At 45.4% G+C, this 288,358-nt stretch overlaps 2 protein-coding genes across 3 annotated transcripts; both read right to left on the reverse strand.

Moving 5' to 3' along the window:
* Positions 1-5,918: 5,918 nt before the first annotated feature.
* SAMD11 (sterile alpha motif domain containing 11) lies at positions 5,919-205,424 on the reverse strand. Of its 2 annotated transcripts, none has more exons than XM_088468169.1 (14): positions 204,311-205,424; positions 202,120-202,160; positions 139,072-139,241; positions 109,417-109,467; positions 71,493-71,605; positions 49,663-49,755; positions 43,432-43,593; positions 34,024-34,174; positions 18,205-18,320; positions 17,627-17,705; positions 16,446-17,149; positions 12,652-12,776; positions 9,953-10,063; positions 5,919-7,448 (listed from the first exon to the last, which is right to left on the reverse strand). In XM_088468169.1, exons 1-14 carry the CDS (start codon positions 204,918-204,920, stop codon positions 7,209-7,211), a joined length of 2,766 nt encoding a protein of 921 aa, XP_088324295.1. In that variant the 5' UTR covers positions 204,921-205,424; the 3' UTR covers positions 5,919-7,208. The 2 variants fall into 2 exon arrangements, with proteins under 2 accessions (XP_088324295.1, XP_088324294.1); XM_088468168.1 differs by having other exon boundaries at positions 202,069-202,160; positions 204,311-205,423.
* An 80,472-nt stretch (positions 205,425-285,896) lies between these two features.
* On the reverse strand, positions 285,897-287,260 carry LOC148532164 (uncharacterized). The gene has a single exon (XM_088468223.1). It carries the CDS (start codon positions 287,242-287,244, stop codon positions 286,333-286,335), a length of 912 nt encoding a protein of 303 aa, XP_088324349.1. The 5' UTR covers positions 287,245-287,260; the 3' UTR covers positions 285,897-286,332.
* Positions 287,261-288,358: the final 1,098 nt, after the last annotated feature.

The following is a 288,358-nucleotide window of genomic DNA, read 5'->3' on the forward strand; positions in this document are numbered from 1 at the left end:
ATACCCAAGGTTTCCTGTGGACCCTATGGACTTCGTAGAAAAAGAGATAACAAAGGTAAGTTCTTACCATATCTCTACCTTTGATTTCTGGAGCTCCCAGCTATTGTAGAAATGACCAGTAACACCCTGCTGTTTCGGTGTCCAAAGATGGCTTTCATGTACAAAGTCATCTATACGCAGACATGGATTTTTGTTTACCCATCTCCTGTCCTGGTAATTGTTTTTCCTGCTCACATGATACCATCATCAATGTACATACTAATGAAACTACACAAGCCTCTCCCCCTCCCTCAGCCTTCCTGAGTGGGAATTATAACTCCTATTTACTTGAGTGGGCAGAATTCGAACCTTAAAAGAATGTAACTTGCAATAGGCCCTGTGATTCATATACACATAATCTCTACAGATGTGTATATAGAATTAGACTGACATTGTCCATCACATGTAAACTAAGGAGTTTCTGTTTCTTGAAGCGCCATCTGCAACTCTTGTATTGTCAGAATGCATTGCACACACAAAATCGCAATGTGAGCGGAAGTAATTTCTACATACACACGTGGCTTTGGATAATACTCCATCAGATTAAGGGGGTCATTGGCCTTTCTGACCAATGAAGTTGGTGTGGAATTTCACATTTTCTGACAACAGTTTGCAGGACAAAGCATGGTCTAATGGTGGTCATTTGGAAATGACCTGACTGCCTATCTAAATCTTCTCCTCCCTGGACATTTGCCTCAGTTTCTTTTCTCTTTTAAACACGTTACTAATAAACAACAAAATAACAGCTGTAAAACAAGGGAAACTGCCATATTCTCCTATATGTATAAATAGCAATGAGGCCCCATTTTGATGATTATTTCCCTTTTAAAAGGTGTATTATCGTGTAACATATTTGTTATTCATTACATACATAATATTAGAACACGTCTTGTAAAATTCAAACTTCTGAAGTTGAAGTGATCAGTTTGTGGCCTGTTGTCGGAAATGCTCAATACAGATAATCCTTAGTCTGGGTCACTGCCAAACCGTTGCATTTTTATGAAAAAATAAATAACCTGGACAAAAATTCCCGAAGGCCGTCCTTTCTGACAAATTATAATGCCCTTCACAACAGCGTTCAGCGTAGCAAAATGTCACAGGCTGCCACTCATTAGTTCATCTTAGTCTATGACTGCCTGAAGTCCCTCTATTACTTCCCAGGTTTACATCTAGCCTGATGGGCTAGATGTTTAATCACATATGATACTGTGGGGTCTATTTACTAAGCAGTGTTAGGAGACAGAGTGAAAAGTGATAAGGTGCCAGCCAATCAGCTCCCAACTGTCATCTCACAGGCTGTGTTTGAAAAATGACAGTTGGGAGCTGATTGGCTGGCACCTTATCACTTTATCACTTTCTTATCACTTCTCACTCTGTCTCCTAACACTGCTTAGTAAACCCCTAAATACTGTAGCGTACACACTTTGTACTGCACAGAGGTAGGCTGCTTGTTATAGAACTACAAGGCCCAGCATGTTACAACCTGAAATGATTCTACAGTAGATTAGGGCCAATTAGCCTGGAATATAAATTGATCTAATATTGATAAACGTATAAAAGTAGAGTGAGCTGGGGATGTACATTCACAGCAGTGCACAAGCTATTGTCTTTTGTTATCGCTGAGTTTCCTAAAGTAGGATCAGAGACTGCAAGTCTGGTGTGCATGGGGAAATGATCACATTCACACTGTTATGACAAATATCTTGTTCTGATAACACCGCTACACACACAGCATAGTATTTGTGAATGTTGTCTCTTTTTTTTATAGGACACTTTGTTAGTATTCTAAAGATACAATCTAAGATACAATGTATTTATATCTGAAAAGAATGTTTAAAAAGAAAGGGGCACATAAATGCATTTAAGACTTGGGATCTTTATGAAGTGGCTTTAATGTGTTGGATCTGGAGGTCTACTGATTTTGGCAGTCGCGGTATTTCAGCAGCGTAACGGTTAAACCTAGATCCGTAAAGCCTCTCAATCCCTACAGGATGAAGCCCTGGAGGCGTTTTGCATGCTCAATAAGCGTAGCGAGCGCCGCTGTGCAGGTTACTCCTTTCTACTGTGAAGTCGTGCTTTGTAGTGACATCAAAGGTTTTATTTTCTGGTCTCCCCTTTGAAAGGAAAGCAGCCACCAGGCTCGTTTTCCCAGAACTTCTAGATAACCCTTTGTCTGCTGACAAAGCAGCTGCAGCAGCACAGCCTGACCTGCCAGGAGCAAGGAAATTGGTGCTGTGTGATGGTCTCCTGGCTCCCAGCGTATCCTACACTTCAGACAAGTGTGGTGGTGGGGGGAGAGTTGTCAGACAGAGCTCCCATCCCACTGGGAGAGCGGAGCAGCCTTTACCCACTGGGTGGAGGTAGACAGGCTGACAACTTGGATTTAGTCTGTCAAGGAGATAACTACTGTTGTGATTATAAAGCCAAACCAGTAGCTTGTCAGGGCCTTACTGCTTTATCCCCATCAAGCTCAGAACCCAAGTTCCTGGTTAAAACATAAAGTCACATTTCTAAGCAGTTCTGTGCATCGGTTAATGGAAGCAGGTTGTGGAACAGCCAGGGCTGCACTCTGCAGGGAAATACATCTGGGTGCTGGTATTAGTAGTCAAAGAGATTACAGAAACTTTTGACTTGGGATGGGTAGAATGGTTTACAAAAAAGCCACATTTTTATTTTAATAATTAAATTCAGTAATAATTAAGATCCTGTGATTGAAAAGTGCATTCCCATACCCTCCCGTGCTAACTGCTGCCACTGGTGGGGGAGAGATTGGAAGATCTCTTTCCTGCTCGCAAGCCTCCAAAGGCTTAAAGCGGTTTACACCATCTGAAGATGGTGTAAACTACCGAGCCAAACTCCAACAAGTGTGGTACATAGGCGTCAGATAGTAGTCCCCATTGTTAATGGGGACTGCGATAAATCTCCTGCATTGTGCTATTAGTACATGGGAACAATTCATAAAATTTATACATAAATGTTTTGGGTAAAAAAAAGCTTGATACATAGGCCCATAATGATTGGAAGACGTCCGCGTTTAGTAGCTGTGAATAAACCTAGATCACCCCCCCCCCTAACAAGCTTGATGATTGGTACACAGTTTGTGTGGTGACCCACTGTTCGGTTTTCAAAAAACCTGGTGTTGTGCAATTAAGAATTACAATGAATGATATCTACTTACTTAGACTATTTTTTTTTATCTTTCCTCCCCCATGATCGAGTTACCACTACGGCCCTGTGTGGAGTTTGTATATTCTCCCTGTGCTTGCGTGGGTCTCCACCGGGTACTCTGGTTTCCCCCCACACTCCAAAAAATATACTGGTAGGTTAATTGGCTCCCCACAAAATTTACCATAGTGTGTATGTGTAGGAGCATGTGGTAGGGAATATAGATTGTAAGCTCCACTGGGGCAGGGACTGAAGTGAATGGTAAGATATTCTCTGTACAGCGCTGCGGAATATGTGTGCGCAATATAAATAACTGGTAATAAATAAATAGACCATGTTGATGAAGGCTTGGAGATCCCTTGTGGGTTGTTTGCGAGTTCATGGGAGTCTGGGTCTTTTGGGTGAAATTATTGGGACACTCGCATTTGGGAAGGCTTTAAATGTTCTTCAGTGTTCTCCATTTGTAAACTTTCTCAATTGAAGATTGTTTGGAAATGACCTTATAGCCGTTTTTAGACTGATGTGCAGTAATTGCTTGTCTGTGATTATAGCGGATTACTTTGTTCCTTGGCCTGATGCTAACAGACCTGAATGCTCCAGCCTGAACTTGTCAACGTTTCTGCCTTTATACAGTGGTGGTAGAAAATACTGAGGTGCACTTGATACAGCAGCACCTAGCTCAGATTACATTCTTTATTCATTTGGAAGCAAAAAGGGTGTACTTCTTCGCACCTCTTCTTCATGTTGGAATATTTACATTTTTTATGAATAAGTAAAATTTGTTATGGGGTTATGTGCTTAGATTGATCAAATTTTAGGACTTAGTGAGCACTAGATGAGGATTCCATTCTTATGCTGCCCATCCATTTAACGATGCAGGGGACGATGGCGTCGTCTCCTGTGGGGCGAACTACATACACTGAAAGTTCAGACGTTCATCCCCGAACATAGCAACCTGACGGCGGTTGTCAGGTTGATCGTCATGTTCGGGCGATGATTGATGTTAAAAACGACAAGCGGGCGTGCGCATCACTGGTCGTTTTGAACCTTTTACTGCCCGATTTGCGGGCGATTACCAAGCGATGGAGCGATAACGACCGTCGTTATCGCTCCATCACTAGGTTTATTCGCCTAGTGGATGGGCAGCATTAGTAAAACATAGATTAAATGAGGGGGATTGTACTTGTTCATGTCACATATTATGGCAGCTTCCAGCAAGGAAATAAGGAGTATATTTCATATTTGTAACAAAGGGGTCTATGTACTAATAATCGCAACAAATATCCCCGCTATGTACCAAGGGGAACTTGCAGGGACAGCGGTTGCAGTAACCGCTGTCCCTGCCAGTTGTATCCCTGGCATTTAGGAGAAGTTTTTCACAGAAGTGAAAACCTTTGCTGGGGGAGCTGACACTGCGCTTGCACACAGTGTCAGCTTCTGGAGCTGGCAGGGGGCTGTGGGGGAAAGATTGAAATATTTCTCTCCTGCACCTGGAGCCCCCATAAGCTTATACTAGTTTACACCATCTTAAGATGGTCTAAACTCTGAAAAGCTTTGCTTTTTGGAGTTTAATACACAGGGGTCAGATTGTAGTCCCCACTGATGATAATGAGGACTGCGATCTGCAGCGCTAATTAGCACTTTCCCTGAGATTTCTGTGAAATCTCCTGCATTGTGCTATTAGTACATAGAAACAAGAGAAACTGCAGTTTCTGCATAATTTTATGTAAAAATAATACGGATGCACCAAAGTGCATAGCAAAATGACACAAACACACTGCTTCAGGAGAAATAACCATGACCGTGAACATTTACGTCAATCTTACCTATATTTTAACTGTAAAAAATGTGATATAAGCCTCGGGGGGCGTATGTAATAGGGTGTGAGCTTGTGCCGCTGCGGGAATACATGTGTTTCCATATTTTTAAAGCGGCAATCATTTTAAAGGCAGAACCAAGCTGGTTTTGCCTTTAAAAATAAAAAATAACAGTCAGATGCATTCCTGCAGCGGCACAAGCTCGTACCCTATTACATAAGCCCCTGATTCTCCAAAATAGAGAACAGGGTGCAGCAGCAATGCCAGTATAGAGAAAAGGTGTGATGCAAAACAGGCTTAACTATATATTGTGATAACGCCCACACTAACAGCAGACTGGTTGGTATTGGTTACAGCACATTTGCAAATAAGGTATTCTGTATTAGTGAGCCATTGTTTGCCCCTTTCCAATGCAGAAGATGTGGAATGTGGGCTTCATACCACTGGTATCAGGGAAATCATACAAAATAAGGATGTAAAGAAGTAAAACCCTTCTAGAAAACGCTAACAATATGGGGGACAGTTTACTCCATGAGTGTCACAAACAGCTTTTATCCATTCTGATTATTATAATCGACCTGGATATACCCCACTAGAGGATGTGATTATTACAACTATCAGTGGAATGGTGTTCTCTCTGAAGTGAAGTTGCAGTCACACAATGTAAAGACCATAATCTATGTGCCTGTATTACATACACCGCATGAAGGCAATCGGTAAATATTTGGATTTAGATACACTATCCCAAAAACATATTACCCAACGTCTATTTATTTTCTTCTTGGTCATGGCAGAGGGAATACTTAGTGCTGACTGGCAACATGTAGTTCATGTTCCTAGAAATCTATACTTTAGTAATGTCCCATTTCTAAAAACCATTTACCAACAACACACAGGTCACTTGTATAATTTTTTTTTATTATTATTATTTGAATGTGCTGCTATGCAGCATGTTCTGGTGATCTGTTAAGGTCTGAGAGTTTTAATAAACAACAATAAAAATTGCTAATTGTACCGCTGATATACTTTCATTTGATTTTCCAATAAAAATGAACATAATCTGCCAATGAGCATGAGTAGGTGACACAAAACATGTAAACAAAATAAACCCTTAAAAAAAAAAAAAAAAAATTAAAAATAACCCACAAGAGCGCGTACCATAGAGATACCTAGGAGAAAGTCTTTGGGGGAGGGGGCATCTCTGTCCATTTGCAGTAGTTCAGCAGTACCACCTCTGGCTTGGGTTCCGAGTACGCGACAGTCACCGGCTGCCATGTTGTCTTGTCAGCGACTAATGTCCGTTATGAAAACCACTGCCATGGGGGTTGTTTAAGGATTGTCCAAAGCAGATGAATGTGTCTCTTAAGTACCCCCCCATTGTTATACCTGTTTTGTCCACGTATTAATGCAGAGAAGCATGGGACATTTCTTCCCCCCCCCCCCCCCCCCTCCTCCCCGGGACATGGAGTATTAATGTTTGGTGGGAACGATCCCTTGAAGCAGTATAGACTGAAAGAGAACCCGATTCCAGCACTGTACTGACGCCAGCCAGGAACGAGGCAGCGTGGTTATTCTTTGGTACAATATTAAGTTGCTGGAGATGCATAGACAGCATAAGAAAGCAGGGAGAGGCAGGTGGGAGAAGAATGCAATTATTGTCCTTCTCTTACCAACACATTTCAAGTCCATAATCTAAAATAATTCACCATTTACATTGTTCTATTACCCTGCATGTGGGGTACTTTCCTGCCTCCCCTGGCTGCAGTAAGTGTGTGTAACATAGGTTATGCATGACCAAGTATGACTGTGACTTGTCTTGTATTCAACCCCCTAATTTCCTTATGCTTGTCCTACTCCTGTTATCGTTTTCATTTTTCCAGGTATTGCTGGAATATATTTGTCCACCTCTATTGGATCGCTTTACAAAGGTGTCAATGGAAATAAAAATATATACATATATATATATTTATCTATCTGTCTGTCTCACCCACTGAGGGTGCAGGGACTTTACGCCCAAGTTGTCCATTCTTTGCTTTATTCGTTGTTTTGTTGAAAACCCTCTTAGTTATTTTAGTCTTAAGCAGCTGAAAGGATAGCAGCTACCCCGAAGCAAGGTATCCCTTCTGGTTCAAAGCTCCGGCTCCAGCAAGCAGCGGTTAGGATATCCAGCTATTGGATAGGGCACAGTTAAGAAAGGGATTTAGCAGGTTCATTTAAGTATGTTGTGCTGCCATTCTCATGTTTCGGTGAGATACGGCTGGAGGGCAGGAGAGCACTGGGGAACGGCGATCCGGCGCTACCAGTAGAGGGAGGTCTAATCTCGTTGCTTCCCAGGTCTCTGTCTGATGCTCGCAGGCTTGGGTGCTGTAGGGGGAATGCCACTGGAAAACTGGCCATGTAAAGAACTCGCCCAATTCTCTTGGCAACCTGCAGGGTAAAGAACGCATCAATGAGAAATCGTCCATGTTCCATCCTAATATTGAACATTTCCCTATTAGCAGTAGTATTCATTAACCCACCAACACACTAATTTGTTTCAATGTTTAGTTGAAAAAAAAAAAAAAAAAAAGAGTTGGGTATCAGTTAAATAGGAAGAAAATAGGGGGGGAGATGTATCAAATCTCGGAGTTAGGATAATGTACCAACCAATCAGTTCCTAACTGCTATTTTATAGATGGTGTTTGAAAATGACAGGAGCTAATTGTTTGGTACTTTATCTCTCTCCAAGGTTTAATACATCTCCCCCCAAATCTTTACACCACACACTTGCAACACAAGTACATGTGTGCATCTTCTTGCTTTTATCACATTGCTAAGGCATCCCATGCACTATAGCCTCACTGGCAGACTATAGGACCTTTGTGCCAGTATGTGTAGTGCTCAGTGTCTTAATCTGTGTACACACTGGCCGATCAATTGATCGGCCAAAATATCTGCTGCACGTTGGCCAATGTGTACAGACGATATGTCTGAACGACGTCATTCACAGATATATTGCTTTGTCTGTGCTGCACTGCCGAAGGACAGATATGTCTGCAGACATATCTGTCCATCAGCAAGTGTGTATGGGTGATCAGCCGATCGCCTGAACACACACAGCGGCAGCCACGGGGAGGAGAGCGGCACCGCCCCCCCCCGGGCCAGTGGAACCTGCGGCTCCCGCATATATGGTCTTGCAGTGTGAATAATCGACCATCATCTGAAGATATATCTGCAGATCACTCGATCTGCAGATATATCTTTCAGGTGTGTACCCACCCTTCGACCCCATAATGACAATGTGCACAATTCAGGCCACACTTGGACATGGGCAGGAAAACAGAAGAGTATTTGTTATGGTGTCCAGAGAAGCTACATTTACAAAACCAGCAAACACCATATATATTCATTGGGAGTCCTGGTATCAGCGGGGGCTTATACTGTTTAGTTCCATTCAATATTTCCATGTGCTGAAGGAGGAAGGTTTCCTATACTCGGACTAGTGTGCGGCAAGCCCATCAGAAGTAGACTGACTTTGTAGCCACTACAGCAATCCCCAATAAATGTATACTAGGAGCTGACCAGAAGTGATCCCTTTCCCCCAGTTCTGCTGAACTCAGCAAGTGTTGGAGGTTTCCAGGGCAAGAACTCCTTGTAATTTGAAAAAAAAAAAAAAAAACACTGTTTTTATTTAGAAGTAAACAATCATTGTACTTGTGTGTACGATGCCGCATGTCCGACTAACCATTGCCCAAGTCACCTGAGATCACTACTTCCTGTGTCTAACAAGAAGAGGGCACCACCTACAAGCACTAATAGTGTCAGCTCACTGTGCTAGCCAAGTGTCTGCAGTACAAGGCTGGGGATTTTTCTTTTTGAATCCAAGGTTTGCGTTCTGCCCTCCTGATGTCTATGGGACCAGGGCTCATCTACTTGTGTCAGGATGAAACCCAGAACTCTGGCCATTCATATGATTTATAGTACATCTCTACTCTATCCCTAATTCCTCCCCCATCACCACCGCTTCCCCAAATCCAATAATCTAGCCCGGGAGAGCAACCTGCAAGTCAGACCCCTCCCCGCACTGTTAAACTGAAGCACATTTCTAACGAATTGATCCACGGGGAACAATTGGCCAAAGAACCTTTTTATTACACCCGTCATAAACAGCCAAGGCTGGAGGGAAAGCCATAAACTTCAGTTACCACTTTATTATAAGGCCTGCAGGCCATAGCACAATCCTATTATACTGTGATAGTGTGTAACTGTGTGATACACTCTGCAATTTCTCTGTGTGAAAAAGTATAAATATCATTACACTCACAGGGGCTATGCAGAAAGCTGGTTTATGGTTACAAAACATTTTATTTTCCAAACGGAAGTTATTGTATCTGCATCTGTATTTTGCAGTGTGAAAGTGTAGCAGTTACATGGTAGGATTTATATTACTACAGTCAATATCCCGGCGGCCACAATGCCAGCGCTGATATTACCGACACCGGCATCCCGACCACCTGGATACCGAAGGTAAGTAGCATTTAGGTATAGGGGTTAGGGGTAGGGTAGGGAGTAACAAGTGTCGGTATGCTAACCCCGTGGAGATGCCGGTGTCAGGATTCTGACAACAGGGAACTGCTGGGACTCCATACCAACCCGATTTTATATACTAGCGATACTGAGCCTACTGTGTGGTTTTCTGCAACTTACAATTACAAGGACCACAATTGCAAGCACTATTGACAGCAGTAAGGAACTGACCTTAAGACGAACACAGCACATGTGATTAATAACACTGTGACAGCAATGTATGTCTGGGTGACCCTGTAGCTGGAATAACCTCATCCTCCCTTTCTCCCCGATGTGTGCCATAGTATATATACACGGCATCCTATCATCCTTAACATTTCTTTCACACATTTCTATTACATGTAATACAGATCTGTTGAATATACCTGTGCTCTGATTTTTAGTGCTGGGCCAAGTTTCAGACCCATGTTATTCAGTAAGTGCTCTTCAGTCAGCAGAGGCAGAGTCTCCCCATCAATACAGTGCTCCCGGAATACCTGCACAGGGAACACAGCAAGATCACATTATCATCATCTGTACATGGCACTGCAAGGGTTCTGGATCACAGCACATAAGGATAGAAAGTATAACAAGATTACATAGGCCTAAGATGAATCACTACCTGTTTTTTTGCTGGAGCATTTGGTTTTCCAATTCCAAGCCGATACACACATAACAATCCACACTATCAAACGGACATTACTTTACCTAGAGGGTCCCGATACTGTGGGCCTTCTTCTGAGTTGGACATAAACTCAGGGTTGTCCGCTATGTATGCAAGCATGTACTATTATCATGATGCATGTTGGTTTTCACTTGCGACTCCCTACAACAAGGGACAAGGGGTTGGAGGGGACGTGTGGGCGTGGCCAAAGTACAGTAATGGCGGGTTGTGGGCATCTTGTTACCAGCAGTGATCGGGACACAAAGGAGGGGAAGCCGAGGGTGTAGAGGAACCAGGAGGTCCCTCTTATATAGGCGGCTGCGGGAAGATTAGCTTCCCGCAGCCGCCCAGTGGGCATTTTTGACTGGTCGTATAAGATACCACCATGTCATGTAAAGCCCAGTTTGGTATGGTCGTATCTGATACGACCATGCCAGGCAAGTGGTTAAAGAGGATATTTCAGTCATTCATATGCCCCCGTGGAGCTTACAATCTATGGGCCTGATTCAGAGCCGGACGCTCTGAACGAGCGCCCGCTCTGAATCAGGGCGTTTTTTTTTTTTTGGAGCGTCCTCCTGGACGCTCGCATAGCTGTGGGTTACCACCCACAGCTTATGCGAGCGTCCATGATGATGGTCGCGATGGTCAAGACCATCGCGACCATCGGGCTTGCGACGAGACCCAGCGGTAGGGTCTCGGTCACCGCAAGCCCTGGAGTGATTTTGGCTCTATCAGAGCCAAAATCACTCCCACTGACATCACTAGTGATGTCAGTGGGGCCGGACACAGACGGTATGCGTTCCCATGGGAACGCCTCCATCTGGCAGCCACGCCTCCGGCACGCCCACCAAATGGGGCGTGCTGTCACTCAACATCGACAGCACACCCCCTTTGGTGCGAAACCCTGAGCGACAGCTTGGCTGTCGCTATCTGGGTCTCGCGCATGCGCACTACGGAGCTCCCTCCGTCGTGCGCATGTGCACTAGGGCACCATCGACCCGCTTGCGAACGGGTCTGAATCAGGCCCTATGTTCCCTAACACATGGACTCACACACACAATTTGTTTTTTTGTCAGAAGCCAATTAACCTACCAGTATGTTTTTGTATAAACCCATGCACACACAAGGAGAACATAGAAACTATAAACAGATATGCCATGGCTGGGAATTGAACTTATGACCTCAGTGCTGTGAGGCAGTAATACTAACCACTACACCATCCATGCTGCCAACATGACTTGCAGGTTCTTAAACCCTGGTACAAGTCGCAAACTTGGGTCTAAGTCGCACTTCATGCAAATTCTCCCCCATTCTCAGGTGATGGCAACCAGACAGAAATTGCCCTCTTTGGCCTGTCAGAAATAGCAAGATTTCCTGACCTGACAGATGGTGCTGCCCTTTGTGCGACTAGTAGCTGACCCTCCCCTGCAAAATGTTCTTTATCTCACAGAAGACAAATTATTTGCAGGTGTGAAGACTATTTTATTTATTAGAACAATAAACTGTATTCCTCTAAACAAAATGTATCATGCGTGTATTCCACCAGTGACGTGCGGTGAAGTAAATGGCTGAGGAAGAACTGGCTAGTATCAGAGCCAGATGTACAGATACATATATGAACCTGAGGGTTCATGTGGGCATAATACAAAGGTGCAGCAGTATATAGTGCTGAAAATTTGGTGAGTTTTGATCAGGAATGTGCAGAAAATGTAAGCAGGAGGCAGTGCCTCACCTGCCATACACTTTATACTCCATTTTTATAGTCAAAACTCTGGAGTATACTGAAGTGTGACAGGAGAGGCTCTGCCTCACCTGACTGCCCATCACTGTATTCCACTATAAACAAAATATCACACATACATTCCATTCCCATGTTCTCTTTCCGCCAAATGTAAAGCACTGCGGATTAGGCTGATGCTATATGAATAAATGGTAATAAATGAATATATCTGTCGTGACTCACATTCATTTGGAATGCTTTGCTTCCACAAGTCTGCAGACTCGATGTCACTCCCTGTACTTTCCTGTGCTCCCCCCCCCCCTTCCTCCCTGGCTCAGATAGTAGCCCGCCTCACTCTCTGGTCCAGCTACAGGGAGGGGGGAGTGTGGCAGTGCAGGTGGTTTTAATGAAGCATGTCATAAGGGGATTAGCACGGGAAAGAGGAAGGGAAAAACCAGCAGTCCTCCACCTTCCCCTCTCACACTGTGCTGGAGACAGCGCAGAAATAAGGGGGTAGTGAAAGGGACGGTTACAGGGCGTCTTCTAACCTCTAATGAGCAATAGAGCGCCAGTCTCCTCTTCTAATGAGGAGTAAGTGGCACGGCCATCAAGAATTTAGTCAGAAGGCACCGAATCGTAGAGAATTAGCCCAGCGGTATAATTTGGCGTATAAATAGCGGGAAGATATCAGGATGAATTACCTGTGTGTATTCCGTGCAGCCAGATAGACTGCCCACAAAGCTGCACACATCATCCACTGTCCATTTGCTGAGGTCCTCCAGCACCACACTCTCCTCTCCATCCATGAAGAGACCCCCCATGGCACCTGATGATGGGGGTAGGGAAGATGAGCAGACAAGTGAGAAGGAGGGCGAGGGGGTAGGAAGACAAGGTGAAGAAGGATGAAGAGGTTGTGTGAGGAAAAGCAAAGGTGGTGGTGGGGTGGGGGGGAGATGGAGAGAGAGGAAGAGGCATTAATCATTAAAATCCCACAAAGAAAACAAGACGGCAGCAAGATGAACATATTCTGTAACCTAGCATACATCTTTAATGACCTGTCAACACCATGCAGGGCACAGACTCTGCTCTCCCACTATGCTTTGTGGGGAGAACTCTCCAAACTGGGAAGTTAGAATAGAGAGCACATTGTGGCATGAGACCAGGAGGCCCCTGGTAGATGAGCTGTATGTGTGATGGGCGAGATGGGACAGAGAGAGGTCAGCCTGCTGGCAGCGGTCGGGAGAGGAACAAAAAATTAATACAGCACAATTTATTCTGAGCACAGCCTGAGGTCAAACCCTGCCGCTAGCTTTCCAAGGCCCACGTCTCTGAGAGAAGGTGGGCGACTGGAGCTGGGAACAGCTTCCCAATTAGTCACTTCCTCAGGCTCCTGGCACTGTGTCTGGTAGGGAAGAGACAGAATAAGCAGGGCTCAGTCTCTCCCCAGACCCAGGGCAGATAACAATTCCACCTATAATTGAGGATAGTGTGTGATTCATAAACAGTTAAAAGTAGTTGCTGTTTCCAGGTCTACATCTCACATGCAGTGTGCACCCAGGCAGTAAACATACCCCCTCCCTTCTCGGTCAGGGTACACAGGAGGGGCTGTGGTGAGAGCAGCTCATGCCAGGTTGCGTTAATTGTACTCAGGGCCGGGGATCGATAGAAAGGATTTTAGCTTCCTGAGCTGTCCCTGGGGTGTGTGGGGAGAGCTGAAGGGGGAGAATTGCTGGCAGTCCCATATCTCACACACTAGAGGAAGACAAGGTCGGTCACAGAGAGGCAGACAGGATGGGGGCCAGGACTGGCACTGATAAACAACCCCCTCCCCTCCTCTCCTCTCTCACTTCATCCACCCATAGCTCACAGCCATGCAGGCACATGGAGCACAGAGGTCAGGGGAGTATTACAGCACAGTGACAGGATGCACAGCTGCCGAGGCTGCCCTGGCCCCTGCTTTATAGGGCTCCCAGGGTCTCTAAAAGTCCTGGCTGAGCTGGCAGCTTCCATCATCTCAGCAACTAGCCTTTAACCCTTTCAAGACAGTGAATTCCTTCTGATTGTGCAAAAGAAGAGCATTTATATGGGGGCCAGCTGTGGTGCAAGAGGATAAGACGTCTACTGTACAGCAATGCCTGTAGCTGCTGCAGGGTCTCATTAAAGTGACAGGCTCTATTGTGGCATCAGTCCTGTACATACATACATACATACATACACATATATATATATATATATATATATATCTCTACTGTATAAGTCCTAGCTTAGTGTTATGAAACAGTATTGTTTAAGCTATATTTGTATGGAATATAAAACAGACTCTGACAATACAAGTGGTCACGGCCTGTTAATTAACTATATAAGGAATAGGACTGACCAAAGTATCATAAAACACAACACATTTGTTTTCATCACTACCAAGCTATTCATGTAAAGGATGGCGTGTGTTCCTTGGCTTCCTCCTCATTGTGTATGTCACAGTAGATTTGTACAATGGGGTATAACACTAAGCAATCATATGACAGAATCTAATGGGTTGCCATGGGTGCCAGCTTCCCTAAATGCCCCCTGTTATACAGACTTGTAGCTGGCCGATATGGAGTTCTGTAGTACTTAGTGCACCTGTGTACTTGTTGTTGCTGGAATACCCCTCTACTTGTTATAAACAAATATCCCCTTTACTTCTGACCTAGAAAGTTCATTTCTCATACGTTTTTTTTGAAAAAGGAACTGGTAAAAGATAAATAAAATCTCCACATACTGCAGCACTCAGCACTATTTATTATGGACGGCATTAAGATGGCGGGAAGTCATTTTGATTTTTACTTGTACCTAAATTTCTGTACGCTCATTGAATGTTGCCTGGATCATAACAGAGCAGGTGATAGGACGGGACATAACTTTAGAAATGAGATATCCTGCTTTCACCAAGGATTATTTGTGTAAACTGTGGAGGTTGCAGAGGTAATATGCTTCCCCAAGTATGGGTCAATGGTAATGGTCATATTATGTCACCATCCGTGACTGCTCTTAGCTCATCTATTGTCTATAGGTCACTAGGAGATTTTTCGGGTCAGTTAGTAAATTTTTCATCTGATAACTCATGGGGGCGATTTAATCAGCGGGAATGGCGATCTGACGGCACCTCGCACCCACCAAGATCGCACCATTTTCCTTGCACCCCATAGAGGTGAGCATTAAAATCTGGGATATTGGGCTACACTCAAACATTTTTCAGCCATCACCAAGAGTGCAGTTTCTTGGTACTATTACCCATATAAATCTGGGTTTAAAACCAATAAGCAAAGTGTCTGTGCGATCTAGGTATATATATTTCCTGCTCTGGTTTAGCCAAGCACGGTTTGAGGTGCTTCAGCTTTAATGAGAGAAGCAGGAGCCAGGGCCCTGGGGTTGATAAGGGCTAGCAAGGGGGAGGTGTTGCTTTAACAGGAAGCCTTTGGAACAGTGATAGGAATTCCATTCTCCTAATGTATTGAAAAATCAATATTGCTAAATCCAGTCCCGGTGCAGCTGTCTTACTCAATTACAGGCGGCGTGAGCCTGGACAGACGAAGAAGGGGAGAGAGGTGGAGGGACGACGGGGTCCCCACACACCAAGTAAAGGCAACCTGTCAATCCCCCTAATGCCTTTATCCTTAACCCATTCTGTGTTTAATATTTGAAAACCTTGTGAGTTTGTATGTATGTGTTACATATATACACGCACATATATACAGTGTGTGTATATATATATATATATATATATATATATAAAATACACGCACACACACATATATATATATATATATATATATATATATATATATATATAAAATACACGCACACAATGTTTTTCTTTTTTGGCATGGAGTGGTTATATTGACAGTCTATGTTCTGACAATGCAACTCCCACCTTCTACTGTAGTGAAGGGAGGGGTGTACAGTAAAAAAAAATAAAAAAAAATACAAGTAATAAAAAAAAGTAAATTACTATGTATATATAAAGTATATAATATAAAACCACCCATCATATATAGCCTGCTTGGTGCTGTAGATTCATTTGGATAGAAGATATGGCTCTGCACAATAAGCACTAGGTATGGCATCTGCAGACAGCTCCAGTTCAGTGAATATGTAGAAAAGGTAATACAAAGTAATGCACTAGTATGCGCTGTATCATACACCACACATACACTATCCTATCTCACATGGCTAAATCCCTGCTTTATGGACCTACCAAGCAGGCTCACCATCTCTTGCCATAATGAACTAACTAGACCTCATTATCCACTTTTTTACGAGTTTAAAAATGAAACAAGAACTGTGATGTTTTCTATGTTAGTCTAATTTGTGGCTCACTAAGTATTACTTTACCAGCACCCATCTTATTTCTTTCTTACATATATTTTCACTGGAGGAGAAGCAATAGTGTCAGTTTATGATGCAAGTCAAAACATCTCTTAGTTTAAGATTTAGACTTGAGCATGGTACCTACCTGTGTGGAAATAAGGGTTGACAGCATAGGGGAATCCAAAGGGTAGCGGATGAGGTGGAGGCACTGAGCTAGAGGGCAAATATTTTCCCTCCCCTTTGCCGATTCCTGGTCCCAAGAGATGCGTGGGTGACTCGGCTGGACCGCAGGGGAGGCTTTGGTGGGTGTGTGAGTCACCTAACTCTTTTACGGACTCTCCTCCTTTAAGGGCATCTTTACCCTCTTGTAGTTCATGGGATGAGGAGGAAGCGCCACGTACAGCTCTTAAGCTGTCTGTCTTCTCCTCCGCCTCACTTTCCGAATCTTTCATCTCCTCATCGTTACAATCGGATGCCCCCTCCCGCATACGCTGCTCTAAGAGTTCCTTGGCTTCTCCGTGATTTCCTTGAGGCTCCATCCGGTGATGCGCAGACTTCCGACTTGCCCTCCTCCCACTCTGTGATTCTTTAGGAGGCGGTACGCTAGGGACTCCTTGGTGGTTTAGGGAGAGCAGAGGGGTGTTATTGTGCCTTAGTACGAGCATTGCATTCCTTCTGGATAGCTCCTCTCTTAAAGGGTGACCCTCCGGGAGCTCATGCATGTTGCGCAGCGCAGGGTGGTCAGGGGGTAAACCATGGTGAAGGCTCAGTGGGTCACCAACTAAAAGCCGCTGTCTGTGCAGATTCTCCAACTCCTTTTGACGTATAATCTCTGCAGACATTTCAAGTCTTCAAAATATATAAAAGCAAAATATATAAGATCAAATTGTACATAAAAAGGGCAGTTGATAAAAAAACATCACACTAGAAATCAAACCATCATATCAGAAATATTCAACTATATATTGCCTTCAATACAACAGCAAAGAGGACTACTTATATTAAAGTGGATACCCACAGGTTAACTGCATTAGATAAAGCAAATGGCCAGGAGGTTTTGGCAGCAGTGGGAGTACCTGGCCAAAGAGGGAATCCCAGAATATGAACAATAATGCTACCCTGGCCAATCAGAATACAGGAACGGAACCGTAAGACAATAGGGACAAGTGATATGGCATGGTGCAGAGCCAGGAAATAAAATCCAGGCAAGGGATCTCTTGGGACACACTTACAAAATTAGATCTTCATCGACTGATGAAATTGTTGCAAATACCTATCATTTTAACCCCTGCAAGTTATTTAAGGGTTATGGAAAGTGATAGTCACCTGGCCAGGTTCTGTTTCCGCAGAATTTCCTGCTGTCGTGCAAACATTTCTGCCTGGGCTGGCTGCAAGAACCCATAACCTGCAGTAGAGACAGGATATATACAGTAAGCAAATAGTTATTCCAACTTGTTTATTTTTAAAGACTGGTTTGGACCACTGATGTGGTCTTCGTTTAACGGTTTGTTTTCTTCCTTGTATATCATAAGCAAAGTTTATTTTGCTAAATGTTCCCTTCAAACATTACATTATGTGTCTAAGCCATGGTCACCTTATAGAGTGATGGTGTTACATATTCCAAATAACTCTGTTAGTTAAGCACTTCCCGTTAAAGTCCAATGTGACCCACTCCACCAGTACATGATTATCTACAGCTGTTCATTCTACTTAGTCTCCAAAAGCATCATTAACCTGTGTTAGTTTAAATACTTAATGTGTAAGGTGTCGCCTAACATCAATAACTCATTCACCACAGGCTGTGTAAAAAGAATCAGGGAGAACAGGAGCAGGACATAGTGTACCTCAGGAAATGAGTCATCTTGGAAACTGTGCCATCCCCTACTCCACTGATGTTTACATACCTGGATTCTGACATAGAGCTGATGGCATCCCAAGAAATGGCGGCCTTAAGTGTGGCCCCAAGGTGATGTGAGGTGCATTCTGTGGGGACAGCAGTGGAGGAGGGTGAGACATCTCCCTAGGAAGGAATAATAAGTACATTCTTATTAAATGCACAATTCATATACTTATTGTGATCCAGTCATACATAATGAGTACAACCAATGCAAGCAGATATTCTCACAGTATTATAAGCCATTAGAATTTAATAAGCCGATGCCGGCGGAACAGACTGCCATTATTACAGTAAATGGAACCAGTATTTGTCTTTCCATAATCATGCTGGATTGTAACATCAATATCAATTATAACTGGAAAGTAATAACTGTGATAATTGTGTCAGTAAAGCGCTAAAGTAGTTTAATGGAAGTGATTTTCTTGCAGCAGTGCGAGTTTATACATCATACAGGGCGAGTTTATACATCAGACACGGCGAGTTTATACATCATACAGGGCGAGTTTATACAACAGACAGGGCGAGTTTATACATCATACAGGGCGAGTTTATACATCATACAGGGCGAGTTTATACATCATACAGGGCGAGTTTATACATCATACAAGGCGAGGACCAGGTGTGTCCACGTCAAATACAAGGGCCTTTCTCATAGCTATCTGCTCAGAGTCCATGTACACAAAGGTATAGCAGGGGCCACAGACACGGAGAACGTGAGCTGAACCTGTCCATATATGACAGAGACACGTCTCTAATCCATTAACACGCAGGAGGCGATGGAGACGGATGATGCCAGCGCTGCTCAATCATTAGCAATACCTCAGTAGCCAAACATTTCCAACAGCTGAGCAGCTTATTCCAACATCTGGGAGCTACTCCCATAACTCACACCGAGACAGGAGTGTGACTGTACGCAGCGGCAACACAGCCACATTGGCAACGTAATAAGGCAATAAAGCATTAATGACTCTGTGCTGCCAGAGATGGATGGGCCTTTATCCACCCACCTTCATAAGATTAACCTCTCTAATCTGGGCTGGGACACAAATCAAAGAGCTCTTACTCTCTGTGTCTGTCCTCCTATTTCCCATTTCCTTTCCTTGAAAGACCATATAAGTAATGATATTATAATAATAATAATAATAATAAACTCTTTCAAACAACGTATGACCGCAAATTATTCTTTATACTTTAATGGTCTCCATCCCGTTTTCACATTGGATATATTAAGAGTAAATATTATTGTTGATTTGTAAGGTGCCTTGCAGTGCTGGACAGTGGGAGAATCAGGGCATATATAAAACCTGGACATACAAGGAAGATAAATACAGGCGTGGAAACAATGGGAGGACCCTGCTCTTTAGAGCTTACAGTCTAGTTGGTATAGGGCTCAGCTGTAACAAGAGAAGTGAGTGTGTCTCAGAGTGGAGATTGGGACAGGTATGAGGGTGTATTAGAGTGGGTATCATAGCTGGCAGTGGGGTAGGTACTAATAAAGATGGGTTTTCAGAGAGTGTTTAAATACTTTAGGGTTGTGGAAGAGTCTATTGGGTGTGGTAGGGAATTCCATAAGTGGGCAGCAGCACAGGAGAAGTCTAATAGGCATGAATATCCCTGTTACCCTTTTTACTCCCCATCGGCTAGTGTTGCCCAGGCTAATACTGCTGCCAACATCAAGATCCATTTCCAATATTGGGTGGTCTGGGCACTGTATAGCTGATCACATGGGGGCCCAATAATGCAGTTGGCATATCACCACATAGGTTATCTGTTGAACAAATTGTCACCGTCCACAAAATGATTCAGTTATTTTCTAGATGATTTTCTTGGGCATTGGCGATCGTTGTGCAGCCACACGAGGAGGTATCGGGTCAGCGTTGTGCTCACACTACAGTTTTCTGCAACATTTATCCTTTTCTTTTAATCTTTGATCCCTTGTGTTTACAAAAAATTAAATGGTGACAGCTTTGTTGCCATTCCTTATATCGCCCCTTACACCCCTGCATATCACAGCTAAGGAACAGGCGATTATTAGTTCCTATGTGTAATGCCCACTAGTCATGTACAATTCGCATACCCCGCATCAGACTCAGGCAATATAGTGTAGGACAGCCGACAGCAGCACTAGATTTCCTGTGTTGCATCGTAGTGTTACACAACAGGCACCGGACAATTCTTTTATAATAAATATTTGGAAACATAATGTAAAAGTAGTATTAACAAGACACAATCTGGAAACTTAGGGCAGAAAAAAAAAAAATCAGGGACAACAGGATAATATTGTTTGAAGAGGTAAAAACCAGTACAATAAGCCTATTGCACATACTAATATTCATGAATTTACAAGTATTTACAACATTCCATTTTTCTCTTACAACCCCCCACTTACCGCCTCCTCCCCTAGCTCTCCCCTCGCTCGGCACTAAACTAATTGCACTGCTCGTGTTGTCTGGGAAGAGCGGCCATCGATTCCTCGCTGCTAATCGTATCAGCGCTCCGCCAGCTCCTCGCACTCTACTGGCAGCTCCAATTAATCTCAGGTAACGCAGAAAGTGACCTTCGGCTCCGAGCCGGGGCAGCAGCCAAGCGATGCTTATGTAATTACACCGTGAAGTGTGTAATCACCTGGCCTAATCCCCCAGGCCCGACAATTAGCTGAGGCCTCTGTCGCTGGGCTGCCAAGTGCTCTGCCACCCGGACAGCCTGCAGATGAATAACGGTCAATTAAAGCTGCATGGCGGGGCGAGGAGGTGTCCGGTCGATGTAATTAGCTGTAATCATGGGGAGACGAGGCTGCCAGACGTGAGGCGGCTTTTATATAAGATGCAATGTGGGAAATCAGGCAGCATTTAACCACTTCACTGCCCGTTGGTTTCTGTACACTATGCAATGTTCAGTAATAGTCATATTGCAATTACTGCTCAACCCACTGCAGGAAACAACTCCAGCATTCACAAAATGCTGCAAAAACTGTGCCATAAGGCATGTGATGAGCAGCAAGCACAATGACACTCGCAATAATAAATTAACTGCAAGCACTAATTTGGTTTCTCATCCTTGTAATAGTCTTGAACTGCACTTCCATTTTACCGTACGCTATATACAGATAAACATGCACACTGGTCCTAGATACTATGCCCCTGAAAACATCGACTTCACAATTGCCCATTACACTTCACAAATATGAAGGATACATCATTCAGACATACATACAGACACTTGCACTGTCATAAGAGTAGGAAGATACAGAGAATATATACTCATATACGCATTGGAAGTGCAGTCACACACATCCAATACCTGTAATCAGATAGTGCCATAGATATTGAATGCGCAGTCACACAGCTTAAGATCCACAGTAACGTTATAACTACAAAAAACATATGGACATATCAAGCGACCCATACAGAAGCATACATTTAGTCATAGGCCTCATCTTCCCAGCATCTATCGTGTACTGGTACATTTTCCCCAAATTTTCACTTGGTATGCAGTCGGGAAACCGGCTGCCTTAATACCGACAGCCGGCTTCCCGGCTGCTTTATACCGGCGTGGGATAAATGACCGGCGTCTATATCTAGACGCCTGTCATTTACCCGACTACGGAAGACCGGCGCCCGGCATCCCGATCGAAGGGATGCCGGGCACCGCGAGCGGACAGCCACGGAGGGGGTTAGGTTTAGGGCACCCGGACGGGACTTGGGGTCAGGCACCCCCCCCGGGAGGGTTAGGCACCCCCTTGGGGGACTTAGGTTTAGGCAGCGGGGAAGGGGGGGTTAGTGTTAGGCACCCCTAAAGAGGGTTAGGGGGTTTGGTTAGGTTAGTTTATACATACCTTAGGGATGAACGGGATTTCCAGCGCTGTCGGGCTTCCGCTGCCGGGCTCTGCTGATCTGTCGGGCTGCCGCTGCCGGGAATCGAGCTGCCGGCCATGCGGCAGCCGGGATTCTATACCGATTCCCTTTCACTTGAATAACAACTTTCACTGCACATAAATTGTGTCAACACTATAGACTAGTCTTGAGCCACCGGTGTTCCAATTTCTGTGGAACTACAAGTTCAAGCAAGTCCTGCCAGCTACTGCAGTTAGAGTGCCTCATATGTGGAAAAAAATGCAGTCCCAAATGGTTCTCAAAGCAGCCTAACAGTCCAGGTTTTAAGCATATCCACGCTTGAGCACAGGTGGCTTAATTAGCACCTCAGTCAATTTGATTATATAATCTGTGCCGAAGCATGGATATCCTTAAAAGCTGGACTGTTAAGCTGGGCATCCACTATACAAATTTCGGTCAGATATCTGTCCAATCTGGCTGGTTGGAATGAAAATCTGGTAATGTATGGGAGCAAATGACAATCGTCCATTTGCTCACAAACACTGGAAAATAACCAAAAATGGCTGCTCAGACAAATTGTTTAAAACACACAAATGTAACCAATTTGAACAACTTTTTTGTCCTTTTATCAGTGTTTAAAACCATATGATCAACTGTCATTTGCTCCCATACATTGCCAGGTTTTCATTCCAACCAAACAAAAAATGGCAGCTGCTCAAATCAATCTAGCAGCACTAATCAGGTGCATGAAAGGGAGGGGTCATACTAAGTAGAAAAAGGAGGGGGGTTTAACCCCCTATTGTTCCTCAGCACACTGAATAGTACCTGCAACAATATATGAAGACTATATGGTCATAGAAATCAGAGATATTAGTTGCATGCATTTGCAAATACATGGGAAGCTGCTAGGCCACGTCACGGCTTCTCTGTCTCTAGCAGTCCCTAACACTAAGGGGTTCACATCCGGGGCACAGTGCACCCCGAAAAACGTCCAGCCCATGACACCCCCAGGGCATCACACGAAAAATGAAAAAAAGAGTGACAGTGCAGTGTAAAGTATAGCTGTGTAAGACTAATTAGTGAGTGTTGGAAAAAGGGGTTAAAATATATGTGAATTATTACATGAAAAAAATACAAACATAATATGTGATGTAAAAAGCAATTATGTGTATTAAGTGGTGATGCCATGAGGGGGCCCAGCCAGACAAGCCCCGGGGGTCTTACGCCAGAACGCTCACCCCAAATGTAAAATATACCAATTATAAGGCCTCATGATAAAGGCACATATAAATTTTGTCAAATGTAAGGCCTCCTGAATCATCCACATTGAGAGCCAGCTTACCTGGGAGTCACCCCTGGGAACTCCAACTAGCACTACTAGAACCAGCATGCCCTACTAATGCTTGCTCCTTCATGCCACTCATACCAAACAAACAAAAAATGGCAACTGCTCAATCAATCTAGCAGCACTAATCAGGTGCATGAAAGGGAGGGGTCATACTAAGTAAAAAAAGGAGGGGGGTTTAACCCCCTATTGTTCCTCAGCACACTGAATAGTACCTGCAAAAATATATGAAGACTATATGGGCATACAAATCAGAGATATTAGTTGCATGCATTTGCAAATACATGGGAAGCTGCTAGGCCACGTCACAGTGAGTGTTCTGGCGTAAGACCCCCGGGGCTTGTCTGGCTGGGCCCCCTCATGGCATCACCACTTAATACACATAGTTGCTTTTTACATCACATATTATGTTTGTATTTTTTTCATGTAATAATTCACATATATTTTAACCCCTTTTTCCAACACTCACTAATTAGTCTTACACAGCTAAACTTTACACTGCACTGTCACTCTTTTTCCATTTTTCGTGTGATGCCCTGGGGGGGGTCTTGGGCTCGATGTTTTTCGGGGTGCACTGCGCCCCGGATGTGAACCCCTTAGTGTTAGGGACTGCTAGAGACAGAGAAGCCGTGACGTGGCCTAGGAGCTTCCCATGTATTTGCAAATGCATGCAACTAATATCTCTGATTTCTATGACCATATAGTCTTCATATATTGTTGCAGGTACTATTCAGTGTGCTGAGGAACAATAGGGGGTTAAACCCCCCTCCTTTTGCATTCCAACCAGCCAGATTGGACAGATATCGTATAGTGGATGCCCAGCTTTAGGATGCCTTAATGACCGAGTTTGGGAACCACTGCTCTAAGCATTCAGGCTTGTTCCTCCATCTGGATAGAGGTATCTTCAAATTTTTAAATATATTTCTATTTAGTTAACTGGTAAACTTGTGACCTCTCGATCACTCACATCTTCCCCATCTCCCGGAGCCTTACTCCCATAGCTGTAACACAGGAAACGCTTTCCTCTTGTGCAGGACACAGCAGAGATTTGTTATCACACGGCTGCCTCTGAACATTGGGTCTTAACCCAAAACCTGGCTTTTATTATTATTATTGGAAGGAAGAACAAATGGCAATTGACCTCACTTGCGTTATATGGTGCTGCTTGAACCGCTTGTATTATAAATCTCTCCCAAATTCACAACTAAGAAGAGGCACTGTGTATTAGCAATATAAAAGAAAGGATAACCCTGCAGCTCTCTGTGCTCCGATACACAGGTCCCTCATGCACACTCAAACACCTCCATCTTGCAGGCTCACAGCCAAAATACATTACAGGGTTTTACAAGGCTCGCTTAACCCTGTCCTGCCGGGCCTGTGCACACTGTTGCCATAGAGACAGTCCCCGGAGGACCACTGTAGAGAAGAAGAGTGAACTTAAGTGTGCCAAGGTCAGCATGCCGCAATTACACGCTGCGTTTACATACTTCTCTGCCACTGATTTCCCTAATTGCAGAGAGAAGTAAACATGCAGTCAGTCAACGACTAGGAATAAACACCATTTCTGGATCTAGTGTTCTGATTGGAGGACAGTGTGAAAAAGAATATGGCTGCCTCCTACCCCTCGACCATTAATTCTCCTTACATAAAGCATCCTACAGTATATGCTGGTCTTAGAACAGAAATCCATCCCACAGCAGCTGTATGATCCACTCTTGCATTTAGCAGAAAGGAGTTTTGGACATCAAGTACTGTCAGTGTGAGTAAAGCCCTCAGATGCCCAAAAATTAAAAATTGTTCACACTCATAGATATTGGTGAGAGACCTTAACATTACTGCTGAATGTGATGTCACTAAGGGACATATTTATCAATTATCGGATTCTAAACCTGATAATTAAAATATCACGGCAATATCAAATTAAGGATTACTGCAATGTATTACAAACCACCTGCAGGGACAGAGGGCCCTGAAAGGAGCCAGTCCCTGCGGTTTGCAAGAAGGGATGTGATCGCTAATGCTATTGCATCCCTTCTTTGGTACCCTGTGGTGTGACGTTGCATGCGGCCATTGCAATAGATGCCTCTCCTGATACTCTGGGTCCGATTCAGACCGCTCGCTAGATGTGTTCGCACGTAGCCGTCAGCTGCCAAAGTATGCAAATCCCGAGATCGCACGCCAAGACATTAGCGTGCCCACTATGTACGATTGGGGTATGTATTTAGACGCCCACTTTCCCTTCGTAGCACACGTCATCTCCAGGAAGTGTATGCAACAATCGGTAACACTGGACCCATACGCAGCACTTGTGGCTGACCATACCCTACCACAAGCACTGCGACTGCTTCAATGTGCAATTCAGCCATGTGACGTGTTTGATGAGGCTGTGTCTTAATTATGCACGCCTCTGAAACGGCGTTAAGACGCACAGACACGCCTGCGTTTGCACCACCACTCCCCCGTTTCCATCGACCACCCCGTCACCACCCACAAACGGCTCGTTCTGTCACTCATTCTAGCGAGGCGTCTATGTACAGGGTGCGAACGCTTCCCGATCGCATGGACTAGTTCGCGCACTGCGTCTTATACGCATGTGCACATTGCAAACATCGGCAGGCTATGTTCAAACGCATCCTAGCGAGTGGGTCTGAATCGGGTCCTCTATGCGAAGAGTAGCCTATAGGTTACAATGGCGTTAGCCTTCGGGGCTAAGCTCGGGAATGCGAGGGTAAATTTGGCTAGAAAGCAGCCCCCATACAAACCTATGGGGGCTACTTCTGCCAGCGAAAATGTGAGACTGCAACAGAGACCAATGTTTTGTAAGTCACTTTCCCTTAATCGATGTACAGATGGATTTACAGTAGACAGTCTCTTACAGATAGAACGCCTTTTCTAGTTAATACTGCTGTGTGAAATAGGTCTCATCATACATGGCAGATGAGCCTGAGAAGCCAGAGACTGGATACAGAGTGTGGGTTCTGGCACTGTAGTGGCTCAGACAAGCTTTCAGTTTGCCGTCTTCCAGCCAGCGTCTGCTTTCCGCTCCTCAGAACGCGGCTCCTCCAGCCATGGAGAGCATTAAGGGATTTGCGCTGCATGCTGCTAAATTTGATATGTCCTTTAACAGGAGACAAATGGTTCACAAGGCTTTAAATGTATTGACTTTTCTTTAACAATAAGTGCTAATGGCCTTCATATAATCAATAGTTAGTCATTACAGGGTTACACATTATATGGTTAAAAGGATCTAACCCTATCCTGTCCGCCGGCAGAGTCAGATAACCGAACACTGCACACATGTAATATCCAGCTATTCTGAAAATACCAAGGATAATCATTTTACCCAAACTTATTTTAATAAGGATACCTTAATGAGTGCTAAAGCAAGCAAGTATTGGCAAATTGTCAATGACCACTAGGGGCAGTGTTCTATTGATGATATTACCATGCCAAGTAAACCATATAGTACATGATACAGTCCAGGTCTGTAACTAGGGTAGTGCGACCTGTGCCATGGCACAGGGCACCACAGGGGGCGCTGTTTGGGCCTATCAATTTTCCTGTTATCATTGTCACTTGTAGCTTCCTCTTCTTTTATCTCCAGCATCTACTGGCCGCCCCAGGAGTACCCCTATCTCTTCCCTAGTCCTTCCCCACAAAGCCATGGCCCTTATCAGGTGCATTATCTTATGTCCCTATTTAAAAAATGGGAACGAGGGGGGGAGGGCAATGCTCTCTCTGGCACAGGGCACCAAAAAGTCTAGTTACAGCTTTTATACAATCTACTCATTCTTGACCTTCTTCCACTTCTCTCTCACCTCTTATCAACTTGTTAGCTTTATTCCAATTAAATGACTTTACATCTTACATTTAAAATAGACTTACAGTATTTACTAATATGAGTGGATACTACACCTATCCAATAGACCATAAAAGGCTAAATATCTGCTTAGGATGTAACTTCTAAGGAGAAACCTTCCAATTACGTATTTTTTGCAGATCTCTGTGATCTATACTGTTTATAAAGCAGCAACTCTTCAGCATGCAACAATTAGGCATAGTGAAAACAGGCGTCTTCTCCGAGTGTGCGCTAAGTGGGGTTCAATGAAACAAAAACATTTTACTGCATAACTTTCTCATGGTCAGCACTATAATTGCTGCACTTGTGTATACAGAGTATAATAGAGGGAGACTACAAGAGAACACATCATCTGGGCAGGCCCTCATAGCAGGTTATACATAGTAGATAGTAGAGTGCTGATAGGACTAGAGAATAAAGCCAGCATGCTGCCACATAGAGTGAATACATGTGCGCTGGAACAGGCAAATTGTTATTCAACTTATTATGGCAACAATTTCCTGTGAGAACAGTTACTGGAAGTACTATATGAAAAGTGATAACAGATCCCAGGATGCATTGTGGCTGGAGAGCTGTGAAGATGCCCAGTAATCCTACTGCCTTTGGAGTTCCCCTACAGGGAGATGGGAAGGAATCTTAACCCCATGCCAAGCTTTCCCCACCGCATGCAATTCCACTCTTTCTGGCAGCCATAAATCTACCTTCCACTCACGCACCATACCTGAGGGAGGGAACTGGGAGTAGAGGGGTGAAGGGAGGGGGTTGAAATTTGTCAGCTCCAGATATGTGCTCCAGGCTAGCCGGCTTTATGGTGTGCGCTTAACCCCTTCTGGGCATGTCACTTACGTCATGTTTTTTTAAAGGCGGCAACTAATGCTAACCAGCTAATGAAATGGATATTCTCCATAACAGTAATCATCTGGGCAATTTTTGTGATAATTGTCCTTATTGTCAAATAAATGGACACAAAACAAACAATATGTTAACAATAGTTGTAAAATCCCAGGGGGTGAGGGGCGAGCCTGTATACAGTTCAATTATTGTTTATTTCATTTGCATTTACGGACCTGATATTATACAATTTTTGAAACATTCTTTTTATTTGTCTTCCAAAATGTTGCAGATTTTCCCCTAAAACTCACCACTCGGTTATTTTTGTATCTTTTTTTTATTATTGTAATGTTTGATTTGGACATAATCAGGTCCTAGTGGATATGTTTATTTTTATGAATAATGTCTTAATGTCGTACACACTGGGCGATATTACTGAGTGATTGCACGATTACGACATCGTAATCGTGCAATCGCTCAGTAATTGTGCACTTTTATGTGTACGCGCGATGCGCGCTCCCGCTGGTCGTTTCCGACATTGTCCATCGCCTGAACGTGCAGGCCAATCTGCCGATAACGACAGATTGGCATGTTCAGGAATGATGGAGTGTGCCTGCACTGAATGACTGATCGTTCACTGCAGACACTACAGGTGATCAGGAACGACGGTACGATTACGATGTCATAATCGTACTGTCTTTCCTGATCGCCCAGTGTGTACGCACCTTTAATGTGTTTCTAATGTTGAAGTGTATCTCTCATTGTTTCTTTAAAAATATATTCAAAACAAAAAAAAAATACACAATAGTTGTAAAGCCATTATACTCTTGGGCTATGTATTTGTAGGCTGGCAGAACACTGCCATCTAGTGCTTACATTTTCATGCAATATTAGGATGAATAAGTGATCTCTTAGGCTAGATTATGTGTACCCCGACCGACATCTGCAGCGACGGCACCCGGCGGGGGCAATCGCTAACGACATCTCCCCTTGTCCCTGCTTGTAGGTCTGACCGAGGATGTCGCTGACGACCCATGGGAGCACCCATCGTCAGCTACATAGTGGGTACACACTAGACAATGTGCCAAATATGTCGTTCCGATCCACTGGATCAGACGACATATCGTCTAGTGTGTACCCAGCAATAGACGTGACAGCTCCCTTGTATTACTGGGCAAAGTAGCAGAGGGATGGAGGAATGATATACATTTGCCAGCACAATGTTTCTATAAATCAGGTCACACCATGATACTGCTAAAGTGACAGGTTCATGTTATGCAAAGCGACAGATGGTTGGAAGTGGGATCGTAGCTAAGCAGTCAGAGAATAGTGTTTCTTTACAATGATCTAAAGGAAAAAGTAAAGTTCCTTTACAAGTGTTGAGGTCCTCACTGGGCCTAGGGAACTAGAGACTGGCCCAGCTTATCCCTATGTCTGTGGATGACAGTCACTAGAATCTCAGGCGTGTCTCGCTAGTTAGTTAGGGGGGGGAAAATAATGTCTGGCAACAGACCCCTCCGGGAGCTGAATAATCCCAGCCTGTCAACTCTACACCAGACAGAAGAAAAATAACCGCATTTATGTTTGCCAAGTACTGATCCTATAGAGAGCTCCAGGCCTCTCCCGCCCCCATACTGGAATCATCCGTTATTTACTAGTCCTCTGCCAGCATCAACGGCAGAAGATCCGGCCCTGCCCAGACAATGATCTTTTATCTGGTGATAAACAACGACCACATTCCCCTCTTCATTCTTCGAGCCTGGCGCAGAGAGAAGGACTCGCTCCATTCCAGATGGAAATTACGGGTCAGAGCCAGATCTTACTCCTCAGACACACTTGCTCCCTTTCTCTCCTGCTCTTTCCCCCACCCAAACATGCTTTCTTCATCTATTCCTCTGACTTCCCTGGAAGACATCCAGGCCACACAGAGGTTGGGAGGTTTTCCTGGAGTTATGCTGGACAGGAACCATGCAATCCCCGCAAATGGCGTGTCTGTGTCTGCAGCTTTCCCCATGATGGGAAGGGTTAGCCAAAGTGCAAGCCCCTTCGCTCGTAGTGCTCCCACAACACTGTCATACATAATGCAATCCTACTGCAGAGGCTGATCCTACACATCCTTCCAGAGCTATAACCCAGTCATCGTTCCAAGGACCCAGATTAACATCTTAAGACCACTTTCACTCTTGCCTAGAAACCAACAATCCCTCTGTGCCAATGGAGACTGTGTGGAAGGGGAGAAAAGCCTGTGAAAGGCCAGGAGTTAGCATTACAAAAATGTAGACAATTAAATGTCATTAAAAATTAAAGGACTCAGGACCTCATTCAGAGTCGGTCTTTGCGGCCGCACGGTCATACGCCACCAATGTTTGCTAAACTGCGCATGCGTAAAATTCACAATGCACGTGCGCAAACTAGCTGTTACGATCGGAAATATCTCTCTCCTTGAACTTGGCCAGGTCGTTAGTTTGAGTGACAGGATGAGGTGTTTGTGGGTGGTAACAGGGGAAGGTGCTTGTGAACGGGGGAGTGGAGATCCGAACGCAGGCGTGCCTGACTTTGCAAACGGCGTTTTATGGGAGTGCATAATTAACAAAGTAGTGTCATAGCACACATGACATGGGAGGTTTTTACACTGACTTGATCGTAGAGCTTAAGAGAGGGTATGGTCAACCTTAAGCTCTACGACCAGTTCCGATGGTCTTGATTAATCCTTATATGCCCGGAGATGACGTGTAATGCGTACGAGAAGGGGGCGTATTTTTTGTTTTACGGCCGCATCCTCCCCTTGGTCGTCCAGCTAACGATCCGATCTTAACGACGCAACTTGCGAGTGCATCATTTGCATATCCGGCCCCTTTTCCCTTACGACCGTGCGGCCGCAACGACCGACTCTGAATGAGGTCCTCAATCCCTGAGCACTTTAGTTCCAGATAAAGGTAGCAACACAGATTGTTAGCAATACAGAACATTCTATTTCTCTTTACTTTCTGTGAATATTTGTTGATGATCTATTTTTCACCTCGATGATCTTTTCCGTACTTCAGCTCACGGTTTTCTTTAAACAGCATTCCTTTCAAAAAAGCTACCACGTGCCGGTGACCTCGGTGCTCTCATGAGCATGAACGTTAAGGTGCTATTTAAGAACACCTCTGTAAAGAATAAGGCGGTTTGTAAAATCCCACTCTTGGTGTTCTGTGCGTTGGCTTTTGCAAGTTGCCCACACACTATTGCTCACTCACTGTGTATCACCACACATAATTAATCCTCTGCGCTACATACTGACGTGGGGATTTATTGAGCTGATAGACCCCTAGGCACATATTACTTATACGCGTTCTTGCTTCTCATAAATACTGGGTGAACTGTTACATACGTAAAAGATGTAGAAACTGCTTTCTATTTATCACCTTTTTTTTTTATAACACTAGCTAAAACAGGGGGGCTACATGCAGAAAATGTCCTATAGGAAGAGCAAAACAGCAGTAAGGACCAAAATAGTTCAAAGCCAGATAGGGCCTTCCACAGCTAATTTAGGTGCAACTTTATTACCTGTGAACATAAGTAAACACTATCTTATGACATAATTGTAATTTTAACAGATTCTGGTTCTCTTCATTCACATAGATATACAGAAGCACATACATATACAGATAGCAGTGCTCTAGTTGACTCTGGGCCTGATTCAGAGCCGAACGCTCTGACCAGAGCGCTCGCTCTGAATCAGGGCCCTCCTCCATGAAAATGGAGCGTCCTCCTGGACGCTCACGTAGCTGTGGGTGACCGCCCACAGCTTATGCGAGCGTCCATGATGACCATCGGGCTTGCGACGGAGACCCTGCGGTAGAGTCTCGCTGCCGCAAGCCCTGGAGTGATTTTGGCTCTATCAGAGCCAAAATCACTCCCACTGACATCACTAGTGATGTCTGTGGAGCCGGCTTCAGACGGTAGGCGTTCCCATGGGAACGCCTCCGTCTGGCAGCCATGCCCCCGGCACGCCCACCAAAGGGGGAGTGCTGTCAATCAACATCGACAGCACGCCCCCTTTGGTGCGAGAGCCGGAGCGACGGAGAGCCCGTCGCTATCCGGGTCACGCGCATGCGCACGACGGAGCTCCCTCCGTCGTGCGCATGCGCCGTGGAGCATCATCGACCCGCTTGCGAGCGGGTCTGAATGACCCCCTCTGTTCTTAAAACAAAGGATTTACCTAATCATTCCTCTTACTAAAACTATTTTTTATTGACCAGGATTTTTTGGTTAATTTTTTTACTAAAAAATGTCCTCTCTTATTGTTCTGCGCTACTAGTAAGGAGGTGAATACGCCAGCAGAGCAGTGTGTGACCTATTACTGACTTACTACATATGGCAGGGCTTGACAAATTTTTCTATAATCTAGGAGCCAGGGTGCAAGTGTAGGAGCCAGACCACCGTCCCCCCCAAAAAATTACAGGCGTGAGTGACTAGCACAGCTCTGTGTGTTATGCAACTGTTATACACACTATACTAGTCCACAAAATGGTCACAGTTGAATGAATACAGTAAAATAGAGGCCCACTCACCGCTCTGCACGGCTCCCCTGCTCCACCACCCACCCTCCAGTAATAAAGGACCACATTTCACATAAAACAATGGTGCCAGAAAGTACAACAAACCCCCCCCCCCCCCACCTCATGGTCACACCACTATCCCTCTGAAGCCACTCCGCAATCCCTGGCCATGCATAGACCCTACTACCGGAGAGCTCTCTGCAGCCGGAGATAGGAGACAGTAGACAGCAGGGACATACAGGAGGATCAGTGTAGACTGGGACAGACAACAGGGATCAGAGCAGGCCAGGATGGAGAGGAGTCGTCAGTGCAGGCCGGGACAGACAGAGGCACAGCAGTCACCGCAGGCGACACTCAGCACATGCACTCCTGTGCATGATATGAAAACCGCAATACTATAGGCACAAATCTCCGCCAGAGCTGATGAGGATCTGCTTCCTCCCTCACTGCAAAATTTAGTAGCCAGGCAGCAAAATCTGGTAGCCATGACGACCTGGCCCCCGGGATTTGTCATGCCCTAACATATGGTGTTAATAATGGCATTATTATGTGCCTTATTATATCTCTTCAATGGAATTATGATTCAGATGTGGACGCTAATGTAATCGCATTTCCGATCTCTCTCACGGATCGCAGTTGTGAAAATATGCTAATGCCTCACCCACCGTCCAGTGTTTTCAGACGTCAACTGAAAGCATCTCACATCTGACGCTCATGCACAAAACCGAAAACATCGAACGCAGATCAGGCGGCCATCTGCCTTCTGAGTAAGTATAACATGCGGCAGACATAGTGGGTCTCCAGACACGCAGAGGGCTGTGAGCAAGGACGCCGTGGCTAATTTATGAACGCCCAGAAAACAGTGTTTAAACAGTTAGACGCGCATGTGTTTCTCTGGCCACCCCCTCGTTACCTCCCCCAAACACTGACTACCTGCCACTCCTTGTGTATCAATGCCTGTTTCCCTATAGATTGTAAGCTTGCAAGCAGGGCCCTCTTACCTCTATGTCTGTCTGTTATTACCCTGTTTTGTTCTATCAATGTTTCCAATTGTAAAGCGCAACGGAATATGCTGCGCTATATAAGAAACTGTTAATAAATAAATAAATAAAGTGAAACAATTGTGCAAGAGTAATCACAATACAATCGCTGTGTGCAGCTTACTGGCATGCGCTATGGCTCAATCTGCGTTATTATCAGCATTGCATACAAATCTGTGCCTTTTATATCTCTACAGTGGTAATTCCAAATACAACTCCATGTTCCAACATATATAACTATTAGTGGAAATACCCCATAGTAATTGATCGTAAGATCTGCGGATTATTCTACAATGGATAGCTGTAGATTTTAGTGTATTAAGACATGATACAAGCATAGAGCACATGGCAGCACAGCACAAATCATGCTTTACCTGTCTGTGAAGTGGGAGGTGTCCCGGTGCTGCGGCAGGCCTTGCTTCCTTCTCTGGCTGGAGGAGTTACTGGAGGTGGGTATGTGAGCTTCCATAGCTCCTGGGTTCCGCACAACAGCAGCTGCCACTTCTTGTCGTGCCCGGAGCAGATCTGCAAAGTAAGAAAAAAGAAGAGTAGAATTTGTATCAAGCTCAAACACCCTGGAGTGCTGCAAGCGATTCACAAGCCGTCTCCTGACAGAGATAGCCTGAACAATTCATCTTCCTCCCCCAAGTTACATCTCCCTCTCCGTAATTCCTTGCTCATCCCTCTCTGCGCAGCAATCATTACCTGGCTGCTCGCTAAGATCTTCCTGCTCTTTATCACTCTCCCTCTCCATATCTGGCCCTCTTTTGTTCCCTTCTCTATCTTCCTTTAAAGCCCTTTCTTTCTCCCCGCTCGCTCGCTCTCCTCTGGGTTCTGCACAATCAAAACCACATGTTTTTCTTCCATTGGAGCTAGAGTCATGTCTTTAACTTGCAGACATACCAGGGCTGAGTCACCCCCGAGTGGGGAGCGTGAGAGGGGGTGGGATGGGCCAAGTTTATTTTACCAAGTGAAAAAGAGGGCATTATATGTGCACTAAGGAGAAAAGAGGTTTAAAAATATTCTATAAACAATGATTTAAAGGACACTGTAGGAACAGATTGTTCCATTATAATAAAGTGTGCTAAACACCAGATCAGCAGGTCATATTTACCATCATGGGCCGTATTCAATTAGAAGCAAAAAGCCCTTTTACGCGAAAAAGTATTATCGCCGATTGTGGCTTTTCGCCAGGTCAGAACTTATCTCCGTATTCAATTCCAGCCGTATTTCGCGTACGCGGAAAGTCAATACAATGTAATAGGCGAAAAAGATTCGCCTCTGAATAGGTGCAAAGGTGGGGACACCTCCCCAAAGGACAAATGTCAAAAAATCCGGTGGAAAAACTTAACACCCCAAAAAAGTACTTTCCTTTTGGGGGAGAAAAAGCACAAAGTAGGGGGACAAGTATAAAAACTAGCGAAATAGACTTCTTGGGGGTCTACAAGGATGGGTCAGGTGTTTAAAACAGTGCGTTTTCACGTTTTTTTTAAAACTTCAATTTAGAGACTTTAAAATATGATAGCACCCATTTTCAAGTACCCCAAATATGACAGGTCTACTTATTTTCACCAAAAAAATACTGCTTAATGCCATTCTTCACCACTTGTGCAAAGACGCTAATAAGAGGCTATTGAAACAACTTAAGTACCTCAAACAGTTTTATTAGGGCTATTCAGACACATCTACATTGATCCCTAATGTTAGTGCATCTTTTTTTTTTGGGGGGGGGGGGTTCAGGCTGGTTTCCCCAATTCTGACAGCACTTTCCGCCTGTTCTGAATTCGGCGCTTGCCGTTTCCGCGTGGTTTTCAAATGAATATGGCGAATAGCGGGGACACGCACGATAAGTATCCGCGTCCAAAAGACGCGATGTCGGCGAAAAGTCCGGCAGGCTAAACTTTTCCGCGGGTGCAAAACTAATTGAGTACGGCCCATGGTCTATGGCCCTGATTCAGAGCCGGACGCTCTGACCAGAGCGCTCGCTCTGAATCAGGGCCCACCTCCATAATTATGGAGCGTCCTCCTGGACGCTCGTATAGCTGTGGGTCACCACCCACAGCCTATACGAGCGTGCAGGTTGATGGTCGTGATGGTCTTGACCATCGCCACTGCGAGCCGGAGCCTGCGGTTGAGTTTCTCAACCGCAAGGCCCGGAGTGATTTTGGCTCTATCAGAGCCAAAATCACTCCCACTGACATCACTAGTGATGTCAGTGGGCCGGCTTCTGACGGTAGGCGTTCCCATGGGAACGCCCCTGTCTGGGAGGCACGCCCCCGGCACGCCCACCAAAGGGGGCGTGCTGTCAATCAACATCGACAGCACGCCCCCTTTGATCAGACACAACGAGCGAAGGAAAGTCCTTCGCTCGTCGCGTCTCGCGCATGCGCACGACGGAGCTCCCTCCGTCGTGCGCATGCTCAGTGCACACCATCGACCCACTTGCGAGCGGACAGCCGCTCGTGAGTGGATCTGAATCAGGCCCTATGTTTGATTGTAAGTTTAATCAATAACAGAACTCTCTGGGATACAGAGATGTGCTATAGGGAGGGACCCTACTCCCTACTACAGGTGGTTTGGGAGTTTGTCATCCCTGCTAAATCCTAGAATGGATGATTTTGCAGTCGTGACAGCCTGGCGAAGGTTGAATATAACTGTGCTATATATAGCTGTGAAAAAAGAGTCCGACTGGACAAATTAGCATCTCTATAGAGTTCCCGACTAGTTTTACTAGTTATAATTAATTAGAATGAGTGAACACATTCTGCAACATTGAATAGCTAAATAATAACCAAAACTGGTTTTAAAGATATATTTGTATATATATAAAATTGAAAGCTTGTAGACTAAAAATATTATTCAAAAAGTCATTCAAAAGTGCAAATAAATGTTACAGATGCTCTGAGCTTACTCTCAGAATCTAGAACTACAATGTAAGCTAAGGATATTGTCTATCACACCGTTATTTCTGGACCATGCATAGCAATGATAAATAGACAGACCGTATAATTGATGATCATTAGAACTAGAGATTACCCTGATACAATTAAGGCTTCTTGGATAATTGACTACTGAGGGGTCCTGATCATGCTGCCTGGAGGTAGTGCTTTCAGTTGGGGTATGTCTGCCTGCTACAGATCCCAGGCTTCTGGAGCTGCAGGTTACAGACTGCGCTGCTGTACCCTAAGCTATCTGTGAGATGCACTGTCTAGATGAGATATGGCAGCTACGCCTGGGGGGGCTTCCCGGCTGCTGTGCTTGGCAGTCACAGGGGTGTCATAGCCTGTCAAAACTGGCGGCTTCAGGAACACAACCCACAGAGATGGGAGGGTTAGCGGGGGGCCATCAGCAAATTTAAAGGAAGCCTGAGTAGTCTGCAAGCTAAAATTTGTCTGACCACCAAGAGATAAGAATAAGATCTGCACTTGGCCGGCACAGCTAAAGTATCACATCCTTTTCCTATCACACAGAATCGGAGAAATGGGAGATATTATTTTGTCTTTCTGAAGTCACTATGCAATATTTAACCGAGACATAACAATAGGAGAAAACTGCACTGTCTGTACATAAGTGGAGGGATCCCCTACATGTACAACTATGGCAAGAACATTATAAACCATTCAGTTGCCATCCGAAAGAAAATTCTATACATCTTTTGCAATGTTACAGCTCTGTACCGTCAGGCGTAACAGACCCAAAACATGAAAGAACTGCTGGAACTACAAAGAATCCTTACAATGAGCAATGCAAATTCTCAGACCATCTCATCTGGGAGGTACAAAATGAGTCTCATTGAAGCTACAACCCAAGGTCTAATCTCTGTCAATTCTGATGATGTGGGATAAAAGCCTTTTTCAGCTTAAATATCTGCAGACCCCTCTAATAAGGAAGTCCTAGTAGATGTGCTTTGATTTAAATATCTTGTCCCTTTAATCTAAATCTTATTTTTCATATGAGCAAACCAAGTGCATAAGTGTGCCTAGTTTACATTGGGCAATAATCTGCCCCAACTCCCTAGCTCCTCCTATTAGTAGACCGAAGTATTGCGCCACCTAGCAGACATTGCTGTTATAGTTTGCAGAATAATGCGTCTCCTATAAAAATGAGCGTCATTGTTCAAAAATAGGTGTTTTGTAAAACTTTGTAAGTGGCCATGTGGCTGCAATAAATAAAACAATAAAGTAGTATAATATTCCACTTCATAACATTTTCCTATGGGACATTTTAGCAGTATGTAAAGTTGAATATCTTTAAAAGTAGTATTAGCCCCATTCCACTGAACATAAATATTGTATATACCATAGGTTCCCAAACTCTGCTATTACATTCCATGTTTTAAGGCTATCCATGCTTAATGCCACAACAGCTATCAATTTACTAAGAAAAACATTCATTTGTTGCCCATTGGATGCTAGCATGCATCTGTGAAACGGCAGCACAAGTCACTGACTTGGATCAATAACTGTCTTTATAGCAGCAATTTAAAATAAAATTTTGTTTATTTAATTCCGTTACTGTACATATATAAAATATTGAGGATATACAGACAATGGTCAGAACGGAGTATTACTCTTTTCTCTCTGTATACATAGTACCACCCACTTTTCATCATCATGGCGGCTCCCAGTCAGCAAAAATCTGGCCATACAGAACTGAATGACAGTATAAAATATACGGTTTAAAATTTTATGTTCATTTAAAAGTGTGCAAAAGCTGTAATGTTTGCAGTAAGTCTAACTGATAGAACTAGTTGTTGTCTTGTGCATGCCTGATGTGTTCCTCATTGTACCAACTCCGTCTATTCTTTTGAGTGTGGCTTGCAAACAAATATCAACCACAATTTCCTCTGTCAGAGCATAGCGGCAGGATGGCCACTGCCGGCACTAAAGAGAGAGCCAGGCAGAAACTGCATACAGGCCAAATGATATGGGGAAAGACACAGTGGACGGGATGTGGTACAGCTAGCAAGATAACACAGCATGGCCTGCACTGGCCAAAAACACAAGATAGCAAAAGCTGTGGTGCCAGACATTTAGAAATAGTGTAGCACAGAAATTATCTTGTCATTCTCATAGGATAATGAATGAATATAATAATAAAAATGATATGCAACTGCTAAGTGTTCTAAATATGTGAAAACTAACACAGCATTTGTGTTAGAATAATACAATAATTATTAAACACCATAGAGAGATACCAAACAACGGGGGCGATTCAATTCAGTGCGCTGTTGATAGCGCTGTGCGGAACCTCCCAGAGCTATTCAATTCAGTGCGCTGCTAGGGCAACTAAATGGTTTCTTCATGCACCCCCTTGAGGGTGCAAGGAGAAAATCAGACTAAAGTGCCGGCCACGAGGATGTTTTAAAGCTTAGTTCGGCGCTAACAGCCTCACGGCTGACACTTTAGTCGAAGAATGCCGGTTCTCGCAACTAAACACACAGGTTAAGTCATGAGAACCGGTATTTCCCAACTTAACTTGTAAGTGTTGGACTAAATAGCGCACTGAATTGAATAGCTCCAGGACCAGCTGCGCTATTCAACTCCCGCTGAATTGATCGCAACCAAAAAGTGAAAAAAATTAAATAAAATATGAAAGGCAATAATGTAGGGGCAGTAAGTAGAGGGGATCAGGCAGGGAGAGGGAACCAAGATGGTGTGGTTATAATGGTATTTCTGCGCTTCAGATAAGGCAAGCAAATCGGTCACTTAACTCTCATGTTATCAGTGACAGACCCGCACGTGGCACCCTGGCTCAGTCACATGATGCCCTCATGTATGTGCAGGAGGCAGGCGGCTTCTCTGACAACTGGGAAAATCACATGGAGTGACACAAAGCCCAGGAGGCTGCGGGCAAAGCCAGGATCAGAAGGCAGGATTAATATCAGACAAGATAAAGCAGAGATAAAATTCTTCATGGATCTGCATTTATATCCTACTGCCGGGAAGAAAGAACAGAGGCCACACTTTATCTCGAGGTCACATCACAGAGACTATTTTAACCCATTCACAGATTAAAACCTGGTTGGCAAAGGCTATTTATCTGGGGTGCTTTGTTCAGGCTACCTGAAGAATTGTGTGCGCCTGTTGCTATTCTCCTCGCTGTCTGTAAATTAAGCGGCTCAGTATTAGTGACGAGGGTGCAACAAATGGCTACCAGTAGGAGCATGAGGGGGCAGTCTGAGCAGTAGCGGGCGTGATAAACATACTCCAGGGCCCTCTTCATAGTAAGAACACAGGATGCCAGGTAAGTAACCGGGTTTATTTAGGAGAGTCCAACCAAGACTAAGGGGCATATGTATCAAAGCTTGATGTGAGATAAAATTGAGAGATATATATCTCCAACCAACCAGCTTCTAAATTACATTTTGCTGGCTGTGTTTAAAAATGATAGTTTGGAGCCGATTGGTTGGTGATATATTTATTTCACATCAAGCTTTGATACATATGCCCCTGAATCTTCCATTTTTTGTGCATTTATCCTTCAATTCATAGAGCAGAATTACAATTAAATACAGCCTTTTCCATAGCAAATCTGGAGATATGCACTTTGCAAGACTGTAATTGTCACATTAAAACTCCATCCTCCTACCACTTTATTACCGGATACCACTTTAATAGCCCTCATCGAGTCAAGTCCTTTTGTAGAGTGAAAAAGGCTGTGTTCCCACATAAAATACAATCACTTTGTTGCAGATTTCTGCAAAACTAGATATAATGTTGCGTCTACTAATACTACTGTGATTTGCAAGGAACACCCCCCTATTCTCCTATCGGGATGTAGTGAGGAAGCCGGCGGGCTTCCCGACAGTGAAAGCCCGGCATGGGACTAATGACAGGCGCCTAAATACAGATGCCTATCATTAGCTCCACGACGAAGTCCCGTGGGGACTTTGGGTTAGGCACCCTCTCAGGAGTGTCAGGCTAGGGGAAGGGGGGGTTAGCGTCAGGCACCCCCGGGGGGTGGTTAGGGTTGGGCACCCCCCGGGAGGGTTAGGCTAGGGGAATGGGGGGGTTAGGCACCTCCCCAGGAGGGTTAGGTTTAGGATGCGGGGATGAAGGGGGTTAGGTTTAGGCACCCCAGGGGGGAGGACAGGCTTAGGCACTAGGGGGGGAGGTTAGGGTTAGGGAGGGAGAGGGGTAGGGATGGGGTGAATACTTACCCTGTCGGGATCTCTATCTGCCGGCCTTCCGGCGTCGGTATTTCATCCACCGGGCTTAGGTCCGGTGGTATAACATACCGATTCCCTTCTATCAGATGACGCAAATTGCTCCTCTGCAATCACCACTGTCGTGCTCCATAACCTCACATGCCCTTGTGGAAACCTCGCCACACATTAGGGCGCATGACATTACCAATGAGGAGTTTGCACTGCACCTTGGCTGAAGGGTTCTATGTATCTAGGTAGAACTATTCACTGTACATCAACACAATCATCACATATTGTCTATGTTACAAATGCTAAATTTAAGAAAAATGAAAGGACGACGAGCAAAATAACCAATCCTTATGTCTGTGTATTATGTACTTAAGTTGGTCCTACAGGACTGACAACTACTTTGCAAAACAGCTCCAAATACCTTTGAAAGTCATAGTATATAGATAGTCTTTTGTGAATAGACCCAAATCCTTTCATAACAGAAATTACCCCGGAAAAGTAGCAGGAGAACTATAAACAGTTTTCCCACAAAATATATTTACTTGGATTTTTTTATTTTAAATTCCCTCCACCTTTATTTCCATGAACACAGTGTAACCAAACATTAACATAAATGTCATTTTATTTTCTCCTATCACAAAGGGTCTATTTCTTATCAAGATTTGTAGCCTGAGAATCCTGTCCGGGGGTAGATAATTGTGTGTGTCCCCTACATGGCTAATGACATGAGGCGGGTTCTCATCACTACTAACCAAGCTGCAATCAGATAATCTGTTACTATCTGTACATCCCTTCCCCCTTCAGCCTGGTACGATTTAATAAATCAAGGCCACCCCTTGACTCTCCGTCACGATTGAGAATAATGATTTTAATAAATCAAAGCCCTAACGGGTTAGTAGAGCTGTGGCCTTGATTTATTAAAATCTGTGCTTTGAATCACAGCTCTGTCCCTGTGAAAACAGCTGGTGTTACTTAAAGTGACGGTGTCTCCATAACCGTGGCTGCAGTCACCATTTTAATAAGCTCAATTGTTCAACTGTGCTTATTTGGATGCCCAAGTATAGCAGATCCCCATTTTAAAAGGATAAAGCTTCAAAATCCTGTTTGCACATTCCATTAAATAGCAGCCCATAGAATAATAGTTGTAAACCTGGGTCACCCAAGAGCGATCCAAGGAGAGCCGCCCCTGTTTTTCTATCACACAAAGACAGCTTATTTTCTCTACTCATTGTAATCCCTAAAAAAAAATTAAAAAGCCAATCTAATAAAAATGTTTTTTTTAACAAGTTTAAAGCTGGGTACACACTGGAGCGATATCGGGCTGATATGATTTCCGGTCGAATCAGAACAACACATCGGCTGGATCGTTCAGTGTGTATGGCCAATCTGAATGATCCCGTGGTCGTTAGCAATATCTTCCGGACGGCTGTGCTGCACGGCCAACCGGACGATATCGCATGCGGCGCCGCGCAAGGTAAGGAAGGACGGAACGAGGGATCGTTCAGTTCTTCATTACAATGTTCTGATGTGTGCCACGTATACGATAAGTCGGCCCATCGGACACCATACCGTCCGGGTACAAATCGCTGCAGTGTGTGCCCAATTTTAGTATCAGTTGGAAATACAGAGCCGTATTCAATTTGAGCCGAGCCGCGATACCTTTTTGTAGGCGGAAAAGTATCGCGCTTGTGCCCACTTTACCTCGTATTCAATTTGAGAGTACGCGAAAACGGGACCCGGCGAAACTTGAACAGGCGGAAAGTCCTGTCAGATTTAGGGAAATCAGCCTGACACCCCCCAAAAGATGCTCTGACATGGGGGTTAGCTATGGTACCCCCTGATTTGCTTGCTGAAGGTATTTGGTGTTTTTAAACAGGCTCAATGGCTGCTAAATAGCGTTTTTCTATAAGTGATGCAGAATACTATTCAGGAGTATTTTTTCCACAAAATAACTTATCCCAGCAAATTTGGGGTACTTGAAAATGAGGGTCAGCATATTTTAAAGTTGCTAAAGTGAAGTTGAAAAAAATCGTGAAAAATCCACCTGCCGCAAGCGCCTGCAATAAAAAAAAAACACTTGGGGCATACTTGGGGACCCCCGCAGAGTCAAGTTTGCTAGTTTTTAACTTTGTCCCCCAAACAGTTTTTTTTTCGCCCCCTTTTTCAAAGTCATTTTTTGTGTCCTTAAGTGTTATTTTTTTTTTACACAGTTTACCTTTGGGGGACTATCTGAAGGCTGCCGGGGGGGTTCCCACAACGTTGCACCCCAAAACCCCAATTCTGCACTTTTTTCCGCCTGCTATTTGAAACAATTTTTTCTATTTTTTTTTCTATTATTTTTGCTATTTTTTCCGCCTGCTATATGAAACTTTTTCGCCTAGTACATTGCATTGACTTTCCGCCTAGGCGGAAAGTCTTTCAAATTGAATACGGGGTAAAAGCAAAACAGGCGAAAAAGATGTCATCGGCGAAAAAGTATCACGGATCCGGACTTTTCGCCTCAAATTGAATACGGGCCACAGTGTCATAAATTAAGTTAGGTCACAAAAGTGTCCCATGTATCATTTAAACTAACCTAGTTTCAGCACTAGTATAATGACACCAACTGTAAGGTAAATCTTACCACTGTGAGTAGGGACTGCCATACTGTTTGCCAGCTGGTAAAGCCGCTGTTGTTGCTCTTCGAAGCTGCCATGTTCATTAAGTGCTGACATCATACGTCTGTAGTGCTCCTCAGGGGTCATTTGTGCCAATGGCTCCTCCAACAAAGGAGTCTGGGAGTTTTCTGTAGAGAAATTTGAAAAAACTTAATAACCTTTGTGCACAGCCAAAAGTTCTCTTTTCAAATTAGCTATGACAAATTATTATTACCCCTAAAGAAAACCTCTAACGGGCATACAAACCATGCATAGACGGGCCAATATCAGAGGCAATATCCCTCATTTCAAAGCACTAAATTACCACGTTTCAGGGTTATTAAAAATAGTGGTTAGATAGCAAACCTTAAAATGATTAAATATTAAACCTTCCCCAACTCAGCATCGAGTTATATAATGTAATTGGAACATTTCTAAGTTGGATCTGACACAGCATTTCCAAAAGAGATATGGTATTTCCACAAGCCCCGTCTCCATTTGTCCTCTGGTACATTTATACATGAGCTAGTGAGAAAATTAAATATAACACACAATATTCTCCCACAACACCTGCAGCGCAGCCCTCATTCACTATAAGGCCAAACAGTACAGAGGCACACCTGGGCACAGAAGCTAATCAGCGATGCCTCTGCAGACACCCAGCTTGTGTATTCTGTCACCTGCACACGGTACTCAGTGACCTTTCTGGAAATAGGCATAGTCAGCCTTGGGAAATACATAATTACATCACTATAGACAGGAGTGTGACACTTTCAGGGCATGAAGCAAAAAAAAAAAAACAACACACTTCTCAATAAGCAGCACACAACGGTTTACTGTAAGATTTTCAATGTGAAATGACTAGAGACAAATTACACTGACGTTCAAACCCATCACTGGCTTTGTAACGTGCTGTCACTGGCTGCCACTGGGGGAGGAATGCTAATTGTCATCCAGTGACGCCAGTAGGTCAGCCATTATAGCTAGGCTAGTTGTGGTCTATTGCCTTTTCCCATATTACTTATGTTTGCAGGTCCTCACATGCCCCCAGGTATTGTACTTGTAACTATATATGCCTGTAACAAACGACTACCAAAAGGGAGAGGGGTCTGGTAAGGGTAGTCAAACACAACGGATTCAAGTGTACCAGGGTCAGAGGAGGTGCCAAGAAACTGTGGTCAGGAAAAAAAGCAAATGTCAGCAATGTAAAATCTAATAAATAATATTCACAGATCAGAAAACAAAGCTTATAATAACGGGCATCATGGCACACCTACTAAATGACACAATACATATTTGCTTTTTTCCATGTGTTTACTTCTTGTGTTACACTGCTTTGTGTTTTTTTATAGGCTACTTCTTTTTCCATTTCAGTGAGTCTGATGCGCATCAATGCAAGTAACAAAAAAACTAAAATTGTCCTGCAGACGCCAGTTTGTCAGCCTCACGTATAATCTGCATGCCCTGTACTAAGGTATACATGTTTTATTTATTTTTCTTCGAAACCTTAATATGTAATAAGACTGAAAAAAAACATTGCGCCAACAAATGACTAAGGAATCAAGGATGGTCCCTTATTACAAAGTACACTGCAAAGGATATAGTGACTCTGAGAACAGGCGGCAATACACATGAAATCTTGATTAGTGTGTTATTAGGAAGGATTACATTTATTAATGAGACATGTCGTTTGGGGAGATTACACCTTTGCTGACACAGAGGTCTGGGGTATGCCTGTACACATACAGGTTAACAGAATAATCTACTCATATTTCCGGATTATAGAAAAGAGAAAACATTGAGATGGTCATTAATTAGTGAGTAGCCAGACAAAACCCGATCTAGAGCTTTGGGTGGACTCAGCCCTCACTAATACCAGGCTCATTGCAGCTTTCCTGTGTCTGCCCTGGTCATTACCAGCTAATGTGGCCAAGCACTGGACATTGATCCAGACAAATCTCCAGGAGGCACCAGAGAGTCGGTGTACAGACCAGACAGCGGCATCTGTCTGTCTGTCTTTCTTCCCCTCTGACTTGCAAGAAGAATTACTGTATCTGGTGACTGAGGCACACCCTACCGTTTTCATGACCAGCCAATTAGCAATTCCTGTACAGTCTTCTTAGCAGCATGACAGGGTGAGTGGGTCACAGAGTGGACAAACAGCAGAATTCTTTATCTCCTGATGTGTTACGGAGTGTGGGAGACCTAAGAATAGAGCTACACCTTTGGGTATAACCTTACATAACATTCATTTTTTCAGTAGAAAAAAACCGGATAGTAAAATGCACAACAGCAAGACTTAATGTGCCAGTGTGAGACATACAGTAGCTTGCAGGTGGCACATTTCCTGGTTCTCTCTACAGTGACTGTCCAAAGTGTGAAGCCAACACATATTGCAAACTTAAAATAGTTTCCAGGGACATTTAGCTACTGAGCCGAAGCATTGAAGCCCCGTTATGCTCAGTATCAGAAATAACAGGTTCATGGTAGGAATTGCATCCAACATGCAGAAAGAGAGTCACTTGAACACTTGGCGAATATTGAAGAATTGGGATAATTCCAATGGCAAATCGTTAAATTTAGGACCTGTCACTAGAAACATAGCAAATATGTAACTGAAAATACTATGTTTGGCCCTAGCTGATGCCCCCTGCATGGCCTGCAAAAGTCACCCTGGCTAAACAACTACTCTGATCATATTCAGCTAGCTGTGGGCACGATGGGATATGTAGTTCAGGTAATCAGGAGTGCTGAAAACTGCACATTCTGACATTGCTGGACCACTTAGTGCTGCATAGTTTCCATTCTATAAACTACAAATTGCATTTTCTGACAGGAATTAATAGAACCATTAGAACAGATTTAATACATACAGCTTCACCCAGAGGGAATCTGTATGTAATGCCGGCTGTCGGGATACCTCCTAACCCCTAGCCCTAACCCCCCCCCCCAGGGTGCCTAACCGTACCCCCCCCCACCCACACAAAACCGAACGCTAACCCCGCTATGCTATCTAAGTCTAACACGCCCCCCTCGCGGTTAACAGCTAAGACAACCCAGACTTACCTGGTTCGGGCTGGTGTCTGTGTGTTCCGGCGTCAGGATTAAGATAGGCATCAGTATTTTGACGCCTATCTTAAGTCCCGTGTCGGACTTCCAGCATCTGGATTCAGACCGGCGGCATCCCATCCGCCGGTCTGCTAACTACATCTCACCCAGGGTACAGTGTTATGTTCCCATTTTCCTAAGTGGTCTAACCTGAGTTTGATGACCTGCAGATGCCTCTCATTAGCTGTTCATCACTTTTAGTGAGATGGATGTAAGATTGGCATAATGTATAGTGAATTCCACATGGCACAATGTTAGGCAGTAGTGGTCTGGCAGTGAGGGGGTTAACCTAAAAGATTTCAAGGCCACCGACTGGGTTCATTACCCCAGCGCTGTCTTATAATGAGAAAGATTCAAGGAGACCTCGAAACAAAGGAAGGAATCTACAGAGACTCCAAAAATAAAAACACTAATTATTTCTGATTAATTTTGTTTGGTAGCGTGAACAGAAGCTTGGAGGATTAATTGCTATGTTTTTTTCATCCTGTGCTTAGCGCAGTATAATTAAACGCCGTGCGGTCTAAGACTAGAGTGCGTTTCCTCGAACCCCAAATCGATGGTTCAGGGAGATTGTGAAATCCTCACTATGGTTAATTACACAACCGAGCAGGTAAATATCACCAAATGTTGTTGGGAAAAGTGAGAGTAGGGAGAAAAAGAAGCAGATAAGCATAAGCTGCTCAGGTGAATGACAGAATAGAAATACATGTTATAACAATATAAATAGAAAAAAAAACAGGTTAACAATTTGTGTCATAGATATTTTGGAACTACAGGACTCAGGAAGCTTAATCAGTCAAAGGATGCCTGTGCATGCTGGGAGTTGTAGTTTCTCAAATTTGGGTAGACAAACGTTGTGTCCGCTTATCAACAGAGATTTAATGTGCTACCTTATATGAAAACTATTAGTTCTTTACAAGGCAACAATGATTAATCAATGATAAAATGCCGTTCTCTTAACAGCTGACAAGTAAATGCTGGCCTTCAATAGCCACCAATGTGTATTATCTAGTGATAAGTGCTGACATTTTGCGACATGGAAGTTGCCATGTTCTGAATTTGGAATCGTTTTATATATAAACAGCCAGAGCAATACAGATAGAGCTATTCCTGTCAAGAATAAAGTGTAGTAACAGCTGGTGTATCAAGGATCATATATGACACAGGTTCTCAAACTCGGTCCTCAGGACCCCAAACAGTTCATGTTTTCCAGGTCTCCTCACAGAATCACAAGTTAAATAATTAGCTCCACCTGTGGATCTTTTAAAATGAGTCAGTGAGTAATGTGCACCTGCTGGGTGACCTGCAAAACGTGTGGGGTTCTGAGGAACGAATTTGAGAACCACTGATATATGAATTGCATAAAATCAAGCTATAACCCAGAGATTCCCAAATCCTCAAGGCACCCTAATGGTCCATGTTTTAAGGATATCCATGGTTGAGCACAGATGGTTAAATCAAATTGACTGAGGTACTAATTAAGTCGCATGAGTTTGGTTACCTCTGCTATAACCTAACGGCGAGTATTTATATACGTTACCAACCACAAACATCCATATGTTAATTTCCACTTGTGATGCTTTTAATAACTTTCCCATCAACTAGTCCTTTTAAATTGTTAATGTAAACGAAAAAAAAAAAAATGTTTTTCTTCTTTTCTTGAGTATGTTGGTGTCAATTTTATCCTTCCACAATTTCACATGATGTTTAAAATGATGCCAAGTAATCTGTCTAAAGGTAATTTAACACCTATGCAACTTTAGTTTTCTTATCATAAAAACAGAATAGATGCATGAAAAATTGTTTCCCTGGTACCATTCCTACTTCATGTAGGGTCACGAGAATTATATGATACTCTATTTTTCTACTAAATATGTACTTTACAATTTCAAACATTATTGTGCTGAAATCAGAAATATATTCATGATAAATGCATAAAAAGGTGTACTTTTATTCCTGAGAACCAACAATGCTAACTGGTATGTTTCCTAAACACAGCTCATCCATGTGGATAATGCCTGAGAGCGTATCTTTGGATGTGTATAAGGTTATTTTGTGTACATGGGGTGTTCCGCTGAGGCTGCAGCCACCTTAAGTGACTGGTAAAATAGAGACCGTTGGGCCATATAATGCACAGAACTATCAGTACACACTGGAATTTTCCGGAATGCTGCCTTTAATCTTTTCCCTTTATAGGAAGCATAGTTTAGAGCTAGTACTTAATGACCGGGGCGTTTACTTAAGGATTGTATGGAGGCAGGAGAACATAGCAATCTTAGTACGACAAGGGACCAAGCAGTTGCAAAGGGCACCTAACTGACAGCAAGTAATGTAATAAGAGTGTGAGCCGATGCATGGACAATTTGCCAGTAAATTAAGTTCAAATACTATAGTATCTGTATGACTTTGGTGGCAACCCCAAAACAAGGCCCACCATGTCGTTAAAGGCGTGCGCTGATGATTCTGTTTTTTGCAAATCTAATATTACATTTCATGCTATTTAACACATGTAACTTGCTTTCTAGAACTTCTACTTTAATGAAATAAATAATGCACTTCACTTGCAGACAAAATGTCAATAATTAAATGGAGACACATTATTAAATCAAGTCAAGCAAATATCATCTCGGTGAAACACTGATCAATGCCTAGATCCCAAGGATAGCTTCACTATGAAATGTAGATGCCTTCGCAAGTCACATACACATTCTGCGTGCAGCTGCTGCCAAGGGACCCCTCTCAGTCTGCTTCTGCCCTTCCTTCCCCAGTCTCATGTTGTCAGCTAGGAATGGATTGGATCACGGCTTAATGTCTGGGCTGACATCATGTAAAGTTTTAGCCGCCTCATTAACACCCATCTGCATGCAGAGCAAATCATTAGGGCACAGAGGAGTGATGTCCCTGATAGCAATGAAAGGTTGGGCTAATGAGGCATTTTTATCCACTCAGTAGCCCTTCTCCTCCTCCCTCTCGCTACACTTTGACACTCCACAAACACATCACCTTGACAACTCTCCCTCCCTCCATCCACGCCCTCCACAAGCTTCGCAGCCCCCCCCCCGCCCGCCTTTTACAATCAGCTTTATGGAAGCGCAGTGGATGCCACTCACCCTTAGGAGACTCGCTTCTGGCTTTCTTGCTTTCCAGAGGGCACTCGCTATTACTGTTGGGAGAGCATTCTCTTTTCTTCCCTAGAAAGTGATCTGAAATAAAAGGGACAGTAAAAGAAAGGACATCAGTGAGAGACAATACATGCAATGAAGATGCAAAGCAATTAGTATCTTTTTCCATGTGCCGGTTTGTTGCCAGTGGCAGTAAAAGAGTTGAGCAGAAAAAAATATAACTGAGTACCGCAAGAGTCAACTGGCAGCATCGCCCCTAACACAAGTGCGTTTTCCGCTACCCCTGTGTGTGTGCACATCAGCCTGTGCTCACACAGAGAGCGGATCAATGAAAAGATTTCCAGCTATAAAAATATTGAATGCAGGTTATTCTTACTGAGATTCATCATCTGTCCCCCGTGTGTTTCCACAGCTTTCAAACCCTGTAACCGGGAGGAAGCCTGAGATTCTACTCAGCCTCCTTTCAAAACACTTCCCTGAAAGCTTTAGCCGTCTGCCCTAAGTATTCAGTGGACTCCCTATACTCTGTCTCCTCTGGTCCCTGGCTGTCTCGCTGTCTTCGCAACAGTCTCGCCTGCTCTGCCTGCCTGTCTCTCCCACCTCTCGGCGCTGCTGCTTGTGGATGCTACAGAAACATCAGACTCTTTTTGCATTAGTGAAGCTCTACGAGCCAACGCAAATAACTAATATACAATTACAGCATCCCCTGCACAGATTTCCAATCAATACCCTCCTATTATGTGGCTGGGGGAGGCTGGGAGCCTGAATACTGCTGCACGCGGCAGGAAGGAAGAGGCTGGCTGTCATTGGAAGCTTCAAATTCTCATCTATCAAGGGCTTGTTACAGAATAGATGCAGCATCTTACAGGAACAAGCATCCTCCAGTATAAGAGCTTGCAGTGTGTGAGGAGAGTTGCGTACGGTGCACACCAATTATAAAATGTTGTTGTATATTCATAAGCAGAGTACTATCTTTCTGAATTATCAGATGCAGGGGAATCATGGCCATATTATGTTGGGACACTCCAAAGAAATCCATAGAGATTAATTTACCTCCATGACCTACATTTTTCAGGTGTTTAAACCATTTTTTTTTTTTTTTATAAAGGGTGGGGGGGAGAGATTACAGTGCCTGTCTGAATTAACTCAAGCAAATTCCCAGTTGCCCTTCAGACTGTCATAGAACTACAGCTTCCATCATGCTCCAGCCTTGGTTGGGGTTGTACATAAAACCACCCAGCTAATGAGCCATGGTGGGCCATCTCTACAGGATACAGCTCGTGATAAAAGGCAGGCAGACAAGCACAGGCAAAGTTTGTACAAAGTCACAGACAGTATGCTTGGTCACGAATTCTGCAAACACGAACACTGGCAAGTCTCCATGTAACCTTCAGCCTACGCTGCTGCCAGGAACGTTACAGACAATTAAGGGCAGGAACCTACAGGCTCAGAGCCTGAGCCAGGACCTACCCACACACAGACACACTCTCCCCCTACTAGCACAAACAGAGACAGTTTCCAAGCTTACAGTGCTACACATCTCTGTGCACAAATACATTTACAGACAAACTGCCCAAGACTCGGAGTTAGGTAGCAGGCACCATTTCTTTACAAGCGCCAAACCAATATACTCCTGATACTTAAATGAACATCCTAATTTAAGGATGTATACATTCTATACATAATCTCTAGTATTGGTTTCCAGTTTAATTCAATATATGCATATCTGATGGAGGATAATGAATGATGTCAAAATTATACAGACAATCTTTGGCTACCCAGGCATACATGGGTCATTTCTGGATAACCGGAGACTTGAGATACCTGAAGGAGTGTGGGCCTTGAACACAGGGGTAATATGGGAGTTCACAGTTTAATAAAACTTACAACCACATACTGTACTCCTCTATGAGGTCCGAAGATATTACAGAAGTCAGTGGCTGGGATGAAAAATAATATAGATTTGTTAGAATTCTCCAAGTCATGCCATCCCTGCTGGCAAACAATTTGTAAAATGCCAACAAGGAAATACGGCAGAGATGGGTCAGAAAGACTTGTGGTCTGATCTCTGCTAGGAGGTACTGTATGAATGGGACAAACCAACCACTACGCACTAGCCAGGAAGCTCCATTCCCACCATGAACGTGGGAGGCCTGTCAGCAGCAGGGACTGGCCATCTTGTCAGGATGAATGGGAAGTACAATGGTACACATGCTACAGGTATCTCAGGCAATAACCTGCCTCCCTCTAAAGGATCTCAAAAGAGGGTGAAAATCTCAAACAGAATAATCTAAGGTACACTGCAAAAGTAACAAACATAACAATAAGGAAACAGATGTACTCATGTGACCTAGCCACGGGGCTGACCTTAATCCCATCAAAAATCTGTGGCAAGACCTCAAATGTGCTGTCCATCACTGCTCCCCAACTAACCTGACCCAACTTTACCAATTTCATAGTGTGGACTGGCCAAATGTTGAGTATTGACATCTACTTATTCAATTCTAATTTTTTTTTTATTATTATTATTTTTGTTTATCATTGTTATTCTTTTTTTTCATTGGGGGAGAGCTAATTAGATGTGCGACTCAAATATAACGTCAGCCCATGCCTTCCCGTTCCTTGTAGTTTGTCAGTTCCTATAACTATTTATGCAGCAGCTTCTCTTTTATCTAAAGTGTATCAGTTGTATACAGATGGTAGAAACAGCCAATGCATTGCTGGGTCAACATGCATACAAATTCAGTCTATCAATTCACTTGGAACCAATGACATGAAGAATTTCTCTCACTGATAGTCAAAAATATTAATTCAACCTGCTGATGGTTAACTGTACATTACCCATTAGTGAGTGTAGATCAGGGATGGGGAACCTCAGGCCCGGGGGCCGTATAAGGCCCCCTGAATCACTTGGTCTGGCCCTCTGAGCTTCTTTCTGCTAGCCTAATCTGGCCAGCAGGGTGCCTAGAATGGCACCCTGAAGCCTGAATCTATGAAGCGGTGCCGTCTGGAGAGTCTTTAGGATACTTCAGACGGTCACACTGCTGCCCTTACAGCTCCCCGGAGCATCCTGATGATGCTCCAGGCATTGCTGTAATCACTTGCGATTGTCGTCCCACCCCTGTGTGATATTACACGGAGGGGTCGTGGCCTGCACCGGGCCCGTGAATGTTATATATATCAATATGGCCCTCGGCAGAATAAAGGTTCCCCACCCCTGGTGTAGATGATGGGTAACATGCAGTAATGTAATGTTCATATACATACACTGTAACACAGCAACACACATTTCCCATGCTGCATACATTTTCTTTTGCAGTAGGATACATAGAAGCAACACACACCTTGATGACTACACTTCTTCCTATTGGTGCCCAGGCTACAATCTCCTAACAGCTTGTGTTTATTGGCTTGTGGTGCAGCAGATGTGTGTGGGATCTGGGTAGGAACTGACTCAGTTCTGCTGTGCCACCATCTCCAGAATGATTTATTGAATTGGCCCTGGTATTGCCACATGAATATATGTTTTGGAGCCCAGCTATGACAGATTACAGAGCAGTTAATACATCATGAGCACACACATGAATTAATGCACAATGCGGTCACAGATATACTGCTGGTTCTAAAGTGCTCAGATAGTGGACACTAAAGAATCTCAGCAGCAACATGTCTCTTATTCAATGTAATTTAAACTAGTCACCGAATATTTGCCACTGTAGCCCAATTGGGTACATTTATCGTAAAAAATTATATAAACTACCAAATGTCAATGCTTTTACTTGACCCAAGGAGAGCAAGGTGTTTATCTTGGTTTTGTCTATGTTATTAACTATGCCATTTACTATTTGCACCCTACCTCAAGTTAAATGTGCTTTTTTCAGTTGTTGTTGCAGCCGATATATATAGCTAGCCCAGAATTCATAGCTTCATCCTCACCCCAGAGCGCTATGTTCCATCCACAGATGAATAATGCTTACACTGAACCCTACAAGGAGCTGTTATGAAGCTATGCTCCGTGTTTGTTACTGCGTAAGCCTTATGGCTGCCTGCGAGATAAGCCAAAGGTTGGTGCACAGATTGCAGATATGGGAAAGCATTCAATTAGGGATAAACCTCTCCAAGGGATGAGCCTACTCCAGATTTGAATTTAAAAAGAGAGAAACAGTTTTAAGAACACTGGTGTTCCCATTTAATAAGGCTTTTACATAACAGTGGAGGGTTTTTTTTTATTTTTTTTACACACAAGCATATATTATATTACTTATTATACTAGAGTAACATTACTACCACTCAGCTACATTGTTTGAAATGCAATCATAATAGGGAGGTATTCAATTGTTTTAGCGAGCCCGATCTCCCGTCTAAAGTGCCTGGAGATCGTGGGGTGCTATTCAACTGTTGCCTGTTTTCGCACTGATCGCGCCCATAGAGGTCGGGTTTAGCCGCGTAAAACGGCTACCACCGACCAAAGTGCTGGGCGCGATCGAGAAAAGTGCCTTTTGGACGACCACACAGGTTTGTTTTCACTCATTTGGTGTGAGCTGAAATGGTGCACCGGCAGCTGATCGCGCCCGTCGGCGCGTAGGGGGGTGAAACCATGGAATTCCGCCCATACCATAATCTCCAAGCTTTCCCTGACTTAAGCTACTGTATTACAGGGGAAAGCTCTTCTGAGGAATCAGAGAAAACTGGAAATAGTAACAAATCAAAATTAACCCATTACACACGCACAGTAGAGGGTGAAGCAATATTCACGTTGTGATGGATTCCTCTGTGTGCGTGCTTGCTAATCAATCGCCGCTCTGGCGCATGCACAATGACACACAATCGCTCCACTTGCGTGAAACATCGACTTTGCGTCCGGACAAGAATCAGGACTAAAGTACCTCAATCCTCAGTGATCTTACTAGTTACTAGTATATTGACAGGCTTCATTCTCATCATTATTACTTTCATCTACAAAATGACTGCCTCCAGTGTGTGAATGGCAGTTTGCCATAAAAGGGATAGAAATAATCACACCATAGAAGTGATAAAAGGCATATTTTTGTAAATACCTAAAATAATGAAAACAAACAAAACAAAAAAATAAGTACTTTTTTTGTTCATTTGTAATCTTTCCAGAAATTTATATTGGCAGCAGCCATCTTTATTTTTTATCTATGATAAATGTTAGCTCCTCACTGGCACAATAACGATAAGCATCCATGAAACAGCAAGCATGATCTCCAAGTAGCTGTTCCCTGATACTGACCCATGCAACAAATATACTTCATCATCATCATTGGACATAAAATGGAGACAATGGGGCTAATTCTAAGATGGGCAGATCTCTGTGCACGGACGCAAATTGCGAGTTTTTCCGCCATGTGCACCTGCGCAGGTGCACATTTACACAATTTTTGCGAATGTCTGTTGAACGTTACTTGGCCAGATCGGTCTTTCCGGGAAATTGGGCAGTGACAATGCGATCACAAGGCGACGCCCTGACTTGAGGGAGTGACATGGCAGTGTTGTGCCGTGTATGTAAAGCTCCTTGTGATTCTGAGTCATGCGTACAGAGAAAGGAAGCCTATTACTTACAGACCTCTTGCACCTAGCATGAGGTTGGCGTCAACTCAATGGTCAGCAAGGCTTTCCGCTTGCAGCTGCATGGACCCTTGCATTAGCATAAGATAGAAAATCTGGCTTCTGCCACTGTCCACAAATAAAACACCTTTGCGTCATACACAGAATCAGCCCCAACGCCTAGATGTGGCAAACAGAAGTTAGCTGCAACTTTGTTCTACATATCCATCTATTAGGCGCATTGCCTCACTCCCCAACATGACTTATCTTTATGTCTTCTTCAGTCTACTCTCTGCGTCCAATGCATTTTTATGCTCTTATTCCTGTGATCTAGCCTCAGCCACCTATCCCCTTCCCCGGTCTCTTGCCACCATGTTTTTCTCTCCGTACATTCTCTACATGCTATTAAGGAACAAGCTGCAGGGAAACTACAGCTGCAGGAGCAGCATTAGAAGACGGAGGCTGCATGTCTTGCCTGTGCCCAGCTAATGAGGCAGCACTTAGGCCGGCCATACACAGTGCGATGAGGCAACGGGGGATCCGACGTCCGACATATCGGGCAGTCTGCACACACGGTGCGATCTGGTGGCCACCCGCCCGATATGCCGGCTCCCCCCTCCCTCACCCGCATAGCAATACATAGGATCGCACATCGCATCCCCTGATTGCATGGTTCTGCAGGGACGATCAGGCCATGTGATGCACGACCCCACGGGAGCGCGCTTTGCACGAAATCAGGCCCATACACAGTGCGATATCGTACCAATCCATCGGATCGGCTATTTTATCACACCGTGTATGGGCCGCATTAGCTACACTGACTTTAGAGAGCTCTGCCACTGAGGGAGCCCATCACCATGTTAAACTCTCCAAGTGCACAGGCCGCAGCTTGGCATGAGTCACAGCTCAGATGGGCCCTATGTCTCCTGTCCATTACACATCTGTCGGCGCAGACTTCTTAATTCCTTTCTCTTATTCCCTTAATCTGTCATCTTCATCAGGCTGGGGAAGTGGCAGCCAGCAAACCAGGGCTCCCACACGATCAATCTCCACATTACAGCTGACAGAATGGTGCTAATAACTTATTGATCTAATGTTTGCCGAGCCCCACTGGGGCTGAAGAGCTGCCACTGATTGGCTCGGAGAGCGGAGACGGTGCCCAGAGCAAAGCGGAAAGCTTTCAAACTGTCTTCTTCCTGAGGACCACAGAGAGAACGGTGGGAGAGGAGAGGATAGGAGGAGGGGGTAACCCATAGAAGGTGGGGAGGCAATGGGAGATGGAAAATAATAATAAAATACAGGGCACAGGTAACATACACTGGGTAAGTAATAATAGAGGACAAAAAAAAAAAAACAGCAAAAAAACAAAACAATGAAAGGAAAAAGCAGTTAAGTAAATATACAGAACGCGTGACATATGCTGGTCTTAAGGTGTGAATCTAATAAATTACACTCATATTAAGGTGGTGAGGGTGTTTAAGAAAACCGCATGGGTTAAAGGAGCGGAAAATAATGACATTCAGGAAGTGTTTGAGTCACAGTGCCATGGTGGAAAGTGTACAGAGGGGTACGGATCGATATGAAAACACTCCCCTATGAGACCAGCAGCACAGCACAGGCTCATTACAAGCTGGGGGGTCCTGCTGCCTGTGGCCTGAGAACTAAGTGTGGGGGAGATGGAGGTTCTGGCCTCCTATCTCCCTGGTGAATCACAAACGATTGTACAGTTAACCCATGAGATGCTCTAGTAAAACCATTTATATCTAATTTGGTATGTATACAATATTACCTGTTACAGGTTCAATGTCACATACATGCACACACTTACTAATTGTAAATAAATAGCCACAAATACTGTACATTCACACACTTCCAGACTTACATGTACAAGTCTCACACACAACGCAGACTAATACATGCACACAACTATGCATGTGCACACACAAGGAGTCACATACATGGACACACCTTAAGGCACATACATGGACAAACCTTAGTCTGTTGTGTTACAGCCATATACACATATTTACAGAATGTAACATGTAGACAAATGTATACAGTATATACGTACACAGCCTCATACATTAAGGTAACAGATTATATATATATATATATATATATATATATATCACACGCACTGTCTTGTCGATTTTACAGCGTAGGAATGGAATACATATATGATTCTACTATACATGACACATACACCATGCAAATGAATTGACTTTAGACTGGTGTTGAGTATATTTGTGTGTGATTTAAAAGTGACATCCGCTTAATGTATTTCAGTAGACTATGTGTAATATCCACAAAGGTGGTCACACACAGACACAACTGACCACAACCTGTTCCATGGCAGGAACTATGTGAAAATTGTCCTAAAACTATCAGGAAGGCAAGAAGGAAACTGGATTACAGCTCATTCTTTCCAAGACTGAACTTAGCAAAGAGGTGGGTGCAGCTGCTCGCCCAGCAAGCAAGCAGGGGGTTAGGGGTTGGCAGGGCCTTGACAGCAGGAGAAAGGAAGCGATTAGAACGTGGAAGGCGAGAGTATGAGGTCGGCGTTACCTCGCACCCTGTCAATTCTACACAGCAACATTGCCGACAGGAGAACATAAGGCGGGGGTGGTGTGTGTGCTGGGAGAGACAAGTGACGTGTACTCTGAAAGACATGAAGGGGCACAGCGGGCAGAGACAGACATACAGTTACCAACCTGCAGAGGGAGGGTTTCAGAGACACACAGGCAGGGTGACAGCTCCTGCCTCCTGTAAGCAGCACCTTGAATGCTGTGCAAACCTCAAGGATCTAACCACAAAGCCATTAATAAGTCCTCAGCCAGAGAGCTCTGCTGTCAGCACCAATCCCAACCCATTAGGAGGGAAGGGGCTGCCAGCACACGCTGTCTCCTAATACTCACTCTCGCATGGTTACAATGGTGAAAATCTCCTGCTCGTTTCTATTAGTATCTTCTCAGTCTGACAGCCACAGCCGAGTCCCTGCAGCAAACTCTGTCACTACAGTGTCCGGTATAAACTTTACTCCTGCCGACATCCTTACTGCTCAACCCTCCCTGCTGTGTCTGTCTCAGCGGTGCACGGTCTCCCGTGTCAGTCTCTCTCCGCTGTGCTGCAGTGTGCAGCGAGGTGAGCGGCCGGTGAGGCTGCACGTCCAGACCCAGGTGAGCCTTCCATGCCTACTGCTGCCACGCTGACTGCACAGAGGGGAGCAGCCCTCCCTACAGGTCTCGCCGGGCTCAGGGGTGACAGCACACAGAAGTCATGGAGAATGGCTGTCACATCATCTGCACTGAGGGGAAATAGAAATCTTTCATATTGAATTTAAATTGCAAGAGCTGCTAGTCCAACCTGAACACAAGAGAATAATTATATCCCTAATATCTCACTATCTATATATAAAAGGTATATACAACACACACAAACCGTAGAGCCCAGTACTTTTGCAAATATGAATCAAAGCCCTGGTGATGTCATACAGGGACCAGAACTTTGCAAAAATTTGCAAAAAAAAAAAAAAAAAGATGGCACAGGAACTTATTTGAAAAAAACAAAAAGACAAATGTATTAATATATACAGCAAATAGTGATATGGATGTTTCAGCTGATACATCCACTTTCCTCAGGCTGCTTGTCACAGAACAGACTCCTTTTTTTGTGAGTGTTTATATGTATGTATGTATGTATGTATGTATGTATGTATACATGGCTGTAAAGGGGTGCAGCTGAGGTGGCCCATCTTCCTTGCCAACGTTACGTGTGTTATATAAATTTTTCACCATTGGGCAGTACATAAGGGCCCTTACAAACTTTTGCTATGGGGCATTCAAATGCCTAGTTACGTACGTGTGTGTGTATGTGTATATGTATGTGCACACAATATATGTACATACACCCATTTCTTTATATGCCTGGGATGGTAAAACACACATCTATCCTCTTTCCATAGGATACAATTGAATGCAGTGCCATCTCATATGTATGACCACTGAAAATAAACCCTTTTCTTCATACTAGAATGACATTCCTGAGCAGCCCAGAACAAAATACAAAATGGAATATTTAAACCAATACATTGAAGCAGGACCGTAACTAGGGTAGTGCGAGCTGTGCCACCACAGAGGGCACCGCAGGACAGGGGGCGCTGTTCGAACCTTTACATTTTCTGTTTATAATCATTCTCACTTGTAGTTTCCTCTTATTTTATCCCCAGCATCTCCTGGCCTCACCATCTTTTCCCTGGCCCTTCCCTATGAGGACATGCCTCTTTTTCGGGTTAGTTTTGTCCCCATTTGAAAAATAGGGGGAGTGCCAAAGCTCTTTCTGGCAAAGGGCACCAAAAAGTCTAGTTACGGCTCTGCATTGAAGTATATAAAGGTGGGGTGGACATGGGACACAAACAAACCTTAAAGAGCCAAATACAGTAAAACTGGTAAAGGATGAATTGCCCACTGTAGGTGGGTTCATATTAGTAGAGGCTCAAAAATAGAAGGTGTCAAAAATAAATCTCAGTGCCAGACCTCCCCCTCTCTGCAAGTGACATCACAATGTACATCGCCCTTGGGCTTCAGGTTATCATGTGCTACTTAATTCAACATTAAAACAAACATACTGTGCAGCTGTGGGCTCACAGGTGAGACCAGGATATCCTGTATCACCATTAACCCTGTCAGTGTCTTGCTATCTTTTTAGCTAACAAATCATCCCCTGGTTGCATTTCAGTATATCCTGTAGGGAAAGGCATTGTACATTGTTATACAGGTGTTCAATTTACAATAAAAGGCAAATTAGGACCTGAGTTTCATATAGGTTGCACTAGCATACATTCAAAATATCTTCAGAGCCAAACATGCACATATGGATTACCATCAGCTGTAAGTAAATGCACTGTAACTGCCCTTTTGTAGAAATCTCGTTATGCTCAGTAATGACTTTGGAACTGGGCAGATCAAATTATGCAGCAGGAAAAGCTTAATTCTACTAAGAAAATTCCAAGTGCTAATGTACATGCGTCTATTAATATACCTTTTCCTAGAACAGTTTGCATCTTCAAAACAAGTGATGCTTTGATTAAAGTCACTTTCCGCTAACAAGTGTAGTGCTGTAAGAAAAACGTTTACATGCATGCTATCTGCAGATTCTAAAGAGAATTAACCAAGACGTATATATCAGTAACCTATAGCCTTCTATCTCTACCATTTTACATGATCCTCAAATGCAGGTGCAGGTGAAAATATATACATAGATCTGAATAACTTCTAAACACATATATTCAAGTACAATATATTGCTTCGTATGTATAAAACTGATTAACTTAATTAAATTATAAAATAAAATTGCATGCACTTATAATTATGAAATAACGTCATTGATAAAAACTAAAATACATTATTTATCTCCGTTTTAAAAGACCCTAAAAGCCACTATTAAAACAAATCACCACTATCCCACACATACAACTGAGATGGCAATTTACAAGACAGCACATTACCCGAATGGCAACAGATCTTCAGTGCGTATTTCAGAGGAGTCGGGGTTAAAGAGACAGGTGTCTGCAAACACAGGGCCATAAGAAATGGGACAGGTATTAGGGGGAGGGCAGTTGCAGTGTTTCTCTCTCTCACTGTGGGCAAGACGAATTAGCTAAAGTGGATGGCTAGGATTGTGCCTGTTTACAGAGACACCTCGAGCCGCTTAAAGAGGCTTCTAAATCTGTGTTTAATGTGCAAACCTGCAGCTTTCTGGCCTGCCTTTGTCAGGGAGCCAGGGCTGTTTCATCCCTTTGTATGTCTTCTCCAATTAAGATTAAAGTGAGCCCTGTTCTCAGCTCATCCCTCTCTCTCCAGATAAAACCTCTGAGCTCCAGCCAGCAGTGCACCTTGAGTCTTATCACCTACTAATCTCATCCTTCCTACAGATAACAGGCACTTTCTGCTCACACAACCATTTCCCTCCTGTTATATAGAACATCCCCAACATGAGGGGAGCACTGACGTACTCATAGTTCATGTAGGAACTAATCCAGCATTTACTTCTGAATCTTGGAACAACATAAAGCACATACGCCGATGGGTTGTTATGCAGATAATAGGTGTGAGTACTGTAGTAAAGGATGACTAGGAATTACGAGCAAGATCATTTCTATAAAAGAGCTATTCCTAAAATTCACAAATATCTATATACAGTATATACATATATTCAAATAGACGCGAAAAGCCGTAATAGGTGAAAAAGTTTTGCCAATTACCACTTTTCGCCTGTTTGTGTTTTGTCTCGAAATTCAATTCCAGGACTGTTTTGCCTAGGCAGAAACTCAATGCACTGTAACAGGCGGAAAAGTTTCTCCAATGAATGGCAGGAGAAAAAAATGCAAAATCTCTATTTTGGGGTGCAAATGTGGAGAATTAATTCAGAACCCTTTGGACACCCCCCCCCCAAAGGACAAATCAGCCCCCCATAAATTAAAAACATTACATCAGAACACCCCAAAAAGGGTAATTTTTGGGCCGAAAATGAAAAAAGTGGGGGCTGTTTGGATGGGGCAGGTGTTTTTAAGATCGCAGGTGCATGCAGCAGGTTGATTTTTCACATTTTTTCAAAGTGCACTTTAGAAACACAAAAGCATCCACTTTCAAGTACCCCAAATTTTTCACCAAAAAAATACTGTTTTCTATCATTCTTCAACACTTTTACAAATATGCTTCTAGAAAGCTTTTAATTCAAATTAAGGACACAAAGTACGTTTATTAGGGCTAATAGTACACATCTGTAATGATTTCCGGTGTCAGTGCATCTTATTTTGGAGTACAGACTGACTCCCCCAATCTATTCAGTACTTTCCGCCTGTTATGCATTCGCCTATTTGCATTTTCGCCTGTCCTGCAATTGAATAGGGTGAAACGCGGGGACGCGCATGCCGCGAATTCGCCTCTCAAACAGGCAAATACGGCGGAAAGTACAACAGTCTAATTGAATCCGGCCCATGATGTGCTACCCTGAAGGTAGCAGACTCATCCCTTATTCTATATGCAGGTAAATAGGAAGCATATTAACCTCATGAACTCTGCATTCAGAATTCTGCCCCGATTGACAGCCACATGCCCACAACTGTCCCATGTCATCCGTTACAGACTTATGTCCAAACAAAACAGCCTTGTAGCTACATAAGTTGCATGCCCACAGACTGTAGCCATATGCCCACATTAATAACCTCACGCACACTACTCTCCCATGCCCTCAATTAAAGCTTTGCCCAGTCCTTATGTCCGTCAGATTCATCCCCAATTTGATGTCATTTAGAGCCTCATTTAGACTTAAGGAGTACCAGATAGAATAGATGATTGGGGGGGCAGAGAGATTTAAGGCACACATCCACTAACAGACTTCAGTCTGACTGCACAATTATGACATTGTAATCGTGTAGTCGTTTCCTGTGCTGTGCCTACACTGAACGATCAGTTGTTCAGTGTAGGCACATCAATCATCCACTACCAAGCTCAACCTGATGTTATGGGCAGGTTGTACAGCATTTTCGTGCAATGATTGATTTCGGAAACGACCAGCGGGAGCGCACATCGCTGTTAGTTTCAGACATAAAAGTGCACAATTTGTGTGTTGATTACTGAGCGATTGCACGATTACGATGTCGTAATCAGGCAATCGCTCAGTATTATCGCTAAGTGGATGTGTACCTTTAGAGTTGGGAGGGGGACACGTCTTAGTTGATCTGAAAATTAAGCTGGCCAGTACTTGTGTGCTAGTAGAGATTTAAATTCTGTGGCACTCTTCTGAAATGAGGTAACCGGTCAGGTTTGCTTCCTTCTTGAGATATAAAGGGAACCCAGACATGTATAGGTGCAGTTGTGCTGGTAGAGTTACCGTAAGAGTCTTTCTGGATATAAATACTAATCAAACACTCTAATACCCCATTTACACCAAAATCCCAGGTCTGTCCCAAGATTTGGAACACAGGACCTGATTCAGACCTGTTAGCTAGGCTGAGTTTGCATGTAGCCAGCCGATGTTTGCAATGTGCGCATGCGTATAAGACGCAGCGTGCGAACTAGTCCATGCGATCGGGAAGAGTTCACTCGCAGCGCATAGCCACCTCGCTAGAATGAGTGACAGGACGAGCCGTTTGTGGGCGGCGACAGGGGATGGTCGTTTCAAACGGGGGTGTGGTGGTGCGAACGCAGGTGTATCTGAGCGTCTTAACGCCATCTCAGAGGCGTGCATAATTAAGAAGCAGCGTCATCATACACGTCACATCACTGAATTACACAGTGAAGCACAAGCAGTGCTTGTGGTAGGGTATGGTCAGCCACAAGTGCTGCGTATGAATTCGATGTTACCGTTTGTTGCCTATACTTCCTGGAGATGACGTGGGAAAGTGGGCGTCTTAAGACAGGCTGGTGGGCATCTAGATACACACCGCGATCGCACGTCAAGACATAGCGGGCGTGCTAATGCCTTGCCGTGCGATCGCAGGATTTGCATACTTTGGTTGCGTGTGAACGCAGCTAGCGAACGGGTCTGAATCAAACCCACAGTTCCAAGACGAGTCAGACACGGGGTTTACCCCATTCCCACTATGGCGCCCACTGGTGCAGTGCCAGCGCTTGGTGGTGTCATCACCAAGCGCCGGAAACGCAAGCTCTCCCCTAAACGCTAGACTGGAGCGGACCGGTAACAGGGGAGGACCATACGGGGAGGCTGTACCACTTCATATTTCTCCTTAGATTGTAAGCTCGCGAGTAGGGTCCTTTTATCTATCTGTCATTACCCAGTCTTGTTTTAGTACTGTTTTGTTCCCAATTGTAAAGTGCAATGCAATATGCTGCGGTTATATAAATAAAATGTTAAATCTAGATACCAACTCATACTTGCCAACTCTCCCTCATTGTCAGGCAGACTCCCTGAAATAGTAGCAATATCCCTGTCTCCCTGAAGAGTCCAGCAATCTCCCTGATTGCACCTCACCCCCATTATGAAGCTGTCAAATAAAAAAAACCCTGAGATATATACATTCAAATGGGATCATTAGTATAATTTCCCTGCATCGGTTAAAAGACACAATGGGCCTGATTCAGACCCGGACGCTAAGAAACGTTCACTCGTAGCTGCCAATGGTTCGCATTGTGCGTATGCATCGCAGTGCGCGGGCGTCCGCCAGTCACTGCGATCGGGAATCGTGCGCTCGTAGCACAAAGACTGAGCGCTACCTTGAGTGACAGACAGTGCCGTTTGTGGGTGGTAACAGGGGAAGGTGCTTGTGAATGGGGGTGTGGTGGTGCGAACGCCGGCGTGTCTGGCCGTCAAAACGGCGTTTAAAGTGTGTGCATAATTAACATGGAGGTTTGTACACTTCACCTGGTTGTATTTCAGTCAGCACTGATCGCAGTGCTTGCGGCGGGGTAGGGGCAACCTCAAACGCTGCGTGCATCTCCGATGGCTCTCGATGATACCGATTAATCATACACTTCCTGGAGATGACGTGTGTTAAGAAAGGAAAGTGGCCATCTTTATACACCTGCGTTCGCTCACTGCCATTGCTCTCTAAGACATAGAGGGCGGCCTTATGCCACACAATGCGATCGTGGAATTTGCATACCCAGCCCCTTTTGGCTGCGAGCGAAAGTGGCTTAGCGTCCGGGTCTGAATCAGGCCCAATGATCCCTATGGCTACATGCATTTTCTGAAAAGTATCAGTGTGTTTCATCAACAAATAGATATTGCTAACTGCTTTGGGGCTCATTTACATTTGGATGTAAGTCAGTATTATGACACGTCTCTCAGATGTAGCAGTACACACCCACTTTACAGCTCGCACACATAGGTGTTGCTTTCACAATCTCCCTGAAAAGCATTTTCAAAAGTAGACAAGTAAGTGTGTACCAACTTCATGTAGAAACACTACTGCACTTTTCATTTTTCCCACCTACTATTACCCTCTAGATTTTTCAAACATATTCCCTCACCCCCTCTATATTCCCTGCCCCATACCTCCCTTCTGATATGCTGCCCCCCTATTTTCCCTGTCTACCCTTCCCACTCCCGCACATCCCTATCCAACCCATTCTGCACCAACTGACCACCTCACAGGGGCAGATGTACTAAGCTCTGGAAAGTGATAAATTGGAGAGTGGTAAACTACCAACCAATCCGCTCCTAACTGTCATTTTTCAAACACAGACTGTAACATGGCAGTTAGGAGCTGAGTGGCTGGTAGTTTATCACTTTCCAATTCATCACTTTCCAGAGCTTAGTACATCTCCCCCTATATTTGGTTGCACCTGTATTCTTAACCTTAATAGCACTCATTGCAGTACCTCTAGCACCCCCCTAACTCTCCGTACCAGGAACCGCATTAATCCAGTCATCCATCTTCAATGAACTACAATCAAATCTCCCTAGCCCATATCGAAGGAGCAAAGTTCTTGTACAACACTCCCACCACGACAGCATACTAGTACAAGCAGCGATCCACGCTTACAGACAGATAAGAAGGGAGCAAGGTGCGCTCTTGGTAAATCACCCCATTAAAACAAGGTTCTCCATATCACCTGGTTATGATTCTATATTTTCAGCAAACAGATATTAGTAGGACCTACAGCGCCATTAAAGTGTAAGCTCTACAGAACAGATGAACCGTTTCACTGGCCTAATTCTTTCCTCTGGCTTTGTTACAGCAGTGTCAGAGGTAAATGAATAATATGAGTCAGTCCCCGGCATCTGAATAGGAAGGGGATACACATCTCAATCACCCTCCGGCTCTCACACTGGCTCCGAGACAGATCAATATAGCAATTAGATGTTATCAGTGTGCGCTGCTTCTCCAGCTTCCCTCTGGCCTTCCTCCCTCCCCCACTAAAAACTCGCAGCCTTTATGCCCACATCTCATAGTGCTAATGTCACACGGATATCTGGGTTTAAGACCTCTGTGCGACTTTGTGCAGCAGTCCGTAAAGAACCGATATATAGGGAGAGAAAAAATAAAATGTGGCGGCATGCATGAACACACACATCCTTACTGTCAGCATTTGGAAGATACACACGCCTATTAACCCATGGACGACCAAGCGCTGAGAGAGCAGCTGTGCTAGCGGAAAAGAACACAGCAGCCATCATGGGAAACACTTAACGTGGAATCATTTAAAATGGACCCGACATTACCAGAACAACAACATCATCATGATGAACATGAAGATTATAAGCCTGGTCTGTTTTTTATTGTAAATTCCAATCTTTTGTGGCAGTGGACCTAATTTGTACGACACAGCCATTGCACACAGCAAAACACCTTGCGCAGTAGTGTGTCTAGCTGATCCCCCCAGTGCACATCATAGAAACATAGAATTTAACGGCAGATAAGAATCACTTGGCCCATCTTGTCTTGGCACATCAAGGCCCAAACTTCCTCTCCGCACTCAGGAGTGGCCTGCACCACCTGAAAGTGCTCGGTGTAATGCAATGAAGCAGAAACTCTTTAGATGGAGTACTATAAGGGGCATATTTACTAAATTGAGAGTTTTTAGAAGTGGAGATGTTGATCATAGTAAGCAATAATATTCTACTTAACATTTAACTAGCACCTTCTAGAAGATAATAGCTAGAATCTGATTGGTTGCTATGGGCAACAACTCCACCTCTAAAAACTCTCACTTTAGTAAATATAACCCTAAACCTCACACGGAAGATCAACCTCTCGACCTTTAGTTTAGACTTACTTATGGCCCAAATAAAGCATGATAGTGAGGGGACATTCAGGCTGTCTTTATTACATGCGTCACTTTTGCATGTATAAAGCTTTTTATTACATTTGAGTCTACAAGTACAATCCTTCGCCCAAAGACCTTCACCACCTGTAATATGACAGCGCATCTACAGGGCACTGTCATCTACATAATAAGCGAGAAAGCGTGTTTGTCTGACTCTTTGTCCTTTATGCATGGCCAGAGTTTTGGACCTAGCTCCACCAAATTTGGCAGGGTGGTGTAGTTTGACCAGGATTAGGTTTCTGCCCAGGATGAACTTCGTCAGGGCCACACACTGTCACACAATCTCTAAAAATTGGGACACTCTTAAGTTACACAGGTTCCAGAGCTGGCTCCAGTGGAAATTGGCAGTCTGCCAAAAACCTGTGTGAAAGCTACAAATGTATCCATTAAACCTCATAGTCTGGGCAAGTGTCAAACTTTATGACTCATGCAAGTTCATATTAAATCCAGGGTGAGTCCTTTTTAAGTGACCATATATGTTAGTCAGCCCTCTGTGTTTGCATGCAAGGGCATAAATAGAACTTTTGCACCCACACAGAGCCCATTCAGGTTATACCACACAGTAGTACCCCTTATACACATTATGCCACTCAGCAGTAGTGCTCCTTATACATTATGCCACACAGTAATGCCCCTTACACTACACAATAATGCCGCTTACACATTGTACCACACAGTAATGTCCTTTACAGATTATGCCACATAGTAGTAGTGCCCCATATAACACATTATTCCACACAGTAATGCCCCTTACACATTATGCCCCCCAAGCAACTCACCTTCCCGTGTCCCTCCACCAGCCTCTCGTCTTCCCCTGTGTGCCATCAGCAGCCAGTAGGTGGGAATTTGGTGCCGGACCACCAGCTAATTACAGCTGGTGCACCAGCAGGCAGCGGCGCAATTTGAATGTGGCGCAGGTTGCAGGCCAATTGGAGCTTGCGGACCGGCAGCCAATCAGGAGCCGCGACTGCTGATTAGCTTCCAGTCCATGAGCTCTTATTGCCTCATAACCAGCAGAGCTGTCTCTCCATATCTGCCTGCCGGTGCGCCAGCTGTAATCAGCTGGCGGGCTGGCTCCAAGGCACCACCGCTGCCACCTAGACCCCCCTTGGCGGCCCTGCCTAGGCCGGCCCACCTTGTGTGCATGACTGGGTGCAGGGGGAGCAGTGGGCCACAGAGGCAGCTCAGGCACCATAGCAGCCATACCCCTTGCACCCACGGTAGTTACGCCACTGTTTGCATGCCTGTTAGCAAACAGTGGAGTCCTTTTCAGGACCAATGGAATGGTTAAAGGCAAGGACAATGTAAACAAATAAAGGCTGCAGGTGTACTTCAGGGATCAGTCTTCAACCCGAGCAACACCAAGTATCCCAGCTAGTAATTAATAACAACAACAATAATGTAATATAGGCAGTGTGCTAACCCCTTCGGTACTAAACAGTCTGGGATAATTCCTATTATAACAAATACAAGCAGGCAGTGGTTTCAAACTCGGTCCTCAAGTCATCCTAACAGTCCAGGTTTTGAGGATATCCATGCTTGAGCACAGGTGGCTTAATCAGTACCTCAGTCAATTTGATTTAACCATCTGTGCACAAGCGTGGCTATCCTTCAAACCTGGACTGTTAGGGTGCCTTGAGGACAGAGTTTGACGGCTGAGTCTGCGAATGGAAAAACAGTGTGTGACGCGATTCAAAAGCTGGAAGACGCGCGTAGTCACATAAGAATTCCATCACCAAAATATCAGCGTTCAGAATGCAGCCACATACAGAGCAGCACATGACTAAGGATCTGGCCCACAGTATTATTTTCTTCTTTCTTAAAGCGCAAAATAATACTGAGACTCTTCTACCCCAGCCAATCACAAGTATTTTCCCATGAGTGGAGTCCCGAGGACTCTTGGCTTTGTTTTGGTTGTGTGGGTCATTTTTATTAGGATTTTTTCTGTTTACTACAACCACCTCCGCTTAATATAATGGTTTAAGAAACAAAAAAAGATTGTTATTTTTTTATTGTGTAATAAAGTGGTGAACCAGCGTTTTTTGGACAGACTCACTTCAAAGATTACTTTTTCTGTTTTGGGACAATGGGCCTCTGTCCATTTACACTGGGAGCCTTTATTATTATTATTATCAGTTTCTTATATAGTGCAGCATATTCCGCCGTTGTGCTTTACAATTGGGAACAAACCATAATAAAACAAGACTGGGTAATAACAGACAGGCCTAGAGGTAAGAGGGAAAGCTTACAGTGTTGTTTATTACCCTGACACCCTTTCAGTGCAGCTTCTGGTAGAGGGGTGCTCGTTTTTTTACAGTACCCCAATATTGGCACCACACTACAATGACAAATCTACTTTTCACTATACCAGAGAGACTACAAAAATACATGAGGTTTCCCTGTCATAGTGTAACCCAGCCCAGGCTGTCTATTACTAGGGCTGGCTGAGGATTTGAGAGGGGGTGGGGGTATATTGTGCAATCTGCCCAATCTGCTGAATTCATGTCCTTTTGTTGGAAAAATGAAAGTGCGTGGTTGAAATTACCCCTATTCTCATTATAATAATCTTGCTCCATAAAATTAAACTAGAACACAACAAGTTCTGTTGTGGAGAAAATATGCCATACAATTGATGCTAAGCGTAGGACCAATAATGTAAGAAATACACATATCTGGACCACAGAGAAGTTAGGGACAGATGTATGATGCTCTGGAAAGTGATAAAGGGCAGAGTGATAAACCACCAGCTAATCAGCTCCCAACTGTCATGTTACAGGCTGTGTTTGAAAAATGACACTTGGGAGCTGATTGGTTGATCGTTTATCACTCTCCACTTTATCACTTCCCAGAGCGTCATACATCTGCCCCTTAGTAAGTTTGCTAAATTAAGAAACAAATATCCTGTTAAACAGAGCTAATATTACAGTAGTGATGTCATCACTTCAGTCACATGACCATTTGGAAAGTGCTTGATGAGGGAAGACATACCTGTCAGCTACAGCAGAGCACACATGCCTATAAGAACCACATAAGCAGCTTGTTTTGTTTAAAATGGAAACGTATATTTTAAGAAATCATATACTCTCTACTGTAAGATGGAAAGGGTGTAAGTCACTTCACAGGTGCATGACCTGTATAACAGCACTAGGCCTGGGCATCTGTGCAGTCCTAGAACTCCTCAGCGGCTTCTAATATCCTTATATTTTACAGTAGAATACAGTAGAGGGTAGATTACTTCCATTATATTTAGGGGAGAGGCAAACAATGAATAGGTTTGACTGAGAGCTGGGAGGAATGTATGGTTAATATTCAATCAGTCTGCATATTAATTACATCAATCTATCACACAGTTGCTGCAGCCTCAGCAGTTTAAATGAGGTCGAGCTGTCTTGTCCCTGACTAAGGACTATGAAAAGGGGATCACCGTAAGCAACAAAGACCCGGACTGGGTTCCAGGAAATACGATCTCTCCCTTTACGAACAAAATAAATCAAGATGCCTGTCTTTGCTCTTTAATAAGTGTATATTATACAAATAGTACATAGAACAGCATCAGAAGGTCACTGGCAGATGTCCAGACAGCCTTATAGTAATGTTCTACTGGTTTCCCACTCTCCTCATCTCATAAAATGTCCATCTCATAACCATTCCCTCCTTCTTATCCTCAGTCCAACCTTATACTGTCATAGCATTCATTCTATATTACGTACTGGCCATACATCTCCTGTATGTTATTGCTACTGGGCGAGCGGGTTATGTTGTTATATTGAAACATTGAAACAGACAAAAGCCAGATATCTATGGTGCTGGGTGTCCCATCTGCCTAAGACCTTTATTTGCAAGACTGGCATTATCCAGAAGATACTTCCAGTCTTCTATATCATAAACCATATATCCTCTCCACTACAATGTTTCCATATATATATATATATATATATATATATATATATATATATATATATATATATATATATATATATATATTTTTTTTATTTTTAGAATCAGACATACATGAACCCCCCCTTACATGTCAATAGTGCTGACCTCTCTTATCACTACCCTGCCCAACACCAACAGCCCTGACCTCTCTTATCCGCTACCGTGGCAATGCCAATATTTTATCACTATAGTTTTAACGTTACGTCTCATCTATCATTTTAATAACAAGGCATAAATATTCAAGTTGCCATGGACGCCTCACCTTTCCATGTTCATTGACCAAGGTCTATACTTCACTCTGTACAACACACCCAGGAAGGTGGGCACCCTGACAGTATGTTTTTGTCTGGGTGAAAAGGAATTATAGGTATAATTTTACTAGTTGTTTTGTTGCCCAGTTAAGCAGCCACTATCAGTATACGCGTGCTCCCTAGTATCAGGTAATGCGGGTAGCTCTCAGTGCCAGACAAGCTCAGGGTGTTTCCAGGGAGGACACATGGAGATAATCAGGGATGTCCTTACCGGTGGATGAGAAGCTCAGCTGGTGACTGTTTCTCTTACTCTGGTTCTCTGGCATTACGAGTTGGTGGCTCTGGTGAAGGTTGGAGATGATGCTGGATAGCTCGTTCTCACGGCTGTAATAGGAAATGGAAACATCAGCAAGGAAATGCAAACACAGATACTTATTCTATGCAACACCTATACACCTGTATGTATGTTACTAAGTAGGAGCTGCCATGTTGTAAGCAACACCTATACACCTGTATGTTACTAAGCAGGAGCTGCCATGTTGTAAGCAGTGAATGACTTTCCAGGTAAACAGAGCTGCTCTGAAATTCACTGTCAAATAATTGAAACATGCATCCTGTGTCTGTAGTTTGCATTCAACATTCACTGATTGCTTTCAATCACGAATGGTGACATGATGGGTAACACTTTTATTTTAAAATATATATTTTTTTTAATTTTGGAAAAACATTTTAATATTTTAGAATAATGGAAAAATATTTAAACAGGTCTCTAAATCTGAACAGTGAACATTACTGGGTTCGGAGTATGCAATTTAAAAAAGTTAGTACTTGATGAGCTGAATGGAACTTGGTTTATCTTCTCAAATATTATAGTGTAGAGTAGACCACAAAACGTCTGTCACTAGTAAGAGAATAGTTGCATTTTCACTGGCACATAGAGCATAAGACTAGAGTATATTGCTTTTAGGTTCCATCTAAGGCTAAACCCAGAAGAGTACAGGCTGGAATGATATAGTCTAGTGCAGGTGCTGACTAGCAGAGATTATCCACCTTCAGCACATTAGCTATAGTAGACCTACTATGATGCTGAGAGTAGAGAACAGTCAGCAAGCGGGTTGGGTATGATTTGCCGGTTGGGATCGTGGCAGTCAGAATCCCGACGCCAGGATCCCGACAAGGTTAGCATACCGACAATTGTTGGTCGTATCCTAATCCTCTCCCTTTCCCTATCCTAACCCTCCTTTCTTGGTGCCTAACCCTAACCTCCCCCCCTAGTGCCTGAACCTAATTCCCCCTTCCCCGCACCCTAAACCTAACCCTCCCCCCTTAGTGCCTAACCTTAACCCTCCCCGTAGTGCCTAACCCGCACCCTAACCCTACCCCCCGATACTTACCTTTGGGATGCCGACGGTCGGTATTCTGGTGCCGGGATCCCGACTGCTGTCAGAATTCCGGCACCGGTATACAAACCGTTGGCATCCAGTCAGCTGGGCTGCTGACTACATCTCCAGCAAGCTATGAAAAAAAAACCTATCCATATTACATTTTATCTACAATGAAATGTGTCATCCATGAAAATTACACAACAGTAAAGTATTCAGCCTATTTTAATTACAAATTAGGCGATAATCTGATTAATCTTTGGATGTAATAAAGCTTTCCGAGATTTATCAAAATGTAGTTCCTATTTAGATATTACAAATGCAGGGAATTAAAGCTTCGCCATAGAAATACAACATTAGTAGCACGAAAATATTACAGTGGCAACAAACTATTAAACATAATAGATTTTCACATGGGGGGCTTATGTAATAGGCTGTGAGCTGCAGCCGCTGTGTAAACTCCTGAGTCTTCCTGTATTTTTAAAGCATTTTAAAAGGCAAAATCAGCTTGGCTTTGCCTTTAAAATGATTGCCGCTTTATACATTTCTAATCCTGTATTTGATAGTATTAAGTTATAGCCATTTATAGGCGAAAACACAGGCAGCCTAATCACATACATATTCATGTATAGGAACGTATGGGCACACAGACATACGTGCAACGTCATCTCCACCCTGTAATTCTGTAGGGCTCTAGAATCTCGCCGTCACATCCCAGCATGGTTGAATAAGTGAAGTAAATTTAATGAGCACCAATTAAAACCGGCAAAGAACAACGTCTATCAATTGCTTTGGGATCACTGGATGGAGAGCGCTAAATCATTATTATTTCTGTGGGGTTATCAGGCACGACAAGGAGAATCATTCCCCTTCCAGTAATTACACATCTAATATTTCATGGTAAGGGACGCTGGGAACGGCCTTCTATCCCCTACGTAGTTTGAAGTCCTGAAATGACTTTGTAGCTGCCAAGTGTTTATGGTAAAAGCCTCTACAATCTCTGTCCTTGCTGGATGAGTGAGCAGAGGCAGCATGCACCTACTGCACATATTCTGATGGGTTCTACAAGAAGCAACTTCAAAACTTTTCAAAAGCACAGTCATGTATGTAAAAGGAGTTTGCAAACCGAGATCAGTGTGATAGACACATAATATGCTTAACTCATAGTAATTATTACTGATCTATGGGCCTGATTCAGAGCCGGACGCAATTAGCGCTCGCTCGTCCTGAAAATAGGGGTGGCTATTCAAATGAACCGTTCGCTGTTTGCGATCTGTTCACGCCTCTAGGTCAGAACGAGCGTACAAAACTTGCGGTCGTTTTTTTGGAAACTACGCCCCCTGGCCGCTCGCATCCTACGTCATGTCCGCTATTTATTTGATTAATCGAGTACATCGAACAGGGTATGAACTGCTCGCTATTCTTGTGGTTGGTTTTTGCTACCACAATTTTGCGAGCAGTTCTGGCTTAAAAAAAACCCAGTGACGTGGTCAATGACGCTGCTGTTTTAAATATGCACATCCATAAAACGCCCGTTTTGACCTTTAAGCACGCCTGCCATCGGATCTCCACTCCCCGTTTTCAAGCACCTTCCCCTGTTACCACCCACATACGCCTCATTCTGTCACTCAAATTAGCAGGCATTCGCTATTTTGCGAGCACATGAATTTCGGCCGCACTGACTGGTTCGCGCATGCGTATAACGATCCGTACGCATGCGCAGTTGGACAAACATCGCTCGGAGCGAACGAGCTGCGCTTACGAGTGGCTCTGAATCAGGCCCTATGTTATGTATGTAACTATAGGATCATTGATGATTAAAAAAAAAAAAAAGATTTCAAATTGATATTGTTGCCCTTAGTTACTAGGCTAATGAAGGGTTAATCTGAATTAACCATAAGGCATAGAACTACACACAACAACCATCCAGAAGCCACAGGGTTACTCACATGATATGGGAACCCCATCTTTGTCGCTGCAACACACAGCACATGGTCTGCATGGGTGAAAGGTAGAAGACTGTGCTTCAAACTGTACTCTGGTCCCCCTGAATATGGAGCCTGTGAACTGCACACAAGCTAGACAGTGCCCTTTAAATCACTTATCCCCCTGCTAAGCCCCCACCAATTGGCACAAAGAAGCCCTCCAGCACCAAGGCCAGCGCTGTGACAGGAGCAGAGCTAATCTGTGCATAAGACCCCCCTTAATTGGATCAGGCTGTCTTCACATTACCAGCATTTTGGGTTAGTCTGGCCACAGATTTTTGAGGGATAAAACTACAGACTTTATATTATCTGTTCTCCCTTTCACCCCACCCCCACATCACGCACCTGCCCTTTTAAACAAGCACCTAGTGCTGTGATATCCTCTATTTAAATAGACACCATTGCCAACCGTACCCGCATCTAGATTAGTAGGGGGAGGGAGAAGAGCCTCCCATAGACGGTGCCCAGCTTTCTAATCCCTCTTGGGTGCGATCCTCTCCCGGCGCTGCCAGAGTGCACTGTATTATGTAAATATTGCTGGTTTGTAAGCAGTTTATGAGGTGATTACCAGTTGTGTGTGTGTATAATCTCATGGATCACAGAAGGGAAGACTGGTCCAGAGGTCGAATGGAGATTAATGTTACCTTCAGCAGGAATATGTAAGGGAGGGGGTACTGAAATGTATCCTTATGGGAAATATAAGGGAGATGCTGCACAAATAGATGTATTCCTGACTTGTATGTTACTGGCAGCACATCGTACCACACCGCACTGCTGGCTAGAAGCACCCATTTCCGACACACACTGCACCTGTAGTACTACTCTATGCCGGAAATGTGGTTTTAGTGCCCAGTTTCTCTATTCACTTCTTTTGTTTTGGAAAAGGCCGGTTCAACTTTTCATTTTAGATCTGTTTCTCATTTACCCATATTATCCCACATTCCAGAACTTATATAATTACTAGCTGTTCCCAGCGGCTTTGCCCACGATGAAACCACTTCTGCCAAAAAAAATTTATTTGAGGTGTTCTAGTTGTATGGCTTTGCATAGGGTCCCTGTCGCGGGAGTGGCCCACGGGACCAGCAGCGCTATACATACTGGTGGCAGCAGCACCTTCACCCACCACTCACACCAATGTCACTGTGTGCCCTGTGCACAGACTGCTATGTAGCCTATCCTATTCATCCACCGCTCACACCTATATTACTGTGTGCCCTGTGCACAGAATGCTATGTAACCTATCCTATTTACCCACCACTCACACCAATGTCACTGTGTGCCCTGTGCACAGACTGCTATGTAGCTTATCCTATTCATCCACCACTCACACCAATGTCACTGTGGGCCCTGTGCACAGACTGCTATGTAGCCTATCCTATTCAGCCACCACTCATACCAATGTCACTGTGCCCTGTGCACAGACTGCTATGTAGCCTATCCTATTCACCCACCACTCACACCAATGTCACTGTGTGCCCTGTGTACAGACTGCTATGTAGCCTATCCTATTCACCCACCACTCACACCAATGTCACTGTGTGCCCTGTGCACAGACTGCTATGTTACCTATCCTATTTACCCACCACTCACACCAATGTCACTGTGTGCCCTGTGCACAGACTGCTATGTAGCTTATCCTATTCATCCACCACTCACACCAATGTCACTGTGGGCCCTGTGCACAGACTGCTATGTAGCCTATCCTATTCAGCCACCACTCACACCAATGTCACTGTGTGCCCTGTGCACAGACTGCTATGTAGCCTATCCTATTCACTCACCACTCACACCAATGTCACTGTGTGCCCTGTGCACAGACTGCTATGTAGCCTATCCTATTCACCCACCACTCACACCAATATTACTGTGTGCCCTGTGCAGACTGCTATGTAGCCTATCCTATTCACCCACCACTCACACCAATGTCACTGTGTGCCCTGTGCACAGACTGCTATGTAACCTATCCTATTCACCCACCACTCACACCAATGTCACTGTGTGCCCTGTGCACAGACTGCTATGTAACCTATCCTATTCACCCACCACTCACACCAATGTCACTGTGTGCCCTGTGTACAGAATGCTATGTAACCTATCCTATTCACCCACCACTCACACCAATGTCACTGTGTGCCCTGTGCACAGAATGCTATGTAGCCTATCCTATTCACCCACCACTCACACCAATGTCACTGTGTGCCCTGTGCACAGACTGCTATGTAGCCTATCCTATTCACCCACCACTCACACCAATGTCACTGTGTGCCCTGTGCACAGACTGCTATGTAGCCTATCCTATTCACCCACCACTCACACCAATGTCACTGTGTGCCCTGTGCACAGACTGCTATGTAGCCTATCCTATTCATCCACCACTCACACCAATGTCACTGTGTGCCCTGTGCACAGACTATGTAGCCTATCCTATTCACCCACCACTCACACCAATGTCACTGTGTGCCCTGTGCACAGAATGCTATGTAGCCTATCCTATCATCCACCACTCACACCAATGTCACTGTGTGCCCTGTGCACAGACTGCTATGTAACCTATCCTATTCACTCACCACTCACACCAATGTCACTGTGTGCCCTGTGCACAGACTGCTATGTAGCCTATCCTATTCATCCACCACTCACACCAATGTCACTGTGTGCCCTGTGCACAGAATACTATGTAGCCTATCCTATTCACCCACCACTCACACCAATATTAATGTGTGCCCTGTGCACAGACTGCTATGTAGCCTATCCTATTCACCCACCACTCACACCAATGTCACTGTGTGCCCTGTGCACAGACTGCTATGTAACCTATCCTATTCACCCACCACTCACACCAATGTCACTGTGTGCCCTGTGCACAGACTGCTATGTAACCTATCCTATTCACCCACCACTCACACCAATGTCACTGTGTGCCCTGTGTACAGAATGCTATGTAACCTATCCTATTCACCCACCACTCACACCAATGTTACTGTGTGCCCTGTGTACAGAATGCTATGTAACCTATCCTATTCACCCACCACTCACACCAATGTCACTGTGTGCCCTGTGCACAGAATGCTATGTAGCCTATCCTATTCACCCACCACTCACACCAATGTCACTGTGTGCCTTGTGTACAGACTGCTATGTAGCCTATCCTATACACCCACCACTCACACCAATGTCACTGTGTGCCTTGTGTACAGACTGCTATGTAGCCTATCCTATTCACCCACCACTCACACCAATGTCACTGTGTGCCCTGTGCACAGACTGCTATGTAGCCTATCCTATTCACCCACCACTCACACCAATGTCACTGTGTGCCCTGTGCACAGACTGCTATGTAGCCTATCCTATTCACCCACCACTCACACCAATGTCACTGTGTGCCCTGTGCCCTATTCAAGTGAACGTGGACCCAAAGCACCTCTGCCCTCACCATTACCAGCCGCGCATGGTGCCACCTATCTCTTGCACTAATGACGACAATAAATTTTGATTTGGTTTCTGCTCAGCTTTAACTTTGTAGATCGAGAGGAACAAAGTGCAGGTTATTTTTAGGAGCTTCCACTACAAAATGGTGCATGAAAATCGGTTCAGTAGTTTGTGCCAACTTGGAACAAACAGACAACGTTATTATATTAGTATAGATTACATACATTATTATGGATATACCAACACAGTAGCCTATGTTTGATATATAATACAACAGAACCTAGGGCCTGATTCAGCAAGGATCGCAGTTGCTAATACGTACAAAATCGGCTGATTATTTTGCACTACAACGGCGTTGCAGGGACGTGCATAAATTAGCCACTGCGATACAATATGCAGCCTGAGACCTCATAGCGTGCGCTGAAGTTAGCAGTTCCTGAGCGAGGTCTGACCTGCCTTAACTGTGCGTATGGGTCCGATGTTACCGATTATTTGGCTATGTTGCCCAAGTATACTGATGTGAGTAAGGGGAAGTGGACGTCCTTATGTTAGGCTGTGACTGCAATGCGAATGCAAACATTTGCATATCACCGCTGATATTAGCAACTGTGTTGCGCATGTAATAGCAGAATAGCGATCTATGCTGAATCAGGCCCCTAATCCACAAATATATGAACCTAAATGTTAGAATGTCTGTGTCCAGAAGAATCTGGCGATTGGTATACCTGTATATAAATACTGTTAGCTGAACACAAGCATATATGCATATTTTTACATTGTCACTTTATCGTTCCAATGGCAATGCTAAATAAGTACACATTAAAGTGTGCCTATATCCTACAAAGGGCAGAGACAGTGACTTATGGTGCTGAACCAATGTTAGTAAGAAAACAGCCTATTCATTCACCAGGAACCAGTGGCATCACTTTGCCTTATACGAACTGCAAAGAAGCAAACCTGCACTGCTTAATTATTTGCGCAAATTCCTCTACTTATCTGTCTAGGTTTGGGTATGATTTGTCAACATTCATCTTGTAGACGTGATGAAAAGTCGACATATCGTTCCTGGTGGCCCAGCAGTGACTTACCTACTTCTGACGGCTACAGCGCCATCTTCTGGGTTCTGGCGGTCATGTGACCATCACTTCCAGGTCAGACCTGCGATCCTCCGACTTTCAGGTAAGTATTTCTCCCCTATCCCTAATCCCTACCCCTAACCATCCCTCTAGTGCAGGAATCTGTGTACTTATTTATTAAAGTTACATTTATTTAATAAATCATAGGATAATATAAATAGACTATGAGGGATCTCAAATAAAAACCCATAAACAGTAAAACACTTAATACTGGTATACAGGGCGAATACACATAATAAGACATATAATAATAAAATACAATTTAATTTAATTTTAATAGTGTACATCTATTGTTTATTATATGCTTGTGAGTGAAACGCCGGGGTGTATCACTACCAGTGTCACTCACTACGGATTACACTTCATTACAGACTTGTATGCTTTCCAGCCTACGATTATATGAACTTTCATGAAGGAGATACCTATCAGACGTTAATAATATGGCTTTGATGTTTTGTCTTATTATGTGTATTTGTCCTGTATACCGGTATTCAGTGTTTTACTGTTTAAGGGATTTTATTTGAGATCCCTTATAGTCGATTTATATTATCCTAGGATGTATTAAATAAATGTAACTTTTTAAAGTACACATATTGCTGTACTATTATTATTTTTTCCTCTTTGGTAAACATCTCACTGGGGTTTGGAGTGACCCCACCTCCCATAGCAGCTACTGACATATAGCGCCTTTATGTATGTGCCAGGACTAGCGCAGTTGGTTCAGCCTCACACCTTAACCGTGACGTCATAGGTAAACTTTAAACTTACACATTAATGTGACCAAAATCTCCAACCATACATAAAATGAGTTAATCTAAATGACTTGGTTATGCAAATGACCTAATAACTAACAGTGCCTGACATCAGTACAATTGCCACCCATCCCACAGATACTACTCAATATCATTTCACACATGTAGAATGTGAGAGTTCAGTTTATCAATTCTTGGAAAGCAGCCTAGGATACAAATGTGTCATAATCAACAAATGTAAGCTCTTCAGACAAACCACTGAATGCTTAAAATCATCTATGAGAATGCCAATGAATAATAGTGGGGGGGGGGGGGGGACCTGACAATCACAAGTTTCCTGGAGCTGCTAGAGACACTGTAAGCACAGATACAGTTTATCTGTGTTGGCAGCAGGTGGGTTAAGGAGGGATTGTATAGCCTGGCTTTTCTGGCTAGCAGAACCCTTGTCAGCTATATAATCCCTCTTCCCGCCTGATGCACGGCTTCCTAGACCCTGCCGTAGGCTGCAAGAATAGGCTGATACCTCCTAATGAGCTCCCGTCACCTCTCCGCTGTCCCCCTCTGCCGCTCCCCTCTTCCTTTCCTTCTTATCCCCCTGCCCCCCTTCCCGCTCACAATCTCACGTCCCACGGGAATCTGCTAATTAGCTCATTAGAATTCAGTGAGCGAGGTGGGGGGGGAGTAATAAATAAATAAATGGAGGCACAGCTGTAAATCCTATCTTTAATGCTCTTCACTTAACGATAAAATCTCCGGATCTCCTCTTCCTTTCACACAGCCCACCTTGTGTTTTCCACTCAGTATGGGAAGGTCTGCAGAGGACCGTTCACATTTCGCCTCTAATACACATAAGAACTTTGGCATCGATATAAAGACTTGGCAACACAAGGTCAAACTAATTAGTTCCCCAAACCTAACCGGAGATGATGCCAATCCTCTTTGGCGCTCTCTGAGATGGAACATAAATTGCTATGGTCACAGCACTTCAGGGGTTCATGTAGACGTGCTACACTATTTTTTAATTATATGAAAAAAAGTGGCTTTTAGACGTAATCATTCCATCCGTCAAGCAACAGGAGCACCCGAAAACCACCTGTCACCTGCTCAACATAGAGGCAGCCATTTTGTGGAGGCCAATGATATTACAGGCTATTATTATTATTATTATTCCGTTCCGTGCTTTACAATTGGGAACAAAACAGTAATAAAACAAGACTAAGGGGTATGAGGGCCCTGCTCGCAAACGTACAATCTATGGCTCGTATTTAATTAGAAGCAAAAACCGAGATCCGCAAACAAATATCGCAGATTGAGACTTTTCGCCAGGCGAAAACTTATCTCCGTATTCAATTCCATCAGTATTCGCGTACACAAAAATGCAATACAATGTAAAAGGCAAAAAAGATTCGCCTATGAATAGGTGGAGAAAAAAGTGCAAAATCGCTATTTTGGGGTGCAAAGGTGGGGATAGCACTCTGCACCCTTGGGACAGCCCCCGAAAGGATAACTGCGTAAAAAAAAACTAAAAAAAAAAAAGTGAGAAACACCCTAAAAAAGCACTTTGAAAAAGGGGGCGAAAAAGTGCAAAGTGGGGGTACAAACTTAAAAACTAGCAAAATAGACTTTAGGGGGTCTGCAAGTATGGGTGAGGTGTTTTTTGGATTGCCGGTGTTTGCTGAAGGTGCGTTTTTTTACGTTTCTTATAACTTCACTTTGGCAACTTTTAAATATGCTTACACCCATTTTCAAGTACCCCAAATTTGACTGGACTACTTATTTTCTCCTTAAAGCACTGCTGTATGCCATTCTTCACCACTTGTGCAAAGACGCTAATTAGTGGCAATTGTGCGAACTTAAGTACCCCAAACTGTTTCATTAGGGCTAATCGGGCACTACTACATTGATCCCCAATGTTTCTGCATCTTTTTTGGGGGGTTCAGGCTGATTTCCTCGATTCAGACACCACTTTTCGCCTGTTCTGACTTCACATGTCTCCGTTTTCACGTCTTTTGGAATTGAACAGGGCAAATCGCGGGTACGAGTGCGTAAAGTTTCTGCGGCTAAAAGACGCGATATAGACGGAAATTCCAGCAGGCAAAACTTTATCGCGTACGCGAAGCTAATTAAATAAGGGCCTTAATAGGATAGTAGTAAATTGTTAAATACCATTTGTCAAAGGAAATATTAGTTCTGCATAGCTTGCTGTATAAAATACACAGGTCATAGGATACAAAGGGATGAAAATACTGTATCTATAGTTTGGACTAATAAGGGTCGGCTTCAAGGCAATAAAACACAAACAAAAAACCACTCTTCTCAGGCACTGTAGAGGTTAATGATAACCAGTCAGACCTGTGCACTTGTCTGAGACATGTACAAAATGCTGGAGTCACTTCCTCAGCTTATGCCGCTCACTCTCAGGACGGGTTTGAGCGGGTTTGAGCTTACAGCACGAATGGCAGGGAGGGTTTATATACATCCTCTCACTCCTGTCATCAGTGTCCAGGTTATTGGTTGGTTGGTCCGAATGGTGAGAATACAACGCATTAGTAGGGGGGGCTCCTGGGAACCACGCAGTGATTCAGGAGGTTTATCAGACAATTGCATACAGTATGGGCTTTATTCAATTAGGTGCGATGTGGGCGAGTTGCTGTAACGGCGTATAAATCACCCCCCTCACAGTCCAAACTCACCCCCGGAGTTGCACATTTTTGGTCGCAGCCCTATGAACATAAATCAGGGAGCCCGGCGGTACCATAAGTGCGGCGTACACTTACTCACGCTGCGAGGGAACTCGTGGCTATTGGATGGAGCCCTATGTGTTTCGGCATGCATTAGAAGGAATGTCACTGCATAAAAAAATGTCAATTAATACACACTATAAAGTGTCAGCTAATGAATCACAGACAGCCTATTGTGGGCCTGATCAGAGGTGACGCAGTGCTGACTTTGGGCCTGATTCAGAGCCGAACGCTCTGACCAGAGCGCTCGCTCTGAATCAGTGCCCTCCTCCATGAAAATGGAGCGGCCTCCTGGCCGCTCGCATAGCTGTGGGTGACCACCCACAGCATATGCGAGCGTCCATGATGATGGTCGCAATGGTCTTGACCATCGCGACCATCGGGCTTGCGACGGAGACCCTGCAGTAGGGTCTCGCTGCCGCGAGCCCTTGAGTGATTTTGGCTCTATCAGAGTCAAAATCACTCCCACTGACATCCCTAGTGATGTCAGTGGGGCCTGCTTCAGACGGTAGGCGTTCCCATGGGAACGCCTCTGTCTGGCAGGCACGCCCACCAAAGGGGGCGTGCTGTCAATCAACATCGACAGCACGCCCCTTTTGGTACGAGACCCGGAGCGATGGAGAGCCCGACGCTCGCCGGGTCTCGCGCATGCGCACGACGGAGCTCCCTCCGTCGTGCGCATGCGCAGTGGGTAAACATCGACCCGCTTGCGAGCGTCCTGCGCTCGCGAGCGGGTCTGAATGACCCCCTTTGTTGCAGAGAGAGGCAATTTTGTTGGGTGTTCCTGGGAAGTAACAGGGGGGTGGCTAGTGAGATGCGGGCGTGTAAAGGGCAGCGTCTGTCTTTTTTCACAGTTGACCAGGCAGTGGCGGCCATGTACTGACGAAGACTCTAAGCTACCATAGGGCTGCTGTAATGTTTGATGGTGTGACCGATGTATGCGGATCGTGCCACAGCTGGTTGTCAGTCTCTGTATGAATTCCATCGGCTGCAGCATTAGTATAGAGTCACAGTCGCAATGTGTAAAAGGTCGCAGTTGTGGATGCAGTACTGTCCACCTCTGAATCAGGTCCTGTGTAACTGACCACAGAATATTACATGCTAACCTCTGAAAGTAACAATGTATGGAGGTAGAATCTCGTTTTCATACCAAGACATGACTGACACCACAATCTTCCTGCATTAGGACAGTAGGAGCCTCACATGGCTTCTATATGCTGTTGGGGGGAACCTGCGTCTTCCAGTCTGTGACTTACTGCTGGTCTCCGTTTCCCCTCTCACTTGCAGCCCTGATCTCACTTAGGGGCCCATTTATTAATGATTGCTTTTGCAATGCGATCAGGGCATGTCCCTACCGCCCATGATCGCATTGGGGACATGCAGGGACACAGGCTCCGAAAAGCAGATATTGGTAAATCTGGCAGCATCGCAACCCCTATAGAAACCTATGGGGGATGCAGCTGCCTGCGGGAATGGAGGGATCATAGCAGGTATCAGTCACACCTGCTGCTGTCCCTCCTTAATACATCAGGGGGATACTTAATATTTGAGGTAAACCCCTGAAAACAGGTGTTTTCGGGGATTTTACCTCAAATATTCAATGATAACTGGGTCCCTAACACCATTACACAAGGGGCGGCAACATTATCAGCACTCTTGCCTCCTGCTGCTATGACCAATCTGGCTGGATAATGAACAGGGTAAACATGGATGAACTGGAAATGATGACAGAATACAATAACGTGGATAGGCCCTAGCCAAACACATCCTTGTAAGCTTCCTGCAAAATACCAGCAACAGTCTTCCAAGGCACTCATACCTGCAGATATGTGTCAAAGAGCCAATGACGTAACAACATGGTAGACCTAGAAAGTTAACATTGGTAGTCAGGGACTATATGCAAATTTCCAATGTTATGTACTGTGGGCCTGATTCTGTAAGGATCGTAATTGGAAAGCTGCACTCAGGCAGCTTTGCAATCGCGATCCTTTGCAGATATGGTAATGCACAGGAGTCATCACGCCCCCTGTGCATTACTTAACCGAGCTGCGTTGTTCAACGCAGCATCGGTTAATCTGCGTACCATCGGCCGGCTGCGGTGACCCATAGGGTCCCACAGCCGGCCGCCTCAGTTTAGAGGAAGAGGCCAGGAAATCTCAGTCACCCGACAGAGATCCTGGCCTCTTCCCTCCCCCCCAACGGCAGCGGCACGCCTCCTTTTCGGGTGACGGAGGCAGTCACCGCCCCCTGCCCGCCCTCAAAGTACAGCAGACTGTCAATCACTGACAGTCTGCTGCCAGTTTGCAAGCAAACTCTCAGACCCGTTCTGCACATGCGCAGAACGGGTCTGGCGTCTGTGCGGATTCCCAAACATCGGGAATCTGCTTTCATCAGGCCCAGTATTCATACAACTTGTTCTCTTCTCCACTTAGCATACTTCCCAATATGACCCATTTTTATCTACCAAGACACTGACGACATTTATAAAGTGATAAAAAAAGTAAAGGCTTTGCAAATAACTCCACATATAGTGGAATAAGGAGCTCATTCAGACCCGCTCACAAGTTGCACTCGCTCGCTGGCAAAAAGGGGACAATTATTTAAATTAAGTGCTCGCACTGAATCGCGTAAGGACGCCCACTATATTTTAGCGAGCTACGCAAAGTGCGCTCGCAAGTGTATGAAGACGCCCCCTTGCCACTCGCAACACACGTCATCTCTGGGAAATTAAGGATTAATCGGAACCATCGTGAGCCATCGGAGCTGCTCGCACCCCTTGGGGTTGCCTTAGCCTTCCGCAAGTACGGCGATCAGTGCTGGCTGAAATACATGTAGGTGACGTGTACAATGACGCTACTTTGCTAATTATGCACGCCCTTTAAACTGCATTTTGACGGCCTGACACGCCTGCGTTCGCACATCCACTCCCCTGTTCACAAGCACCTTGCCCTGTTACCTCCCACAAACGGCGCAATCTGTCACTCAAAGCAGCGACCTGATAGTGGCTTACGAGCAACCAAAATCGGATCACAACGAATGGCTTGCGCACGTGCACTGCGAATTATACGCATGCGCAGATGGGTGAAAATCGCTCAGAGTGAGTGATCGCGCCTTAGCGAGCGGCTCTGAATCAGGTCCTATGTGCACAAGTGATTGCTATTTCATATCCCCATTAAAACTCAGTATGAATAACGCAAAAAGGGACATCAGTAGGATCCAACATTGAAAACAGTAACACCTGATTTTACAAAACTTTAACAAATATACAAACAGAGCTACAGATGTGTCTTTACTCATCTTTGCTGCAGTCGCGTAAAACAGCCCCACGTGGCGCGACTGGTCGCGTGAGCCTCTGCTAGCGCCTGATGTCTTTCATGCCTCTATTTGTGGCAAAAATGTGTCTTAGTTGCAATGTGATGTGACTGGGAAGCACCAGGAACTCTGCTGATTAATCTGATATGCAACACTAGTATACCAGTGTGCGACAAGGTCTCTCAATCATGAGACGATGCAGCGTCCGTAGCTTTTTTCCACACCAAGTGCCGTTTACAGTCTCAGTTGCACACAGATATACAAGTGTCACATATCACATTAATCAGCACAGTCTCCTGGTGCATCCTAGTTGCGTAGAATTGTGACTTAAGATACATTTTCGGCACAGAAAGACGCTAGCAGCACTGCATGTGACCTGGCTCAGTCACTTATGAATATCGCATTCATGGCATAGTGAGGCTAGAAGGGCGATGAAACATCTTTAAGTATAGGCTTACCATACTATCCCTTTAAACCGAGACTCTCATTAATTACACAGGTTCTGTGGCTGGCTAACTTCAAGCATGCATTTCACTTGGTTTTAATCAGCCATACAACCTGTGTTATTATTATTCATAAGTGTCCTGGTTTAAAGGGATTGTATGGTAAGCCTAACTATGTGTAATGTATCAAGGGGGTGATTCAGCTTGGGACAGAACTGCAAAGTTACATGCAAGCAGCTTTGCAATTCCGTCCTTGTAAATATGCAAATGCAGCAGGTGGTGTATGACACCACCTGCTGCATTTGTGATCCCAGAACTGCGACCAAGGTCGCAGGCTGGGATAACCATTGCGACCATCGGTCACTATGGTGGACGGTGCCGGGTTGCCAGCCAGCTGAGTAAGCCTTAGCTTACTCAGGCTGGCCGGCTTGCGAGGCTAGGAACTGCCTCCGTGGAACAGTTTCCTGGAACGCCGGCCGCCCCCGCACTGCCCTTAAATATCTCTGCCTGTCAATCGGGTAAAGCATATAAGTGGTTGCGTGCGATCACGCAGGACCCGGGGCTGCGTGCGATCCCGTAGGACCCATTTTGCACATTCGAAGAACGGGTTCTGCGCACACGCAGATTCCTGATAATCGTGAATCTGCGTTCAGCATTGCACGCACTGAATTAGCCCCAAACAGCGATACAACTATAGCAAGAAGCAAAAATATAAAATAAACCTGCACACAATGACGTGCTCAAGGCCTATGTGTTAACATAGATTATCCTAAGCAGATGTAGCTATATCCAGTACCTTCATTATATCATAAAACTAATTTTAATTTAATTTTATTAAGAGCGGTATGTGATTTCAGAGACATTATTTATGGCCGTTATGTTTGTTTCCTTACACTTTGCACCACAACCCACCAACGACACCATAACTGTTGTGCTTCCTATAGATATGAATATGTGGTATCATCACACAAAAAACATTGCATTACATTCAATTTAAAGTCAAATAAAGTTGAACCAACTCTTAAAAAAAAATATTGCTTGGTATTATTTTCTGTCAGAACAGCTGTGTAAGAGCCTTCAAAAGCCTGTACCACACCCAGAGTCACTGACTTTATTCATGTAAAATAACACATGGTGCAGAAGACTTTGGGCCTGATTCAGAGCCGGACGCTCTGACCACAGCGCTCGCTCTGAATCAGGGCCCTCCTCCATGAAAATGGAGCGGCCTCCTGGCCGCTCGTATAGCTGTGGGTGACCACCCACAGCATATGCGAGCGGACAAAAAGATGGTCGCGATGGTCTTGACCATCGCGACCATCGGACTTGCGACGAGACCTTGCGGTAGGGTCTCCCTGCCACAAGCCCTGGAGTGATTTTGGCTCTTTCAGAGCCAAAATCACTCCCACTGACATCACTAGTGATGTCAGTGGGGCCGGCTTCAGACGGTAGGCGTTCCCATGGGAACGCCTCCGTCTGGCAGGCACGCCCCCGGCACGCCCACCAAAGGGGGCGTGCTGTCAATCAACATCGACAGCACGCCCCCTTTAGTGCGAGACCACCCACAGCATATGCGAGCGTCCATGATGATGGTCGCAATGGTCTTGACCATCGCGACCATCGGGCTTGCGACGGAGACCCTGCAGTAGGGTCTCGCTGCCGCGAGCCCTTGAGTGATTTTGGCTCTTTCAGAGCCAAAATCACTCCCACTGACATCACTAGTGATGTCAGTGGGGCCGGCTTCAGACGGTAGGCGTTCCCATGGGAACGCCTCCGTCTGGCAGGCACGCCCCCGGCACGCCCACCAAAGGGGGCGTGCTGTCAATCAACATCGACAGCACGCCCCCTTTAGTGCGAGACCCGGAGCGATGGGAAGCCCATCGCTCCCCTGGTCTCGGGCATGCGCACGACGGAGCTCCCTCCGTCGTGCGCATGCGCAGTGGGGAACATCGACCCACTTGGGAGCGTACTGCCGCTCGCGAGTGGGTCTGAATGACCCCTGTGTTCCATCTTCATTACATGTTTACATAATACAGAGTACAGAAATGATTAGTGCAAAAACAGGCGGAGCCTAACAGAAAAAAGAGGAGGTTATTGGGAGGACCGTGGCGCGGCACTTATGGCTGCAAAGTATGCCATTCAAAAGCAAAACTAGTGCTATTAAGGCATTTATTCTGAACCATGTCATATGGGCATTAACAGAGCCAATATAATAATAATAATAATAATATTAATGATATTTTTAAAATGTTTGCCATCAGAGATGAATAAGGTCTCTATAGATCTGGATCTCTTTAACCATTTGTAATAGGCGGCCCTTGGATTTACTTACTTTTTACTTTTAAAAAATGACTTAATTTAGCCCAGGCTAATTCACCTTAAAAAACAGGATGATTTCGTTGTGGGTAAAATGATTCCCGTTAGCAGTTATGTTAGTGGGCCATTACCAAGATTGATTACCACTTGGGGGAAAGAAAAACAGTCTCCCAATAACTTTGTCATCCAGATTATGCTTCCCATATATCATGTAACTTGGATGGTCAAATTGACCAGTTTTGACCAATTGAGTTGGTAACCGCATGTGACACAAAAAAAAACAAATGTTACATACAAGCAAAATGTGATCAAACTGGCCTGGATCTGATAGGACATAACAGAAAAACAAAACGAAAAAACTAAATGATGACCCCCTATCACTGCATATGAGGAGTTACTGTCTAATCAATATACAGGCTTTCACCGAAATTCTCCGCTCCGGAGAGCATTTGAAAAAGGATCGCATCAAGGTAATTTGGCAATCCACATGTAGGTCTAATTCGCTCAGCATTCCTGTCGTTCTGATGGGAGTCGGCACAAGTAATAACACCACATCTCAGTCAGCAATGCAACATATTAGTGTCTTACCTCCCCAAATTTATGAACCAACAAAACAGCCTCCTGACTAGTCAGTGGCCATAAAGATTGTGTACAACTTCAGAGAAACTGAGGAGGTGTAGTCATTAACCTCTGCGTGTTGTGTGCAAACTAACCTACACACAGAAAGTGCCCTACTCGCTAAGGGTTCCATGTCTCCTTGACATTTGCAAAGCCTTTCCATTCCCGAGGAGGGGGCCAGCAAATCAATCAAGTGCCACAGCAGTGAAATGGTCAATTGGCATTACTTTCTGTCACCCTCAGCATTTTCTGGTCCTGAATTATTCATAGTTATTTCCCAGAGCAAGACGTGGAGGGAATAGACTTTTAGAGGAAACTGGACAGGAGGGTACCCTCTCGCTGACCCAGAGAGGGAGGGGTTTGGGGGAGAGACAGAGGTGGGGAGGAGGTCACAGCAGGAGGCAGAAAAAGCAATTAGCATATTTGTAATCAAGGTGATTTGGAATCAATTAACCAAATGCCTTAAGCGGCCTTAAACTGTTCAAGAAACACTGACCCTGCCAATCCCATTAGAGGAGCTAAAGTCTGCTAAAACATGCCAGCCATGCAATCCTGAGGGTGATTAACGACTTCTCTGTAGAAGGTGCAAGCAACAGACATGGACAACTTATAAAATCGTTTGCTCCTGAAAACTGGATAAACCCAGCAACGAGAATGTTCCATGAAATTGCCTGGGACATGGCTGCAGCACTTACTGTCCCTGCAACAACTCTCCTTTATGTCCATGGCAAAGGCTTGCAAATTCCATTTATCAATGCAGAAGAGAAAAATTCTTGCACAATTTCATAAAGGAAACAGTGCAATTCTAGTACTATAGCGGCTGTCAAAATGTAACTGCAAAATCCTCAGATCAAACAGAGCCGCCAGTACAATTGTAGTCAGTACTTCTTAAAATCAATGATCTTCAGCTGAAAATTGTAAATTTAATCAGAGATAAAGTGCCTAATGGAGATGTGTCCCTGTCCCCTATATGTCCGCTTGTTTTGCGTCTAATGATCATCATCACTGCACACCAGTATATACATGGTGCAAATGATACGCCTGGAAGCAGGAATATTTACTAGCCACGCAGATCTGCTGACATGCCCTCACTGACCTTTGCATACTTGAGGTGCCTTTACCTCTGAATCAGGCCATCTACCCATAGTGGGATTGTGTGTTAAGGATTGAAATGTCTGGGCATTCATCTAGCATTTTCACAGTAGCTGCAATAAAAGTTGCTACAAATCCAAGATTGCAAATTCGGCGGTGGTACACAATACACAGGCAATTTCATCTTTTCCACAAGATTTCTAATAGAAACAAAGTACAATAATAATGCATTTACCACGCTTCTAATTATTCAGATTATATAATAATCTAGTTGGCATCAGGCAGCAGGTACTTTATATTGTGTTTTTTAGAGTTCCCCGAGGCTGGGTACACACCTGGGCGACTTGTCCGCTGACCCAGGGATCCGCAGACCAAGCGGCCGATTAGTAAGCCTACACGCACGCACCAATCTGCTGCTCGAGGTGTCTGCACTGATATCACAACTGGGTGAGCATTTCAATTTGCCTGTCCAGTTAGGATGTTAGTCACTGGCTGTCCCTGCAGCAAGTATACAGGCAGTCAGCAGGTCGCCTGTCCACAAAGCTAGATGTGCCGATATATCTGCAAAATATATAGTCATCGGTTGTGCTGCAGGGCCGACGTGATACGTCTGTGCACAAAGTCGTTCACAGGTATATGATCTGTACACACCCACCGACACGCTATGTGATATGTCATTCATCGGCTGATTGAACGACATGTCATATAGTGCGTACCCAGCATAAAGCAGTATTCCTACCACTGGACTAGGTGGAGTCTCTCCCACGTCAGTAACTAGAATTATAGGTACATAGAAAAGATGAACAACATGAACAGAAACAAAGGACAAATGAGTGATAAGATTCACTCATATAAACAACAACCATCAGAACTAACATTCTATGATGGATGTAACCAGAACGAGTATTCAATAAACTTCCATAAAAACCAAGATCAGGAACTTTTTGTCCAACCAGGCACTGCCATACTACTAGGCTTCTGTTTCTCTCATCTAAAGCATTGTAATTCTGGCAACAGAGCAAAAATGTAAAAGATATATTAGCCTTGCTTGTCTCAATTTAAATGCATTATTAATAGGACTTTTCATTGAACTTACTGATGTTCCTTTCAGGACTGCAAGTCTTTACTGCTAAATCTTTCCTTGCCTATGAGACATACAGTAATTTCCTGTTGTATACAATGGCATACTGATGGGTAAGAGCTCTACCCTCAATCTCTGAAGGACAAGTCCCTCTTTCCAAGATTAAAAAGAAAAATACTCTTTTTTTCTATGTGATTCTTTTTGGTCCTCTAACCTATCTCTCTGTTCTAGAGGAGGATTCCTTATCCTCATACCTGCCGATTTTTCTGCTATTATCCGGGCTCATCCTGGTGTTGGCACTTAGAATGCACTGCATCATGTGTGCCTATAATGGTTGGGAGATGTGTTATGGCATAAATGTGCCATCCATTTAGTAGGGAGTAGCGTGGCATTCACTTCAGCTGTAGTTCACATGTTCAGGAACAGTCACAGTCATAGCCGCCACGTGCCGATAGTAACCATAGGTGCTCAAATTACCCCCATACATCATGCATAGCCATAGTTAGCGCAGCACAAATACTGAGGGTGCTCCGGCACCCACAGACCTGGCACCTATGCCATGGACACCATTTTATATCACTACAGCCCTAACTGTGTGGAGTTTGTATATTCTCCCTGTGCTTGCGTGAGATTCCTCCGGTTGCTCTGGTTTCCTCCCACACTCCAAAAATATACTGGTAGGGTAATTGGCTCCAAACAAACTTACCCCTAGTGTATATATGTGGTAGGGAATATAGATTGTAAGCTCCACTGGAGCAGGGATGGACGTAATGGCCCAATATTCTCTGTAAAGCGCTACGGGATATCTGTGCGCTATATAAATAACTGGTAATAAATAATAATAAATCATACATAGTACAAATAGTTTCTTTTCTCTGCAGTATGTTATTATGCCTTTACCTGGTTTCTGCACAGTCTTGGTAAGGCTGCTGCCAAATCTGCTTTACTCAAATGTTATTATCATATTCTCTCTCTTATTCATTTTGCACAATGGCCAGAGAACATGAGCCTGATTCTGTCGAATGGAGTCGTAACTGTCCTTGTGTCTATTGCTGCAGTCACGTGCTTGCGAGCAGCTTTGCCATTCCATCTGAAGATGAATCAGGCCCAATCTGCGGACCATCGGCCGGCTAAGGTGACCCATGGGGCTGGCCACCGCAGATGAGAGGAAGTAGCCGGAAATCCCTGTCAGCAGACGGAGATCCTGGCTTCTTCCCTCCCTCATGGCGGTGACACGCCTCCATTTCGGGAAATGCAGAGCATCTTCACCCCCTCCCCACCCACAAACATCAGCAGACTGTCAATCACTGACAGTCTCCGTGCGGGATCGCAGACCCGTTCTGCAAATGCGCAGTATGGGTCATGCGCCTACACAGATTCCCGATCACCGGGAATCTGCGTTCAGCATTGCACTAGCGTGAACTGCTGCATAAGGCCCTAAAAGCTTTCTCATTACGGTTCCAGATCTCACAGTTACAGAGCACAGGAGTCAGAAGAACTGGGGTCATCCTCGGCAGCAGTTTTAATGTCACAAGATGAGTAAGTGTTAACAAAACATCAGGGAATCTTCTTTATGACATGTTACTCTTAAAGTAACCTTCCTGATCTCCATTAAGTATACAAGTCAGGTATAAGAAATTCAAGTACTTTCAAGTTATTCTGAGACCTGCACAAGAGTTCACTTTGATAATGGCACTTTTCATTTTAACCAAGAGTAGGGTCTTCCTGCTTTACTTGGAGACCCCCACTCTTACCAGAATGAATCATGACAGTCACTGGATGAAGCTAGAGCGTTAAGACAAAGCAGAGGTTATCCCTGGTGGGCGTAAAGGAGGTCAAGGAGCATCTTCCACTACCTTAGCTAAGTAAATAAAGAAGATGTAGATCAGGCATGTCAAACTCAAAATACCAACCGGGACGAATATTCAAGGTCTTAAGAGTGTGTGGGCCGCAACAAAAAAAAAAGTCTTATATGCAATTTTGAAAGGTTTTTTATTAATAAAAACCAATGCAGTGCCCCCTGTAGTAGTGCCCCTTATGCAATGCCCCTTATGCAGTGCCCCAGTAATGCCTCTTATGTTGTGCCCCCAGTAATGTCCCTAGTAGTGTCCCTTATGCAGTGCCCCCAGTAATACCCCTCATGCAGAGCCCCCAGTAATGTCCCTAGTAGTGCCACCAGTAATGCCCCTTATGCAGAGCCCCCGTAATGTCCTTAGTAGTGCCCCTTATGCAGAGCCTCCAGTAATGTCCCTTATGTTGTGCCCAGGGCCGGCTCTAGGGGTGTTCGACCTGAGCGGTCACACAGGGGCGCCACCCATAGAGGGCGCACCCCTCCCCAACATCCAGATTTCAGCAGGACATTATTGTCCCGCTGTTCCACCCGTGGGCCGAAGTGGCCCGCGGGTGGTTAAATCGGGAGGTTGGGGACCCCCCACTGCCGCAGCTGTGCGGCGGTGCCGGACCCCAGAGACTCTGAATGGATGCTGCGCGCATGCGCGAGGCATCCACTCAGTGACTGGAGAGGGCTGGGGGAAGCCCAGCTACTGAGGCTGCCCCCAGCCTGACGTTATTTGGGAGGCGGACACGCCTCCTAATAACGTCACACAGGGGGCATGGCCTATGGTAATTAGGCCTTGCCCCCATTTTTGGTCGTGCACAGCGAAGATAGGGTGCGCTGTAGCTGTGCTACGATTATGGCAGGGATGTGGGTCGCATATTGTATATATGTGTGCCCGCACTGTCGGGCCTCATAAAATGTTTATTCGGGCCACATGTTTGACATGCCTGATGTAGATGGTATAGGGAATGAGGGGATGAAGGAAAGCCATTGGATTATGGCAAGTGTTTCACAAAATTCTTTCCCCTTTATGGGTTAAAATAATGAAAAAAAAATGTACCTGGTGTTTAGCCATAGCCGTCATTTCACAAACAGCACCACCAAATATTTTATTTCTCCTCAATATTTCACTTCTACATTAGAGCAGTCACAGATTCAACTGGAAGCAGCGTCGGTTTCTTAAAGGGTAATTGCTATTCTCCAATGAATTAATTAAAGGAATGTTGAGGGAAACGTTGTACGATCCACTTCAGCATGATAAAGACGTTCCGCTATCAGTGTGCGTACACCACCTCCTCTATCCGGTGCTAAATGCCGCTCAGATTGGCATCTAGCCTGTGACTGTCATCTCCTTATAAGAGCCCAGGGTGGGACATACACAAAGAATAGGGCAGGCTGAAGTACAATTACCCAATGCCCTGACATGTTAAAGGCCCAAGTAAGCGTGCAAGTATTATTTTTGACACAAAGGCTCCTTATTACAGAGCAACTTTTCTTGTTAGCGCCCAAATCAATTTGATAATTTCACTTATATACAGTACAGAATAAAGTTTTCATTTGTATTAGTCATTTTTTATTTTAATTTTATTGATAGAGAGGATTTTCTACTCTTTTAAGGAATAAAAGGCATGGACTAGTGCCAAGCGAAAGTATTGGGGTAGGCGGTAAAGGAAGGAACCCACACACTACATCAATGCAGGACCCAGATATTGTAGAGGGAATGGCGAACAGAAGCAGCTGCAAACATTTCCATCAAGCATCTCAGTCTGATCCGGCAGCATAACAGTTACTGCGGCTTCTATAAAACTATCAAGTTTAAAAAGACACTTCCCCCCACATAAAATATGAGCGGAGGAGACATATAAATAAAGAGTAAAAGCCCTCTCAGCCTCTCTCCATCCTTTAACGAGCTCCCAGCAGCTGCAGGGATTATACTGAGCCGCACAGATCAATAAGGAAACCAATCACCCTAACCCTGCTGCCTCCCACCTCCGAAAATAAAATCCGATAAATGGTACAGGGGGGGGGGGGGAGCTCCGACAGTTCAGGGAGGAAGTGAGGGAGTCTGATTATGCCCAAGAGCGTCCGCAAGAAGCTGAAGACCCCCCCCCCCCCCAGCATGTGTTTGTGTGATCATTGTCCCCATGAGCATTTGTGTGTGTGCAAGTGTGGTTTATAGTGCATTAGTATCTGCTTAGCAGTGGATGAGGTACTTGAATGGGATACCTTTTTATGGGGTGAGGGGATGGGGGTCTTGATTCCCAGGGCCTCCATTCTTCTTCTGGGTGTGTTTGAGGCTAAAACAAATTTCTAGAAGTCATAAGCAAAGTTCACATTAAATTAAAAAATATATATATATTAAAAAGTGATAGAGTCCACTACACGACATGTGTAACCATCGACGGCATGATAAATCGCACTCAATCGCAATCAATACACACTGCACGATGCTGTAGACAACGGTGCGATGTGTAGTTCCATGCTGCATTCAGTAGCATGGCAATGTTCATGGCATGATCCCATGCGATAAAATAGACCCGCGGTCACGAGCGATCAGGCGTACACACTATGTGAACCGCACTATATATCGTTCCGATCCGCGCCGATATTATATATCGTGCAATGGATTGCGTAGTTTGTACCCAGCTTAAAAGTGTTACCCAATCTAGTACAGATATAAATCGTTTATCAAATAACCTATACATTCTCCATATACAATATGTTCCTTAAACAATTCAGTAAATAGTAAAGTTATCAAAAAGGTGAATTGTCCACAGTTCCTGAAGGAATCCTTAAAAATATGTCCAGGTTTATACACTTCCCCAGTGGAATGGTGGATGCTGCTGGTCTTTACAGTGTGTAAATTTTTGGCAAATTGTTTAAGAGATCTAAAGGTGCCTACACGCTTAGGGGTAAATTTACTAAGATGGGAGTTCTATTAAGAAGTGATGTTGCCCATAGCAACCAATCAGATTCCAGGTATTATCTTCTAGAAGATGCTAGATAAATGAGAAGTAGAATCTGATTGGTTGCTATGGGCAACATCACTTCTTAAATAGAACTCCCATCTTAGTAAATTTACCCCTTAGTGAAGAGATGCACCTCATAGTGTAATATTTTTAAAAGGTTTCTAAAATTTGTACAAAGTGGTATAATTAATACTTGTAACAAAACTACGTGAAATAGTGATTATCTGTGATGATAACCGGTCAGGGTTTCTTCATAGGTTTTAAGTATTCACAGGGTTCTGCTTCCAAAGTCAGCCCCGGATTTTGTGATGGGATCTGGGCTGGTTGGAATGAAAATCTGGTAATGGATTTGAACAAATAACAGCCTCTATTGGGCCTCCGTCATATACCCTATTGGAGAAAAAACATTTTTCCACTAACTGTCTGCCCAATCTTCTGTGCACACAGCTGACAGCGCTCTCTGCGTAATCATCTAGTGCTCCACATAGTCCTGAAGGACCATGAAACTGAGGTGCCAGGCAGATGCTCACAATATATGGCTGGCAATGGAGGATGCCCCAGGCACACTTAATTTAGATAATGAATTTACATATTCCTACCATGTGAACATATAAAAGTATATTCTTTATACCACAGTATACATGCTACATTTTTACTTTACTACTACAAATGGTACTTCCAGCAGCGGCTCCTGCCCTCTTATCTGAGGGCGCCTGCACAATGAATGTCAGGCACCGGGACTTGCGCATGAGCATAACACTAGACCAGCAACCAATGCAGCCCCAAGAAGCCCTGTAGAGCTGCACCAAAGGCAGAGCAGCAGCTTCCATTGGAAGCCTCTCTCTGCTTATGGCAGCCCGGACTGGCAGTCCCAGGAGGAGGAGACACCTCCCCTGTGGCTGCCTGTCCTGTGCATGACTGGCAGGTGGCGCTACCAATAGGAAGCCACCTCCAGTCACAGTGTAGCCAGTGTAGCCACAGACTGCACCGGGTCACTGAAGTGGAGGATTTTACTGGGGGGGCTATAGCCTCGCAGCCCCTAGGTAAAAACCACCACTGGGTACGTCCCTTTCCACCAAACCATCAATTTGAAGCAATAACATGTAATTCAACATTTTTGTTTCAGTGGTCTTGGGGCCTGATTGAGAGATGGATGCATATCAGACAACCGCTGAATCTTTGTAAGCAGTGGCTGTGCGATAATTAGCTAATGCCGCAGGAAGTGTGTTACGTAAATAGAGGCCTCCTGCCAGCATCTCTGATTCGCTGCTGCGGTCCGGGCCGTGACCTACAGTGACAGAGCAGCGTGACAGCATAGGTCACGCAGCCACACGCTGCCCCGATTCCCGCTCACACAGTGTTCTGCAGTGACCTGCGGCTCTATTTATTAATATATTTTACTAAAATAAAGTGAAAAAGGATATTTTCACATTATTTTTAGTTTCACATAAATTTATTGGAGTAGAATTCGGAAAATTCTACTCCAAACCCTAATGATCACATATTTGTAGTAAGCAGATCGCATATCCCATAATTGTAATGGGAAATGTGATCTGGCCAGAGTTACTAAATATAAAATATGAAAAAATACTGTGGGAAGCCCTGTGATAATAACGCCACCTGGAGATGGCGTTATCCAGGGTTTTCCCCGGTTCCCGGACTCCTGCTCTGCTCTAACAGACAGGATGTATGGTGAGCCGGTCGGCACAGGCACCTTTTCATTGTATTTTTTCCGAAAAATCCAGTGAGAAGACTGCGGATGGGATTCGCAGGGACAGAGCTTTATCCCTACGAATTTAGGCAAAAATATAACACTACAACCGCATTTTAAATGCAGATTGCAGATTGTAGTAAATAGAGGGGCTGATTCAGACCCGCTTGCGAGTGCAGGACGCTCGCAAGCGGGTCGATGGTGCCGAATTGCGCATGCGCACGACGGAGGAAGCTCCATCGTGCGCATGTGCGAGACCCGAATAACGATGGCCAAGCCGTCTTTATGGCTCTCGCACCAAAGGGGGCGTGCTGTCGATGGTGAGTGACAGCATGCCCCCTTTGGTGGGCGTGCCGGGGGCATGGCTGCCAGACGGAGGCGTTCCCATGGGAACGCCTACCGTCTGAGTCCGGTCCCACTGACATCAGTAGTAATGTCAGTGGGAGTGATTTTGGCTCTGATAGAGCCAAAATCACTCCAGGGCTTGCGGTCACCGAGACCCTACCGCAGGGTCTCGTCGCAAGCCCGATGGTCGCGATGGTCTTGACCATCGCAACCATCATCATGGACGCTCGCTATAGCTGTGGGTGGTAACCCACAGCTATGCGAGCGTCCATGAGGCCGCTCCAAGTTGAGGGAGGAGGGCCCTGATTCAGAGCGAGCGCTCTGGTCAGAGCGTTCGGCTCTGAATCAGGCCCAGAGTCCTTAGTCACTGAGGCTGCTGTGCGTGCCTAGGCTGCCACAAGTGCGATGGTGCATCCAATGGTGGAGTGTTTACAACCACCATTGGAGTTGCACAGACCACGGAGCCTGAAAGTGGGCTTCTCAGCGATTGTACTCGCCATCACACGTGTGTGCACAAGGGGAAGGCTGAGATGCATTAGTGTACATCTCTGAGTACTAGCTTTAGCCTAGGTGTAAATAAGCCCCTTGGTGTTAGTTAAATATTAGCCATCTATCACTTGCAGCTAGAGGGCACAAGAGCAGCACTACAAGTGTGCAGGGAGCTGTGGTGCTTCCTTTCAACCCATCACCTCTGTGCAGGGTGATAAGAGAAGGTGACACCCCGTAAAAAGACCTGGTAAGACCCAGCAATCTGAGTCAGCACAGGCTAAAAGGATCGCTTTTATGGACATGACAGCTGTGGGAGGGACGCATAGAGCTGACACTAGTCCTATACAGCAAGGGAAAGCTGTATAAGCCCCTTTCGTCACCGCACAGCTTATTGGGGCAGAATGACCCCCGTGAGGATAAGAAGGTAGGATTAGGGTCAGGATTTACTGATAGGCACCTGAAGGAAGAAGTGTCTTAACCCTTTAGAAGTGCAGAATGTAAGAATCAGTTAGAGATCTGAGTGAGCCTGTGCACTGTTACTAACAGGTGATGTGTCTGGACATTCTACTGTACAAACTACAAGTCGTGCGCATGGAAATGACTGTAGATACCCTTAATTTACAGTTTGTCATCAGGAAATCTAATTACAAACATTTGCTACCTGAGACTGCTCTCTCAGGCTGCCTCATTATAAGCCCCCCCCCCCCTCCGGGTTACTAAGGGTCAGTATTAAACTGGGTACACACTAAGCGATAATATGAGATATGGTAAGAACTTACCCTTGTTATCTCTATTTCTACGAAGTCCATAGGGTTCCACAGGATACCTTGGGGTATAGGTGTGACGTCAGTCGCAGGGCACCAAAGAGTTAAGCTTTCAGCCTCCCAGGATGCACTAGGTCCCCCTCCTATACCCCGCCCCCAGGCCAAGGCACCTCAGTTAGTTACCAAGCCATAGGCCGGAGGAGGAGAAGGAAGAGAGAGAACAAAGATCTGGACACATACAAGAATCACATTCTCACCAGAGGGAGACGGAAAACCGGTGACCAGAGCAAAGCCCATCTGCAGCACAGGTGCGACAGGGCGGGAGTCCTGTGGAACCCTATGGACTTCGTAGAAATAGAGATAACAAGGGTAAGTTCTTACCATATCTCATATTTTCTACTTCAGGGTCCATAGGGTATCCACAGGATACCTTGGGGATGTCCCAAAGCAGTATCCTTTAAGGGTGGGGACGCTCCTGTGCAGAAAGGAGAATCCGCCGCCCGAAGGAAGCATCCTGAGAGGCGAAGGTGTCAAACCTGTAATACCTCACGAAGGTATGGACAGAAGACCACGTAGCAGCCTTGCAGATCTGAACTGCCGAGGCACCACGTCAAGCTGCCCACGAAGGACCCACAGACCTAGTGGAATGAGCCTTCAGAGAAGGAGGGACCGGTAGGCCTTCATGAAGATAAGCTTCAGAAATAGCCATACGGATCCAGGCTGCCAAAGTTTGCTTTGAAGCAGGCCAACCCTTTTTACAGAAGCCATAGAGGACAACAAAGCGTCCGACTTCCTAAACAAAGAAGTGCGGTCCACATAAGTCCTTAAGGCCCGCACAACATCCAAAGAGGCCTCACCCACGGAAAGACCCGGTGAGTTAAAGGCCGGAACAACTATTTCCTCGTTAACCTGAAACTGGGAAACAACTTTGGGGAGAAACTCGGGCCGAGTGCGGAGCACTGCCCTGTTCCCATGAAAAAAACCAAGAAAGGGGGTCTACAAGAAAGAGCCCCTAACTCAGAAACACGTCTGGCTGAAGCAACGGCCAGAAGGAAAACAGTCTTAGCTGTTAGCCATTTAATATCCACTGAGCCCAGTGGTTCAAACGGCGGTCCTTGGAGAGTCCTCAGGACCACAGCCAAATCCCAAGGCGCCACAGGTGGAACAAAGGGCGGCTGAATACGGAGAACACCTTGCATAAAGGTGCGCACATCCGGGATTGTAGCAATCCTACGGTGAAACCAGACAGATAGGGCCGAAACCTGTACCTTCAAAGAAGCAAGGCGAAGCCCATGATCTAGTCCCGCTTGCAGGAAGGCGAGAATCCGAGACAGACGAAACTCCCGCGGTGCATAACCTCTCGGTCGACACCACTGGAAGAACGTATGCCACACGCGATGGTATATCCTCGCGGAAGACGGTTTCCGAGCTCGTAACATGGTACACAGCATAGAGCTGGCAAACCCCCAGGACCTCAGCATGGCCGTCTCAACAGCCACGCCGCCAAAGACAGCCGAGTCAGGTCCGGGTGAAGACAAGGACCCTGAGACAGAAGGTCCGGTCGTAGCGGCAACCGCAGAGGACTGTCCACGGACAGACCCTGAAGGTCTGAGAACCAGTGCCGTCTGGGCCACGCGGGAGCTATCAACAGGAGCGTCCCTCCTTCCTGTTTGAATTTCCGGATTACCCGTGGAAGAAGGGAGACCGGAGGGAACAGGTATGCGAACCTGAACGTCCACCGGACGGACAGAGCATCCACCAGAGACGCCCCTTCGTCTCTTGTGCGAGACCCGTACACCGGCAACTTGTTGTTGTGCCGGGACGCCATGAGGTCGATTTCTGGAAGACCCCACCTGTCCACCAGTAGTTGAAAAACGTCCGGGTGCAGGGACCATTCCCCTGGATGAACGTCCTGGCGACTTAGAAAGTCCGCCTCCCAATTTAGCACTCCCGGGATGAAGACCGCTGATATGGCCGGAAGATTGCGCTCCGCCCAAACCAGGATCCGAGAGACCTCTACGAGAGCCGCCCGACTGCGAGTTCCTCCTTGCCTGTTTATGTAGGCCACGGTGGTAGCATTGTCCGACTGGACCTGCACCGGGTGACCCTGGAGAAACCGCTGTGCCTGCAGGAGAGCATTGAAGACCGCACGGAGTTCCAAGATATTTATTGGAAGCTCCGCTTCTGTCGGTGTCCACCTGCCCTGGAACAAGTGTGGACCCGAAACTGCTCCCCAGCCTCGAAGACTGGCGTCCGTTGTCAACAGGACCCAATTTGGAACCCAGAACGGACGTCCCTTGTTGAGGTGGGTCATCTTTAACCACCACGCAAGGGACAGGCGAACCTCCGGGGTGAGCACAATCGTCTGGAACTTCAGAGACTGAGTCAGCCCGTTCCACTTGGACAGGATCAGGTGCTGCAGAGGTCTAGAGTGAAACTGGGCGTATTCCACCATGTCGAACACCGACACCATGGAGCCCAGTAACCTCATCGCCGAGTGTAAGGACACCCGGCGGCTGTGCAGACAACTGCGCACCCTTGACTGTAAAGCAGAGATCTTGTCCTCCGTCACGAAGATCCTTTGCTGTCCCGAGTCCAATAAGGCTCCAAGATGCAGAATCCTCCGAGACGGGATTAGAGTGGACTTCTGCCAGTTAATTAGCCAGCCGTGCCGTTGCAGCAGTGCAATGGTCAGGTCCAAGTGGTGTAACAGGAGCTCTGGAGATCCTGCCACCAATAACAGGTCGTCCAAGTACGGCAACATGCGGACTCCTTGCAGCCGCAGAGAAGCCGCCATGACCGCCATAGCGTCCTGTATGTCCAATGACACCATGTAGTCCCCAGGCTCCAGCGCCAGAATGATGGACCGTAGGGTCTCCATCCGAAACTTCGGGACCCGCAAAGACTTGTTGAGTGCTTTGAGGTTGAGAATCGGACGATATGACCCATTGGGTTTCTGTACCAAAAATAGATTTGAATAGAAACCCTGGCCCCTCTGGGAGAATGGAACAGGCACTATAACTCCAGCCTGGAGCATAGTGTGCAATACCTTCCGCAGCTCCGTAGCCTTGTTCCGGTCTGATGGTAGACCCGTGGTGAAGAATCGAGCCGGGGGTCTGTGCCGGAAGGAGAGGGCGTACCCGTGAGAGACCACCTCCAGAACCCAAGTGTCTGTCGTAGTGAACGACCAACACCGGGAGAACTGCAGCAGGCGGCCTCCCACCCTGGGATCCCCCAAGGGGAGACCCGGACCGTCAGGCCGCAGGCTTGTCATCTAGCTTGGGGGCCGGACGTCTGGTACTCCATGCCTGTTTCCGGGGCTTGCCCGATTTCTTAGGGCCAGCCTGTCGAGGAAACGACTGTGGTTTGGGCCTGCCCTGGGCCCTAGATGACCGAAAGGACGATGGTCCAGAACCAGAAGGAGCAGCGGCCGACGGGAGACAAGCAGATTTGGCTGCCGCCAGCGTGGCCACAATCTTATCCAGATCCGGACCGAAGAGAACTTCTCCGGTAAACGGCAACGCTTCCAGACCTTTCTTGGATCTGCGTCCGCCTTCCAGGATCGCAGCCACAAGGTGCGACGAGCAGCTACCGCTGCTGAAGAAATTCTAGACACCAGAGTACTAATGTCTAGAGCCGCCTCGTTGATGTAGGTGGCCGAATCACGGAGATTGCCAATCAACTCCGCTTGTTCGGCCGGACAGTCGGATTCAAAAGAAGCCTCTAATGAATCCGCCCAGCGCTCCATCGCTCTGGCAACCCAGCAAATGGCCATAGCCGGCCGTGCTGCCCCCCCTGCAAGGGAATAAGCGGACTTCAGGCAGATTTCTACCTTGCGGTCCGTAGCATCCTTAAGGGAGGACATGGATGGCATCGGCAATGTGGCACTACGGACAAGATGGGTCACGTGAGAATCCACCTGTGGAGGGGATTCACACTTAGCAAAATAATTATCCGCGAACGGATAAGCCACCGCCAGGCGTCTCTGCGGCTGGTATCTTTTGCCAGGTTGTTTCCACGCCTCCTCTAAATGGTCCACCAACTGACCTGAAAGAGGAAAGACTGTGGCATCGCCCTTCACATCTTTGAAAAAGGCATACTTAGATTTAGCCGCTGGGGGAACTTCGTCCTCAATCACCAAGGCTGTGCGGACCGCCCGAATAAGTCCAGGAATATATACTTTGGACTTAGCATCAGCGTCCTTAGTATGGAAAGGTTCCTGATCGTAAGGATCCAGAATCTCCCCATCATCAGACGTCCCTTCGTCATCCTCATAAGGAGCGGACAGAGACGCCACCGGCCTTTTATGAGGCCGCATCACAGACTCCCCTTGCAATACATCCGACAAGTGCTGTAAAGAACTCGTCAGGGAGTTAACCCACGCTGGCTCCTGAGAACCCGGGAGCGGGGAAATAGGGAGACTGTGGGGTACCACCAATTGTCGTGGGAACCCCTGCATGGGTGACGACACCACAGACTGCTGGGACAAACCCATCGGAGTAAACGCGGGCTGCGGAGCTAACTGGCCCACTAAAGCTGTTAACGCCTGAGCGAAACAAGCCCAGGGCGGCTCCTGTACCGGTGCTGTAACCGTAATAGGCCGCGCCATGGACAACACTGCCGGCAAAGGCCCTCCGCGCTACCCTCCCCCTCCGCTAACGGTACTTTGCACGTGGTACACTGTAGCCGGAGGGGAAAATCACTTTCAGACATGATGGCACCACGTATGTGACCTCTCTCACCAATTAAGTATTAAATAGGCGAGAGACCACCCTGCAGCACCGCACCGCAAGGGCTTTAGCAGAAAGAACAGGGACAGTAATAAAGCTGACAGTTTAGTGAAGAATAGTTACAGGCAGCGCTAGCACAGTCACATACAATGCAGAGAAATAACAATTCCTGCACTAACAGCGCTGATCACTCAACTACACAGACACAGGGCCTGGTAGGACACAGCGCTGCATACACAGACCTGAGCCACAGCGTAGGAGAGGTATGCGGGGGGACCCAGACCACGATGCTTCCTTCCAGACTTCCAGCAGCGTTCACCATGCGTTGCAGAGAAGATGGCCGCCGAGGAGCAGAGAGAAGCTGGCCTGGGGGAGGAGCGCTGACACAGGACCAGTCAGCACAGTGCAGAGAGGGCTGTGTGCAGCGGGGGAGGCGCCGGCTGTGAGACAGGGAAGGCGCGCTCCCCTGGCATGCATTTAACCCCTGGGACGCCGCAGCGCTACCGCTCTGCTGCGGTCCGCTGTCCCAGGGGGTAGTGGAAGCGCAGGTTGGTCGCCTGGCTCCACGCTGCAGCCAGTCCCCAGGGAGCCCCCTGCCTGGGGACTTAGGACCATGTGATCAGCGGGGACCCACCGCGGGACCCCGCTGCTTACCTCTGTCCCCCTTGAATCCGGCCATGGTCCGGAACATCTGGGGTCACCGCTAGCTGTGACCCCAGATGCCCACCAGCATCCCCGGATCAGTACCGGCGTTCTGGTACCGGCGGGGTGTAGGGAAGACAGCATGGACGTCAGGACTGACTGTCCATGCTGTTCATCCAGTTGTGCAGCCACAGCTGCATGAAGAATAAGCTTCAGGGGCTCTTCTAGCCCCCACTCCAACAGGTGCACCCGACTCCGGCCGGGCACCAAACTAAACTGAGGTGCCTTGGCCTGGGGGCGGGGTATAGGAGGGGGACCTAGTGCATCCTGGGAGGCTGAAAGCTTAACTCTTTGGTGCCCTGCGACTGACGTCACACCTATACCCCAAGGTATCCTGTGGATACCCTATGGACCCTGAAGTAGAAATATCGGATGCTATATCATTCCAACGCGGATCGCAGCAATGTATCGGCCATATCGCTCAGTGTGTACACACTATCGCGCGTTCATGAGCATCACTGGTAGCATCTTGTGATCACGGCCAACACCACACCTCCGAATGCGTTTGGGGAACGATACATCGGGCGGCCGTACACCAGATCATGCCGTGTATGGACCGCCCAAAATATATTGTGCCGTTGTATCTGCCATCGCTGGGTACACACATCGTCTAGTGCAGTGGTCAGGGAACAGGGTAAATTACCCCACATGGGGTAAAAATTAAATTCCTGGGGCTAATGGACGGATAGCCGGGCATGCATATGAATCATTCTATAAAATAGAATGATTCATATGCATTGTGCCGCAGGGAAGCTCTAAGCCAGACGCCCGCTGAGATGTTATTACCAGAGGGCGCCCGGCTCCTTCCCTGCAGCGCCGCGTTAGCCGGAGGCCGGGGTTCTCTTCTGAACTCCAGCTTCCGGCTCTCTCCATGCGCACTATGGGAGAGACGTCATGACGCCTCTCCCATAGTTCCAAGGAGCAGCCTGGCGGACAGGGCGGCGGCGGATGCAGGAGCGGGGATTAAGGTGGTTTTTTTGTACAAGTGGCACTACAGGGGCATTATATGGGGGCACTACTACAGGGGCATTATATGGGGCACTACTACAGGGGCATTATATGGGGGCACTACTATATGATTTCCTTCCTTTCAAATCAAGGGGGTAACATCGGCGTATCTAAATATATTTTGGGGTGAAAGGTAAAAAAGTTCCCTGACCCCTGGTCTAGTGTGTACCCAGCATTAGAGTTGCTGGTAGGTCTACTGGTACCACATAAAGGGGGGTCTTCCTACAAGCTTGCACGTGGATTTAAAGTTGCCCATAATCTTTAAACTGGAGGCTCTTGCATTTGGAGAGGTGGATCGGGGATGATACAGCACGTGTGTGGTACAGCAGGGGTACACAGGCGGTGTAATGGTTAGCATTACTGCCTCACAGCACCGAGGTCATGGGTTCGATTCCCACCACGGCCCTACCTGTACGGAGTTTGTATATTCTCCCTGTGCTTGCGTGGGTTTCCTCCCACACTCAAAGAAATATACTGGTAGGTTAATTGGCTCCCAACACAAATTAACCTTAGTGGGTATGTGTGTGCGCATGTGATAGGGAATATAGGGCCTGATTCAGAGCCGGACGCAAGTGGCTGCTCGTTCGCTCCGAGCGATGTTTGCCCAACTGCGCATGCGTACGGATTGTAATACGCATGCGCGAACCAGTCAGTGTGGCCGAAATTCATGTGCTCGCAAAATAGCAAATGCCTGATAATTTGAGTGACAGGATGAGGCGTATGTGGGTGGTAACAGGGGAAGGTGCTTGAAAACGGGGAGTGGAGATCCGATCGCAGGCGCGCTTAAAGGTCAAAACGGGCGTTTTATGGGTGTGCATAATTAAAACAGCAGCGTCATTGACCACGTCACTGGGTTTTTTTTAAGCCAGAACTGCTCGCAAAATTGTGGTAGCAAAAACCAACCACAAGAATAGCGAGCAGCTCATACCCTGTTCGATGTACTCGATTAATCTAATAAATAGCGGACATGACGTAGGATGCGAGCGGCCAGGGGGCGTAGTTATCCAAAAAACGACCGCAAGTTTTGTTCGCTCGTTCAGACCTAGAGGCGTGAACAGACCGCAAACAGCGAACGGTTAATTTGAATAGCCACCCCTATTTTCGGGACGAGCGAGCGCAAATAGCGACCGGCTCTGAATCAGGCCCATAGATTGTAAGCTCCACTGGGGCAGGGACTGATGTGAATGGCCAAATATTCTCTATAAAGCACTGTGGAATATGTGTGCGCTATATAAATAACTGGTAATAATAATAAATGTTATACACATAAAATGAGTCTTATTTTGAGCTGAAATACTTTAGCAACGTAGAATAAATTTTGCACCTACATAAGATAAGTTTTTGATTTGATGATGAAAACACAGCTTTATACTCTACAAGCATGTATACGCTAGATTTAAAGTTGGACGAATCTTACGAAGCGTGCATGTCAAAATACAGATAGGGGAACGCAAGGATACAGACGCATTTTGCTCATACGCAATTGGGACATCTTTACATTCAATGCCAAACTAGGCTCTTAGAATAACGTTCATCTGTTGTTTCCATGCTACGAAGTAAATGACTGCTACCTTTTACCTACCAATAATAATTGTTTTCCAAAATATTTTCCAATTCCACCGTGTTACCTCTGTATCGTTTTATGGTAACTTAAAGGCATACAAATGGATTATTTAATGATTAAATGTACTCTAAAAAATAATACAAAATACACGATCCCTTAGAGGACATGCTCTTTCACTGGAGAAGAGTTCATTTTTAATTAAATAGTTCTTTTAAGGACCTGACTGAAACATTAGAAGCCAAAGTAGCTGAGATACCAAAGCTCACAGCTCTCAGAATGTAATTCACGAGACGCCCTCTTAAAACATAAAAAGGCCGCCGTGCCCCTGCTGATTCACACAAGAGGTGGACAGATTAGAATGGTGTGAAATTGGCCTGGGCGTCAGGCGCCTCTTGTATAATGCAGACTTCTGGGACTGCAATGATAAGTAACCCTGTGAATCCATCAGTTCTGCATAAAGCAGCAAGATTGCTAGGGACTGTAACAACAAGAAATGTACCCAATTAAAAAAAGAAAACTCTTTAGCTGCCATAGACTATACTAGGTACATCACAAAGATAAAAATGTATGCAGCATTTACACGGTTAGTCCAAAACCTCAAATCCTCTGTGCTCCCCAGCTTCAAACATAAAAATGCATAGTGATAAACAGGATACCAACAGCGTAAAGTTACCATATAAAATGTAGCAATAACCTTAATGATGAATGAGGGCGCAGGAAGAGGAGCTAATTTGATATAGAAAACATAAAAGTTTTTCGCCATGCATAATATATAACGTGGCAGACCCTCTTATAATATGAAGGTGACAACTTCCTTTAATAAGGTAATTTAGACACATAAAATGTAATGTGCATCTGGCTGCTATAGGTCACAACATTTCTGAGCAAGCTTCAACTAGCTTTATTAGCCGCCCCAAATTTTCCACATCAAAGTACCTGATTCAGAGCCGCTTGCGAGCGCACAGGTATGCGTACACGCATGCGCACGCCTCATTCAGCGCTTGCGCGAACTACTCTGTGCGATCGCAGCCTGCTCGCTCGCCCAGCAAAGACAGCCCAGTGTAATAAGTGACAGGAGAGGCCGTTTGTGGGTGGTAACAGGGGCAGGACACTAATAACGGGGGAGTGGAGGTGCGAACGCAGGCGTGCCTGAGTGTTTCCACGCCGTTTTTAAGGCGTGCATAATTAACAGGCAGCGTCACAGTACACGTCACATGCCTGGTTTTTACACTGAAGTCCTTGCAGTGCTTCCGGTAGGGTAAGGCAACCACAATCGCTGTGATCGCATCCGATGGTGATCGATGTACCAATGTTTTAAAACACTACCTGGAGATGACGTGCGCTACTGCGCGTCTCTACATACGCTAGTGGGTGTCTGCATACACAGAGCGATCGCTCGCACCGCCAAAGTGGGTGTGTTTATGCCTTGGCGAGCGAGCGCTTCCCATGGCGTCACTTTGACAAATTTGCATACGCTGGATGCGAGCGATCGCATCTAGCGAGCGGCTCTGAATCAGGTCCAAAGTTCTGCATATACAGTATATAGTTGTAAAGGTTTCAGGATGAAAAGCCAAGGGCCTCTCCTGTCAGGCTGCCATATTGGTGACATCATCAAGTGACTAGATCACCCAGACCATGTGCTATAACAGAGCCAGACAATTACATTATTTATGCAAATCTCTGAAATGAATGACACAGAATAAAGGGTCACAAGGCCCTTTGGCAATGTGAAATGAAAGGCTGGCATGACGTGAATGGGCTCACACAGAAAAGAGGAATAAAAGCCTGTTACCTGCAAGAGGTGTCTTGGAAGGAGATGTTTAAGTCCCAATGTGCCCGTATCCTGTTGATAGATAAACAGAGCAATTAATTCACACATAGCTCATGGCACATAAATCCCTCATCCCAGAATAACAATAGCTGAGGCAGCAAGTTCTCCCTTACTCTGTTCCCACAACACTCCCTCGTTGCAGGGTGGCAATCACTGAGCTCCCACAGAAGGCCTAGTCAGGCAGCTGTAGGAACACTTAGGTTCTCCTTTCTCCCCATTAGTGCTTCCACCTTTTACAAAATCATTTTCCTGACATTACAAAACTTTCAGTTTTTAAACCTGGTTGCAATTTCTTGGTGATACTATATTTCCCTTGCACAGAGAGACGGAAGCAAGCCCAGCCAACTTTCTCTGAAAATCCTGCACATACGGTGGTCTTCTAACACTGCTCATTGTGAGCGCACAAATTCCTAAAACAGATTTTTGTTATAGACTAGGGGTCTGGGCTTCCAAAAAACAGGCGTTTTACAGAAAGTGACATACAGGAGCAATGGGCGGACATGTGACTTTACACAAATTGCTCTGTTCAGGTGTGAATGGCGCTTGGCTTCCTGCGAGGTCTGAACATTACTTACACAATGTATTAGGAGATAACAGAAAAACACACATTGCAATGTATTCTACACTTTGCTGTCATTGGTTTATTGTGTAGCATCCTCATTTTCAAACAGATGACCAGTCCTGTCCAGAAAGCAGTTTTATACACAGTGAAGCACTAAATGCCTCGTGCATCACTATCGTCACCCTTGCTTATTGTTCCAGCCCAGAAAGTGGCCATCACCAATATGAAGCACCATTGGTATGGCCCAGAATATTAGCATCTCCACTATGAAGTACCTCATGGCTCAGCAAAGTCACTGGTTCCTAGTGCAGTGATAGAAGTATAAGTATAGTTAATAGGGATGGAGTCTAGGAGGTCTCACCCTAAGTCGCAGCCTAACCTGGGAGGGTTCCTGCCTAACTGTGGAGGGTCCCAGCCTATATGTGAAGGTCCCATTCCCAGGAGGGATGCGGCCTAAACGCGAGAGGGCCACAGTCTTATGCCTTAGGGTCACAGCTTAACCTGGGAGGTTCCCAAGCTAATGCATGAGGGTCACAGTCTAACCTGGGAAGACTGCAGGAGAGTAAACAACTATGATTTATACTGTTACAAACAAGCTGAAAGGGCCATTGGTTCCATTGATACATTTTACAATGACTGCTTTTAAAGGGTTTTATATTGATCTGTGCAAATCTTGATCCACGTGCCAGGGACAGTCAATAGGTTAAACTAGAGATCAACCTGGTGCTTGGATATAAGACATTCCCGGAATTCCTGAGAGATTGTATAGTAATGCATTCACAGCAAAGTGGTGGCCAGCATAAGCACAGGTAAACACATAAAAAGAAATGTTACATGGAACTTGCTCTGGCACCACTTCTCAGCAGCCATTCTAATCACGTTCAGGTATACTACAGACATTACATCTGGAACAGGTAGGAAAGAGGTACACATAACACAGTGGTATGCTATCATATCATATTGTCTCCAACTGTAAACTATGTCATGTCAAACTATATTCATTATAACTAACCAGAAAATGTGATATAATAGCAACTCCCAATATCAAGAATTTTAATTTCAAAATTAAAAATGAAACAATGGAAAAGTAATCAAATTGGATGAACATTTCTATCTATGCAACATGAAAACTCACAATGCAGGCATGTTCCCACAACACGTCGCATATGGGCTCCGATGCAGACTTGCATTTTGGCACATGTAGCCTTCATCCATAGACAACTGAAAACAGACCACACATCTAATAGGCAGCTGCCATAAGAATCCATGGGCCCTAAGGCTGTTTTGTAAGAAAATATTATGAAAGTGGTGTGGTGCATTACGTCAACAAGGTATGAATGCGGACATTCAGAATGTCAACATGGACATTATGTCGACAGTTCATGTTAGGGTTAGGCTGCAGTTAGGGTTAGACCGTGTACTTAGGGCTCAAATACGTTAAGTCGACATTCATGGTATCAACATTGTGACAATGGCAACATTATATTCATGTCCACATTGTGAGAGTCAACATTTTCACTGCCAACATTTTGTCCATGTCGGCATTCTGATGTTGACATAATGACTACATACTGTATGAAAGAGTACACATATAGACGTAATTATATAAATCATATTACCAGGCAACGTTTCCTGTGGCACTTACACGACTGAGAGGATGAATAATGTATATGGGATGTAGTTAATAGACTGGCGGACTAAATGCCGCCGGTTTATATCCCGACACCAGAAGACCGACAAGAGACAGAAGATAGGCGTCGAAATACCGACGCCTATCTTCATCCAGACGCCGGAGTGCCAAAGGACGCCAGACCGATCGAGGTGGTCCGGCCGTCCATAGCACTTAACACCCCCCGGGAGGGTTAGGTTTAGGGTGCGGGGGAGGGGGGTTAGGTTTAGGCACCCCCAGGGGGGGATTTAGGGTTAGGCACCACCCCTGGAGTATAGGGTTAGGCACCCCTAAGGGAGGGTTAGGAATGGGAGGGGGGGGGGGGGGCGAGGGGAGGGTTAGGTGACTTACATGCCGCTGTCGGGATTTCCTCCTGTCGGGCTGTGTCGGAATTTGAACCGGCGGCTAAACAGCCGCCAGCATTTTAATCCCATTCCCATGTATATACATATCACAAATACAGAACAAAAATGCTTTTATTTGGGGACGTAAAGCAGATCATATAGATTAAAGTGTTACATATAGCACGTTAGACATGACACTAGGGGTTCTATTTACTAAGCAGTGTTAGGAGAAGTGAAAAGTGAAGAGTGAAAAGTGATAAGGTGCCAGCCAATCAGCTCCCAACTGTCATTTTTCAAACACAGCCTGTGAGATGGCAGTTGGGAGCTGACTGGCTGGCACTTTATCACTTTTCACTCTTCACTTTTCCTAACACTGCTTAGTAAATAGACCCCTAGAAAACTAATGTTCTCTACCATTATTATCTGAATACAACTTTCCTTTACTATTCACAAATATATACAGAAATGTTTCTGAACCTTAACAGGACTTAAGATGTTTGACAACTGCTATCCAAGCTATTGTTCTCTGTTATCAGCCGTCTTGTACAGTCTACTTTAACAGATTTTAAATCAGGAAGATTATTGTGTAGAGGTCATCACCCCACTCCCACCATAACGCTTTTATCTGTGATAATTACTCCTAAAATTTTCACATTAATATTTGTGAATGGTATGCAGGAATATTTAAGCAACGCTCACATGAAAATGATGGATTCTTTAGGGCAGTTTTGTATGTGGCTCAGTATGATATAATGCAGATAGATAACAGATGAAGCCACACAAGTCACCTTCTCTGCAGGTGAAAGGTACCTGCCTCAGTACTATGAGCATCTGCTAGGGACAAAGCTACAAAGGTTACATTAAAAGGCATTTCAGCTGATATAATGAACTCTTGCTATATGTTTGCCACTATGCTTGGCTCACAGGCCTTTCATTCAGAAAGCAGCCAAGCATCCCCTCGGCTGAATAAGAAACATCCAGACCTCTGTGATACCTTAATGAGAGACCAGTCAGAGCAAGCAGGGAGCGGAAGGGACTAAGAGGGTCATTCAGACCCGCTCGCGAGCGAAGGACGCTCGCAAGCGGGTCGATAATGGGCGAATGCGCATGCGCACGACGGAGGGAGCTCCGTCGTGCGCATGCGCGAGACCCGGCGAGCGACGAAGAATACGTCGCTCGGGGTCTCGCACCAAAGGGGGCGTGCTGTCGATGGTGAGTGACAGCACGCCCCCTTTGGTGGGCATGCCGGGGGCGTGGCTGCCAGACGGAGGCGTTCCCATGAGAACGCCTACCGTCTGAGTCCGGCCCCACTGACATCAGTAATGATATCAGTGGGAGTGATTTTGGCTCTGATAGAGCCAAAATCACTCCTGGGCTTGCGGCAGCGAGACCCTACCGCAGGGTCTCGTCGCAAGCTCGATGGTCGCGATGGTCAAAGACCATCGCGACCATCATCATGGCCGCTCGCTATAGCTGTGGGTGGTCCCCCACAGCTATACGAACGGCCAGGAGGCCGCTCCATTTTTAGGGAGTAGGGCCCTGATTCAAAGCGAGTAAGGGCCTGATTCAGAGCCGGACGCTCTGACCAGAGAGCTCGCTCTGAATCAGGGCCCTCCTCCCTAAAAATGGAGCGGCCTCCCGGCCGCTCGTATAGCTGTGGGTGGCCACCCACAGCTATAGCAAGCGGCCATGATGATGGTCGCGATGGTCTTTGACTATCGTGACCATCGGGATTGCGACGAGACCCTGCGGTAGGGTCTCGCTACCGCAAGCCCAGGAGTGATTTTGGCTCTATCAGAGCCAAAATCACTCCCACTGACATCATTACTGATGTCAGTGGGGCCGGACTCAGACGGTAGGCGTTCCCATGGGAACGCCTCCGTCTGGCCAGCCACGCCCTGGGCACGCCCACCAAAGGGGGCGTGCTGTCACTCACCATGGACAGCACGCCCCCTTTGATGCGAGACCCCGAGCGACGTATTCCTCGTCGCTCGCCGGGTCTCGCGCATGCGCACGACGGAGCTCCCTCCGTCGTGCGCATGCGCATTCACCCAACATCGAACAGCTTGCGAGCGTCCTTCGCTCGCGAGCGGGTCTGAATGATCCCCTAAGAGGATAGTGGGATTAGGAAGAAGGGTTTGAGGCACAGGGAATGGATTTGGAGAAGAGAGGGGGAGTTGGGGGGGGGCTAGGGATAGCCAGTGATTTCCAGTGTATAAGCAGCTGCAAGCACCTTATTACAGCTCTACACTGCGATAAGCATTGATTCATGTGTACTAACGGAGGTGAACGCTTCATGGAAATTACACTGGAACAAAGTTTCCAGAGATTTCCTATGCTCCCAGATGGGTTCCTACACCGAAAAAAGGAAAAGAAACCACAGGCCACAACACCCATTCAGCCCCTGATGATCTAACTCTTACCTGTGACTATTAGTAGCCAGTCTAAACAACAAACACCTAAAGCAATTATTGACAAGCTCTTTAGTAATTATGGCTTATATAGCATAATAATATGACATCACTGGAGTATTTCCTTTAAAAATTCTATGTCATCTAACTATTGCATTACTGTGGATGTATAGGACACACACACACGGGGGTGGGGTGGGGGTATATTTACTAAAGTGTGGGTTTTTAGAAGTGGAGTTAAGTAGAATCTGATTGGTTGCTATGGGCAACATCCACTTCTAAAAAAATATAGTGAATAGTCTGAGTAGTTGGTCCTGCTGCTTAGCGGGTACATCAATTTGGGTGCCAGAGAAGTCAATAGTATAAAGGTGCCCAGCACTCCAACATTTGTAGAGAAGCACCAGTGTGTTTATTAGGCTTAAAGCATAACCAAAGATAGCAGTAACGTTGTGGGCATAGCTCTGCCCTTTATCACGCAATTTTGAAAGTGAATGCAAATTGTTTAAATAGGTTACAGGGTGGCCAAATTGGAGCCAATAAACAGCTGCACCAAATAATGATGTCATAGATGTAATTAAGCACTAGCCAATCAGAAGGGAAGTAGTTGAAATCCCGGTGGTCGGCATGCTGTCACTCAGAAGGCTAGCGCCGGAATCCCGACACCAGTCAGAATCCCGGTGCTAGTATTCCGTCCACCGGCATCCCAACGGTAAGTAGTGGGGTTAGGGGGAGGTTTTGGGTTTAGGGTTAGGCACTAGGTTAGGAGGGTTATAGTTAGGCACTAGGTTAGGAGGGTTATAGTTAGGCACTAGGGGGAGAGGGTTAGGTTTAGGCACTAGGGGAGGTTAGTTTTAGGGTGCGGGGAGGGAGGGTTTGGTGTACGGATAGGGGTAGGGTTAGGATACTTACCTACAAGTGTTGGGATGCCAGCATCAGAATTCTGACAACCGAGTTCCCGAGCGCCGGCATCCCAACGGTAAGTAGTGGGGTTAGGGGGAGGTTTTGGGTTTAGGGTTAGGCACTAGGTTTTAAGGTTATAGTTAGGCACTAGGGGGAGAGGGTTAGGTTTAGGCACTGGGAGAGGTTAGTTTTAGGGTGCGGGGAGGGAGGGAGGGTTTGGTGTACGGATAGGGGTAGGGTTAGGATACTTACCGACAAGTGTTGGGATGCCAGCATCAGAATTCTGACCACCGAGTTCCCGAGCGCCGGCATCCCGTACCCAATCCAGACAGAACAGTCCACAGAACAATACACCACAAAGATGGAGATTTTAGATTGAAACGCATCTTGCATTACAAAGTAATGTAAACTTGCATAGGGTAAAGTAATCATGAGGGTACATGGTGAGGTGTACTGGTATAGTCACTTATAACATGTTAGGACAATTTAAATGATCAAAGAGGAATACATACTGTGTAACCACATATATATTATGAGAACCTACCCTAGATTATATTCTCAGTCTGTGCCGTTTGTCTGTACCTGAATAGGACCATTGCATATAGTTACTGAGTGCAGGCTGATGTCAGTCTGCGAGGGTTCATAAACAATACCAAAAAAAAAAAAAAAAAGGATAGTTCCTGAGTAAACTTGTAATTGGTGCAAGATTGGGTCCATGAGAGATTCAGGGCAACAGTGCTACAGGTGCCCAATAAGGTGCTGTCCAATTTGCAAATAAACACTAAGGGCTCAATCCAATAACTCAGCCCCGCATGCGAGGAGGGCGAGTTGCCATTGCAACGGCATGTAAATGGCGGCAACGGCATAGACACTCGCCCCACTCATGGCCCTATCTCTTCTCCGATTCATGGATTTTTGTACGCAGCCCAGTTGGCTGCAAACAAAGATCTGCAAATCCGACAGTACCGTAAATACGGCTTATAGCTGCACATACTTGTGGGGGCGAGAACATTACAGTTAATTTGTGAACTTATTGCCAGGAACGGCAACATGTAATTGCTGGTAGATTGGGTCCAGGAGGGATTCAGGTAACAGCGCCAGAAGAGCCCAATGAGGCACTGTCTTATCCGTAAATAAACACTATGGGGTCTATTCAGCAATAGTGACGATGTTGCCCAGAATTTTATCAGGCAACATCGTCACGATTTTTTATGAATCATTAAAACTTAAGTAAGCTAATCAGCATTATTTTCTGCAGGGACAGGGGTTGCGGTAACATGCTGTCCCTGCGATGTTACAGAAGGTATTGTTATTAGTTTCCGAAAACAATACCTCTGTTTCTGCTACTGCGAAAAGTCTCCGTCCCGGCTTTGAGGTGACCGCGGAGGGGTAAGTTCAATTACAGCCTTTCCAAAGTGATTGACATGTTTATAGAGGCTTTATATTATCCTGTATACATGTATATTTATGTGCTTTTATATTTGAAAATGTATATATAAATGTAAATATAATATCACATAAATATACATGTATACATGTATACAGGCTAGTATAAAGCCTGTGTACACATGTCAATCACTTTCGGCAGGTTTAACATGCTCTAATTGGACTTACATGCCGGCGGTCACCGCAAACCAGGCACGGAGACTGGGCGGAGTTACAGGACGCAGCAGGGACATATGGGAAAATTTCCCTCTGTCCCTGCAGTTTTCGGACAATTTTAAGGCATTTTCTCCATATAATGCCATTCTGAGATTGCGTTATATAAAGTAATGAGATTTCGAGCAATTCAACACTTTTTGGTTTGCTGAATAGCAAAAAGCATTAAAAGCACTGTAGAGATCAATGGCTGATCCCTACAGTGCGAGATGGGAATTAATGGAGAAGATAATTGCGTTATCTTCTCCATTATCCCATTGCTGAATAGGGGATTTACATAAAAAATGCGGAAATTATGATTTCCTCATTTTTTATGTAAGAAAATCATTGCTGAATAGACCCCTATGAGCCGAATTCAATTAGCCTTGAAGGGTTAATTACCCACGATGCAGTGTCAGGGGCTATTCAATTACAGCCCGCGGCAGCCACTTAACACGGATATCTGTTCACTGCCTTCTAAGCAGTGGCGGGCTGGGCCAGGGGGCAGGGTGCCATGTGCCTCCCGGGCCGCAGCATCATTCCCCACTTGTGTAGCGCTGACGGGACGGAGTTCGGTCAGCGCTACACAGCTCAAACACACAGCCGCCGGAGCCGGCAGCTGTGTGTTTGCTTTAGCAGCTGATGAGAGTCAGACAGACTCATCGGCTGCTGCTCCCACTGCCAGAGCCGGACATCTTCCGGCTCCCGCAGTGGGTAATGGGAGTGACGCGTCACTCCCATGACGTGTCGCTCCCATAATGCAAAGCGGCGGACGGAGGAGCTGATCTCGGCGGCGGGACCAGGAGCAGGAACAGGTGTCAGGAAAGTGTTTTTTTTTTTTTTTATATATATATATTATGTGTGTCTACTGCGGGGGGTCTGGCACTATAAGGAGGAGACCACTACTGGGGGCACTACAAAGGGGGGGACTACTACTACTGGGGGCGCTACAAGGGGGGGGGACTACTACTACTGGGGGCACTACAAGGGGGGGGCTACTACTACTGGGGCACTACAAGGGCGGGACTACTACTACTGGGGGCACTACAAGGGGGGGACTACTACTACTGGGGGCACTACAAGGGGGGGGGACTACTACTGGGGGCACTACAAGGGCGTACTACTACTGGGGGGGACTACTACTAGGGGCACTACAAGGGGACTACTACTAGGGGCATTGCATAGGGGGGAGGGGACTACTACTAGGGGCACTACATAGGGGGGGAGGGGACTACCACTGGGGGCACTGCATCGTGGGACCACTGCTGGGGGCTCTATATAAAGGGCAATAGTGGGGATACTGCATAGGGGGAAGACTACAACTGGGGCCACTATTTAAGGGGCACTGCATAAGGGTTACCACCACTGGGGGCACTATATAAGGGTTTACTACTGGGGGCACTACATAGGGGGGATCAATACTGGGGGCACTACTCGAGGCCTGCATAAGGGTGTCCTCTCCTGAGGGGGGGGGGGGTGGCGCCGTAGCACGCACGTTCTTTCGGGCACCCTGGCTACACGCTACTCCTCTGCCAGGGCCACCCTCATGCATTTGCCCCCCAGGCTAAAAGTTGCCAGCCAGCCCCTGCTTCTAAGGCACGAACAGAAATCCACGTTAAATAGGGCTTTCTGCCCTTGTGGAAGCAGCTGTGAACGAGTTAACCCATAACTCTGGGTACTTAACCCGGAGTCTATGAGTTAACGCACGTTACTGGCAGATCTACCTCACGAGGAAAAGGACTTTTAATTGAATAGCCTCAGACGTAAAAGTCTCAGACTATCACCCTTTTCCCATTGTGGTAAATTAATGAGGCTAATTGAATCCTGCTCTTTGTGTTTCTATTAAAAAAAAAAGTTACAGTTCCTGTGCGAACTTGTTGCCAGGAATGGCAACATGTAAAACATATGGGCAATTGAAAGACAAATGCAGGGTTCAACTGGCCAATTCGGAAATTGATTGATAGTTAATCGTAGTTGGAGCTAAGCATAGTTTCTGAACAGAATTGTTGTCAGGAATGGTTTCCAGGTTGAAGTATAATGAGTGGGTGGAATTAGTGAATACAAGAGGTGTATGAGAATGGTATGCAAAGGGTTAATCAGTAATTAACTAATAGAGTGCTGGTCTATTCAGGACCAGGGAAGGATGGTTAAATATTGATCAATAATATGACAAACATGCATTATACTGTCATAGCCAATTAAAGGTATACCTCCAGACAATGGAATATTAATATGTATACTGAGAATATATACAGAGGTGTCATGTTACTAATTACAAAATATGAATATATTAGATATTATGATGTATAGTGATAAACATCCTATATTGTCACAGAGAAGAAATAAAGTAAAAGAAGTGTAACAAATTGGAGAGGTGCCCAGGGGAACAAGGCTGTCAAAAAGTTCATATTAGGGCGAGTACAATATCTAATGGTAGCATTCAAAAGGCAATATCTTACAGAAAGTAAGAGAGGGTTTACTGGGCCCGATTCAGACCTGCTCGCTAGATGCGTTCGCTCGCAGCCAAAGTATGCAAATTCCACGATCACACGGCAAGACATTAGCATGCCCACTATGTCTTGGCGTGCAATGGCAGTGTGTATAAAGACGCCCATCAGCCTGTCATAAGATACCCACTTTCCTTTAGTAATACATGTCATCTTCAGGAAGTGTATGCAACAATCGGTAACATCGAGTAACATCGGACCCACACGCAGCACTTGTGGCTGACCACACCCTACCGCAAGCACTGCTGGTGCTTCAGTATGTAACTTAGTCATGTCACATGTATTATGACGCTGTGTCTAATTATGCACGCCTCCGAAACGGTGTTAAGACGCTCAGACACGCCTGCGTTCACACCACCACTCCCCCATTTCCATTGGCCAATCCCTGTCACCACCCACCACCCGCTCGTCCTGTCACTCATTCTAGCGAGGCGACTATGCACAGCGTGCGAACGCTTCCCGGTCACATGGACTACTTTGCGCACGTGCACTGCGTCTTATATGCATGTGCACATTGCAAACATCGGTAGACTACGTGCAAACGCAGCCTAGTGAGCAGGTCTGAAACGGGCACACTGTTCAATGAGTCCTGATAGGCTAATCGCTTTCAGTGTGAAAGTCCAGTGTGCTTTCAGTCTATGCAACAGGATGGATCTGTCACCGCCACGGGTAGGTGCTGGAATGTGTTGCTGTGAGTCGATAGGGGGCGTTAAGTTAGCAAAAAATGGTCAGCAACTGGTTGATCGCTCACTCATACGGCGATGGCCATCTTCATGGTTGAGCAATGGAGCAATTTTGTGCCATCCCCTTGCTTAGGGTACGTTCAGTCTTATAAGTATAGCCAGCAGTATGAATGTCACTCAGGACCTTAATGTAAGAAATAACCAGACTCTAGCGGTAGTATATCAACGTTTCAGGACGCAAACCCCTTTATCAAGACAAGGGTTTTGTGCCCCGAAACGTTGATATACCACCGCTAGAGTCGGGCTATGTCTTGCATTAAGGTCCTGAGTGAAATCCATACAGCTGGCTATACTTACGGTATTCTGAGGATGAGCACCGGGCAAGTTGCAGTAAGATTACACAAGAGTGCTGGACAATAGCATTGCACAAGATTTTATATATATATATATATATATATATATATATATATATATATATATATAGGCATGCCGAATCAGTATGGCAGTTTATTTGCATAAGAAGCTACATTTCGTATCTAAAGCAGAACCTTTTGCTAGCTGCATAGCTGTGTACACACACATATATACCTATACATGTATACATCCCTACATACACTGAGTGTGTGTAATATATACCACGCCAGGTGGGCATGAGACATAATATACCCTTGGGGAAAACTGAGGTGGATGTGATGGGAATAAAATTGCATTGCAGCAGGCACCGTCGCTTTCCATCTATCAGTTTCCTCACATCGGGAAGCTGTGCGAAGCTGCGGGTCTGTGTGCTATATATAGAGATGTTCACTGGTACATTCTGTACTTGTCCCGTATGCAGGAGAGAGGCAAACGCTGCTATTCTGCACACAGCTAGACAACCTTGTAAATAGCGCTATGATTGAGCTAATGGGATTTTATAATGTTGAGAGATAAACTTAATATACAAGGATGTTACATTCGCTCCCTGTGATATGATCCTTTCAGAAAAAGGAATTTCAGTCCCTTTTGTTAAAGTCTCTGCTTTCTGCTCTGTAGTTGAACCCCTCACTTACAAATAGTGGAAACAGCCATTTTGTGGGCTGAACCAATATTAGCCTATTGATTCACTAGGAGGTAGGCACTTCACACCTCGTGCCTCGGTGATGTCACTAGTTCATATTGTATTTATAGGCTGAATTTTGTAATATCTACCACAATATGCAAGTTGTAGGCTTTAAATGAGAGACCATAATGCCTAAACCATTAATCAGTTAAGGATTCTGGATTCTAACCTCTATACACTCCTGCCTATACCTTCTAATATCCTTCCTATAAACCTCTAAGGATGACGCTATTTTGCGTACACAGTCATACAGTAAATAAAGACTCCAGACCTTGAACCTGTGGATCCAAAGCACAAAGTATTATTCAAGTAAAAGTACAGTCAGTTACACGCTATGATCCAAGTACAATTTAGCGCAAAGAAATTATACAGACTCAAGTACAGTTATACATACGCACACGCTCTGGACCAGATCCCGGCATCAGCAAGATAACCTCCATCAATCAGCAAGAAGACTAGGAACCCAGGGTCAGAGCACACAAATTTATACCCCCCCAGAAATAGACAACACAATAGAGGAGATTGTTGCTGATCCCATTGGTTCCCAGCGCGGGTGCATTTGTTACAGGGCATTTAACAGGTTGGTTCAAATGGACACAGAACAGCCTCTAACAGCTTGTTGCCTCCTCTATTTCTCCTGCATGCACAAAAATACATTTTGGTTCTTTATGTCTTTACGGTCCATAAGTTGCGAACGCATGTTCCGATCTTCACACCGTTGACACCGGAAAGCTGTGGATAAAGTGCGGATCAGTATAATATCAAACACGGCTTACTTATCATGTATTAAACCTTAGATACCAAAATAGTCTTTATTTCACAGCATTTGTAATAAATTAATAAAACTTGGGTCTTTTACTTTATAGCTATGGAACTTTTTGTGTAAGTGTGCACTATGTAAGTATTAGAGATATGGGAAAAGACGCTAGTTAGGATTATCTGATTTGGGGCAGATGTGCATGCATGCAGCTAATAAACAGCGTTCGCATGCAGGATATTGTGCATTCGCTATGGAGCGTCATGTGCGGTGTTTATGCATGAGATTCTATCTATGATAGACTTAACATATATACATACACACATACATACACACACATATCTCATTCCTCACTCACAGTTTCAAACTGCAATGCAAATGTGTTACCCACAGCTGTGGATTCCCAGTTTGTATGTAAAACACTCACGGTATTCTGGTGTTTTGTCTATTCTATTTACTTTTCTCAGGGGCTGTATTTCTAGTTGTTTTTGGTAGATTATCAAAAACATTGCCATCTGTACTTAGCTTGTGAGTTGTAACTTAAAATGGCACTGGTCGCAAAATGGCGTCTTGCAGATTCTTGTTTCTAAAATGGAGTCTAGCTGCCATTCGCAAGATGGCGTTGCGCATGCTAATTTTTACGCTGATTCCGTCTCAGCCACTGATCCGGCTTCGACACAGTTTATATTGCTTTGTGGCTTGTATTAGGTAAATGCCCAGAGTATCAAAATTGGATGTATTTTATTTATGACACACAGAAGATCATTAGTATTTTATTACCTTAATACACTTATCATTCTTGCTTTGCATCATAGGTAACATGTAGGTCTCACTGGTAAAATAATATCTTATTACACAGATTTCAATAACACTATTTCCATATAGTTGACCCGCACCAATAATTACAAGACAGTTGGTAAAATAATCAGGCTGGAAGACCACACATATATGTATTACTAGCTGAAGTACCCGGCGTTACGCGGGTTTAAATCTTCAAGTTATTAAGTTAGGCATCCCAGACCAATTGCCACCCCTCTGTGAAGTTTTCATCCAAATCCATCCAGTGGAAGGCCCAAACAGCCTCCCAGGGTCAAAGTGCTGCCCAGCGTACACCAACTGGAGGTTTTACCTCGACCCTAACCCCCCTAAAACCTGTCCAGGATCCAACTGGACCACCTTGCGTTGGTTTCTGTGAAGTTCTCATCCAAGCCATTCAGTGGAAGGCTCAGAACAGGCTCCCCGTGTCAAAGTCCTGCCCAGCGTACACCGTCGGGAGGTCTGACTGGGACCTCAACTCCACCAGTATGAATTCTGGGATCCAATGTTACCATTCTGTAAAGTTTTCATCTAAAACCATCTAGTGGAAGGCTCGGAAAAGGCTCCCAGGTCAAAGTTCTGCCCAGCGTACCGACCGGGACCCTACCCCCCCCCCCTCCTAAACCTGGTCAGAATCCAACTGGACCACCTCGCGTTGTTTCATCCCAATCAATGCAGGGTTGTCCAAATGCATAACCGGACAGACAAACAAACAGACCAATGAATTTTATATATAAGATGGCAGGGAATATTGCTCTGCAAGGCTTTAAATCAAAAGACACATTATGACTTTATGATTTCAAACATTCCTAACTCTACTGTGATACATAGAAACATAGAGGGGTATTCAATATGAAACGTAAACTTCGCTGTTGAAGTTTACGTTTCATATCGGAGGTTTTACCTGCGTTAAAGTATCGGGCGCGCGCCCGCTTATCCCCATATTCAATATGAAATTAACGAAAATGGGAGACTCCGAAGTTGGATTTGCGTAAAGTTATGAATTTTTCCGTAAAAAAATTGTAGGACCCCCCTAAAGTTGTAAAAACATGGGGAATCACTATGGGTACCCCCGTTTTAGCCTGTAATTGAAAGTCGGGGATTTAAATAGCCGCAGCAGGTGTTTTTTCCCGACATTGAAGAAGTGATGCAGAAGAGCACTTAGGTTATTTATTTTTGTTCTTTTAAGTGGTCCCATCAAATTTGGGGTACATGAAAATGGGTACTAGCATATTTTTAAATCCCTAAAGTAAGTTTTTAAAAACTGTGCACCTGCCGCTATAAATCTATTCTAGAAAACACCTGCCGCGTACTTGCAGAATAGCCCTGAACATATTTTCTTATTTTTAAACAATTTTTTCCCATTTTTTTTTTTCACCCCAATTTTTAAATTAATTTTTTGAGGTGTGCTTATTTTTTTTGACACAGTTCTTTTTTAAATGTCATTCCCAGGGGTGCAGGCTATTTTTTTTAAGCCTGCACCCCTAAACCCCAATTCTGCACTTTTTTTCGACACCTATTCAATGGTGAAAAGTTATCCCCGTTTTTAGCAAAGACTTTTCGACCCTGCGATAAGTCTTTGAAATTGAATACGGTGTAAAAGTCAAACCTGCGATAATGACATCAAAAGTGCGATATTAACGCAAAAACGATGTTTTCGCTCCCATATTGAATACCCCTAATAAAATTTGACGGCAGATAAGAACCACTTGACCCATCTAGTCTGCCCCATTTTTAAACATATTGTTACCTCAACTCTTATTGATCCTTACTTCTTCTGAAGGATAATCTTATGTCTATCCCATGCATGTTTAAATTGCTCTACTGTATAATAGTGCATAACTAAACTGCAGGAGTAATTATAGATCCTGTTTATAAGGGACAAATTACTTACGTAAATGAAGCTCATCATAAAACACAAAGTACAGTATATTCAAAACTAACCAAGAGTACTCAGGCATTTAAAGTTACAGCTGCAACATTCAAACAAAGTAGGTGGAGGAGATAATTGTGCATTATATTAAAACAAATGCAGCTTCTTAAACTCACTATGACAAGTATAACACCGATAACTAGAGGAAAATCTAACTTAAATCATATAAGTGAGTACCAGTAGCGCTGTATTTTAAAAGGATGTCATACGTTCTCAACAATATGTTATCAATAATATATATGTGTACTTAATTACTCTTAGTAAAGGATTACCCCTTTTTTGGCATACCACACAACGCGTTTCGGATATGAAGATCCTTTATCATGCCCTGTGTCAAGGACTATATAGTTGCGTTGTGTGGTACGCCAAGAATGGACAAAGTGGACTGTATCTTCTTATTTATTTATTATTATTATTTATTACCAGTTATTTATATAGCGCACACATATTCCGCAGCGCTTTACAGAGAGAATATTTGGCCATTCACATCTGTCCCTGCCCCAGTGGAGCTTACAATCTATATTCCCTACCACATGCTCACACACACACACTTATGGTCAATTTTGAGGGGAGCCAATTAACCTACCAGTATATTTTTGGAGTGTGGGAGGAAACCGGAGTACCCGGAGGAAACCCACGCAAGCACAGGGAGAATATACAAACTCCACACAGTTAGGGCCATGGTGGGAATTGAACCCATGACCTCATTGCTGTGAGGCAGTAACGCTAACCATTACACCGTCTGTGCTGCCTTACTCTTCCTCACTAAGGACTTGTTTCCTACCAGGCAAGCCATGTGGTGTGATGTTAACTCGCCTGAAATCCAAATCTAGGGCCAGTTTACCATCGGTTACTCACACCACGGGCCAATTATGGTACGAGCCATTTGATTCTTTTGTGCCCATTAATTTATTATATATGTTATAAATGTATTTTATTCGTGTGCATTTCACTTATGTAATAAATTGAGTTTCCCTTAGTTTTGCTTGTGATTTATCCCCCCAAAAAGGGGTAATCCTTTACATACAGTATATTTTTGATAACATATTTTTGAGAACGTATGACATCCTTTTAAAATGGAGCGTTACTGGTACTCACTAATTCGATTTAAATCACACCTGCAACATTTCCAAACACAATAATTAGAAAATCCTTAATAAAATTTCCCTTTTAGGTGCAAAATATTTTAAATATAGATAATTAGCGTTTTTTCTATCTCTCTTTCTGAATACTGATAAGTCTACCTGAGTTGTAGGGATGGGACCACTGCTCATGGGCTAGTGTTGTGTACTTGCTACGCAGGCTAAAAAGTGCTCATTTTTTTGTGCTATGCAATGCACAGATTAGTAATACAACTAAAAACATCCATGGTCTAGACCAGGGGTATGCAACCTGTGACACTCCAGGTGCTTTAGAACTACAAGTCCCAGCAAGGACATGCTGGTATTTGCAGCTCCACAGCAGCTGGTGTGCCACAGGTTGCCTACCCCTGATATACTATAACAAATGTCCATGATATAGTAAATTCATCATCCCTTAATTTCTACAAAAGTGGGTGAAAATTAAAATTTTCCCTTACTTTTGGAAAAATGAAGGATCAGGGCTATTCATTAAGCAGGTAATGCAGGAGATATACATCTCCTGGTTACAATTCTCCCCCCGATAATTTCCATAGTATACTTTAGTATGGGGAAGTGGAAATTGTGTAATTCATCAAGTTCTGAAAAAGCTATTTTTTCTGAACTTGTGATACTGTACGCCACTCTGAGGTGGCATACAGCATCCGCTACAATGCACAAGCTGGCGTTTACATGGCAGCTTGTGCAGCATAGGGATCTTTTCAGATCCCTCCAGCTGTCTCTACTTACCTTCGGCGTCACTGGCTCCCCCTTGTGCTCTTCTATTACACGGGTGCCGGCGAGATCTTGTGCTGCATGGAACGGGCAGAGGGAGGGGGGTCGGCTACAGACACCGGCGGCTACGGGGGGCCGGGACTGACGCCAGCGGCTGGCACTGACAGCGGTGGCCACAGGGAAGGGGGGTCGTCTACAGACCCCGGCGGCCATGGGGGAGGGGGTTAATAGTGATGAGGAGAGCAGAGGCACCGGGGACACAATACAGAGGGGCCGGCAGCGAGGGTGGGTGCTACCGTAGAGAGGAGCGGGGGCACTGTGTGTGAAGAGGATGCTGGCAGAGAGTTAACTCTGTCAGGGGAAAAGTATTTATTGCAACCTGCGGAAAGTCTGGCTTCTCGCAGTTTGATAGATTGAGCCAATCGCACAGATCCCAGAGTAGGCTAGAGGGGTCGACGTAAACCTGCGATATTAGATGGACCGCAGGAGAAATCAGTGGTCTGTTAAATAACCCCTTTTGCTGTAAAAAAAAATAATAGACCTCTAAATAAATTAAGATTAACAGTGGACATGCAGCAAGGAAACAGGTTAAGATGACACCAGCTGCATCTAAACCAACATTCTTATATACACTGAGTATCTTTCACCTGTTTCCTCTGCAGGCGGCCACACAGGTCTCGCTTCCCTCTTCCATTTACACTCAGGAAAGGTGATGTTATCTGATCTCACTCTGCAGACAGTGACCATTTCCTGACCAGGGAAACCCCTAGGCCTGGTAGGACTTCCGGAGTGCTGGCAGCCAGCACCTTTCAGTGCTCCCGGAAACTACTATAGGTTGACTCTTGTAAAAGCCACCAGAAAATGTTATAAAAATCTGCTTGACAGCAGACATAACTGAAGGCTACCCCTACATTACAGTCAGTGTTTTGTTTTTTAAAAACTCTTCCAAGAAAGACACAAAATGGTAGAACCGCGCTAAGAATTATTAGAGTGAATATCAATATATGTATATATTGTGTACAAGTAATTCACATAACAATAAACTCAATGTAATGAATATTCCATAGGCAAAGAGATATAGGTATGGTAAAAAAATATAAATACGGCTTGGTTGAAATAATCAATAAAAATAGTTTAATAGCATCAATAAAAAAACATTAATGGTCTAAAAAATCAAGAAAATGATATATAAGTCTTATTGGGACGCATATTATTGTCCACTGATGGTAAGTCACTTAAAAAAAAAAAAAGTATTCCTTCAAAAGTCACGGAAATAAAGTGAAATGTTATAATAGACATATATCAGTTCTCAATCAGGATTAATGTCCAGCTGTAATTGTATTTACCAGGCTCCAATGGAGCATCACGTCCTTATTGTAATTCCACCAGGTGATATTCGTTGTGGTTCCAAGGTATGGATTTGGCCGGATAAGCAAAGTCGCCGGTCCGGAATAGAGTCAGATGAATTCCCACTGGGATTCCTTTAACTAGACCCCTATATTCCCTATCACATGCATACTAGGGTTAATTTGGTTGGGAGCCAATTAACCTACCAGTATATTTTTGGAGTGTGGGAGGAAACCAGAGTACCCACGCAAGCACAGGGAGAATATACAAACTCCACACAGTTACGGCCATAGTGGGTATCGAACCCATGACCTCAGTGCTGTGAGGCAGTAACGCTAACCATTACACCATCTGTGCTGGGTTAAAAGTAAATGTTAGCTGATTGCTCCAGCTCATAAATCAAACATTCAAGTAGCATAAAGAGGGGTTAAGAGTTTGCTGTTTGTACCCGCAAGGTGTTGACAGGGATTTGTGTCAGATCCTTGGCGTGGAATAACCTTTTCCCTTCTCGTATGTACCTGGCATTCATATTGTCCCCCACTGCAGAATGTCAATAATGTAGACGTTTACGCGTTCCTATATTGGTGAGGTGACAGACTTCATTCCAGATAGAGGTCGCGGGGCTCTCTGTGGGGAATGTGAAACAAACCAGCCCTGTTCCAGGAAAGGCACAGAATAACGCAGAGGAAAGAGTACTTTGTGCTGGAATTGACTGCACAGCGAGATCCACGAGTGGCTGTTGTAGTGCAGGGGTCTTTCAGTTGCTTGGTAACTGGAGAGCCCAATTTATCCCCAGGCCCCCTTTATTGTCAGGAAGTCGCTGGATGCTGTGTGGATTTAGCACTCACATAAAACTATTTAAGGTCCACAATTCCGTGTCTGGGTCGCCATATTTTACTACACGTGTTATCTAAATTGACAAATCCTGAGACCACAAATGAAGTGACAAACGGAAGTTGGTACATGTGATTTCTGGGCGGCTCCACCCCACTTCCCCCACGACCTGGGGTGCCAACTATAGTGAATATTAAGGGGCATATGTATCAAAGCTTGAAGTGAGATAAAATTGTGAAATATATATCACCAACCAATCAGCTCCTATCTTTTTTTAAACACAGACTGCAAAATGTAAATTGGAAGCTGATTGGTTAGTACTTTATCTCTCACAATTTTATCTCTCTCCTAGCTTTGATACATAGGCCCCTAAAAATGTTTGGAAAGTTACAGTAGTCCATCATTGCACATTAAACCTTTGATGACATCAGTTTATTGCAAGGCCTGGGAACATTTAAGCCTCAGATGGTCAGTGTATATTTTCTAAAGAGGACAGGTGAAGATCACGCCTTCAGTAACAAATCAGATCCTAGCTATCAATAATCTAGTACATTCTATAAAATGTTAGATAGGATCTGATTATCAGCTGTTGGTAACACCTCCACCTGTGTATTATCACCATGCTGTCACACATCCAAACTCAGCCAAGAACTCCAAGTGTCGCTGGCCTTGTATCATCATGGCAACCGTAATTCTCACAATTGTCATATTATTTACTCTAATTATAGCCTGGATTTCATTTAAGTAAAGTATTGGCCTGTAGGGGGAGTTGAGGCTCAGAGTAACAGAACAGTGCCTGCCAGTGGTCAAACTATCCTGAAGAAGGCACAGCTTTTGAATTAAATATCTCCCAGGCATTAGAGCACAGGTTCACAAACTCGGTCCTCAGGACCCCAAACAGTGCATGTTTTGCAGGTCTCCTCACATAATTACTAGTGAAATTGTTAGCTGCACCTGTAGATCTTTTAAAATGTGTCAGTGAGTAATGAATACACCTGTTCACCTGCTGGGTAACCTGCAAAAAGTGAACTGTGTGGGGTCCTAAGGACCGAGTTTGAGAACCACTGCATTAGAGTAACTTTAACCAATAGTTTAGAAGCATTGGAAAACTGTTACATTCAAAAGCTAGAATATCCATCCCACATTCAGTGTTACCGCCCTAGTTCTGCAATGGAAATAAATGAAAGTTTACCAATACCATATTATTTCGAAAGAGCAACAAGCAAAATCAGTGAAAGCTGTACTCTAGCTCTACTGTACAGTACCATGTGCATTGCACAGTACACGATGAGGGAATGACAGCCCGAAAATGGCAGCGTAAATCCCTTCATTATCTGTGGAGACTGAGGAGTCATTTATCAGAATTATTCCTCGCACTTCCTCAGCAGCTCAGAAAAATGAAGGTTCTCTGCGCTTCCCAGTCTCCGGTTTCCTGATAATGCTTCAATTCCACCCGGATTAACTGCTCGGCAGCACAATTTATATACCCCCCCGAGTCAGGTTATCATCCTATAAGGAGTGACATGTCATCAGACCTGATATACGCATGGCAAAGACAAAATGTGTTGGAATCTATAGAACCAGATATTGTATATTTTCCTAGATGAACCAAACAGTGGAAACAAATAGGAATACTTTAGCTAAGAATTTCATATTTCAATAACCAAATGTAAATGATGGGATTTGAGACTAAAAATTGCATCACTTTACATCTGAAAACAAGAGATAAGAGATAAAGACAGAACCAGAAACATATAGAACCTACGTGAGCTGCACGCACTGCCAATATATAGATAGCCCCCTTGGTTCTGGTAATTAGATATCCCCCGTCTCCTTTATATCTGAAGAGGTAGCAAAGTGGCAGCTCAGACACTTAAGCTTTAGACCGGCTGGGTCATGTTAATGCAGGGTTGGAACAGAGAAGAGGGATAGCAAAAGTCTAAAGAGAAGGGGGCAGATGTGACTGTAGCTCTGGTAAAGACCATCTGTTCTGTCTGGCAGTGGAGAGCGGCTTCGGATAACACTTTGGCATTAGCCCAGACCTAAAGACTAGCCAGACAGTGTCCATGTTACTGTGATACCCAGTGTTAGTCCACAGCAGAGCCCTCCAGACCTCTGCATACCAACGTTGGTGACTGCTAAAAAAACCAATAGACATAAACGTATAGGGTCTCTTTAAACAATATGTGAAGTCATATTTATATCAGCATAGTAGTCGCCAGACTAAATATAATTTCCCTATAAAGATTGCGGAAAAAAAATATATAATCTATCAATTAACAATTTCCTAAAAATACATTTTGGGAAAAAACAACAGAACAATATAAGAGCTGGATACATTAAAAATGTATATTGGTTGTAATTCACTGGCCGACTTCCTTATCTTCCTGCGCAGAACGCTGGCCTAGAGAGTAACCCTGATAATGATAGATCAGCCTGCAGATCCTGTGACATTGCTGGGGACATCCATCATGTGTCAAGCTGTGCCCTATGTCACACACTATGCACTAGGAGTGTAAATCTGAGTTGGGAATAGATTAAGAAATAGCAAGTAACTGTGTACCTGGACAAACCATGTTACAATGCAAGGGGGGCAAATTCATACATTTATTTTGCATGCAGGGTAAATACTGGCGGCTTCTGCATGTAGCCCACAAATGCTGGACAACTTTATTTTTACACTGCAATTTAGATGTCAGTTTGGACACACCGCTCCCAAATCGAACTCTCTGCACATATTACATCTGCCCCACCTGCAGTGCAGCATGGTTTTACCAAGGTTCACAGTTACTTGCTATATCGCACTCTGACCCTGATTCAGAGCCGGACGCTCTGACAGAGCGTTCGCTCTGAATCAGGGCCGTCCTTCCTGATTTTAGAGCGGCCTCCTGACCACTCCCACAGCTATAGCGAGCGGCCAAAAAGATGGTCTTGACCATCGCGACCATCGGGCTTGCGACGAGACCCTTGTGGTAGGGTATCGTCTGCCGCAAGCCCTGGAGTGCTTTCGGCTCCATCAGAGCCGAGAGCGCTCCCACTAACATCACTTGTGATGTCATTGGGGCCGGCCCCAGACGGTAGGCGTTCCCATGGGAACGCCTCCATCTGGCCAGCCACGCCCCCGGCACGCCCACCAAAGGGGGCGTGCTGTCACTCACCATCGACAGCACGCCCCCTTTGTAGCGAGACCCATAGCAACGGCTTGCCCGTCGCTATCCGGGTCTCGCGCATGCGCACGACGGAGCCGCCTCCGTCGTGCGCATGCGCACTGGGCTAACATCGACCCGCTTGCCAGCGCTCGCGAGCGGGTCTGAATTAGGCCCTCTATTCCCAGCTCTGAATCAGGCCTTAGGGGCGATCTGGTATCCAGCAAACTCATTACTCTTATAATTATGACATCAGAACTCCTTTCGAGACAAACATACCGACTATGTGTAAATCCATTCTGGGAGCAGCCCAAGACTTGCTGCTGCAGGCCAGTTTGAAGGGCGGGGCCGGGCTATTGCCGCAATTAATCTCCACCCCTTTCCTGGAAAAAGATTCGCTGGGTCCGCTAGGAGGGGTGGAGCTAAACAATGCAAATCGCTTCTTTAGCCCCGCCCCCTCCCCGAGGACCTGCAAATTCCCCATTAACTCTCCCCATCCTGCCCGCTTCACTAGGAAGTGGGCAGGATGCGGGAGATCTGCCTACACTCCCCGGGGTGCAGGGGGCTACCCGAAAAATCCGGAGCCTCCCACAACTTCCGGTAGTTTAGGCAAATATGCTTCAAGAAGATAGTAATGTTGCTTGGAGTTACAGGATGCAGGGGATGTGGTCAAAAGGTTGACAATCACAATTCATAATGTCGACAGTTATTATTATGTCAACATTGTCAGAATGTCGTCCAGTGAAATGTCAACATTGTCAGAATGTTGACATTAGAGTTATGCTGCGTGATGGAGGGTTAGGGTTAGGCTGCAGGGGGAGGATAGAGTTAGGCTGTGGGGGAGGGGAGGGGAGGTTAAGGTTACGCAGGAGAGGGAGGGGTAGGGATTAGGAATAAGGTAAAATTCCTTACTGGAAGCTGGAGGAGCTCAGCTCTGACCCAGAAGTCACAGTCAAATGACCACCAGGACCCAGAAGCTGCACTGGAGCCGCTGCAGCTGTAAGCCACCACTGGGCCACCAGGGACGATATGTCGGCATTCTAACATCTCGACATTTCATCAATGTCCTCATGGTGAATGACGACATGGTCAATGTCGACATTATGACTATGTCGACATATCATACTGATTGCAGGAACTGCAAAGCCTAAAGTACCCTAAATTATATGGACAAAGTAATATCATTTTTTAAAGACGTTTACATATTTTGTTCAGTTGTCTAAACCATCAACGAAAAACTTTCTTTAAACAGGGTGAGTTTATAGCACAGCAATAGGGCAATCGGTGCCATAGAATCTGATACAAATTGCAGCATAACTTGTTACAACCTACAGATCTCTCACAAACAGTGCTTGAAAAATGACTGAATAAAAGTACCTGTGCTTAGGTGGAGGCAGCCTTAAAACTTGGCTTGTGTGGGTATCCTGATTTACAGCATCCACCCAACAATTTACTTAATTACCATCGCTTTGTGTGGTCTTGTCTTGTGCAATGCCTGCTGCCAAGCGTCTGCTCCAGAGGCACTTACTACATTGCTTCACAAGTAGCTGAACATACGCTAAGCCTTCCAACTGCAATCTACGGCACCCTTTGATGAGTAAGAGGATACCACAGTTCCTTACATACACCTGTGGCCCACACAGATTGGGGCTGCACCAATATTCACGAGGATGAGGCAGGTCATTTCAGTACAAACCAGTGACATCAATGAGGTACACAGTAACCCTGTGATGTAAATAGTTCCTAGTGATCTGTCTACATTCTCGGCAACATCGCCAGCACCTAATAATGTATAAGCTGCATGCTCAGTGATGTCACAAGCTTCTAGGACATTTGACAGGCTTCATTTTCATCTATATTGCAGACTTTAGAAAACAAATTGCATTGAGTGTCCAATATCAAATCATGTGTCGTTAGCAATGCCTAAAAATTTCCAAGTGGCTTTCATTGGTTTGATAGGCACTACCATGTAAGCAGTACAATATCCTGATGTCCCCAATTCACATTTGTAGTTTGAAATGTGCTGCTCAGGGAATGACTTCAACACGGTCAGAGCTTTCCAACTTTTTGTACAGATTTGAAAAAAAAGTTTGAGTGTCTCTATTCTTCATATTGTGAATTGCAACTTTACATAAAGGTACAGTATAAAGCATAATTATTGTACTAACAGCCATACATGTTGCTACTAATGCTTTGCTAATAACACAAAATGACAAAATAAAAGCAAAAGTATGCTTAAGATTAATATATTCAAATCTTGTCCTGGGCGCCCATCCATTTATCGTGCTGGTCGTGCCCTAAAAGACCGGGTTGAGCCATGTTAAATGACTAAACCAGTGAAAACTACTGGGCGCAAAACGGAAAATGTGTATGCAGCTGGGCTTTCGTACATTTCTGCTCATCTCCTCAAAAAGGGGCGAGCAGAAATAATGGATGCCTGTGGTATGCAGAGCAGCAACTTAATTGCTCAGTCTGGCACAGGGTGCCCAAAAAACTACATCTGCTTAATAGTTACGGTTTAGTTTTCTTTTTCTTTTAACCAAATACAGCCTGGTTAGACGCATTTGCAACCCATTTTGCAGAGGTAGGTCAAAGATAACTACTTCCTATACTAATAGCAAAATCTAATAAAAGGAGATTTGGTAGGGATGCAATTAAATTTTTATCAAGTCTCTGAAGGTGAAACCTCATGCAAATTTGAAATTATAACATTGAACTCAATTAAATTATTTTCTATTTAGTTTCCAGTTACTTTGATGTGATTTAATTACAGACTTTTCACAACTGGGCCAAGTCACCACTTAGCAAACCTAGCTTGAGGGAGAGTATGGATTGCAGCTCTCAGCTTTAATAAAGGGTTAATATTTATTGATAAAACTTTTATAAAGATTCATTATAATAAGTTGAGGGATGAGTGATGTATTGAGTAATATATTATTGGGGAAATTTACTAGTACCTTTGAATGGTATGCAGTCGGGATGCCTAACGGTCTAAATGCTGACCGTCGGCATGTCTAATCCCGGCAAGGGTCTAATGACAGGCGTAACAATCCCGACGCCTGTCATTTTACCTACGCCCGGCATCCCGATCGAAGGTAAGCCGGGCGCGGACAGCCACGTGGGGGGGAGGGTTAGGTTAGGGGACCCTGGGGGGGACTTAGGGTAAGGAACCCCCCCACCGGGAGGGTTAGGCTAGGGGAAGGGGGGGTTAGGGTTAGACACCCCCGGGGGGAGGTTAGGGTTAGGCACCCCCCCGGGAGGGTTAGGTTTAGGCAGCAGGGAAGGGGGGGTTAGGTTTAGGCACTTAGAGGGGGGTTAGGCACTAGGGAGGGAGGTTAGGGTTAGGCGCCCCTAAAGAAGGGTTAGGCGGGGTTAGGTTAGTTAGTACTTACCTTTAGCGCAGTCGGGATCTTCACTTGTGCCGGTCTTCCGGGGTCGGGCGGTAAATCATACCGATCCCCTTTGACTAGCAATGAGCACATCTCACTGATAGACATACTTTCAGAATGGATGATGTAGGAACTGTCCAACCTGCTGATCTATCATTATTTGTATGTGCCTGAATGGGCCTACATCTCTGCCCAGCGCATGTGCAGACTGGAACAGGGATACAATAGGCCTATAGGACTATTTATGCCCAAATCAAATACCAGCGTGTGGGATGTTTTCTCGACATTCACAATGGTGCAATGGCCATGTTGATACTGACACTAGCCCTAGTGGAAATGTCAACATTATGACAATGTTGACATTTAGCAGATGTTAACATTAATGGAATCATGGCAGGTAGAATGCAAGCAGAGTCAGGTACGAGATAAGGGTCATATTATAATAATCAAAGTAACATGCTAGCATCTGTGAAACGGTGTGGCTACAACTACGGCACTGGGACACAGGACTTCCTGCCCTATAAGGAGCATGGGGCCAATCTGAAGGCTACTACTGCAGACTGCACTCTCCATTCAGATGCTCAGATGTTGCCTTAGCAACCAAGTAGCCATGAACAATCAAGATGTGCACGTCTGTGCCGAGATCACACTTGGCAAGGAGCACTCTCAAATCGCCAGACCCCTCTCCTAGGCGGATGTTAAATTTCACATCCCTCACAGATGCTGACATTTTGACCAGGGAATCTCATGCATTTCTAAGTAAAACAGTAAAAACTGGGCAAATTATCACAAAATTAGGCATGTGCAGTCACAAAACCGCATGTACAGTTCGTGCATTACACTTTTTGCGGTTGATAACTGATCCTTAGCGAGACTGTGAGTGAGCAGAGAGGAGTGGAGGTTGTCATGACATTTATGCAGCCCTTTGGGTTATCATAATAATCTCTGATCAAACAGCTTTTATTTATCACTACGTTTTCTGAATCAGAATTTAGCAGGTATACAGAGGGGAAAAAAACACACTGATCTACTACACACATTACACACCATTCATTCATCTACATTTTTGTAGGCCAGTTTCTGTTTTCAGAGAACAAAAACAGCCATGGCTTACTGGAAAAGAAATGCCATTGGGTGGATAGGGTCACGGTTTAGGTCACAAACCAATTTGCACAGGTTTTCCAGTCGGACTGCTGTAAGCTAAAACATTAGGTGTGAAGCAAGCAAGGATCTCTATTAGCTGTGGTTAGTAGAACAATCATAATTGGGCACACACCAAGATACTGGCACAGTTATCAATACTGGACAGCTTTATATTTACACAGAAATTGAGATTTGAGTTTGGCCAGAGCCCTCCCAGGTCTAAAGATGGGTACACACGTAAAGATTTTCTGTCCAACCATCCAACTAGCTGATTGGTTGGAATGAAAATCTGGTAAGGTATGAAAGCAAATGACAATCAGCAATTTGCTCCTAAATGCCAGAAAACAGATGAAAATGGTCGTCAGACAAGTTTGTTAAATGTTTGATTTAAACAATTTGTTCAAACAACAGTTTTTGTCCATTTTCCGGCATTTGGGAGCAAATTGTTAATTGTCATTTGCTTTCATACCTTACCAGATTTTCATTCCAACCAATCAACTAGTTGGATGGTTGGACAGAAAAATGTTACATGTGTATGTATGCAGCTTTACTCTCTCTGCCCCACCTGCAGTGCAGCATGGTTTAAACAAGGTGCTTGCACTTTTCTACTCCCAACTCAAAATCAGGCCCAAATGTGTTAAACTACTAACAATCAGAGCAGCAGCACAGCCATGTATTCCCTGGCTCTCAGGTGTGTGTCAAAGTGCCCAGAACGTTCCCTGTCATCTCATTGTGTCAAGTGTGAATCATCCGGCTGGCGCCAGGAAAAATTGTTCCACTATCATCGTTCAATAAATCTCAAGGGTCATCCCCATCACGCTGAAGACGTCCAGACTACATCTACAATGACATAACCAAATACGTAGACAGAGAAGGAGAGCGAGCATAAGTCAATAAGCAGTAATCACATTAAAGAAAAAGGTGAATGTAAATTCAGTCAGATGTAAAAGTATAAAAGTATTAGTGAAAGTATTGCTATCCTGCCGCACAAAGAAACAATATTTCTCAGATCCCTGATGCATTTGTAGAGAGTTCCAATGGCAGAATGGGCATGCAGGGCCAGCACAGCAAAGACTAACAGTTCTGCAGTGGAATACACAAAGCTCTGCACCCTGGTTCTTCTCACTGGTGTCAAACGGCAACACGTCAGTAGGCTCAGCATTGCTGCAGATAATGATCATGGGAGGCTGACAACATGCTTAGGGTCCACGGGACGCCATGTATTGCCCTAAGCCTTAACAAGGTTGGTAACTCAGAGATACGCATGACGACTGTGTACACAGACACCAACCCACTAGAAATGAGTGTTAGTCCTCAGACCTTCATACAGTCATGGACTGACTCACAGTTGTACACTAATGCCGCCGCTGTTGCATCTGTGTACGCGGGTGCTATGTGAAAAATGTGAATGCCGCAGACGCCTAGGAATGTACCGAGACGCTCACCTGCGGCTTCACAAATCCAAACATCTGCGTACAAAGACATAGCATCGGTCACAGAACCTTCCGATAAGAGGCCTCCTAAGTAACACTAGGGTCACGCAGAATGGAGCCATGTTTACTGCGTATGGGATCGCAGATGCAGGATGTGACATGCCCCCAAAACGGTCACAACTCACCTGCGTTCTCTGCCTCCATTCCCCCCCCTCCTAAACGCTCCCTGACTGTCAATCACACTGTGAGTAAAAAGTCGCTGCGAGTGACTACGGTAATACACGATGACACATGCGCGGTGCGACTTCGATGCATACGCAATTTACTGATAATCGCTCAACTGCAAAAATATCTCCCCAAAACTTGTATTTTATTACGTTTTAGCCATCAATGTAAAATAAAAGCTTTTATCTTTATCTATCCCCTAGACATAATGGAGGTAGCAAAGTCCATAGTTACTACTGAATTCATAGGCTGCATTCTCATGAAAATTGGATTATCCAAAAAACAAACAAAATGGCTGCATCAATGTGACTAGATTAGGAACGCTTTAAAGCCATAAGCTAATAAAATGGTCTTGACTAAAATAACTGGTATTGGCGCCTGCCCTCACTCAACTTTTTGTGCCCTCCCGGTCACAGGCTAACTGCTTTGTTACAGCAAGTATCCGACACTTGACACTATCACAAGATTACTGCAGTATGTTCAGCTCGGGCAATGTCGCCATGTGCTGAGGGAACTCCTTGTTCCTGGAGGAGACAAGAAATTCATCAAGGATTTACTGAATGGCTTCAGCTCACCCAGTGTAGAATGATTTAGTGGCACAGAATCTAGTGGTTGCACTGGAATTCACATAACACCTTCACAAAATGGTTAACGTGAGAGAGACTTGTATCTGTAGAACAGATATTCTACCACCCTCAGATCCTACAAGATTAGCAGAGCTCTGCTGCCCTGTCTCATGCTGGGAAGGGATCAGTGATAGCAGCAGGTGCTGTCCGAAAAGCACGAACGGATCCTGTTTCCGTGAAAATGTTGCCAGCGTGAGGGAGGGATCAGCCAAAAATGAGCCCACACATGACGCCTGTTCAAAGCCTCTACCCCGGGGGCACTGGGAGCTTGTTAAATGAGGTATCTCGTTAGGACATGTACCTTCTTTTCATGATACTGATGTGAAGATCCTCTTCCAGCTTTACAGACGGAGTTTCTCCATTGCCTCTGGGGCTCTCCTCCCCCGGGGAGAAAACAGAGCCGGGTTCCTTCTTAGGTATTCTGCTAGGTGGAAGCGGGATAGTTCTTTTCTCAGCTAGACGACCCCGATTCTGCATGAGAAAGGAGAAGAACATCCTGAGGTATTCTGTACTGTTCAGCGCTGACAATGTTATACAAATATAAATACAAAACATCCTAATGTCAAATGCAAAAATTTTAAATATTGAAAGAAGGATTAACAAACTATAAAAATGATGTACATTTTCATGTTACTAGGGCACTATAATAAAGGCTACTAGCACAGCACTGCCTACTGCATATACCACACAGCCCAATCAATACATTGGGACGTGCAATACAAGAAATAGAGAAAATATAGAGTGAGCATTAGCATATAAAGTATAGAAAAGAATATGTATTAAGATATTTACATACACAGGAATTGATTAGTGTTGCATATATGCACTTGTGTTTACACGTCTGTGGGCCTGATTCGGTGTTGTACACAAACCCGATGGTTTGCATACAACACTGATCTATACTGCGCATGTGCAGGTTCCCCCAAGTCGCTGACTGACATTTGGGGGTGGGGATTGGGCGGGGTCAGCCTCTTTTCCAGAAAGCGGGGGTGTCGCCCCGTTTTCTGGGAGTGCAGAGACCAGGGTTTGAGTCTTCAGGTGTAGACTTGTTGGCCTAGGCTACAGAGCTGCGAGGGGAAGTCTCAGTAACTTCAGGGTTACTCAGAGCCTGATACAGAGATGTACGTAAGTCCGATGATTTACGTACATCTACAATGGTGTAGCGCCTGCGCATAGCCTGTTCTGCACATGTGCAGAACGAGTCCTGGGTGACTGCACACAGTGCCCCCAAGCCACAGCATGATTGACATGCTGTGGCCATTTTGGGGCAGGGAGGGGGTGGCGCTAACCTGCATTACTTGATACAGGGGCATGTCACTCCCCATTTCCCGGGAGTGCCAAGACCACTGTCTGTGTTGGAGGACACAGATCTTGGCCTCCCAAGCAAACAGGAGGCGGCCAGTCTGAGTAAGCTTCGAACACAGCATTTGGATCTACGATGCCGACTGGAGTCATCTTTTTCCCTCAGATGCCTCCTGCAGGCATTAGCATATTATTTGTACGCTTCCCTGTGGATATACAATACCATACATATCTGAATCAGGCCCTCAGTTTGCCAATGGTCTTACAGAAGATCTGCTACTGCGTCTTAGGACACAGCACTCGGATCTGCAATGTTGTCAGGAGACTTGTTGTAATCAATAACCAATGGGTACTATTCAGTTATAGCAGGGATGGGGAACCTTTTTTCTGCCGAGGGCCATTTTGATATATATATAACATGTGCAGACCACGCCCCCTCCGTGTGCCAACACACGGGGTGAGGCCACAATCGTCGGTGATAACAGCGATGCTCAGAGCATCCTGAGGATGCTCCGGGGAGCTGTAAGGGCAGCGGTGTGACAATCTGTAGCATCCTAAGGATTCTCCAGGCTGCACTGCTGCATAGATTCTGGCTGCAGGGTGCCAATCTAGGCACCCGGCTAGCCAAATGAGGCTAGCAGAAAAAAGATCTGAGGGCCAGACCAAATGATTCCGCGGGCCTTATAAGGCCCCCGGGCCTGAAGTTCCCCATCCCTGATTTATAGGAAAGAAGAAGGTGGGTCATGATGGGGGCGGGATCTGATGGGTCATGTCATTAAGCCCCGCCCCCTTCATGATAAACATCCGCAATTGGTTCAAATTTAAATAGGAGCAGGGCTAAATGACGCGTTTCATGAAGAATCGCATCATTAAGCCCCACCCCGTACACGGGGACCCATGATCGCCGCGGAAATTCTCGTGGAGATGTGCCTACCCTCCCGAAAAAACGTGAGCCTCCTGCGAAAACCGGGAGGGTAGGCACGTATGAGTTAAGGTGACCAATTCCAAAACAGACTTATGCAACCAGGCAACAAACATCTAAGAATAAAAGGAAACATCTAAGAATAAAAGGTGATTGCATATCAAACAACACATATTTTATGATATGTGTGTGTGGGGAGGGGTTGGGACCACAACAACAAACTTTGCATATTGTACCAATGTGTGATAACACTAACTTCACCGTGCAAAGATATTTATCGCACTCACTGATCTTCACAGCGTATGAGAGCCAGAAAATCGGGGACATTAAAAACAAAACAAAAGCCTTGGAGAGAACACAGGAAAGGATTCATTGTGATTGAATGTGCGTCAGAGAGAAAAGATAGCGACTGAATCATAAAAACTCTTTATGGCCATTAAGGTGATGTGGGGCAGTTAGCAGTAGTCAGGGAACATCTAGGGACTCATGATTAATAACAAGAAAGGATATGCAGGCATTTAGCTGCTATACACTGGGAGGGAAGGAGACTCTCCATACAGAGACAGGCACTGTTTCCCAGCTGTCAGAGCTCAGACCTGACCTTTACCCCGTAGAGGCCAAACACTTCAGCATATGTCACAGTCCTCAGTGTGGGACGCATCGCATTTTGGGTGAGACTCATCCTGCCACAGATCGCACGCATATTGATGTTTACTAACGCCGTATGCATGTATATTTAAGCAAAGGACGGTTCCCCTGATGAGAGTTGTCCTTTGCGGTGTGGGGACTTCTGGATTTATGACCCAGGAATCCTTCTGTGCATGCACAGCAGTCGGCCAGCACATACGCGAGCTGTGGGGAATCCTGGGAGGGGTCCTATTTGATGCTAATCGAGGAAGTCTCCAGTAAGAAGCCCATAGGTGGCATTGCCTATCGGAAACAGGCTCAGCAAAATTTTGCTTTCCGGAGATTAATGCATATGGGGAATTTGGTCAAAACTCTGAAAACTGCATTTTCTGAGGTATGACCGCATTTATAGGTTTAAGACCCTTTACAGTATCTATCTATCTATCTATCTATCTATCTATCTATCTATCTATCTATCTATCTATCTATCTATCAGACAGAGTGCCAATTATCAAAAACAATGATGATCCTAAAGTAATCTACGTGACCCCCAAAATATATATATATATAAATGACACATTAGCCCATGAAAACTAAAATTGTAAAATGGAAAAACAAAATAAATCAGCATACACAGTGTAATACATGTTCATTTATCTTCACCTATGGATTTTCTGAACCACCTGTGTTCACAATTAGCTTAAATCATAAACATACAAACACGTATGTGTATAAGTACATTTAGGGGCTTATTCAGAGGAGGACGCAGTTGCGGACATGACTCTCTATTTCTGCAGCTGCAGCCAATGGTCCTTCTACTGAGACGCCCACCAGCTGCAGCGATAATTCGTCACTGTGCGTATTATAATGCAACATAGATTGCACCATCGGAGATTGCACCAACACTATCGAGGCACGGAATCTCCGTCTAAAAATGGCCGGCTGTGTCAGTGCAACTGCGTCTTTAAATGCAGTCGCTGACCTTGTCACTCCCGCATCTGCCTAGCCACCCCCTGTTACCACCCAGAAAATACCCACTCAATCACTCTCACTGCCTACAAATTCCTTCTGTGTCTCAGGGGTCTATGTACTAATAATCACGGTACTGCCGCAATTATTATGTATCTATCTCGCAAGGGTTATTTTCATCTTTAATAAAAATATTCCGGCTATGTACCAAGGGGAACTCCCAGGGACAGCGGTTACGGTAACTGCAGTCCCTGCTAGTTATATCCCCGGCATATTGTGGAAATACTTCTCCGGGGGAAACTGACACTGCGCAAGCGCACAGTGTTAGCATCCTGAGTGAGTCAGGGGCTGCTGGAGCAAGATCCCCCCACTGGAGCCCCCATAGGCTTACAGTAGTCTAAACCATCTGAAGATTTTGTAAAATCTCCTGCATTGTGCTACTAGTACATAGCAACAATATATAAAATTATGCAGAAATTGCAGTTTCTGCATCATTTTAAGTAAAATCAGTTTGATACATAGGCCCCTCAGAGCGCTTACCATCGGGGCGCCTGGGCAGAGTGAAAACGTTGGCCGCTTGCATCTGACATCGAACACACATTGCGCCTCCCGGCATCGCAAGTTCACACGCACCCCATACAGGTGCGAGGGAACACTTGCGCAGTCAGCACCACTGGAACTACCGTGGCCGATATGTGCGCCGTCGGGCATCGTGGCAGCAGATTGCATACAATGACTTCCCTCCCCCCAATGATATCAGATGAATTATGCTTTCAATATTTATATAACAAATACATGGGCTGAAAAAAAAAAACCATTATGTAATGTAACAGCTTCAACCTCTGTGCTCTTGGGGTACGGAGAAATATGTTTTTTGTATAATATATTACCATACATACAAACATACACAAACATACACAGACACACACAATTATTAAGAAGCCCCTCAGCTTCCACCTCCCTGGGCTCCAGGAGGAGGTCAGAACAGCTGCATCCCCAGCTGTGACATCTGGAGTTGGGCTGAAATGGAAAGGTTCCCCAGTCAGGGCTCGTCAGGCTTTAATTGATCCCAGCGCTGCGCGTCCCTCATCGGCAGCAAGCTGTGAAGAGCGTGCGGAAGCAGAGAGAGGAAAAATAACAAGCAAAGCATTGCTCCCAGGTTAACTCGTGCACTGCTGCTACTGTCTGCCCTGGAACTGAAAGGGCTGTTGGAATTGCAGAGATCTTTCAGACCTCAGGTCATTCTTGGCCTACAGGTCATTTTTGACTAGTTAATGAATACTAATGCTATATATTAAATTATTAACATTTATTTATATAGCGCCAGCATATTCTGTTGCAGTATAAAATTGGTAACAAAACAGTAATAAAGACGGGGAAAACTGACAGACAAAGAGGTAAGAGGGGCCCTGCTGAAAAGCTTACAGCCTATAGATTGCTCCTTAGTCCAAGCAATTAGCTTTAGGAATATAAATATTTTTGAAGTTTTCTAAAAAATGTTGCACCAAATAGAAGCAGCAGTTGCAACATATATTTGAAAGTATTGCAGGCAGCTTGAATAATACATTGCAAAGCAAGAGCAATCTAATTACTTGTGTGCCATTTCCGGGAGGGTGCCACGGTTTGGGGGCTTTTGTTTTAATCAGCTGTGCCAACATTAGCTGTACAAGCTGTATAAAAAAAAAGAAAACTGTTTTGACACTCTACAAAGCAAATGTTAAAGTCTTTAGCAGGCCGAAAAAAAATATGTACTGATTAGATATATATATATATATATATATATATATATATATATATATGAAACAACAAAAAGTATTCCCCCAGCACTCAGAAATCAGCAATAAAATTTGAAAAACTACATGGTGGTAGATAATTCAGAGATCTCAGTTGCATATATTTGCAAAGATATGGCTAAGCCTCCGGGCCGCGTCACGGCGTCTCTGATACCGGAGGTCCCTATCACTTGGTCAGAATCTGGGGTGCAGAACCCCAAAAAAGCCGGCGATAGCCAGCCACCCCAGCGAAGCACACCAGTGAGAGACTAAAGTGTTAGTATAGGATATATAAGTGTTAATATAGGCCTTATATTGGGCAATTATAACCCAAATTGGATATAGTTATCAGTTTTGGGGATGAGTTTGGGGTGCAGTGCCCCTTGGGGTTGGTGTGGCTGGGCTGCTCTGGTGAGGCACACATTAACACTTTATTTAGCACTTTTACACTTTCCAATATATTTTGTGTATATATATATATATATATATATTTTTTTTTTTTTTCTTAGCTTTTTAATTACACCTTCACTTATTAACACATAGTTTTTCCTTTAATCCTATACTAACACTTTAGTCTCTCACTGGTGTGCTTCGCTGGGGTGGCTGGCTATCGCCGGCCTTTTTGGTGTTCTGCACCCCAGATTCTGACCAAGTGATAGGGACCTCCGGTATCAGAGACGCCGTGACGCGGCCCGGAGGCTTAGCCATATCTTTGCAAATATATGCAACTGAGATCTCTGAATTATCTACCACCATGTAGTTTTTCAAATCTTATTGCTGATTTCATTCTGAGTGCTGGGGGAATACTTTTTGTTGTTTCTTGTATAGACTAACCCCTCCCTTACATGCACCTGAGTGATATTACTGAAGTGATTGAGCAGCTTCCAACTTGTATTTATATATATATATATATATATATATATATATCTATATCTATATCTATATATATAACCCCTATTGTGTGGAGGCTGGAAAAAAATGGAGCTGTTTCCATGAGCAAAATAGATTTGCGGCAATTACGTATCAACATCTTTAATGCACCAGTTCCAACATTTAGGGGTATATGTATCAAGGCTTGATGTGGTTTAAAATTGTGAAATATATATCACCAACCAATCAGCTCCAAACTATCATTTCTTAAACACAGCCTGCAAAATGTAAGTTAGAAGCGGATTGGTTGGTGATATATATATATCTCACAATTTTATCTCACATCAAGCTTTTATACATATGCCCCTTAGTTACAGACAGCTGCGTATTTATAAATGAGGTGAGACATACACAGGGACATCCGTTTAAGGAAACTTCCCTAAAGTTTTAATACAATGTACACGATCTGTAATGAATGATTCAGTGGATGCAGTTTAGCAATGAGCTTTGGAATAAGATACATTTCACATGGAAGACACCCTTTGAAAAGCATGGTACTGTATACATAGGGAACTAGGTAGTGACCTAGCTACAATAGATGGACTATAAAACCCCAAGTAAATGAAGTATGGTTAAATATGGGTTAACATCAGCTGTCCAGCATAGCCAGGAGTGCAGACACAGTCTATCCCAAAAAAAAGACACACAATCCATAAATAATCTCATATGCCCAGAAGGCAGATACCAAACCAGCACCTGCAAAACAGGCATCTCTATAGTAACAGAAGTATCCTGCACCTGACCTGCTTCTATATGTCACAACACTGGAAACCAAAAAGGAAATTGATATTAACAATGGCTGTCGGGTGGCCGGATAAGCATGTTATACTGACTACTATTAGGACTCAATGGACTTATTAGCATTTAGTACAGGTGTCTTTCTCTTACAGTGCTGGTGTAAAATAAATTATGCTAAAAAAAAACAAAACACAACGCTCCCAAAAAAATTAACAACTTTTTAAAGGGACCTACTTACAAAGAATGGAAGCCAGCATTTTGTGGACTGACCCAGTATGTGTATGATAGTACAACAAATTACTTAGTGAACTGATAACCACACAACTGATAAAGCTGGGTACACACTGAGACGACGGAATTCATTCCGACATCAGAACAAATGCCCTTGAACGATCACTGTTCTGTCCTTCAATGGTAAATAGGTCGCTAGCGATGTCGTCAGGATTGATGTGCAGCACATCAAACCTGACGACGCTTGCGACCGCGCTTATTGAGCGATGTAGGCGATTTATCGTTACAAAGCGGCAAATCATCCTGGCGTGACTCCTGTGAGTACCAAGCTTTAGATACTAATCATGAGGGTAGGCAACAAGTTCTTTGTAACGTTACTAATTTAAGTGAGAAAAGAAGTGGAAAGACGGGGGCAGAATCCCGCGCCCTGCTCCCAAAATCAATCATCTCTGAAGGTACTCCAACGATACACACTATAATATATGGTATAATAATACACACTATAATACATGGTATAATAATACACACTATAATACATGGTATAATAATACACACTATAATACATGGTATAATAATACACACTATAATACATGGTATAATAATATGCACTATAATACATGGTATAAGACAGCTATTAGACTTCAGGAAATTTGAAAGTGTGAATTTCATTGCAGGTGAAAGAAGCATGTGATTGGACCAGAGAGGCATGGTTAGCCAATCACATGCCACCTTCCTCACAGTAATTCACAGCATCTTTTCAAAGTTTGCAATTTATTAACCGTCAACAATAATTGGGCAATATGCTTTTGTATGTCAATGGTTTGTCATCTTTAAAACACCATTGTACACTGTGGGGCATGTGTATCAAAGCTTGATGTGAGATAAAATTGTGAAATATACATCACTAACCAATCAGCTCCAAACTATCATTTCTTAAACACAGCCTGCAAAATGTAAGTCAAGCTGCCCACACACATAGCGATATTTTACCCAATTTGGCCGATTTCGAGGAATCGTGACGACAAATTGTGTAAAATATGGCCAAATCGTGAGTGTCCACTCACGATCACGATGCCAATGCATGTCCCCGCTCGTCGTACATCGCATCTTCAGATCTGCTGTGCTGTAGGGAAGATTTGCCAATCTGGGACACAATGCACTGGATGCACGATAGATCTTAAGTCAGATTAGACATTTTTTACTCCAAATCGTGTGTAGGACTGCCGGAGAGCTGCCGGGGGAGAGCTCAGGGGAAATCGCACACATCGTGGGATCGTGTGCAGATCGCTATGTGTGTGGGCACCTTTAGAAGCTGATTAGTTGGTGATATATATCTCACATCAAGCTTTGATACATATGCCCTTGAATGTATTTTTTATAAAGGGATTAGTCACCCTAATTCTATTCACAGTAAGCACCCTGGTAACCATGGCGCAGAAGCAGCATTTCATAGAGATAAGTAGCACTCACGTACGCAAACTCTTACTGTCCAATAATGAAGCGATATACAATGGTCACCACTGTACACACGAGCATATACTTGGGTCTGCTTTACTCAAGAGCCATGGATGCTAAAAAATATTTTCAAGATGACTGAGCTTGAACGGATGAGTTTACAACCTTTTCTTAGATCTAGTCTTTCTGCATTTAATGGGTTAACAGTGCTGGTACCACTTTGCGCGTCTTGAGGTTGTGAGAGGTCCCATGCATTTACTTAGGAAATGCTGCCCCGGGGTGAGATTAAAAGAAAAAAAACCCTGTGTAACCCACTTCTGGGAGACCAGAGACCGTAACCTTTTCCATATGTGGCGGAAATCCTGCCATCCAGACTCCGATCCCTCGCCACCCCTGTATCATAACCCACCCTGTGCTCTCTCTCCCAGATAATAAATAATGGTTTCCTCCTTGTAAAAGTCACCGCTAAGTATTTTCATAGGACGTAAAGACAAGGAGATATTGGTTTCCACCATGTGGTATGCTGAAACAACATACAAATGAATATCTGAACTGATTTGTGGGTCTTGATAAAGGAGGGTTAAGGATTTTATAACTGTAACCAGATTGGGACTTTCATGCTACCACAAATTAGATATAACTCATGCTTACAGCACAGCAGTTCCTATATAGTTTGTTTCTACAAATGATACTTTAAAACGTTCCCAACAGCACCCATTGGATGTATTGTTCTTCGAACCTGTGTGAGGAAAGCAACAGCTGTCAGATCATTTTGCCACAAACGCAATGGGCAAAATTTACTAAGCGGCAGTTTGACGGCGGTTTCTATTCTATTACAAACCCCGGCGGTTTGGTGGCGGGTTCTATTCTGTTCTAAACCCTGGGGGTTTTGTGGCGGTTTTGCAGAGGTTTCTAAATGACAGACCTGTTCTATTCTATTCTAAAATGAGTTTCGATGGCAGTTTTGCAGCGGTTTTGGCCTTAGTAAGTCTGCAGATAGCAAAACCGCCGCCAAACCACAGTCAAAACACATTTTAGAATACAATAGAACAGGGCTGTCATTTAGAAACCACTGCAAAACCGCCACCAAACCCTCGGGGTTTAGAACAGAACAGAACCCACCACCAAGCCGTTGGGGTTTAGAACAGAACAGAACCCACCACCAAGCCGTCTGGGTTTACAATAGAATAGAAACCGCCGTCAAACCGCCACTTAGTAAATTTCGCTCTCCGTCTTCAACTTATGCAGTCAGAATGAAGGGTACATAGAGGAGAGACGCAACTAGTGTACTTATGCTTTCTGTAAAGCACAGTCTTACCCATCAAAGCAGCATCTATGTAGCTAAAGTAATATACTATAAATCTCTACTACAGAAACCTCTGTAATAAATTATGAGGCATTAAAATAGTTTATACCGAATCTTTACATTGTAAAAGTGACTGTCATGAGTTCAGTACGTATCAATTTAACACCATTCATTTACCGGACAAGTAGCAGGTATTCTTGATGACTCTGACACTTAGGAACTGAGGGCGGGAACTTACAGACTCCCCGGTTGCTGATCTTTTAGGAGAGTGGCCTGTGGAGCCTGCAGGCCCCACTCATATGCAGGAGTGTGTGCTCCAGCAAGGACCTTGTTGCTCCACTATATAATCAAACACTTTAGAACCACACTCCTTGATCATTACAAGGAGGAGGACAGGGCTGCATGGCAAGTGAGAAGCCACAAATCAGTTACAATATAGAAGGGGCAATCAGTAATCCTGCAACTAAAGAGGAAATAAACCTAGTAAAGGCTGAGGTGTGTCATGGGTGTGTGATCATCATACATGACCAAAACTTATCTAAAATAAACACACAGAGACAGTAAATGGATTTAAAAACAGGTCAGCTATTTATTTGAAGAACTTAATTGTAATTTTAAAATATTGTATGGTGGCTAGAAATGACGGCCCCTACACAGAGCAGCCCAACAATGCAAACCAAACAACCAAACATTGCATTGCGGGCAGTGCCCGTCCAGTGGACGCAAAAACCAAACACTAGGGTACTAAGCACAAACCTTCAACAATCCCATCCGGAGATGGCCATACTGCCCCCGTAAAGGTGGTACAGTACTCTTCCACGATTACTAGAAGGTGAGTGCACCCAATACACCAACTGCACCCGGGCTGATGATAAGCCGTACTTTCACTTCCAAAACAATAACTAACAACAAACAAGGACTAGGGAGGTGCGGGCGGGCACATTTTCTTCAGCAAAGAGGCCTAAAGCCTGCACTAACTGCACAACAGCCACACTGTGGCCTAACTGTGTAATAGGTTAACCGACTGCATGTGATCATCACCCAAGCCAGCCCCCAGCCTTCTAGTTTAAGCCACTCCTTGCTCATTCGAGCCCTCCGTTATTCTTCTGTCTCACAGTAAACTTCCTGAGCTGGGTATGACCAGCGTAGCACACATAGACCAATCAGAGGAAGCTGTGAGTACATCACTGTGATCTGCATGAACATAACTGTGAGCTGATTCTGATGGCAGGTTTAACAAATATCAATGGGGCAATGATGTTTTAAACAGTGACATACCAATAGGAACTGCAGCAAGGATGAGGCCCTGCGCTCCTGGTTTTTAGGCTGTGACCCATATTTTACTATAGGGGTGTGACTTGCCTTATACATGCAGCTGGCTGGACAGGCTATATATAGTTCAGTGGTGTAATTTCATTACATTTAATTATTCTGATCCCAGTAAATGCAACTAGATAAACCAATTGATTTAATTAACAAATCAGGTTTTAAAAAGTTTATTTTTATTTTTGTCATCACTAGCCACAAAAGCAGCCATGATTGTGCTATGCCACTTTCTTACATATCAGATTTATATGAAAGGATAAATATATGTATTATGCTAAAAGCACAGGGAAAGTTGTAAATGGGAGCTATGTTTGCCCTAGATGCCTGGCTTCTGCCTGGTGGGCAGAAGCTAATTGTCAATATGGATTTTTAGATCACCTGTGAGAGGCTGATATAAGGTGTGTCAGTTGCTAGTCTCAGCCTCTCGCTTCCTGGGGAACAGGCAGCAGGCCTGTTGAGAGACAATGGCTGGAAGTACTGTGCTAATACTGTTGTTTTGTGAGTGAGACATTAGGTTCCTCCAAGCTGAGGGAATAATTTGTTTAGTTAGAGTATGACAGGCTAGGCTTTTCTTTAATGTTTTACTTATCTTTATGCTGCAAAATAAAACTAGCTGTGGATACTTGTACCAAGGCACTGGACTAGTGTGCTACTAATAGGCTGCTGTGTAACTGTGCACCTGTCTACCCCAGGAGACGGCATCCTTACTCTGATCACATTATCCAAAACCTTTCACATTTGGAAACGCATAGACGTTACGGAGAAATTATAGAATTTATCCAGACTTCGGGCCTGTTTCAGCAGCGAATGCATTGCTGATATTTTTGCATATCAAGCGATTGCTTGCTATTGCGTATGTGCGAATGTCGCACTTCATACACGCAGTGATTGCATTGTGATTATGTTAGCACATGGGATTCACTCGCAAAGTCAGTGTCAGATGGTCTGCTTTTGGGGTAGGTACGAAGTGGGTAGGCAAATGCAGGCGTCTGACTGTTTAAATGCGTTTTGTGGGTATATATAAATTAGCCATTGCGATTGCTTTCGCAGCAAGAGAGCCCTCTGCGTGGCAGGAGAGCTGCGGTCAGATTTGCTTTATATGCTACTTGACTGGCCGATGTGCGTCAATGTTACCGATGTTTAAGCAGGCGTGCAACCTTGGGCAGATATGAGAAGGCAGGAATCAGGCTCTTAAAGTGGATATAAACCACTATTGGACATAAATCTATAGCCACGCATGTTTATTAAAAAACTATAGCATATATATGAAACAACTGCTGCAATTATACTAAATTAAGTCAGCTGAGATATCAGTCCCATCAATTTGTTGCCAGATGACATTGTTAAATGCTGAATAAGAGGGTGGTGCTTCTCTATCTTGTATATCAAGTTACAACTGTCCATTGCATGACTAAAATGAATGTAAAAATCTTTGCAGTGCTCATATTGTAAACTATAAATAAACAACACAATATAGACTTATTTGGCTGAGTGATATCAGAGGGCAATTAAGATATTCTTTACTTGTTTTCCTTGAATCAAACATGGGTGTTACAGATACCCCTCAGGATAGATCCTATGGTACCTTTACTGGCCATTCTGAACAGGGGTCCCAATCACTGTACTTGAGAAAATAGTAGAAGAAAGGTAATTAACACAATCATGTTAATTACCCTTTTCAGTTCCAGTGATTGGCATCAGGCTCAAGCTGTTCGTTTGTAATTGGGCCCCTTTAGATCCTTCTATTTTAATTACAAGTTAACCTGTGGGATATGTTGTTCCTTTGTTTATAAAGGCTAATAAAGTAGTTCTATGTAGAGAATAGTAGTTGGCATGTATTGCCAAGGTAAGCCAAGAGGAGCAATCCAGAATTTGGTTCAGCATTCAGCCAAATCATTAAGGTGGCCAGACAATTATCCCAGTATCGCAGAGCGTGCGGCTCTCATATTATTGTGATGCCTGATAATATGAATAAAATCGAGAGAGTCATTATAGGACATGTTGATAACTGCGTTCAGCAAATAGCCAGCATCCACCGGTGTGTGAACATCCAATGATTGCAGGAACTCGTCATCATGTGGTCAGGAACGGCCTGAGCATCCAATTAGCAGAAAACTATATCCTTGTATAATTTTATATATTTTATCTTTTGTCCAAGGAATCTATGGCCTGGTCTGACCTACATGTATGTGTCCTACTAATTACTATATATAAGCACGTACAAACCTATCACTAAGACAAAACAAACCTATCCAATGTTATAGCATGATTGAAAAACAATCTGTTGGCTTTGCCATTTATAGCTATTGTCTGACGGTATATAAATTTCATAATTTAGCCTGTATCACTGCCTCCCTTCCCCATTCTTGCCCTCTTCTGCTGGAAAAGAATCGGAGCTTTGCCTGACACACCTGGGGGATTATCCTGCAAATTACATTATTTTATTTGGTCAATTGGAAGACAAATTGATTTTCTTGGGCAAATAATGAACATTTATGGTTATTTTCCCAGCAGGCCGCTTTGTTTTCTGTGCAATGGAAGTCGGAGAGAGATGTCCTGACCTTATCATTTGTCCTCTTTCCTAGTGCCTGATGATGGGTGGGTGTAAAATGAAGGCTCATTCAAGGCTATACCACAAATAGCTCTGCAATGCATACCTTAAAGAACCAGGCAACCTAAAAATGTGCCCTGTATTCAACTCTCAGGCATGCGTAGCTGCAATATACAGCCGCACTTGTCCCCAAGAATTACAATACAGCGACACTGCAGTTTTCCTGTACGCCTCTATGGCAAATCTGTGATGTTGGTGACTGCGAGGTTTCGGGGAAACTGTGGCACGCCGTTGCCTTGCAGCCATTGGCACTAATTTAATTGCGCCTTTTAAATGTATCCAATATTAAAATAGATCTTCAAACCTTTAAAAGTATATAAGGGTAATGGCTTTTAAAAGTTTTAATGCAAGTCTAAAGCTGATCAATTGATCGGCCAATGTATCTGCTGCCCGTTGGGCAGTGTGTACCCGCGATATGTCGGTGAACGTCGGCGTTAACCAACAATATCGCATTGGCTGTGCTGCACAGCTGATGGACAGATATATCTGCAGACCGCCCATACACACACACACACACACAGCGGCAGCCGCAAGGAGGGGGACGGGACATGCCCCCGCCCGCCGGGACCTGCGGGCAGGCACAGATGATTGTTGTTCAGTGTGTACGAACAACCATCACCTGCAGATATATCTGTATAGTGTATACCCACCTTAAGGCCGGGTACACATGAGAATGATGTGTATCTTGACCGTCGGGACGACTGACGGGACGAGATGACGGTAGGCTGTACAAACTGAAAGATATAATGCATGATTGCGTGCTATATATCGTTCATGGCCGCATTCAGCTGTGTGCTGTCAGCCAACGGGTCGTCCAATCTTCCATGCAGCACGCGGTGGTGCGTACACATCAGACGACGTGTACGATATGTTGCTCCAATTCGCGGGATCATACGACATATCGCCTGACATGTACCCACCCTAATAACTGGCTGCAAATCACAGTTGTGCCCTACAGAATCCTTCAATATGTATTATAGGACATGCTTCCTCCATTGACCATTAAAACCTCTTAAGTTCTAGTTCCTGAATCTTTTGTATTCTGTTACTATAAAGGAGAACTAAAAATAAAACCATGATTCATAGCTTCTTACACATCTACAGGGGACACAAATGACAGATCCCTACGATCCAAGGCTGGGTAAAACCCAAAACATCTAATGCTAAAATCAGTGAGTGGTGTAGCCATAAAATGACTCGTGCATCATTTCTCAGATGGGGGCCACAGTCTGCAATTATCTGCCACATGCTGAACGCTGATGTCTGCTTCCGCTAACCTCTGACCTGTTGTAAACACTATTGAAGAAACCACTACAGTGATGACAAAGCCACCTCTGCTTGGTTACTAGGGGACCATAAAGCAGTGCCTAGTATTACAGTGCTAGTATTATGCCTGTGGAGGGTATCAAACAGACAAATTAAAGCAACATTTGTATTAGTTGTATAGGCCTCACCAAATCATCAGTTTTTATCTGACACCTTCCATGATGAGATCAGGACCTGCTAGTGCAATCTAAGTCTAGATGTAACAAGCTAAATCAATACCACTATAATGAATAAGTTGAAATTCGTCAGAGAAAAATAGTTAACACTAGGAAAGTAGAATATAACATTTATACACCTGCACGATTTCGGGCCGATTACCCCATTTTCGACGAGTCTTACGATGGATCCTGTGGAAACCTCTAGTTTTGGATCCGATGCGCGCTCCCCCAGCTCCTATAAACGAATGGTATGATCAGATGTGCAGCACATATGTTCCATCCTATCGTGTGCAGATCGTACCGTGTATTTTGTGCATGTGATCCATCGTGCGTGCATTCAAGTCATTTCAATGACTTTTTCCCTGATGAGCACGTGAGGCACACGATCGATCGTAAGGTAGATCGTGTGCTAAGAAAAATAACAAATATGCCGCTGGGACTGCCAGGGAGCTCCGGGGAATCGGATGGTGACACTGATCTGATGCTGGTCGTGCAGGTGTATGGCCAGCATAACATATATGCCTTATTAAAAATATAAAACAATGGGATTCGGTCAACATGGTTCAACATGATGACAGGCACCATGTTGATATCCTCATAATGTTGACATGTTCACAATGTCAACATCTGAAGTGTCGCCATGTGAAATGTCGACATTCTCAGAATGCTGATGTTTAGGGTTAGGGTTAGGCTGCAGGGGGAGGTTAGGAGGGTTAGGATGCTGTAAGTGCTGGTCACATTACCACCGGGACCAGGTAAGTGGTCTCTGGGCCACCAGGGACATTAGGTCAACATGTCAACAGTGTATACATGGTGTATGTCGACATGGTCACCGTCAACATGTTATGTGTGTTGACAGGCTGACATTCTAATTGTTGACCAACATATCACACCCAAAACAATGATGCGTTTGATTGCTAGGAGATGATCAATTCAAAACCTTCTCCCCAAAACTTCCAGCATTAATAAAAAACCATTTCCCGCACCAGTGGCGTAACTAGGGCAGGGTGAGCAGGATACGTGCCCTGGGCGCTGTGGGACCGGCGGTGCGGGTGGGCGTCGCTGGCCACGGTACCGACCCGCCTTAGTTAACCAGTGTAGCGCTGACCGCAATGTGTGCGGTGTGGTGGCAGGTGGGCTCAGACTGTGCTAACACACACATCGCCGCCAGCACGGCAGCAATGTTTGTGTTATTCAGCAGCCAATGAGATTCAGACAGACTCTCATTGGCTGCTGCTGCACACACATCCTCCGCCAGCGCTGGCGGAGATGTGTGTGAATCAGCAGCCAATGAGAGTCAGACAGACTCTCATTGACTGCTGCGCACCAACTGCAAGAGCCGGGCTTCCGTCCGGCTCCTGCAGTGGGTAATGGGAGAGACGTCATGAGGTCATCATGTCTCTCCCATAATGCATAGTGCGCCAGCCCGGGAGGACTGATGAGCGGCAGCGGGAGCGGTGGCCTGAGCAGGAGCGTAGATTCAGGTAAGTATTTTTTTATTTATTTTTTTGTACCTTGTGTGTCTGCACTACGGGGGGGGGGGCTACTACTACTGGGGACACTATCACTTGGGGGGTATTACTGGGGGGTGCTACTACTGGGGACACTATCACTTGGAGGGGGCAACTACTACTGGGGACACTATCACTTGGGGGGGCTACTACTACTGGGGACACTATTACTGGGGGTGCTACTACTGGGGACACTATCACTTGGGGGTGCTGCTACTACTGGGGACACTATCACTTGGGGGGGCTGCTACTACTGGGGACACCATTACTGGGAGGGGCTGCTACTACTGGGGGAGGGGCTACTACTACTGGGGACACTATCACTTGGGGGGGCTACTACTACTGGGGGCACTATCACTTGGGGGGGCTACTACTACTGGGGACACTATCACTTGGGGGGCCTACTACTATTGGGGACATTATCACTTGGGGGGCTGCTTCTACTGGGGACACTATTGCTGGGGGGCTGCTACTACTGGGGACAGTATTGCTGGGGGGGCTGCTACTACTGGGGACACTATTACTGGGGGGGCTACTACTGCTGGGGACACTATTACTGGGGGGAGCTACTACTACTAGGGACACTATTACTGGGGGGAGCTACTACTACTAGGGACACTATTACTGGGGGGAGCTACTACTACTAGGGACACTATTACTGGGTGGGAGCTACTACTGGGGGCACCATTACTGGGGTGGAGCTACTACTGGGGACACTATTACTGGAGGGAGCTACTACTGGGGGCACTGCATCAGGAGAGGGAACGTCTACTGGGGGGGGACTACTACTGGTGGCACTATTTAAGAGGCTTACTACTAGGGGACCACTACTAGGGTCACTAAATAGGGAGGACCACTACAGGGGCCCCTGTATAGGGGCCACTGGATAGGGGGGGATCACTGCTGGGGGCCTGCATAAGGGGGACCAGTACTGGGGGCACTGCATGGGGGGGCTACTGCTGAGGGCACTATATAAGGGGCTTACTACTAGGGGACCACTACTGGGGGCACTAAATAGGGAGGACCACTACAGGAGGCACTGTATAAGGGGCACTGGATAGGGGGGGGGGGAATCACTGCTGGGGGCCTGCATAAGGGGGACCACTACTGGAGGCACTAAATAAGGGGAACTAATGAGGGGTTGCATAAGGGAGACCACTACTGGGGATACTGTATAAGGGGCACTACTATGGGCCTGCATAAGAGGGACCACACCTGGGGACATTGCATACTGGGGGTACTGTATAAGGGACACTACTAGGGTTAAGGTGCATATGGAAAGTAATGTGATGATAAAGGGGGGTGTCATGTTGACACGCCCCATTTTTAGGTGACCATGCACATTTTTCGCCGCACGCACATGGGGGGGGGGCTCCATTTTTACATTTGCCCTGGGCTCCAAATACCCTAGTTATGCCACTGCCTGCCACATCAATAAGTCAGCCCAGGTATCTGCAATGGGACAATTATTGGTAAGATTGGGTGCAGAGCACCCTGTACCAGGTGTATGGGGATATGTTGGAGAGTGGTTCTGCTGTAACTTCATCTGACACAGAGTCAAACATAGCGTCATGATAAAACTGGAAGGGACACAGGGATTAGGCAAGTGAATTTTCTCTATAATGTAAAGTGGTGGAGCATAAGGGAATATAATACAGGTACGATGAAAACAAATCTGTGGATCCTTATTACTTTCAATGAGAGTATACCTTAAATTGATGAATTTAAGAGAGAAAGCACCTAATAGTGTAGAAAGGAGAACTCGGAGACCGAGCGCAAGCATTTTATTTTCAGCTAACGAGGCAGTGACTTGTGAGGGGGCCTGGAGCAAATTGTGACGGTCACTCCAGCAGGTACAGGAATGAATTGGGCCATCTCAGAGCTGACAAATAGGGATTCTATTTATGCCACAAGTCAGGTGTTAGCCAATTGTACTGTATTGCCTTATGTGTCTGCTGTGACTGATCACTGCAGAAACGGCTCAGTATGTCACCTCTGCTCATTACCATCATGGGATAGGTACAAGGCACAGCTTCAGAGGCAGCATTTCCAAATCCAATTCTCTGGCACCGAGTGAGTAAAGTGATACAGAAAACACCCTTAGTATGGAAAAAAAAAGAGCAGACTTCTTAAACATAGACTGTGGTTAGCACCTCCTCCGTACCTGTGGTATTTCCCTGCTCTCAGAAGCCCACTCGTGATTGATATATACATAAAAGGTAAATGAAGGTGTAAAGGGAGATAGTGAGCAGCCCCCCTTCTCAGCCAAGTAGGTTTATGCAAATGCGAAAGCAGGGGAGGCAGATCGCTGTGCTCAGGGGATTCTCTAACCCCATTTCTTCTGGGTGACACTAATTTAACCACAAAGTTTGTCTGCAGAACAGAATCTTGAAGTAAACAGTAGATCGGAAAGAGGAGCTGTGAGCTGCATCTGCAGGTAAAACCTCAGGCCCACCGTAGGCAGCGCCTTGCAAATATGAGAGCACCTAATAGTGTGCATAGAAATTTTCCACAGATAGGGGAAGACTGGCGCGTAATGGTTACAGCCATTGTACTGAAGGCGTTGCACGGGTCTGTTATTCTATAAAACACAGCTACCCACACATCTGCAGATTAATTCATCTCAATTTATCCTCTAGTGATAATCCTCATTTCTTCTGTTTTCCACAGGTTAGTGCAAATGATCAAGGGGTTTCCGCTAAGAAAGCAACGATTTCTCAGGCAGCCCTTTACGCCGATAAGGGGAATGCTGTGCCGTTACTATTTATCAAGCAGCGTCACACACACACACACACACATATTATTATTATTACCAGTTATTTATATAGCGCACACATATTCCGCAGCGCTTTTACAGAGAATATTCGGCCATTCACATCAGTCCCTGCCCCAGTGGAGCTTACAATCTATGGCCCTCATTCAGAGCCGTACGCTCTGAGCAGAGCGCACGCTCTGAATGAGGGCCGGGCTCCATTTTCATGGAGCGTCCTCCTGGACGCTCGTATAGCTGTGGGTCACCACCCACAGGCTATACGAGCGTGCTTTGTGATGGCCGCGATGGTCGAGACCATCGCGACCATCGAAATTGCGAGCCGGAGCCTGCGGTTGAGGTTTTCAACCGCAAGCTCCGGAGTGATTTTGGCTCTATCAGAGCCAAAATCACTCCCACTGACATCACTAGTGATGTCAGTGGGCCGGCTTCTGACGGGAGGCGTTCCCGTGGGAACGCCCCCGTCAGGGAGGCACGCCCCCGGCACGCCCACCAAAGGGGGCGTGCTGTCAATCAACATTGACAGCACGCCCCCTTTGATCGGACACAACGAGCGAAGGACTTTCCTTCGCTCGTCGCGTCTGGCGCATGCGCACGACGGAGCTCCCTCCGTCGTGCGCATGCTCAGTGCATAACATCGACCCACTTGCGAGCGGACAGCCGCTCGCGAGTGGGTCTGAATCAGGCCCTATATTCCCTACCACATGCACACGCACATACACACAATAGGGGTAATTTTGTTAGGAGCCAATTAACCTACCAGTATATTTTTGGAGTGTGGGAGGAAACCGGAGAACCCGGAGGAAACCCACGCAAGCACAGGGAGAATATACAAACTCCACACAGTTAGGGCCGTAGTGGGTATCGAACCAACGACCTCAGTGCTGTGAGGCAGTAATGCTACCATTACACCATCTGTGCTGCCCAGACTATATATATATATATATATATATATATATATATATATATATATATATATATATATATGAGGCGTTAAAATGGATAATGCCATCTATACATGGTGTTGCCAATAAAGTCCCCATTGTCGGCAATAAGTACCCGGCAAAGCCTTTCCACCTTCAGCAAAGCCTTTACAGCGTTGCCGAATCTGGTTGAAGAGCTATGCGCAGATGACTGTCGTACATGCGCATTTCACATTAACCCTTCAGCAGCTGTGCCAGGGTGCCAGAAGATGAATATGCTGAGGAGGGGACACCACTGGACCTCGCTGGACAAGTAAGCATTGGTAAATACCAGCGGTGTCCTCGCCAGCAATAAGAAATGCCGTATATACCGCTCGTTGTAGTATTTAATGATAAAAAGAGATCTTAGGGGCATATGTATCAAAGCTTGATATGAGATAAAATTGTGAAATATATATCACCAACCAATCAGCTCCAAACTATCATTTCTTAAACACATCCTGCAAAATGTAAGTTAGAAGCTGATTGGTTGGTGATATATATCTCACAATTTTATCTCACATCAAGCTTTGAAACATATGCAGCTAAATGTGATTCTACCGGAAATGATCTCTTTGAGAGAAAAGTCCAGTCTGGAGATGCCCACTTCGTCCAGTGTGAGCAGCCACAGGGGGCTCAGACAGAATGCAGAAATCACAGCAAAGTACTTAGATGGCACGGTGAAAGGGTTAACACCTGACACGCGGCCCAGAGCCTGATTCAGTTTTATTACCTAAGAATGGATTAGGTTTCGCAGAATGCACAGGCCAGACAATGTGACATTTAGACATTAGCAGGGAGGAGACGATGCCCAGGGATGACAATGGCACATTACTGGCAGTGAAAGGTTTTCCTGGCCCATGGGAAGGCAGAGGAGTGAAAATATACTGATGCATTTTCAAGCTGTAACCACGAAAGTTCAGGAAATGATTAAATTCTCCAAAGACATAGAGGAAACATCCCAGATGTCTTTCTGAATTAAGTATTCACCTCTTCACTGTTGGATACGCAGTTGCTACAGCAGAAGCTACAACATCTCAAAGTGCGGAAACTAGAAAAGCTTCCTATGGTGGGAGACATATGAGCACAGGCATATAGGGGATCTTTGTAATCTATACTTCAGGCTCAGCTGTGAGGGAAAGACCTTGTCAGCCAGTGACCTTTCAACCTTTCTTCTACTGCAAAGAACTTATATCACCTTTAATAATCTTTATTTCAATATCCGCAGTGCCTGGAGATAGATACAGAAATTATGTAGTTAATCGTTCACTTTAGAATCATCTCCTGCTGGGATGCGGCATAGCCAGTAAATTATTTTATCTTACAGTTAGTGGTTGTGTTGTCCCCGAGCTTTCTTAGTTCCCCTGTTACTGAAAACATCTAGATTATCACTTCCCTCATTTAGGGGCTGATGCAGAGTGAAATCAAGTCGGCTGTAACTGCACCTAGGCGTACACTTAGGGGGGAGTAAAATTGCAGGCGAGATATTTTAAAAACCCAGCAGCGTGGGGTTTTATGCGCAGCCGTTAGGGTTTGCTATTCAATTAGATGACTGAAAATGGCGTCTTTTTCTCTCACCTCCAGAGCAAGTCTGATTTTAACTAAAATCGTTTATTTTGGAAATTTCCAATTGGCTTAATTAGTTCTTATATTAGTCGGGAGTAAGGGTCATCTGCAGCAGGATGTGTGTATGAGCCAGTGTGTGTGCACATGAGTGAGTGTGTGTGTGTGTGTGACCCCCATGTGAGTGCAAGGCCATAACTAGGGTGGTGCGACCTGTGCCATGGCACAGGGCACTGCAGGGCAGGGGGCACTGTTGGGCCTGTCAATTTTCCTGTTTATTATCATTCTCACTTGTAGCTTCCTCTTCTTTTGGGGAGGCCAGCATCTCCTGGCCTCCCCCATGAGGTCATGGCTCTGTTTTAGGTGCACTATCTTATGTCCCTAGTTAAAAATTTGGGGGGGGGGGGGGGGGGCAATGTTCTTTCTGGCACAGGTAAAAGTCTAGTTACGGCTCTGTGTGAGTGTATAGCCGGTGCTGGCAGAACTACATCTCCCAGAAGCCCATGCGCCTCCCAGCTGCCCCCTCTCCAGTGACAAGATGGAGGGGAGGCCACTGGGAGCCACGGTGACCCCCGGACAGGTGAGTATTTTTTATTTTATTTTTTTTACGCGCCGCAGGGTTTTCAGCACTGAAATTCTCGAACCACTTTTTTTAAATTGAATACCGCATGTATCGCCCCCAATTGAATATGACCCTTAGTCTTATAACCGTGATCCTCATCTGGGCGCACTTCCATTAGCCCTATCCTTGCTGCCAAAGATGCATCTGGACACAGGCATATTTTCGCTTCCGGCCTACTCTGCATAGACCGCAATTCTATTAACGCGTCTTCTCTGTACATTGCCTACATGAGCACTCCTTATTACAGCACAGTTACGCCCCTTCACTCAGAAGATGCGAGTGACATACGCACGGCTCTGCATTGCCTGTATTTATGTATGCTTGGTTCCAGAGCATGTGCAGAGCGAAAGCACACAAGATACGCTCCACTAGTGGGTGCACGTCCAACTGTGCCTCAGCCCTTATCTTCATATTTAAGGCTTGTGTGCCATCTGATAGTGCTATAGTTAGCATATTCCTACAGCAGAAAGGTGACCTCCATTTCCTCAGGTATTAGTAAGGGGGTAGGGGGGATTCAATTTATTTTAATTTTTTTGCAGCGGTTCCCGTCTAAAGTGATGGGAGCTATTCAATTGTTTGGGCACCCAGCGGCTCAAACAAGTGAATATCTCCCATTACTTTAGACGGGACTGCGGCCGCAAAAGAACAATTGAATTCCCCCTTCAACATAGTGATTTTTTTTATTTTTATTTCATCCGTCTTATGACCAGTTTAAAAAAAGGAACTTTTAGTCCTTTATTATTTATTTATTAACACTATGTCTATAATAACAGGTCTATAAGCACATATCGGGTCTGGTTCGTATGCTCATGCAGGTCTGGTTGTGGCCTCATTTGGAAAGCGGATAGATTGCAAATTGAGTAAAGAGATTATACATTCATGTTAATGTGTACACATCACACCGCCCAGTTTTCCCATAAGAGTGGGCAGCAGTCATCATTATCATCGGCACCTACACCCATCCCATGCTAGGTGCAGGAGATATAACTGAATTAGGCGGCCTCTCAGCATACGCATTACCCAGAATATGGTGTAAATCTGGCATTGTGTTACCCACACACCCACCAGACGGTTCTCTTTGTGCATACGCCCCAATTGCTAACCAGAAAAGAACATTTCAGGGACAGAGAGAATCTCCGAGATCTGTCTGACTCAGAGTCGCCAAGAGATGCGCAAAGAATCGTATGTTCATTACAGTGCACGTGCAGTTTGGTAAAACTGCGGCCACATTTGGATCTGTGTGCGATGAGAATCAGGTCATTATGCTTTTTCAATAGTCTTTAACAGCCACTTGACATGAAAATAATTCAAACAGCACATGCGCAGTGCGTGAATCTTTTACACATCTTTACGTCACACAACTGCACTTACATGCAATTCAGATCAGGCCCCATTACTCTCTAACAAAACACCTATTTTGCATTGTCCAATCAGAAAATCAAGGCAGATGAAAGTCCTGAAACAGACTGGATTCACTCACTACAGTCTCTCAACTGGGCAAACACTGGCGCTAATGCGGCTACGACTCCATGTTTTTCTGCAACTCGATTGCGTCTTTATGCTATGCCGTAGCCAATGGGATTCATACAGAGACACCCACTGGCTGCAGCGCTAATCTGCCACCTTGTGCATTAAGATGCACCATCTGCTGCACTTCGGTAGCAACATTGGACATTACACCAACACTGTGGAGGCGCAGAATGTTCGTCTAAACTTGGCTGCCTAAATCCGTGCAAATGCAGCAAAAGATGTAGTCACTGACTGTGACATGCCTGCGTCTGGCTAGCCACCCCATTACCACCCAGGAACGCCCAATGAAACTGCCTCTCTCTGCGTCAAAATTCATTCTGCGACTTTCGCCGGTAACCATCCCGCATACGAAGACTGAAAGCATCGGCCACTTGCGTGCGGCATTGACTTAGCGCCCACCTTTGAATTAGACCCACTGTGTCTAACCACTACAGGCACTAAGCCAAGTCAGTGGGACACAGTTTGACAAACAGAGATGAAGGACATCATTTGTGTCTCAAGTGACATGACAAGAACATGGCGCAAGACTGATATTTTCCATTTACGCTAAATGGCACGAAGTGTAGGCTATATAGCAATGAGGCTGCTTAATGCTCATTTGCTCCTGCCATATTCCATATAAATACTTGCTGAGTCCTAGAGGTAAAATACAAGCCAGAACACCCACTGAAAATAGATTTCACTAATGCAAAAGACCTCATCCACATATACAATGCCCAGGGGATAGAAATGAAACTGACGTTCTTTAAAAAAAGACAGAAAAACTGGCACTAAGCCAGGCTTGTTGGAATTACTCACAACACAATGCCATATATCTAGCTGTCACTCCCATGTCCTAAATGACTTCCCCTGATCTATAAATAAACTACCCTGCTTGTGGCAGCAGTGGCCTCTTTATATCTCACAAATTTTAAGTACAGACCATAAAATAGAAGTTTCTTTGCACTCAGCATATAACACAATAGTGCCGCTCACCCTGACCGCGCTTCTATATAACTAGTGTCTGTTTTAATGATCTTCCTATAAGGAGGAAAACAAATATTTAATTTTCCATGAATATCTGTTTATTTTCTGCCAAAAAATGTATCCAAAAAATACCTTTCTGGCCACTGACATCCCCTGTTTCTTCACGGTTCACAACAGATGTTAAACAAATGTGCAGCACCTTCACTATGTGGTGGGGAGGATAGTGCAGGACAGTAACTAAACGGTTATCCTCCACACAAATACCCTGGCTTATAATACACATGGACCACCTCCAGAATTTCAGCTGTTGTGGCACAGCAACTGACAGGGCATGCTGGTACTTGTAGTTCCATCACCGCTGATAGCCTTGGATTTCCCCATCACTGATTTATGAGAACTACACTGATCTATAAAAATAGTTGTACTGTTCTCTTGAAAGCTCTATAGGGTCTTGCTGAAGTGGGCAATCTACTCACTATACCCTTCTATGTCTGACTCACTGGCTGACTCACATCTATTGAGACAATTATAATTGCCATCCGCCATTGTGCAAGGTTGCCTATTTCCGAGGTAGATGTTGATCTGTCACCATTGAAGAAAACATTTTGCTTCGACTGTTCTACAGCTACATCTTTACAAATCTATAATATATATGTTCATAAACTATCCAGAAAAGGAGCATAAAAGCCTTCTGCAACATTACTATGTCAATTGTCTTTGCAGCCATCAGGTGTATTATCCAGGAACGGCATGGCTGTACTCTCCCTGCAATGACATGTATCAGTAGGTGCTCATCTGTCACTTTCCTAATACAATGGTGGAATCGCACAGTGAGTGATGGGCACCACTGCTAGTGAGTACAGGTGATTGAGCGGGCGATCACTAATGATAGTGACTAATAAAGGGGGAGATTTATAAAACTTTCTAAAGCGGATAAGTGGAGGTGTTACCCATATCAACCAATCAGTTTCTTTTATAGTAAGCACTAGATAAGCTTTGAGGTAGGTAGACCTCTCTAACTGCTCCTCTGAGGACAGGAAAAGATACTGAAATCTTTGATGGAAGATAAACAAAATGACTGTATAGGAGTGGAGAGGGTTAAACTTCCTAGGCTGGGGGCGGACCGGAGTGGGGAATCATGTGTCATGTAGGACCAATGGGTTTTTAGGGTGGTAGGTTTTTAGCAGGGATATCAGAGTTGGTTGGAGGCGGAGTCAGCCTCTTTTGTTCCTGTCTTCCCACCCTCCCTCCCTAAATTTTATTTTTATGGGCTCTTTTTGATTTGGGTTTGGTGATTGTTTCGTTGGCTATTTTAGGCGGGAAAGAACGGCAGGTTACCTATTAGCACTGTGAATATTTGTTTACTCATTGTTTTGCTCACCTTCGTTGACTCATAAAGTCTGCTGGACCACCCTGCCGGGGGCAGCATCATCACCATACCGGGTGGGTAGTCAAGATAGAAGGCTTGAGCGTATTGTGTTGTGGTTGGAGTGTTTATAGTGTTAGGCTTGGGCTGTTGTTAGCCGTTCTTTCTTTGCCACCATATTTAAATTAATTTAATTAATATAGTAACTAATTCATTATATGTTTTTAAATAAATAGCTAACAAATTCTGCCAAATACAAGTCTCCGTGTCTTTATTTCAATTGAGTATGTTATTGTCACTGATTCACACGCAGGTCAATCCTCAGACGATGGGAAGTTTATAAAGAAAATGATGGAATACTGTACTGTATGTCTGATACCATAAATAAATAACATTCATTTACAATGCATTGGATAACAAGCAAGCCTGAAAAAGTGAAATTTTCTATAAGACCCAGGTCCGGCATTCATCTCCCCACTTGTGATCATTACTGCATTCCTCATAGTTCCTCCACCTTGGATGCACTAGGAACCAGGCGATATGTGGACTGGGATGGAGGGTGGCAGACAGGCTAATCAACCCTTATCTGTGTAAAGGCGGGTATCCACTACTAGATATACAAAGGAGAGCACGATTACGACATTGCTCTTGTGCTGTCATTTGTATATCTAGTGATGTGCCTAACGTTCAGTCCATTCACATCCATCATCCCCGCACATGCTGAACCTGACCAGCATGTACGGGCGATGATATATGTCGGAAGCAACCAGCGTGCACGCGCATCGCTGGTTGCTCCCGACCAACACATGCCCGATGAATGCGCGATTTGCAAGCAATTGCACGATAACGACGTCGTTATCGTGCAATCATTTGCTAAAATCGCCTAGTGGATACCCCCCTTCACATTCCACTGACAGTAAAATAGTGCAATGCTCAGACTGATCCTCTTAGGATGTTACCTATGTCTATTATCAGCATATTGGCTGACAATATAACACAAAACATAATGCAAAACAATAATAGGACTAAGCGCTCTTCCTGCAGGAGGCAAGACAAATAGTAATTTAGCTCTGTGGGGTTATGCAGCCTTAGGGCCTGATTCAGAGGCGCTCGCTATTTGCAAGCGCTCGCTCTGAATCAAGGCGGATTTATTTTTAAAAAAAAAAATCCGCCTCCAGGCCGCTCACATAGCTGTGGGTGACCACCCACAGCTTTTGCGAGCGGCCTGGTGATGGTCACGATTATCGCGACCATCGGGCTTGCGACAAGACCCTTGTGGTCTAATAGAGCAGGAAGTTCACTACTGACATCACGAATGATGTCAGTAGGGCCGCCCACAAACGGCAGGTGTTCCTTCGGGAACGGCTCCGTTTGTCCAGCCACCCCCCCTCCGCCTACAAAACGGGGCGAGCTGTCGATCAACATCGACAGCCGCCCCATTTTGTAGTGAGCCCCAGAGTGTGTGAAGTTCTCACTTGCTCTGGGGTTCGTGCACGCGCATTGCGCACACCGCGCATACGCACTGGCCGACCTTCGAACCGCTTGCGAGCGCTATGCGCTCGTGAGCGGGTCTGAATCAGGCCCCTTAGTTCTCTATTAGAAGTTATCCACAACCAAAGGCCACCAACAGTGTAAATCTAGATGTCCAGCTGCTGCCATTGACAGTATGAAGGTAATTAATTGATACCCGTTCCTAGAGGGGGAGAAAAAGGTTAATTTCTCAAAAAGGAAACATTCGCCTCACAGCGTATTATGGGATGTCATACACAGGGCCAGATTAAGGTTTGCAGGGGCCTCAAGGCAACTAAACTGTAGGGGCCCAACTGTCAATATGATATGCAAATACTCCCAGATGCACAAATGTGTTAAACACACTGCAGCGCCCCCAGTTCACACATGCCACAGGGCCCCTCTCTCTGGTGATGTAGCTATGTGTGCGACCCCCTCATTAAACCAACACTGGTCATACATGTGTTTTGTGTACAATTGTGCTAAATGTTATGGGAAGCAGATGGATCTGTGTGTCAATATGACATCTGCAGGGTGTGCAAAATATGACACCATGTGTGGGGAGGAGCTGGGCAGACCAGGGTGTTCCTAGCTGAGTGTGGGCACCACGAACTGTGACACATTGAAACACTAGGGGGTAAATTTACTAAAGTGAGTTTTTAGAAGTGAGTTTTAGAAGAGATGTTGCCCATAGCAACCAATCAGACTCTAGCTATTATCTTCTAGAAGGTGCTAGTTAAATGTTAAGTAGAATCTGATTGGTTGCTGTGGGCAACATCTCTTCTAAAACGCACTTCTAAAAACTCTCACTTTAGTAAATTTACCCCTAGATCTCACTTTGCAGACTATTTGCAAGATATTTAAATGAGACTCAAGGGGTGAAAAGGGGTAACAGAAATGCGGGCAGCTGCAGAAACTCTTTCACACTGTAAAATGTATTTATTTTAACGCATCTTAAGGAAAAACTGGAATCTTGGAATAATCGAGCGATTGTTTGCCATCGCACATGCGTATAAGCCGCACTGTGCATGCATATAAGCCGCACTGTGCACCGATCGCATTGCGACTACGAACGCACAGAGGAATCCATCACAGAGTGAGTGACAGGTTGTCAGTGTTTGGAAGTGGTGACGGGGGTGGGCTGAAAAAAGCAGGCATGTCTGACAGTCTGAACGCCGTCACATGGGGTGCATAAATTAGCCCTTGCGATCTCCTACGCGTCAGGAGAGCTTTCAAATCTGCAGCAGGTCAGATCTGCCGCTAGAGTAAGATGGCCACTCGATGTGCATCAAGGTTACCGATATTTACGCAGGTAAGCGATGTCGTGCCCATGTGAGAAGGCAGAAGTGGGCGTCCTTATGCTTGGGTGCTCTTTGGAATCGTTAGCATCTTTTCACAGCTGCATCCATCGCTGAACCAAAATACCTAAACATTTTAGTCTACAAATTATGGCCCTCATTCAGAGCCGTACGCTCTGAATGAGGGCCGCCCTCCATAATTATGGAGCGTCCTCCTGGACGCTCGTATAGCTGTGGGTCACCACCCACAGCCTATACGAGCGTGCAGTTTGATGGCCGCGATGGTCTTGACCATTGCGACCATCGCCACTGCGAGCCGGAGCCTGCGGTTGAGTTTTTCAACCGCAAGACCCGGAGTGATTTTGGCTCTATCAGAGCCAAAATCACTCCCACTGACATCACTAGTGATGTCAGTGGGCCGGCTTCTGACGGTAGGCGTTCCCTTGGGAACGCCCCCGTCAGGGAGGCACGCCCACCAAAGGGGGCGTGCTGTCAATCAACATCGACAGCACGCCCCCTTTGATCAGACACAACGAGCGAAGGAAAGTCCTTCGCTCGTCGCGTCTGGCACATGCGCACAACGGAGCTCCCGCCGTCGTGCGCATGCGCAGTGCACAACATCGACCCACTTGCGAGCGGACAGCCGCTTGCGAGTGGGTCTGAATCAGGCCCTATATTTTGTAGATATCGTTTCTATTTAAACACTGTCAAAAACTTTGTTCCATATCTTTCAGACACAGAACTGAACCGCTCAAGAGGGCCATTATGCTGGAAGAGGAACCTTTGCATTTCCACATATCCTATCACACAATGTAAAATGACATAATTAAATTTTACAACTTCCTATCTAAATCACAGCTGAAAAGTTCAACAAAGAATTAATATCTGTTCACAGAGCTTGCAATTTAGTAACAAATGAATATCACAGCAATTTGTTAAAGGCCACAAATAGTAATGAAAATCCCAGTTTATCTATTCTCAAGACTCTGGCCTATAACAAAGTCCAGTATTACTCAGACTCTGGATAACAGAGATAAAGTTACAAGGGCTGTCTTATAGTGCATACACATGGGATGATCGTCAATGATAACGATATCGATCATCAAGCACACCACCTACCCACCAACAATGGCCAACGGCCCGCCATGAACGATCGTGGGTCCCTATAGCAACCTGGTCGATATCGACCAGGTTGGCCTGCATGCACGAGCGATGGACGATAACGTTATCGTCCATACCTGTCCGCACATCACAGGTAGTTGGCCACCAAAAAATGCACGATATGAACGATAACGATATGATTAATATCGTTATCATTCATATAGTCAATTTTAATCGTACCGTGTGTATGCACCATTACTATTCTACAATTTGTACTGGGGAAATAGCAAAACCTGATTCAGGGTATGATTCAGCGATGTATGCAATGCCGGTATTTACACAGTTTGGGCAATTGTTTGCCATTGCACATGCGTGTCAGAAGCACTGGGCACGTGCAGCGATTGTTTTGCGACTATGCTTGCACAGGTGATTCAATCGCAAAGTGAGTGACAGGTAGTCAGCGTTTCAGGGAGGTAACGGGGGTGGCTAGGTAGACGCAGACGTGTCTGAACACTTAAATGCCGTTTCATGCGCGTATATAAATTAGCCATTGCGATCTCCTTTGCAGAATGAGAGCTCCCTGCATGTCAGGAGAGACGCAGTGTTTGAGATAGGTCAGACTTGTCGCATATGCTGCATGGCCACCCGATCTGCATCAATGTTACTGATGTTTACGCTAGTGTGCGACATCGGATGCATATGAGAAGGCAGCAGTGGACGTCCTTATGCTCGGATAAGCTTTGTAAACATTAGCATATTTTCATTATTTTGCAGACTGTATGAAATTGCAGCTAATCTCTATACCCATTGCGCCCAAACCTCATCCCAGTTCACCCAATAATGCCACTTCTGGGTGAAACAAGGTCCCTTTCAAGATTCGCAAATCTGGACAGTTGTGAGGTATGCTTAGACATATTCAGCTATGTCATATTTGTAGCATATGATAGAATACCAGCACGCAGATATTTGGACCAAAAGACCATTAAATAAACAGAAGCATATCTTTTTTCTTTTTGATTTACGGTTTGTGCGAAACACAGTTTCTGTGCTATTTATCACATCACGTCTTTCGCACAGATGTATATTCTGTTTCTTACCAATAAATAATTAATAATGTACTGATGGGAAATGGTAAAAGCTGGCTCCTAATATTCTTCAAAAGCTCCTCCGCTGATTGAATGAGATTCTAAATAAAATCGTTCTGAAACACCTAAGAGAATGCACTACTTACTGTAGCAGCCATGGAAAGTCCAGACTGCCTCGTTTTCCTTGCTCCGGAGCCATGCGTGAGGAAAAGAAAATTCCCTATAGTGTTTCTAAATCTGCACTACCACTTAGGTAAAAGATTGTTACAATTGGCCCATTCCCCTTAGGGGCTGCACCGCTCAGCTATAATACAGACCCGGCTAATCAATTTTGTTCTCCAATTCAAGTCTCTTGATTGCAGATTGTGATCAGACTACCAACCTCCCCCCCCCCCCACCCTGTTTTTGGGCAGGTAAGCAATATGCAGAGTCACTGAAAAAAATTCACATACAGCAACCTCCGGAGTTAGGGGTGCAGCTTTAAGGAGATGAAAATCATTAATCTGATGAAATACATGAGCTACTGAGTAATAACAAAGAATCTGAGTTTACCACAAAGTGATATTTTTGGAGAATTAAAGTATAATTGTTCTGGCTCTGGTTGTATAAGAGTATAGTTTTCTTTTTTGTCATAAACTATTGCTGAACGTTTGATAAAATTAAGCCCAGAAAGTTTAAGATAATCCAGAACATGAAGAGAGGACTGGTGTAGGTATTTCCACTGACATCATAGGGAGTTTCTTTGTGCATTCCCATAACTACATTAACATCCCAAGAATATTTTTCAATATGACGGAAAACTATTGAACAGCAATCAGATCATAACAGTCACTGCTGGAGATTACAGAGATTGCATCAACCAATCCAGCAATTTGAGTAGACAAACAAGATTTTAGGGAGGTGGAGGTAGGGTGAATGAACACAGAGCTGGTGAAAGTCCATCTGCATGGCAAATAAAACAGTACAGAAAATTTGGGTTCGAGCAGTCACATGGGGACGCCGGAATCCCGACAGCAGTTGCCCGGCACCAGAAACTAAACGGTAAGTATTAGGGTACGGGGCAAGGTTAGGTTTAGGCTGTGGGGGTGGGTTAGGATTAGGCTGCGGGAAAGTGGGTTAGGGGGAGGGTTAGGGGTTAGGACAGTTACCTATTTGCGGTCGGGTGGCGCTGATGGTATTCTGACCGCCGGCATCACGACCGCTGGGATCCCGTACCCAACCCGTCACATGTTTGGTGTCCGACTTCACGACTCCAGGCTTTACATTTAAAAACAGTTTATGGGCGATTACTCTCCACTATACCATTTACTATGTCAGAATCTGCTGGCAGCGGCCCTTTCAATCCTTTTAGTGGCCAACAGTTTCCCATTTAAAATGACATTACTTTGAATGTGAGCGTGAGTGGATAGTGTTCAGGATGTTGTCTATGGCTGATATCTGAGGACACCAGAACCTTGCATAAATCCTGAGGAACTTGACCCTCAACCCCGTACATGACACAGATTCCAGACCGCGCAAGAAGAATTCTTTGTACACTGCGCTTTGAAGTCTTATCCACTGTAAGAATAATACCAAAGGGGGAATACACCATGGATCACTTAATTTCATACTACCTCCTACAAATGATGGACTTGTGTTAAGATTCTTGTCGTTTTTAGTACTGTATTACACTATTGTATATTTTTTCACTTTTACATTGCTATTAGATTGGCGATTTGCTTAATCTTAGACCTTGTGAATTAAGGGAAGTTTATATTCTCTATTTTTGTTACTCGTTTGTGAATGTTTTACTGCCTTTATGGTTTCCTCATCACATTTGATCTATATCGTTCTAAGGTTGCTGTTTTGGGTACAACCAGGATCCATAACCCATAGGAGCGCCATTACGTACCACAAATTCTAATTTCTTGACATAAAGGACCTGTTTAAAAATAAAATAAAAGTTTATGAATCACATACAACTCCCAAATGAAGTTAACTGAACTTCAAATTGTGGGTCGGTGTCAAACGTCAGAGCCCAGGACCCCGTTAACAGGTCGGGCGGTGTCACTTAGTGTCCATTTGTGCCCCCACTAGCTGCCTTTGGCATCACAAAGTTTCTAATGGGTCTATTAACTAAGATGCCATTTATCGCGGTGAAAAGGGTCCTCCTGCTTCGCCTGCTAACGCTGCGAAGCAGGAGGCGGCTACAGCGCTAATTACTAATGTAGCTCCTTCCGAAGAGGATGATCGGTAACTCACCCCTCTGCGATGAGAGCTCAGGCACACAGTACATCCCACATCATTTACTGCTCATGTGTGCTGAAGGGCATCCAATCAGATACTGCCTATGCAGTATAATCCATGCAAGACAGCAGCAGCTTCGTGTTTTGTATTTTTTTTCAACACCTTTATTCAAACAAACAGATACAGTAGTTTCTAATCACTTACAGGACGAGTTACCGGTAGCCTGGGGACGCTTTATGCCAGGGGAGCATTCTGGACGCGGTAAGCATTTATAAATGCTTGATAACTAGTGAAGCACTTAGCGCTGCCATAGGAGCCTGTGGCAGCACGATAGGGCAGTAGGGATTTAACGCTGGAGGCAGCTTAGTCCAAAAAATCCATTAGTACATATCGAGAAGCGGTATGTACTTGGATTTTCTGTGCCTCTGAGCTCATGCAGCCCTTAACGTAGCTTAGTAAATAGACCCCTAAGTCACCTATCTGAAATGTGGCTGGTGTACACCGCCTGGCGGTTCCCGCCAATCTGGGCTATGGGCACTGCCATCTTGGACAGTGTCACATGATCAGCTCTGCCAACAAGCTCTCAGCAACTCAGGCCACATTTTCCATTCAACCTATCAGCGCCTAGGGTGCCCTATTTAAACCAGGAATTAATTCACCCTAACACTCTTTAAAAAAAAAAAAAAAAATCGCTTCATTATGTTACTTTCAGTCTTTCATTTCAAAGTGCCCCCCCTGCTTATTCTGACCATCGGGATCCCGTACCCAACCCCTTTACCAAGCTCTATAAATACTTCTGTTACAACTGAATGTTGCCATCACATCACAACTGCATCTGCTATCCTCCAACATGTGTGTTCCATTCTCAAAGTCCATAGCTAAAGTCATTTTCTATGAAGCCCATGCACCATTGTAGCACCTCTATGGATTTTTACATTTGATAAATGTACTTTTGAAGACACCACCAGAACGGTACATAAAGTAAGGTCTTATTAAAAGACGTGTAAAGTGTCAGCATACCCTCCCTCTTCCTGCTATTAGTACCTCTCTGGTTATACAGCCAAGTATCTTCTAGCTCTACTACTGCTTGAATGCGCACTTACCTTCATACCGTCAGAGACTAGAACCAACTTCTGTTGGCGACATTATATAACTAATCATTCTAGGGGCGTAGCAAAAGTTTGTAAGGGTCGCTATGTACCACCCAATGGTGAAAAATATATATATAACACATGTAACTTTGACAAGAAGGATGGGCCCCCCAAAGCTCTGGGCCCAATAGCAATTGCACCCCTTGCATCTATGGTAGTTACGCCCATGAATCATTCTGTATTTTGCTTGCTTGGATTGTTATGTCCCTCATGCGTTATTTTACATTTTAGACACATTCCAATTTCTATCCCCCATATGCTATAATCTGGGGTGTATCTATAATGGGTGCAGGGTGTGCGGGGCACACGGGCCCCCGGGTCCAGGGGGGCCCACACCGCACACCCTGCACCCATAGGTAATTATACTTACCTCTCCACCGATTCCCAAAGTGCTGCTCCGCAGCGCCGGACCGGAGGCGGCCATTTTCACAGTGATTTGCGCATCCCCGGAAAAGTAGGAGTGGGCGCCATTTTCCCAGAGACCCGCGCATGAAGCCAGGATCTACCGCGCTCAGTGCCGCTGAGCCGCCGTCAGAGAGGAGGGGGCCCAAACGAAGGCTGCACACAGGCACCCTCCTCTCTTAAAACACCCCTGGCTACAATACTACCTTACCCTTACTAATTCCAAAAATGTACAAATATCTCAACAAACTAATCAGACATGTCTGCAATACTGCAAGCTGCCAACTGGCGGCATCATTACTTCTATTTTCTCTGGTCTGTATTTGTTTTTTCATTTTAGGGAAATCAACGCTGTTCCACATCAGGGGGGAGATTTATCAATGCTTGGAGAGAGATAAATAATTAACCAATACGCTACTAACTGACATTTTACAGGAGAGAATTGGTTGGTACATTATCTCTCTCTCCAAGCTTTGATAAATCTCCCCCTAACTGTACACATCTAGGGCCAAATGTAATAGGGTGAGAGTTTAGAAAAGTGAGAGTTTCTGACACTTTTTAAACTTTGCTAATGTAATAGAGTCCAAAAACAAAGTAACAGAGCGAACTTGCATGTTTTTTTAGATTTAAAAAACACTCACGATTTAAAATCTCATTCAGATGTTTTCCCATTTTGAAGATAAAACTCAACCAATGTGAGAGTTTACTGCTAAACTCTCACATTTTCGAAGCTCTCACCCTATTACATTTGGCCCCTAGTGTTTATATTACTAAACAAAACTGGACAATAAATGACTTCACTGGCTGCCAGCGCTCTCTATGGAGCTTCATTAGCTACAAAACTCTGTCTTCTGACACTTACCCAAACTTATCCATCCCATTATCTACAATATTTAAAATCCTTGGATTGTTAATTTTAGAATTAATTTATTGTAGGATATATTTTCAAAATAATCAACAATTCAATATTTTTCAGTGATTCCTTTAATTTATCTATTGTGAAGCCTTTGTGCAGTGGAACTAAATTTGCCATTCTCCAATCAACTGGAATAACAGCAACTTGCTCAAAAGTTTAATTAATGGCTGCAAGCACTACTGTTAGTTCTTTCAATACTCCTAGGTGTATCCATTGGATTATTTTAATTGAAACTCTCTTGCAGTAAATACATTAGTGTCCGCATTATCCGTCCCATCTGCTGTGCAGCACATCCGAATGGAAGATGAGACTACCAAATTCATCAAACAATGAATTGGGTGGTTTTCAGGGTACACACTATATGATGGTCAGACCGATCCGTTGTGAACGATACATCGTATAGTGTGCAGTGTACCCAGCTTTACTATCCTACCCTTTAGCGGTTTCTACCTTTTCATTTGAAAAATAGTCTTTGTCACTCACGCTTTTTTTATTACAGACGTTATGTTTCAGTAGATTTTATTGTGTGTTTAGACTTGCTTAATATGCTTGTTCTTATCCTCATCTGATATTGTCTATGTTTCTTATGTGCATTTACTTTTAGCACTGATTTGCCTAAGAGAGCCTAACATATCTGACATAAAGTTCTGTTCCATTTAATAATACAATGTATTTCAATCTTTCTGGACATATCGATCAATTCCAACCATGGGGTAAATGTATTGAGCTGTGGGTTTTCAAAATCGACGATTTCCTGCGATTTATCCTGCCGGTTTTAAAATGTCAATGTTATTAAAGGCCAAACCCAACATATTTTGACTTCTATAGCATTGCTGTTTTCTAAAAATCAAATAAACAGCTTTGTAAACTCTACGACTTTTGTTTTGCAAGTTCTCTCTCCTATAAAATAAAATACAATGGCTGCTCAATTTTTCAAAAACAAAAACAGGAAATTTCCCCAAATTTCCTAAATAATGCAAAGCCTTCCAGCTCTCATCCTAACCTGCTGCTTACATGCTTCTTCCTGACTGTCTACCCTATCTGTGTCACCCCTGTCTGTCTCTCCCCCCGTATAGAATGTAAGCTCTCACGTGCAGGGCCCTCTTCCCATATGATCATCTACTCAAAACTCTCCAAAAGGGCACTTAACACTTGGTAGCTGACGCTTTTTTGAGTGTTTTGATCACTGCAGCAATGTTTAAAAACCATGATCTTATTCTGTATTGTCTTGTACTGTAAGTCGCTGTTTTACGAGTTTGCAGATTTGTTAATGTACTTTGTGAGGCGCTGCGGAACCCTTGTGGCGCCATATAAATAAATGATAATAATAATAATGAAGAAAAATAAAAAAGAAGAATCTTTAGTGAATATCCTCCTGGGAAGTGACATTTTAGCCGTAGTTACTACATGGGGGAGTGGGGGATCAATTGATCAGCCAATATATCTGCTGTCCGTCGGCCAGTGTGTACAGACGGTTTGTGTCTGTGAATGTCATTCACAGACATATCGCATTGGCTGTGCTGCATAGCCGATGGACAAATATAGCTGCAGATATATCTGTCCATCAGCTAGTGTGTACGGGCGGTCTGCACACCGCCCGCACACATGCAGCAGCAGCCGCAGGGAAGGGGGCGGACCCACCAGCGGGACCCATGGCTGCTGGATAGATGATGGTCGTTCAGTGTGTATGAACAACCATCATCTACAGATATATCTGCAGATCGCTCGATCTGCAGATATAACTGTCAGGTACCCACCTTTAGAATTCATCATGAGAGGAGAATGGAACAGCTTTCAAACACATATAACTGTGGTGGGGTCATTAAGAGATCTCCTTAATGTTCTGGGGATTAAAACGAGCTGTGTTGAAATACTATCCATCAAAGCTGTACAATGTAGTAATAAAATTGAGGATGTTAAAAGTAATATCACCAAATTTTGGATAATGTGAACAATTTAAAGCAATATAACATCTTTAAAGTTCACACTCACCAACTACACGCAGCAGAGACATTTAGGCCCGTATTCAATTAGTTTTGCACCCGCGATACAGTTTCGCATGCCGGACTTTCCGCCGACATCGCATGTTTTGGACGCGGAAACTGTTTGTGCGCGCCCTCGCTTTTCGCCCTATTCAATTCCAAACCACGCGAAAACGGGACCCGGCGAATGTGAAACAGGTGGAAAGTGCTGTCAGAAGTGGGGAAATCAGCCTGAACCCCCCAAAAAGACACCCTAACATTGGGGATCAATATAGATGAGTACTAACAGCCTAATAAAGCTATTTTGGGTACTTAAGTTTTGACAATTGCTTGCTTTAAGAGTCTTTATAAAAGTGGTGAAGAATAGCATTAAGCAGTATATTTTGGTGAAAATAAGTAGTCCTGTCAAATTTGGGGACTTGAAAATGGGTGCTAGTATATTTTAAAGTCTCTAAAATTAAGTAAAAAAAAACGTGAAAACCCACCTGTTGCATGCACCTGCAATCAAAAGAACACCAGACCTATCCTTGCAGACCCCCAAAAAGTCTATTTCGCTAGTTTTTATGCTTGTCCACCCACTTTTTATTTTTTCGCCCCCAAATGAAAGTACTTTTTTGCAGTGTCCTTAAGTTTTTACTGGAATTTTTTGACACAGTTGTCCTTTGGGGGGCTGTCCCAAGGGTTCTGAGAGGTTTCCCCACTTTTGCACCCCAAAATAAAAATGTTGCACTTCTTTTCACCTGCTATTCAGAGGTGAATCATTTTCGCCTATTACATTGCATTGACTTTCCGCATACTCGAAAAGCAGCTGGAATTGAATACGGAGATAAGTTTCCGCCACACAAGAAGCAGAGATCGGCGATACTTTCCCGGGATCTTGGCTTTTCACGTCTAATTGAATACAGCCCTTAGTCTGAACTAATATTCAATCTTAGGCCCTCATTCAGAGCCGTACGCTCTGAGCAGAGCGCACGCTCTGAATGAGGGCCGCCCTCCATAATTATGGAGCGTCCTCCTGGACGCTCGTATAGCTGTGGGTCACCACCCACAGCCTATACGAGCGTGCAGTTTGATGGCCGCGATGGTCTTGACCATCGCCACTGCAAGCCGGAGCCTGCGGTTGAGTTTTTCAACCGCAAGGCCCGGAGTGATTTTGGCCACAATCACTCCCACTGACATCACTAGTGATGTCAGTGGGCCGGCTTCTGACGGTAGGCGAACGCCCCCGTCAGAAGGGACACGCCCCTGGCACGCCCACCAAAGGGGGCGTGCTGTCAATCAACATCGACAGCACGCCCCCTTTGATCAGACACAACGAGCGAAGGAAAGTCCTTCGCTCGTCGCGTCTGGTGCATGCGCACGACGGAGCTCCCGCCGTCGTGCGCATGCGCAGTGCACAACATCGACCCACTTGCGAGCAGACAGCCGCTTGCGAGTGGGTCTGAATCAGGCCCTTAGTTCACTAGGAACTAGCCACATCACTGAGGTAGGAGGTAAAATGTGCCTCATGCCTCATCAAACTCATAGTTCCTCAACATAAAGACATCTCTGTGAGTAGGTGTCAGGTATACTTTAAGGGGATGATGAAGAGCTGCATGGGAGAACGGAAACAAATTAGTATATTTGCCCATATGTTGTACACATCTCCCTAGTGCACCTCTCCACTATCCGCACGCTATTTTAATACCAGTTATTATCATCAGTGTGCACTTACACCAGCCTATGTAAAAGATCCCTCAGAAAACAGGCCTATTTACTCTTCTGGACAATTCCGTCTTAAGGCCCCCATACACGGGGCAATTTTACACACCATATGCACGATTTCGATCGATCGCAACGATAAATCGTGCATATCGTGTGTGTTTTGGCATGCTGTACGACGGCGATGCGTGTCATACATTGGCATCGTAGATCTTATGGAAAAACCATAAGATCTGCGATCCGTCATGCTGTTAAATAGGTAAACGAAGCATCTTGTAAGATGAATCGTTTACCATTCACAACAGCATGCGATGCATCGGGCGGAATTTGAAAACGTACCGACCTCAGAGAGTACTGTTACAACACAGTTACGCCCCTTCAAAAGCAAGCAGAGATGCAACTGAAATACGTACGTCACTGTAACACTCGCACTTGGGGCCTGATTCAGACCCGCTCGTGAGCGGGTCGATGTTTGACCACTGCGCATGCGCACGCCGGAGCCGGCTCAGACGTGCGGGAGACCTGGCTCCGGGTCTCGCACCAAAAGGGGGCGGCTGTCGATTTTGATAGACAGCTCGCACCGTTTTGGAGGCGGGCAGGGGGGGTGGCTGGCCAAACGGAGGCGTTCCTGACGCTTGACGTTTGGGGGAGGCCCCACTGACATCACTCGTAATGTCAGTGGTGAGCTTCTGGCTCTATTAAGAGCCAGAAGCTCACTGGGGCTTGCGGGAATGAGACCCTACCGTAAGGGTCTCGTCGCAAGCCCCGATGGTCGCGATGGTCGAGACCATTGCGACCATCACCTGGCCGCTCGCAATAGCTGTGGGTGGTCACCCACAGCTATGCGAGTGGCCCGGAGCCTGCACCAAAAAAAAAAAAAAAAAAAAGCCCTGATTCAGAGGGAGCGCTCTTTCAGAGCGTCCGGCTCTGAATCAGGCCCTTGGTTCCGGAGTGTAGGAAAAGATAAAACATGTAAAGTACAGCACACAAATGAGCGTACACTCCCCTCTGCATCTTCCCCTAATACTGCAACTTTAAGTGCACAAAATGTAATTTACGCCTACTGCAAAAAGATCACAGCAGTGTGCTAATGTCTTGTATAATAACATGCATTGGTTTTTGCTAGTAGAAACTGCAAGATGTTTACCACTTACATGAAACTCAGTAGGCAAAGCTAAATGACAGTATTAGGCCTGCCAATAGGTAAAGCCTGCCATTGGCTCCCAGGGCTCATACAATCTGTTAGAATCCAAAAACAACATATAAATGTTGAAAATGTTTTCTAAGATTTTAAGAAAGACAGACAAGAGTTTGCATGCCAGCATTTCTCAAGCAAAATAGATTGTTAAGTAGAAAATAGCAGCAGACTGGACTCATGCTGGAATATATCGCACTGTTTGTAGGTCATTGATATCCTAAAAACAATGTGACTCCATGGGGAAAAAAGTGACATTTCACTATCAGTATCACCTCTCTTATGGGCTTGATGTATCAAGCAGTGAAAAGAGTGGAGAAGGGGACCAGTGGAGACATTGCCCATAACAACCAAATAGCATCTGCCTATTATTATTTAATAGAATGTACTTGATAAATGCGTCTTCAAAGCTGATTGGAGAAGTTGCCCATAGCAACCACTTATTTTACTGCTTCATACATCAACTCCATAGTTCTATATCTACAAACAGAGCAGTGTAAATAAATGCATCAAAATGTAAATCGGAGAACAGATAGATATGTGGCCGTTATCAAGATAAGTTATAGATAGAAGGAACCAGAGGCAATCAAAAAATACCGCAATTTCACAATCCTTGAAAAAAAAGTGACATCAAAGAACCCTGCAAAGCAAACAGAAAGCTAAGTAAATAACTAGATCTGTTCTCAGCCAACAGTTATTGTGTATTATCTCTGCAGCAGGCAATCCAACTGTGCTCAGTTTTAATACTTTTTAACATTTTTAATGCTAGTATGTAAATCAGAATGGAACCTATTAGCCCACATGTACTTCTGGTAGGTATGTCGTTGGATACTGTCTATTTCATTTACTTGTGTTGAATGTCCTCCACTAAAACCCCCACACATTGCCACTGCACATCTAACAATATACTGACACTGGCTTTGTCCTAACACCACTGGGTAACCTGGCTTACATAGGGATGACCTAACCATAGTCGTTGATCTTACGTATCTACAGCACATAGGGGAGCAGGTAAGGTGCTTAGCGGATGGTGTTCTGGAATAACCCAGTAGTACTCACACAATGATCTTCCATACTTCCATAGAATGCGAGAATTAGAGGTGGTTGAAGTAATTTTTATTCAATTTACAGGACTACTAAACCGAAAAGGAATAAAGAGCTAGATGCAGTTGATATTCCAGCGGACGGGATGCCGTCAATCGAAATACCGACATTGGAATCCCACTGCCTAGCATAATGCCGACACCGATAGCTCATTGAACATCAGGATACCGGCGTCAGTTTCCCGACCGCCGGAAGCCCGAATATCTGGACGGCGGTAAGTATTCGCGCTTAGCCGGGAATGGGGGGGTTAGGATTAGGCACCCCCGAGGGGACTTGGGGTTAGGCACCCCCCGGGGAGGGTTAGGCTACAGGGAGGGGGAGATAGGGTTAGGCACCACCGGGGGAAGGTTAGGGTTAGGCCCCCCTTGCAAGGGTTAGGTTTAGGGTGCGGGAAGGGTGGGTTAGGCACCATCGGGGGGAGGCTAGGGTTAGGCACCCCCGGGGAGGTTAGGGTTAGGCACCACAAAGGGAGGGTTGGGGGGGGGGTTAGGCTACTTACCAGCCCTAATCAGGATCTTCGGCATTCAGGCTTTCACTGTGTGTATTTGAACCGGCGGCTAAAGAGCTTATCAGATCAAAAAAGGTATTTGAGATAAGTGTGTGATCCAAGGGGAAGATATTTTCCAATAGACGGCAGACTTCCTGCCAGTAAATCCATTGAAGAACACAGCAGTCAGCCTCTTTATGCAGAAAACAGCATGTAACAGGGCAATAGCTTGCGCTCAGCCACACAACACATTGGAGGTTATTTATTATGCACAAAACTGCTGAGGTGCTGTGGTAGTCAGTATTGCTCTCACCATGCACCTCAGTTAGTGCAAGTGACAAAAGCACGTAGATTTGAGGGAAAGATGGCAGCATTTGCTTAGGAGCACAGAGTGAAGGGAGAATTTGGGAGGAGAAAGAGCATACCTTGTAAAGTACATGATGGCAGTGCCGTAGCAGTGTAGTGGCGCGCCAGTATGGCACAGTACACCTTATTAAATGGATAAACGGATTTACCTAATTGCATACCTAGCGGTGGCGGATTTTTCTCCCAAAATTTGCTATTTATGGTATGTGATTCTGCATTTTATATTTCTGGTGAAGCTCTCCTTAAATATTGTGCGATGGAATGCTGTAACCCATAACAACCTGTAATGGAATGGGTATGTAATACCGACAGAGGCATCCCGATGGTTGGTATCCCGACAGGGATCTGGTAAGTATACTTAGCTTCCCCCCTTCTCCCCCTAACCCTCCCTTTTTATAGCCTAACCTTAACCCTCCCCACCCCGCACCCTAACCCTCCCAGTTAGTGCCTAAACCTAAGTCTCCCCCCTACGTGCCTAAACCTAACCCTTCCCCCTTATTGCCTAACCCTAACCCCCCCCCCAGTGGTTCTTAACCCTAACCCTCCCCCCAAGGGGTGGCTAACTCTAACCTCACCTCCCAAAACCTAACCCCGCTACGCTCCCTAAACCTAACCCTTCCCCCTTATTCCCTAACCCTAACACCCCCCCTCAGTGGTGCCTAACCCTAACCCTCCCACCAAGTGGTGCCTAACTCTCACCCCCTCCCCCCCCAAAATCTAACCCTCCCCCTGCGCGGCTAACCATAAGGGCACCCCCCCCCAAAACCTAACCCTCGCCCCGTGCCGGCATCCTTCGGCGTTGGGATTAAGATAGGCATCGGTATTTTGACGCATATCTTAAGTCACTTGTCGGGATTCCCCTGTCGGTATTGAGACCGGCGGCATCACGGTCGCCGGTATCATAACTACATCCCCCTATAATTGATTAATACTGTATAGGCTAAGGGTTACAACCCAAGCAATCTACATGCAGTGTTTTACCACTGTTGTACAGCCACACGTACTCTTAATTGTCAGACAGGACTGCGAATCGGCCTTACGGTCCATCCGTCGTCCTAGTGTGTACTCGGCTTAAGGTAAGTAAAAGAGAAGGGAGGGTATCTTTGTGCAATTCAATCCCTCAATTCAAACTGAATCCTGGGTTTTAAAAAATGGGGCAGGATTGGTTTTTCTAATGTAGAAACTTAATGGGACTGATTCTGAGTTTGCAAAGGGATAACAAGTAAGTATGCACCTGGACACACCATGTTACACTGTAAGAGGTGCAAATACACTTATTTTTTTTGCATACAGAGTAATTACTGGCTGTTTTTGCATGTAGCCCACAAATGCCAGACAGCTTTGTTTTTACACAGCAATTTAGATTTGAATTTGGATACCTCTCAAATCTAAATCTCTCTGCACATTTTAAATCTGCCCCACCTGCAATGCAGCGTGGCTCTACCAAGGTGCAAAGTTACTGGCACTTTCTATTTGGCTCCCAACGCTGAATGAGCCCCAAAGTGTCATCTGAAATGGTCTAATTCCCGAACTATGGTCCCCCTTTGCTCACCCTCCAGCTCCTCTGCTCTTCAGTTACTCCTTCACATCCATTGCACGTATGCTGGATGAACTAGATTTACAGAGCTATAACTGGAGAGGCATGACCTACATAATAACACTGCTAGTGAAATACAAGCATCGCTGCTCGTTGGCAATCCGGCGGGCACGGCATCATCGTGTTTCTGAGCTTGGAGGTGGGAAGGAGCAGAAGGTAAACACAAGTGCCCATGTTCATAGAACAGAGGAAAATGTAACAAGACACATGGAAATGACAAGTGATGCCACTAAGTGACGTCAGTCTGGAAAGTTGCCATGGTTCTCCAGGACGCTCACAGGGCTGTTCAAAAACGCTCACACAATCACAGTAGATTTAAAAAGGGACAAAAAAAAAAAAACACTTTCTATATACAAATCAGCCTGAGCCTAAAAATAAAAGGTTACGGTTACACTTAAATTAATCTGCATGTCAAGATCCTGAAATTCAACTAAACCAATGGCTGAATCGTTGCGTGTATACTATTAGAAAACATACATATGACCAAATTGGATAGATGCAGCTAATCAAGTAGGAGGGCTAAACTATATCAAAGTGGCTAAGTTCAAAATATTAAAAGTATTTGTAGCTTAATTATGCATTACATGTTTGTTTGACTTTTGTTTGCAGAAATTAACCTTTTCATTCTTATTCCAATACTATAATTTTCGGAAAGGCGGAGGGCGGTCTCCCTTTCCACTTTCTTCAGCATGGTCCACGAATAAGCAACCAGATGGGCCCTTTGCTTGCTAGCTGTAGTAAAGGTCTCTGGGCCTGATTCAGTCCCGCTCGCGAGTGCTATTCGCTCACAAGCGGGTCAATGGTGGCCCAGTGCGCATGCGCACAGCGGAGATGGCTCAGTCGTGCACATGCACGAGACTCGGATAGCGACGGGCAAACCGTCGCTCCGGGTCTCGTACCAAAGGGGGCGTGGTGTCGATGTTGAGTGACAGCACGCCCCCTTTGGTGGGCGGGCCGGGGAGTGGCTGCCCAAACGGAGGAGTTCCCATGTGAACGCCTACTGTTTGGGGCCGTCCCCACTGACATCACGAGTGATGTCAGTGGGAGAGATTTTGGCTCTGTGAGAGCCGAAATCTCTCTGGGGCTTGCGGCAACGAGACCCTACCACAAGGGTCTCGTCGCAAGCCCGATGGTCTTGACCATCGCGACCATCTTCCTGGCCGCTCGCTATAGCTGTGGGTGGTCACCCACAGCTATGCGAGCGGCCAGGAGGCCACTCTAAAAAACAAGAAGGCCGGCCCTGATTCAGAGCAAGCGCTCTGTCAGAGCGACCGGCTCTGAATCAGGGCCTCTGTGCAGTGGAGCAGGGAGGGGTCCACTCAGGAACCTATAGTCGTTTATAGCTGGCACATCGGATCACTCCCTCCTCCTGTGCACAGGGACCTTTATCGCAGCTACGATGCAAATAAGTTTGAGGGGTCTCTTTACTAAGCAGTGTTAGGAGACAGAGTGAAAAGTGATAAGGTGCCAGCCAATCAGCTCCCAACTGTCATTTTTCAAACACAGCCTGTGAGATGACAGTTGGGAGCTGATTGGCTGGCACCTTATCACTTTTCACTCTGTCTCCTAACACTGTTTAGTAAATAGACCCCACAATGTCCGGGAATTGATCACCATGGTGGAGTGTTTAAGTTGCAGCATGCTATATGGCGCACAAAGGATAGGTGTCTGAGGACACATCTGTAACTGATGAGTTCACTAGAACGTATTTCATTACTACAACATGACATTTCAAATTGGATTATCTTACATTTTAAATTCACTGGCCCTTTAAGACCAAAGGAAAAAAGTATACAAATACACACGTGTGTTTTTTGTTAAAGGAAAGATGAGTATTTTAATCTTTCATGTCCAGCAGACAAATGGCTCACACATAAGGAATTTCCCCTACTCAACTCTGTGCCTGGCTCATTTCCACAATCATTAGTGCCTCGCACAGGGAGGTGTGTGTACAGAGAGGTGCAAGCCTTAACAAAACAGTCTTTTATCGGCTATTTAGAGCCTCCTGCTCCTCCCTGCTTCCTTACCTGACACCAAGAACAAGGGTTAGAAAGAAAAAACACACACACACAGGGAGTGGATGGAAGAGAGCTCCCAGGTGTAGGAAAGCTTGGCTGCTCTCCGCACCACGGAAGTCAACAAGGATTCTGGGACCTAACGTCTCCAATCCAATTCCCCAGAGGCTACAAACATATGCGGCGTGAGAAACTGCAGGTGGAGAAAAGAAGGAACGCCGCCACCACTCGAGGGCTAAGTCGTCTGCAAATAGAAGCGTCTATGTCATTATAAACTTGGGAGTTGAGCCTGCCCATGTGCCTATAACAGTGCCTGTCATGGAAAAGTTATCAAACTGTATTGTTTAGGTATTAGCTCTTATTTATAGACAATTACGCAGCGCAGTATATACTGAGGCTTAGGCTATGAACAAGCTACAGGCAATGACATGAAATGCTAGGTAAAAGTGGCTTTGCTCAGGTGAGCGTAATAGTAGAAGTGGAATAAAAGAATAGCATAGACCTGTTGTATAGCGTATCGCTGAAATTCAGATTTCTTTCAAATAACAGAATAGTAAAAGTAACCTTGACGCTACTCCAATCATGTACTAATAATCTGTAACGCAATTGTGAGTAGGGATAGTACACTGCTAAAGTACATGAATATGTTTTCAGTTATAACATTTCCTTTCACATAGCAGTACTGTATACATAATATGCTATACGGGAGATAACCTACTTCTATATATGTGTAAAACCCCGTTACAGTGTGAGGGGTGGAGTTAGGAAGTGGCATCAATGTGTTAACCATTAATGGTGCCATCGGTGACTAACATCGATGCCATGAAATCGACAGGGAACCACTGTTGGTCTGCACCCATCAACGTACATCACTGCAGAGGGCAATGACAGTGGGCCAATCAATAAACGGGTGGCATGGTGCTGAACGGCGTGACGGGGCAGCGGGCAAATCACTGAAGGGTGTGGGGCTTAGTGTTCACAGGGCCTGATTCAGAGCCGGACGCTATTTGCGCTTGCTCGTTCAGAAAAAGGGGCCGGCTATTTAAATTGAGCGCTCGCTCTTTGCGGTCTGTTGACGCCTCTATGTCTGAGCGAGTGAACAAAACGTGCGCTCGCTATTTGTAAAGACGCCCCCTGGCCGCTCGCATCCTACATCATCTCCACTATTTATTTGATTAATCGAGTAAATCGAAAGGCGTCTGAACTGCTCGCAGTGCTTGTGGTAGGATTTTCCTACCGCAATCATGCGAACAGTTCAGGCTAAGAAACAACCAAGTGACGTGGTCGATGACGCTGCTTTGTTAATTATGCACACCCTTAAAACGCCCGTTTTGACCGTTTGGCACGCCTGCATTTGGATCTCCACTCCCCGTTTTCAAGCACCTTCCCCTGTTACCACCCACAAACGCCTCATCCTGACATTCAAATTAGCAGGCACTCGCTATTTTGCGAGCGCTCGATTTCCGACCGCAATGACTGGTTGACGCATGCGCATTACGACCCATACGCATGCGCAGATGTGCGAACATCGCTCAGAGCGAACGAGCGGCTGCTTACGAGCGGTTCTGAATCATGCCCACAGAGAGGGTGGGAGAAAAAAAAGAGAAAGAAAAGATTGACGGCTCTCCATAAAAACAGATTTCAGCCATCGATGGCCAAGTGAGATATAGAGTTGTGGTGATTTTCATCATGGAGACCAGAGTGCAACTAAGGATGGTTACCAATGGGACTCCCATCGATGGTCTCCATCGATGGTGCCATTGGTAGCGTAAATCAATGGCAGAAAACAGTGGACTGATTGTTTACACCATCAACGACCATTAGTGAAGACAGTGGAGGAGGGGTGAGGGAGCTGTGGTTATTTTTCCTTTATCATTTTGCAACAAAGTATGTGCTGGAGGAGTCTTTTAATAAAGAGAACATCATTTAGAATATAGATGGTCTGGTGCCCAACTTGTTGTATTTGCACCTACCTCGTAACATCACCTGTGTCCACACAAGTAAATACTTGCATGAGCTAACTGCCCACACCCATATGCTAGCCAGGGTACAGGAATGCACCAGCGAGAGCGTGAGCTGTCTACTCATGCACCTTATATCGGCTACACATGGACAATAGTTTATCACTACAGTGTGGTTTGTCCAGATGCAAATTTGCTCCCTTTGGCTGCAATTGCTCTGAACTCTGAATTAGACCCACTATGTTATCAGACTTCAGGCCATTGCTTTATGCAAATATATTCCCTTCACATGTTGCTGTCCATGAACCGCTATCACACAGCAAATTGGCGAAGATGAAAGGTTTCCTCTGGGTTTCACAGTGAATATTTCTAGTTTATGGGAATGTGTGTGTGGTTTAGGGAACATATATAATGCTGAAAATATGTTGTATATAGAGAACAATGAACCTACCAGCTACCTTGCTGCTGGCATCCCAACTTCTAAATAAGCCTGCATTGACACAGAGGCTAATCATTTTTATATCACTGCGAGGTACTCAGCATCGCTCCAGAGAACCGGCTCATTTCCCAATAAGTGACTTCAGGTGTCTAGAGCACGTTTTATTCTCCAGTTTTTTTTATTTTCAGCCATTCACCATGGGATGGGAGTTTGTGCTTTAACCTCCCTGAAGATAGCCTGTCAGACAGAGCTCAGTGACCCTCAATTATCTACTTCCATCTAATCTCACTCCATCAATGAAGCTCCAGACAGTGGGGATAAGAGACGCCTGCCCTTTCCTGTCTTCAGACACTGGATGCAGTTACCGTGGCAACCAGGCAGAGACAGCTTCCCCGGGTACCACCTATTGGGTCCGTGTTCAAACTGAGACATATCAGGCTATTGAAAGACCTAACTTGTGTCTCCAAGTGACAGCATAATGGCTGTAGGCAGACTCACAGGGTGAACTAGTGGTGACAGCTAGCATAACTAGTGGATCTCATTTAGAGCAAGAGATAAAGTGCAAATGTGAAGCAGCATCAAATACGATAATAGACAGCCGTGAATATACATACTCTGCAATGATGCTAATGTTTATACAGTCTCCCATGACCTGCCACACTGTAGAAGCTAAAACCTTTTCACACATAAGCAGCTAACGCCACCTAGAAGGTAATTATTACCCAAGAATCCCCACAACACCATCATCTAGACAAAAGCCATGACAGCACTGGAAGGTATAAGCTGTCCCCAACGGGATGCAGTAAAGATGCCAGCGGTCGGTATTCAGGCGGGCGAAATCCTGGCGACAGAATTCCGACCCAAGGCCAGAATACCGGCGCCAGAATCCCGACATCACTTGAGATGCCGACACCACAATCCCGACAGCCGGCATCCCGAACGTAAAAAGAACGGAGCAGGTTAGGCTTCGGCCACGGGGGGAAAGGGTTAGGTTTAGGCACCACCGGGGGGATAAGGTTAGGCTGCGGGGGGGAGGGTTCGGTGTTGACATCACTGGGGGGGGTAAGGATAGGCACTAACGGGGAGGTTTAGGGTTAGGCTGCGTGGGTGGTTAGGCTGCAGTCAGGGAGGGCTAGGTTTTGGCACCACCTGGGGGGGAGGGGTAGGCGTAGGCACTAACGGGGAGTGTTAGGGTTAGGCTGCGAGGGAGGGACAAGATACTTACCGGGCGCCTGTCGGGATTCTGAGCATCGGGATGCCGCTGTCTGTCTCCCGTATGTATTCCATTTCCAACTGGTCAGCGGGTTTCCTTTCCATAGAACCTCCATAGTTATGCTACTGGTTACATTAAGCTGGCATTACCCTGGAGGAACTCAGCACATGTAAAGTACACTGAATCATATTACTTTCATAACCTTCAGCAATTGCTGACTGGCAGCTGCCTAATGATATCTCAACCCATTCCGGTTTCAGCTCACGGATATAGACTATCCTTGAAGATGAATATTCTACAAGTCACCTATGCATAGAATATGCACGTGAAAACTTCTTTGAAAATAAAGCCTATATTTAGAGTCAGGAGCCAATCCAGGTGGACGTTGCATTTTTGTACCTTGACAAAACCATGTTGCTAGATAGGTTTGAGTCGGAGGGGTAAGAGTTCTCTTTCAACTTTAAAATCATAGTGTAAACAATATTTGTGTGCCATATGCAAAAACAGATAGTATCTTCCCTGCATTGCATTTGCTGCACCACTTTCACCACAGTACGATGTGTTCAGGTGCAAATTTTCTCCCTTCTGGTGCAATTGCTCCGAACTCCAAATTAGGTCCTCTGTGTTATCAGACATATGTCAGGTCATTGGTCATGTTAGAGAACCATACATCTAAAAATAATATTGCCACCAGGTGATGTCAGGTAACAATGCTGTTCTGATCACTGCACTTTAATATAAAATCTCTCGCCAATTTTCCACATTCTGTCAGTATGCAGTCAGACTGTCGACATTCATAATCTCTACACCAGAATGTAGATGGTTATGATGTCATCGACATAGTTAAAATGTCAACATCTATCATGGTGACATGGAGAAAACGTTAGGGTTACCGTTAGGCTTCAGCTAAAAAAAAATACTTATCTACATTATCACCATGTTGACATTTCGGCAGTTACGACATGCTTAATGACGACATAATAAGCGTTGCCAGATGCCCTTTGTCACCCAGGACAAAGATCTACTAGACCAAAACAATTTACTATAGAATACAGGTAGTTACCCTGAGAGCTTCCAGATGTTGTGCAACAACGCACTGGAATATGTTGCTAGAAGGCATGCTGTATCATGTAGTGCTGCAACAACTTAAGGTTGCCCTACCTAGAGTATGTAATCACATACAATGGGATTTAGATATTGTTTTGTGCCATTCATGACACTGCTGCCCATTATATGACACAATCCCTCCCTATAACCCTCACTTATCCTTTACTCACGTAGATCCTTATTCCCATCACCAAAAGCTGTTCTCCCCCTCCCCTTGCACCTCTTATCCCCTTCAATTATCTCTCGGTTCCTCCGACACTATCATCCACCCTCCTTCCTCCCCACCTTCGCCTTCGCCAAGTAATTTCCTCTTCAAATCAATTCTCCTAATCACAGAAACCCCAAAGGCCCACATGAACCCAGCCTCAAACCAGAGCACAGACATTAATTAAACCCCCTCTAGCCTCCCTGACACTACAAATTGGATGCGACAAGGGTGGGCTGAGAAACATTAACCCTTGTAATGGAAGGTGAGCTAGGGATGAGAGCTGGATGAGTACAAGCTCCGTGACTGGAACCATGCCAGCCGGAGCCTGGGACTTACACGTTCCACTAATAGCAATTATTAATAAGAAAGCTCCCTATTCATCTCAGGGATTTGGCAGGGGAGCAATTTCCACACTCCAGCACATAAAGCTGACAGTTTCTTGGTCCTGCTGAAGGGAGAGGGTGGGAGGTCCCTGGCAGGAGAACAAGGTGCTTATGAAAGGAGCCTGGGCTTCCCCCCCCTGTGTCCCCTCGTCCGCTGGGCACCAAGTGAGCCGCTGAGCATCGTAGTGGGCCCGGTGCGCCCCTGACACTAAAACCGCAGTCAACAGACATAGGGATACGAGTCCAGCCCATTTCCTGAGAGCTTTCAAAGGGGAATTGTTAGCTGAATATCTGTGTGCAGCTCTGACAGCTCCTCTGGAGATCCCCTCCCCCGGCAGCACAGAGAGACGGTTTATCTGACAGCTGTGAGGTCTGACCGCATGGGGAGGGGGACAGGACGTGTTACGGGCGCAGCTGGAGAATCAAGCCTTCAGTTATAGGCAGGGGGTCGCTCAGATAAGAACACACTGAGCAACCACACAGTGGCCAACAGGGGGAAGGAGGAAGGAGGGGAGGGGTGCTGACGGAGATAAATACTCAGGAGGAAGACTGCGTGTCAAAGTTTTCATGCTGTTTTCCACAGAAGGCGACAAAAAAAAACAAAAAAAAAAAACAACTTTTATTTGAAAGTTTGGTTTTTTTTGTTTGTTTTTTAAACATGTATTTTATGTCCAATAGAAAGACTGAAAACAATTTGCCATGAAATGTGCCTAGCAATGTTTCTGTAGGTCAATATACACTGTGGGTATCAGTTATTGGTCTCTCTCTCCCGGTGTTTGTGAATAACCGGCTAAAATTTCACTTGTTATGTGACCCAAATGTTTTTCGAAATAATATCTCCAGAAATATTTATCGTCACATCAGTCCTTGCCCAATTTAAGCTTACAGTCACGGGAGTCTACCATTTGTGGTAGTTTCCGGCGGCAACTATCATTGTATATTGATACATATCACAGTGAACCATAGTAATGTACCACAGCTATTTACCAAAATTGGGTTCCTCTAGAAGCACCGGCAAAAACCTTGGTGCTCTGCCTTAAGCTGGGTACACACTATACGATATATCGCACAATATATCGTTCCGGCTCGGATCTAAATGATATATTGTATGGATTGTGCAGTGTGTACCCATCTTAACGCTGCTCGTGACAGAAAAAGTACTATGTGAATGCGGACATTTAGTGAACTCTTATGCCTTTCTGGACCCCACCGACGGGTAAAGCTAATGCCACCCTGAGATGGCGTTAGTGTGCAGTGGTAAAACGGGTTACCACTGGACAAATCTGATTTTTTTTCCAAGGTTAACCTCTTGATAGGTGGTGTAAGGCATTGACAGAGCCTTTCTAAGCTGGAAACAGCAGTATTTGCCGGAGTTTCGGCCTATCACTGCTTCCTAAATAGTCCCATAAATTCCCTTCTACAGACATTTGTCAGAAGCCAGTTAATATACCAGTAAGTTTTTGGACAGCAGAAGGAACCTGGAGCAAACCTATGCAAACACAGGGAGAACATACAAACTCCACAAAGACAGAGGTACTCATTCAGACCCGGTCGCAAGCGCTGAGCACTCGCAACCGGGTCGATGTTTAGGCCCTGCGCACGCACTGCGCGTGCGCAAGCCCCGGAGCGAGAGAGAAACTCACTCGCTCCAGAGCTCACTACAAAAGGGCTGGCTGTCGATGTTGATCGACAGCTCGGCCTGTTTTGTAGGTGTGGCGGGGGGGTGGTTTCACAATCAGAGGCGTTCCTTAAGGAACGCCTGCCGTTTTGTGGGCGGCCACACTGACATCAGCAGTGATGTCAGTGGGGAGCTTCCTGCTCGATCAGAGCAGGAAGCTCCCTGGGGCTTGCGGTTGCCGAGACCCAACCTTAGGGTCAAGTCGCAAGCCCCGATGGTCACGATGGTCTTGACCATCGCGACCATCAACCTGGTCGGTCGCTACAGCTATGGGTGGTAACCCACAGTTTAGCTAGTGACCAGGAGGCCGCACTTAAAAATACAAGTGGCCGCCCTCATTCAGAACGAGCGCTCGCTTCTTGCGAGCGCCTCTGAATGAGGGCCAGAGTCCTGAACTTAATAAAACACATGACCCCAGCACTATGAGGTAACAATGCTAAAGCCACTGTGCTGTTGTGTTGCTAAAATTCACTGCAAATTAGGGATGGGCATCGATCACTGATGTCAATGTTACCTGCCATCTATGTTTTTCTACCGATATCAATTTTTTTTTTTTTTTTTTTTTAAACATATTGAAAAAAATGCAGCCAGAAAAATTTTGATATACTTGATGTTTCATCAAAAAACATTGATGGTCCAAGACAAACAAAATAAAAAATACTGATATTTAGTGGCCCTTGTTTTTCTGTCATGCATGGTCATGTGTCGATCAATGTCCCATCCCAATTGCAAAGTGTATATTTTCACTCTACAGTACTTAGGTGAAGCCTATTATTTTATTAGTTTATCGCAGTAACACTGAAATTGTACCAGCAGAAATTAGGTAATAATACGTCATTCTAATTTCTGCATAATCGTAAGAGAAGCTGGCTATAGCCTATATTTCATGTATGCAGAGTTTCATCCCAAATAATGCCCATAAGACATAGATGTGTCACCTCTGCCATCTGACCTGTAGGTCATTTCTGACATCAGGATATACTGGCTAAGAATCTCTAAGGATAGTGTTAAATGAGGGCTCCACCATTTAAAATGAGTCACTTAATCACCACTTCTGTCACAAACTAAATAGAATTTAGTTATTGCTTTGCATAACTTAAAATCATGGAAAACCTAATCACAAAACGAAATGCCCGTCTCCGTGTCCTGTATATAGTCAATGATGTTCTAGATTTGTAAATTGTGGCTTGTAATATAACACATTATTATATGTACAGTGCAAGACTATAATCTTACATCATTTGTTTTCTTTGGGAAATTATTATTTTATTTATCCATTTTAGAAAAGTTTAGTTTTTGTGTTAATAGTGTTGAGGGTTACACTAATGACTTCAAAGTAAGCCAACATGTATAAAGTAGAAATGTATAGGAGGTTGCAATGCACAACTGACACTATATTGTACAGTATATTCCGAGCCACCCAAAATCACACTCAGAGCCGTAACTAGACTTTTTGGTGCCCTGTGCCAGAAAGAGCATTGGCGCCCCCCTCATTTTTCAAAGGGACATAATGCACCCAAAAAAGGGCCATGGCTTCATGGGGAAGGGCCAGGGAAGAGATAGGAGAGGCCAGGAGATGCTGGGGATGAAATAAGAGGAAGCTACAAGCAAGAATGATAATAAACAGAAATTTGACAGACCCAAACAGCGCCCCCTGACCTGTAGTGCCCTGTGCGATGGCACTGGCCGCACTACCCTAGCTACGGCCCTGATCACACTGTTCCAATAAAACAACAACAGACAAGAACCAGGTATCACTGGCAGTAAGGACAATAGCAAGAGGCTAGCAGTTAGGGGGAGATTTAGTAAAGCTTGGAGAGAGATAAAATTGGAGAAAAATATCACCAACCAATCAGCTCCTAACTGTTATTTTTCAAACACAACCTGTAAAGTGACAGTTAGGAGTTGATTGGTTGGTGCTATTTTTCTCCAATTTTATCTCTCTCCAAGCTTTATTAAATCTCCCCCTATATCACCTGAAGGACATCTTTCCATATTTGTCATAGGCAGTCCCCAAACATCATTGTCAGAGGTTCACTTAAGTAACATTTCCATGTAATATCAGTTTTACACTAACTGTTGACAGTCTGAGAGCCTCTGATTCAGAGGTGGGCGCAATGTCGATGATGGACGTAGGCGGCCAATGTTTTCAGTCTGTGCATGCGTCCAAGCCGCAGGGGACGCAGTGCGATTTGGATGCAGAGAGATGAAATTTCAGTAGGCGTTTGAGTGGTAAGAGGGGGGTGGCTAGTCAGTCGCATGCGTGTTGCGGTCAGAGACTGCGACTTTTTCCAGAGTTGCAGTGATTTTGGGGCCATGTTGAGACGGTCATTCTGAGCCTCCATAGAGCTGGTGCAATGTTCAATGGTGCGACCCATGGTGCCAATTCAGAGGTTTTTTACGCAAAGCGGCGATTAGCACTGCAGCCAATGGACATCATTGTACAAATACTGCCGGCTGCCCCAAAAGCATAAAACCGCCGATACACTGCGTAAAAAGTAGCAGTTGCACCGGCATTAGCATCTGCCTCTGAATCAGGACCTGGGGGAGGTACAGTAGGGAAATGCATGTAGAAAGATTTGTTATTCATTTAGGGCAGGGGTGGGCAATCAGCGGCCCTCCAGCTATTGTTGAACTACAAATCCCAGCATGCATTGCAACATTTTTAGCATGGCCAAATAGCAAAACTGAGGCAGGGCATGTAGTTTCTCTGACAGGAATTGCAGTTAATCTTTATATATCTTTGTTACTTTATATCTATTATAAATAGGACTTTGCTACAAAAGATACAGAGGATAGAATCAAGCTACTTATTGGCATAAAAAGAGTTACAACTGCAATCAGTATATAGCATGACAGGTGCATTGTATTAAAGGGTTAAAGAAGAGTTTAATCTTATCTTATCCAAACACTACTACTACTAGTCTTCCCGCTAGGCTGTTTTAGCTGGGCGCCGTGCCCTGCCCGATTTTGAAAGGGCAAAATGTGCCCTGCCCTTTTAGCGGCGCCCTGCTAAAACAACTTGTCCTGTGCCTTCCCCACTCGCAGGCCGCAGTGTTCTGCGGGTGGGAAAAGTTGTGGTGAACGATCACCGCCTGGTGAATAGATGCCACGCATGCGTACAGCATCTATTCACCGTGAGGTGAAAGCTTGGGTGAAGCCCAGCACCTTCCTAAGTGCTGAGCACGCTCCCAAGTGTGACAAATTGAAGGCATGTCACAATAGCACGCCCCCTCCTCGGTCAGCCACGCCCCCTTTTCAGGAATAGAGACTCCCTGCCGACACCCCCAACGCCATGCCCTGCCCGCAGTCTAGCGGGAACGCTACTACTACTAATAATAATAATATATTAGGACTCAAAGTGCTTTACATTTGCATTTAAAAAAACACAAGATACAAAATAAGCTTAACAAAGAAAGAGAGCTAAGTATTTGGGGTGTATTTTTTTTATTTTTTAGGAACTAAAGGGACATTAGTGAAATACTTGAGTAAACAGGTAAGCCTTTAGTCTGTTTTTTGAAGGTTTCCAGAGTGGAGGCCTCTCGAACTGTGCGAGGAATAGAGTTCCATAGAGTTGTACCTGTAGAGCTAAAAGCTTGACCCCCAAATGAATTAGGTACTGCTAATAGTCCTTCATCTACAGATCGCCATAAGTGAGTGGGGCAGTATGGAATCAGAGGCTTCTTCAGGCACCTTGGGCCCCGGTTATGTAAGGCATAAGTCAGTAAGCCAATCTTGAAATAGGCAGACAGTGAAGGGAGTAGAGAATGGGTGTTATGTCGCTGGAACGGGGCTGGTTGGTTAATAGCCTGGCATTTGTACCATCTGCAAGCTGTGCAATTCTTGACCCAGGTAGAGGGCAATGCAGTAGCCTAGGCGTGATGAGATAAATGCATGTATGACTTTAGGCAGAGCTTCTGAGGGAATTAAGGGCCTGATTCAGAGGCGTTCGCTATTTGCGGTCGTTCGTTCAAAAACAAGGGGTGGCTATTCAAATGATCCGTTCGCAAATTGCAGTCTGTTCACACCTCTAAGTCTGAACGAGCGAGCAAAACATACGCTCGTTTATTTGTTAAAAACGCCCCCTGGCCACTCGCACCATACGTCATGTCCGCTATTTATTAGATTAATCGAGTACATCGACCAGCGTATGAACTGCTCGCTATTCTTGTGGTTGGTGTTTGCTACCACAAATTTGCGAGCAGTTCTGGCTATAAAATAACCCAGTGACGTGGTCAATGACGCTGCTGTATTAATTATGCACACCCATAATACGCCCGTTTTGACCTTTAAGCACGCCTGCGTTCGGATCTCCACTCCCCATTTTCAAGCACCTTCCCCTGTTACCACCCACATACGCCTCATTCTGTCACTCAAAATAGCAGGCACTCGCTATATAGCGTACAAACGATTTTTGGCCGCACTGACTGGTTCGCGCATGCGTACTAAAAACCGTACGCATGCGCAGATGTGCAAACATCGCTCGGAACGAGCGTACTGCCGCTAACGAGCGGCTCTGAATGAGGGCCTAAGTGTTTGAGTCTGGCTATGTTCCTCAGATGAAAGAATGAGGATTTGATTGTGGCTGATACCTGATGTTTAAGTGTCAAGTCACTATGCAGGACAACACCATGGCCCAAACAATTGCACAGGAATCCCCCAGATACACAGCACAAGGGGATGCGGTCAATATCCTGACCGCTGGGGTTCCGGTGCTCAGAATGCTGGTGCTGGAATCCCGACACTTGTCAGAATCCCGGTGCCGGCATCCTGAAGGTAAGTAGTGGGGTTGGGGGGGAGGGTTAGGTTTAGAGTGCAGGGGAGGGGGAAGGTAGGTTTAGGCACTATTGGAGAAGGTTAGGGTCAGGCACCAGGGAGAGAGGGTTAGGGTAGGGAGAGGGGGAGGGTTAGGTTTAGGCACTATGGGGGGAAGTTAGGTTTAGAGTGCATAGAGGGGGGTTAGGTTTAGGCACTAGTGGGGTAGGGTTAAGGTTAGGGTAGGGAGAGGGGGAGGGTTAAGGCTAGGGTAGGGAGAGGGGGAAGGGTTAAGGTTAGGGTAGGGAGAGGGGGGAGGGTTAGGGTTAGGCACTACGGGAGAAGGTTAGGTTTAGGGTGCGGAGAGGGAGGGGTTAGGTTTAGGCACTAGAGGGGGAGGGTTAAGGTCAGGGTAGGGAGAGGGGGAGAGTTAAGCTGCCCATCCACTAGGCGATGCGGGAGACTACGGCACGATTATGATGCCGTCGTCTCCCGCGGGGTGAACTGCATACACTGAACGTTCAGACGTTCAGTTTATGCAGATCAATCATCCCCGAACACGGCGGTCGTCAGGTTGACAGTCATGTTCGGGCTATGATTGATGTTAAAGACAACCAGCGGGCGCGCGCATCGCTAGTCGTTTTTAACCTTTTTACTGCCCGATTTGCGGGCGATTACCAAGCGATGGGGTGATAACGACCGTCGTTATCGCTCCATCGCTAGGTTTAATCGCCTAGTGGATGGGCAGCATTAGGATACCTACCGACAAGTGTCAGTATTCTAAACCTGTCGGATGCCTGCGTCGAGATTCTGACCGCCAGGATCCCGTACCAATCCCCAGCACAAGTACTGACTAGTTCCAGCTTTTGGTTGGAAGAGCATGCTGGGACTTGTAGTGCCACAAAATATGTAAACCCACAGGTTACAGACCGTTGGCTTATTACTTTATTTATCCATCCACATAGCATGTACATATTATTAAGCATTTTACAGAGAATGTATAATCATCCACATCAGTCCTTGCCCCAAAAGGATCTTACAATCTATAGTTCTCTACCACACACACTAGGCAGGAATAATAATTATTTTGTAATAAGTTAATTAAATCTACCAATATGTCTATGGAGCATGGGAGCAGACCAGATTACCTGTAGGAAACCCACAAAAACACAGAGAGTGTGCCCATAAACTCAGTGCTATGAGGCAACTTTACTGACCTATTATAAAGCCCTCACCCAGGGCAGAAAGTATTGTAAATTAGAGCCATATATAAATACACAAAGATTTTGATGTCAGGAGATTCACTCCTAGTCAGGTTATCATTTACAGAAATATTCTTAGCTAGGATTTTTCACCATTACTTGGAAGTATGCTTATATAATGTCTCCAATGGCCTAGAAAGTAGTCAAGTATCAAATAAAAGCAGCAATCAAAATACTCATCTCATATATATGTGATATTAAATGACAAAACAAAATGAAAAAACAAAATGAAAAAAAAAAAAAGTATCTAGTATGAAGTAATAAACACAATAAAACATGTAACCCCCTATTCATACAGACATTTAATATACAGCTATACAATTTGTTTAATACCTATATTATTGTTCTGCTTTGCCATGGGTTAATAGGAGCTATATAGTACCAAATAAACATACAACACTTGGCCCCCTAATTATCACAGATTGTAATCGTGTACAGCAGATGAAGGGGAAGTGGGCAAATGCAGACAAGTCCTTAGCTGGCTCAGAATGCTGTGTGGCAATGGAGAAACATTGAAATTCCACAGGTGCACAATCTACAACACACTATGGACCTCAAACGCAAGTGAGGCACCATACAGTTCCAATACACATCAAGATGGGTGATAATAATGCTCTTATATGTACACTTAGGAGCGTACACACTAGACAATGTGATATCATGAGCTATTTTCCCTGAACTCTCCCCGGCAGCTCCCCGCCACTCCAGGACACGATATGGTGCCAAAACCTGTCCAATCTGACTAAAGATCTATCGTGCACAAAATCTAACTATTACACAAAATCATGTATGAGATTGGCAAATCTTACCTGCTGTAGGCAATATCTGAAGAAGAGATGTACGACTAACAGGTACGCGCATCTGAGACGTGATCGTGAGTGGACACTCACGATTTGGACATATTTTACAGGATTTGTCGTTCCGATGCGTCGAAATCGGGCAAATTGTGTAAAATATCGTCTAGTGTGTACGCACCTTTGCACAAGTCATTTGCATCTGCAAGAACATGATAAATAAAGACTGAAAGAAAAAATGCTTCCTACATATTTTTCTCTTCTGACTGTGACAGGATAAGTGAAATATTAAGCTTTTCAATGAATGAGAATCCAGTGATATCACTAAAGACGTGAGGCATTTTGTTCCTCATGCCTCAGTGATATCACTAGTTCTTGGTGTCTCCATAGTGCATTCCCATGAAAATACTGCCTCAAGTGTGTGTACACTTTGTTATGACCACACGTGTCTTTCTGATCCTAAGCATTGCAATTTGTAAGTAAAATATCTGGCAGAGATATCAGAATATTAAACCCATTTTACTAATGAAAAAGATGAATCTGGCCCAAAGCTGTGCTTATAAAAAAAAAAAAAAAAGAGAAGAAATTCAAAAAACGACACCTCAGTTCATATAAATGGGCCCTTTAAAGTCTCCAAATATATTACATTATAAAATGCATTCGGCTCAGGTAATAAAATAGTGATATCAATGAAACTGCCATTTGATCCCGCAAAATTGTCTTTTTGACTAATTTCTTCCGTCTGCCTATAGGATTTCATTGATTTTACTGTTCCTCACCATTAATTCCCTTTCGTTACGTTTTTTATCTTCTCCAGCTCTGGCTGTCGGCTGCTAAGGTTAGATCATACCTCAAGATAAAAGCCAGAGATAAATCCGCAGGACTAGCTGGTTCCGCATTACTGGGGACGCATTACTGGGGACAGGACCAACAAGAGCAGGTTTAAAGTTTGTTTCAGCTTTAAGACAAGAACTACAAATTGTGAGAACAAGTCAGTGTTTCCTCTTAGCCATACACTGAGGTGGTAAAGTGGGTGACTAAAAGCGTAGATTTACCCCTACCCGGCTTGATCTATTTTTGCATCTAACAGCCAGTCCTGTTGGATGTAAATATAGATCTGCTAAGCTGGAGAAAAGCATAACACCTTCTGCATAGCATATCCTGGTGTGTTTACATATCCCCCCTATCTACATTATGTACAAAACTGCTGCTCTTGGTTCCCCTACTATTTCATAACAGTGCACCAGCTTAGGACCTAAGAATGGCACCTGAGGGGAAGATCAGTGATTAAGTCAGCACAGCGGGTGTCATACATTATGACGGCCAAGAAAAACCATTCTACATAAGGGACCTTTATCCCATATAAACCTTATATTTGTAACTCTTTGCACTGCACAATTCAGAGGTATTACAGATGACAGGCTAGGTGGGAAGACATTACCTTCCCACAGCCAGATCAAGGATTGTTTTTTTTCCTAGTTAACCAATTATTTAATAGCTGTCTTGGTTTCAAATAATTAATGGTAACCTTTCTATGAGGAGGAGATTAGATTAAATGATGAATTTAGTCATTTTTCAGGAATGTGGCGAGATTGGAGAACCTAAACTCAAGCTACAAAAACTTCACTGTTGTTTCTGAGAAGGCACCATTCCTGGCCCATCTGTTCCAAGGTAACCTGCAACACATCTCGCTGCAATGGCTTACTGGCCTCTGACAAAGCAAAGTAATAACCTGCCATCTTCATAAATCAATGAAGTAATGTCTGCTACGGGCATTCCATCCATATCATTAAAAATGACTTATTCAATGCCATTAGTGAGGATATAAAATTGCAATGCTGAAGAACAGAACCTTGCCCGTGTCACCAGTGACTGCTATTTTACTACTAATAATAATAATAATATTAATAATAATATTATTATTATTATTACAGCATCGACTTGAAAATTAAAGTTGGTAATGACATAAGATATATACTGCAAAAACATTGCCCATAGGATTATCACATAGCTTATTGATGATGCAGCTTAAGTCCATAAATTGTTCCAAGGTTCACAGTTATCTTTTACTGTACAGTAATATTATGCATGGTCTGTAATCCACAACAACAATAAAAAAACAAAACTAACACATACTTATATAAGCTGCACAAACTGTAAATCAATCAGCCACCAATCATTGGCCTGCATGAAATAACTGGAAGTGATCACTGAAGCCAAGAGAGACTGCTTTCCTTATGAAATGAATACACACTTCATGGAAGACCCCCAAACCCTAACATCTGTCAGTCAGGCAGCGCACAGACAGTGAGCACACTAGTGTCAGAGCCCCTGACCAAACAGCCTTTGTGAAATGATGCAGAGAGATGAGCTAAAACAGAGTCTGAACAATAATCTTACCACTGGAGACGAAATTCGACACCCAGGGCAATCACAGATTGGAGGATGTACCTGTAAGATTCCTTTGGACATAAGAGTCTTCAGACTTTTGCCTGGGAGCAGCACATGAAAGAGAGAGAGGAGACAAGATGATGATGAGCTGCAGGCTGTGCACAGAGAGACAGCAGTCAGCAGATAAGGGGCAGCCCACTGGTGTCCCACCTAGCACTAATGCAGGACACTGATACACAGAGGGAACACAGTGACACTGACATGCAGGGGAGGTGACAGGTGGGAATCACTTGCATACACCCAAACTCCACACAGGACACAACCATGCACACATAGATCAGGGACATAAACTCACATTTGCTGTACACATATTAGTGACTATATAACCCCACTGACATAACTGCAGAAAGTCCGACACGTTACAAATGTCCAGACATAATGTAAACACAGTGTAACTCATAAAGCTGATGCTATGACTCTAGTCTAGTGTGTGTCCATGAAGTGGGAGCTGCCTACACTCACAGTATAAGGGATCTGCGCATTTCCAGGGTACATGAGTCAGGAATGCTGGAGACCCTCAATATTTGACACTAGAGCTGAGCACCCACCCACTTTCCTAGGTGCCCCCGGATCACAGTGACTGGTAGCGCCCGCTGGGTGCACAGTGCATGCTATCAGCCAAATACACAGCCCTTTATCGTGTTACACCCCTCCTGCTGCTGAGAGCTCTCCAGGGAGGGAGTCGGGGGTAATGACCTCTCATTAGCGCTGCCCTGTCTGCCCTCACCCCCTCCCTCCCTCCACTGTAGATGACACATCATCCATGTCCCTCTCTTCCAACCTTTCCCCTGCCTGCTGGGGAGAACTGAGTGAGGGTTATCTGGTGTCCTAATCTGCCTCATCTGTGTACGTGCACCGTCTATTAGCATCTGGATACAGGTTATAACGTAGCAGTGTTATACAAACATGTACAATCAGAGTGTCCCTGTCCACATATACTTAATGTTATCCTGCATTAATACATAGCAGTATTCAGCAATGATAACAACAACACCCATCATTTATTACTAAGTACACCCGCCCTGCTATCATATATTACTAAGTACCCCCAACATACATTACCAAGTACACCCCTCTGCTATCATATTACTAAGTACCACCAACATACATTACTAAGTACACCCCTCTGCTATCATATATTACTAAGTACCACCAACATACATTACTAAGTACACCCCTCTGCTATCATATTACTAAGTAGTAAGTACCCCAACATACATTACTAAGTACACCCGCCCTGCTATCATATATTACTAAGTACCCCCAACATACATTACTAAGTACACCCGCCCTGCTATCATATATTACTAAGTACCCCCCCTACACCGCTATCATATATTACTAAGTACCCCCTGCTATCATATATTACTAATTGCCCCAACTGCTATCATATATTATTATGCGTCCCCACCCCACTACATTATATTACCAAGTACCCCCAGCTATCACACATTACGAAGCACTCCAGAGTCTGTTTTAGAAAACTTTAGGCGCCGGACTCTGCCCCGGGTACCGGAGGGTGAGAGGGGTGCGGCGGAGCAGGGTATGTGCGGTGTATCTATCCCTCCCCCCCATTTACCTCCACCACCCAGCAGTCTGCGAGTGTCAGATCCCCATCCGGAGAGAGAGCCGGGGTCACCGGAGAGGAAGGGAGGGAGGAGGCGAAGGGGGAGGGAGGAGGTGCGGGTCTGTGTCACTGAGCAACACCAACCCTTGAAGGCTTCCTATAACCAGGTTTGGATGTTACCCCCCGCCCCAAATTACACTGCCAGGAAGAAATGAGGGGGAAGGGGGGGTGACATCGAAAGTGTTAAACATTAACCTGTCCACAGCCGGAGTAGCTTAGTGGAGTCCAAAGGGTTAAATACCATATGGGGTGATTGTCAGATGCCCCATTCCCCCCGCTGTCACATCCATATACATGACATGTGAGATGCCTGGATCACACTACACATGGCACTAGTTTGGGCTGCAGGTGATCAGATGGCACCGGGGCTAGATACATAACTGAAGTGCAAGCTCTTGGGTTACACCAGGTGCAGGACGGGCTAGTGCTATGATCACTGATGATGGGTATAGTATATACAGTGCCAGCACTGGGTGCACGCACAGCACAAGCTAGGGGTCACCAGCAGACTTTACCCTAACTTTGCAGAGAGTTCCCCGTCCCCCCGCCTACTCCGCTCGGTACCTTTGTGCCTGATGCTCCGCTTCCAGTCCTTGGCCGTCTCCCGTCCGCTGACAAACTGGAACTCGTTGGGGGTGAGCCACTCTCCCCGGTAGCGGATGGACGGCCCCTTGCTGCCCTGGCACAGCTTCTGGATGTAGAGCAGAGCCTTGTTCTCCCCGCACTCCACCTCAATGCACGGCTCCCCCTGGTCAAAGAGGGGCTGGAAGTCGGGGATGGAGGAGAACCTCTCCAGCATCAGGTCATCGGGCAGCGGCGGGTGCTGGGGCTCATGCAGCCCCAGGTAGGCACGGTGAGCGTGGGGGGCGAAGAGGTGCTGGTAAGTCGGGGGGTGCGGGGTCACCACCGGGATGGCAGCGGTAAGGTACCCGGGGATAGTGTCCATGGGCTGGTTGAAAGCGGCGAGGGCTAGCTCCTCTCGGTCCGGTCTCTCCTTCTTGATAGCCGGCATGGTGTCCCTGGGCTGCCCCGGGCACTGCGCCTCTCTCCTGCTTTGCGCTCTCCCAGCGGCAGCGGCGACAGCTTCCTTCCCCCGGGTCTCCGGCTTCACAGATCCTCCTCGCACGGCGCCTCCGCTGCCGATCTGCCTCCCAGCCCGGCTGAGACATGACATGCTGGAGAGGGCTGAGCCACCGGAGACATCATGCTGCTTATTGATCCCCTATCGACCTCCCCCGCTGTGCGGGCTGCACTCCGGGGCTCCCCGTGCCCTCCTGCCCCCTGCTCCCCCGCACGCCGTGTCCCCTGCTCTCTTCCGTGCTGCCCCCTGGCCGCTAATCCACTCTGCGAAGTGGGCAGCAGAGGTAACTTATTGGAGGTCCTGTGTGTGTCATCCACCTGCAGGCTGTCTCTCCTATTAATGAGGATGATGATAACTGTTACTTATGATCATTCCCAGTGACAGAGGAGAGACACGCAGTGCCTCTTGCCTCTCTCCCCAGCAGTGCTGCCGCTCGGGGGTATGGGCTCTGCTGGGGGATCCCTCTCACATGTCACACACTGGAGTTCACAGACTCTCTGACCAAACACCATTCGCCGTCTCCGCCGCTTCTCCAACTTGGCCCATTTAAACAGCAAAGGCGGCAGCGGGAGGGGAAGTCGGAAAGGCGAGGGGGGTGTGCGACGGACGACATCCCTCTCCCACTCCGCGGCGGCTTCTTGTAATAGCAGTGGCTCATGCAGTGCCCGCCAGCTGCCTTGGAGGTCGCAGCCTGCATAACTTTACACCTGAGAACGCCACATGTGTGAGTGTGTGTAATATGGGGGGAAGGGGGGTCATGTCATCGGGGGGTGTCTTATAAACAGGGAACAGCTACAGTCATTATTATTATTATTATTATTATTATTTAAATAGATCTAATCCATTTACAAAATAGTAAAGGAAGTCTAAATAATAATAGTTGTGCAGCATATCTTAATACATTATACATTTGGTTTATGCAAGGAGTGTTAACCCTTGCCTAACCCTCAGATCAATTTCATGTATAATAACCCCATTTTTAAAAAATAAGAAGAAAATCAAACACTGATAATAATGTTTTTCTGCCGTCACATCTTCCAACAACCACATTTATTTTATATTTATTTATTAACCCTTATTTATATAGCTTGCCCAGATAACACAGCATTTTACAGAGAATGTTTAAGTTATTCACGTAAGTCCCTGCCCCAATGGCGCTTACAATCTATGGGCCTGATACAGGGATTTATGTTAATTCGATATTTCCGCATATCTCCAATGTTTGCAGATTTGAGCATGAGCCGCACTGCGCATGTGCTGATCTGCTTCTGCGATGCCCCAAAAGCTGCATTATGATTGACATGCTGTTGGCATTTGGGGGAGGCAACGGTGAGCGTTCCTGAGAACGGGAGCAGCGGCCCTGATTTGTGGGCGTGTCTAAGCCAGGTGGCTGCTTCCTTGGATGCGGCTTCACTTGCCCCGGCAGCAGGATTTACCCAGACATCCTGAGTAACCTGGGGGTCACTCAGGTGTCCGATGTGCACACAGATGATCCGATTCTGCGTCTTCGGATGCAGCAACAGATCAGAAAAGCCGGCAGTGGGCATCTGTTTACTTAAGACGCCTCCTGCGGCATTTACATATTGTTGCACAGCCTGCGACAATAGCGTCTATCTCTGAATCAGGCCCTGTATTCCCTATCACATGGACACATACACACTAGGGTTAATTTTAATTTTCCGAAGTCAATTAGCCAACCCAGGCTTATAGCAAGGGCGGACATTTGGTGCTGTCGCCCCAGGCATGAAGCCTTGAGGGTGGTACAGCCACTGCATAATGGTTTTCCAGGTTCCACTTTGCCAAGAACACTAAATGATTCAGTTACGGCTCTGAACCATAGTTGCCAACCTTTTGGCTGCCTTCTCTGGGAGGAGGCAGTCTGGACGGCACTGCGGGGGAAAGAGAAAGGTTTGTCTGGGGGCGGCGATGGGCAGCACTTGGCGGAGGTGGGCGGTACAAGGGCGTGAAAATACAATTGTGTCATTGTAGCCCTGCCCCCTGCAATGCAATGCTGAGATTACCATCATCGGCCGTCTTGAGCGCACCACATCTGGCAGTCAGCTCCACACCCATCCATCATACCTGGCAAATTCACTTTGATAACTGTGCCCCTTAGTACCCTCTATGTGAGTCAAGGATGGTGGATAACACTGTAACTTTAATTCTATTCATATTCTTTTTGTATTTCTACATTAATTTTATCATTATCAATATTATTATTTTTATTATTTCTATTTTTATTTGTTTGTTTTCATCTCTACCAGTATTTCTATTGTATTTTATTTTATTTTGATATATATATATATATATATATATATATGCGGGCTGGGCCGGGGGGCAGGGTGCCATGTGCCCCCGAGCCGCAGCGTCATGCGGGCCGCGGGCAGTCTGTGTCACTGTGACACAGACTGCACCGCGTGTGTAGCGCTGACCGGACGGAGTTCGGTCAGCGCTACACAAGTGACAAACACACAGCCGCCGGCATCGGCAGCTGTGTGTTTGTTTTGATCAGCAGCCAATGAGAGTCTATCAGACTCTCATTAGCTGCTGCTGCGCCCACTGCAGAAGCCGCTCCATCTTCCGGCTCCCGCATTGGGCAATGATGGGAGAGGCGTCATGATGTCATGACGTCTCTCCCATAATGCAGAGCGGCCCGGCCCGGGAAGGACAGACGGAGGAGCGGATGGCAACGGTGGGAGCGGGTATTGAGGTAAGTGTTTTTTTGGGTTTTTTTATTACGTGTGTCTACTGGGGGAGGGGCGGGCACTACAAGGGGGAGACCACTACTGAGGGCACTACAAGGGGGGGGACTACTACTACTGGGGGCACTACAAGGGGGGAAAAGCCGGAAAATGAACAAAAACTGTTGTTTGTTAATTGTTGTTTGTCAACATTGACAGCACGCCCCCTTTGATCGGACACAACGAGCGAAGGACTTTCCTTCGCTCGTCGCGTCTGGCGCATGCGCACGACGGAGCTCCCTCCGTCGTGCGCATGCTCAGTCCATAACATCGACCCACTTGCGAGCGGACAGCCGCTCGCGGGTGGGTCTGAATCAGGCCCTATGTATTGTATGGATTGTGTACTCTACCTTTAGCATTTATTACTAAAACTGTCACATCTCTGTGACAAAAGCGCATAAGCTACTGTTTTTATCCCAGTGTCATATAGCATATAGCACTGCTACCTCCTGACAGAAAACTGGTGCATGTGCGCTACCCTTGCAGAGTCAGCGCACTTTGAGATGTGTCCAAGGGCGGGATCTACTAACACTAAAATGCGTTCATGCTTTCAAACTTCCAGTTTTCTGGGGTTTGACTGCAATTTCCATATGTATCAATCTTCGGAAAGCTAAACTTTCCAGAGCTTGCACCCAATAGGCAATGCCATCTATAAATAGTATTGCCTAATAGAAGCCTATGGGCTTCTTTTCTGATCCAATAAGATCCCTCTCAGGGTCCCCCGAGGCTCGCACATGCACCGCTATGCTTGCTGTATGTGGTGGGATGTATCGCATTCAAAGTGCAATGCTTGGTACATCCCGCCCCAAGACTGCACACCATGCAAAATGCAACTTTTTTTCCGGTGTATTTTGCACTTACCTATATGATGCAAAATATCCCAATTCTACATCAGGCCATGAAAGCGCTCATCGGTACAAGCCCTAATATATACTGATTTGTCCACCAGTAGGCAGCAGGAACGTGTGCACATTGTAGTGGTATGAATTATTTTAGTTAACGCATTTTGTGCCTGATTAGTCGGATCTGTATCGATGCTGCACACAGTTGGCCGATGTTTGAAGTTTGCGCACACGTCTGAGCTGCACAGCGCATTTGTCCTGATTGTCAGAGACGCAGTACAGGACCAGACGCAGGATTTTAAATGTTAGAGGCCGTTCCTGGGAGGGAATGGGGTGGCCATGCCGAATCAGGCGTGTCATGGGCGTGTTGCTGCTGCGTCCACCACATATGCACTGCTGTTGAAGTGGTGCAAGTTTTGATGATCCGACCGATGGTGCAGGGTGGGATTTTGCCACCAGGAAACCGGGGTACTTCCCGCTGGGCCTGATATCTCTCTCAGAAGCCTCTTCAGGGCCTTCACTGCTGCATGTGTGAGCAGCAGCGGCAGAGAGTGTCGGAGATGTCAGACGGCTGGGCCTTGCAGAGGCAGCACAGTCTCTCACGGCTGCCATTAACACTTTCAGTTACCTCTCCCCACCAACAGGTGTCTCACCCCAGTGTGGCCTCCTCATTAGACAGCACAGCCTGAGCAGCATCACTGGACTATTCCTGCTTTGCATGGCGCTCCTGCTCTTCGATCGGAACGTGGTGGTGACTGTGCAAGGACTGAGACGCCCAGTTTGGGCATCTCTGCACATTGTAATACCATCAGTGTTTCTTTAGGCGCCACCATCGCGCACTCCATCGACACTTGCACCAGCTCTATGGCAAGTGCAGTCTCTCCATGTGGCTATGGCCTCCAATGGCTGCAGCTGTGAATACAGCCCTTTGTACTGACACGCCTGCGATACTCCCATAACATGCCCATCAGACTGACTTTCTTTTTTAGTTCCCTTCCGGCCACCTCCCAGTCACCCCCCAGGAACGCCCACCACATTTACTCCCCATTTCTTATACTGTCTGTCCCGATGACAACAGCATCTTTGTGCGATCACATTGTTATACGGAAATGCTATCTTTTTTTAACATTTTTCGCGCTTTGCGTGAACATCAGCATTGCGTGTAGATTGCATTCAACTAAGAATCAGGCTCATAATGGGGGAGATAAAAATACTAGGCGAGATAAACGATCCTTGCAAAATCACGAGAACCGTGTATTGTTCATCCTGCATTAGAGTACCAGGCAAGGCAGCCATCTTGGGTGCACTGCAAAAGTTATAATGTGTGAGATAAGCAATACATGGAAATAAACATACAAGGGTAACATGACAAGCAACTTTACAATGCGGTGTTTGTTTACATGATTTCACAATGCTTTAAAAAATCTACAGTTAGAGTATTAGCCTCAATTTGCACAATCTCTGTGGCTTTAACCACTCAACTGGCATGGTTGTATGTAATGTGACCGGAGCCAGAAGTGCTTCAGCTGGCAAGGTCGCATTACATGTAACCACGCCAGCCTGCTCCGTCCCCTGGCTTCAGCAGAGGAGATCTGTTCTGCACAAGTGCAGAACGGACCTCCTCTGTCTCCCCGGACCACCTGAACTGATGCGGCAGTCTGTGACCACCGACATCACTGCCAGAATCGCACCAGAATGTCATGCAAATGGCACTTTGGGGCCATGCCCCCTGCCCCATGCAAAGCTGTGCCCTGAAAATGTGAGGGGGAGGGGCTAAGTCATGGGGGTGGGGGGGCATCTTTTGGCCCAGGAGGTGAGGGAGAAGGGGGCTATGCAGGTCATTAAAATATTTTTCCTGGGGGTGGGGTTATCTAAAAAATGTTTTAAACTTGTATATAGTGACACATGGGGAGGGAAAGGGGGGGAACTAAATTGGGCACCCATTGTCCCCGGAGAGGGTGGGGGCTCTGCCACAGTTACCTATGACAACTAGGAGTATTGGGGTTGTTATTGCAGGGGATCTATTGACAGTGAATCTATCTTTTAAACTTAATTAAATCAAATTTTAAAAAAATTGTGCGGTTTTGAAAAACAAAAAAAACATCATTTAAGTGGTTAAGACACCACTTACATTTTTTCTCACATTTGATTGGGCAAGTGAGGGTTGAACTGGGATCAGTTGAGCTAGAAAACTTACCTGGTTTATTAAATCACCCTCCCCATGTTTTAAGCCCATGGGGTAAATTTACTAAGTGTTGGTTTTTGCAAAATCTCCTGTTTCTGGTACCCGTGTTTCCCCGATAATAAGACACTGTCTTATTTTTTTTTTGGTTCCAAAAAACACCATAGGGCTTATTTTCGGGGTAGGTCTTATTTTAACTAACATTGACAGCCCCTTATGCAGGCCCCCCTGTAGCAGTGCCCCTTATGCAGGCCCCCCCTGTAGCAGTGCCCCTTATGCAGGCCCCCCCTGTAGCAGTGACCCTTATGCAGCCTCCCTTGTGTAGCAGTGCCCCTTATGCAGGCCCCCCCTGTAGCAGTGCCCCTTATGCAGCCTCCCTTGTGTAGCAGTGCCCCTTATGCAGGCCCCCCCCCCCTGTAGCAGTGTCCTTTATGCAGGCCCCCTTATTGCAGTGCAAGTACGGTACTTACCTGAGTCACCGCCGTCCGGGATGTCCCTTTCACTTGCGCGCTGACTGGATCTAATATGATCCAGCAGGCGCGGCCGCACAGGATCCTCAGCGCGCGGGTGACGTCATGACGTCACCCGCGCACTGCATGACTGGGAACGCTGGTCTCTGCAGCGTTCCCAGCTCAAAAAGAAAAAAAGGTAGGTCTTATTTTCGGGGTAGGGCTTATTTTAGACCGGGCTACAAAAGTAAGGGTAGGGCTTATTTTCAGGGTAGGTCTTATTATCGGGGAAACACGGTAGCTTTCCCAGTAATTTAAAAAAAAAAAAAAAAGATTTTTTTAAAGGCAAAACCACAGGTTTAGTAGACAACCCTATACACATCGTTATACCATATTTTTTACATATTTTTTAGAAGCCGCCAAATTTATCAAATATCCGGAAAACCACAGAAAAACAATTATATCGTTGTGACAAGCCAGAAAGCATACTGTTTGGGCTATCTGTCCAATCAGAAGGTGAGAAATCACAATACACTAAATATTTGTCTATTAATAATACAAAGTTCCAGCTTACTGTACATGGAATAAATAGGAAGTATGTGTTTAGTCCTGATATGGACGTTCTTAGATTTAATTAATTAAAGTTAAGTTTTAACTCATACTTGGACATAGTTAGATCACCCCTAAACCTTGAGAGTACTTTTTTTCCTTGTTTAGTTATTACTTTTTGTACTCTCAAGGGTGTACTTCCACAAACCTATATCCTCCCACTCAGGACAATTTACTTGCTGGAGATTAAATCTATGTCAACCCATCGTAGCAGTGATCAGTGATTTTCAGTGCTCATAATCCTCCTCACTCTTTGTCCTCTATATATTATATATAATTAATTAACCCTATACCCGCTGCCCAACGGGAAAAGCTCTAATGCTATCAGCACAGAGCTGATTTTTCCTAGGGTTGAGGCCCACAATTTTGTTTTCTTACAGCAAGCCCAATACCCCAGGGATTCCAGCCCCATGCAGATTGGCCTAGGGCTGGTTGGCACTATTATGAGGAAGTAATTGGAAAGAGCAGCTTCCCCGGCGCTGGTGAGGGTAAAAATAAAATACTGCCTGAGGAAGCGAGCAGATGCCGTAAAACTCGTTGCAGCTTAGAACTCAGTGAGATTTTTATATTTATTTTAATTTTATGCTTTATTTTTGTATTGTGTCTTTTATTTTTTTATATAATGTTAGTTGATCTGATTTTATGCCTGTATGATAATTACTGATGCTGGGGCAAATTTTAACAAAGTATTTTTTTATTTTTTATTTATTATCTCTCTGTAATGGTGATGATGTTTTTATTTTAAATTTGTTTATCCATGACAGTAATTGAATGCAGTGGTGGCTCCAGAGGTGGGGCTGAAGCTCAGTCCAGAATTCAAATAGGGGAGCCACAACAAATGCAAGTACCAGTCAGTGATGTTTGGCAGCTTATGGAAGGTCAGTTGGTGTGACTCCCCTATTTGAATTTTGGACTGCGCTGCAGCCCCACGTGCCATTTATAAATTAAATAAAAAGTATACATGTATATGTTTTTGTTATTTCCCTTTTTTTTACGTAGAACCTATTTACATTGAGTGAGTTTAAGCTGCTTAATTTCCATGAATTGTGACAAATTATTGGACTATCCTAAAACCTTTAATAGCTCATGATATGGAGGAGTAAGGCTGAGTTTACTCACAATATGTATGTCTATAACCCGCTCTTTCCAATTACTTTCCTACCAGAGGTTGTTGGAAACCCCCTCTCTCCTTAGACTTTGATGTCGCGCATATTTCTATTTCAACTTTGATGGAGAATCCCAGGGACGCCATCAGGGGGGGAAACTGCCAGGTCTGAAGCCCCAGGCCCGGACAGAGAGAGGGGTCTATTCAGGGACGGATTTACCGGCGATCGGGGCATAATGGGCCAGGGTCATGGTGCCATTAATGATTCAGGACTGCCTGCTCGAGATCTGTCCGGATGAGGCTGCAACATGGGCTAACAGAAAATGGCTGCCACCATACCAGGCTACAGAAAAATGGCTGACCGACCAATGGGGAGCCAGGTTTCCTCTCTCAGGAACCCAAGGGGCTGGAGAGGGCAAAGGGGGTGAGGCTTATTGGGGAAAAGAAGAAGATAAATAGGTGAGTAAGGGGGAACTATAGGGGGGGGGGGTCACTGCCAGACAGGGGAATGTGTTTGAAGTGGGTGGGTCACTGACAGACAGAGGGGAGTGTGTGTGTGGGGGGGTCACTGACGGGCAGAGAAGGGAGTGTGTGTGGGGGAGTGCCACTGACAGGCAGAGAGGAGTGTGTGAGTATCACAGAGAGACAGAGGGGATGCAGGGCTGACAGGAGAGCCAGAAGGGGAGCTGTCTGGAGAGACAGAAGGGGTGTTGTCTAGAGAGACAGAAGGGGTGCTGGCTGGGGAGACACTGTGGGGTTGGAATTGCAGAAACACAGGGGGAAGGGCAGGATGAGTTTGCAGCAGGGGCTAACAGAAAATTGCTGCCCTCATAGCAGGCTACAGAAAGATGGCTGACATCAACCAGGAATCCAAGGGACTGGAAAGGGCAAAGGGGACGGGGCTTACCGAAAGAAAGAAGAAGATGAATAGGTGAGTAAGGGGGAACTATAGTACTGTATGTGGCTAAATCTGGCAGGCAGAGGGAAATGTGTGTGTGTCCGTGGGGGGGGGGGGTCACTGACAGACAGGGGAATGTGTATGGGGTCAGTGGGTCACTGACAGGTAGAAGGGAGTGTGTGTGTGGCAGGGGTCACTTTTAGGTAGAGGGGAATGTGTGTGGGGGGGGTCACGGACAGGCAGAGGGGAGTGTGTGTGTGTGTGGGGGGGTCACGAGGGGAGTGTGTGAGTATCACAGAGAGACAGAGGGGAATGTGTGTGTGGGGGGGTGGATCACTGACATACAGAGGGGATTACTTACACACAGAGTGGAATGTGGGGGGGATCGCTGAGAGAGAAAGGGAAATGTGGGGGTGGATCGCTGAGAGAAAGGGGATCGCTGAGAGCACGGAATGTGGAGGGGATCACTGAGAGAGGTGAATGTGGAGGGGATCGCTGAGAGGGGAATGTGGAGGGGATCGCTGAGAGGGGAATGTGCAGGGGATCGCTGAGAGAGGGGGAATGTGGAGGGGTCGCTGAGAGAGAGGGGGGAATATAGATGAGATCATTGAGAGAGAGAGGGGAATTTGGAGGGGATCTCAAAGAGAGAGAGGAATGTCGGGGGGCACAGAGATAGAGGAGAACCTGGAGAGGATCGTTGAGAGAGAGAGGAATGTATGGGGGTGTCACTGAAACCGGGGAATGTGGGGGGGTCACTGAGAGAGAGGGCAATGTGGGGGGATTACAGAGAAATGTGGGGGGGATTGCAGTTGCCTGGTACAATGAAGTTACTTTTTTCTTTTTGAGAAAAGGCGCACGTGATGTCATGACCTCACGTGCGCCGCACCACCGACAGGAACCAGCTGCAGCGTGAAGAGGAGCTGCCGGAAGCCACAGGAATAGGTAAGTGTCTGTGGGCTGTAAGGGCTCGATGCAGGGATGGCTGGAGAGTCAGAAGGGGAGCAGTCTGGAGAGACAGAAGGGATGCTGTCTATAGAGACAGAAGGGGTGCTGACTGGGGAGACACTGTGGGGTTGGAGTTGCAGAAACACAGGAGCAAGGGCCCTGCCTATTTTGTCAGTCCTGAGCCCCACAATTTCTGAAGGCAGCCCTGGAGAATCCTACACCACGTGACTCCTTTACTATATTGACACCTCTCCTGGCATCCTGGCAGGTAAAGCCAAGTGCTGGTTGGTGGAAATTTAGAGAGACCCTACATTCTATGTCCTCCTGATTTCTCCACTATTAGCCTAGGCTTAAAGGCCTAATGCTGGTTAGCAATTTACGGTATGGCCCCACGCCATTTTCTTTCTATTTTTAACAAATACAAAGCAGCACTTTATACATGACAGGCAAGTAATTGGGGGGAGGAGGCGGGATCGCTGTTTTTTTAGTGGCATCTTAGCAAATATGTTGGTTCATATGCTTTTGATAGGGGAAAATATATATCGTTTAGATGGAATTTTTTTTTTTTTTTTTCCAGTTGGTAAGTGGTAGATTTTTGCAAATATTAAATGATAGTAAATGTACACACACTAAAATTAAGAATAGTATACACCATTGACCATCTGTGAAAATTTGTCACAGACCTTTGGCAAAGAATGTCTCCCTATGTCAATCAGATAGAAGCTTCCTGCCAATAACTAAAGGTGCGTACACACTAGACGATTAAAATGAGTGATTGAACGATTACGTCATCGTTATCGTTCAATCGCTCATTAATCGTTCATAAATCGTGCAGTAAAATGTCAAAAATGACCAGCGATGGGCGCTCCCGCTGGTCGTTTTTGACATTATCATCACCTGAACATGCAGGCCAACCTGCTGATAACGACAGGTTGGGCATGTTCGGGGATGAGGGAGGGTGCCTGCAATGAACGACATATCGTTCAGTGTGGGCACATTATCCACTGCACAAGATGAAGAACAATTTCACGATTACAATGTCGTTCCACTCTCATCTAGTATGTACGCACCTTTACTCATGTACTATTTATCAGTACTGGAGCACTGTATTTAAGCTACAGAAATCATGCTTCATTTTTAGAAGGCTGTTATGGTGAATTGATCTTCTTATGGCTCTGGATGGGTTGGATAACCTCAACACATTTAATTATTTATTTATTTATTAACAGTTTCTTATATAGCGCAGCATATTCCGTTGCGCTTTACAATTGGAAACATTGATCGAACCAAACAGGGTAATAACAGACAGACATAGAGGTAAGAGGGCCCTGCTTGCAAGCTTACAATCTATAGGGAAACAGGCATTGATACACAAGGATAGGTGCTATATATTGCAATTTGGTCCGGCCAGAATGCAGAGTTTCTTGGTGGGCTGCATGATCCAGTCACACAGGAATGTCGGCAAAATGTCAGGAGTATGTGAAAGAAAGACAATATGTGAGGTTATGTGTGGACTGTGAGAGGGGATGTAATAATTAATGTAATTTATATACATAAATTATTCATTTATTTTGCCAAAGGTGTGTTCTCCAATTTTTTATAATAATTTTTCCTCTAGGTAACACTATTATTTGTGTCTATAGATGCAGCTTCATTTACTTCAACACAGAAACATGACAGCAGCTTGATTAATAAACGCTCAGACAAAAAAAGTTTTATCGGCAGGATTGTTCCTTTCTGATTGGTTAATGAACATTAGTATAGAATTAAGCCATATGAAAGTGCGGCAAAGCACTTAGTAAGGTCATAAATATAAAGGGATCATTACCTACAGAGATTATTATAGAATTTATAGCATCAAATTAGATATTGGGTCTTGGGCCAGTGAATCCATGGTCTAAACTACACAAGAGCACCAAGATAGGGGCCTGATTCATTACCGATTGTAACTGAGATTATGCACACAATCAGATGATTGTTGCGTACTGCGCATAAGTATGCATCGCAGTGTGCGAACCGGCCACTGTGCTCGGGAATGCGATCGCAGTGACTATGCAGACCCATCGCAGAGTGGTTGACAGGAAGTGCCTTTTGTGAAAGGTGACGAGGGGAGGGGGCGGCGATACGCAGGCGTGCCAGTGCATTTGAACATTGTTGCAGGGGCGTGCATAAATTATCCACTGTGATGCCTTACGCAGCTTGAAGTTAGCAATTTCTGAGTAAGTTCAGACCTTGTGCAATTGTGCGTGAGGCTGCGATGGTGCTCGATTGTATTGATGGTTTTGCTAGTCTTGCTAAACATTACGGATGTGTGTAAGGTAAAGTGTGCCTCCTTATGTTGTGCTGCGGCAACATAGCAATCGCAATGGATTAGCATACTATCGCAGTTCCGATCAGTAGTGAATCAGGCCCTAGGTCAGGTACAACTTAGTGGGATCTCCTCTGTGACCCTGGTGTTGATGATTAGGTGGGGGTGTCATTAGAGCTCACAATAGCATCCAATTGGTATAGGCCAGGGGCGGGGAACCTTTTTTCTGCCGAGGGCCATTTTAATATATATAACATTATTTGCGTTACCGGTTTGGGCCACGCCCCCTCCATGTGAAGTCACACAGGGACGGGGCCACAATCACCAGTGATTACAGCAATGCCTGGAGCATCCTGAGGATGCTCCGGGGAGCTGTAAGGGCAGCGGTGTGACCATCTGAAGCATCCTAAGGATGCTCCTGGCGGCACTGCTGCATAGATTCTGGCTGCAGGGTACCATTATAGGCACCCTGCTATCCCGATGAGGCTAGCAGAAAAAAGCTCTGAGGGCCAGACCAAATGATTCCACAGGCCTTATACGTCCTCGGGCCTGAGGTTCCCCATCCCTGGTCCAAGCAGTCATACCACCGAGGCTTCACACTCAGCACCTGCTTTTGCTGTAGCTCCTTACACACAATTTGTGGCAGTTGCAGCAAGTAATATAAGCTCTGTTGCTGCTTGTTTGGCTCTTGGTATGTTGGGGCCCTATTTGGAAAACAGAGGTACTATCCACCTAAAAGCTGAGCAATGAGTCAACAGAGATCTCCCTAAACCAATCCAAACATTAAATCAATAGCACCTTTGTTTAATAAGTAGGATTTCTTCCCCCATAAATTATTAGCATTCATAATTAACAAATATTCCTATTCTACTGCTACCTATTCTGCCACAACAGCAAGTTATAGGCTGATTCTGAGTTGGACTCTGCAGCAATTGTGTGTACACCTTTTCCCTGTATTGCTTTGGTGACTGTATGTAAATACAGATGGGTCCTCATACATCTAGCCTCCTAGCACGCTAAACAGCCCTTCTAGTCGCCCCATGCCACGGCGTGACCCGATAGCGCTGAGTGTCTTTTTGTGCGTCTTTTTACCTTTAAATACATCTTATCCGCACAACGATGTGACTAGATAGCACAAGCAGCTTCTGCTGATTAAAATGAAATGCGGCATGCCTATGTTCTGTGTGCGACTGCGGCTGTATCTACATGCGAAATGCTACGTTACAGTGTCACAGCCGTTGACATTGTAACATGGTATTTCGCATGCAGATACAGCCGTAGTCGCACACAGAATATAGGAATGCCACATATAATTTTAGTCAGCAGAAGCTGCTTGTGCTATCCACATCGCTGTGCAAATAAGACGCATCTTAAGTCAAAAAGTTGCACGAAAAGAAGCTCGGTGCTAATGAGTCACACGGAGCCCCGTGTTATGTGTAGCGCGACTTGTAGCGCAGGGAGGATAGATGTATGTGGACACATCTGTACCTCTATGAGCCCATCCCTGGTGTACAATAGTGGGTCTGACTGTTCAGGGCTGAGACGCACACTATGAGCATCCTTATGCGGCCCATACACGGTGCGATAAAAAGACGTACAACCTGTCTTCTAACATTTTCCCTGGAAATTTTCCCTTGAAATTTTAGATACGATGTGTTCAAAAGCTGTACGATTTTTTGAACGATCATACGATCCGATGCTTAATTTCACGATTACAAATCGTAAACGATTGATCAGTTGTGCACATAACCATTACGATAAATTTGCTGGAATGTGAATAGGGGAGGGCTTATCTAGGGGGTATAAAAGGCAGCCACCATTTTAGGTATGTTATATACTCTGCTCTGTGACTAGTGAAGCTTGGTTGTATACCTGCTGAACGCTGTGCAGTGCTAGTGTGCTTTGTTAATGGCTTGCCTTGTACAAAGTGTTGTATTTCTTCTGATTTCTATAATCTTCTGATGGATTCCTATCGCCACAAGCTTCTGCTAGCCTATGGCTACTTGAAGCTGAAAGGCGAGGAAGCTGAGGAGATGAGGAGGAGGAGGATGAGGAGGATGAGGTCGTGCTGTACTAAAGAGTGGCTGACGAGGAGGGAGAGTCACTCCCATATGCCCCTACTGATGGAGATTTGGGAGAACAACCCTGACGATTATCGCAACTATCTGTGTATGAATGACGGCACCTTCCAGGAGTTGCTGCGTCTGGTGACTCCCTATATGCAGAGGCAGGACGCCAGCATGACGATGGCCATTCCGGCTGAGGACAGGTTGGTGGCTACCCTGCAATATCTGGCTACAGGACGGTCTTTCGAAGACCTGAAATTTGGGACCCTCATTTCCGCCCAGGCGTTGAGGCGCATCATACCCGAAACCTGTGATGCCATTGTTAAAGTCCTAAAGTACTAGAATTTTAAGGTGCGTAAAAACACAACACCTGCAATCAAACGTTTTGTTAATTAACGTAACGTTAATTACAACATATTTCGTTGTAATCAACATAGCAAAATATAAACAATGTTTAATCAAACCAACATGGTTTGTTTATTACACAACATATTTCCTAGTTTTTTGTCGCCCCATACCGCTGGAGCATAACTTTTCCCTTTACAGGTACATATATAAATATTATCACAAATTTTTTTGTCGCCCAATACCGGCTGTATGGTATGGGGTGTGTCAGATGACGGATTGAACAGGCCAAGAAGCACATGCACAAGTGCAGATTGAGGCCCGGCAAACCTCAATCTGCCCTTGCGTCATGCGTTTTAGTGGCCCTGCACAATCCACACCCCATACCCCATACAATGCAGGTTTTGGGAGAGAAAAAAATGGCTGATAGAGTAGAAAAAAGAGCAGAAAACTTTTTCCAACATCACCCAATATGATAAAATTTGGGATTCTCAGCTCCCTCAGCCAACATCGCACTATATAATCTTGCGCCTATTGTAAGTAGGGGGGGGGTGTAGGAATGGATGGGGATGGCCCCATTCGTTCTGTTGCCAGATAGGTTGGTGGTGGGCGACCATGGTAGGATGGTGCTGCGTAAGGAAGTGGAGGCGACAGGAGTAGAGGACCTGCAGGTGGAAGTGGAGGGGACGGGGTTACAGGCTCTAGGTGAAGCGTGGAGGTGCCTGTCAGCTTCTTTAATTTACCCTGCATAATGACCTGGTAAATTAATCTCTCAGCATGAAGCTGGTGCTCCTCCATCACACGCATGCTACTTGTAACGTGTGACCCAAGGCTGTCGAAGTGGTCTGGGGGTTTGCAGAGTTCCTGTCTGACTTGCTGAATTAATGGATCCGGGTTTGGCAGACTCCTGCGTGCCTGTCTTGTAGCTCGGCGGGGAGGCTGTGGTGCCTCTGCAACTCTCTCAGGAGTTGTAGCCGTTGCACTTGGTGGATTAATAGAGGGGTCCAAGTCAGTCGGAAAAGACTGTAGGAGTAGAGATTAATGTTAATATACAGTAAAGTCTAATTTATAATTTTTCTTTATTTTAGTTTCCTACAACGGTGGAGGACTGACAGACCGTAGGTGATGAATTTGATTGCCGCTGGAATTTCCCAAATTGCGGAGGAGCCATTGATTGGAAACACATATTATCCCGCCTGCCCACAGCGGTTCATTTTATTTTAACTACAAGGGCTTTCACAGTATCGTCCTGATGGCGGTGGTCAATGCCAACTATGAATTTATTTAATTGGACGTGGGAAAAAATGGCCCTGCTTCAGATGGTGGATCCTTCAAAAATACTTAATTTTATAACAGATTATCCACCAACCGTCTCAATTTACCATCTTCGGCAGTTACGAAGCACGGCCTCAACTATGTGTTCGTGGCTGACGAGGCATTTGCTCTACAAGAACATTTATTAAAGCCGTATGGCAAAGGGGACTGACCAGAGAGAAATGCACTTTCAATTAGGGCCCGGTGAATAGTTGAAAATGCGTTTGGGATAATGTGCAGCAGGTTCCGGATATTCCATACGGCTATAAACCTTTGTGTGGACAAAACTGATTCTGTCGTCATGGCCTGTTGTGTTCTGCACAATTTTTTGAGGAAAAAATGTACCTTACAACTGCGGACTATGGGGATGGCCATCGACGAGCAGGAGCAAACACAGGGTTTAGAAATGCCCTCTGTCACCACACCAACAGTAAGGGAGACATTAGCAAGTGCACAGGCAAAGTAGGCCAGGGAGCAATACCTGGCCTACATTAATGGAGTGGCACTGGGCCTGATTCAGACCTGGACGTTATTTGCGGCCGCTCGCTGGCCAAAAGGGGCCAGCTATTTAAATCATGTGCTCGTACTGCACCGTGTAAAGCCGCCCACTAAGTAATAGTGAGCGGCCGCACTATGCGCTCGCACCTGTATAAAGACGCCCCTTTGATACTCGCAACATGCGCCATCTTCGGCAGTTGTAGGATTAATCAGGAACATCGAGAGCCATCAGAGCTGCTCGCAGTGCTTGTGGTAGCCTTGTCCCACTACAACATTGCGAGCAATTCAGGGTAAAATACAACCCAGCCACGGTTGTAATAACGCTACTTTGCTTATTATGCACACCCATTAAACTCCATTATGATGGTCGGGCATGCCTGCGTTCGCACATCCACATCCCCGTTTACAAGCACCTTCCCCTGTTACCACCCACAAACGGCACTATCTGTCACTCAAAATAGTGGCCCGACTGTGGGCTATGGGCGAGCACTATCCCATCGCAGTGACTGGTTCACGCACACGCATTGCGAATCATACGCATGCGCAGATTGCGAAAAATCGCTCAATGCGAGTCCGGGTCTGAATTAGGCCCACTATACCATGGAAGGAGGACAGTATCAGAAAATGAACTTGTATGTACTTACCACATCCATAGTAGACGCAGGATCATTCTCTGGGTTCGCCACTGGTACAGCCTCTTCTCCGGGCCTGTATCTACAAGTAGACTTTGTGACAAGATCTCTGGGGCTCTTCCTCATGGAGAAATTCAAGAAGGTGGTAGTACCAGAGTGTACTGTTATAGACGTCATCTGTCCCTGCACCTGACGCCCGCGACTCTGTCTCCTTCCTCCGCTCTTTAACATACACTGTGCGGAGGTTTTGAATGAGTCTTCTCACCCAATCCGGACAAGCCTCATCATGGAAGGGGAGGGAAAAGGTGACTATGTCATCTATCGCCGTCGCCCTGTTGTTCTTGAGGGCTATTCATTTCTAAGGATATAAAGATCAGAAACATCGGTAAATATAATATATATGTTTATTTTTAAATGTTTGAAAATGTTATTATTGATCATTGATTGTGTTATAATGTTTATGGTTGAGTTTTTAGATTATTGTTGGCTGAGTTTTTAGTTAACAGTTGAGTTTTAAGTTGATTTTAATAAAACTTTACATTTTGAAATTTTTATCAAATTTATATTTATGAATCAGTGGCAGAGTGGTATATAAACAATGGCAGTGCCAGGGGTCATATGCATTGGTGGCATAGTGGTATATAAACAATGCAGGGCCATGTGGGGGGACACACGTTGGTGGCATAGTGTTATATAAACAATGCAGGGCCATGTGGGGGGACACATGTTGGTGGCATAGTGGTATATAAACAATTCAGGGCCATGTGGGGGGACACACGTTGGTGGCATAGTGGTATATAAACAATGGCAGTGCCAGGGGTCATTTGCATTGGTGGCATAGTGGTATATAAACAATGCAGGGCAGAGACTGTACTGAGTGCCACGATGTATACTCACTTCAACTTCAATCACACTCCACACGCTGCGATGCTGCTGCTCGGACGCCATCTCATACAAAATGGAGGAAGGGAGTGGCTAGGGATTTTATACACCTCGTAATAAGACATCGGATCGTATTACCTGCCAAAAGTGATACGATGTGTGTCACATCGTGGTAAGATAGGTCGCCCTCGTGCGGTTTTCCAGTACAAGAGGCGATACGATTATATGACTGTGGGGATGCGTATCGCCGTCGTATGTACACCAAACCAACATACGATAAGCACGATCGATCGGTACCATCGATCTAAATCGTACACATCGTGTAAAAAAATCTTACCGTGTATGGCCGGCCTTAGACACTCAAACACCATTTGCTACGTTTTTAGACTCAACCATTGGTCGCACCATCAAAACTTGCATTAGCCCTATGGTAAGTGTCAAAGTATGGCAGTTATGCGTGTCACTATCAGTTTTGCTAGCACTATCAGTGAAACTCCGGCGACACTCCCATAACACGCCTATAAGATGGACCACCTCTGTGCATCCGCTTATCTACCTCTTTGTCACTTACCAATCACCAGCCAGGAACATCCAAGCCATTTACGAGACTGTGCTTCTCAATCCCAACTGCGACTCTGTAAGCATGGACTTTGAACCCATGTACAGTGCGACTTCGACGCATGTGTATTACGTCCAACTCAGAATCAGGCCCTTAATAATATAAGCATTTGTAGAGACCCCGCTTTACTTTCAGAGACCCTAAAACATATTAACACGCACCACCAACATCACATTATATTACTACTCATCAATCCTCATAGAACCTCACATACCAGATGGACTAGTGTTAACCTCCCCCCATCAGTGCTTGCATACAATGAACCCACCACACACCATTCCCCACATAAGACTACCCCCATATCACTCACTGTGGTCTGCACTACACTGTGGGCCCCGGGGGACACTGGCGGCGGGTGCAGCGATGCTGTTGGCACAGCAGGCCCCAGTGCAAACCACCGGTTGCACCGCCGCTAGTTCCGCCACTGGTTGGGAGGCAGAGAGGGGTTCAATACAGTATGGCATAGTGAGAACTGCAGAAATGGAAGGAGGTGGGTAAGAGCACAGTGTCAGTTGTATGAGCAGAGTAGAGGACTGCAATGCGAGGGACATGAACTACTGGAGTGAGGACATGGAATAAGGAGGGAAGTGATGTATTTGGGGAATGAGGATGGATGAACTGAGTGGAGTGGTGAGGATGAGTGGTGAGTAATCTCACAGTAACAATAAAATCACATTGATCACATTAGATACAAAGTTGGATGGTTGGAAAAGACCATGTAAAGGTGCATACACACGGTACGACTAAAATGCACAATATGAATGATAACGATATTGATCATATTGTTATCATTCATATTTTGCATTTTACTATGCCTCCAACCCACCAACGACCTGCGATGCGTGGGCACTGATGCACGATAACTATATCGTCCATCGCCCATGCATGCAGGCCAACCTGGTCGATATCAACCAGGTTACTATAGGGGTCGTTAGCTATCGTTGGTGGTGTGCAGGATGATCGATCATCCAGCACACCCAGGAGATTGTTCAACAATATCGTTATCGTTGCCGATTGTCCCGTGTGTATGCACCATAAGTGATAGCTTACAGAAGGTTTAACAGAAATAAGACTAAGCAAAATGCAGTTGTGGATATACAAGTTAACCAGATAGTAAGATGTATTAAGAGCTAGCAGAAAGTTAAAGGAACAAAGCAGGATGAGGGTGCATGCTAAGTGCAGGTAAGGCAAGCAAGACTACACCAGTGATGTTATACAGTTACAGGGGCCTATTCATTAAACATTAAAATTCTCTGGAGATAATTAGCTTTAGAACTCATCATTCCACCTCTCCATAAGTATCTATTCCGAAAAGCTGTCATTTTTGCGATGACAGCTTTTCGGGAAATAGAAACTTTTCCCTGCCTACACTACCTTATCGCATCTGGAAACAGTGCTGCGCACACGCTGTTACATCTGTAAAACCAGCGCATGCGCAGCACTGCCTACAGATGCGTTAAGTTTCTAACCCCCCCCGATCCCCCCCACCCCCTCCCCCCCTCCGCTCACCTCCCCCCCCCCAACTTACCTGTCCGCGCAGCAGCCTCCGGCTCCGTCCTGCTTGTCTGTCATGTGGTTTCCCTGCAGACCACATGACAGATTAGAAAAACAAATACATTTTTTTTTTCTTTTTCTAAACTTTCTTGTGCTCTGCTGGGGAGCACACATGTCCGACCAGCCTCCGGAGCCTGAGGACGGAGCACAGCGCCGGAGGGACTCGTCGGGGGACCTGCACACGCTGATACAGGTAAGTGGATTCTGCTATTCGCCACCTCACAGTGGCGAATAGTAACTGCATCAAATTCCGAAAATTTATAATTTTCGGAATTTGATGAATACCACAATTTCCACATCCCCATACTAATGTGGAAATTAACGCAGGGGAACTTAGCAAGGAGATATCTGTGATATCTCCTGTGTTAAGTCTGTTCATGAATACCAAAATAACGTTATTTAAGGAAAATGTCCTTAAAAACATTATTTTAGTGTTGATGAATAGGCCCCACAGTCTGCAAGTGATGTGATTACTTAGGAGAGTGCAGGAGAATAAAGTGGCAATTAGAGGCATTATGACAAAATGGCAACAAGAAGCAGAAAAAAACAAATTGCACTAGGATGCAAAAACCAACAGAGTTCAGTAAAGCAGTGACAATGGAGAGGTCACAACATAGGCAGGAGATCACCATAGGTACCAGGAGATTAATTGATGTAGTTATAGTTTCAGTGCAGGAATCACAGTTTATAGATCATGGAGAAGGTGTATCAATGAGGAAGGGGAACAGTGGGCCAAGTAAAGCTGGGTACACACTGAGTGATGTTTACCAGTACCATATGTCGGCCCGATGGGTCGACATATCGTACCTCGGGCATACATTAGAACAAGGTAATGAAAAATGAAACGATCCCTCTTTACGTCCTTCATTATCTGCAATGGGGCGCGCATGCGATATCATCCGGCAGAACAGTTAGGAAACTATGAGAACCGTTTTTTGTAGGATTTTATTTTGTATTTTGTATTCTTGTTGCGGGCAGTCCCTCTGCAAACTCCAACCATAATCGGCTATCATGTGACGATCCCACCTTCCTTGATATCTTTTTTCCATTACCTGAATATCCTGGTGGAACTGTTCACCCTGTTCTTCGCTTTAATAACCTAGATTGGACGGGAAGTGATCTAAATGGCTGTACAAAAAATGTACTTTAATACTCATGTTGGCACCTACTTTCTCGAAACATTTTAGCATGTTGTGGACTAATTCATGATAGCTGTCTGCCTTGTGATTGCCTAAAATTTTTTGAATGACAGACACATAACTCAGCCATGCTTCAGATTCGGTTTCAGTCATAGATTTGGTAAAATTTGGAACCTTCACCAGTTTCTGTATCTGTGGGCCGACAAAGACTCCTAATTTTTCAATACTAAGAGATGGAAATGTTCGACAAATATACGTGAAACAATCGCCTGACTTGTCCAGTGCTTTAACAAATTGTTTATTTAAACCCAGTTTGATATGGAGAGATGGCAGTATGATTTTTTTCCTGTCAATTAAGGGCTCATGAATGATGTTGACTTCTCCTACAGTTATAACTTCTCTTGGAGACCAAACATTTTGCTGCCAGTGCTTTTGTTTTGCACGACTATCCCATAAGGATATGTGACAAGGATACTTAGTATATCCACTTTGCTGCCCAAGAAGTATCACATAAAAAGCAAGCAGCGCTATAATAATGTATAAGATGCACAACAATGTATCTCACAATGAAATAGTATTTATTACAAAAGAAATATATGAGAATTTAAAAATCAATTAAATGAATATATAATACAAGAACCAATGATATATAAAAATACTCATTCCTAGTTTGGTTGCTGGACTTGAATGAAACTACTCACTAGGACAGAAACGCATGTGTGCATGCAGGAGCATAGTCCATATATTTGGTGTCCCAAATACACACCGCTGGAGGAACAGTCCCGTATTCAATAGTGGTTATTATCCCAATATAAAAGGGTGGTTGTAGATTCCTCACCAGTAAGCGATGTCTTGTTGGTACAGCCCTTTATCATTTGCAGATGATCATATGTCCAAGGATGTTGGAGTAGTAGCTGTTAGAGTTTAAAGTCCAGTCCTGGTTCAAGCATAATAGTAGGTTCTTGGTAGGTCCTTGATAGGTTTAAAATCCACAACTAACGCGTTTCGCTGCTGTTATAATGCAGCTATGCCCAAGAAGAAAGTTTACCATTTTTAAATCAACACAAACAGACCACTGATGCTGAAAATAAGCATTTTTTTCTAAGACTAACTTGATATTTTCATACTGTTCTTTAAGTTTTGTTGAATGACCGATAGGAATCGAAGCAAATTTATTCCCATTGTGCAGTAATACGCATTTTAAGCTCCTTTTAGAACTATCCAAAAAGAGCCGCCAGTCTTCTGCTCGATATTCTGGTAAGCCCATCATCTGGAGACGTTCTGGAATATGGTTGCAATACACAAGATTGTTATCTTGGCTAAAGAACGGCAGTATGGCTTGCTCTCTATTTCGATACGACGTTATAGTAACATCCGGCTCAAGACAGTGCTTTTCCTGAAGTCTGGATGCTAAAAGCTCAGCTCCTTTTTTTGATAAATTCAAGTCAAAAATTAAATTGTTTAGTTCCATTTGAGAAAATTTGTTTGGAGTAGAGGAACTTTCTTCAAACTCACTTTCACCTGTGTTGTCACTTGCACTGGATAAAATTAACATTTCCACATCATCACATTCAACTTCGCACAAAGAGCTAAATGATGGTACAGGTAAATCTTCACTATGTGGTTTTGGTTGTTTTGCAGAATTCATACTTGGGTATTCCCATTTGCGTTTCTTAAATCGATTCATACCCTTCACATTTACAGCACAAAAATAGCAGTCACTCAAGTGATCTTTTGGCTCATACCACATCATAGGTATGCCGAAATTAAGTCCTTTTCTATCACCTTCATTCCAATTACGGAGTTATTCCACGCAGGTTTTACAAACTTTGTGAGGCACCCAAATCTTGTCTTGCTGGTTTATGTGATGCCCAAAATAAGCCTGATACGTTTGTTTTACGAATAAAAATTTTTCTTTCTTTTGCAACACTATATATAACAAAAAACATCAGGGTTATTAGTACACCATCTCCGAGAAGAACTAATTTTGTTTCACATATTCAGTGCTAACTCCCAACAAAACTGAGGATATACTGAACAAAATAAGCCCAAACGGCAGGAAATTGGTTGTGGTGGGACAGAGAGAGGGCCGAACAAAGGAACAGAAGGTGTGCTAACTGCGTCACTCAGTCCTCTCCGTTGCTCCTCTCTGTATGCTGGGAGGAGGTGTGGCTGTGGTCTGAGGATGGCTCAGCGTGCACTGCCACGCCTCCTCCCAGCGTTAGTGAGGAGATTTGAATGTGTTATGTTACAAACATGACTGCCAGCTACGTTATCACAAATAAAACACATTTTTGTTATTTTTGAAAGAGGGTAGTTGTTTAAAAAAACAAAACTAAGTCAATTCTGTTAAATAAAGCAGGCCTAGACTAGTAAGGTACTTCAAATGGAGAAAATAATAGAATGTTATAATTTTTCGTTAATTTGATAACTGGAGCCAGGTCAGCTATAGTGAAGATCTAATGCGAAAATAGGACCTGCAGGGGGCGTGGCCTGGATGGGCTGGATGTAGGAAGCTAATAACGTAGCTCCTAGTCCCTAATATCCTACACATTATCCTGATCCCTGTACCCGGTCCCTGACACGGACTATTTCCCTCAACACTCACCACTACCTGCTCCAGGAGTCCTAGGGTCAGTCTGGGTGCGCTGGCTGCTGTGCTGTGGGAGCTGTAGATCTCTCCCTGCAGCGTCTCCTCGTCACGGGCGCCATTTTGGATTCGGACCCCGGTGTCTGAGGCTGCTCCTGGCTCCGGCGCTCGTCTCCTCTCCTGTCCGGAGGGTGCCCTGGAGGGCTGGGGAGGTGAGGGACCCTCTCTCACTGCCTGCACAGTATCCTGTTTGCCGCTGCGGACCCGTGATTCCCGATCGCGGCCGCCATCTTGGATCCGGACCAGGCTGAATTGTGGCTCCTGTCTTCAGTGCTTGGTGCAGCACACTGCTGGTTAGTGTCCTGGGCGGCTAGGGGGGGGCTGATCCTCTCCCTGGATCTCTGGGGACACTTGGAAAATACAAGCCCTCCTCCTCCTGAACCCAGCTGCTGGCTACCACCCTGCACTGCTTTCCATTGCCTGCTGTTCCCTGCATCTGTCCCTGTGGTCCATTAATAATGGGAAAAAACTCCCAGCAGTCAGCTGCTGCACGGCTGGAGAGGTTCTCCCGTTCTGGAACTGGCGGGGCTATGGGACCCAGCTCTTCAGGGACTCTGTCTCACTCTCAACCCTCCTCTCCGCCTGCTCCTGAGGATTCTCTTTGGAGCCTGAGATCACTATGCATAATTTAATGCATGCAATCACCTCTTCAGAAAAAACGCTGTCTGGCAAGATTTCTGTTCATGTGGAGCTTTCCCTTATCCGTCATGATATGCAGACGATGCGAGAACGTGTTGGTGAGGCTGAGACTCGTATCTCCACATTAGAGGATATCACTGCTCCGGTTGCGGGACGGCTTACAACCTTGGAGTCCCAGATGGTGGCCTGTCGTACCAAAATCTCTGATATAGAGGGCCGACTTCGCAGAAATAACATCCGTTTTGTTGGTCTACCCGAGAAGTCGGAGGGTTCTCAACCGGAGTCGTTTCTGGAAAAATGGTTGGTAGACACCTTTGGCCGGGATGATTTCACTGCCCACTTTGCAGTAGAAAGAGCGTACCGTATTCCTGGTAGGGCTCTGCCTCCTGGCGCCCCCCCTCGCACATTAATTGCCAAGATCCTGCATTTCAAGGACAGAGATTCGATCCTTCGTTTGGCTCGTCTACGCGGTCCTTTGGGATATAATGGAAATCGGGTGGCAGTGTTCCCGGATTTTTCTATGGATGTCCAGAAGTCTAGGTCCCAATTTATACAGATTAAACGTCGCCTACGTGATCTGGGCCTCTCCTACGCTATGTTGTTTCCTGCCCGTCTGCGTGTGGTGGCTGATGGACGATCTCATTTCTTTGATTTCCCACGTGAAGCTTCGTCGTGGCTGGATCTTAGGGGCCGTGGTGAAGATGCTCCTCCGGACTGACCTGGACTTGTTATTCCGTGAGCTGTGTTTGCTCTTTAGATAGTCTGATGATTATTAGATTTTAGTTGCTCTCCAAGCAGTAATGTTGTTGTGGTACCCGTTTTATACTGTAATCTTAGGTGCTGGGTGCCGCGGAGGGCAATTCTTTTTTGGGCCTGGCCGATACTCCACCTTACGGCTGAGGTAAGAATTGCCCCCCCCTCTCTCTTACTCTTTATTATAACTAAATAAAATAAGGGTTTTATTGGGTATTTTGTTTCGGGGTTAGTAGTCGGTAGGCTAGGGATTTAGGTATATCTGTTTGGGGTGGATATACAGGGTGGGTTGCGGGTTTTTTCTTCAGGGTTATTATATGGGAATTTATTTTATGTTTTTATTTTACGCCATTGCAATGTCATATTCTAAACTATTATGCTTTTATTTATTATATTTTCTGCTTCTATTGTATTCTTTACTATGTAGTGCTGCCATGTCTTGCTGGTTGCCCCCGGCTGTGATGTCTCAGTTGTCTGTATCTCCTCTTCCCTCTGGTGTGTGGTTTACCCCATGATGTCTACCAGTTTAGGCTCCCCTCTCCAAATTCTCTCCTGGAATGTCCGGGGCCTCAATGACCGGGTCAAGCGCTCCTTAGTATTGACTCAGGTGAAAAAGGCTCAGGCTGATATTATTTGTTTGATGGAAACACATTTAGTGGGTGGGAAAGTCTTGGCTTTGCGTAAACCTTGGATATCCTGGGCTTATCACTCCACACACTCCTCGTATTCCAGAGGTGTGTCAGTCCTTGTTCGTAGATCCCTAAGTTTTGTGCTGGATGAAGTTAGAGTTGACCCCTTGGGTAGATATGTCTTCATACAGGCATTTATTCACTCCTCCCCACTTCATATTCTTGCGGTTTATATTCCCCCTCCTTATACTAGTGAGGTCCTGAAAAAGTCTGCTGAATTTATTTCTTTATCCCCTGATACCCCGGTTATCTGTGTCTGGGATTTTAATAATGTGCTACACCCTGCCCTCGATAGGTGGCGTGAAAGTTCGAGTGTGTCTGGTCCCTCCCCTCATTCTTTTGCCAATTTAGTAGATGAGCTTGGGTTGGTGGACATTTGGCGGGTTCGGCATCCTCGCTTGGCTCAGGGCTCAGTACTCTTGCTTTTCAGACTCTCATCATTCCTTTTCTAGGATTGATCTTGCTCTGATATCCGGGAGGCTGGTCCCACAGGTTGTAGAGGTGGAGTACCGGTCCCATGGTTTGTCGGATCATGCACCTTTAATGCTGACTATTGATGCTGCTCCACAAGGTCACTCTTTTTGGAAATGTAATCCTTTCTGGCTTACATTAATGGGTGCGGGCTCGGAATTGGAATCCCAATGGGCTAATTTTTTCGCTGAGAACGCTGGTTCTGTTTCCTTTGACATTTTGTGGGATGCCTTTAAGGCCGTCTTGCGTGGTTCTTTAATTGGTAGGGTGATAAATATTAAAACTTTTCAGAAGAAAAAGGAGATTGAGCTGGAAAATTGTTATACTTTATTGGAACAGAGATATCTGTCCTCGGGTTCTATTACTGCTAGATCCTCATATATGGAGGCCGCTAAACTTTTATCTGATTTCCTCTTAGATAAATCCAGAAGACGTCTGCTATTTGTTAGGCATAGTTATTATTCAGATTCGGATAAATCTGGGGCTTTCCTGGCGTATCTTTCTAGAGAGGTCCAACCCACCACAGTCGTAGCTCAAATTCGGGACTCCTTAGGTAATTTGCACTCCTCTACACCTGCTATTACGAAGGTGTTTTATGAGTATTCTGCTAGTCTTTATTGTTCCCAGGCCCACTATACTTTAGATGAATTATTTGAATATTTGGCACACATATCCCTCCCATCCATTTCCCAGGACAGCAGAGCATTTCTTGACTCCTCATTTACTGTAGAGGAAGTTGGGGTTGCTATTTCTTCATTTCTGGGAGGTAAGGCCCCAGGGGTGGATGGGATTCCCATTGAGATTTATAAGAAATATGCCCTTTTCTTTTTTCCCAGGCTTCTTGACCTTTTTAATGAACTGTGTGACCTAGGTGCTCTTCCCTGTTCTATGTCAGAGGCCATTATTGTTATGATCCCTAAAACTGGCAAAGATCCCCTTGATCCTGGCTCTTATCGCCCGATCTCCCTCCTTGCTATGGCTGTTAAAATATTGGCTAAAATGCTTGCACTTAGGCTTAGTAAGGTAATTAATGAGGTGGTGCATCCTGACCAGACTGGTTTTATGCCAGGGAAGTCTACCTCACAAAATCTTAGGAGATTATATTCGATTTTGCAGCTGGCGGACTCTGTGGATGACGGGGCAGTGGTGGTGTCCTTGGATGCCGCCAGGCCTTTGATTCTGTAGAGTGGCACTATCTTTGGGAGATCCTGTTTCATTTTGGGATGGAACCTAGATTTATAGCTTGTGTTAAATTACAATATTCTTCCCCTTTAGGGCGGATTTGTATTAATGGGTATGTTTCGCCTTCTTTTCGCCTCTCTAGAGGTACTAGACAGGGCTGTCCTCTTTCCCCAACTCTCTTTGTCCTGGCCATAGAGCCTTTGGCATGTCTTATCAGAAGTCACCCCACAATACGGGGGATTCAGATACAGCAAAGGGTTGACAAGGTGGCTCTCTATGCAGATGACATGCTGTTATTCTTGTCTGATGCATCGGAGTCTTTGATCACCCTTCTCTCCGTGGTAGATTCTTTTGGACGGTTTCCTGGACTACACATTAATTGGTACAAATCTTGCATTCTTCCTGTTCATGGTCCTTCCACTCCTGTTGGTGCTGTGAATACTCCCTTGGAATGGACCTCCAGGTTTAAATATTTGGGAATTTGGATAACGTCATCTATGTCGGACTTTGTCCCACTTAATGTCCAGCCACAAATTGACTCCTTGAAATCCAAGCTGCACGTCTGGAATAAACTTCCCTTGACTGTTACAGGTCGGGTGAATTTGGTTAAAATGATTGTTCTCTCCAAATTTTTATATGTGTTTCAGCAGGCCCCTGTTTATATCTCTCCTCGTATATTTAGACTGATAGATAGTTATATCTCCTCTTTAGATTGGGCAGAAAAACGTCCTCAAATTAAACTTAAGACCCTATGTAGACCTAGAGCGTTGGGTGGCCTAGCATTGCCGAATTTCCGCCTTTATTATTTGGCCTCACAATTGGTTCATCTACGGGGTGGATTTTGGGTGAAGAGAGCCAGGATTTGCCTACTTTATTGGTACATGCTGTTTCTAGAAGATGTTCCCCTTTGCAATTATTACTTGATGACAGGTGCCCTACAGGGGGAGCTCCATTGGTCACACAGGCTCATAAACTGTGGAAACAGGCCCGTGCTTTAGTGGGGGCAGAAGGTATTGATCCTGATTTGTCTTTATGGCATTCTTCTGCTCTTGCAGAGCTGGCCCTATTAGATTGTAGCTCTTTGTGGTCCAGGAGGGGGTTTTTCTCCCTCGGACAGTTATATAGTGATGGGGTCTTAAAAACTTTTGACACTGTTAGGACTGAATTTGGGGTCCCGAATTCTATGTTTTTCCGCTACTTACAGCTTCGACATGCCTTATCCGTCCAGTTTTCTTCTGGCCCTCCGCAACTTACTCCTGATCCAGTTAGGGCTGTGCTGCAAGCGACTAGTGGTAAGAGATTGATTTCTCGACTTTATTCCTACCTCCTAACCGTTAATTCTGATGACACCCTAGCACCACTTAGACTTAAATGGGTGAATGATTTGGGTCCATTAGATGATGATGAGTGGTCTCTAATGTTGAATAGACATGTGACTGCCACCTCGGCAGTGCAATTTCAACAGATACAATTTTTTTTATTACACAGGGTGTATCTTATCCCCCTATTATTGAATAGATTTGGATCTGGAGCTTCAGATAAGTGTCCTAAATGCTCTACTCCCCAGTGCTTATTTTGGCATCTCCTCTGGGAGTGCTCTGCTGTCCAGGTGTTTTGGTCCCAAGTCACTAACTGTGTCACCAATACGGAACGTGGTATCCCCATTTTGTCCCCTAAAATGTGTATTTTTGGATTGGGTCTTGTGGACAGGGCTAATCGTTTGACGGTCCAGTATGTGATTAATGCAATGACTCTGGCAAAGGTTTGTATTGCCCATACGTGGACGGCATCTAGGGGCCCTACTTTTGCTGAATGGTGTGGGTTGATGAATGAAGTGGTGGGGCATGAACTTTTTTATATACTAAGTGTAACTGTATTCTCAAATATGAGCGTATTTGGGGCCCATGGATCTCATCTTCCCATTATGTTACTGGAGGTGGGGGCATTTCAGATGCTGATGGGTTAGCGACCAGCGAGACGGCACAATAATGTCTTGATATTCTGAGTTTTTTATGACTTTTTTGCTACATTGAATAGCTGAGATTTCTTCTGTGCAGATATTTTGTTCTGTATTACTTATATATCGGATTTGACTGTGTATTGGTATTAATGAGACTATATGTAAATGGCTGTTTATTGTGTTGTTTTTTTATTATTATTTATTTTTGGGGGGGTTTCATAGGGGTGGGGGATTGTGTTTTTTGTATTGAGTTTTTGATGTGAAAAATGTTTTATAAATAAACTCAATTTAAAAAAAGAAAATAGGACCTGCGAGTACTCTCAATCTGATCTTAAATCCTTGGCAAGAAAAAGAAAATGTTTTTTTGTTCCCCAGTGTTATGATAAAATGTAATCAATAACACTAACATCAATCAGAGTAACACTGACTAATACTAATAATAACTTTGATAAGAGCCAATTTGCCAAATATACCCTCCGAGTACATTTGTTATAGCATATTAGATTTACCAATTATGATGCTGGAGTAGTTTCTGTTTCTAATATCCAATAAAACATTATTATTGTCTTCTATTCCCAATGAAGAAAAAAGTTATCTAAGCTTGTTAGTCATGCTCTCTGAGATGTGTTAGGTTAGTTTTTACATGTTCTGGTGACTGATTATCTTAATGGAGGACTACACCAGACTACATTTAAGAACAAATATTTAAAGGATATCTGTGTTTTCTGACAACATCACAAAGCCACAGCTGTATCACTCCACAAGTGTAAACAATAAAAACTCTCACAGAGACAATGCTCACAGAAAAGCAGCACATCACTGCCTCACTGACAGTAATACATATCACTGACAGTAATACACATCACTGCCTCACTGACAGTAATTACACATTTCTGACAGAAAAATGTAAAGAAATTTCAAAATTACTACATAACTCAAAAGGACCTGACATCAGTCTTCACCAAAGAACTTGAATGGAGTTGCCTGAGCTGCCACTCCAGAATCCAGCACAGTAAATAGTGAGTAGACAAGTCAGCCTTGACCCTAAAGAAGCATTAAGCACTTTCTTCCAGTACAATTCACTATTTAATATGTTTTCTTTCCAAAATGAACCACTCTTAAGGTGACAGTAGTCATTAATGTTCAACAGTTTAAGCAGCCAATTCTGAGTGTTCCGTTTTATTCACTTACACTGTTATCCAGTTTGTGACTGGATGACCGACTTCACCAGACGATCACAGATTATTTTTGATCCCATGGGATCTTGGAATATTACTGCCAGTAACTGCCTGCTACTGATTCTACCTATTACGTAGTGGGTGCGTAACTTGTGCTTGGGACTGCTTACTTCTACCCACACTTCTACGTCAGCACCTGGAACCCCTTACTTCTGGGTATGTGTGGGCAACACTTCCTGGATAGTGTCAGCTAACTTCCACTGATCCCTAACCATGGACCAGTCTCTGCAGGGTAGCTGGCAGTGGGCATTAGCTTGGAGACACTAGGCTCAATCCAGGACAGCCGGAGAATGGAATAGCGTTTTTCACTATTCTAGTGGTCACAGAATACAAGCAGATATGTCGTCTTAGGGCAGGTTGTTTATTGCTCAATGTCTTGAAAAGAACAATTCCCCTTGCTGAAGGTGCTCAAGGTGAATCACAGCATACAGATGTTACAGGAGCACTGGTGTCACTAGGGGGGTGCGGGCCGCAATGGGTGACACCATCCAAGGGGGTGACACCAAAATAGCAGAGCTGCTCTGCTATTTTGGTGTCACCCCGTCGGATGGTGTCACCGTGAGTGACATGGAGAGAGGACAGGGAGAGATTGTGGGCTGCCCCAGCAGCTGCAGGAGTGCTGAGGAGGCCCACTGTGTGCCGAGAACGGGAGGCATTAACGCCTCCCGGATCGGCAAATATAGGGGTCATGTCTTCGCGGGCGAAGCCACACCCCCTTTTGCGAAGCCGCATTCCCTTTTCAGTGCGCCATAGGCGCGCAAAGCATTTTAGTCGCACCGGGTGTCATAGAGGTAAGTGATGCTAAGCTCCCAGTCCCCAGCATGGGGCACTCAGTCTGTGACTATGTCTTGGCAGCTGCAGCTTTATGTTTACACTTCCCTGGTGGGGTAACTGCATGCCTCCTAAGCGTCACAGCCACTCGACTCAGTCTGTGCTGCAGGTGCTCCTTACTGCCCCTTCTCAGCGCTGGGGTAAGGGAAGCTGCCTATCCCTGTCCCCCAGAAAGTGGCCAATCAGCTGCATTGTACTAAGCTCCCGGATCCCTGTGGTCAGTGCACAGTCACCCCAGTGCAGCGAACCGGGGGGGTTAACCTGCTTTGCTGCTCTGTGAGCCGGCTTTCCCGGTCCCCCAGTGTGCACTAAGCCCTGCAGCACTGTAGTGCTGGGGCGCCAGGAGCTAAACTCCCTCTCCCCAGCGGTCAGCACACAGCCCGATACTATGTCCTAGCTGCAGTAGCTCTTGGATACAGTCCCCCCGATGCAGCGCACTGGGCGTTAACCCTTTGCCGCAGCTGCCGGAGGGGATCGGGAGCTATGGTTCCTAACATAATTTAAAAGTACATTTTTTAATACAGGTGGCACCTGGCACCACTAATATATTTAAAAGATGAGCTGTGGCACGAGGGATAACCCCATTATTGGCCGCGGCCACCATCTTGGCCATGTGGGGGACCGGGGGGAGCTAGCTTGGGACTGGGACCCGACCACACAGTTAAATGTTTATCCATTATAAAAATAAATCAAACATCCTATTCTGAACTATTTTCTCCTCCTATTCTGTATCTGTGTCACCCTACATCATCTCCACGTAGAACTATTTTGTCACAACAGGAGCCATTTAATATGATATACCACTCTTGGGCATATATATATGTATTTTTTTATTATTTATTTATTTTTTCTTTACATTGGAAGTAAAGATGCCAGCGGCCTGCTGGCACTTATGGTTCAGCAAACACTTTAGTGCAGGCTAGTAGGGACCTGTAGTCCCACTGTGAAGAACAATATTGTTTCTTATTTTGACACAATTATCCCTGCACCCACCGCCACAAGGGGTGTGGGGAAGTGCCCTGGGCTTTCAGCCCAAGGCAAGTTGATCCTTGGGAGTGGGGCCCTGGACTAGCCAGTTTAGGGTTGGTTAATGCTTTGGCAGGGGTACCGCATTCTATGGTATTACCACCCCAGCTGGTTCAGGAAAATTGGGGAAACCCCACGCAGGTTTACGACCGATTTTTCTGTACCATTTATTTACACTACTTTACAAAGATTACCTCAAATCAGGTGCGCTGAGAAAGCAAATTGATATACTCTTGAAAAAACCAAGCAGCTCTCAAAACACGTTCTGCACCTGCTGAAGTGAACAATGTATGAGAATAAAGATGAGAGCGCTAGTAATATCAAGAGGGACCACACTGGATTTATTAAATAAACGGTCCAGACAGGGACCGAGCGTGTACTTGGTGTTGCTGGTAACAAACAGGCAAATGGAGCCGTGGCCACCGGCTGTGGCGATCTTTTCCTCACTTGGTGAGCTGTGGGTCTCCATGTGTGGCTTCCTCTTTTGAGCATGGCCGTGTTAACATGCTCTCTCTCTTAGCGCACCAGGGAAATTGAACAGAGTGTCCATATATGGAAGCCGCATTCAGCGTCCAGCGGTAGTAACCCAGGTGCTGTATGCTGGTAGATCGAGGAATAGGTGTCCGTGTATAGAGCAGACAATCTTGAATTGAATACCCGTGTGCAGAGCATGGCATCCACGGGTATTCAATTCAAGATTGTCTGCTTTATACACGGACACCTTATTCACTCACCAACCTGATGAGCTTTGCACTGTTGATCCCACTATGCAGGTGCAGCTAACATCCATATTTCCATTAGCTGCTGTAATCCACTTTCTGTGCAGATCTTGTTGCGTAGACCTGTGTGCGTAGAATCTTTATGCCCGCATTCTCCACCATATGTGATACTTAGGGTAATTAGCTTGGTAGACTAGTGTCAGTGGTGCAGTGAAGAATCAGACTCCTCCTGCCTCCCACCGTGAGCTAGCAAACTTACAGAGCTGGATAGGGAGTCATCAGGACAGTTTCCATTCAGTGCCTGTCTGCTGCTTTCTTTACTTCAGAATTGCGGCTGCCTGGTCCGATCATAGCACTGTGGGGAGGCTATTATGGAGGCGGAGCCATGAGTTGTTACTCACAGCTCTGCTCCGCAAAGGCCCATGGAAGGAGTGGCCGTGGCTGGGCATGCGCGGCATGCTCTCCCACAGCCATCTTCATCTCCTCCTGTAGCCAGAATGAGCTGTGCAGGAGCTAATTCTGACCTGGGTGGGTGGCCAGTGGCAAACGCAGGATTTTAAAAGGGGGGTTTCCAATACTTGGCTACAAAAAATCTAACCACATACAGGCAGCACTTCTCTGGTACTTAATAATCCAATCTTGTTAATCCATTACTGTGCAACGTTTCAGATGCATTTATTACATCTCTTGTCAATGCATCTGAAACCCTGCACAGTAATGGATTAACAAGATTGGATCATTAAGAACCCCAGGAGTGCTGCCTGTACCTGATTTTATTTTCTTGTATGTTGAAGGCTGAGCGGTCCTGCTTAGTTCTTATGTACATATAGACAGTTGTATAGTCCGGCACTCAGGATGAATTCAGTAAGTTGAAGTTGAAGTCCTCCACTACAAACATACACAATGACATAGACATGTACACAGACACACACTGACAAAGCCTACACACATACAATGACACACACTGACAAAGCCTATACACATACAATGGCACACACACTGACAAAGCCTATACACATACAATGGCACACACACTGACAAAGCCTATACACATACAATGACACACACACACTGACAAAGCCTATACACATACAATGACACACACACACTGACAAAGCCTGCACACATACAATGACACACACACACTGACAAAGCCTATACACATACAATAACACACACACTGACAAAGCCTATACACATACAATGACACACACACTGACACAGCCTATACACATACAATGACACACACACACACTGACAAAGCCTATACACATACAATGACACACTGACAAAGCCTACACACATACAATGACAAAGCCTACACACATACAATGGCACACACTGACAAAGCCTGTACACATACAATGACACACACACTGACAAAGCCTACACACATACAATGGCACACACACACTGACAAAGCCTATACACATACAATGACACACACACTGACAAAGCCTGTACACATACAATGACACACACACTGACAAAGCCTGCACACATACAATGACACACACACACACTGACAAAGCCTATACACATACAATGACACACACACACTGACAAAGCCTACACACATACAATGACACACACACACTGACAAAGCCTATACACATACAATAACACACACACTGACAAAGCCTATACACATACAATGACACACACTGAATGCAGCCAGTTAAATGCAGTGCTGGCATCAGTTATTAAAGATTCCCCCCCCCCCCCCACACCGACAAACTCCTCTCCCCGCCGGCACTCCCCACATGTGAACATTACACACACCTGCGGTGCGGCTCTGGGAGAGAGCGCTGGGATTACGGGCACTGTCAGTCAGCGACAGCTCTCAGCAGTGGTGGACTGGGGCATGAAGCGCCCACCGGGGGAATGCAGTGATAGAGGCCCATACTTAGAGGTGTGGCCAGCCTCCAGAAGGGGTGTGGCTAGACTGGCTAACCACTAGAATGTGCATTGTATGGGCCCCTTTAAAAATATATATACAGTATATACTGTAGTAAATACTGCTAGTTCATGCATGATAATGTAACAGGTTACTAACAGCAATAGTTTGTATAAAATAAACCATAGTCCTGTGCTGTATATTTTAACATATGTATGATGTATAATTCAAGTGCACAGTCAGAAACCTGATCCCTAAAGGAGGGGGTGGGCCCTCAGACAATGGGCCCCCCCTGGGGATTCCCCTGTACCCCTGTGGGCCAGTCCGACCCTGGCTCTCAGCCTCCCTACCATGCGAGTGCCCCCATGGAAACTGCCTGGGAGAAGCAGCGCATTACAGCTGCAGCTCCCCTTACAGCCCACCCAGTCAGAAACAGTTACCCGAGCTCAGGCTCTGGTCTTTAAAAAAAAAAAATATATATATTATTAAGGCAAGCTGCGCGCAGTGCGACAATGGAGCGGGGTGCAGGGGGTCCATTCGCGGCAGCAGATGGGTGTATGGGGGCAGCATCAGAGCCCTGGAATACCCCTAGGCACTTCAGTCGCCCTAGGCATTTGCTTATAATGCCTATGCCTAGGGCCGGCTCTGAGTGCGGCTCTGGGAGAGAGCGCTGGGATTACGGGTACTGTCACTCAGCGACAGCTCTCAGCCTCCCTACAATGCGAGTGCCCCCATGGAAACTGCCTGGGAGGAGCTGCGCGCTACCGCTGCAGCTCCCCCTACACCCCGCCCAGTCAGAAACAGTTACCTGAGCTCAGGCTCAGGTCTTTAAAAAAAAATAATATATATATATATATATATCAACAAGGCAAGCTGCGTGCAGCGCGACAATAGAGCGGCGGGCAGGGTTGTCCATTCGCAGCAGCAGAGGGGTGGATGGGGGGCAGCGTCAGAGCCCTGGAATGCCCCTAGGCACGTCAGTCACCCTAGGCATTTGCTTATAATGCCTATGCCTACGGCCGGCTCTGCATGCCTTGCCAGCCTATGGTGTTTGTAGACCTGCAAATGTGCCCCGTTCTGGTTTAGAGCATTATTTTTGCCATTGACAAAATCCGCATTTGAAGGATTATTTTTTACTTTTTGTAGACATGAAACTGGAAAGATAATAGCAATGTCATCATAAAACTTTACAAAAAATACATGTTAATTAGTGAAGTGGTTAGTAAATGTTACAAGCCAATGAAAAACAAGCACATTTAAATTGGCCTAGAAGTAGAACTGAGGTGTGATTTCTAGGCTCTCGGTGGACTGTAGAAAGTCTGCATGTTAGATATATAGCCGTACAGTACATGTGCATTACACATTTATTTGGCACTAGAGAAAACAACCACTTTTATATAGATGAGAAAAAACAACTGTGAAGTTTTCATACAGAAGGTTATGGGGGTGGGGAAGGAAACTGCCTTGATTGGATAAAGCAGTACTTTAGAAATGAAGGGTCAAACTTGATGGGTAGAAGTCTTTTTTTTCACCTGAACTAGCTGAGTAATTATTAGTGACTAATTGGTGTGTGGGCAAATATATAAATTCCTGTTCTATTCTGCTCTTAGATTCTTTTTGATGGTAGATATAATGTTTTCTTGTTCATTTAACATATAACAATATTTAGCATGGTTAATTAAACTCCTGCATCATGGCATAGACCCCACACCATGACCAAAATAGAAATAGTATATAATACGATTTTACTAGTGCTGCATTTTTGCCCTTGCATGTATTGGCAGCATCATTTGCAAAAATAAAACATGTCAAAGGGACCTATGCATCATTAAGCCCCCTGTAGCCCTCCAGTAAATTAAGGATCCTGGAATAGATATCCCGAAAAGCAGCTGTCCAATGATTCTTAACACTGCTACTTACATTGCTAATTAGTAGTGGCGAAGATTACACTGACGGGCACTGTAGAAATGCATGTGTGAACTTAATTCACCCATGCGCACAAAGAGGTTGTGAGGAGGAGGAGGGATCTGAATGGATACCTCTTCACTCTGCAAAACTCCTTCCAGTAGGAGGGAGTGGGGGTTAAAGCCATCTTAGATGGCGCCAGTTTTTGGAGCTTGATGAATGGCCGGCAGCCACATCAGGAAGCCAAAGATGAATGAGTCTGTTACATAAAACATTAAAAAAGTACTGTTTTCGCATTTATAATGGTTCCGTTGACATTAATGAATAGGCCCCAAAATCTCATGAAGCATGATCATAAAAAGCACGTGTTGGGGTGTGAGATTCGTGCTGCCCCTCTAAACAGAGGATCCTGGTTAGTGTTGCTGCCACTTTGCAATAAAGGGGAGTCCTGGGTCCCTCAGATAAGAATACAGAAGCAGAAATTTCTCATGGGAGCAGATAAACCAGAAAATCATATATGTGAAAATAAAAAATGAAGAGTGTACAGTTTTTATTAGGTAGTAAATGTCCTCCGAAGTTAGATTCTTAAGTTAAATAAAGTTTGCTCTCCTCACTTAGGGCTATATTTACTACAATCCGCATATTGAATGCAGATTGTTGTAGTGTGATATTAACGACTAAGGCCCTGATTCAGAGCCGGACGCTCTGACCAGAGCGCTCGCTCTGAATCAGGGCCCACCTCCATAAATATGGAGCGTCCTCCTGGACACTCATATAGCTGTGGGTCACCACCCACAGCATATACGAGCGTGCAGGATGATGGTCGCGATGGTCTTGACCATCGCGACCATCGCCACTGCGTGCAGAAGCCTGCGGTTGAGTTTTTCAACCGCAGGGCCAGGAGTGATTTTGGCTCTATCAGAGCCAAAATCACTCCCACTGACATCACTAGTGATGTCAGTGGGGCCGGCTTCTGACGGTAGGCGTTCCCTTGGGAACGCCTCCGTCTGGCAGGCACGCCCACCAAAGGGGGCATGCTGTCAATCAACATCGACAGCACGCCCCCTTTGATCAGACACTACGAGCAAAGGAAAGTCCTACGCTCGTCGCGTCTCGCGCATGCGCACGACGGAGCTCCCGAGTGGGTCTGAATCAGGGCCTAAATTCGCATTGCGTATTCAGGCAATATCACAGGGATTCACTACAAATCCCTTGCAGGGACAGAGCTTGTGATAAATCTCTGTCCCTGTGAATCCACTCCGCACACTAGTCACGGTATTTCGCAAAAAAAACCGTGACAAAGTGCTACACCCCCCGGCGCTAAGCTCTGCCCACCAGCACTAAGCCCCGCCCACTGCAATAGCGGACCCCCCGCGACCCCCCCCCCCCTCTCCCTTAATTACCTGCATGGGCCTCCAGTGATGTCCTCCATGCCTCCGATCAGGTGATCTCCCCTACTGCACTGGGACCCGATCACCTGATGACCGGGCCGCAGTGCACTGTGGGAGACCAGCTGACCAGAGGGGAGACGTCACCGGAGGCCCGATCACTGGTCCCTGGAGTCAGGTAAGTAAAAAAAATGTTGACATTTTTTTTCTTTTTTTTACAGTAATCAACTTACGGTCTGTTTAGACCACACAGCTGAGTACTGAGACCGACTCCCGTTAGAGCAGAGTAGGAGGCCGGTAACCGGGGGAGACCTTGGATAACGCCACCTCCAGGTGGCGTTATTATCACAGGGGTTTCCCCGGTATTTTTTACAATTTACTTTTAGTAACTTTGGCCAGATCACATTTCCCATTACAATTATGGGAAATGCGATCTGATTACTAAAAATAAGTGATACTTAGGGGTTGGAGAAGAATTTTACGAATTCTACTCCAATTGCCCTGTAATAACTATAGGTGATACTAAAATAATGTGAAAAGAACACCCTTTTTCACTTTATTTTAGTAAAAATAATGTTAATAAATAGAGCCCTTACCAAATTAGGAACTAAGTAGAGCGGATGGTTCACTAGGATTTACCCAATTGTTGTTATCTCCAGCAGATCTACCTAGACAGCATTTTCATTCCCATTTTCGACACCTGCAGGAATCTACACTTTTAGTACGTTTTTTATTTTTTAGATGAAGTGCAGATCATAATGATGGAAACTACACACACATTTAAGAACCATTGTCTGCTCAAAACATTGGAAAATATTAAAGTTTCCAACCATTTGTTTACAGAAGTAAACATGAAATTTTGAAAAATGACTGAACGATGATGCAAACTTTATTTGACTTAACTGAGGATTATATTCATTGTCTAATAAGGACCCTTCATTCTTTATTTGGAATCTCACATATATGATTTTTCTGGTTCATCTGTGTCCATATGGAGTTTCTACCATAAAACAGCATAAACAGAGCATTAAAGTACAAATAGACAACAAACGAAACGTGTCACTTAGGGGGGGGGGGATTAGGTTAGTGAATACTTACCTTAGGGACGATCAGGATTTTCACCCATGTCGGGCAATTAGGATTTTGGACTATTATACCTCTTTTACACCACAGCTTACTGCTAGGTGTAAAAGGGACAAGGGTTGGATTCCCGGGTCGAGTAACCTGGCAATCCAACCTGGGTAGCTTGCACGGTTTAACACAGGAACGACCCCTGTAACCCTGCAGTGTAAACGGGTAACCTGTGTCGTCTGAACCAGGGTCCCATTTACAGCATGGGGTCTTCCGGGTTTCTCGACGCTTGGAGATGATGTCATCTCCAAGCGCTGGAAGAACACTTCAACTGCACCCATGTGCAGTGTGAACAGCTCCGAGCCGGGAATAGCCCAGGTCAGCGCCACAGTGGGATTGGGTTCTGTCTTGGGTCTGACCCGGATTAGAACCATGTTCCAGTTACCGGGTCAGAACGGGACATTAGTGTAAAAGTGTTATTAATAAGACCTTAGATCGGAATCGGTATGAAATACTGACAGGCAATCAGAATTCCGATGCCAGGATCCTGACAGGGTTAACATACCGACACTTGGTGGTAGGTATGCTAACCCTCCCCCTCTCTCTACCCTAACCCTTCCTCTTTGGTGCCTAACCCTAACCTCTCCCCCTGGTGCCTGAACCTAACCTCCCCCTCCCCTCACCTTAAAACTAACCCTCCCCCCTCAGTGCCTAACCCCTAACCCTCCCCCCACCACTCTACTTACCTTCGGCATCCTGATGGTCGGGATGCCGGTAATGTAAGCGTTGTCATCCCAACCGCTCGGATGCCGAACGCATACCCTTACATGTGATGATTTTGACAGTTTGGCTGATTTAAACCTAACAGGCTACAGATCGATAAATGTGTCGTAGCGCAATGAGAATTAAAGATGCCTAATAATTATAGACATTTAGGATTTTAATCATCACCAGTTGAAAAAGCAGTTGACTGATCCCCTGTCATTAAAACTATGGGAGGGAGGCAGCCACATGCATGGCCAAGTAAGGCTCAGATATGAATTGATGAGGAGGTTGAATACTCAGATCACTTAGAAATAAATGCTCACAAATGCTGATAGCAATTATCTGCTGACCAAAATAACCAATATGATTGACCAATAAGCCAGTAGATTTTATCATATGACACTGGACTTATGGGTCAGAAATGTTTCAGTATGAGGCAAAATGGACCATATTGCTGTGGATATCTCAGGGTGTGTAGATAGCATCACAGACGAAGTGGTGTTTTTGATTATGGTGTTAATGACATTGCAGAACACTTTATGTGATTTAGAATAACAATGGTAAGAAAGCACAGGAGTTGAACAGTCAGGTACAGCATGGCCCAACCACATGGTAATAAAATGACAGCACTAAAACAAGCATAGTAAACAAGTTAGACATAGTACCACAGTGAAGTAAGAACCAGCAGTAGGAGGTACAGGAAGAGGCCAGCATGGAAACAAGGGGGCGGCATCCAAGGGGAATCGGTATGATTTGCGTCCGGTGGTTAAAATCCCGACAGCGACTGCCCGACATGGGTGAAAATCCTGATCGTCCCAAAGGTAAGTATTCACTAACCTAATCCCCCCCCCAATCCTAACCCTCCTTAGGGGTGCCTAACCCTAACCTTCCCCCCAGTGCCTAACCCTAATTTCCCCTCTAAGTGCCTAAACCTATCCCCCCCTTCCCTGCCGCCTAAACCTAAGTCCCCCGGGGGGTGCCTAACCCTAAGTCCCCCCAGGGAGTGCCTAACCCTAACCCCCCCTTCCCCTAGCCTAACCTCTCGGGGGGGTGCCTAACCCTGACCCTCCCCCTAGCCTAACCCTAACCTCCCAGGGGGGTGCCTGACCCTAAGTTCCCCCAGGAGCCCTAAACCACCCCCCCACGGCTGTCCGCACTCGGCGCCCGGCATTACTTCGATCGGAATGCCGGGCGCTGGTCTCACGGCATCGGTAAAATTACAGGTGTCTTGATTTAGACGACTGTTATTTAACCCTCACCGGGATAAAGCAGTCGGGAAGCTGGCCGCCGGCTTCCTGACTGCATACCCATCCAAGGTATCTCAAAAGAACGGAGCCCCAGTGACAACTGTCTCCAAATTATACCAAGTGGTGCACTGCCTGTGTAATGGATGATCTTGCCAGAAAAGGGAGAGTATGTACATACGGTAACCAAATAGAGAAGAATTTCTCTGCTCTACCTCCCTTATCAATGGACATTTCTATCCAATCCATTTGGTAAAGGTAGGCTAGCCAGGGTAACAATAAATCCAAACTAGGAACAATGGGATTTGTTTTGGCAGCCGCAGCAACCTTTACCAATAATACATTCATTCCTGGAGGAATTCTAGCAGAGGGGGAGGGGGATTTGAGTTCCCACAGGGCCCATTCGCTACTAATACAAACTGAAATTCCCAGCTCATGTGTAATGTATCGCTGAACCGTTTCCCAGAATTATTGTACTTTATCACAGGACCACATGCAGAGCATGCGAACAGCATCAGGACGTCCGCATTTGAAGCAGAATCAGCCTAGGCCCCGGTCAACAGTCTTAATTTCAGAGTATAGTATGCCCTGTGGAGCAATTTATAATTCATATCTGAAACCAGGTGTGACATATGCCTTAATTATATCTGCAAGCTGTCACCGGAAATCTTACACACCACGTAGCTATCCCACCGGAAATGGATTCTAGATCCAAATGTTTATGAATATGCTTATAGATAAAGAAGGTGGAGAATGGACCCAAGGGGCGATTACAGAGTGTATCATGCAGAAGACAGCTGTTGTCAGTTTATGACAATCACCAGAGCAGAGTGGCAACATAACTATGTATCTGCATATGTAAATGTGAGAATTAGGCCAGCTCTGAAGGGGCACCTTGTGCACAACATATTCATTGCACTTAAGGCTGTAACTATGTACCTGGAGTGTACCATCACGGCCGCCCAATACATGGCACCCCTTCCCGGCACCTGAGAAGCCATCATACTCTAGTAGAGAGCTCCATGTCAGACCATCAGCTGTTGCCTTTGTCTATCTATAGCCAGTCTGCATGCGAAGTGCTACATTATAGTGTCAGCGGCTGTCACGGGGGGGGGGGGGGGGCACCAAATTATAACTTGCCTCCGGGCATCCGGGATGAACTGACGCCTAGATCCATCCAAAAACTGCTAGACATAGCCAAGACTCCTAAAGGACCAAGAACAAATGGTGGGAGAAGAGGCCCCATTTTAAAAGTTCAGATTGCCATTGTAAAACACTTTTAATAATTAATTATTGACTTGAATAAATAGAGAAGACCACTCACCTATGAAGTTCTTTATGAAGGTTCACAGGTTTATCTCCAGTGTTAAATCCATGAACATACTTTGTAATGTTGAAGTAAGTTGATGAAGTTTGTAATGGAATTAAGTTGAGCTGGGAAAATCGGAATCAGCATGAAATACAGACAGAGGGGATGCCGGCTGTCCGCACACTGACAGTGACATCCCGATGGTTCGAATCCCGACAGAGGAATGGTGAGTACTGTTACCCTGTCCTATTTACTCCCTAACCTTCCTTTTTTATACTTTTATACTTGGGGTGTGCACCGGACACTTTTCGTGTTTTGGTTTTGGATCTGGATCTTTCTTCGTGTTTTGGATCTGAATTGGTTTTGCCAAAACCACCCTTCCAAGTTTTGGGTTCTGGGTTTTGTGTTTTGGATCTGTATTTTTTTTAAAACAAGCATAAAAACAGCTAAAATCACAGAATTTGTGGGTTTTTCTGCTCCTATGCTATTATTAACCTCAATAACCTTAATTTCCACTAATTTCCCGTCTATTCTGAACACCTCACAATAGTGTTTTTATGTCCAAAAGGTTGCACCGAGGTAGCTGGATGACTATGCTAAGAGATATGAGTGGGCGGCACAAACACGTGGCCCATCTAGGAGTGACACTGCAGTGGCAGACAGGATGGCAGTTTGAAAAAGGTCCCAGACAGTACATAATGCAAAGAAAAAAAAGAGGTGCAAGATGGAATTGTCCTTGGGCCCTCCCACGCACCCTTATGTTGTATAAACAGGACATGCACACTTTAACAAACCAATCATTTCAGCGCCAGGGTCTGCCACACGACTGTGGCTGAAATGATTGGTTTGTGTGGGCCCCCACAAAACAAGCTGGCAATTAATCTGTCCCTGCACAAACTGGCTCTACGGAGGCAAGATGTTGTCCTCATCCTCCTCATCCACCGATTCCTCACCCTCCTCCAGAGTATTAACTCGTCCCCAATGGAATCCACCACCACAGGTCCCTCTGTACGTTCTGGAGGCTGGTCTCCCTGGAAGAGTTGATAATTCATTTTTATGAACATCATCTTCTCCACATTTTGTGGAAGCAACCTCCTACGCCTTTCGCTGACAAGGTTCCCGGCTGCACTAAACACTCTTTCGGAGTACACACTGGAGGGGGGGCAACTCAGGTAAAATAGAGTCAGTTTGTACAGGGGCCTCCAAATTGCCTCTTTTTCCTGCCAGTACCGGTACGGACTGTCTGACATGCCTACTTGGATGCTGTCACTGATGTAATCCTCCACCATTCTGTCAATGGTGACAGTATCATATGCAGTGACAGTAGACATGTCAGAAATTGTTGCCAGGTCCTTCAGTCCGGACCAGATGTCCAAACGTGGTCCTGCCTGCCCTGCATCACCGCCAGCGGGTTGCTTAGGATACCTACGTTTTTCCTGGCAGCCCCAGTTGCAGGAGAAAATGAAGAAGGAGCTGTTGACGTGTCACGTTCCGCTTCAGCTGACAGTGATTTCACCAGCAGGTCTTTTCACCTCTGCAGGCTTGTGTCGGCCGGAAAGAGAGACACCACATAGGCTTTAAACCTAGGATCGAGCACGGTGGCCAAAATGTAGTGGTCTGATTTCAACAGATTGACCACCCTGGAATCCTGGCAAAGCGAATGAAGGGCTTCATCCACAAGTCCCACATGCCGAGCGGAATCGCTCTGTCTTAGCTCCTCCTTCACTTTCTCCAGCTGCTTCTGCAAAAGCCTGATGAGGGGAATGACCTGACTCAAGCTGGCAGTATCTGAACTGACTTCACGTGTGGTAAGTTCGAAGGGCTGGAGAACCTTGCACAACACAGAAATCATTCTCCACTGCACTTGAGTCAGGTGCATACCCCCTCCTTTGCCTATGTCATAGGTGGATGTATAGGGTTGAATGGCCTTTGGCTGCTCCTTCATCCTCTGAAGCATATAGAGGGTTGAGTTCCACCGTGTCACAACCTCTTGCTTCAGGTGATGGTGGGGCAGGTTCAAGAGTGTTTGCTGGCGCTCCAGTCTTCGGCACGCAGTCGCTGAATGGCAAAAGTGGGCAGAAATTTTTCAGGCCACCCAAAGCGTCTCCTGCACGCCCCAGACGCTTTTCAGAAAATTCTGCACCACCAAGTTTATTGTGTGAGCAAAACATGGGACATGCTGGAATTTGCCCAGATGTAATGCCTGCACAATATTGGTGGCGTTGTCAGATATCACAAATCCCCAGGAGAGTCTAAGTGGGGTAAGCCACTGGGCGATGATTTCTCTCAGTTTCTCTAAGAGGTTGTCGGCGGTGTGCCTCGTACTGAAACCGGTGATACACAGCGTAGCCTGCCTTGGAACGAGCTGGCGTTTCTGAGATGCTGCTACTGGTGACGCTGCTGTTGTTGCTGCGTAAGGTGATACATCTATCCAGTGGGCTGTCACAGTCATATAGTCCTTAGTCTGCCCTGTTCCACTTGTCCACATGTCCGTGGTTAAGTGGACATTGGGTACAACCGCATTTTTCAGGACACTGAGGACACTTTCTGACGTTTCTGTACAGTCTCGGTATCGCCTGCCTAGTGAAGTGGAATCTAGACGGGATTTGGAACCGGGGACACACTACCTCCATCAATTGTCTAAATCCTACTGCACCAATGGCGGATATCGGACGCACGTCTAACACCAACATAGCAGTCAAGGCCTCAGTTATACGTTTTGCTTCAGGATGACTGCTGTCGTACTTCATCCTCCTCGCTAAGGCCTGTTGGAGGGTCAATTGTTTAGTAAAAGTAGTGGTGTTCCTACTTCCTCTCTGTGATGAACGACTCCCAGCAGCAGCAGCGGCAGCAGTAGGCATAGCAATGCAGGATCCTCCGGAGGAATCCAGGATAGGAGAGTCAGTCATGCCAGTGACATGGCCTGCAGGACTACTTCCGATCCTGACTAAGGAGGAAATTGACGAGGAGGGAGTTGACGTTGTGGTTTGCAGGCGCTTGGATACAACAGGACAACGGGATTTAGGTGTCCCTGGACTGCTTACGGTCTTAGCCAAAGTTTCTGAACTTGACAGTAACTTTTTATGAATGTGCTGCATGTGCCGTATAAGGGAGGATGTTCCTAGGTGGTTAACGTCCCTACCCCTACTTATTTCACCTTTACATATGGTACATATGGCAAGACAGTTATTGTCCGGATTTGGATAGAAATATTGCCAGACCAAAGAGGTGGAATGTTTGGTCTTCTGCCCAGGCATGACCGTGATGGGCTTTTTCATCCCACAGACAACAACTGTCTCCCCTGGAGCCTGATTTAAACAAACCACATCACCATCAGAATCCTCCTTGCCAACTTCCTCCTCAGCGCCAGCTACACCAGTATCCTCATCCTGTTGTACTTCAACAGTGACATCTTCAATTTGCATATCAGCAAGTGGACTGTGGGTGCTCCTTTCAGCACTTGCAGGGGGCGTGCAAATGGTGGAAAGAGCCCCCTCTTCCCGTCCAGTGCTGGGAAGGTCAGGCATCGCAACCGCCACCACACTTGGATTCTCCTTGGGGATTTGTGATATCTTCTTAGAACACACAGTTCTTCGCTGTGCTTTTGCCAGCTTAACTCATTTGATTTTTTTAGCGAGAGGAGGGCTTCCATCGTCATGTGAAGCTGAACCACTAGTCATGAACATAGGGAAAGACCTTAGCCGTTCCTTGCCACTCCGTGTCGTAAATGGCATATTGGCAAGTTTACTTTTCTCCTCAGATGATTTAAATGTTTTTTTAAGGTCATTTTCCTGAACTTTGTCATTTGGGATTGTATGTGTCCTCTACTATGACATTTGGCATCGGCCTTGGCAGACGACGTTGATGGCATGTTATCCTCTATGTTATGATTAGTGGCAGCAGCTTCAGCACTAGGAGGAAGTGGTTCTTGATCTTTCCCTATTTTATTTTTATCGGAGTAAGTTTGGTCCTCCATTTATGTTATATTGATATATATGTGCGGCTAAGGCGCACACAAACACAGAAAATAATTTTTTATTTTTGTTGGAGACTAGTGCACTTTGTGGGTTACACCACCCTTTAAGATATGAGCCAGCTGGCTCTTTACTTATGGGACACAGGCGCACGCTTGGCGCTGCTCCTTTGTTGATTCACGTGCAGCTACAGTGCACACAATTCACAAAGACAGAAAAAAAAGAAGAATTTGTTTTGTGGAGCGCACTTTGAGGGTTTCACCACCCTTTAACACACAGACGCATGCTTGGTGCTGCTGCTTTGAGGATGCATGTACAGTGCACACAATTCACAAACACAGAAGAAAATATTTTATTTTTGTTGGAGTGCACTTTGGGGGTTACACCCCCCTTTAACAGACAGATGCACGCTTGACGCTGCTGCTTTGAGGATGCACGTACCTTGCACACATTTCACAAACACAGAAGAAAATATTTTATTTTTGTTGGAGTGCACTTTGGGGGTTACACCACCCTTTAACAGACAGATGCACGCTTGGCGCTGCTGCTTTGAGGATGCACATACAGTGCACACAATTCACAAACACAGAAGAAAATATTTTATTTTTGTTGGAGTGCACATTGGGGGTTACACCACCCTTTAACAGACAGACAGACGCACGCTTGGCGCTGCTGCTTTGAGGATGCACGTACAGTGCACACAATTCACAAACACAGAAGAAAATATTTTATTTTTGTTGGAGTGCACTTTGGGGGTTTCACCACCCTTTAACAGACAGACGCACGCTTGGCGCTGCTGCTTTGAGGATGCACGTACAGTGCACACAATTCACAAACACAGAAGAAAATATTTTATTTTTGTTGGAGTGCACTTTGGGGGTTACACCACCCTTTAACAGACGAGCCAGCTGGCCCTTTACTTATGATACAGGTGCATGCTTGGCGCTACTTTGTTGATGCACGTGCGGCTACTGCGCGCACAATTCACAAACACAAAAAAAATATATTTTTATTTTTTTTGGAGTGCACTTTGGGAGTTACAGCACCCTTTAACGGACAAGCCAGCCAGCCCTTTACTTATGGGACACAGGCGCACACTTGGCGCTGCTCCTTTGTTGATGCACGTGCAGCCACAGTGCACACAATTCACAAACACAGAAAATTATTTTTTATTTTGTTTGGAGTGCACTTTGGGGGTTACACCACCCTTTAACAGATGAGCCAGCCGGCCCTTTACTTATGACACAGGCGCACGCTTGGCGCTACTTTGTTGATGCACGTGCGGCCACAGTGCACGCAATTCACAAACACAGAAAATAATTTTTTTATTTTGTTTGGAGTGCATTTTGGGGGTTACAGCACCCTTTAATGGTCAAGCCAGCTGGCTCTTTACGTATGGCACAGGCGTACGCTTGGCGCTACTTTGTTGATAACCGTACGGCCACAGTACACACAATTCACAAAAACAGAAAATAATTTTTTATTTTGTTTGGAGTGCACTTTGGGGGTTACAGCACCCTTTAGCGGTCAAGTCAGCTGGCCGTTCACTTATGACACAGGCGCACGCTTGCCGCTACTTTGTTGATGCACATGTGGCTACTGCGTACACAATTCACAAACACAAAAAATTATTTTTTATTTTGTTTGGAGTGCACTTTGGGGGTTACACCACCCTTTAACAGACGAGCCAGCCGGCCCTTTACTTATGGCACAGGCGCACGTTTGGCGCTACTTTGTTGATGCACGTTCAGCTACTGTTCACACAATTCACAAACACAAAAAATATTTTTTTATTTTGTTTGGAGTGCACTTTGGGAGTTACAGCACTCTTTAATGGATGAGCCAGCCGGCCCTTTACTTATGACACAGGCGCAAGCTTGGCGCTACTTTGGCTGCTGCGCATACAATTCACAAACACAGAAAAAATATATATTTTTTTGCACTTGAGGGGAGCACCCCTGATGGACGGAGCACCCCCTGGACAACACTACAGCACCCCTTTAGGACTGGGACACTGCACAGGACTTTGGAGTGGACACAGCCCCTATGGACAACTGACTGCACAACACAGTCCAGCCAGCCCCTATGGACTTTGGAGGAGTAGACACAGCTCCTATGGACAACAGCAGCACAGCACAACACAGCCAGCCCCTATGGACTTTGGAGAAGTGGACACTGCGCCTATGGACAGCAGCAGCACAACACAGACAGCCCCTATGGACTTTGGAGGAGTGGATGCAGCCCCTATGGACAACAGCAGCACAGCACAACACAGCCAGTCCCTATGGACTTTGGAGGAGTGGACACAACCCCTATAGACAACAGCAGCACAGCACAACACAGCCAGCCCCTATGGACTTTGGAGGAGTGGACACAGCCCCTATGGACAACAGCAGCACAACACAGCCAGCCCCTATGGACTTTGGAAGAGTGGACACAGACCCTATGGACAACAGCAGCACAACACTACACTACACTACACAGCCCAGCCAGCCCTAACTCCCACCCTCCCTCTTCACTGTCCACAGCCGAGTGAGAAAATGACGCCGACGCGGGTACCTTATATAGAATCCAAAACCCGCGAGACCCGGAAGGCGGGATGATGACGTTTTGCTTCAATTTCAGATCCGATTCAGGCGGGAAAAGTCGAGCCTGACTCGGATCGGTCTCGGATCAGAAATCCGAACTCGCTCACCCCTACTTCATACTAACCCTCCCTACCCTGCACCCTAACCCTTCCAGTAAGTACCTAACCCTCTCCCCTTAGTGCCTAACCCTTCCCTCGATGGTGCCTAAACCTAACCCCCTCGGTCTGAAGCCTATCCCTAACCTCCCCCTTCCCTCAGCCTAACCCTAAGTCCCCGGTCGGGGGCCTAACCCTCCCTCCCACCTTTGCGGCTGATACTTTGTCCTGGTCTACTTACGATTCTGACGTCGGCATCCCCAGGAATGTTGGGATTTCGGCGCCAGTGTTTTCTAGGTGATCGGGAATCCGGTGCCGGGATTTCAGCAGTTGGCATCCCGATCATAGGGATATTAACTACATCCCGGTGTAATCAATGAACCATAACATACAGAAATGGACCAAGCTGCATACACCATATACTTACACTGCAGTGTACTTTACAACTTTTCATGAAGTGAGTAGAAATGTCATGGAATGCTTAGAAAGTCAATTTTTTTACATTGCATGACATTCTTTCATTCACTGTAAAAGAACGAATTTCACAACAAGAAGGCGCTCAGTGGTTAACACATTAACTATAATATTACCACAGTGAAACAATCAAGGGATATATTAACATTATTCACCAATGGTTCATAGATTTTCAGTACCAGCAGATCCCAATTTCAATTCTTTCTGTGAATCTGCAGGAACTAATGTCTCCCCTGCCCTTGTAGGGCTCAGTTAGGGAAGACACAAGAAAAAAGAAGAATATAGTGCAGTAAACCTTTTAAAATTAGTGGTTATAATACATCAATGCACTTACAATAGATAAAAATAAATTAGTATATATAAATACTCCATAAAGACAGAGCAGCTTCAGAAGGGTTAGTCACTGCAGTCCCAAGCATGGAATCTGGGAAGGCTGGGTCTGGTCTCCTGATACAAGATCCACCACACGGGTCCTTCTGTGTCAGCAATCTCCCTGGAGTGTCAGGTAAAACGTGAGCTACACTTAACGCGTTTCCGACCTTAATGGGTCCTTCATCAGAAGCGTGTTGTGCTCATATGGTTCTCCCTTTATAAACCCTAAAATTCAACTGCCAACAATTACCGCTAATCGGCATGTCCTAGTCAGAATGCATGTGTGAGGGAGTCAGATACCGGAAGTCATGCAGCCGCTTGCGTTCCAAACAAAACCATTCCAAACAATTTTAAATAAGTGCAAAAAGTGGAGAGAGAATATCATTCTACGAAGTGAAAGTCACAATAAAGGTGCAAATATATGTCATAAAGTACAAATATTGAAAGGTATTCTCAAACCTATACCAAAAAACCCACTTTATTTCAAAATCACCATTTAATCCCCTGGGAACATGGGTGCTCAATTGGTGAATCCACCTCATCTCTGCCTGTGATAATCTCTTCTCAATGTCTCTAGTACGCCATTTTGGAAGGATTAATTGAATGCCCCCAAAATTCTTTATTGCGCATTCATTTGAATTGTGACTTTTCTTAAAATGGGCTGATACTGTGTGGGTATTTAAACCTTTACATATATTATATATATATATGTCTTCTGCCAACCTGGTCTTTAGGCATCTACTAGTTTTTCCCATGTAGAATAAACCACATGCACACTCCAACACGTATATGTTTTTTGAGTGGCACGTGATAAACTCCCGAATGGGGTAAGTGCGATTAATAACAGTGAAGTCCTCCATTTTTAGAGTGGTAGACTTCACTGTTCTACACATTAAACAGGTTTACACATTACACATTAAAGGAGAATTATTGGTCGTCCAGGGGGGTGGAGGGGGACGACCAATAATTTCTGGTTGCAATACCCTTACAAGTAACCTATCAGCAATTTTAGATTTTCATTTACAACCCCTTGTCCAAACTACAAAAGCTTATTTAAAAGATACAGGAGATGTTATCAAGAAAATCTCAGAATACACCTGGAATGAGGATGATTTATTGTGTAGTGCTGATGTTAGCACATTATACACCATCATAGAGATGGATAAAGGTCTTTTAGTAGTATCTTATTTTCTCAATCAGAGTATTTTGAGTTCAGGGCAAAAAACTTTTATCTTAGATAATATTACATTTATTTTAACTAATAATTATTTTTACTTTGAGGGGACGTTTTACCTACAACAAGTGGGTACTGCAATGGGCACCAGGTTTGCCCCCAGTTACGCAAATTTGTTTATGGCGTACTGGAAGGACCACCACATATTGATGAATTTTATAGATGATGATGTGGTTTTTATCTGGGGAGGAAGAGTCTCTTTTAGTTTTATTTGAGATCCTCAATTTGAATGATTTTTCAATAAAATTATTTTTTTCTTTAAGTAAAATGAGTTATGTTTAGATTTAAATATTTATATAAAAAATGGAGAGGTTCATACAAAAACTTTTAGAAAACCCATTGATTCTAATGGTTTTACTGATTTCTCTAGTGAACATCATGCAAACTGGCTTGAGGGTATTCCCTTTGGCCAATTCTCTAGGATTAAGAGAAATTGCACAGAAACATATTTCTCTGAGAAACAATTAGAAAAGGTTTTAAATCGTTTTCTTGTGAAAGGTAATAAAAAGGAAATTTTAAATAAAGCGAAGGTGAAAATTTATTAAATTGAAAGAAGTGAGCTATTGAGAACTAAAAGTAAAAAAATCTAATTCTAAAAATGTAGAATGGGCCTTTATAAACCAATAAAATAAGTGTTTTAAAGATATAGAAAGGGTATTCAGAAAGAATTGGAATCTATTGAAACAGGACCCCATAATAGGGGTGTCCATAATGGAAAACCCAGTCTTCATATACAGAAGAGTACTGACATTAAAAAAATCAACTAGTTAAAAGTAGTTTGGAAAACGAGATTAGACAAAGTCAGAGAACAAAAGGATTTCACCGGTGTGGAACCTGTTTAATGTGTAGAACAGTAAAGTCTGCCATTTGAAAAATGGTGGACTTCACTGTTATTAATCCCATTCTAGAGTTTATCACGTGCTACTCAAAAAACTTTATATACATGTTGGAGTGTGCATGTGGTTATTCTACATGGGAAAAACGAGTAGATCCCTAAAGACCAGGTTGGCAAAACACATATATATATATAATATACATAAAGGTTTAAATACCCACACAGTATCAGCCCATTTTAAGAAAAGTCACAATTCAAATGAATGCACAATAAAGAATTTTTGGGGCATTCATATTAATCCTTCCAAAATGGCGTACTAGAGACATTGAGAAGAGATTATCACAGGCAGAGATGAGGTGGATTCTCCAATTGAGCACCCTTGTCCCCAGGGGATTAAATGGTGAATTTGAAATAAAGTGTTTTTTGGTATAGGTTTGAGAATACCTTTCAATATTTGCACTTTATGACATATATTTGCACCTCTTTATTGTGACTTTGCACTTCGTAGAATGATTTTCTCTCTCCACTTTTTGCACTTATTCTAAATTGTTTGGAATGGTATTGTTTGGAACGCAAGCGGCTGTGTCACTTCCGGTATCTGACTCCCTTACACATGCATGCTGACTAGGACATGCCGATTAGCGGTAATTGTTGGCAGCTGAATTTAGGGTTTATAAAGGGAGAACATATGAGCACAACACGCTTCTGATGAAGGACCCATTAAGGTCGGAAAAGCGTTAAGTGTAGTTCACGTTTTACCGAACACTCCAGGGAGACAGAAGAACCCGTGTGGTGGATCTTGTATCAGGAGACCAGACCCAGACTTCCCAGATTCCATGCTTGGGACCGCGGTGACTATCCCTTCTGAAGCTGCTCTGCCTTTATGGAGTATTTATATATGTTGATTTATTTTTATCTATTGTAAGTGCATTGATGTATTAAGACCACTAATTTTAAACAGTTTACTGCACTATATTCTTCTTTTTTCTTGTGTCTTCCCTAACTGAGCCCTACAAGGGCAGGGGAGACATTAGTTCCTGCAGATTCATACACAACCAGTGTCGGACTGGGGGAATGCAGTGATAGCGGCCCATAATTAGGGGTGTGGCCAGCCTCCAGACGGTGTGTTGTCAGCCTCCACAGAGACTTGGCTAACTATTAGAGAGTACATGATCTGGGCTCCTTATATATGAAATACAGCTGCTACATGCATGATAATGTACCAGATTATTTACAGCAATGCATTGTAAAAAATACACCATAGTCGTGTGCAGTAAAATGTAACATATGTATAATGTATAATTCAAGTGCACAGTCTGAAACCTGATCCCTAGCAGAAAGGGTGGGCTTTCAGGCAGTGGGGCCCACCGGCGGTTTCCCCTGTACCCCTGTGGGCCAGTCCGGCACTATACACAACAGATTTTATCACTTATTGTGTATGATAAAACTTGTTGATAAATAGGCCCCTTAAGCTGCGTACACACTTGACGATAAATTGAACGATATGAATGATACCAATATCGTTATTGTTCGGCGCATTCAATATCGTCCAGCGTGTGTGCAAGATATCGTTATCGATGCAATGTCTTTCATCGTCTGTACTTGCAGGGCAATCTGAAGATATTGTGAGGTTCTGCAAGTTTGGGGATGAGGGAGGGTGCCGTCACTGAATGATATCGTTAACGATATTGTTCAGTGTGTATGAGCCTTTCATTCTTACTCTTAAATCTCTTTCCCCGAGTCCATCTGGGGGACACTTCTAGACCATGGGGTGTACTGAGGGTTGAGGAGTTATCAATTAATAGGTTAACTTTTTGTAGTATATAAGCTCCTCCCCTCCAAACCCCTCCTCAGTTTGAACTTAAAGAGCGCCAACAATAGGTTGTAGAATATAAGAGCAGGATTGCATCCTTTTCATACGCACAACTAAATAAAGGAGGGACAGTAGTATCCCCCAGATGGACTTGGAGAAAGAGATTTAACACTAAGGGGCCTATTCAAGATGTTAATTATCGAGGTCTGAATGGACCCCGATAATTAACACACTGACTCACCGCGGACGCCTGAGCAATTCATCATTACTCCGGCGCTGAGACAGCTGATTCCTTTCGGATCTTTTCACTGCTCCTTTCGGATCTTTTCACTGCTCACGAGAGCAGTGCGTGACCTACAGAAGCCCCGACATTCAGCGGAAGGAGCCGGACAGGGGAGGAGGGATCCATAGGGAAGGAGGGGGTAGCGGTAACAAACTCCATCTAAAGATGGCGAATGCTACCACAATCAAGCTCCGAAAAAATAATATTTTTGGAGCTTGATGAGTTCTGTCCCCATACTAGTATATGGGGACAGCGGGGAAGGTAAGCAGGAGAGGACAAGAGGAAGGTAAGCAGGAGATATATGTGATATCTCCTGCTTTACCTTTGTGATGAATGGCCTGAACACTTAATTTTTACAATTGCAGGAGAAAATGTGCATGATGATGAATAGGCCCCTAAGAACCAAAAGTCTTATGTTCTCCTTCCTCCATTTGGGGAACACTTCTAGACCATGGGAAATGTAAAGAAGATGCCCCTAGGGGAGGGTATGTTCAGCCTCAGCTGAACCCAATACATGCAGTCCAATAGAAGCATCCATGGATGCAATGTCATGGAATCTGTTAAATTTGATGAATGCATAGCTGCTCTATAAAACTGCTCAGTGGAAGTTCCATGCGGTGCCGCCCACAAAGTTCCAGCTCTTGGGCGGCGGCTACTAAAATCATCTTTTCATTTCATGTCTGGAGAATCAGAAATCAGAGAGTTCTGATGGGGTTTAAGCAGTGGCAGATGTTACCTAGTGGCTGCAGCACCACAGTCAGGGCCGGATTAAAGTTTGTGGGGGCCCCAGGGCAACTAAATTGTGGGGGCACCCTTCAAGCCACATGGAGCCTACCCCCCCAGCCACATGGAGTCCTCCGACCCCCTCTCTCACTCCAACCCCCAAGCCACACGGAGCCCTTCTGCCACCATCAGCGCACTTGATTACTCACCTGTCATCCTCCCGATTCCGGCAGAGCAGCTCCCTAGTCCCCTCATCAACATCACATAACGCCGATGAGGAAACTCAGTCGGGAGCCGCTCTGTGCTGTATATAGCAGCCCTAACCATCTTCTATGGTAGTAGCCCCCAGTAGCTGGTGTTTTGCGCATGTGTGGTGCCACCGCCGCTTGTCTGTCGCCTGCCAGATCCATTGCGCAGGTGTTGGGGCCCAGCCGTCTGGGACTGTCTCCTCCTCTCCTTGGGCAGCAGCAGCACCCCCTCATCCAAGAGGGTAGCAGCCGCTGCTGTATGTAAGTAGTTGTTACAACAGTGTAGAGTAGACTATGGTATTGCATGGTATGTTCTGCGCGGGAAACATAAGAAATCTTGGTGGTGCAGCTGGATTCCTCATGTCTCATACAACTATTTAATAGGTGAGGTACCTCATTTACTAAATAGTTGTATGGGACTGAAGAATAAACACAACATAAACTATCTATATTCCTGTTATTCTTGTAATTCAAGATCTTCATTCGGCACTTCATGGGTAATTTGCTTTTAGTTTTCTCTGGGTATTTCACTAGAAGAGTTTGGGAACCCTAGGTACTAAGGGTCTGATTCAGCAAGGAACGCAGTTGCTTACACCCACGCATCGATTAATTCACACTGCGCATGTGTACACATCGCAGTGTGCGTGCGCGAGCCAGTCACTGCAATCAGAACTGCGATAGCAGAGGCTACGAAGACCCATGGGAGAGTGAAGGACAGGAAGTGCCATTTGGGGGTGGTGACGGGGGGGGGTTGGCAGGAGTGGCAGTGCATTTCAATGCTGTTGCATGTGCATGCATAAATTATCCACTGCGATAACAGACACCGCCTGAGGACTCATATCGTGCGCAGATGTAAGAAATTCCTGAGTAAGGTATGACCTGCATTAACTGTGCGTATGGGTCCGATGTTACCGATTGTTTCTCTATGTTGGCCAAGTATACGGATGTGAGTAAGGGGAAGTGGACGTCCTTATGATAGGCTGCGATCGCAATGCAAATGCAAACTTTTACATATCACCGCTGATATTTGCAACTGCGTTGCGTTTATATAAGCAGAATAGCGCTTCATAGTGAATCAGGCTCTAAGAACTCTGAGAAGAGACATTATCGATAATAAGGATGCTATAAAGCAGGGGTGGCCAACCAGTCAGAGGTAAAGAGCCTAAAAATATCTGTAGGTATGTCAAAGAGCTGAGATCATGCACACGCCGAAGCCACTAGCTGGCCACACCCCGGGTATGATGTTTGTAGGAGCACACAATCACAGTGCAGGCATCTATTAAAGGGAAAGAAAAAGTCACAACAACATTAAAAACACTTTGAATAAACCAAATCCACATAAAATACACTGAAACATGCCAGATCCACATAAAATACACTGAAACACGCCAGATCCACATAAAATACACTGAAAAAGCCACATCCACAATAAATACATTGAAACAAATGTATTATTAATACATAATACAATCCAACACCCCATGGTGTCACTCCAGTCCCTCCATGTGTCACTTTGGCAGACTCTCATCTCTCTTGTGTCACTCCAGCATCCCCTCATGTGTCACAACAGCAACCCTCCATATGTCACTCCAGCAACCCTCCATGTGTCACTTCAGCAGTCCCTCATGTGTCACTTCAGCCACCCATATGTCACTCATGCAGACCCTCATGTGCCACTCCAGTGCCCCCTGTCTCTCCGGGCCACTCCAGTCCAGCCACATTCCCCCACACTCCCTCCCACTCCATGGGACACTCCAGCCCCCCACATGAAATGAAAAAAACAAATAAAAAACCCATCAGCTCTTACCCTATTGCAACTGTCTGTGTCACGTAGGTAGGCTCTGGTGTCTGTGACCGCGTCCTCCTCGTGGCTGCAGGTTGAGTCACAAGTTGAGCTCAGCCTCCTGTTTGCGGCGTGACATCACCACATCACCCATACATGCCTCCAAAGTGGAGCAGAATGCTGCAACAAAGGACGAGCCTCCTCTGATCAGCTGCGCACGTATCAGAGGAGGCAGTCAGTTTCAGTCAAGGGTGCTGCATCAGATTAATGGAACAAGTGCATGTGGCTCGAGCCACAGGTTGGCCACCACTGCTATAAAGAGTTACCAGTGTGGATAAGTATCATTTACCACTGGTTAGCCACTTAGGGCCTAGATCATGTTTGTACACAATGCAGATGTTCACGCAACTGAGCAGTTATCGGCCAACTGCGCATGTGTTGCAATTGCACTGTGCACGTGTTAAGTTACCTTTGCAATGTCGCTTGCAGTGAGGATGTAATCGCAAAGGTAATAACAGAAGGGTCCGCTTGGAGGTTATAACAGGGAGTGGTTAGAAAAACACAGGCGTGTCACAGACGTTTTTAGGGAGTCTGTCGTAAGTTGCGATCGTGTACGTAGTGAAACATGGCGCCTGCATCGCTACTGTCATGGCCAGTCTGTGTATCCATCCCTCCCTGCTGTGTCTCACCGCAGTGAGAGTGTGCCAGGGGGAGAGGATGGTGTGGCGGGGAGGATCAGACACCTGCGATGTTGCAGCGTGGGGCGGGGATCATAGCGGTAATGGGGACTGCGCGGCTGCCTCCCCTCCCAGAAGGACAGCAGCCACCTGACAGCTGTGCAGACCCGGCGGGGGACATCCAGGGCTGCAGCAATCACCGGCGGGGGACATCCACGGCTGCAGCAATCACCGGCGGGTGACCTCCATGGCTGCAGCAATCACCGGCAGAGGACATCCAGGGCTGCAGCAATCACCGGTGGGGGACATCCAGGGCTGCAGCAATCACCGGCGGGGGACATCCAGGGCTGCAGCAATCACCGGCGGAGGACATCCAGGGCTGCAGCAATCACCGGCGGGGGACCTCCACGGCTGCAGCAATCACCGGCGGGGGACATCCAGGGCTGCATCAATCACCGGCAGGGGGACCTCTGCGCCTGCCTTCCCTCCCACCTGACAGCTGAGCATTCCCGATGGAGCATCATCGGCGGGGGGGATGATCCCGTCCAGGCTCCCGGCAGGTGAGGGGGAGCGGGGGGGGGGTAGAATGCATGACATGGCAGCAGGTGAGATGGGGTGGAGGGGAGAGAGGACGCTCCACATGGAGGAGTGGGAGCAGCGGGGAGAGAGGAAGCGATGGCGGGGGGAAATGGTCGACAGCAGCAGGGAAAGTAGAGAGGACATGGGAGGGAGGGGGCGAGGTTGCTCTCATTGGTAGGGGGACACCAGCTGTGGGGAGACTCTTAAAGGCGGCTACACACGATGTGCAAACGATCCAATGTTGGTTGTGATTTCCCTTGAACTCCTGAACACTCCTGGACAAACGATATCGTGCATACACATGGAACGATTGTACAAACGACCAAACGATATATGTGGGTCGTTAACGACTGCATGAAATTAAATTAATGAAATTGTTCATCGTGCATACACACGGAACGATGTGTGCCAAATCGTGAACGATAGGTTGATATCTTTCTACAAGTTCAAGAGATCAGCGACGATGATCAACGACAGCGGGAGTGCTCATCGGCATCGTTATCATGCATACACACCGCACTTTGATTTGACGTTCCAATCAATCGAAAACTGACAAATCCTTTAAAAAATCGCACCATGTGTGGGGGCCTATAGGAACTCTGCAGGTATAGGGGGAAAAGTATAATGTTTCCGAAAAGCTGACTCTGCAAAGAAGCAGCTTTTTCGGAAGTTAGTGATGAATGCCTCCAAAAGATTTTTTAAACTCGCAGTGAATTTAAAGCATAATTATCACAAGTGCAATTATGTAATGATGAATAGACCCCTATGTGTTGTAAAAACATCTTAATTTGCAATGAATTCATCCAGCCAAGGTGACTGAATTAGAAAAATAAGTAGGAAGATCAGAAGTAGAGCGACTTATACCCAGGGCCGCCGAGAGGTGGGTTGGAGCGGGTACTAATTACCCGGGCCCAGGCTTGCTGGAGGGGCCCAGCGGGAGCCCGGGTCCGGCACCACTCCCCCCCTCTTACATCACAGCAGCCCACGCTGCTGTGTGCTGGGCTGCACTGGGAGACTGCTCACTGCTGCTAAGAAGCAGCCACAGCAGTCTCATATGCCTGTGGAGGGAGCGATCAAGCTGATCACACCCGACACTGTTTACGCGCCGTGCTGTGATCCCCTCCCCAGCGCGCAGCGTCGTAAAACTTTTTTTTGTACTGAAGGGGTCATGGCCACGCCTTTCGTGATTAGGTCACGCCCCTTTTACCCGGCCCCGCCGCGGCTCTTGGCAAGCCTTCTTATACCTGTTGGAACAAAGGGCCTGATTTGGATTTGTACACAAACCCGATGGTTTACACCTTTACGTATAAATTCGATGTTTTGGGAACTGCACATGCGGGAGGATGCTGTCTGCGCATGTGCAAAATGGCTCTGGTGTTATTGCTCGTAGTCCCTCCTTAGCCGCAGCATGTTTTACATGCAGTGGTGTTTGGACGGTGGAGACCAGGACTGTTGTACAAAAGGGGGGTGAGACAACCGTGTTGTAGGAGTGCCGAGCCCAGGGTCTGTGACGTTGGACGCAGACTTCCTGAATCCGGCTGACCAGTTGTGAAGGGCAGACTGAGTAAGCTTCGTGATGGTTATCCAATGCTGCATCTACACATGCAGCTCTTGTACCGCAGGTGCATGCAGGAGATGTATTTACTGCAGACACCTCCTCCTGCTGCATTTGCATTTTAGTTGTACGGTATTGCATAGCCGCTTCCCTTCTGATATTACATATTAGCGTATTCACTCCAGTTATTTTGAAAAAAATTTGAAAATATGCTAATGACTGCAATCGCAATGCTATTAAGCTATTATAGATACGCCCAAAGCCAGCATAGAGACGCCCACTACCGCTTTCACACCTCTGTAATACTTTGCAATTCTGCGTATACATCGGGAACATCGAGTAACTGGTCTGACCTTACTCAGAAATTGCTAACCTCGTCACATGCAGTGAGTGCTGAAGCTGCGTTTGCCGTCGCAGTGGCTAATTTATGCACTCCCATGCAATGATGTTTAAACAGACTGGCACGCCTGCGTTTCTCCGACCACACGCCCGTCACCACCCCCAAACGCTGATGTCCCGTCCCTCTGTCTGCGATGGTTTTGTATCTGCGAGAGTGATCGCAAAGCAATCGCAATGCTAACTCATGCATGCACACTGTGATGCATGTGCAGCACACAACAATCGACCGCCTGCGTACGCCATTGCAATAGCGATCCATGCTGAATCGCGCCCACAAAATCTTATTGCCGCAATAAAATTCTAATTGTCATTATCAGGTCTAATACCCGATAATTGATAAATAGGCCCCTTATTTGTGTTGAAGACAGTAACATGTATAATGAACAGAGCACAGGTTTTCAAACTCGGGGGGGCGATTCAGACCCAGAAGCTAAGCCGCAATCGCTCGCATCCAAAATGGTCCGGGTATGCAAATTCCGCAATCGCACTGTCTGGTGTAAGGACGCCCTCTATGTCTTAGAGGGCGATGGCAGAGTGAGCGCACAACGGTATGAAGACGCCCACTTTTCTTTCTTAGCACTCGTCAACTCCAGGAAGTGTATGATTAATCAGTAACATCAAGAGCCATCGGAGCTGTGTGCAGCGCGTGAGGTAGACCCTACCCCACCACAAGCACTGGGATCACTGCAGGCTGAAATACAACCAAGTGACGTGTACAATGACGCTTCCATGCTAATTATGCACACCCATAAAACTCAGTTTTGACGGCCAGACGCCTGCGTTCGCAGCACCACTCCTCCGTTCACAAGCAACTTCCCCTGTTACCACCCACAAACGGCGCTATCTGTCACTCAAAGTAGCGCTCAGCCTTTGTGATATACAAGTGCATGATTCCCGATCGCAGACGGGCGACAATCTCCCATAGCAAGCGATCGCGGCTTAGCGTCCGAGCCTGAATCAGGCCCTCGGTCCTCAGGACACCAAACAGTGCATGTTTTCTAAGTCTCCCAAGTAAAATAATTAGCACACGTGGTGAGCTGGCGCTTGGAAGTGAGATCATCTCCAAGCATCAGCTCTTCCTATGCAGTAACTGGATCGCATCCACCCAGGTTACCCATTCACACTGCACCGCGAGCCGGGTTGAACATGCGTTAAAACCTTCTCGTGACCAGGGTTGAAATGTTGGGTCTCTTGCCTTGGCTTATTTTAACCTGTCCCTTTCACACTGTACAGTAACCTGGGTTGCTGCATGTTCACGTGCAATAACCTGGGTTATTGTTTGTAGTGTGAAAGGGGTATTAGTAAGTGGGTAATACATTTTGAAAAGGACATAGGGCCTGATTCACTATGGAACGCAACAGCGAATGCAATAGTATGCTAATCCATTGCGATCGCAATGCTGCCGCTGCACTAAATAAGTGCGCTCACTTTACCTTACACACATCCCTAATGTTCAGCAGGACTGCGAGAAAACATTGTTACCATCGCAGCCTCACGCACACTTGCACAAGCCCTGACCTTACTCAGAAATTGCTAACTGCCACGCACACTATCAAGCCTCAGGCTGCGTAGGGCATCGCAGTGGATAATTTATACACACCCCTGCAACAGCGTTCAAAGCGTGCCTGCGTTTCACCAACCCCCCCGCCCGTCACCACCCACAAACGGCACTTCCTGTCAATCACTCTGCGATGGGTCTGTGTAGTCACTGCGATCGCAGTCCTGATCGCAATGGCTATTTCGCCATTGTCTCGGGGTAAATGGCTTATGTTAGCAGGTTCGGGGTCTAGTCATTTGACCATAATTTATTCTGTTGCATGTTTAGGTTTAAATACCAGAGAGAAGCGTTTACTTATTTGTTCTTTAGGCACATGCACCGCCAGATAATGTCTGCAGCGCTTAAATCCATGGCAGAAGAGGCTTCATTAGTTCTTGTGTGAGCCAAGCAGAACTGCTTATTATAAGGTCAATACTTATAAAGCCAGTCTCTTACAATCTCCTGTGGGGCGGAGAAGGATGATCAACAGCTGAATCACTGATCTGTGAACTCAGACACCTGGGTACAGCTGGAGTAGACGCTGTTCATGACCAAGGGCAATTTTATTCCACTAATTTCAACAGAAAATTAAAATTTGACAGTAGCCGGCGACTTATGCCAATTATCATGCACATGTTCCTAAGATGCTACAAGAGTCTGTTTTCTTATATTAAATGTATGTCAGTTCAAATGTATTCTGGCGGTTTACGGGGATAACCACTGGTTTATGCTGAACTGGCTTCTGGCTTTTGAACTGGTCCTAGTCTACTTATACAACAGAAAAATACATGATTTATTTTTATATAGTGCACACATATTCTGCAGCTCTTCACAGAGAATATTTGTCCATTCACATTTTGAAAAGGACATGAACCACTAGAGTTTACAATCTATGGGCCATCTCTGATTGTTAGGGATCTGCGTAGGGCCCATTCTATGCATGTGCAGAATGGGTCCTGAGATCTCACTCACAGACCCCCCCAAGCCACAGCATGATTGACATGCTGCGTCATTTGGGGGGTGGAGCAGGGGTGTGCCTGGTCACTATTTTTGGTGGGACAAGGCCATGGTCTGCATCAACAGACACAGAATCCTGGCCTCTTACATGACTAGCACCAGGGCTGGCGCTACCATTAGGCAGCTGCCTAGAACACCGGCCAACAGAGGGCGTCGCTGGGTCCCACTGTAACAAACACTGGCGCTGGGTAGTACACTCGTACTACCCGGTGGAAGTGTGTTTGTTTTAGCAGCCATTGGTTGCTGTGCCCACTGCCTGAGCCGGGCTGGAGTTCACCCATGAGCTCCATCTTCTGGCTCCCGCAATGGGTGATGGGACGTCTCTCCCATAGTGCCGAGCTGGAGGATGGAGGAGCAGACGGCAGGAACAGGTAAGTTTTGTGTTATTTGTTGTTGTCTGTGTGTAAGGGGCACTGCGTAGGGGAGATCACTACTGGGGGCACTGCATAGGGGAGACCACTACTGGGGGCACTGTATAAGTGGCACTGCATAGGGGGGACCACTACTGGGGGCCCTGCATAGGGGAGACCACTGCTGATGCACTGTACAACAGGCACTGCATAAGGGGGACCACTACTGGGGGCACTGTATGAGGGGCACTGCATAGGAGGGACCACTACTGGGGGTACTGTTTAAGGGGCACTACTGGGGGCACCGTATTAGGGGCACTACTGGGGGCACTGTGTAAGGATCACTACTGGGGGCATTGCATAGGGGGGACCACTACTAGGGGCACTACATAGCAGAGACCATTACTGGGGGCACTGTATAAGGGGCACTTCTAGGGGCCCTGCATAGGGGGGACCAATACTAGGGGCACTCTATAAGGGGTACTTATGGTGCCACTGTATAAGGGGCACTACTGGGAACACTGTATAAGGGGCAATTCATAAGAGGACCACTACTGGGGGCACTGCATAGGGGGGACCCCTACTGGGAGAACTGCATAGAGGGGACCACTACTGGGGCACTGTTTAAGGGCTTGTGTAGCTATCCGAGTGGGGGGGTGCTAGGCTGAAACTATGCCTAGGGTGCCAAGAAACCTTGCACCGGCCCTGACTAGCACTCGGTCAGACTGCAGCCTGACCAAAGGAGCAACCGCAACCATAGGTCACAGTGCTAATTTATGGTTTAGAGTAGGGGTGAGCGGGTTCGGATTTCTGAAATCTGAACCCCCCCGAGCCCCCCCGATCCGAGGCTGATCCGAGTCACGCTCGACTTTTCCCGCCTGACTCGGATCTGAAATCGAGGCAAAACGTCATCATCCCGCCTTCCGGGTCTCGCGGGTTTTGGATCCTATATAAGGTACCCGCGTCGGCGCCATTTTCTCACTTGGCTGTGGACAGTGAAGAGGGAGGGTGGGAGTTAGGGCTGGCTTGGCTGTGTAGTGTAGTGTAGTGCAGAGTAGTGTTGTGTTGTGCTGTGCTGCTGTTGTCCACTACTTCAAAGTCCATAGGGGCTGGCTGTGTTGTGCTGTGCTGCTGTTGTTAATAGGGGCTGTGTCCACTACTTCAAAGTCCATAGGGGCTGGGTGGACTGTGTTGTGCAGTCAGTTCTCCATAGGGGCTGTGTCCACTGCAAAGTCCTGTGCAGTGTCCCAGTCCTAAAGGGGTGCTGTAGTGTTGTCCAGGGGGTGCTCTGTCCATCAGGGGTGCTCCCCCAAGTGCTAAAAAAATAATATTTTTTCTGTGTTTGTGAATTGTGTGTGCAGTAGCCGCACGTGCATCAACAAAGTAGTGCCAAGCGTGCGCCTGTGTCATAAGTAAAGGGCCGGCTGGCTTGACCGTTAAAGGGTGCTGTAACCCCCAAAGTACACTCCAGTCCAAACCAAAAAAATATATATTTTCTGTGTTTGTGAATTGTGTGCGCAGTAGCCGCACGTGCATCAACAAAGTAGTGCCAAGCGTGCGCCTGTGTCATAAGTAAAGGGCCGGCTGGCTTGACCGTTAAAGGGTGCTGTAACCCCCAAAGTACACTCCAGTCCAAACCCCCCAAAAAAATATTTTCTGTGTTTGTAAATTGTGTGCGCAGTAGCCGCACGTGCATCAACAAAGTAGTGCCAAGCGTGCGCCTGTGTCATAAGTAAAGGGCCGGCTGGCTTGACCGTTAAAGGGTGCTGTAACCCCCAAAGTACACTCCAAACCAAATAACAAAAAATATTTTCTGTGTTTGTGAATTGTGTGCGCAGTAGCCGCACGTGCATCAACAAAGTAGTGCCAAGCGTGCGCCTGTGTCATAAGTAAAGGGCCGGCTGGCTTGACCGTTAAAGGGTGCTGTAACCCCCAAAGTACACTCCAAACCAAATAACAAAATATTTTTTCTGTGTTTGTGAATTGTGTGCGCAGTAGCCGCACGTGCATCAACAAAGTAGTGCCAAGCGTGCGCCTGTATCATAAGTAAAGGGCCGGCTGGCTTGACCGTTAAAGGGTGCTGTAACCCCCAAAGTACACTCCAAACCAAATAACAAAATATTTTCTGTGTTTGTGAATTGTGTGCGTAGTAGCCGCACGTGCATCAACAAAGTAGTGCCAAGCGTGCGCCTGTGTCATAAGTAAAGGGCCGGCTGGCTTGACCATTAAAGGGTGCTGTAACCCCCAAAGTACACTCCAGTCCAAACCAAAAAAATATATATTTTCTGTGTTTGTGAATTGTGTGCGCAGTAGCCGCACGTGCATCAACAAAGTAGTGCCAAGCGTGCGCCTGTGTCATAAGTAAAGGGCCGGCTGGCTTGACCATTAAAGGGTGCTGTAACCCCCAAAGTACACTCCAAACCAAATAACAAAATATTTTTTCTGTGTTTGTAAATTGTGTGCGCAATAGCCGCACGTGCATCAACAAAGTAGTGCCAAGCGTGCGCCTGTGTCATAAGTAAAGGGCCGGCTGGCTTGACCGTTAAAGGGTGCTGTAACCCCCAAAGTACACTCCAAACCAAATAACAAAATATTTTTTCTGTGTTTGTGAATTGTGTGCGCAGTAGCCGCACGTGCATCAACAAAGTAGTGCCAAGCGTGCGCCTGTGTCATAAGTAAAGGGCCGGCTGGCTTGACCATTAAAGGGTGCTGTAACCCCCAAAGTACACTCCAGTCCAAACCCAAAAAATTTATATTTTCTGTGTTTGTGACTTGTGTGCACTGTGGCTGCACGTGCATCAACAAAGGAGCAGCGCCAAGCGTGCGCCTGTGTCCCATAAGTAAAGAGCCGGCTGGCTCATTTCTTAAAGGGTGGTGTAACCCACAAAGTGCACTACTCTCCAGCAAAAATAAATAAATATTTTCTGTGTTTGTGTGCGCTTTAGCCGCACGTATATATCAATATAACATAAATGGAGGACCAAACTTTCTCTGACAAAAATAAAATAGGGAAAGATCAAGAACCACATCCTCCTAGTGCTGTTGCTGCTGCTGGGAGTTGTTCATCATCCCAGAGAGGAAGTAGGAACACCACCACTTTTACTAAACAATTGACCCTCCAACAGTCCCTAGCGATGAGGATGAAGTACGACAGCAGTCATCCTGAAGCAAAACGTATAACTGAGGCCTTGACTGCTATGTTGGTGTTAGACGTGGGTCCGGTATCCGCCATTAGTGCAGTGGGATTTAGACAATTGATGGAGGTAGTGTGTCCCCGGTTCCAAATCCCGTCTAGATTTCACCTGCATCCTCAAATCAGCAGCGACAAGCGTGCGTCTGTCTGTTAAAGGGTGGTGTAACCCTCAAAGTGCGCTCCACAAACAATAATTTTTTTTTTTTATGTCTTTGTGAAATGTGTGGGCTGTAGCCACACCTGCATCCTTAAAGCAGCAGCGACAAGCGTGCGTCTGTCTGTTAAAGGGTGGTGTAACCCTCAAAGTGCGCTCCACAAACAATAAAAAAATTCTTATTTTTTTCTGTCTTTGTGAAATGTGTGGGCTGTAGCCGCACCTGCATCCTTAAAGCAGCAGCGACAAACGTGCGTCTGTCTGTTAAAGGGTGGTGTAACCCTCAAAGTGCGCTCCACAAACAATAAAAAAATTCTTCTTTTTTTTTCTGTCTTTGTGAAATGTGTAGGCTGTAGCCGCACCTGCATCCTTAAAGCAGCAGCGACAAGCGTGCGTCTGTCTGTTAAAGGGTGGTGTAACCCTCAAAGTGCGCTCCACAAACAATAAAAAACTTCTTTTTTTTCTGTCTTTGTGAAATGTGTGGGATGTAGCCGCACCTGCATCCTTAAAGCAGCAGCGACAAGCGTGTGTCTGTCTGTTAAAGGGTGGTGTAACCCTCAAAGTGCGCTCCACAAACAATAAAAAAATTCTTATTTTTTTTTCTGTCTTTGTGAAATGTGTGGGCTGTAGCCGCACCTGCATCCTTAAAGCAGCAGCGACAAGCGTGCGTCTGTCTGTTAAAGGGTGGTGTAACCCTCAAAGTGCGCTCCACAAACAATAAAAAATTCTTTTTTTTTTTTCTGTCTTTGTGAAATGTGTGGGCTGTAGCCGCACCTGCATCCTTAAAGCAGCAGCGACAAGCATGCGTCTGTCTGTTAAAGGGTGGTGTAACCCTCAAAGTGCACTCCACAAACAATAAAAAAAGTCTTTTTTTTTTTCTGTCTTTGTGAAATGTGTGGGCTGTAGCCACACCTGCATCCTTAAAGCAGCAGCGACAAGCATGCGTCTGTCTGTTAAAGGGTGGTGTAACCCTCAAAGTGCACTCCACAAACAATAAAAAAAGTCTTTTTTTTTATCTGTCTTTGTGAAATGTGTGGGCTGTAGCCGCACCTGCATCCTTAAAGCAGCAGCGACAAGCGTGCGTCTGTCTGTTAAAGGGTGGTGTAACCCTCAAAGTGCGCTCCACAAACAATAAAAAAATTATTATTTTATCTGTCTTTGTAAAATGTGTGGGCTGTAGCCGCACCTGCATCCTTGAAGCAGCAGCGACAAGTGTGCGTCTGTCTGTTAAAGGGTGGTGTAACCCTCAAAGTGCGCTCCACAAACAATAAAAAAATTCTTCTTTTTTTTTCTGTCTTTGTGAAATGTGTAGGCTGTAGCCGCACCTGCATCCGTAAAGCAGCAGCGACAAGCGTGCGTCTGTCTGTTAAAGGGTGGTGTAACCCTCAAAGTGCGCTCCACAAACAATAAAAAAATTCTTTTTTTTTTCTCTGTCTTTGTGAAATGTGTGGGCTGTAGCCGCACCTGCATCCTTAAAGCAGCAGCGACAAGCATGCGTCTGTCTGTTAAAGGGTGGTGTAACCCTCAAAGTGCGCTCCACAAACAATAAAAAAATTCTTCTTTTTTTTTCTGTCTTTGTGAAATGTGTAGGCTGTAGCCGCACCTGCATCCGTAAAGCAGCAGCGACAAGCGTGCGTCTGTCTGTTAAAGGGTGGTGTAACCCTCAAAGTGCGCTCCACAAACAATAAAAAACTTCTTTTTTTTCTGTCTTTGTGAAATGTGTGGGCTGTAGCCGCACCTGCATCCTTAAAGCAGCAGCGACAAGCATGCATCTGTCTGTTAAAGGGTGGTGTAACCCTCAAAGTGCGCTCCACAAACAATAAAAAAATTCTTTTTTTTTTCTCTGTCTTTGTGAAATGTGTGGGCTGTAGCCGCACCTGCATCCTTAAAGCAGCAGCGACAAGCGTGCGTCTGTCTGTTAAAGGGTGGTGTAACCCTCAAAGTGCGCTCCACAAACAATAAAAAAATTCTTTTTTTTTTTCTGTCTTTGTGAATTGTGTGGGCTGTAGCCGCACCTGCAACCTCAAAGCAGCAGTGACAAGCGTGCGTCTGTCTGTTAAAGGGTGGTGTAACCCTCAAAGTGTGCTCCACAAACAATAAAAAAATTCTTATTTTTTTTCTGTCTTTGTGAAATGTGTGGGCTGTAGCCGCACCTGCATCCTTAAAGCAGCAGTGACAAGCGTGCGTCTGTCTGTTAAATGGTGGTGTAACCCTCAAAGTGCGCTCCACAAACAATAAAAAAATTCTTTTTTTTTCTGTCTTTGTGAAATGTGTGGGCTGTAGCCGCACCTGCATCCTTAATGCAGCAGCGACAAGCGTGCGTCTGTCTGTTAAAGGGTGGTGTAACCCTCAAAGTGCGCTCCACAAACAATAAAAAAATTCTTATTTTTTTCTCTGTCTTTGTGAAATGTGTGGGCTGTAGCCGCACCTGCATCCTTAAAGCAGCAGCGACAAGCGTGCGTCTGTCTGTTAAAGGGTGGTGTAACCCTCAAAGTGCGCTCCACAAACAATAAAAAAATTCTTCTTTTTTTTTCTGTCTTTGTGAAATGTGTGGGCTGTAGCCGCACCTGCATCCTTAAAGCAGCAGCGACAAGCGTGCGTCTGTCTGTTAAAGGGTGGTGTAGCCCTCAAAGTGCGCTCCACAAACAATAAAAAAATTCTTCTTTTTTTTTCTGTCTTTGTGAAATGTGTGGGCTGTAGCCGCACCTGCATCCTTAAAGCAGCAGCGACAAGTGTGCGTCTGTCTGTTAAAGGGTGGTGTAACCCTCAAAGTGCGCTCCACAAACAATAAAAAAATTCTTCTTTTTTTTTTCTGTCTTTGTGAAATGTGTGGGCTGTAGCCGCACCTGCATCCTTAAAGCAGCAGCGACAAGCGTGCGTCTGTCTGTTAAAGGGTGGTGTAACCCTCAAAGTGCGCTCCACAAACAATAAAAAATTCTTAGTTTTTTTCTGTCTTCGTGAATTGTGTGGGCTGTAGCCGCACTTGCATCCTCAAAGCAGCAGTGACAAGCGTGCGTCTGTCTGTTAAAGGGTGGTGTAACCCTCAAAGTGTGCTCCACAAACAATAAAAAAATTCTTCTTTTTTTTTTCTGTCTTTGTGAAATGTGTGGGCTGTAGCCGCACCTGCATCCTTAAAGCAGCAGTGACAAGCGTGCGTCTGTCTGTTAAAGGGTGGTGTAACCCTCAAAGTGCGCTCCACAAACAATAAAAAAATTCTTATTTTTTTTTCTGTCTTTGTGAAATGTGTGGGCTGTAGCCGCACCTGCATCCTTAAAGCAGCAGCGACAAGCGTGCGTCTGTGTTAAAGGGTGGTGTAACCCTCAAAGTGCGCTCCACAAACAATAAAAAAATTCTTCTTTTTTTTTCTGTCTTTGTGAAATGTGTGGGCTGTAGCCGCACCTGCATCCTTAAAGCAGCAGCGACAAGCATGCATCTGTCTGTTAAAGGGTGGTGTAACCCTCAAAGTGCGCTCCACAAACAATAAAAAAATTCTTTTTTTTTTTCTGTCTTTGTGAATTGTGTGGACTGTAGCCGCACTTGCATCCTCAAAGCAGCAGCAACAAGCGTGCGTCTGTCTGTTAAAGGGTGGTGTAACCCTCAAAGTGCTCCAAAAAATAAAAAACTATTTTTTTTATGTGTTTGTGACTTGTGTGCGATGTAGCCGCACGTGCATCAACACAGTAGCAGCGCCAAGCGTGCGCCTGTGTCATAAGTCAAGGGCCGGTTTGGACATCTGGTCCGGACTGAAGGACGTGCCAACAATTTCTGACAAATCTACTGTCACTGCATATGATACTGTCCTCAAAGCAGCAGCGACAAGCGTGCGTCTGTCTGTTAAAGAGTGGTGTAACCCTCAAAGTGTGCTCCACAAACAATAAAAATATTCTTCTTTTTTTTTCTGTCTTTGTGAATTGTGTGGGCTGTAGCCGCACTTGCATCCTCAAAGCAGCAGCGACAAGCGTGCGTCTGTCTGTTAAAGGGTGGTGTAACCCTCAAAGTGCTCCAAAAAATAAAAAACTATTTTTTTTATGTGTTTGTGACTTGTGTGCGATGTAGCCGCACGTGCATCAACACAGTAGCAGCGCCAAGCGTGCGCCTGTGTCATAAGTCAAGGGCCGGTTTGGACATCTGGTCCGGACTGAAGGACGTGCCAACAATTTCTGACAAATCTACTGTCACTGCATATGATACTGTCCTCAAAGCAGCAGCGACAAGCGTGCGTCTGTCTGTTAAAGAGTGGTGTAACCCTCAAAGTGTGCTCCACAAACAATAAAAATATTCTTCTTTTTTTTTCTGTATTTGTGAATTGTGTGGGCTGTAGCCGCACTTGCATCCTCAAAGCAGCTGCGACAAGCGTGCATCTGTCTGTTAAAGGGTGGTGTAACCCTCAAAGTGCTCCAAAAAATAAAAAACTATTTTTTTTATGTGTTTGTGACTTGTGTGCGATGTAGCCACACGTGCATCCTTAAAGCAGCAGGGACAAGCGTGCGTCTGTCTGTTAAAGGATTACATCGGTGACAGCATCAAAGTAGGCATGTCAGACAGTCCTTACCTGTACTGGCAGGAAAAAGAAGCAATTTGGAGGTCCCTGTACAAACTGGCTCTATTTTATCTGAGTTGCCCCCCCTCCAGTGTGTACTCCGAAAGAGTGTTTACTGCAGCCGGGAACCTTGTCAGCGAAAGGCGTAGGAGGTTGCTTCCACAAAATGTGGAGGATGATGTTCATAAAATGAATTATCAACTCTTCCAGGGAGACCAGCCTCCAGAACGTACAGAGGGAACTGTGGTTGTGGATTCCAGCAGGGATGAATTAATACTCTGTGAGGATGAGGATGTACACAACACTGAAGAGGGTGAGGAATCGGTGGATGAGGAGAATGAGGACGACATCTTGCCTCCGTAGAGCCAGTTTGTGCAGGGACAGATTAATTGCCAGCTTTTGTGGGGGCCCAAACGAATAAATCATTTCAGCCACAGTTGTGTGGCAGACCCTGGCGCTGAAATGATTGGTTTGTTAAAGTGTGCATGTCCTGTTTATACAACATAAGGGTGGGTGGGAGGGCCCAAGGACAATTCCATCTTGCACCTCTTTTTTTTCTTTGCATTGTGTACAGTTTGGGGCCTAGTTTTTCAAACTGCCATCCTGTCTGCCACTGCAGTATCACTCCTAGATGGGCCACGTGTTTGTGCCGCCCACTCATGTCGCTTAGCATAGTCATCCAGCTACCTCGGTGCAACCTTTTGGACATAAAAACACTATTGTGAGGTGTGAGGTGTTCAGAATAGACTGGAAATGAGTGGAAATTAAGATTATTGAGGTTAATAATAGCATAGGAGCAGAAAAACCTACAAATTCTGTGATTTTAGCTGTTTTTATGCTTTTTTTCAAAAAAATACAGATCCAAAACACAAAATCCAGAACCCAAAACACGGAAGGGTGGTTTTGGCAAAACCAATCCAGATCCAAAACACGAAGAAAGATCCAAAACCAAAACACAAAACATGAAAAGTGGCCGGTGCACACCCCTAGTTTAGAGTCACTTTAGGGTTCTGAGTTGAACCAAGTCCTAGTTTAGTTCTGCAGTCAGCTCAGAACTCGGACTTAAAAACCGAACTTGGGTATTAGATTACATGTAAAGTAGAGCTGTACAGGCTCGGATCGGTTCAGATTTTCCCGCCAAGTTCTGATTTTTCCTGCCAAATTTCAAGTCTCAAAATGTCATCTATCATGGACAAACATCATCTTTCATGTCCATGAAAGATGATGTTTGTCCATGAAAGATTACATTTTGCCTCTTCCTGAAACCCACAATTTGGCAGGAAAAATATGAACTTGGCGGGACAATCCGAACCGAACCGATCTGAGCCTGCAAATCTCTAATGTAAACATATGCAAATTACATGATTTTTTTTTTTTTAATATAGATCCAAAAGCAAAACATGTGAGAGTGGTTTTGGAAAACCAAAACACGAAGATGAATCCAGATCCAAAACCAATATACAGGGGTCCACGCACATCTCTACTAAAAACACAACTGTCTATCAAAGATTAAACCACATTCTCACTCCATGTCACTCCACCATCTGTCTAAGCCTTATCCCTAGACATTCGATTGTAAGCTCTCCTGAACAAAGCCCTCTCTCTCCCTGTCTTTTTATCCTCTCCTACCTCATCCACCTGTATGTCCTTGTATTATGACTCATCAATAATCTTTACCATGCTTTATTTTGGATCTATAAATTGCATGCGCGAGATCCGAATAACGACAGCCAAGCCGTCGTTATGGGTCTCGCACCAAAGGGGGCGTGCTGTCGATGGTGAGTGACAGCACGCTCCCTTTGGTGGGTGTGCCGGGGGCGTGGCTACCCAGATGGAGGCGTTCCCATGGGAATGCCTACCATCTGGGGCCGGCCCCACTGACATCACAAGTGATGTCAGTGGGAGTGCTTTTGGCTCTGATAGAGCCAAAAGCACTCCAGGGCTTGTGGCAACGAGATCCTACCACAAGGGTCTCATTGCAAGCCCAATGGTCAAGACCACCGTGACCATCATTTTGGCCGCTCGCTATAGCTGTAGGTGGTTACCCACAGCTATGCGAGCGGCCAGGAGGCCGCTCTTAAATTCAGAGGGATGGCCCTGATTCAGAGCGTCCGGCTCTGAATCAGGGCCACTGTGACATGCCTTTGTGTACGGTGTCATGAAAACAATCGTCCACCATTCTTTATTTAGTGACCTGATCAGATGGAGTCGTGGTAGCGGTGTAACTAATTTTTGGCAATTCTTTTGGACCCAACCAGATGACACAAATTGACTCCTCTGCATCACCACTGGGTCTTTTGGGAAAGCTGAGTCTTTTCCTGGCAGCTGCCAGAGAAACTGAAAGAGGTGGTAATGTCATGTCGTGTACCACTTGAGCTGCTAACCTACTCACCAGGAGCTCTTTTCATCTCTTAAAATCTGGGTTAGTTGGAAAGAAAGCCACAATGTACAACTTAAACCTAGGATCAAGCACTGTTGCCAAAATGTAGTGACCTGATTTCAAGATATTGGCAACCCTTGGATCCTTGCAAAGCGAACAAAGGACTTGATCTACAAGTCCAACATATTGAGTGGAATCGCTTGGTTTAATCTCTTCCTTCAATTTCTCAAGCTGATTTTCCAAAACCCTAATTAAGGGAATCACCTGACTCAAGCTAGCAGTGTCTAAATTAACTTCACAGGTGGCTACTTTGAAGGGTTTGAGCACCTTGCACAAGACAGAAAGCATGCTGCACTGTGATGGACTAAGGAACACTCTACCTCTCAATGTCATGGCTTGCTATATAGCTGTAGATGGCTTTTTGATGATAATCCAACCACTGAAGCGTATAAAGAGAGGAATTCCACCTGGTTACCACCTCTTGTTTCAGTTGGTGGCAGGGCAAATTCAACTGTTCTTGCAGCTGTGGCTGATTGGCAAAAATGTTACAAAATTTTTCGGGCTACAGAGGGCATCTCCTGAATGCCCTTGTTCTTTTTAAAAAAAAGCAAAAGGTGGAAGTGCAGAGCCAGATGCACATAACGCACACACATATAAATGTATATATACATATATACATACAAACGCCCATATGCGTATGCACATACTTACCCATGGATGCTCATCTGTATATAGTCACATGCTATTTGCTATTTCAACGCACAGACGCACATTTGCGAACGCATACATATAAGATGGTTCCCACACATTATAGTTAATAACCAGAGTTATTAAAGGTATTTGTTAGCTAATAATTATAATGTAATATATACTTAAATGAGATCTAAGGTTCAGAATATAGTGGACATGTCATGTTTGGTATCATACTAAATCCCTGTTTATTTCCAGACATCCATTTCTATCGGCAAGGAAATCACATCATGCGCCCGCTAGTTATGGATGATAGGGAGTTATTGCTTAGAATGTTATTACTAGTATGCAGTGTTGTAGCCAGTTTTAACCAGTTGTTCGGCGGGAAACTACACAATGTGACCGTTGGAGGATTGAGCCATGCCCCTGATGACACCGTATGAACCGACCAATGACCAGATTGACCAGAAGCAAGAACCAATAAGAACCTGTCAATTTGTCTCTTTGTTAACTCAGAAACATGTAAGGTATATAAGCTGTGCGCTGATCTCAGTGTAGAGGTATCTTCTTGCGACCAGAGACGTCTGGATTGATGGCTGTATACTGGGACCAGTGCGCATGCGTATGTATCGGCTGTTACTTTATTATTGCTTTTTACTCTAATACCCCTTTTACACCGGAGCTAAAACCCGGGTTATTGCAGGGTTAACCTGGGAAGCTCCCTGGTGTAAAAGGGGAGAGGGTTGGATTGCCGGGTCGAGTGACCCAGAAATCCAACCCAGGTAAATAGCAGAGTTTAACATGGGCGTAGCCCGTGAAACCCTGCAGTGAGAACAGCGCACTCCGGGTCATGTTGACCTGGAGTGCGCTGCAAGCCAGCCGAATGGTGCGGCTTCAGTGGCGCTTGGAGATGACATCTTCTGCAAGCATCCACTTTCACACCGGAAAAGCCGGGTCTATGCAGACCCGACACCGGTGTGAGCGGCACCGACTTGGGAACTCTGTTCCAACTCCAGGTCAGACCTGGAATTTTGGAAAAGGGGTATAATTGTTAAATCTTACATTGTGTTACCCCTTTATACATAAACAACTTTTTGTGCTTTGGAACCACACGATTGGACTGGAAAGCAATTCTTTCTTAAGCGACTTGCAGCGCTAAATAGCGACTTATAGGCAGTGGCGTAACTAAGGGGGGTCGAGCAGGGCATGTGCCCTGGGCACCGTAGGACCGGCGGCATGGGGGGCGCCGCCGGCCACGGTCCAGCCCATCCTAGTTAGGCAGTGTAGCGCCGATCACAGTGTGTGCTGTCAGCGCTACACATTTACACAGGACCAGCGCTAGGCTTCCCTGCACCCAGCGCTGGTCCTGTGTTGCACAGCCGAGCCCCTTCCCTCCCCCTGAGCGCTTACCCAATAGCGCCAGGAGGAGGGTGGGAGGTGGGCTCAGGCTGTGCAGTTTAACACACACATCGCCACAGCATGGCAGCGCTGTGTGTATTAACCAGCAGCCTCTACTGGGGACTATGACTTTGGGGGAAACTACTACTGGGGGCACTATATAAGGGGCTTACTACTAGGGGACCACTACTGGGGCCACTAAATAGGGAGGATCACTACAGGGGGCACTGTATAAGGGCACTGTATGGGGGGATCACTACTGGGGGCACTGCATGGGGGGGACTAATGCCGGGGGCACTAAATAAGGGGCTTACTACTAGGGGCACTACACTGGGGGGACCACTACTGGGGGTACTGTATAAGGGGCAATGGATAGGGGGGATCACTGCTGGGGCCCTGCATAAGGGGGACCATTACTGGGGGCACTGCATTGGGGGGACTACTGTTGGGGGCACTAGGTAAGGGGCTTACTACTAGGAGACCACTACTGGGGGCACTAAATAGGGAGGACCACTACAGGGGGCACTGTATAAGGGCACTGGATAGGGCTTTTCACTACTGGGGGCCTGCATAAGGGAGGCCACTACTGGAGGCACTGCATGGGGGGACTAATGCTGGGGGCACTATATAAGGGGCTTACTACTTGGGGCACTGCACTGGGGGGGCCACTACTGGGGGCACTAAATAGGGAGGACCACTACAGGGGCCACTGTATAAGGGACACTGGATAGGGGGGGATCACTGCTGGGGGCCTGCATAAGGGGGACAACTACTGGGGGCACTGCATGGGGGGGACTACTGCTCAGGGCACTATATAAAGGGCACTGCATAGGGGGTACCACTACTGGGGGCACTGCATAGGGAGTACTACGACTGGGGGCACTATATAATGGGCACTGCATAAGGAGGTACCACTACTGGGGACACTGCATTGGGGGACTGCTACTGGGGGCACTGCAAAAGGGGGACCACTACTGGGGACACTGCATTGGGGGACTACTACTGGGGGCACTATATAAGGGGCACTGCAAAAGGGGGACCACTACTGGGGACACTTCATAGGGGGGCCACTACATGGGGCACTGCATAAGGGGGACCACTACTGGGGGCACTGAATAAGGGGAAGTCATGGGGGCTGCATAAGGGGGACCACTACTGGGGGCATTGCATACTGGGGGTACTGTATAAGGGTAACTAATGGGGGGCTGCATAAGGGGGACCACTACTGGGGGTACTGTATAAGGGGCACTACTGGGGTTGAGGTGCATATGGAAAGGTATGTTCATGTCTGTGTCAAGTTGACACACCCCATTTTTAAATGACCATGCCCATTTTTCGCTGCGCACATAGGCGGGGGGGGGGGGGGCTCCATTTTTAAATTTGCCCTGGGCTCCAAATACCCTAGTTACGCCACTGCTTATAGGTATTCATAGCTATATTAAATAAAGTTTAATAAAGCTGGGTGGAGCCGAGATCATAGAAATAGACATAAAAACATATTCAAACATAAAAGCAAATTAATAATATAGGTCAATAGCATGTAGCCACATTTAAAGCATTCAATCAGGACATCATGATAAGCAAGGGTAACAATTGGATAGTCTCATTGTGACAAATGTAGCAAAGTAATGAGTAAACTTGGATAAAATGTAACCTTCAATTGAGATGATATGAAAGAGTCCTGCAGTGCAAGGCTGTGGTGTGAGTTTGAATAGTGCGGCAAGCTTCCTCTGACCTCACTGGGGGTGTGTTCCTAATGCATTTCTCGGCAATAGGCAGTTTCCTCAAAGATGTTGGGAAGCATAAAGCAGCGTGCCCCATATACACAGTCACTTTATATACAGCACAGATTCAGTATGATTTACCGCCGGCCGTTCCAATCCCGACAGCGTCATCCCGGCAGCAGTGAAAATCTCGATTGTCAAAAGGTAAGTATTGACTAACCTATTCTCCCCCCTAACCCTAACCATCCCTTAGGGGTGCCTAACCCTAACCTCCCCCCCAGTACCTAACTCTAGCCCCCCTCTAAGTGCCTAAACCTAACCCCCCCTTTACCACCACCTAAAACTAAGTCCCCTGGGGGGGAGGGGCCTAACCCTAACCTCCCCCTGGGGGTGCTTAACCCTAACCCTCCCTTCCCCTAGCCTAAACCTAACCTCCCAGGGGTGTGCCTAACCCTAAGTCCCCCCCCCAGGAACCTAAACCTGGCAGTTAGGTGCTGATAGGATGGTACTTTATCTCTGTTCAATTTATCTTCATCCAAGGCTTACTAAATAGACCCCACAGCCTGTAAATTGAAAGTTATTAGCTGATTTGAATCTCATCCCACATATTCTCTCTCTCTCTCTCTCTCTCTCCTCTCTCTCTCTCTCTCTCTCTCTCTCCTCTCCACACTTATCCCCCCCTCTATCTCTCCCTGATAGATTTCAGCTGGTGTCATGTTATGTGTTCAATTCTTATTTTACCCGCTTTATAGAGTGTTCATATAATATATATATGTGTAGATATGGGGTAACAACTATTTGCAGCATGTCCACGCCATTGGTAATTTTGATTGGGTGGCAGTCTTGAACGGCCTGGAGGTGGCCCAAGTCAGCCGACGTGATAAGTATCTGCTAAACATTGATGCTTAATTGTGGTGAAGTGAATGTGCAATGTAATTTTTTCTCACTGGGTGGTAATTTGAAATCAAGTAAACACTGTTGTGCTTGAATTATTTGGAAACTGCCATCACGATTTTTTACTTTTATGTGGCTATACACATGAGATGTATGGCTTTTAATGCAGCATCCCAGGAGATGGATTATTAATGAGGAGAGTGCAGATATGTGATTTGTTTATATATATATATATATATATATATATATATATATATATATAGTCCAGAGACAGCGGCACTTTATTGTTCCATCATCAGGGTAAAAAAATACAATAACAAAATACTTACTTATACCACTACCACACCAGGAAGTGTTGGATTACGACTTTTAATTAATCTAGCTCGTTATCCATAAAGCCAGTAAAGCCTTGTGGCCCATTGTGTCCACTGATAAGGATCGACCTTGCTTTCATAATGTTAGAACCTATGGCATGATACAGACAGGGTAGGAACCTGCGAGATTTACTGGTTCACGCAGACATTACTGGATTGGTTAACATCGGAACGTCTGGACAAAGCAGGAAATCACCGGGTTGCTATAAATGCAAGAATTGCCTAACATGCAATGATTTAATCACTGGGGCAATGTTTAAACATCCACATTCGGGTAAAATGTTTCATATTAAACGCCCTAACCTGTGACACTAGATTCATAATTTACATAATTGTTTACCCCTGTGGCTTATATTATGTTGGGATGACCACCTGCAAATTTAAAGAAAGAATGGCACTCCACTGCCATTAAAATGGCTCTGTCGGGCAAACCTATGGAGCAACTTGTGACAGTACATTTTAAGGAACATGGACATCAATTGACATCCCTGCAATACAAGATCATGAGTCACATTCCCAGTTTCAATAGGGGCTGTGATCTATCTAGAGTACAGGTTCTCAAACTCGGTCCTCAGGACCCCAAACAGTGCATGTTTTCCAGATCTCACAGAATCACAAGTGAAATAATTAGCTCCACCTGTGGATCTTTTAAATGTGTCAGTGAGTAATGAATACACCTGTGCACCTGCTGGGTGACCTGGAAAACGTGACCTGTGTGGTGTCCTGAGTTTGAGAACCACTGATCTAGAGCTTTAATAAAGCTGGAAGCATCCTGGATATTCCATCTTTATACAATAGCCCCTAGAGGCTTGAATGAACGTATTTCGTGGAACACTAAGTCACCCATTCGTTTTATCATTCTATTTGTTAACTTATCTTAACCTAAGCCTAGAAATGAACACACTGACACATGAAATGCAATTAAAGAGGTCACAGCCATAATTTATTGATCGAATTAGAATTGGTAATAGGTGGCAGGACAAAAGCAGTGCTCCGAGGCCACAGCCTTGCTTGAAACAATAATAAATAAACGGAAGCGGATTCCCGCCCCGCGCAGACTGGCCTGAGGTAGTACCATCCCCCCTTAATTGGCACAGCCTTCGGCCCTTCCCTTGGACAGGGACCAGGTCCCCCCTTATGGGCGGTGACCAACTTGCCGCTCTCAAAGGAAAGATGCTACCCAGTCACTCCTGCGCTAAATAATAGGCCGCCCAGGAGCACTGCTTCCCGCCAGGCTGAACTTCTACCTGTTGGAAGAAAACACAAAAATGCAAAATCCAACGAAACAAAAAAGCATACCAACCAGCTTAGTCGGGTGGGTGGGTGGTTTGAAGAAACTGGAAAAGAGGAAAATGGCTCCTCTTACCAAGGAATATATATGGGTAATTTGTAACCTCCCACAAATCCTATGATAGGCTTATCACATCAACTGACCACTACCTAACCACACCTTACCCAGCCTTAACCCTTAACTAACTAACAAATTTTAAATATCAAACAGGGTGCTTATCTATCCTCAAACTTAATTAAGTATTCGTATGCATTAAGTCACCCATTCGTTTTATCATTCTATTTGTTAACTTATCTTAACCTAAGCCTAGAAATGAACACACTGACACATGAAATGCAATTAAAGAGGTCACAGCCATAATTTATTGATCGAATTAGAATTGGTAATGGGTGGCAGGACAAAAGCAGTGCTCCGAGGCCACAGCCTTGCTTGAAACAATAATAAATAAACGGAAGCGGATTCCCGCCCCGCGCAGACTGGCCTGAGGTAGTACCATCCCCCCTTAATTGGCACAGCCTTCGGCCCTTCCCTTGGACAGGGACCAGGTCCCCCCTTATGGATGGTGACCAACTTGCCGCTCTCAAAGGAAAGATGCTACCCAGTCACTCCTGCGCTAAATAATAGGCCGCCCAGGAGCACTGCTTCCCGCCAAAGCCCGGTTCATAGAACCAGGCCCGCCACCAAACTGTGACCCTCCAATACCTAAAGGAAACTACATAAGTCACTGATAAACAGCTCTAACCCTACTCCCGTTAGGTGTACCCCATCAGGCCTATAGAAGCTCTCCTCTTCGTAACGTAAACGTGGATGCCGTATGACGCGGCCACCCACACTGAGGATAAAACGGCCAACTGCCATATTGACCTTATGACGAACTCCGTCTAATGCCTTACCACCCTGGGGTCCTCGCCAAACTCGCCGTGGAACAATGTCCGACCAAGCAATGCGCACATTGGGCCAACGGTTAACTAGCACTTGCAAGTCGTTCTTAACAGCATGTATTAGCTCGATGCCTTTGCAAGTGCCCAAATCGTTCCCCCCTAAGTGAATGACCACCCAGTCCGGGGCCCCGAACTTATCCTCTGCCGTCCATAAGGCTTCCAGTAGTCGCTTCCAGCGCATACCGCGGAAACCTAACCAACGGACGTCATCTGCACCTAACAAAAGGGGGGCCTGCAAAGCTAAGGGGTGCCGACCAGCCCAAAATATAAATGAGTGTCCTACAAACCACACCCGACCGTTAGCATTCCTGGGTAACCCTGCAAGAAAAGTTACCTAGTCAGAAACTGAATCACAATATAACAAATAAATGCATCTTAAGGAAGGGAAAACAATAGTTGGGTGACCCAGCTGAAGGTGAAAAACATAAAACCTCTTTGAGGGCAAAACTGAAAAGCCCCTCAAACTCCAAAGCGGCAGTAGGCATAAGGCCCCTGGGTTTCCCAACAAACTCGCAAGGAGCGCAGCTACTTAAGCAACTTATCCTCCCTTAAATAAGTTTTATAAGCTGATGACTTCCATCGACCCAACTTTTGTAAGGTGTCGACCGAAGCACCATCAACCGCTGCGCAGGTTGCTGCCCCTATCCTAAATGAATGTGTCCCGAACTGGTCTGTGGGCAGGCCTAAGGCTATAAGGCAATTTTGAAACAGCTTTATGAACTGAAACTTAGATAAAGGTGTAAGATTAACATGTACAAGCCACTGCGCGCCACTTGGAGGGCGAAGAGCATTAAAACGCCGCGCCAAGGCAACTGGGCAGATAACAGCGTCTGAGTGTTCTTTTATAGAAATCCAACGACCCCTGCCAAGTTGGTCAGTCTTGGACCTATGAATTTTACACAATATCAATTCCTTCTTAACTACCACGTGTTTAAACAATAAACCCGATGTCGCGGAACTCTTACTAGAGGCTACAAGCTCGCCGATTCTAAACGCCCCGAAATATGCCAATGAAAAAGCTAAACTAAAAAGGGCCGATTCGTACTCGCCTAAAGCAACCCCTGATACAGCCACAATCAGATCTTTAAGCAAAGCCGGGTCAATTGGTCTACGCGTGTCGCCTATGCTAGGGTGTTCCTTCGCCCACCCCTTCATCGCTTTGGATAGCAGAAACGATTTTGTGGGATCTGCAACGCCATGTAGTTTAGAAAAGTAAGCGATGCCAGACAGCGCCGCAGACATAGCAGCCTTAGAACGACCCCTTTCATGCCAGTTCCAAACAAACTCTGCCATACGGTCGTCAACCGTCTTACCTCCCTCACGTGTGGAAGCCAAGAAACCCTGCCAATTGTCCCAAGCTGCCGTGTAGGTCCTTAACGTGCTAGGGGCCAGAGACTTCATTGCGAGGCCTTTGATGCCGGCACGACAATCTGCCATACATGGGAGGGGCAGTTTAAACCATGAATAGAAGTGTAAGGAGCGAGAGAACGAAACCTGTCCCACTGCAAACGAGATAAGGCGTCTGCTATCTCATTAGACACTCCCGGAACATGCTGCGCCCTAAACTCAATGTTCCTCCGTAAGCAAAGAAGCGTCAAGTGCCTCAACAACTTCAAAGCCAACGGAGACTCCGCCCTCTGATTATTTACTGCCTGAACAACACCCAAATTATCGCACCAAAAAAGGATCCTCCTATTACAAAGCCTGTAAGCCCATAACTCAACTGCCACTACGATGGGGAAAAGTTCTAAGAGCAGTATGTTCTTCGTAAGGCCCAAAACTCCCCAAACTTCTGGCCAAGGCTCCGCGCACCAATCTCCTTCAAAAAGGCGCCGAAACCGATGGAACCGGACGCGTCAGTAAATAACTGGAGCTCTGAATTATCTACTGGGGCCCGGAGCCATATACGAACACCGTTAAACTCGCGCAGGAAAAGCAACCAAACTCGAAGGTCTTCCCTCAAATCTTGGGATATTCGAACGAGGTGATGGGGCTTCTTGATACCCGCCGTGGCTCTTTCGAGCCGCCTACAAAAAACCCGAATGACTCTACAAGTAAAGTTAAGGAGCCCTAGCAACGACTGCATCTGCTTCAGCGAGACTTTCTTTGACAAAACAAACGCTTCAAGCAACTCCCCCAAACGTCGCACCTTTTCAATCGGCAAACGGCATAACCCTAGCACAGTATCTATTTCTATGCCCAAATACGTCAAACGTGTAACCGGACCCTCCGTCTTGTCCCTGGCAACAGGAACGCCTACCACTGTGAACAAGGCCTGCAAGGAAAAAAGCAATTCCTCACAAACCTGGGTATCCGCTGGCCCCACCAACAGAAAATCATCTAGGTAGTGGGTAACCCCCGCTTGCCCTGTGCCCGCCTGTAAGCACCATTGCAAAAAGGAGCTAAAACATTCAAAAAAGGAACACGAGATGGAACATCCCATCGGCAAGCATCTATCTACATAATAGAGTCCCGCAACTCTAAAACCCATGTACTTAAAAGATTCGGGGTGAAGGGGCAACAGCCGAAAAGCCGACTCGATATCCACCTT

The sequence above is a fragment of the Taudactylus pleione genome, unplaced genomic scaffold (assembly GCF_031769625.1).
Source record: "Taudactylus pleione unplaced genomic scaffold, aTauple2 ptg000082l, whole genome shotgun sequence".
Lineage (NCBI taxonomy): Eukaryota > Metazoa > Chordata > Amphibia > Anura > Myobatrachidae > Taudactylus > Taudactylus pleione.

Coding starts and splice junctions, on each gene's coding strand:
- SAMD11 (XM_088468168.1), bottom strand. CDS start 204,920: ATGTCATGTCTCAGCCGGGCTGGGAGGCAGATCGGCAGCGGAGGCGCC. Junction 139,242..202,068: donor GTCGAATTTCGTCTCCAGTG/GTAAGATTATTG, acceptor TTTCTCATGCAG/AATCGGGGTCGTCTAGCTGA. Junction 10,064..12,651: donor GCTGCACGGAATACACACAG/GTAATTCATCCT, acceptor TTCCCTGTGCAG/GTATTCCGGGAGCACTGTAT.
- LOC148532164 (XM_088468223.1), bottom strand. CDS start 287,244: ATGGCAGATTGTCGTGCCGGCATCAAAGGCCTCGCAATGAAGTCTCTG.